General features: G+C 41.5%; 20 protein-coding genes and 1 long non-coding RNA gene across 27 annotated transcripts; 1 reads left to right on the forward strand and 20 right to left on the reverse strand.

Moving 5' to 3' along the window:
* Window positions 1–2,140: 2,140 nt before the first annotated feature.
* Window positions 2,141–58,212, forward strand: cblc (Cbl proto-oncogene C, E3 ubiquitin protein ligase). 5 transcript variants are annotated; one of them, XR_014569019.1, is made up of 14 exons: window positions 2,141–2,861; window positions 8,506–8,652; window positions 8,984–9,140; window positions 9,248–9,369; window positions 9,513–9,650; window positions 9,864–9,951; window positions 10,052–10,183; window positions 11,752–11,922; window positions 12,511–12,663; window positions 13,066–13,118; window positions 13,353–13,436; window positions 14,192–14,247; window positions 14,672–15,280; window positions 58,130–58,212. XR_014569019.1 is itself a non-coding variant. In XM_083760842.1 (13 exons), exons 1-13 carry the CDS (start codon window positions 2,509–2,511, stop codon window positions 14,812–14,814), a joined length of 1,797 nt encoding a protein of 598 aa, XP_083616968.1. In that variant the 5' UTR covers window positions 2,141–2,508; the 3' UTR covers window positions 14,815–15,832. The 5 variants fall into 5 exon arrangements, 3 of the variants coding, with proteins under 3 accessions (XP_083616968.1, XP_083616969.1, XP_083616970.1); XM_083760842.1 differs by lacking the exon at window positions 58,130–58,212 and having other exon boundaries at window positions 14,672–15,832; XR_014569020.1 differs by lacking the exons at window positions 13,066–13,118; window positions 58,130–58,212 and having other exon boundaries at window positions 14,672–14,751.
* On the reverse strand, window positions 11,512–14,224 carry LOC310855733. The gene is made up of 3 exons (XR_014569021.1): window positions 14,134–14,224; window positions 13,530–13,627; window positions 11,512–11,889 (listed from the first exon to the last, which is right to left on the reverse strand). It is a non-coding gene; the product is annotated as an uncharacterized lncRNA (long non-coding RNA).
* Window positions 18,753–24,004, reverse strand: LOC310856013 (uncharacterized protein; the record flags this gene model as incomplete). The annotated part of the gene is made up of 13 exons (XM_083761228.1): window positions 18,753–18,769; window positions 19,887–19,991; window positions 20,102–20,259; window positions 20,355–20,416; window positions 20,645–20,757; window positions 21,516–21,614; window positions 21,725–21,882; window positions 21,978–22,039; window positions 22,206–22,318; window positions 22,973–23,071; window positions 23,182–23,339; window positions 23,435–23,496; window positions 23,984–24,004. 13 exons carry the CDS (start codon window positions 24,002–24,004, stop codon window positions 18,753–18,755), a joined length of 1,227 nt encoding a protein of 408 aa, XP_083617354.1.
* On the reverse strand, window positions 23,722–52,706 carry LOC310855720 (meprin A subunit beta-like). Of its 3 annotated transcripts, none has more exons than XR_014569017.1 (16): window positions 52,632–52,706; window positions 31,350–31,444; window positions 30,671–30,686; window positions 30,446–30,484; window positions 30,330–30,361; window positions 29,813–29,882; window positions 29,060–29,177; window positions 28,709–28,893; window positions 28,308–28,526; window positions 27,174–27,326; window positions 25,695–25,913; window positions 25,138–25,599; window positions 24,862–25,035; window positions 24,584–24,711; window positions 24,073–24,311; window positions 23,722–23,832 (listed from the first exon to the last, which is right to left on the reverse strand). XR_014569017.1 is itself a non-coding variant. In XM_083760841.1 (13 exons), exons 1-13 carry the CDS (start codon window positions 31,422–31,424, stop codon window positions 24,605–24,607), a joined length of 1,869 nt encoding a protein of 622 aa, XP_083616967.1. In that variant the 5' UTR covers window positions 31,425–31,545; the 3' UTR covers window positions 24,541–24,604. The 3 variants fall into 3 exon arrangements, 1 of the variants encoding a protein (XP_083616967.1); XR_014569018.1 differs by lacking the exon at window positions 52,632–52,706 and adding an exon at window positions 31,609–31,702; XM_083760841.1 differs by lacking the exons at window positions 23,722–23,832; window positions 24,073–24,311; window positions 52,632–52,706 and having other exon boundaries at window positions 24,541–24,711; window positions 31,350–31,545.
* Window positions 39,425–42,597, reverse strand: LOC310856014 (meprin A subunit beta-like; the record flags this gene model as incomplete). The annotated part of the gene is made up of 4 exons (XM_083761229.1): window positions 42,384–42,597; window positions 39,949–40,401; window positions 39,672–39,845; window positions 39,425–39,531 (listed from the first exon to the last, which is right to left on the reverse strand). The coding sequence occupies exons 1-4, from the start codon at window positions 42,592–42,594 to the stop codon at window positions 39,425–39,427; spliced, it is 945 nt and encodes a 314-aa protein (XP_083617355.1). The 5' UTR covers window positions 42,595–42,597.
* Window positions 44,754–66,856, reverse strand: LOC310856015 (transmembrane protease serine 9-like; the record flags this gene model as incomplete). Its single annotated transcript, XM_083761230.1, has 13 exons — window positions 66,606–66,856; window positions 66,227–66,498; window positions 65,908–66,053; window positions 65,569–65,815; window positions 64,305–64,523; window positions 62,072–62,524; window positions 61,794–61,967; window positions 49,342–49,560; window positions 48,076–48,123; window positions 45,802–45,973; window positions 45,423–45,694; window positions 45,104–45,249; window positions 44,754–45,011 (listed from the first exon to the last, which is right to left on the reverse strand). Exons 1-13 carry the CDS (start codon window positions 66,851–66,853, stop codon window positions 44,754–44,756), a joined length of 2,874 nt encoding a protein of 957 aa, XP_083617356.1. The 5' UTR covers window positions 66,854–66,856.
* A 2,387-nt stretch (window positions 66,857–69,243) lies between these two features.
* LOC310856016 (meprin A subunit beta-like) lies at window positions 69,244–71,159 on the reverse strand (the record flags this gene model as incomplete). The annotated part of the gene is made up of 5 exons (XM_083761231.1): window positions 69,244–69,254; window positions 69,895–70,056; window positions 70,184–70,402; window positions 70,581–70,765; window positions 71,044–71,159. 5 exons carry the CDS (start codon window positions 71,157–71,159, stop codon window positions 69,244–69,246), a joined length of 693 nt encoding a protein of 230 aa, XP_083617357.1.
* A 16,082-nt stretch (window positions 71,160–87,241) lies between these two features.
* LOC310855724 (uncharacterized protein) lies at window positions 87,242–148,911 on the reverse strand. The gene is made up of 9 exons (XM_083760847.1): window positions 148,815–148,911; window positions 148,629–148,690; window positions 148,313–148,473; window positions 147,873–148,194; window positions 91,759–91,809; window positions 91,158–91,662; window positions 90,685–90,755; window positions 90,441–90,586; window positions 87,242–88,567 (listed from the first exon to the last, which is right to left on the reverse strand). Exons 1-9 carry the CDS (start codon window positions 148,890–148,892, stop codon window positions 88,461–88,463), a joined length of 1,503 nt encoding a protein of 500 aa, XP_083616973.1. The 5' UTR covers window positions 148,893–148,911; the 3' UTR covers window positions 87,242–88,460.
* LOC310856017 (uncharacterized protein) lies at window positions 92,599–104,866 on the reverse strand (the record flags this gene model as incomplete). Its single annotated transcript, XM_083761232.1, has 10 exons — window positions 92,599–92,682; window positions 93,254–93,366; window positions 99,189–99,287; window positions 99,398–99,555; window positions 99,651–99,712; window positions 99,877–99,989; window positions 104,087–104,215; window positions 104,449–104,453; window positions 104,549–104,610; window positions 104,768–104,866. The coding sequence occupies 10 exons, from the start codon at window positions 104,864–104,866 to the stop codon at window positions 92,599–92,601; spliced, it is 924 nt and encodes a 307-aa protein (XP_083617358.1).
* Window positions 115,848–118,389, reverse strand: LOC310856019 (meprin A subunit beta-like; the record flags this gene model as incomplete). The annotated part of the gene is made up of 3 exons (XM_083761233.1): window positions 118,176–118,389; window positions 116,003–116,436; window positions 115,848–115,880 (listed from the first exon to the last, which is right to left on the reverse strand). The coding sequence occupies exons 1-3, from the start codon at window positions 118,384–118,386 to the stop codon at window positions 115,848–115,850; spliced, it is 678 nt and encodes a 225-aa protein (XP_083617359.1). The 5' UTR covers window positions 118,387–118,389.
* On the reverse strand, window positions 120,294–124,442 carry LOC310856020 (serine protease 33-like; the record flags this gene model as incomplete). The annotated part of the gene is made up of 6 exons (XM_083761234.1): window positions 120,294–120,551; window positions 120,732–120,877; window positions 121,051–121,322; window positions 121,430–121,601; window positions 122,669–122,716; window positions 124,424–124,442. 6 exons carry the CDS (start codon window positions 124,440–124,442, stop codon window positions 120,294–120,296), a joined length of 915 nt encoding a protein of 304 aa, XP_083617360.1.
* LOC310856021 (meprin A subunit beta-like) lies at window positions 124,445–128,425 on the reverse strand (the record flags this gene model as incomplete). The annotated part of the gene is made up of 9 exons (XM_083761235.1): window positions 128,351–128,425; window positions 128,069–128,163; window positions 127,771–127,786; window positions 127,549–127,587; window positions 127,424–127,455; window positions 126,560–126,629; window positions 125,736–125,853; window positions 125,316–125,500; window positions 124,445–124,686 (listed from the first exon to the last, which is right to left on the reverse strand). Exons 2-9 carry the CDS (start codon window positions 128,141–128,143, stop codon window positions 124,445–124,447), a joined length of 777 nt encoding a protein of 258 aa, XP_083617361.1. The 5' UTR covers window positions 128,144–128,163; window positions 128,351–128,425.
* On the reverse strand, window positions 130,507–133,554 carry LOC310856022 (meprin A subunit beta-like; the record flags this gene model as incomplete). Its single annotated transcript, XM_083761236.1, has 4 exons — window positions 130,507–130,613; window positions 131,024–131,188; window positions 131,619–132,332; window positions 133,413–133,554. The coding sequence occupies 4 exons, from the start codon at window positions 133,552–133,554 to the stop codon at window positions 130,507–130,509; spliced, it is 1,128 nt and encodes a 375-aa protein (XP_083617362.1).
* On the reverse strand, window positions 133,812–134,344 carry LOC310856023 (meprin A subunit beta-like; the record flags this gene model as incomplete). The annotated part of the gene is made up of 3 exons (XM_083761237.1): window positions 133,812–134,001; window positions 134,124–134,241; window positions 134,323–134,344. The coding sequence occupies 3 exons, from the start codon at window positions 134,342–134,344 to the stop codon at window positions 133,812–133,814; spliced, it is 330 nt and encodes a 109-aa protein (XP_083617363.1).
* Window positions 148,912–149,164: 253 nt separating the features above from the next.
* Window positions 149,165–153,611, reverse strand: LOC310856730 (meprin A subunit beta-like; the record flags this gene model as incomplete). The annotated part of the gene is made up of 4 exons (XM_083762202.1): window positions 153,398–153,611; window positions 150,174–150,641; window positions 149,897–150,070; window positions 149,165–149,169 (listed from the first exon to the last, which is right to left on the reverse strand). The coding sequence occupies exons 1-4, from the start codon at window positions 153,606–153,608 to the stop codon at window positions 149,165–149,167; spliced, it is 858 nt and encodes a 285-aa protein (XP_083618328.1). The 5' UTR covers window positions 153,609–153,611.
* Window positions 153,612–155,391: 1,780 nt separating this feature from the next.
* LOC310856731 (serine protease 33-like) lies at window positions 155,392–156,690 on the reverse strand (the record flags this gene model as incomplete). The annotated part of the gene is made up of 4 exons (XM_083762203.1): window positions 156,440–156,690; window positions 156,061–156,332; window positions 155,742–155,887; window positions 155,392–155,649 (listed from the first exon to the last, which is right to left on the reverse strand). Exons 1-4 carry the CDS (start codon window positions 156,685–156,687, stop codon window positions 155,392–155,394), a joined length of 924 nt encoding a protein of 307 aa, XP_083618329.1. The 5' UTR covers window positions 156,688–156,690.
* A 1,523-nt stretch (window positions 156,691–158,213) lies between these two features.
* Window positions 158,214–166,796, reverse strand: LOC310856732 (transmembrane protease serine 9-like; the record flags this gene model as incomplete). The annotated part of the gene is made up of 13 exons (XM_083762204.1): window positions 158,214–158,471; window positions 158,564–158,709; window positions 158,883–159,154; window positions 159,262–159,514; window positions 161,115–161,361; window positions 161,454–161,599; window positions 161,773–162,044; window positions 162,152–162,323; window positions 164,115–164,162; window positions 165,605–165,766; window positions 165,888–166,106; window positions 166,210–166,394; window positions 166,681–166,796. The coding sequence occupies 13 exons, from the start codon at window positions 166,794–166,796 to the stop codon at window positions 158,214–158,216; spliced, it is 2,496 nt and encodes an 831-aa protein (XP_083618330.1).
* Window positions 166,797–172,523: 5,727 nt separating this feature from the next.
* Window positions 172,524–190,416, reverse strand: LOC310856733 (uncharacterized protein; the record flags this gene model as incomplete). The annotated part of the gene is made up of 17 exons (XM_083762205.1): window positions 190,203–190,416; window positions 187,411–187,872; window positions 185,926–186,170; window positions 185,740–185,801; window positions 185,424–185,584; window positions 185,202–185,305; window positions 184,528–184,598; window positions 184,285–184,430; window positions 182,383–182,470; window positions 180,613–180,723; window positions 178,667–179,018; window positions 178,481–178,542; window positions 178,160–178,320; window positions 177,701–178,041; window positions 177,234–177,301; window positions 176,991–177,136; window positions 172,524–172,630 (listed from the first exon to the last, which is right to left on the reverse strand). The coding sequence occupies exons 1-17, from the start codon at window positions 190,411–190,413 to the stop codon at window positions 172,524–172,526; spliced, it is 2,898 nt and encodes a 965-aa protein (XP_083618331.1). The 5' UTR covers window positions 190,414–190,416.
* A 1,219-nt stretch (window positions 190,417–191,635) lies between these two features.
* LOC310856734 (transmembrane protease serine 9-like) lies at window positions 191,636–198,876 on the reverse strand (the record flags this gene model as incomplete). The annotated part of the gene is made up of 12 exons (XM_083762206.1): window positions 198,626–198,876; window positions 198,250–198,521; window positions 197,931–198,076; window positions 197,592–197,838; window positions 195,757–195,928; window positions 195,378–195,649; window positions 195,059–195,204; window positions 194,720–194,966; window positions 192,684–192,855; window positions 192,305–192,576; window positions 191,986–192,131; window positions 191,636–191,893 (listed from the first exon to the last, which is right to left on the reverse strand). The coding sequence occupies exons 1-12, from the start codon at window positions 198,871–198,873 to the stop codon at window positions 191,636–191,638; spliced, it is 2,598 nt and encodes an 865-aa protein (XP_083618332.1). The 5' UTR covers window positions 198,874–198,876.
* Window positions 198,877–202,274: 3,398 nt separating this feature from the next.
* Window positions 202,275–205,272, reverse strand: LOC310856735 (meprin A subunit beta-like; the record flags this gene model as incomplete). Its single annotated transcript, XM_083762207.1, has 8 exons — window positions 205,198–205,272; window positions 204,901–204,995; window positions 204,555–204,570; window positions 204,339–204,377; window positions 204,214–204,245; window positions 203,687–203,756; window positions 202,858–202,975; window positions 202,275–202,287 (listed from the first exon to the last, which is right to left on the reverse strand). The coding sequence occupies exons 2-8, from the start codon at window positions 204,973–204,975 to the stop codon at window positions 202,275–202,277; spliced, it is 363 nt and encodes a 120-aa protein (XP_083618333.1). The 5' UTR covers window positions 204,976–204,995; window positions 205,198–205,272.
* Window positions 205,273–209,382: 4,110 nt separating this feature from the next.
* Window positions 209,383–210,153, reverse strand: LOC310856736 (meprin A subunit beta-like; the record flags this gene model as incomplete). Its single annotated transcript, XM_083762208.1, has 1 exon — window positions 209,383–210,153. The coding sequence occupies one exon, from the start codon at window positions 210,151–210,153 to the stop codon at window positions 209,383–209,385; it is 771 nt and encodes a 256-aa protein (XP_083618334.1).
* Between the last annotated feature and the right edge of the window lie 14,847 nt (window positions 210,154–225,000).

Consider the following 225,000-nt stretch of genomic DNA (forward strand, 5'->3'; position numbering starts at 1 on the left):
GTCAGTGACGGTGACGATGTTGAAATGCAATGTTTTCATCGGTCCATTTAAAGGGAAATCTCGCCCTCTTGTGCTGGGGAAGCAAAAGTGCAATGAAAAAAACGTTAAAAAAAACATAATTCTGTTAAAATACAATCTACATTTTGACCCTTCATTCCAAAACAGGATCTTGACAGTTAATTTATGCAACTCACACAGCACAGCTGATTCATTTCAAGGTATCTTTTAGTTTTTATGGAATATTGTTAGTGTTCTCCATCACCAAATGTTGACCTGGTGTCATATTGTCATCACCAGCACGTCCAGAGCCTGGTGTCATATGCTGTCATGGGTCCCAGCACGTCCAGAAAAGTCTAGTTATATCCCCCATTGTCTGTCAAAGATTGAACCTTGGGTTGTGTGTTGCGTCGGAATGTTGGAGTTTCAGAATGCCGGTGTGTAACCGTCACTACATTGTGATGCTCACTGTGCATTTGGTTGCATTACTTTGTTTTATATTGATAACATTTTCATATGATTAACCCAACTATACTGAACATATACCTGCATGTGAAGATTTGTATTCCCAGTCTAATAACTCTGAAATACTTGCCATGTGTCTACTCTATACCCTGTAAAGTAAAAAAAAAATCATGAATTAAAAATTAAATGTTTGTCTGGCTGCAACCAGGAACTCATCAAAGACAACAAGAAAAGGGGTTACTGGGAATACAAAGCTTCCTTTCACATAATTGTATGTTCACAGTACAGTGACTTGGGTTTATCATATGAAAATTGAATCAATATAAAACAAAGCAATACAACAACAACATGCACAGTGAGCAACACAATGTATACTGTGAGTCTGTGATGGATATGATGTGTCTAATTCAGCATTGTGAATAAAACATCAGTGGAAGAAAATGGAATGTTCTCATTCCACCACTCGATGGCAGCAGATAGCACAGCTAATCCAACAAGTAGTATTGTTTCAATACCAAACATTTACATTTAGGGCTATGTTACTGGCATTTAACTGACACACAACTGTTTCTGATCCTTAAAACACCAAAACTACAAATAACGATACAAAATAAGTAATTTCCTATGTCATGGTGGTAGGCTAACTCAAGTGGGTCACAAAGTGGGGTCCAGGAACCATCATGGTTCTTTGAGGTGGGTTCTAAATGGACCCTTACAGTAACTCTGTAACTCGAGAGTTTACATAATTCTGTATACTCTCAGAGTAATGGGGGTCCTTTAAATTAAAAGGTTTCAGAACCACTGATGACACTAAGGATAAGGATTTAGATCCGTAGCGAGATGGCAAGGTTGCAGCACCCGTTTCATTGTTGGTGCTGCTGTGAGTGTGAAGTGACATTACAGGCGCACATCCTGTCTTGCGGTGGTCTGCGCACCTTTGTATGCTCCCTTTCCTCTATCTACACACACATGCACACACAGAGGTATTGTGGGTGTCTTTTGTTTCCTCTGTTCTTAATTTGTAATAGCTGCAATTATTTGCCCACACCTATCATAGTCTCTCTCCCACCCCCCACCCCCCACTCTCTCTCTCTCTCTCTCTGGGCTATAAAAAGAAAACAAAACCTGTTTGTCTGGCTGCAACCAGGAAACTCATCAAAGAAAAGGCAGTGTAGTGTAGCTGAGACAAAGAAAGAGAGAGAAGAGAGAGAGATAGTGAGAGAAAGAGAATCAGCCACTACAGTCTTTCCATCTACTGTAAGTAGTCCTCTGAGACTTTGTAGTTCGTTTTGAATGTAAGTTTTGAATGAGTATCACGCTTCACTGAAGTCAAAGCATTGTTTTGTATCAGCAAAAAACGATGACAGAGTAAGTGAATAAATGTGATCATTAGCATGGAGAGAATAAGAATAGAATGGAGTGGAGTTTTTTAGAGAGAGAGAGAGAGAGAGAGAGGCGGTTGAGTGTGAGACCTCCCTTGACTTGGTTTCAGCTCACACTTTCCCTTATGCACAGCCTCTCGGGTTGTGCTGCTGATATACTGAAAGTTATACAGTTACCAGTTACCTAGTCACTTTGTGCCGTGTGGCACATATAAGGCCTTGGAAAGTTATACAGTATATAAGTCTCAGATATTTTGCTCCTGTGCTGCTGCTGCTGCTGCGGACATTTTTTGACACCTTTCCTGAGGATGCTTTGACCACGGATGTGCTTTCTCCTTGTTTAACATGATGCTACCGGTATGATGCTTGGTTCTGATGCTGTTAATGGATGCCAGCATGCTACCGTAAATATCTCACATAGACATTGACAAGGTGATGAGGTATCTCATCATATGCAGTCAATAACTTGCTACAATACAATTTCCAACAGCACACACACGCACGGACACACACACACACACACACACACACACACACACACACACACACACAGTGAAGGAGAAAGAGAGACACATGTATTGACACTTTTCGGACTGAAAACAACACAGCAGGACCAGACCAGTCACCAGACCTTCCATACAAGCCAACTGAAGAACTGTAAACAATGGCGACAACAAATAGCCCCAGCTCTGAGTTCCCCACCATCAGCGACCAGCGGATGGTGGAAAAGGCTCTCAAAAGACTGGAGAAGCTTTACCGGCGGTGCACCAACCCTCGGCTGAGCTTGAGGGTCAGCCCTCCATACCTGCCGGAGGTGGTGTTTGAGACTGCCACGTTGCTCTCTCAGGTCTGGGAACCGTACCAAGGGCCCAGGGGACCAGGGAGCAAAGTTCCACGTGGGGATGAGGCAGAGTACCTGAGGATCTTCATTGGACACCTGGTGGACAAGACTGACAGGGCTGTGCTGCTGTTTAAGGAAGGACGGGACCAGATGTTTGAAGAGACATCCAGTTGCAGGTAAGAAACTGTCCCTAGTATTCAGGGACTCACTAAGCATTGTAACTCAATGTGCTGTGAGCTTGTAGACATGCAGGCTTTAGATGTAGAGGTGAAAGGGGGGGGGGGGGGTATAGAGACCTCTGGGGGAACCTGATCAATATAACGCTAAGTGGCCAATCACTTTTCCAATCCTTGTGTCCTGTCAAGTCACAGTACAAGCCACTGAAAACATATAAAACGCCAAGATACTATGATATCCTTCATTTCATTTACCAGTATTTTTAATATGAGGTCAGTTCACCTGCAGAAATAAAACAAGCTAGGGCAGCGCTGAATTCAAACTCTGACAATGAAGCATGTAGTGTCAATCCAGTTTAGCCAAACAGAACACAGTCAAGACAAGACCGAAATGTATCCATTTTGCTATATTTTGCAGTGATTGCTTCACAGGAACAAACACATTTGAAAGTTAAATTAATCAGTCTTATAAAGTAATTACATTAGCATATTAATTTAATTCCCTTTGGAATGGGAGTTGAAGAATGAAATTAAATGTCTCTGTTTATTGATGAGACTTGTCTTAAGAAGGCTATGTGGATTCTCTTTTCTCCAAGCTCTATCAAGCATGACCACTTGAAATGAGCAACTTCTGCTTCTGCTTGGTTGTCAGTAACTACTTTGCATTTGTGAACCTGAGTTATGGAAAACAGACAAAGAGAAACATTCATTTGACATAATCTACAAAAGAAGTATATTAGGTATATTAAACCTACTGAACATTTGCAGAAACATGTGGAAACTCCTAAAGAACAATTCAATATAATTTATTATCTTTATATATTTTTACGACCGCAGGTCACATTTAATATGAAATCGTAATGTTTTGTCTGTCAGTGTATCACTCAAAATGCCCATACATGGGAAAGCCCCCATATATAGTGCCCAGGTCTCGTGACATCACGTGACATCAGAGATGTCATAGTAAATGCAACCTGCTGTCGCAATTAAGCCCATATATGAAGATCCCTGGTGTCATCAATATTGTCCAGCAACACTACATCTGACCTCAAACCCTTAGATCTCCATATATGGATATATTCCATATGTTGATCCTTCCCCATCCATCCTTCGTCTTCGATGTCTCCCTTTTGACTGATACCTGCCCATTTACTCTAGATGGGCCTGCCGCAAAGTTATTGATGCAGCCGTGTCTGGCAGCCGGCGAAAACTAGAGGTCTCAACAGGCACGGCCTGGGCCCTCATCAAACCCTGTACACTCAAGACACTGCCCCCGCTCACCGCTGCCATCCTTAGATCTCCATATATGGAGCTGACATTCCATATGTTGATCTGACCTCATCAAACCCTGTACACTCAAGACACGCTCCATATATGGCCAGTACAGAATTCATTCCATATGCTGATCTGACCCCCCATGCCAAAGTGCCAGTGCTCACCCAGCAGTCTGCTGTCACCCAGGCAAGGCCGCGGTTGCTTCTCGCCCTCAGGCGTCTTACTGGTATATCTTCAGATGCATCTGCAGCTAGCCAAAAGACATGTGTGTTTGTGGGAAAATGTTCAATGACAAGCTGCAATGTCCACCCAGGCACCACATACTCAAGGTATTAGAGGGGAAACTCTATAGAAAAATAAATGTAGTTTAAACATATGTGCAATCATGCCTCATGATAAATAGCGGGCCACAATTTTAACGATTACTTATTAAATAGAATGACACCTTTCTTGATGGTCTTTTTTAGGCTGCATCCGTGCATATACTGTATGTGTCCCGTGGAGGTACAATAGAGGAACATTATAATGTAGGAAACCTATAAAGATAAATCTGGATCTGAAGTATTATTAAACATAATAAATCTCTCATCCTCTCATAGCGCACAGGTCTTCTTCCATATACAGTATAATGTACAATATATGATATTATACTACAGCTTGCGTAGTGTTTCCTATAGTTTATTATTATTGTCCTAAACTTCTGGTAGCCATTTTGTTTCCAAACTTTACTATCCAGTCTGCGGTCCTCGTCCAGCAGAGGAATTCCATTTTGGAGGATGACCTTCCCTAATACAAACAAACTAGCTGCAAGGTCATAACCCATTCTGACCTGAGATCAGATTAAAAAAATGTCTATTACATCCTGACAGTTTCATTATTAAGAGGGTGCACGTCTCACATAATGTGTATATCCAACGCACAGCATGATGCAGTCAGAGGGGTTCTAACTGCAGGGGTAGTGAACATTTTGGATTAGTATCTATCTAACCATCTATATCTCAGGGGTTCTCAACGTGTTTGGCTGGGGACCCCCGGAAAGACCCCCAGGTTGAGAACCCCTGCTCTATCTAATGAAAAGTAGCATATAGGCAATGGGTGGTTTGAAGATGAGGTAACACACACTTTCTCCCTACCTCTTTCTCATTTGCACAAATAACATGCACAATGTTGCATTCGATTCTGACAGGTACTTCCTGTCAGAAGTTCAGAACAGTTGTTCACAAAATGTGTTCATTTCGCACAATTGTATTTCCTGCATAAATGATGCAGTAGAGCTGTCTGGCAAAGAGCAAATAATAATAATAATAATAATAAACTTTATTTGTATAGCACTTTTCATACATAAATGCAGCTCAAAGTGCTTCACAGGGCAGGACACAAAAATAAAATACAATAAAACACAAGTAGTTAAAATGATAGAACAATAGCAGAGAACAAAACCGAATATAAGAACATAAAATAAATAAAAACACATAAAAAAAACAAAAAACAATAGAACTCAACTAAAAGCAAGGGTGAAGAGGTGAGTCTTGAGTTGAGATTTAAAAATGTCTACAGAGGGTGCGTGTCTGAGCTCGAATGGAAGTTTATTCCAGACTGTTGGGCCATAGAAGCAAAAAGCTGCCTCACCGTACTTTTTTGTGAACATTCTTTTAGGCACTTCAAGTAGGCCAGCGTTGGAGGACCTGAGGGGGCGGCTAGGGACATATCTAGGTAGGCAGTCACGGAGGTACGGAGGTGCGAGACCATTGAGAGCTTTATAGACAAGTAACAGAATTTTAAAGTCAATCCTGAAAAGAACCGGAAGCCAGTGCAGTGATGCCAAAACAGGAGTAATATGTTCTCTCATCTTAGTTCTAGTTCTAGTTCAAAGAGCTCAGAAACTATAGTCTTCCTAGACCAGTGATTCTCAACAGTTTTTCTTAATTTCTAGGACCCCCAATTTAGTATGTATCAGGCCACACCAGTGTAATTAAAGAGGATTTTGTTTTAATATTGTGTAGTTGTACATGTAATAATGGTGAAGATGAACTATCTGTACTAAACTGTGGACCTTATGGACCCCTGGAAGTCCCTGGCCCTCATGAGAACCACTGCACTAGATATCTTGTTTTAGCTAATGATTGGTTGTAGCTTGAATTTGTTACTGCAGGAAATATTTAACATTTTCAATAATGAGTAAAAACTATTTTAACGGCACAAAAGAGACAACATAATGTCGTGAAATAACTTCTACTTAGGCAGTTGGGCCGAGGCAGAGGGCCCCAAAGGTCAGAGGGGTCCTCTAGAAAATTGGGCGAACTGAGACTCCAGAGCCTGACACTGAATTTCAAAAGCTGAGCCAAACCAAACCCACATAATGGATACATTGTATAAACAGGTAAAATAGGCATTTTGATTTAATATTAACTTTTTACATTCATTATTTTACAATAATGTTATATAATAATACAAATATTTTTAGTTTTGCCAATTATTACAGTATCCTCTCGGCCCACCACCTCACACAGTTCAAGCTTAGCCTATAATCATTGCGTAAATGGCAGCATCCATAAATAGCATCGACCAGCATTGACCATTGCATTGATACAGACATAATGGTGGGTGTGTATAGTGAGTCAGTGATTCTGATATTTGTGGAAAGGACAGGCTAAATGTGGCGACTTTATATTTGGAGTTTGGTTTCAGTCGCCTGGTCCTGTTAGGACTACTAATGACAGAGAAGAAGAAAAGGTCGAGCTTGGGCCTTTGAGATGTTAATGTGGAGTAACTGGGATACTAACCGTGTGTGTGTGTGTGTGTGTGTGTGTGTGTGTGTGTGTGTGTGTGTGTGTGAGAGAGAGTGTGCGTGCGTGCGTGCGTGCGTGCGTGTTGTCAGGCAGAAACTTCCAAATTTGAGCGTTTTGTGTTTTTTCATAAATTAATGCCCTTGAGAACGAAAAGTAACACATTTTGGAAATATGAGGTTTTCATCCGACAGGCGATCACGCACAACGCACGCACGCACACACGCACACACACACACACACACACACACACACACACACACACACACACACACACACACACACACACACACACACACACACACACACACACACACACACACACACACACACACACACACACACACACACACACACACACACACACACACACACTCCATTAAGTTGGAGGGAGGTGTGCATGTCATTTTCTAAAATGTGTACAATCATCCATATATAACATATATAGATATAATATATTACATGCATTATGGTGGTAATTTATGGGATAGAAAACGTGTAAATGCAGTATTATTATTATAGTTATATAATAATATAATAATATAATAATATAATTATATATAATTATATTAATATTATATATATTAATATTATATTAATTATATTAATTATATATAATTATAGTTATTATAGATGTTGGCATGATTATGTTATTATGTCATTTATTCTAGTTTAAATCAAGTACATTGCATTGACAGTGATTGATGTTGTTAGCAAAGATTGACTTCGCTTGACTTGCTGAGGTGTGGCTTGGTGGCCGATGGAACATTTTGTGGTATTGACAGTCAAACCAATACAAGGGAGCATCCTGTTTGTATAAGATAGCTTGACTTGTGCGAAAGTACTGTGTGTGCGTGTGCATGTATGTGTGTGTGCACGTGTGTATGTGCATGTGTGTGTGTGTGTGTGTGCGCACGCGTGTATGTTGCGCGTGTGTGTGTGTGATCACACATGTGAATATGTATCGGTGTGCATGTCTGTGAGTGTTTTTCTAAGAGAGCTTATGGAAAGTTTCACAAAACATTTATTTTTATTTTTTAAACAATGCCACATTCTACAACTGGAAGTTAATTTGTCATTGTCTCCGCTAGGTCAAAGGTGCTATCTTCAAAAGTGTTTGTACCACAGATCTTGTTCAAAGCTCACTCAAATTACTATAATATCTGTAGTCATGTGATAAACACGCAATAAAATAAATTATGAACGCATAGTGCAATCAAGCCTAAATTGGAATCACACATTATAATTGAGAGGCCTCCACAACACAGAGTCAAAACGTAATTAACTTAGACCCATAGGGTGTTGCTGTTCATTGCGGAAACATGATTTATTGTACACCAAAGGTACACGTGAAGTGACGTGATACTGTTTGTAAAAGGATTGACAGCAGAGTTTAATTAACAACTCAAGAGGGAGTATAAGGACTATAGTTCATATGCTACAGTATTATGTTCATAGCTCATATGTTTATCATATTTTTAATTGCAATAGTTTAACATTTTAGAGTGGAAGAGCTCATATCATGGACCTTTGCATCAGTTCAAAAACAACAGCTGAATGTCTGCTCTCCCTTTTATTCCCAGGAGGAACTTGACCAAGCTTTCTCTGCTCTTCAGTCACATGCTCTCCGAGCTGAAGGCCATGTTTCCTGGGGGACAATTCCATGGCTTTATGTATATGGCAATGAAGACGGAGGCTGAGCAGTTCTGGAGACATTCATTTGCTAACAAGTGAGAATGGGCACAGATACGTCAGATGGGTGGGCCACGTTCATTTTCAGAGCATGTTTATTTTATTAATCGATTGTGTTCTGCACGCAGTGTAATTTAAGTTCCTATTCATTGCCATTGTTTTTAAAGAAAATAACATGATGATCGTTCTTATTTATTTATTTATTAACTTTTTACATTCATTATTTTGTTATTAATAGTTGTACAAATCTTTAGTGTCTTGCCAAATATTTCGAGGTCGACTTGCAGTACCCTCCGACATGTTGAGAATCACTGCTATTAGAAACCACAACATGTAAAATAAATGTTATGTCTGCCCTCCCCCACCTAGGTGTATAGTGCAGTGGGCTAGTTTTAAACAGCAGCTGAGAAGAGTGCATGCGTTCGAGGAAGGGATGGAGTCTATGGCACTGAAGTCCACCATTGACCTCACCTGCAATGATCACGTCTCAGTGTTTGAGTTTGACATCTTCACCAGACTGTTTCAGGTAGCCTACTTTCAGATTTATATTAAACAGAGCATGACACAGACAGACAAATGAACACAATATTTGTTTCTAAATGTCTCCTGTTCTGTTCTGTCTTCTCCCTCAAGCCTTGGAGGACGATTTTAACAAACTGGAACCATTTAGCAGTGACTCATCCAGGCTACATGGCCTTCCTCACATATGACCAGGTCAAACTTCGTCTGGAACACTACCGACAAAGAGCCGGGAGGTGAGTTACAGTCTAACTCACCGTCCGTGTCTAACACTAGTACACTAGTCTTGCGTATAGCCAGACAAACTATTCCACAACCCTCTGATGAATGCTACATAGACTGCTAAACATTTACCCATTGGATTTCCTCCCCCTCCCAGTTACATTTTCCGTCTGAGCTGCACCAGGATGGGCCAGTGGGCCATAGGTCATGTGACAACTGAGGGAGCCATCATCCAGACCATCCCCCAGAATATACCTCTCCACCATGCACTCATCCAGGGCTTCAGGGAGGGCAGGTGAACACGCGGACACGCACGCGCACGCGCACACGCACACGCACACACACACACACACACACACACACACACACACACACACACACACACACACACACACACACACACACACACACACACACACACACAAGAACAGATTTCCAAAGTCATATTATGAAGTCATACGAGTTACAACACAGTATGCATTTGGGGTTTTCTGTTCTATGGCTGCAGCTATCTATACCCAGATGGCCGTGATGTGAACCCTGACCTGACAAGTCTGTGTGAGCCAGCCAAGAAAGGCAAAGTCAAAGTCACAGAGGTAAACACACTTACGCATGCCACACACATTCACATAATAAGACACCAAAAAGTATCTATTTTCTCCTCTCCCTCTTATTTCATCCGATTCCTTTCCCCAGGAACAGTATGAGCTCTATTGTGAGATAGGGAGCACATTTCAGCTGTGTAAGATCTGCGCAGAGAGGGACAAGGACACACGCATCCAGCCCTGTGGTCATCTCCTGTGCAAGTCATGTCTCCTAGGCTGGCAGGTATGTAGGTCAATCCACTGACATCGTTTTTACCTGTAACTGACCACACAGCCAGTATAACTGATATATCTGTCAGTTGGTCGGTCGGGTCCGTCTGTCTGTCAAACTACGTGAACTTGCTTAAAGTAAACATTAAACGTGCATAGACTTGGCTGCCACATGACAAAGTTCATTGCCACCAAGTTTCCCCAAAATCTATACCCATCCGTTCTTGATTATGACCTTGATTATGACATTTTCAATCCAATAGTTGGTTAAGTCTCTTCTGGGCAGACTGCTGATCATTAGCCTACTATTTGCTCGCATTGTTTTGCTAACGTGTGGAATAGAGTAAAAACATAAGCTCCACACAAGTCTACTCTGTTGGACAGATAGGAACGATTACAAATCCCTGCCATGCATTGCTTATATAAGCTATACGCTATCCCATTTGTACCAACAATATGATCTCAGACAGTGATTTATGATATGCCGACTACGTACAGTAAGCCCTGCTCATTAAACACACAGAAATGGGGGAAGAAAATGTAGCAAGTAGGGATGTTAATAGATAAGCGTTAATGGATTCATCGCTGTTAAGAAATTAATCAATTAAACGAAACCTCACAGTTAACAATTAATCGAAAATTCTGCGGTTCTATCAGGCAATTTTCTGCGCTGTCTGCACGCGGCCGAGGAACGCACATGTGGGCCCGGGTGAAAAAGGTCCCCCCCGCCTTGGTAGCCACAGAAACGTCTCTGCCTTTGCATGCGATGTGACAGACAAGACAGTGCACTTTTCATTTTATTCCTCATACAAAGATGCCATTGCCTGGTCCTGTTTCTCAAATGGTCAAGATAATATAATATGTCTTTTGTATTCTTTCTAAGCAAAGTGTAGATTTTTATGTTACATTGAGGGAAATTAAGATTCTCAGATTTAAAAAAATGCCACTTATCAACTAACCGGTTAATCGATCAATCGATTAATCGATTACTTAGCGATTATTAGTTAAAGACTTAATCGATAATTCCCATCCTCAGCAGCAAGTGTTCACATATGAGGATGCATGCACACACACCTATGCATGCACAGATTGCACACACTCTCTCCCTCTCTCTCTGTCGCTATCTCTTTTAGTATGCTTAGCAATAACCTTAACCTATACTAGTTTCCCCAAACCATACTCCACCTTGGCATTTACAATATACAGGAATAAGTAAGCCTTGCCAAGCCATGAGGCCCATAGGGCAGGAGCCTATCTCCTGTTTCTGTAGCGTGAGGTAGCTTGATGTACAAGTACACCCCCTGGACACAACGCTAGTATGTCACAGAGACATATCCCCAACAATCCAACCCTTGATGCGGAGTGCCAAGCAGGGAGGTACTGAGTCTTTGGTATGGCCCGGCCGGGGATCGAACCGTGACCTCCCATACCCAGAGTGGACACTCTAAGCACAAGGCCACTGAGTTGGTAATATAAAGTCAGGAATAGCGTGTGGTAACTCATTATTTAGGCTACTTCAGTGTTGCAAAATAGAATGGGGTGCATGAAGACTCACATTCGCTGTCCATTGTTGTTGTTCAGAAGTCTAGTGGCAACTCCTGCCCATACTGCCGCTGTGACATCAAAGGAACAGAGTCCATCCTGGTGGAACCCTACCTCAAAGCCGCCGATCAGCAGGACAGCGAGGAGGACGAGGACGACGACCACGAGGATGTGGAACTGGTGATGAAGACAGTGTCTGCCTTGAGAAAAGTGTGTTCTGCCCACAGTTTGCATGTGCTTGTGAAAAAATGTCAACGACGAATTGTGAGCTGGTGGCTTGTTGTACATTTTCAAATAACCAAAGTTTGAGACAGAGGAAAATTAGCTGCACACAGATGTGCAGATATCAGAGTTTAATGCAAGCTTTCGGTCTTGAAGGACGAAACAGTACAAGGGTTTGAGCAGTGTGATCACTTGATAGCCAATGCAAGGCACCTGTGTTCAACATTCCAGTTTGTAAACATCAAGGGAATTGTAGTCCCAAATGTAGTGTAGCCTACTACAGAGACTGTGCTCTGAATAACGTACGCATAGGGTTATAGTTGATAAATTGATTTTGATAATATATTAATTAATTTAGCTGGGGATCACCTGGAACCCTTTCCAGGACCCCAGGTTAATTGCCAATATTCAAGTTGCTACCCTCTCTTCTACGGTTTACCCTGTCTCTCTGCCCCATCTCTCTCTCTCTCTCTCTCTCTCTCTCTCTCTCTCTCTCTCTCTCTCTCTCTCTCTCTCTCTCTCTCTCTCTCTCTCTCTCTCTCTCTCTCTCTCTCTCTCTCTCTCCCCCCCCGATAGCTCTCCAATGAGGAGTACCAGGTTCCTAGTTCCCATCCTAAATCCTTTATCAGCCCTCCCCCATTACCCCCTAAATCCAGTGTGGGCCAATGGAGTCGGTCTCCCCACTTCCACATTCAGCCTTCTGCGCCCAGTCTCCCAGACAGACATTCTGTAAGTTCCCACATCCAGACATTTAATTTGCTTAATGCGAAGATAGTATCTTACTTGGTGACCACACTGTTTTTTCCGTTTGCTGGCAGTGGCACCTCACAAGGGCCGATGTGCTGTGCTCCTTTTGCTTATAATATTTCACTTTCAAACATGACATTTCCCTGAAATGATGCAAGAGTAGAGCTTGTTTTGCTTTTCAAGTGAAAAGCTATGGGATACAGAAACCTTCTTGAAATATTCTTCATATTAATTAAGTACAAATACAAATACAAATAAATCCGTTATTGTCAATGTTGTGAATGTAATGTACAATTGTAAATGTTGCACGATGTGGCCAAAGATGTGCATCAGGCAAAAACATGTATTGATGGTCCTACCTTTGTTCACACTCTGTTTTAACAGTATCCCAGTAGCAAACATAAAGGACATCATGCCCTGCAGGCCGACAGTAACAGGTAGGTTTCTTTTGAAAATGTAACCAGGTGTAGGACTACCTGCAATCTCTAGGTAATATACTTGTCGCTTGTAAGCATATGTTGACCCCTCCAATTGAAAACAGCTCAACTCTGCATCTGCGGGTTTGCTAATGGGGGAAAGCCACCCCAGTTTTACTCCTATTAGCATTGTCTGTTCAGAGTTTCACATATGACATATCTCTGCACTGTTGGTTGTTCTGTCCCGTCCAATAGAAGGCAGTGGGAGGCAGCAGCCAGTACAGATGAGGAGAGTGCTGGTGGGTTGCAACCGTCAGTGTCTTACCCACTTTCCCGCAGGTGAGTGCCAGTCGTCTGCATTGAAACTCTCTATAGTCTATTGCATGTTTTCCAGATAACTTAACTAATTGGGTTAATATAAACTGTCTTTACCATTCATGTTGAGCTTCTTTGCTTGGGTCAACCATAGGCGTGCAGTTTCCCCTCCTTGAGGAAAACAGTTCATATCCACATGGTGTGGCCCCGGGTCTCTGAAAGATAAAGAACACATAATTATGTCTGATTGACTGTCCTTGAAAGTCTGACAGGCAATCAGGTCTCTTGATTACAGTTATTAGCCTCTTGCTGAACCACTTGCTGCCGACAGCAAAACACATACACACTATCCCACTGCCACGGACTGTATGAGTGATATTAACCATTTTAAACCCTGTGTACGTCATTGCCCGGTGTCCCCCAAGTCTATACTGGACCTTTTCTTCTTTTTTTCATTCACATTTACTTGCCAAAAAATAGCCAATCTATAGCTCGGTATCACCCATGGTTTAGACACTATTGGATTGGTCCGACTGTCATTAGACCGACAACCTACGAGAGTCTAATCTTGGGCTAGTTAGTACCACCACTACAACCTCAGCTTAGTCCTGGGAAATGTTTGCACTGCTGTGCTGGCTTTCATCCATCTGATCACATCGCAAACTAGCACTAGTGGGTACCTGTGGACTGGACATGACAAACTATAGGTTTTATACAGCACCATATGAAATGTGCTGAATTATTGTTGGATTAATTTTGTGGTCATCTCTCTGTGACAGTTTGGAAATGCTGCCAGAGGCAAATCATCCCGGCTCCTCCCTGTCAGGTGCAGAAGGTAGGCTTTGTTTTGGGAAATTACTTAGCCCTCAAGCCATGACCTTTCAATGTGCATTTGTATTGTGTAGACCTGCAGCATCAAAACGTGAATGAAAGGTGTCCTTTTAAAACGTTAAATACAGTACGATTGGATTATATATTGCTTTATTTACACACTTTCTCTCTTCTTAAACCTGATTCATACTTGGTTGAATCAGGTTTAAGAATATACAAATAGCAGATCATATATAGATGCTCATCATAACACATTGCGTTGTTGCTTACTTAAAAATGCAATGGTGAACAATATAGTTAGTGCTCAGTGTGGATGGCAGTCCACACTAAGACATAACTAAGACAATAGTGAATGATATAGTTATGGCTATATCCCTTTGTTTAGACAGAATATAAATAAAGCATTATATGTTCCTGCTTTTGTGTAGGTGGAGCAGCAAGTCTAACTCCCCCCATCTCAGTTAAAAAGAAAAAGGGAATAAAGGACACAAAGGGAAGGGGGTCAGAAAAGACAGAATCCAGAAAAGACAAACGCATCCAACGAGGGATGGACAGAGCCATTTCATACTGACAATGAAAGGATCTTGTCTGTTGTCTGTAAAGCCTTTTCTTTTTTTACTTTGTCACATGATGTGCCACTTGCAGAAAATATGTGTTTGTTTGTTTTTTGGATTGAAAATATTTTTTTTCTCCAGTGAACATTATTGTACAACAAAGTATAAATTATAGACTTTAGGGGCAAGAACATATCATCACTGAAGACACTGGCAGTGAAGTTTCATCCACAATTCTGACTGTGAATGACATTCAAGTATTTACTGTAAACTGCACTGTAAAATGTAGGCCTATCTGTACCAAGGGATTGGTTGATAAAGGTCAGGTGGATTGTTTTTTGGTTAATAATACAGTAGTCACAGAATAGAGCTTATAATGAAGTCTGAGCTCTTTCCAAAGTGTTGATAGTCAATACAGCCTGTGCTTGATAATAAATCAGTCAAGTGAGTTGCTTGGCATTCTAAATATGCTTTAGTAATTAGGTACTTAATCACTGGGCAGCAATAGTATAATTGCTCTGAATATGAAACTGTGGAAATATGCTTATCATTATTTAATTGATAGGCCTACCTTAAAATATAGGCCACTCATAACATTTGTTATTGTGCATATTGCATACATTGAGGGTGCGTTATTCCACTGAAATGTTCAGAGGATGCAAACAAAGCTAGAACAAAGAAAAGACAATGACTGAGAAGTGACCAAATCACCACTTAAAGCAACTCTGTTACTAACAGATGCAATGAACATGGGACATGAGCAACAAGACAAAGATGATGGCAATCAGTAGATCTGATGGAGGGGAAACAATGTTCATTTCTGGGCGCCCTCTGGTGGTGAGTAGGAGTCACGACAGCAGTAATTTGTGGAAAGTCTGTGTAAACTTAAAGGCATAAGGCTGGATGAAGGGACGCCACGCAGAGAGCTGGAACTGGAAGCCAGTGAATCAGCTGTAGAGAGCATGATGTAGGGATGGAGTAAGCTGTGGTCAGACTCCTTGGAGAGGTTCAGATCCTCTGGATGTTGTCAAGTTCAAACCTACAGGACAGAGTGATCTGTTGTAATGTGTGCCGGCCCTTGAAGGGCAGCTGCCCTGATGATAAAAAAAAGGTCCAGCTCATTAACAATAGTGTGTAAAACAGCGAGATAAATATGTGAAGATGCTAAAATTGGTTTTAGGGCTCTAAAAAAAAAGGTCATTTCAGCATTCATTTAAGGGAGACATCAACTTAAATCTGACTTGCACAACAATCTTTTATTTGAAGGGTTAGAACAACAGAAATTCCAATATTTAGAAAGCAGATGGTCAAGATAAAGTATCAGTATAGCTAAAATATAAACAAAATAGTATAGCCTCATCGTTCAGAAAACACTGAACTGCAGGCCAATTTTAAAGTTCTATGTTTCGTCAATCGTCAGACATACCACACCAGTATAATGTTAAATAAATGTCTTACTTGATTTTATTTCATATAATTTAATTCTATCTTTCATAATGGTTATATGTCTACGCATTTGGGTTTAAGTGAACTTCCAAACTTTCTGCTACTTTCTTGTTGCTAGTTATGATATATGATATGATATGACCCCTGGTGGCGCACGTCAATAGAGTTTTAAGGTTAAAGAAAGAGTAAGCTGTTGATTTAACCAGGAAAAGCTTGTTTCAGTTGTGAGAGAATTATTTAAAAAAGTACAAAAGTTCTATCAATGTCGGCTCCATGGTCTAGTTCACATCCTAAAGGTGTGTCAATGACAAATAGGAACCTTATACCATTCAAGTTATTGAAGTTTAACAAAATATTTGTTTGTCAAATTGTTTGGCTGAATTCACAAAATACTGTAGAAATGGTAAAATCTCCATAAAAGCATGAATCATTCATGCTCTTAGTTCAGGCCAAGTCGAAAATGAGACATTTCTGACTTCAAAGTAGGAAAAGTCCACATGAACAGTCCTCCTTGTCAGTCCATTATGTACCAACCTCAACCACTTGAACACTGAGGTGGGAAGATCCAAGTGGATATGTTCCCAGTTTCCACTTTCCGTCCATGCATGGATGCATCATAAGGTTGAGTTGAAGATGGGAGAAGATCACAGATTCTAAAGCATCACAACAGCCAGGATGACGAGCAGAGTGGAGGACACCAGTCCAGAAGAGGAGTCGAAGATGCTGCAGGCAGGAGGAAAATAAATGGTTAAAATAAACTGCATATAGAGCACCAAAGTTTGCAATCATTGCCGCTAGAGGCCACTATCCTAGAACTGTGGTCCAAAAATAAAGAAACCAGCCGGGCGATGTCACTCATATGGACAGTATCAACTGTCGGTGGAAAAAGTACTAATTTATCCAAATAGTAAGAAAATATTTTTTTCTTTAAATACATTATCAAATGTAACTGAATATCATATAAAAATAATTGACTAAATCACCTAATTTGTTTATTTTTTGGAACACAGTTCTAGAATGCAATCTAAGATTTCTCTGGCAGTGGTTTTCAACCCTTTCCATATCAAGGTCCATTATTTATTCGACATTTGAGCCAAGGACCACCATTTGATGAGATTTAGCATCTCAGACAAAAAACGTAGAATATGTTGTTGTCATTGGATATAAGATTTGTTGGACCACTGATTAAAAACCACTGCTCTATGGGAATATATATATATATCTTGTCGCTTGTAGAAATTTCAACATGAGCACCTGTCGTCGTCTTCTGTCGTTGAAGATGGAGTGGCTGTTGGAGGTGGAGTAGTTGTTAGAGGTGGAGTAGGTGGAGTGATTGTTGGAGGTGGAGTGGTTGTTGGAGGTGGAATAGGTGGAGTGGTTGTTGGAGGTGGAGTAGTTGTTGGAGGTGGAGTAGGTGGAGGTGGAGTGGTTGTTGGAGGTGGAGTAGTTGTTGGAGGTGGAGTAGGTGGAGGTGGAGTGGTTGTTGGAGGTGGAATAGGTGGAGTGGTTGTTGGAGGTGGAGTAGTTGTTAGAGGTGGAGTAGGTGGAGGTGGAGTGGTTGTTGGAGGTGGAATAGGTGGAGAGGTTGTTGGAGGTGGAGTAGTTGTTAGAGGTGGAGTAGGTGGATTAACTGGTGGTGATGTTGCATTAACTGGTGGTGATGTTGCATTAACTGGTGGTGACGTTGCATTAACTGGTGGTGAAGTTATATTAAGTGGTCGTGACGTTGCATTAACTGGTGGTGATGTCACATTAACAGGTGGCGATGTCACATTAACTGGTGGTGATGTCACATTAACAGGTGGTGAAGTCACATTCACTGGTGGTGATGTCACATTAACTAGTGGTGATGTCACATTAACTGGTGGTGACGTTGCATTAACAGGTGGTGATGTTGCATTGGCTGGTGGTGAAATAGAGTTGATATGTGGTGAGGTTGTGTTTACTGGTATTAAAGTAGAATTACTAAACAATGAAATGACTAATGATGACATTGCATTACCTGGTGTTGAAGTTGCAGTAACTGGTGATGAAGTTGTGTTGAACGATGATGTAGTAGTAATTGAAGCAGTGGTTGGAGCAACTGTTGTAGAAGCTGTACCTTTAGAAATATTGTAAATTAATGGAACTGCTGGAGCAGCAGTTAAAGCAGTAATGTAGCTTCATGTATGTTATAAGTTTGAAATAAATGTTAATTTGAAAAGCTCATACTTGTTGCAACAACTGTTGATGCATTCACAGGAAGGGAGAAGCCTGAACTGCCATTTCTCACAGCCTCCACTAAAGTGTTTTCCACAGCATCGATTGTTGGTGCACTAGAGTTGGCGTTGTTAAACAGCAGGGTCGCATTTACCACAATTGAACCTTGGCTGTGAAAAGATGAGTATTGTTAGATTTCATTATTGTTATGGATTTTGTCATGAATATTGGTATTGGTCCAAAAAAGATTATGTCAAGAGCATACCTGAAGCCGTTGATCACAGTTCGATAGAAGTTAGGAAATTGTGTCCTATACACATCGTCCAGCTGTGAAAAGAACACAGAAATCGCGCACACGCGCGCACACACACACACACACACACACACACACACACACACACACACACACACACACACACACACACACACACACACACACACACACACACACGCACACGCATATTAGCATTATCCACCCGTTAAATATCTAAATAAAGGTATAATTAATTATCTGTAGAGTCCTTGAGGGATATTTGACAGTGTGGACTTACCGCTGTGGCAACTACGGTTGATAATTTTTTGAATGCTGCTGAATTTGGATTCTCAAGATCTGCTGTGAAGGTTTGCTCGAGTTTGAATTCCAAATCGATCGTTGCCACTGATGCTGGAGCACAAAGGATAGGACAAAATTAGTTGCTGTAAGTAGCTATTACTAAGGATTAAGTCAGATTCAATTTCAATAAAGTGGTATTGAGTCACAGTTGAACTGATTAACTTGATATTTTTATATATTAATAATGGCACAGGCACCGCACTTGTGCACGAGATGAGTTCATGAGGTGTATGGTTTCTGTTTGCAATATAGTGGTAAAGTTGTTTTGACTAATGGTTGAGTTTTTCTTACCTGGCAATGTAGTTGCAATGACTGGTGATGAAGTTACAGTAACATGTAGTGATGTTGTATAGACTGGTGTTGAAGTTGCATCAACTGGTGAAGTTGCATTAACTGGTGGTGAAGTTGCATTAACTGGTGGTGATGTCACATTAACTGGTGGTGATGTCACATTAACAGGTGGTGAAGTCACATTCACTGGTGGTGATGTCACATTAACTAGTGGTGATGTCACATTAACTGGTGGTGAAGTTGCATTAACAGGTGGTGACGTTGCATTAACTGGTGGTGACGTTGCATTAACTGGTGGTGACGTTGCATTAACAGGTGGTGACGTTGCATTAACTGGTGGTGACGTTGCATTAACTGGTGGTGATGTTGCATTAACTGGTGGTGATGTTGCATTAACTGGTGATGACGTTGCATTAACTGGTGGTGATGTTGCATTGGCTGGTGGTGAAATAGAGTTGATATGTGGTGAGGTTGTGTTTACTGGTATTAAAGTAGAATTACTAAACAAAATTGAAATGACTAATGATGACATTGCATTACCTGGTGTTGAAGTTGCAGTAACTGGTGATGAAGTTGTGTTGAACGATGATGTAGGCCTAGTAGTAATTGAAGCAGTGGTTGGAGCAACTGTTGTAGAAGCTGTACCTTTAGAAATATTGTAAATTAATGGAACTGCTGGAGCAGCAGTTAAAGCAGTAATGTAGCTTCATGTATGTTATAAGTTTGAAATAAATGTTAATTTGAAAAGCTCATACTTGTTGCAACAACTGTTGATGCATTCACAGGAAGGGAGAAGCCTGAACTGCCATTTCTCACAGCCTCCACTAAAGTGTTTTCCACAGCATCGATTGTTGGTGCACTAGAGTTGGCGTTGTTAAATTGCAGGGTCGCATTTACCACAATTGAACCTTGGCTGTGAAAAGATGAGTATTGTTAGATTTCATTATTGTTATGGATTTTGTCATGAATATTGGTATTGGTCCAAAAAAGATTATGTCAAGAGCATACCTGAAGCCGTTGATCACAGTTCGATAGAAGTTAGGAAATTGTGTCCTATACAAATCGTCCAGCTGTGAAAAGAACACAGAAATCGCGCACGCGCGCACACACACACACACACACACACACACACACACACACACACACACACACACACACACACACACACACACACACACACACACACACACACACGCACGCACACGCATATTAGCATTATCCACCCGTTAAATATCTAAATAAAGGTATAATTAATTCTCTGTAGAGTCCTTGAGGGATATTTGACAGTGTGGACTTACCGCTGTGGCAACTACGGTTGATAATTTTTTGAATGCTGCTGAATTTGGATTCTCAAGATCTGCTGTGAAGGTTTGCTCGAGTTTGAATTCCAAATCGATCGTTGCCACTGATGCTGGAGCACAAAGGATAGGACAAAATTAGTTGCTGTAAGTAGCTATTACTAAGGATTAAGTCAGATTCAATTTCAATAAAGTGGTATTGAGTCACAGTTGAACTGATTAACTTGATATTTTTATATATTAATCATGGCACAGGCACCGCACTTGTGCACGAGATGAGTTCATGAGGTGTATGGTTTCTGTTTGCAATATAGTGGTAAAGTTGTTTTGACTAATGGTTGAGTTTTTTTACCTGGCAATGTAGTTGCAATGACTGGTGATGAAGTTACAGTAACATGTAGTGATGTTGTATAGACTGGTGTTGAAGTTGCATCAACTGGTGAAGTTGCATTAACTGGTGGTGAAGTTGCATTAACTGGTGGTGATGTCACATTAACTGGTGGTGATGTCACATTAACAGGTGGTGAAGTCACATTCACTGGTGGTGATGTCACATTAACTAGTGGTGATGTCACATTAACTGGTGGTGAAGTTGCATTAACTGGTGGTGACGTTGCATTAACTGGTGGTGATGTTGCATTAACTGGTGGTGATGTTGCATTAACTGGTGGTGACGTTGCATTAACTGGTGGTGATGTTGCATTAACTGGTGATGACGTTGCATTAACTGGTGATGACGTTGCATTAACTGGTGGTGATGTTGCATTGGCTGGTGGTGAAGTAGAGTTGATATGTGGTGAGGTTGTGTTTACTGGTATTAAAGTAGAATTACTAAACAAAATTGAAATGACTAATGACGACATTGCATTACCTGGTGGTGAAGTTGCAGTAACTGGTGATGAAGTTGTGTTGAACGATGATGTAGTAGTAATTGAAGCAGTGGTTGGAGCAACTGTTGTAGAAGCTGTACCTTTAGAAATATTGTAAATTAATGGAACTGCTGGAGCAGCAGTTAAAGCAGTAATGTAGCTTCATGTATGTTATAAGTTTGAAATAAATGTTAATTTGAAAAGCTCATACTTGTTGCAACAACTGTTGATGCATTCACAGGAAGGGAGAAGCCTGAACTGCCATTTCTCACAGCCTCCACTAAAGTGTTTTCCACAGCATCGATTGTTGGTGCACTAGAGTTGGCGTTGTTAAATTGCAGGGTCGCATTCACCACAATTGAACCTTGGCTGTGAAAAGATGAGTATTGTTAGATTTCATTATTGTTATGGATTTTGTCATGAATATTGGTATTGGTCCAAAAAAGATTATGTCAAGAGCATACCTGAAGCCGTTGATCACAGTTCGATAGAAGTTAGGAAATTGTGTCCTATACACATCGTCCAGCTGTGAAAAGAACACAGAAATCGCGCACGCGCGCACACACACACACACACACACACACACACACACGCACACGCATATTAGCATTATCCACCCGTTAAATATCTAAATAAAGGTATAATTAATTCTCTGTAGAGTCCTTGAGGGATATTTGACAGTGTGGACTTACCGCTGTGGCAACTACGGTTGATAATTTTTTGAATGCTGCTGAATTTGGATTCTCAAGATCTGCTGTGAAGGTTTGCTCGAGTTTGAATTCCAAATCGATCGTTGCCACTGATGCTGGAGCACAAAGGATAGGACAAAATTAGTTGCTGTAAGTAGCTATTACTAAGGATTAAGTCAGATTCAATTTCAATAAAGTGGTATTGAGTCACAGTTGAACTGATTAACTTGATATTTTTATATATTAATCATGGCACAGGCACCGCACTTGTGCACGAGATGAGTTCATGAGGTGTATGGTTTCTGTTTGCGATATAGTGGTAAAGTTGTTTTGACTAATGGTTGAGTTTTTTTTACCTGGCAATGTAGTTGCAATGACTGGTGATGAAGTTACAGTAACATGTAGTGATGTTGTATAGACTGGTGTTGAAGTTACATTAACTGGTGAAGTTGCATTAACTGGTGGTGAAGTTGCATTAACTGGTGGTGATGTCACATTAACTGGTGGTGATGTCACATTAACTAGTGGTGATGTCACATTAACTGGTGGTGACGTTGCATTAACTGGTGGTGATGTTGCATTAACTGGTAGTGATGTTGCATTAACTGGTGGTGATGTTGCATTAACTGGTGGTGACGTTGCATTAACTGGTGGTGACGTTGCATTGGCTGGTGGTGAAGTAGAGTTGATATGTGGTGAGGTTGTGTTTACTGGTATTAAAGTAGAATTACTAAACAAAATTGAAATGACTAATGATGACATTGCATTACCTGGTGGTGAAATTGCAGTAACTGGTGATGAAGTTGTGTTGAACGATGATGTAGTAGTAATTGAAGCAGTGGTTGGAGCAACTGTTGTAGAAGCTGTACCTTTAGAAATATTGTAAATTAATGGAACTGCTGGAGCAGCAGTTAAAGCAGTAATGTAGCTTCATGTATGTTATAAGTTTGAAATAAATGTTAATTTGAAAAGCTCATACTTGTTGCAACAACTGTTGATGCATTCACAGGAAGGGAGAAGCCTGAACTGCCATTTCTCACAGCCTCCACTAAAGTGTTTTCCACAGCATCGATTGTTGGTGCACTAGAGTTGGCGTTGTTAAATTGCAGGGTCGCATTTACCACAATTGAACCTTGGCTGTGAAAAGATGAGTATTGTTAGATTTCATTATTGTTATGGATTTTGTCATGAATATTGGTATTGGTCCAAAAAAGATTATGTCAAGAGCATACCTGAAGCCGTTGATCACAGTTCGATAGAAGTTAGGAAATTGTGTGCTATACACATCGTCCAGCTGTGAAAAGAACACAGAAATCGCGCATGCGCGCGCACACACACACACACACACACACACACACACACACACACACACACACACACACACACACACACACACACACACACACACACACACACACACACACGCATATTAGCATTATCCACCGTTAAATATCTAAATAAAGGTATAATTAATTCTCTGTAGAGTCCTTGAGGGATATTTAACAGTGTGGACTTACCTCTGTGGCAACTACGGTTGATAAGTTTTTGAATGCTGCTGAATTTGGATTCTCAAGATCTGCTGTGAAGGTTTGCTCGAGTTTGAATTCCAAATCGATCGTTGCCACTGATGCTGGAGCACAAAGGATAGGACAAAATTAGTTGCTGTAAGTAGCTATTACTAAGGATTAAGTCAGATTCAATTTCAATAAAGTGGTATTGAGTCACAGTTTAACTGATTAACTTGATATTTTTATATATTAATCATGGCACAGGCACCGCACTTGTGCACGAGATGAGTTCATGAGGTGTATGGTTTCTGTTTGTGATATAGTGGTAAAGTTGTTTTGACTAATGGTTGAGTTTTTTTTACCTGGCAATGTAGTTGCAATGACTGGTGATGAAGTTACAGTAACATGTAGTGATGTTGTATAGACTGGTGTTGAAGTTGCATTAACTGGTGAAGTTGCATTAACTGGTGGTGATGTCACATTAACTGGTGGTGACGTCACATTAACCGGTGGTGATGTCACATTAACTGGTGGTGACGTTGCATTAACTGGTGGAGTGGTTGTTGGAGGTGGAGTAGGTGGAGTGGTTGTGGTCGTCACCCTAGGGAACAACAACAATTTACAATTTAGGCATTTAGCAGATGCTCTTAATCCAGAGCAATTTAAAGTAAGCAAGAACAACACATGGTAATACAAGAACATTTACAATCTCACATTGCAAAGGATGTGTTCAGTAATACAGCAATAGCATCATGTTTTCTCATATTTGGAATGGATTGCAGAAAATAAAATAGTGTGTGAAATTAATTGCAGTACTTGCAATGTAGCAATGTAGTGCTAAATTGTACTTGCAATACTGTAATTTATCCCCACATAATAATCAGATATATTGTCCTACTGTGCGGCACATGGATTGTTATGATTATCCGGAGGATGTGTAATCTTTGCTGGCGGAAGTTTTGGACATGGAAGATCACTGCCATTAACAAGAGGAGAAATATCTAGAAGAGAAGAAAAATAATTGTGTCCAGTGGTTCCAACTCAGATATCAATGTAAAGTACAGTATAGAATCCTAAGTAATTAAGTTTTATATCTGGTTTCATGGTCAACTTTGAAGGTGAAATGTTTGCCTAGTAGTCAGTGTGCCTACCTTGGAAGTCGATATGGAAAACCACATTTCCCCCCTTCAGGAAGTCTCTCTCTCTCATTGAACTCAGACTGGCAAAGTACGTTATGCCATACAACGGGTTGGCAAAATATGTCTCATTGTTCTCCCCTGTCACCAGTACACCATTTTGACGAGGGTTGCCCCAAATGTAAATACCTGTTTACAGATGACAGGTAGAAATGGTAAACAACCCACAAGAAAATACTGTTGAAGATGTCAAGCAACAGGTTTTCGGAACAAATCATCCCTCAAGCTCACCATCACTCTCAGTTTCATTGGCATCATTAACAAAGCTCCTCTGCTTGGTCATCTGCAACTGGATATTGGGGTTCTGATCCAGCAACTGAAAAGTCACCTGCTTCCATGCGCAGGGCCATTCCAGCTGGTCATCGTTCTCACCGGAAACCAAACGCACAAACAGTCCGATGTAAGTTCTGAGCAGTACTGCTACAACCTGGTATGCATAGCCTTCACTGGAATATTGCTTTGGACCATACAAGAAGGTATTGTAGGGACTGGTGGACAAAACCTGCTCAATGTCATTCATCTGCCAGGTCACATGAGGACACTCTGTCTCTGAGAGGTTGATGTCATCTATGGAGAAGCCTCCTGGAGGTTTACAGGTACCACCTGCTCCATTCTGTGCCTGAAACTCCACTTGGAAGGTCTTGCTGGCATTTAGAGGAACATGGTGGAGCTGCCAATGAGCTGTTGGTGAACCTGGAGGAAGGATTTCCATAATAATAAAGGTTGTGATTGCAATATAATATTTGAACAATTTAAGACTGAGGACGATTCCGTCCGTCCGTCCTTACCAGTGATCTGTCCCATGAGACGTAGTTTTCCTGTAGAGTCCCACTGGTCCTGGAACTCTCTGATCCAGATGTTGAGCTGGTCTGATGGGCTCCCGCTGTGGTAGTAGTAGAACTGGAGACACTGGACATGACACGTCCTGCTGGGACTCATCTTCATGGTCTGCATCCAGATGGAATCTCCTTCCATGCCAGAGGCTGTGCTAGCATGCATGAAGTAACCTGCATAATGGAACAGTGTTTCTCAAACTTTTACATTTCAAGGTCTTCCCTTAACAAATGGACAGCAATTGGTTTTGATAGCACATCAGTGAGCTGGATGCAATCCTACCTGTAGGGGAGAGAACAGATGGTGCAGGTGGACGTAACACTGTTTTTATGAAACAAACACTATGCAGATAGATGAGAGGATAATTTAAGCTTTTCGTACAGCTGCAATGTTGGTGAGTTTGATGTTGTTTAATACAATTAGATAGGACGTTTCTGTTTGGATGAATGGGCTGTCAATGGGAAGTTGCACCTAGTTAGCACCTTGCTGACAAGATGGCAGCGGTGTGCATAAGGTCAATTGAGCTAAGCAGATTTCGCAGCTTTTTTCATCTCACTGACTCACTCACTTCACAGAAGTTCACACACTAGCACCCAACTGTACTGAAGCTGATTCTAGTTTCTGTTCTATTCTAATACTCTGATATTAGACAGCCCATATGGGTAAAAAAAAGTGTCACTGCATCTTTTGAGAGCAGGAGCTTAATTTTGAATGACAAAGTGTTTACTGCTGTGTTTTGTGTTTGAGCTATATTCTGTGAAAAGAGATTCAAGTCTTAGTGCCTTTTCTGGGTTTATACTCTTTAGCAGATTTTGTATTGACCTCTACTTTCTTTGTACCCATTCTGCAAACTGTTAATACAATTTTCAATCAATCAATCAATCAATCAATCAATCAATCAATCAATCAATCAATCAATCAATCAATCAATCCTTATGTTGTCATAAAACATTGCAGGCCTTTTTCTCCAACCATGAGTTATATGAAAATGAAAATGTTGACATGGCTAATTGTATAAAATAAAGTAGAAAATACTGTATATTATTTGCTTTATTTATTATTATTCTCTATAAACAATGCACATTGGATTATAATTTGGCATGCAATTTAGCTGTGCAACAGTTAATTGACTGTTGCGTGACAATAAATAAAATGAGGCTCAAGTGGTCAATCAGACTAATGGATTTCATTGATTGTAAAAGATCTATTAGATTTGTTTTCACTTAAAATTTAAAAACAAAATATGGCAGAAGATTATTCAGTTGATCAAAAGGGTAATCGACTAAGAGAATAAGACAATCGAAATCAAACAGAGATACTACATGGGTTAGCATCAGCTGAATTGTAAAAACGTACCACTGACACTAGGTAGGTTAGTGTGGTCAGAGCCCAGACCCCCAGCAGCAGATGTCACCCACTCCCAGCCAACTTACCACTGACACTAGGTAGGTTAGTGTCGTCAGAGCTCGGACCCCCAGCAGCAGATGTCACCCACTCCCAGCGTCCATGGGAACTCAAACAGCGACTCATTCCACATTCGGTCACATGAGAAAAACCGCAGTACATTATAAATGCAATGGTTGAATCTGTAGGCATTAAGCATAGAATAGAAAACAATTAGGTTGGTCTGACCAAATAAAAACATCACAAAGACCTGTAGGAATTACTTTACAGTACAGTACAGTCTGTAGGAATTATTGTGCTGCATTTAGCAAAATATTGCACTTAAAGTTAACATCCAAAATGTTATTCGAGAATGTCTCAAAATAGCTCTAAAGCAGAAGTACAAGAGATCCAACACTAATTATGTTAAGATAACCGAGGAATGATGGGAAATGAGACTGTATATGTTCCCTAGGTCTAGATTAGAACACTGTTTCTCAACCAGTGGTCCACCATGCCACTAGTGGTCCATGATACAATAAAGATATATTTTATATACATTTTATGTAATCTTTCAAATAGCCGATCTACAAGCTCACAACGTGTTGATGTAGATCGGCTAGTTGAACAACTTTAAAGAGGGAGTGCCACAATTTTTGTATTTTTCCAGTTTTTCATGTGTCTATGAGGTGACAGTACTTCATTAGACACCCTGGAGTCGTTTTTATGTGCAATGGTGTATTAACTTTGTATTTAGGGTTTCTTCCTGGGTTTCTTCCCCATCAGCCCCTCCCTTAACCCCTCACCCTTTATCATACAACTACAGCTGTAGTTCAGGCGGATCACCACCCATCAGGAAAACCAGGCATTGTGGGCGTGCCCACATAAAAAACAACATTTTAACAAATACTGTACACTTTTTTGAAAACATTATACCAACTTATATAACAATAAGACCTGATGATCATATTTTAGCGTGGAAAAAAATCACAGCACTCTATCTTTAATATGTTTTTCAAAATAGTAAAAAAGAATAAAAAAAATACAAAGTTTAAGGATAAGGGGGTTTAGCAGTGCGATTGTGGCAGTATGGGTATGTCTCCCACGAAGGTATGTGCTGTATACCTTTGTAGTTGTACCTTAAATGTATTAAAGAAAACATGTTTAAATAATATGGTCCTTACTGCAGTGATAGAGTCGGTTCAGCTTCAGCACGTCGCTGGAGCTCATTTCCAAACGTTGACCAATCACATTCTGAAACTCTGGGTCTTTGGTGATAATAGTGGGCCCATTCCCATTGGAGAAAGAATACTGACTATAGTGCATCACTGAGTAGTAGTCATAAGAGACTCCCTGGGTGCTGCTCGTGTTTTCACTTAGTTTTGCAAAATTATGCAGTTTACCTAGATGAGACACAAATCCATCATCACACCATAAGATAATTACAGATACATTAAATGAATCAGTATTAATTTAACTCCAAAGAGTGTAGCTACGTACAGTCTTCGGATCGAAATTAACACTAGATTCTACTGTGTAGCAAAATGTGAAAGTAATGAAAAGGAACTTTAGATGTTAATAAAACCTTCTTTGATGTTAGTAATGTTAATGGTCACGTAGTCATCTCGGTCATGTCTGGACTGTTCATGATAAAAGCCCAGAGCATGGAGAAACTCGTGTTCAGTAATGGATGTTGTATCACATCCTGGCCCAAGACTGAGCGGCTGTCCATCTTCACCAAAGCCTGATTGCCCAATGTAGGACCAACATCTGAACAGGGGAAAAATGTTTAAATTACACCTGCATTCACATCGCCAGAAAGTAGCCAGAAAGTTAATTAAACGTATTATTATGGCCGTCTGTCAATGTTATATTGAATGATGACTGACTAACAGACAGACAGACAGACAGACAGACAGACAGACAGAAAACCTACCCAGGTGACGTGTGGACAGAAATGTAGTTATCTTCAGAGTCCCTGGGCTTGAAATCAATGCATGACTTCAGTCTGAATTGTTCAAAGGCTCTCAGGCAGACCCCCTTGGAATTCATGTCTTAAATGGTCCAGATGGTGTCATGGTTGTGCAGTAGAAGTGGACGGTCATATCATGCAAGGTTAAAATGAGTCAAATGTCAGGAATCTGTTTTACAGTGATTGCTTTGACTTACCGATAGTGGTGTGTTGTTTTGTCATCACTATAAGTCACATCCAGTCAAATCTGATTCAAATCAGATCGGATCTGTCACAGATCTGTGTGTTCAGACTGGCAGCCAAATCTAGCCTGAATCTAGCCTGAATCAGATCTGTGCCACATCAAGATTGAATTTGTTTAAATGAGTCTAAATGCAGACAGGTCACATACAATTCACATGGAATCTGATTTTTTCCAATGTGACTTGAGCCACATTCAGAGGTGGTTTCAAATCTGATTCAAATCTGATCTGTCTCAGTCTGAATGCAACAACCTGATCTAAATCTGAATGACTGCATCTCTTTACTTTTTAGATAAGATGTACAAAACATAGTGTTGTGCCACACTATTGTAATGATCAAATGGTTACCTGCATGCTATTGGTTATGAAACCATATAATCCTCTGTGATAAATAATTAATCTCTGACTGAGAGTGTAAATATTACAAAATAATAGTACTTTTCTATTCTGTATATGTAGTCAGCTTTGTATTTACCAAGGGACTGTCTCAGAACATAGGGTACTGGGATTGGCCATTGCCGACTGATGGTGTTTCTCTGATATGTCTGAAATCAAGAAAAACATGTATTTAGTGTTTTTGTGTTTTATTACATAACATTTAAATGGTATGTATTAGTTTGTCTGTAGACTGTATATTACTGTATACTACTGGCCTTAGTGGCCTATACCACATTTAATTTGGACAATTCGATGGACAACAAAGTTTCCTTTATCTTATGTAACTTTAAAGTACTGTAATCTCACACACGTAATGTCATGTATGCAAGTGTCAATTACCTCAAGTTAAAGCATTTACTTAGTCCTCAGGGCAGGGGTCTGAACTAGGCCCCCTCCCTTGACCTAAAAAAGCCAATCTACAACCTCAAAAGGCATCACGTTGCTATGCGTTGTTGTGAGGTTGTAGATATGGTATTTTCACCAAATGCTCACCACTGAATAGGGTACCAATTAAGTGTTAAAATTGTAGTGATTTTATGCAATATTAATCTCACCTCCCTGATGTCACCAAATGTTAAGTCTAAACCTGTAACGAGAACATAGAAAATGGATGACACCACCACACATAGTTCACTTCATTTGAATTCCATTTTGTTTAACATTTTGTTACCCTCGTTGATTTCAGTAATGTCTTTGCCATCGCCAATATCTAGAGCAACAGAGAGATGATACAACATTGTGAAACTGACAGAAACCACGGTATGTAACACTGAGCACCAGATAGATGCCGTAGGCTGACTGGAATAAAAATCCAAATAAAGTATGCCTATTGGGCCTATTTAAACCCATTTCAACAACTGAAATAACGTAATTTAGTTAATGAATATAAGCTTACCATGGATTGTTTCAGGCTGAGGGGAAAAAATAGATTTGATCAAATCAAAACTCAACGTTTGTCAGAGATTTATTGTGTCACATTGAGATTTATTAAAATATAGATTTATAAACAAAATACAGTTGAAAAATCATTCTGGATTGTTGCTGTCGGGAGGTTTTAGATTTTTTGGCATAAATCAGTGATATTGAACACCCTTTACGTCTGTGTGTTGTTTCGAAAATATTGAACCAATGGAAAGTAGTAAAAGGTGCTTTGGACAAAACCTCTTAACTCCATTGGACCCTCAAAATGTCTCCTAAAGCAACTAACTCCATCACCTCTCCCCCTCTCATGGAAGTAATTGACAATATATAAAACATCAACTTTGATGAGGCGGTATTGCTTTGTTTTAAAAATATAAGGTTTTCTTTATTTCCCGAAAAATGTATATTTTTCATTTCCTGAAAAATGAACATTTTGGAGCTTTCCTCCCGACAGCAGAGATATAAAAAGTCTGTCAGCTGTAGTGTCAGTCAATAAATCATCTGCTACAAAGCACAAAATAATAGACTGACAGGCTATAGGTATTCTTTCTGAACTTATTAAGGTTAGGCTTATACTTTACGAACTTAAACAATTTACATGCTTATTTTGTAAATTCCTTTCCCGACTAGTGTATAAGAAATGGTACTCTTACCCTGGAGAATGATGAATAACACAGCACAAGAAGTATAAAAGTATTCATCCTTTTCACAGTCCCTTGGTCAGGCATAGCTTTTAAAAATGGGAACGCTGTATGGAAAGGTGTATTATTATTATTACCATTATTATTATTATTATTATTATTATTATTATTATTATTATTATTATTATTATTATTATTATTATTATTACTAGTAGTAGTAAAAAGTTATTTTGTAGTTCATTTTTGGAATTATTAAATTGAATTAAATTACATTTAATTAAAGGTTATTATTAGCATGTTGCAAGCCTGTATAGATTCATTTGTCTGTTGTTCAGCAGAATATTTAGGTCTGTGTGGTACAGTTCTGTACATCGTGCTTATAAGCAGTCTATTTCTGGATAGCCCAAACAGGTTTCTTACAACAGAGGAGGACATACCAAATGAGAATTTGGTATGTGTCCCTTTGTCAATCAATGCATAGTTTCAAATGCATTATCCACTTGGTCTCAACTGTAATCAGATACTGTATCCATTTTTACTATAATACACCTTTTTTCAAAATCCCAATATCAAAACATATTTTACTTATTGAAGAGTAAAACTGTACCAACTAGGGTTGTTCCGATCCGATCGTATGATTTGAAATTGGGGCCGATCACGTCATTTAAAAAATGATCTGAATAGATTCAGGACAAAAAAAATCAGGACTACCCTAGTATCAATATTATATTCATATCATGATATGATGGATATTGTCTGTGATTTTGTCTGTTGTGATATATGGCATACCCTAAGTGTTTTTTGAGAAAATCAAACAATCATAATTGGATCGTGAACAAAAAATCCCGTCCTAGTACCAACATTCGGAAAATTACACAATCATGTATTTTCTGACAATAGGCCTACCAATGATCTCTCAGACTATCTGATGACCTGAGAACATCTGTCCAGAATTTCTCTAGGTTGGTACAGAAACTATTCCTATGTATTTGGGTCCCTAATCTCACATTTGGTGCAAAGAGGAGATTTTATGTCAGGGAAGAACTATAGTCTTTGTGTAATGAAATGTGTTATTTTACAACACAATAATTCCATGATGCTGTATAATATAACTTTTGGCCACAGTTCATCAGCCAGACAGCATTCCATCAGATATTTTGCTATTAAATTGTCCATTTAATTTAGCACTAGATGTTCATCAGTCGTGGGAAAATGTACAGAAAAACTGTTCGGAAGGATAAACGAGCTGAGAATTTGTATTGTATTCACTGTTGTTTAGGAATGTGTGAAGGCTGCATAACAACTGTTGACAGATGTACTGTAAGAGCCTGAACAATAGAAAAGTCATATATCATTCATTGCAACAATACAGTAGGTGTGATGGAGCTGTCATTTGTTGCAAAGGTTGCTGCCAGTCATGTACGGTTTGTTATTTTGTAGAGATGAATGGACGACTGAACGGAACACTGAAGATGAATTAATTTACAATCTGGTCCTTGGGATCATGTGTTCATGTATATGGTTTCTGTCATGTGGCTGTTATGACATGAATTAGATATACAAAAAATAAATACAAAATAAAAATCAGTGGTGGTGGACCACTTCAGCCCTGTCTGTCTGTCTGTCTGTCTGTCTGTCTGTCTGTCTGTCTGTCTGTCTGTCTGTCTGTCTGTGTCATCATTCAATATAACATGGAGAGATGGCCATAATAATACGTTTAATTAACTTTCTGGCGATGTGAATGCAGGTGGAATTTAAATGTTTTTTTGTTTTCCTGTTCAGCCCTACATGTTGGCCATTTGAAATGTGGTTAAAGGCTCGATCTACAAGTTCACAATGTGTCGCATTGTGAGCTTGTAGATCTGCTCTTTTCAAAACATAAAGAATCATATAGAAAGTATACTGTGCATAAAGACTACTTTCTACTTTGAGAAATATGCAGCTGACAGAGTTTTACCTACGGAGTTATCTGAAGAACCTGTTTAACTGTCTAGACTAGAACAGTGCATTCTCAACATTTTCAGGCTGTGAGCCCACAAAATAATCATATTGGATCTCAATTATTTTGACTCGGTTCCACAGATAAATATCGTGAAAATAGACGATCTACAAGCTCACAACGCAGAGTCGTTGTGAGCCTGTAGATCAGTTATTTTCTTGACAATTAGGCCATTGTTTGGCCAGTTTTGTAGTCAATGCAGTAATGTTTCTTTTATTATTATTAAAAGGGTCTAAAACTCCTTAAATTGTCACTTCACTGTCATCACACCCAGTGCACTTCTTCTCGATTTAGATGGTTCAAAATGCAGCTACTAAAGTTTAGGCTTCTTCAAGTATCTCCAAATCCGACACTTTTTAGAAAGTCAGAGAGAGGGGAAACTACGTTTTGAAAAAGTTCTTATTAGCCCTGATGTTAGGAAGTGTCATATTTCAGATATACTGTATATCATGTACTGACTAATATTGGTAAATCCTCCTATGACTCACTGAAGCAAGTATGGGAGGAGGATATTGGGGTGAAATTTGACGCAGAAGAGTGGATCTTCATCTGTAACAAGATATTTCCTAAATGTACCTCTATAAACATCCATTAATTATGTAAAGTTGCCCGAGGGCCAAGGCTCCAAAAACAGTCAGCGATGCTTTTTGATGGTTTTTATTACTCCAAACTCCAGCTCCAGTGCAGATATTCTCAACAGAAAAAATCAAACAACAAAAATAATACTGGCCAAAACACAAAATAAAGAACTCACAAATACTTAACGCTCAACGAAGGAAAAAGGAAAAATAACAAACTGCACTAGGCTATGCCCAGGACATGGGCCCTAGCAGCTCTCTCACGGGTGTGTAAGCATGATGCCTGCCCGAGCCTATGCCTAACTGACTAGCTCTGCCTGCAGTCTCCCCTTTATAGGAGAGGATCCTACCACCCACAGAGAAGCAATTAAATATACCCAGCTTATCTACAAGCTCCCAGTTATCAGCTGAACCTGAATCAGTAACCCCATACCTAGATGTTCTATTTTAGATTAACATCATATGGGGATACATTCATTTCCCCAGATAATAGACATACTTTGATAAATGACATTGTGGAACACCCCTACTCCTCACCAGTACTTGGCACCTTCCCCCCTCTTAAAGTGCCAGCACTGGAGAGGCCATACAACTACTGAGGTTACAATAAACACACAGGTTAATAAACTGAATGTTTTCCCTGTGTGTATCATTTCATTTGTACATCCTGTAAATGCATACATCAACAGTATTGACATTAATGATAGGACCTGTCTGCCCCACTACCCACAGTCTGTGTGGTGTGTGCGTGCGTGCAATGTCCTTAATCAGTGTGTGTGTGTGTATAGGGCACGGGCTGCCCCGTGACAAATTACATTTCAAATTCTTTCACAGAACGTATTACACACCTCTCCGTCTTCATAATATGTTTCCCAACTCCTCAGAACTTTGCTTCAAGTGTCATTAGGAAGTAGTACTATTATGCATGTCTTCTGGAAGTGTGATCTAATTCAGCAATACTGGAAGAAGGTCCATTTTCACAATCCTAGGCAAGCTTCTTAGTTTAACTCCCAGCCTATACTTATTGCATCATGACAGTGGTTTGGCCTTGGACCCTGACTCTACCCGTTTATTATTAGACATGTTGATGACATTTCTGTTAATACAACCCAAGGACACCCCCTGTTTTATTTTTATTTTCTTTCTTTTTTCACTTTTCTTCTTTACTTTTCTCTCTCTCTGTTTTTGTTTTTGTTATTATCCTAGTCAACGATATACATATACTGTATGTATAATGATGGTTGTGGATTCTGTTTGTTCTTTCCCTTTTGTTTTCTCCTCAGCTGTTTTATTTTTATTTTTAATGTTTTTAGTTATTGCTCTGGCGCTGATTTTAATGTTGTTTTGGCAAACTACGGGCTGACCCAATGTTGGGACAGAAGACATTTGATTTATGCACAACGTACTGTATGCTGTCAAAAATGTAAAAAATCAATACAAATTATAAAACAAAATGCAGAAGAAAAGAAAAGAAAAGACAGTACATCACGCTTGTTCTGGCTCTGGCATTGATTGTTGTCCAGAATTGTCTAGAATGGTTTGTTTTTAAAGCCCTACATGAAATAGCTTCTAGCATAGCCTACGCTAACTATTGTGTACTATAACTAAGACAATGGGGAAAATGACATGAAGGGAAGGGGGTCGGAAAAGACAGAAGTATTTCCTGTACTGCACTGTAAAATGTATATCTGTACTAAGGGGGGCGGTTCATAAAGGTCAGGTGGATTATTTGGTTAGTCATACAGTATAGTTGCAGAATAAAGTTTATAACCCTAGAACACTAAACATATTTTTGTTGCACAATCACTAATATATATTTTACCCAATGTAAAATATTCCATAAAAATATTTCTCATCTAAATATATTGAAGTACAGCATGGTAACTTGAGCTACTCTTCTTTATAGTTATTTCATCATGACCTTTCACAAAAAACATATCATGGAGGGGACAAAATCGGTGAAAAACGTGCATATAATTGTTTTTAATATTCCTGAAAAAGATAAATTGGGTCCACCCATTCCTAAGAATAAAAAAAGAAAAAAGTCCATTGTGGGTGTACGGGATTCTCTCTCTATCACACCATCACTAAATTGAAATTGAAATTCACCTGAACACCTGCCTGTAGAAAAATCCAGGGATGTGGGCAGGGAAACAAACCTACCTTCTATGATGTCACTGAGCATCATGAAGGTACTGAAAGACCCATCCACCTCAGACATCAGCAACATTATGAAAATTGCAAAAATATAATCGTCCAGGTGAAAATCAGCCTTGCTTATTCTAGGGATAATGAAGTCTGAGCTCTTTCCAGTGTTGTCTTGATAGTATAATATACAGCCTGCGCTTGATAATACAATCAGTCAAGTGAGTTGCTTTAGTGAAGATGCTTTAGTAATTAGTAATCACTGGGCAGCAATAGCATACTTGCTCTGAATATCAAACTGTGGAAATATGCTTATCATTATTTAATTGATACCTTAAAATATAAGCCACTCATAACGTTTGTTATTATGCATATTGCATAAATTGCAGCTGCGTTATTCCACAGAAAAGATAATGAGTGTTCATTTCCATCATCAGCAGTGATTTAGGCTACTACAGCTAGAACAAAGAAAAGACTGAGAACTTGTGAGAAGTGACCAAATCACCACTTAAAGCAACTCTGTTACTAACAGATGCAATGAACATGGAACATGAGCAACAAGACAAAGATGAACCCAATCGTTAGATCTGATGGAGGGGAAACAATGATCAGTTTCTGGATGCCCTCTGGTCATCGACAGTAGTAGTTTGTGTAAATATGCTGTGTATGGCTGGATGAAAGGGGACGCCCGACCCACAACCTTAAAATTGATGCAGGGACCTGGAAGGCAGTGAATCAGCTGTAGAGAGCATGATGTAGGGATGGAGTAAGCTGTGGTCAGACTCCTTGGAGAGGGTCAGATCCTCGAGTCTGAATGCAAACCTGGACAGTGTTCTTTTTAAAGTGTGCAAGGACAGCTGACTGCTTCTACTCTAATGGGATCACAGAACCAAGAACCATACTGAGGCGTCAGCATCCAGGCCCGGTTTGGCCGTCGGGAGGACTGGGACCATTCTTTTATTTTATTTTTTGCATGAGGTTAGGCCAGCAAAAAAAGAAATCTCTCCTAAGCTCAGGCCAGGCCAGCCACAGTCAATTTCAATTCAATTCAGGCAGTGTTGCTGCAGCACAACTACATTGTTTGTCTTATGTTAATGGAGGGAAGACGTTAATAATATAAATAACATCAGATGGTACATTTCTCATGTGAAATTGCTGTAAAGGCCCACAAAATGTCCCCCAAGGGCCCCCAAAATTTTGCGGTGTGGCCTGCCAGGGCGTATAACTCCCGGCCTGATTTGGAGTTCCACTCCGGGCCTGTCAGCATCCATCACAGAGTTTAAACCAACATGTGTGACCTGACCATGCTTGACTTAAATACAAAAAGTCAAAACCAGACTGGTCCAGTGCAGCATGATTTTTGCTAAAAAAAAAGTTCATTTCAGCATTAATTTAAGTGAGACATCAACTGACTTGGACAAAAAGCTTTTATTTGAAGGGTTGTTATTAATATAACAGAAATTCCACCATTTAGAAAGCCTCACGGCCCTCACCGCTCAGAAAACACTGAACTTCAGGCCCATTTAAAAGTTCTAAATGCTATTATACTACAGACACATCCCACCAAATGTCTTACTTGATTTTATTTTCTATAATTTAATCCTATCTTTCATACTCGTTATATGACATTTGATATGATTTGATATGATTTGATATGATTTGATATGATTTGATATGATTTGATATGATTTGATATGATTTGATATGATTTGATATATCTGATTGAGTAAAAAAAGTTATTCAAATAACACAAAAATTCACGATCTACAAGGGGGTTATAAAGAGGTGGGGGGTATCACTTGACTAACCACTTGAACACTGAGGCTGTAAGTTTCCAAGTGGGAAAGTTCCCAGTTTCCACCTTGCATAAACGCATCATAAGGTTGAGTTGAAGATGGTAGGAGATCACGGATTCAAAAGCATCACAACAGCCAGGATGACGAGCAGAGGGGAGGACACCATTCCAGAAGAGAAGCCGAAGATGCTGCAGGCAGGAGGAAAATGAATGGTTCAAATAAACTCGATACAAAGTTTGCCATCATTGACGCTAGATGCCACTATATCCTCCTGGGTCACAGAGTGATATCGGACGAAATTTCGGCAAATTAAGCTGACATTAACCTATGGCAGTAGCCGATATCTAACCTATGGCAGTAGCCGATATCTATATGTTATTGATAAGCGTACAATTTGTGCTGGCTATGTTGGTGTGTTGCTTATCTGTAACCAAGCTATAGAATAGATTCTGAACAGTTATTTCTTATAATGAAGATGTATTCGTTTACCTGGCACAAAAGGTGAAAAAATACCCACAAAAACAAAATAAATATTGGTAACAGTATCGGCTATCGGTTAAATTATTTTAAACGTTTGTATCCATCAAGAATGTCTATATTGGTGCATATGGCAATCGCCATATTAATTTGGTTCTTCTTGGAACACAGTTCTAGAACGTGAAGATTACTCTATGGGGGAAAATAAATAAATATATATTTATATATCACACACACACACACACACACACACACACACACACACACACACACACACACACACACACACACACACACACACACACACACACACACACACACACACACACACACACACACACACACACACACACACACACACACACACACACACACACACACACGCAACATTTCTTGTCGCTTGTAGATCAGCTATTTTCAGCAATGAGCAATTTCAAAATGAGCACCTGTCATCGCCTTCTGTCGTTGAAGATGGAGATGGAGTGGTTGTTGGAGGTGGAGTAGGTGGAGGTGGGGTGGTTGGAGGTGGAGTAGGTGGAGGTGGGGTGGTTGGAGGTGGAGTAGGTGGAGGTGGGGTGGTTGGAGGTGGGGTGGTTGGAGGTGGGGTTGTTGTCACCCTAGGGAACAACAACAATTTACAATTTAGGCATTTAGCAGACGCTCTTAATCCAGAGCGACTTTACAGTAACAACAACGACATCTACAATCAGTAGTCTTACATTGCAAAGGATGTGTTCAGTAATACAGTACCGTATTGCGCAGAATATAAGATGACTGAATATAAGACGACCCACATTTTTCCAAGACCCATTTGTGGAAAAAGAACACTGAATGTCAAATTGTCTAGTCCCCGATTATAATACGACCGCGTTTTTAGGATATTTCCATTGGAAAAACAACGTACTGTAGTCTTAGAACAATAGGGTAATAGCAGCATTTTTTCTCATAGTTGTCAACTTGGATGGATTGCAGAGAATAATTGTGTGTGAAACTGCGTGATAATTAATTGCAGTACTTGGCAATCTAGTGCTAAATTGTACTCGTCTTGCAATAGGCCACCATTTTATCCCCATAATAATCAGATATATTGTCCTACTGTGCGGCACATGGATTGTTAAGAGTATCCGGAGGATGTGAAATCTTTGCTGGCTGTAGTTTTGGACATGGAAGATCACTGCCATTAACAAGAGGAGAAATATCTAGAAGAGAAGAAAATTTATTCTTTCCAGTGGTTCCAAATCATACAAGTATCAATGTAAAGTATAGAATCATATTCATTTATCTGGTTATATGGTCAACTTTGAAGGTGAAATGTTTGCCTAGTAGTCAGTGTGCCTACCTTGGAAGTCGATATGGAAAACCACATTTCCCCCCTTCAGGAAGTCTCTCTCTCTCATTGAACTCAGACTGGCAAAGTACGTTATGCCATACAACGGGTTGGCAAAATATGTCTCATTGTTCTCCCCTGTCACCACTACACCATTTTGACGAGGGTTGCCCCAAGTATAAGTACCTGTTTACAGATGACAGGTAGAAATTGTAAACAACCCACAAGAAAATACTGTTGAAGATGTCAAGCAACAGGTTTTCAGAACAAATCAGTCCCTCAAGCTCACCATCACTGTCAGTTTCATTGACATCATTAACAAAGCTCCTCTGCTTTGTCATCTGCAACTGGATATTGGGGTTCTGATCCAGCAACTGAAAAGTCACCTGCTTCCATGCGCAGGGCCATTCCAGCTGGTCATCGTTCTCACCGGACACCAAACGCACAAACAGTCCGATGTAAGTTCTGACCAGTCTTGCTACAACTTGATATGCATAGCCTTCACTGGAATATTGCTTTGGACCATACAAGAAGGTAAAGTAGGGACTGGTGGACAAAACCTGCTCAATGTCATTCATCTGCCAGGTCACATGTGGACACTCCGTCTCGGAGAGGTTGATGTCATCTATGGAGAAGCCTCCTGAAGAGTTACCTGCTCCTTTTTGTGCCTGAAACTCCACTTGGAAGGTCTTGCTGAAATTTAGAGGAACATGGTGGAGCTGCCAATGAGATGTTGGTGAACCTGGAGGAAGGAGTTCCACAATCATAAAGGATGTAATTGCAACAGTATTTTAACCCATACAGCTGGTCGCATTTACTATGAAATCGTGCATTTCCCGTCAGTCAGTCAGTGTATCACTCAAAATCCCCATGCATGGGGAAAGCATGACATCATCAGGGATAGAGACCTGATGCCATAGTAAATGTGACCTGCTGTCGCAATTAAGCCCATATATGGAGATCCCTGATGTCATCAATATTGGCCAACAACTCTACTTCTGACCTCAAACCTCAAACCCTTAGATCTCCATATATGGATATATGTCAGAACCTGTTCTGACCCCAAAGTTATTAATGCGCCAGGCAGCCGGCGAAAACTAGAGTTATCAACAGGCCTGAAAATTAAGGCCCGGCCCTACCTGGGCCCTCATCAAACCCTGTACACTCAAGACACTGCCCCCGCTGCCACCCTTAGATCTCCATATATGGAGCTGACCTGTTCTGACATTCCATTGATCTGACCTCATCAAACCCTGTACACTCAAGACACGCTCCATATATGGCCAGTACAAAATTCATTCCATATGTTGATCTGAACCCCATGGCAAAGCTCCAGCGCTTGGCTTGCCCAGCAGTCTGCTGTCACCCAGGTGGATGCGTGCACACGACCTCGCCCCTCACTTCATGCGTCTTACTGGTAAAGTATTTTGAAATGAGCTACTGTCGGTGAAGCGAGCCAAAGTAGCTCAATGGGGTGATGAAACTGAACGAGCGAATCGTGCACAATGCGCCACATATCAAATAACTTCTTTGACTAGACAATTAAACACAATGGGCACAAGGAATTGACACTCTGCTAATAATAGGGAAATTACAATCACAGATTTGTGGAGTATTAAGACAGAATGAGACCTCTGAGCTGTGAATGTTCTGCAATATTGTGCGTCATCGAGGCAGCTCCAAATCAGGAGCCCATTCTTTTATCAAACGTATTCGCATTACGGGTGGTTTGAAGAGGCGCTTTCCGTTGTCCTAAACCTGTGTGCATAAGATAGCAGATATAGGGAAAGTGCATCAACACCCTGATAGGGTTTCGGATCTCGCGAACATCATACCCCTCACTCAGGTGACCCTCGATCAGACTGTGTGGGCCTGGTCTTTCCCTATTGAATAGGGAAAGACCAGAGCCACACAATCCGCCGCTCCGGAACTACTCTGCCGGGACTGGGAGGTAGATCAATCTGGCGCATGGAAGGACTAGGCTCTCACCAGGTCCACTCCTGCTCACACCAGGTCCAGGACCTGTGCGTTGTACCAGACTCCCAGCACCAGACACTTCATTCAGTAGTGGTACGTAGATTCTTGAGCCGCAATGATTCTGCAGGCTCCACCTGGGCAACGGTGGTGCTGCAGGCTACGCTTGCGGCTTGAATGGCCCTCCTAAAGGCCTCACCGAGGTTTATTTGGGCTTCCTCCTCACGTAAGATATAGGCTGGGGCGCCAGCCCGTACTGCTCCCGGGTAACCCGGTCAGCCGGGGGGCCGTCTACATTCCGGCTGTCACCCATCTTTCTGGTGGTCACCAGGCTATAACTGGTTGTCACGTAGTCTATTCCTATGAGTCACTATGAATAGAATACCTAAGAACTAAAATACATTGCATGGATGCACCTGAAAGAAGAGGCTGAATAGAAGGAAACTAAAATGACAACATCACGAAAACAGATGAGCATGTAGATATTTTGCTGATTGTGTGTGCGTGAGTGTTTGTTCCCCTTTCACAATAGGGCCATAGCCAGAGGCTATTTGGGAGTCCTGTTCTACAATACTCACTGTCTCCTTGTCTTAATTTAAATTGTATACGATGCAGTTACATGATTTATACTTTACTAATACTTTTGTTGTGGAAAATGTTGAAGCATATTTTGTCAAGTGTTGATTGACAGTCTGTCCGTGTGTCTGTCCATTCGTTTTTCTGTGTATCAATCTGTCCGTCCGTCCTTACCAGTGATCTGTCCCATGAGACGTAGTTTTCCTGTAGAGTCCCACTGGTCCTGGAACTCTCTGATCCAGATGTTGAGCTGGTCTGATGGGCTCCCGCTGTGGTAGTAGTAGAACTGGAGACACTGGACATGACACGTCCTGCTGGGACTCATCTTCATGGTCTGCATCCAGATGGAATCTCCTTCCATGCCAGAGGCTGTGCTAGCATGCATGAAGTAACCTGCATAATGGAACAGTGTTTCTCAAACTTTTACATTTCAAGGTCTCCCCTTAATGGTTTGGGACCCATTAGGGTCCCAAACCACACCAATGCAACTCCTTGCAACTGCCATTGGGGATAATGGTGGCAAGTAAATTAGTTGCATCATGTCGCAAGGGTTATATTAAGTGAAAAGAGATTTGAGTCTTTTTCTTTGCAGATTTTGTATTGACCTGTAGTGTAGGCCTACTTTCCTTGAACTGTACCCATTCTGCATTGTTTGTTAATACAATTATCAATCAATCAATCAATTGTCATAAAACATCGCAGGCCTTTTGTTCCATCCAAATAATTATTATAAATATGGCATTAATTTATTTTATTTAATTAATTATATCATCTACTTTATGAGTTTTCAACTGGTGGTCCGTGGACCACTGGTGGTCCGTGAAGGTATTGAATGTGGTCCCTGACCATGCATGTAGGTAAGTGAAGATTTGTATTTTAATTTATTGTATTGACCACAATTGAGAAACAATGCAGTAAATGACCTGATGACGTGATGATGACGCGTCAATATTGTCAGTTACTGGGAAGTCGGAACTTCCACAGAACTTCCACAGAAAAGGGAGTTAGAATCTCAAGGGAAACTGTACCAGATTGCCTGATTGAGTCACCATTATAAGGAAATGAGCCCATAACTAGATAAAATGCCCATCGACACAGGTCTCCACCAGGGCAGGTCAGGTTGTGGCCTCCCTGGTGGCACTATAATAGGCCAATGTGAAAAGGGTGCCATTTCTTCTTGCCTTGGATGGCAATTGGATGATTTGAGGCTTTTTTCCCCTCAAAACGGGCCAATCCTGCAAACGTTGAAAGTGTGTAAGCCAATCAGTGTAGAATCTGATAAATCCAACAGACTCGTCTTGATCACATGACTACAGAGATCATGTGGACCGATTTGCGTGAGATTTGGATGAAATCTGTGCGACTAACAGAAATCGGCCTCATGGTGGCGCTATAACCGGCAGATGTGGAGGGATGCAGGGACAATGTTTTTCCATGGCCTCTAGGGAGTGCATATCCTTGAAATGAAAAAGGTTTATGTTTACTGCTGTACTACATAAAGTGTCTGTACCAGTCATTGGGTTTAGTCATTATACGTCTAAGTGTTGTGCTTCAGCTATAAGTGGGTTTTTAGGGACTCACTTATAGCTGAATTTTCTTTTAATAATATGTTCAGTGATTTTTACATTTTTATGACAGACAAAACAAAAACAAACAGACAGCTCAGCTCAGACACGTTGCAGAACAAAGGACACATGAAAACCCACCTTTTCAGACTCCATCATGGCCCATAGCACTTACCCCACCCCCTTAGATAGCATTTCTGTAGACTTAGATAGCATTTGATACAGTCTGAAAACCCACCTTTTCAGACTCCATCATGGCCCATAGCACTTACCCCACCCCCTTAGATAGCATTTCTGTAGCCTTAGATAGCATTTGATACAGACTTATAGCATATTATGTAGACAGCACTATAATTGCATTGTATGTAGTCATAGCACGTCATAGTACATATGTATAGCATAGTAGTATAGATGTATAGTTTATATGTATAGCTTCATTATATAGATATTCCACTGTTACTTTCTCAGCTTACGCATATTTCTTGATAAATGTTTTTATGTGATGTATTCCCATGCTTTTTTTTGTTCTTGCTTAATGTAAGTCACTCTGGATTAAGAGCGTCTGCTAAATGCCTAAATTGTAAATTGTAAATTGACACAGATATACACACAAACACGTACCTACACCGGACCATAAAATACAAACATAAAAATAAACAATACTGTATATGGACACATGGTGCTTGACAGTCTAGTATTAATATCCACAGCAGAAGGTAGAAAGTAAATTAAAATAAAGTAAATAAACAAGGAATGATAAATTAAAAGAAAGTAAATAAACAAGGAATGATTATCCTATCCATCAAGGTTAGTGGTATCACTTCTGTTAAGGAACCCTATGGTCAAGGTGGCAGGCTGGCAGCTAATTGAGGGCCAATAAATGGCAAATATGGATCCCATATTTCATATATCTGTTGTGGAGCATAGCAGGCAGGTTAAAAATTCCAACGGCATGCACTGCATGATTATTTTGTGCCAGTCATTCTTTACCTATAGCTGTGGTTGTAGGAAGGCCAGCACAGGTGATGCTCAGGTCACTGTTAGTCCCAGAGGACGTGAAGGTGACAAATCCTGGCTGGTCGCTGCTGATGTGACCGTTGATCCAATCCTGGTACTGAGACACTCTGGCATAGACTCCAGGGAAATTAGGCAGGGCACAACCCTGACCCCAGCTCACTATTCCAGACTGAACCCAGCGAGAACCTTCTTTGCTCACCATTGGGCCTCCTGAATCTCCCTGTCGTGTAGGGAAACACATGCTGTATTAAAACAATGAGATCTTTTCCGGGAAGAAATGCTCACAATGAACACAACCATTCAAATGATCACCTGACACGAGTCCTTCCCTCCATCAGTGAAGCCAGCACAGATCATATTGTCAGTGATGGCGCCCACTCCATAGTCACAATTACACTGTCTGTTCCCCACCACTGGAACCTCCACCTCCTGGAGGTTTTGTGGGGAAGGAAGGGCAACTAGGGAGACACAAAGTTAATTTCATGAGCAAATTATCAAATCAAACGTATTTCTTTTCTTTCATCACAGTCACCGAGTTCATTTCTGTATGGAGGTTTCTTTGTTGTATTACTGTAATTCACCTGGTTTGAAATGCTACCATTAAAATGGACCTTTACTGTACTGTACTCACGTCCAGATCCAATTGTACCCCAGCCGGTGATCCAGCTGTCGATGCCACTGTAGAAGGTGCTCCCCGATGCTGCCAGGCATACTGGTCGGATATAGCTGGTAAAAGTCACCGGCGATAAAAGTTTCAGGAGAGCGATGTCATTATTACTAGTAATAGGGTTATAGTCAGGGTGGCGGATGATCTGGCTAACCGACCGAGAGACCTCGTTAGGATTGGATAGTTCTTGACTCTGCCGACCCAGATAAACAGTGAGACCAGATGGTACGGTGTTACTAGGAATAAAGAAAAAAGGCAATCCATAATTAGCACAATATTCACTTTCCTTTTGCAAGTATTAATGAAATGGTCTCAGAGACTCTTGCTGATAATAACACCCCACCTTGCGAAGCAGTGAGCAGCTGACATCACCCATTCATTGTTAATAAGAGATCCTCCACAGAAGTGACTTGGAAAAGTACTAGATGAATGTAGACTGGCCTGCCACGGCCAGCTCCCTGTAGGAGCGTCCTCACCTCCAACTATCCTGGTGTTCAGAGGAGGCTGGCCGCACACTGAGAGAGACACAACCGTCAATTGATCTGGGTTGCAAAGCCAATAGAGTAATGCATCATTTATGCTCTATATCATACGATGAAGTATTAATCCCGCACGACACACACACACACACACACACACACACACACACACACACACACACACACACACACACACACACACACACACACACACACACACACACACACACACACACACACACACACACACACACACACTTAATAACTTTGACAGGATTCTATACTAGATTCTCGGGTTCTTTTAAAACACATCTCTTTGCCCAAAAAACTACAATGCCTTAGTTGTTGTAGCTAACTGTAACTGTCATGGTTTGACCCTTCCCCTGTCTGCATGTCAGCCACTCTCCATTCCGACTCAGTCCTTGTCACACACCTGTTCCCACTCCCTCTCCAGCCCAACAGTGCCATGCCCCTTCCACACCTGTGAACACTTCGGCAATTACCCTGCTCCCTAGAGTATAGAGCGTCGCAGTCCCTCCCCCTTTCAGGGGGAGCCCACAGGCTTTTCTTAAAGTATTTATTTAAAGACGGTTACGCCGCGGACAAAGCCAACTCGGATCGTGACAAATCATGACAATGAACACAATGTTTTGGGCCGATCAAATAATTTATAAGAAGAAAAACAAAACAAATAGTGTTGTCTCCTGCCTTTATCTTCTTTCTAATGATTTGATCGGTCCAAAATATTGTGTCTCATGGTCGCAGGCAACGTATTTCCTGTAGGCGGAGACGACATATCTGCGGTTTCCCCGCACCTCCTTCTACTACAGTGAATGGAAAAGAGACTGATGTTAGTCTGCCTCAAACGTTACTCTTTTACCTGCTTTTTACTAACACTAAAAGCCTATTCATAGTCTGGATTTTCGGTGGTGAGCTGACCACCGCGACCACCGCGAAATAACGTTGAGCGGTGGTGAGTAAAAACAGAGAGAAGGGCCGCTCAACGTTATTTCAGCTCGGGTGGTCAGCTCACCACCGGAGCGGTGGTCACCTCACCACCGAAAATCCAGACTATGAATAGGCCTTTAACATTACAAAGATGCCCAGAACATCGGGATGAACCTGTGTAGTTTATGGCTGCTCCAACAGTAGTGGCAACATACAAATAAATAAATACGGAATGTCAAAATATCTACCGCGATGGCTGAGACCAGAGCCATAAAGTAATGGTTGAGACAAAGCAGTGAAAGGTCCTGAAAGATACATAACGTCAGTCTTACCCAATACCCAATCTTTCTGTTTTAGGTACACAAGGCTGCTGTACTTTATACCTCATACTTTAATGCTTAGTATGAGGTATAAAGCAGCAGCCTTGTGCGGGGAAACCGCAGATAATTATGTCGTCTCCGCCTACAGGAAATACGTTGCCTGCGACCATGAGACCCGTTTCTGAATCGGTCTATAAGACTGGACTCTTTCCACACTCCCACTGTCAGAACATACTTCCTTGTCCCCTGTGTTTTACCTGGGTTCCTGGTTCTCTGTTTTTTTTTGCAATTCTGAAAGGCTGCATTTTTGTACTTTACTGCTTCGAAAGGTTTGCATGTTTGAACTTTCGGTTTACTGTTTTGTGCTAAACTTTGCATTTTTGGCAATTTCTGCATGCTGCTACTACTCATTTGTTTTGTTTGTAGCTTGACGGCATTCTGCATTAATAAATCATTTTATTTGAACATTCCTGCTCTTGTCCTGCATTTGGGTCCTACCCTTTGACTCACCGTGACAGCTAACATGTGTAGGCTACATTTGTACCACTGAATTAATAGAAAAATAGCATAGGCTGTATATGGAGCAAATAGTTAAAAGGTGTCACTGAAGACAGTCTGCTGTTACTTAAATAAAACACATAAATAGGACTTAAGGTCCTAGCATGTGTTTCTCTGCATTTTTCATAGAAAGAAAAACAATCTGCAAGGACGTTTACACTGAGTTTTTCATAGGCTACAGTTATGTTTTTATAACCTTATTGAGTCTGTAATTCAACCACAATATGCATCAACGGGCTAGGTTAGAAGAAATGAGCAGCCTTAGCAGCGATATTATTGCTCTTTAGCCAGGTAAAAGAAAACTGTACTTACCATCTTGTGAGTTTTGTGAGTGAGCCCCTGAAAAGGAAAGGAAACAAGCTATTCAAAAAATGACCAATTTAAATAATTTACAGCACATTGTTTTGTCAGGTTTAGTTATAATACGTCTAAGTGTACAAATGGCTTCAGCTATAGGTGGGTTTTTCTGGCTTGACAGGAAATGTCTTCTTAAGGTACTTAAGGTCCTAGCATGTGTTTTTCTGCATTTTTCATAGAAAGAAAAACAATCTGCAAGGACCTTGCAGATATTATTGCTCTTTAGCCAGGTAAAAGATAACAGTACTTACCATCTTGTGAGTTTTGTGAGTGAGCCCCTGAAAAGGAAAGGAAACAAGCTATTCAAAAAATGACAAATTTAAATAATGTACAGCTATAATTGTTTTGTTCATTGGGACAGAGGGAACAGAGGTTTCTAAACGTTTGGGTTTCAGCTATAGGTGGGTTTTTCTGGCTTGACAGGAAATGTCTTCTTAAGATACTTAAGGTCCTAGCATGTGTTTTGTACATTTCAGTTCATTTGTACATTTAAGATTGTATCGTGAGATTCGTGTGTCCGTGGCCTAATGCATATCCTTGAAATGAAAGAAGGTTTGTTTACTGCTGGACTACATAAAGTGTCATCAGGTTTAGTTATAATACGTCTAAGTGTACGAATGGCTTCAGCTATAGGTGGGTTTTTCTGGCTTGACAGGAAATGTCTTCATGGTACATACGGACAAAGAAAACTTATATATTATATATATTATATAAAACTTATAATCTTTTCCCGGGAGTCCCCGGGAGGGTCACCGGAACATCCAGACCCCCAGGAACGCGCCCAGGGGGCCGGCCCGATGTTTGTGTGTGTGTGTTAGGTTGCGCACAGGTGGTGAAAAAAAACATGCTGTTTTCGAGCTCATACCCACCCTGGCAGGCAGGCATCCACCCACACACACAGCTCCGTAAGGGAGTGGTTGCACCACTCAAAAACATACCACTTTCAGGCCTGACACTAGGTAGGTTAGTGTGGTCAGAGCTCGGACCCCCAGCAGCAGATGTCACCCACTCCCAGCGTCCATCTGTACTCAAACAGCGACTCATTCCACATTCGGTCACATTAGAAAAACCGCAGTACATTATAAATGCAATGGTTGAATCTGTAGGCATTAGAGCATAGAATAGGACACAATTAGGTTGGTCTGTGAATGTTTAGAACACTGTAAATATACGTTTGTACCTGTATTCTTGTGTAACATGTTTAAATAATATGGTCCTTACTGCAGTGATAGAGTCGGTTCAGCTTCAGCACGTCGCTGGAGCTCATTTCCAAACGTTGACCAATGACATTCTGAAACTCTGGGTCTTTGGTGATAATAGTGGGCCCATTCCCATTGGAGAAAGAATACTGACTATAGTGCATCACTGAGTAGTAGTCATAAGAGACTCCCTGGGTGCTGCTCGTGTTTTCACTTAGTTTTGCAAAATTATGCAGTTTACCTAGATGAGACACAAATCCATCATCACACCATAAGATAATTACAGATACATTAAATTAATAAGTATTAATTTAACTCCAAAGAGTAATAAAAAGGAACTTTAGATGTTAATAAAACCTTCTTTGATGTTAGTAATGTTAATGGTCACGTAGTCATCTCGGTCATGTCTGGACTGTTCATGATAAAAGCCCAGAGCATGGAGAAACTCGTGTTCAGTAATGGATGTTGTATCACATCCTGGCCCAAGACTGAGCGGCTGTCCATCTTCACCAAAGCCTGATTGCCCAATGTAGGACCAACATCTGAACAGGGGAAAAATGTTTAAATTACACCTGCATTCACAACACTGTTGCCAGAAAGGTAATTTAACTTGTTATTATGGCCATCTGTTCACCATGTTATAAGGAAGGACGGACCAGACAGACAGACAGACAGACAGACAGACAGACAGACAGACAGACAGACAGACAGACAGACAGACAGACAGACAGACAGACAGACAGACAGACAGACATAAAACCTACCCAGGTGACGTGTGGACAGAAATGTAGTTATCTTCAGAGTCCCTGGGCTTGAAATCAATGCATGACTTCAGTCTGAATTGTTCAAAGGCTCTCAGGCAGACCCCCTTGGAATTCATGTCTTAAATGGTCCAGATGGTGTCATGGTTGTGCAGTAGAGGTGGACGGTCATATCATGCAAGGTTAAAATGAGTCAAATGTCAGGAATCTGTTTTACAGTGATTGCTTTGACTTACCGATAGTGGTGTGTTGTTTTGTCATCACTATAAGTCACATCCAGTCAAATCTGATTCAAATCTGATTCATTTATTTTGGCCCGACCGTTCACACTGCATTTGCAAGTGACCAGATCGGATCTGTCACAGATCTGTGTGTTCAGACTGGCAGCCAAATCTAGCCTGAATCCAGCCTGAATCAGATATGTGCCACATCAAGATTTAAATCTGATTTGTTTAAATTAGTCTAAATGCAGACAGGTCACATACAATTCACATGGAATCAGATTTTTTCAAATGTGACTTGAGCCACATTCAGAGGTGGTCCTGATTTCAGGAGATCTGTCTCAGTCTGAATGCAACAACCTGATCTAAATCTAAATCTGAATGACTGCATCTCTTTACTTTTTAGATAAGATGTACAAAACATAGTGTAGTGCCACACTATTGTAATGATCAAATGGTTACCTGCATGCTATTGGTTATGAAACCATATCCTCTGTGATAAATAATTAATCTCTGACTGAGAGTGTAAATATTACAAAATAATAGTACATTTCTATTCTGTATATGTAGTCAGCTTTGTATTTACCAAGGGACTGTCTCAGAACATAGGGTACTGGAATTGGCCATTGTCGACTGATGGTGTTTCTCTGATATGTCTGAAATCAAGAAAAACATGTATTTAGTGTTTTTGGGTTTTATTACATAACATTTAAATGGTATCTATTAGTTTGTCTGTAGACTGTATACTACTGTATAGTACTGGCCTTAGTGGCCTATACCACATTTAATTTGGACAATTCAATGGAAAACAAAGTTTCCTTTATCTTATGTAACTTTAAAGTACTGTAATCTCACACACGTAATGTCATGTATGCAAGTGTCAATTTCCTCAAGTTAAAGCCTTTACTTAGTCCTCAGGGCAGGGGTCTAAACTAGGCCCCCTCCCTTGACCTAAAAAAGCCAATCTACAACCTCAAAAGGCATCACGTTGCTATGCGTTGTTGTGAGGTTGTAGATATGGTATGGTATGGTATGTTTCACCAAATGCTCACCACTGAATAGGGTACCAATTAAGTGTTTAAATTGTAGTCATTTTATGCAATATTAATCTCACCTCCCTGATGTCACCAAATGTTAAGTCTAAACCTGTAACGAGAACATAGAAAATGGATGACACCACGTATACACATAGTTCACTTCATTTGAATTCCATTTTGTTTAACATTTTGTTACCCTCGTTGATTTCAGTAATGTCCTTGCCATCGCCAATATCTAGAGCAACAGAGAGATGATACAACATTGTGAAACTGACAGAAACAACGGTATGTAACACTGAGCACCAGATAGATGCCGTAGGCTGACAGGAATAAAAATCCAAATAAAGTATGCCTATTGGGCCCATTTAAACCCATTTCAACAACTGAAATAACGTTATTTAGTTAATGAATATAAGCTTACCATGGATTGTTTCAGGCTGAGGGGAAAAAATAGATTTGATCAAATCAAAACTCAACGTTTGTCAGAGATTTATTGTGTCACATTGAGATTTATTAAAATATAGATTTATAAACAAAATACAGTTGAAAAATCATTCTGGATTGTTGCTGTCGGGAGGTTTTAGATTTTTTGGCATAAATCAGTGATATTGAACACCGTTTACGTCTGTGTGTTGTTTCGAAAATATTGAACCAATGGAAAGTAGTAAAAGGTGCTTTGGACAAAACCTCTTAACTCCATTGGACCCTCAAAATGTCTGCTAAAGCAACTAACTCCATCACCTCTCCCCCTCTCATGGAAGTAATTGACAATATATAAAACATCAACTTTGATGAGGCGGTATTGCTTTGTTTTAAAAAATATAAGGTTTTCTTTATTTCCTGAAAAATTTATATTTTTCATTTCTTGAAAAATGAACATTTTGGAGCTTTCCTCCCGACAGCAGAGATATAAAAGGTATTCTTTCTGAACTTATTAAGGTTAGGCTTATACTTTACGAACTTAAACAATTTACATGCTTATTTTGTAAATTCCTTTCCTGACAAGTGTATAAGAAATGGTACTCTTACCCTGGAGAATGATGAATAACACAGCACAAGAAGTATAAAAGTATTCATCCTTTTCACAGTCCCTTGGTCAGGCATAGCTTTAAAAAATGGGAACGCTGTATGGAAAGGTGTATTATTATTATTACCAGTATTACCAGTATTATTATTATAATTATTATTATTACTACTAGTAGTAGTAGTAATAGTTATTTTAGTAATATTCTTTATCAAAAGTTATTTTGTAGTTCATTTTTGGAATTATTAAATTGAATTCAATTACATTACATTTAATTAAAGGTTAATATTAGCATGTTGCAAGCCTGTATAGATTCATTTGTCTGTTGCTCAGCAGAATATTTAGGTCTGTGTGGTGCAGTTCTGTACATCGTGCTTATAAGCAGTCTATTTCTGGATAGCCCAAACTGGTTTCAAACAACAGAGGAGGACATACCAAATGAGAATTTTCAAAAAATGTGTCCCTTTGTCAATCAATGCATAGTTTCAAATGCATTATCCACTTGGTCTCAACTGTAATCAGATACTGTATCCATTTTTACTATAATACACCTTTTTTCAAAATCCCAATATCAAAACATATTTTACTTATTGAAGAGTAAAACTGTACGAACTAGGGTTGTTCCGATCCGATCGTATGATTTGAAATTGGGGCCGATCACGTCATTTAAAAAATGATCTGAATAGATTCAGGACAAAATATATTCATATCATGATATGATGGATATTGTCTGTGATTTTGTCTGTTGTGATATGGCATACCCTAAGTATTTTTTGGAGAAAATCAAACAATAATTCCATGATGCTGTATAATATAACTTTTGGCCACAGTTCATCAGCCAGACAGCATTCCATCAGATATTTTGCTATTAAATTGTCCATTTAATTTAGCACTGGATGTTCATCAGTCGTGGGAAAATGTACAGAAAAACTGTTCGGAAGGATAAAAGAGCTGAGAATTTGTATTGTATTCACTGTTGTTTAGGAATGTGTGAAGGCTGCATAACAACTGTTGACAGATGTACTGTAACAACAGACAAGTCATATCATTGCAACAATACAGTAGGTGTGATGGAGCTGTCATTTGTTGCAAAGGTTGCTGCCAGTGTACGGTTTGTTCTTTTGTAGAGATGAATGGACGACTGAACGGAACACTGAAGATGAATTAATTTACAATCCCCACGCGCACACGCACACGCACACACACACACACACACACACACACACACACACACACTTCTTGTTTGTCCCTCATTTGATTTTGATTTCTAGTTTTTAACCTTTTAAATAGTTTTCTAATAAAATATGTCTGTACTTCTTTCTGTAAAGCGACTTTGGGTACAGAAAAGCGATATATAAATCTTATATATTATTATTATTATTATTAATCTGGTCCTTGGGATCATGTATATGGTTTATGTCATGTGGCTGTTACGACATTAGATATAAAAATAAATCAGTGGTGGTGGACCACTTCAGCCCTATAGACATGTTGGCCATTTGAAATGTGGTTAAAGGCTCGATCTACAAGTTCACAGTGTCGCATTGTGAGCTTGTAGATCTGCTCTTTTCAAAACATGAAGAATCATATAGAAAGTATACTGTGCATAAAGACTACTTTCTACTTTGAGAAATATGCAGCTGACAGAGTTTTACCTACGGAGTTATCTGAAGAACCTGTTTAACTGTCTAGATTAGAACAGTGCATTCTCAACATTTTCAGGCTGTGAGCCCACAAAATAATCATATTGGAACTGGGAACCCCCCCACTCATTTATTTTGACTCGGTTCCACAGATAAATATCGTGAAAATAGAAAATAGATCTACAAGCACACAACGCAGAGTCGTTGTGAGCCTGTAGATCTGTGATTTTCTTGACAATTGTTTGGCCAGTTTTGTAATCAATGCAGTAATGTTTGTTTTATTATTATTAAAAGGGTCTAAAACTCCTTCAATTGTCACTTCACTGTCATCACACCCAGTGCACTCCTTCTCGATTTAGATGGTTCAAAATGCAGCTACTAAAGGTTAGGCTTCTTCAAGTATCTCCAAATCCGACACTTTTTAGAAAGTCAGAGGAGAGAGGGGAAACTACGTTTTGAAAAAGTTCTTATTAGCCCCGATGTTAGGAAGGCTCATATTTCAGATATATATATTGGTAACTAATTTGACCCAGAAGAGTGGATCTTCATCTGTAACAAGATATTTCCTAAATGTACCTCTATAAACATCCATTAATTACATTTCAAATTCTTTCGCAGAACGTATTACACACCTCCGTCTTCATAATATGTTTCCCAACTCCTCAGAACTTTGCTTCAAGTGTCATTAGGAAGTAGTACTATTATGCATGTCTTCTGGAAATGTGATCTAATTCAGCAATACTGGAAGAAGGTCCATTTTCACAATCCTAGGCAAGCTTCTTAGTTTAACTCCCAGCCTATACTTATTGCATCATGACAGTGGTTTGGCCTTGGACCCTGACTCTACCCGTTTATTATTAGACATGTTGATGACATTTCTGTTAATACAACCCAAGGACTTTTATTTTTATTTTATTTATTTTTTCACTTTTCTTCTTTACTTTTCTCTCTCTCTGTTTTTGTTTTTGTTATTATCCTAGTCAACGATATATGTATAATGATGGTTGTGGATTCTGTTTGTTCTTTCCCTTTTGTTTTCTCCTCAGCTGTTTTATTTTTATTTTTAATGTTTTTAGTTATTGCTCTGGTGCTGATTTTAATGTTGTTTTGGCAAACTACGGGCTGACCCAATGTTGGGACAGAAGGCATTTGATTTATGCACAACGTACTGTATGCTGTCAAAAATGTAAAAAATCAATACAAATTATAAAACAAAATGCAGAAGAAAAGAAAATACAGTACATCACGCTTGTTCTGGCTCTGGCATTGATTGAATTGTCTAGAATGGTTTGTTTTTAAAGCCCTACATGAAATAGCTTCTAGCATAGCCTACGCTAACTATTGTGTACTATAACTAAGACAATGGGGAAAATGACATGAAGGGAAGGGGGTCGGAAAAGACAGAAGTATTTCCTGTACTGCACTGTAAAATGTATATCTGTACTAAGGGGTCGGTTGATAAAGGATTATTTGGTTAGTCATACAGTATAGTTGCAGAATAAAGTTTATAACCCTAGAACACTAAACATATTTTTGAGTGGTGCAAACCACTCCTACAACCAGCTTGCAATGTCCTCGTACCTGTTTGTTTGTGTGTGTGTCTGTGTGTTTGAGAGAGAGAGAGGGGGAGGGGGGGGGGGGGGGAATTGCACCACTCAGTTCACACGTGTGTGATTTTGTTGCACAATCACTAAACATAGGTATATTTTACCCAATGTAAAATATTCCATAAAAATATTTCTCATCTAAATATATTGAAGTACAGCATGGTAACTTGAGCTACTCTTCTTTATAGTTATTTCATCATGACCTTTCACAAAAAACATATCATGGAGGGGACAAAATCGGTGAAAAACGTGCATATAATTGTTTTTAATTGAAATTCACCCGAACACCTGCCTGTAGAAAAAAACCAGGGATGTGGGCAGGGAAACAAACCTACATTCTATGATGTCACTGAGCATCATGAAGGTACTGTCGTATCTAGACTCAATAATTCATTCTTCATTCTTCAAACAGCAGATCTGCAAGCTCACGATGTTGCGTATATTTTTCTTTCCAGTCATTGTGTGATATTTCATATTCATAATGTCTGGAAGGGGGGAGTGTGACTGTGTGTTTGGACGGGACGAAAGGACAATGGACACGTGAGGGCAGTGCGCGGACAAAACATTGCAACAAGGTTTTCTTCATAACATGATGCAGTTCTCAGTTTGACCACGAAAGGTAGGCTACCTACGTCACATGTTTAGAAGGGAAATTATATTTGAGAGAGATTTAAAATACAGTATGGACAGTTTCTGTGTCGGAAATGTGGGCTAGAGTAGTCAAAGTGAAAATAGCGGTCAAAATAGGTTAGTCTATTACTTCACTGTAGTAATACGTGTGGGACTGAAAGTAACTCTGATGAAAAAGTAGCATGATATTGGGTTATCGCTTCATTTTTGAGCAGTGACCGTTCTTAAAGTAGATTGATTTTTTCTCAAACGAATAATAGATATTAAACAAGTTAAGAGACAATGTTTTGCGACACTAGAAAGAGTTCATTTATAACAGATGGAAGAGATTCAACAATCTATCTGTATTCAAAACGTTTGTGTAATGTATAAGTTTATTCAACATATAATAGGCATGTGTTGATATGTGTTTTGTCGAAGTTTAAATTAGTTAGAAAGTTGATTAAAGAGCCTATAGGTCTTGGAAATGATTAAATAATGGTAAGCTTTATTAAAACAATTGTATGTGGCTGTGTCAGGCGGACGATAGCGGTCCTATCAATACGCGTCAGTATGTAATTCGTCTTGGTATTAATAGAGCTAATTATTGTCTTCTCGTATGAAATTTAGTGTGCGAAGAATAGTCAACGAAAAAGGCAGTTAGTTGCCAGCGATGTGCGAGATTTTGCTGTTAATATCGAGATAACTTGGACCTTTGGACGTGAGTGAGTAAACAGTAGTAGCATAGGTCGATTCGTCATTTACCCAGGCCCTTAAAGGTGGGTACTGGGATAATGTAATTGCAGCGTGCTGTCATCAAGATCAAACTTTTGAAGGAAAATAGTTTCAAAATATAAATGGATTATTGAGCGTGTCTGAAAAAGCTTGTGTGTTTAAAACTGAAACACAGGGTAAGACAAAGTTGTGGTGTGTTTAAATGTCAGTTAATTGTGCTCCATTTTTGCATTGTTTGATGTAAAGTGCAATTGTCAATTTTCATATATGCCTGGAATTATTTTTGGGAACTTTTAAAGTGTCACTTTCTGTTGTTCTTTTCTTATGTTTAGTATGTCATGTGATTGGGTCAAGGGGGGTGTAATATAATTATTGTTCCACATTTTGTATTCAGCAGACGGTAAGTCCGCTGAAAGGGGGGAATGTCGTATCTAGACTCAATAATTCATTCTTATTCTACTACATTCTGTGGTAAGTTGATTGTCTAGTCTGTCTGTCTGCAAGTTTGAAAGCAATCACTCAGTCAAGTACTCTGCATTGTTCATTACTCCTTTGAAGCTTCTCTCAGGTGTGAATCAAAACACACGTAGCAGCCATCTGCTATTCCTATGCACGTTGTTGATCTTTATGTTAAATCCCAACCCCTCCCAGAACTCAACTGTTTGATGTAAACTATATATATGTCTGTAAATACAATGTTGAGTTAGGCTTGTTGGGGGCAGTGTGACCGTACGGTCATGTGCCCTGGGCTCCGCGGCTCAACTCAAGGGCCGCGGAAAGCCCTCTGTCTTTGTCTGACTTAGCCTACTGCAAATAAATACATCGATGGATCTTCAGTTCACCTCTCTCTGCTTGTTTCCTTTCATCCGACCGTCTAAGAGTTTACCGTCTATACTCTTCGTTACTTTGTCTATTTTAGTCCAGTTTAGATGAGTGTACTTGTTGAATTTACACGACAGTACTGAAAGACCCATCCACCTCAGACATCAGCGACAGCAACATTATGAAAATTGCAAAAATATAATCGTCCAGGTGAAAATCAGCCGTGCTTATTCTAGGGATAATAAAGTCTGAGCTTTTTCCAGTGTTGTCTTGATAGTATAATATACAGCCTGCACTTGATAATACAATCAGTCAAGTGAGTTGCTTTAGTGAAGATGCTTTAGTAATTAGGCGCTTCATCACTGGGCAACAATAGCATACTTGCTCTGAATATCAAACTGTGGAAATATGCTTATCATTATTTAATTGATACCTTAAAATATAAGCCACTCATAACGTTTGTTATTATGCATATTGCATAAATTGCAGCTGCGTTATTCCACAGAAAAGATAATGAGTGTTGTGAGAATTAAATTCTCAAATAAATAACGGATAATTTCCATCATCAGCAGTGATTTAGGCTACTACAGCTAGAACAAAGAAAAGACTGAGAAGTGACCAAATCACCACTTGAAGCAACTCTGTTACTAACAGATGCAATGAACATGGAACATGAGCAACAAGACAAAGATGAACCCAATCGTTAGATCTGATGGAGGAGAAACAATGATCAGTTTCTGGATGCCCTCTGGTGTTGAGTAGGAGTCACGACAGTAGTAGTTTGTGTAAATATGCTGTGTATGGCTGGATGAAAGGGGACGCCCGGACCCACAACCTTAAAATTGATGCAGGGACCTGGAAGGCAGTGAATCAGCTGTAGAGAGCATGATGTATAGGGATGGAGTAAGCTGTGGTCAGACTCCTTGGAGAGGGTCAGATCCTCGAGTCTGAATGCAAACCTGGACAGTGTTCTTTTTAAAGTGTGCAAGGACAGCTGACTGCTTCTACTCTAATGGGATCACAGAACCAAGAACCTTACTGAGGCGTCAGCATCTAGGCCCGGTTTGGCCGTCGGGAGGACCGGGACCATTCTTTTATTTTTTGCATGAGGTTAGGCCAGCAAAAAAAGAAATCTCTCCTAAGCTCAGGCCAGGCCAGCCACAGTCAATTTCAATTCAATTCAGGCAGTGTTGCTGCAGCACAACTACATTGTTTGTCTTATGTTAATGGAGGGAAGACGTTAATAATAATAATAAATAACATCAGATGGTACATTTCTAATGTGAAATTGCTGTAAAGGCCCACAAAATGTCCCCCAAGGGCCCCCAACATTTTGCGGTGTGGCCTTCCAGGGCGTATAACTCCCGGCCTGATTTGGAGTTCCACTCCGGGCCTGTCAGCATCCATCACAGAGTTTAAACCAACATGTGTGACCTGACCATGCTTGACCTTAAATACAAAAAGTCAAAACCAGACTGGTCCAGTGCAGCATGATTTTTGCTAAAAAAAAAAGTTCATTTCAGCATTAATTTAAGTGAGACATCAACTGACTTGGACAAAAAGCTTTTATTTGAAGGGTTGTTATTAATATAACAGAAATTACACCATTTAGAAAGCCCCCCTCACCGCTCAGAAAACACTGAACTTCAGGCCCATTTTAAAGTTCTAAATGCTATTATACTACAGACACATCCCACCAAATGTCTTACTTGATTTTATTTTCTATAATTTAATCCTATCTTTCATACTCGTTATATGAGATTTGATATATGATTTGATATGATTTGATATGATTTGATATGATTTGATATGATTTGATATGATTTGATATATCTGATTGAGTAAAAAAAGTTAATCAAATTACACAAAAATTCACGATCTACAAGGGGGTTATAAAGAGGTGGGGGGTATCACTTGACTAACCACTTGAACACTGAGGCTGTAAGTTTCCAAGTGGGAAAGTTCCCAGTTTCCACCTCGCATCATAAGGTTGAGTTGAAGATGGTAGGAGATCACGGATTCAAAATTATCACAACAGCCAGGATGACGAGCAGAGGGGAGGACACCATTCCAGAAGAGAAGCAGAAGATGCTGCAGGCAGGAGGAAAATGAATGGTTCAAATAAACTCGATACAAAGTTTGCCATCATTGACGCTAGATGCCACTATATCCTCCTGGGTCACAGAGTGATATCGGCCGAAATTTCGGTCAATATTGGTATCGGCAAATTAAGCTGACATTAACCTATGGCAGTAGCCGATATCTATATGTTATTGATAAGCGTACAATTTGTGCTGGCTATGTTGGTGTGTTGCTTATCTGTAACCAAGCTATAGAATAGATTCTGAACAGTTATTTTTTATAATGAAGATGTATTCGTTTACCTGGCACAAAAGGTGAAAAAATACCCACAAAAACAAAATAAATATTGGTAACAGTATCGGCTATCGGTTAAATTATTTTAAACATTTGTATCCATCAAGAATTTCTATATTGGTGCATCCCTATGACAGAGTAATTTCTTCTATTGGTAACATAACCAACTAAATCGCCATATTAATTTGGTTCTTTTTGGAACACAGTTCTTATAGAACGTGAAGATTACTCTATGGGGGAAAATAAATAAATATATATTTATATCACACACACACACACACACACACACACACACACACACACACACACACACACACACACACACACACACACACACACACACACACACACACACACACACACACACACACACACACACACACACACACACACACACACACACACACACACACGCACGCAACATTTCTTGTCGCTTGTAGATCAGCTATTTTCAGCAATGAGCAATTTCAAAATGAGCACCTGTCATCGCCTTCTGTCGTTGAAGATGGAGATGGAGTGGTTGTTGGAGGTGGAGTAGGTGGAGGTGGGGTGGTTGGAGGTGGAGTAGGTGGAGGTGGAGGTGGGTTGGTTGGAGGTGGAGTAGGTGGAGGTGGGGTGGTTGGAGGTGGGGTTGTTGGAGGTGGAGTAGGTGGAGGTGGGGTGGTTGGAGGTGGAGTAGGTGGAGGTGGGGTGGTTGGAGGTGGGGTGGTTGGAGGTGGAGTAGGTGGAGGTGGGGTGGTTGGAGGTGGGGTGGTTGGAGGTGGGGTGGTTGGAGGTGGAGTAGGTGGAATGGTTGGAGGTGGGGTGGTTGGAGGTGGGGTGGTTGGAGGTGGAGTGGTTGGAGGTGGAGTAGGTGGAGGTGGGGTGGTTGGAGGTGGGGTGGTTGGAGGTGGGGTGGTTGGAGGTGGGGTTGTCGTCACCCTAGGGAACAACAACAATTTAGGCATTTAGCAGACGCTCTTAATCCAGAGCGACTTTACAGTAACAACAACGACATCTACAATCAGTAGTCTTACATTGCAAAGGATGTGTTCAGTAATACAGTACCGTATTGCGCAGAATATAAGATGACTGAATATAAGACGACCCACATTTTTCCAAGACCCATTTGTGGAAAAAGAACACTGAATGTCAAATTGTCTAGTCCCCGATTATAATACGACCGCATTTTTAGGATATTTCCATTGGAAGAACAACGTACTGTAGTCTTAGAACAATAGGGTAATAGCAGCATTTTTTCTCATAGTTGTCAACTTGGATGGATTGCAGAGAATAATTGTGTGTGAAACTGCGTGATAATTAATTGCAGTACTTAGCAATGTAGTGCTAAATTGTACTCGTCTTGCAATAGGCCACCATCATTTATCCCCATAATAATCAGATATATTGTCCTACTGTGCGGCACATGGATTGTTAAGAGTATCCGGAGGATGTGAAATCTTTGCTGGCTGTAGTTTTGGACATGGAAGATCACTGCCATTAACAAGAGGAGAAATATCTAGAAGAGAAGAAAAAATATTATTTACAGTGGTTCCAACTCATACAAGTATAAATGTAAAGTATAGAATCATAATTCATTTATCTGGTTATATGGTCAACTTTGAAGGTGAAATGTTTACCTAGTAGTCAGTGTGCCTACCTTGGAAGTCGATATGGAAAACCACATTTCCCCCCTTCAGGAAGTCTCTCTCTCTCATTGAACTCAGACTGGCAAAGTACGTTATGCCATACAACGGGTTGGCAAAATATGTCTCATTGTTCTCCCCTGTCACCACTACACCATTTTGACGAGGGTTGCCCCAAGTATAAGTACCTGTTTACAGATGACAGGTAGAAATGGTAAACAACCCACAAGAAAATACTGTTGAAGATGTCAAGCAACAGGTTTTCAGAACAAATACAGTCCCTCAAACTCACCATCACTGTCAGTTTCATTGGCATCATTAACAAAGCTCCTCTGCTTTGTCATCTGCAACTGGATATTGGGGTTCTGATCCAGCAACTGAAAAGTCACCTGCTTCAATGCGCAGGGCCATTCCAGCTGGTCATCGTTCTCACCGGACACCAAACGCACAAACAGTCCGATGTAAGTTCTGACCAGTCTTGCTACAACCTGATATGCATAGCCTTCACTGGAATATTGCTTTGGACCATACAAGAAGGTAAAGTAGGGACTGGTGGACAAAACCTGCTCAATGTCATTCATCTGCCAGGTCACATGTGGACACTCCGTCTCGGAGAGGTTGATGTCATCTATGGAGAAGCCTCCTGAAGAGTTACCTGCTCCTTTTTGTGCCTGAAACTCCACTTGGAAGGTCTTGCTGGAATTTAGAGAAACATGGTGGAGCTGCCAATGAGATGTTGGTGAACCTGGAGGAAGGAGTTCCACAATCATAAAGGATGTAATTGCAACAGTATTTTAACCCATACAGCTGGTCGCATTTACTATGAAATCGTGCATTTCCCGTCAGTCAGTCAGTGTATCACTCAAAATCCCCATACATGGGGAAAGCATGACATCATCAGGGATAGAGACCTGATGCCATAGTAAATGTGACCTGCTGTTGCAATCAAGCCCATATATGGAGATCCCTGATGTCATCAATATTGGCCAACAACTCTACTTCTGACCTCAAACCTCAAACCCTTAGATCTCCATATATATGGATATATGTCAGAAGTGTTCTGACCCCAAAGTTATTAATGCGCCAGGCAGCCGGCGAAAACTAGAGTTCTCAACAGACCTGAAAATTAAGGCCCGGCCCTACCTGGGCCCTCATCAAACCCTGTACACTCAAGACACTGCCCCCCGCTGCCACCCTTATATATATATATATATGGAGCTGACCTGTTCTGACATTCCATTGATCTGACCTCATCAGACCCTGTACACTCAAGACACGCTCCATATATGGCCAGTACAAAATTCATTCCATATGTTGATCTGAACCCCATGGCAAAGCTCCAGCGCTTGCCCAGCAGTCTGCTGTCACCCAGGTGGATGCGTGCACACGACCTCACCCCTCACTTCTCGCCCTCAGGCGTCTTACTGGTAAAGTATTTTGAAATGAGCTACTGTCGGTGAAGCGAGCCAAAGTAGCTCAATGGGGTGATGAAACTGAACGAGCGAATCGTGCACAAAGCACCACATATCAAATAACTTCTTTGACTAGACAATTAAACACAATGGGCACAAGGAATTGACACTCTGCTGATAATAGGGAAATTACAATCACAGATTTGTGGAGTATTAAGACAGAATGAGACCTCTGAGCTGTGAATGCAATATTGTGCGTCATCGAGGCAGCTCCAAATCAGGAGCCCATTCTTTTATCAATCCGCTCCGGAACTACTCTGCCGGGACTGGGAGGTAGACCAATCTGGCGCATGGAAGGTCTAGGCTCTCACCAGGTCCACTCCTGCTCACACCAGGTCCAGGACCTGTGCGTTGTACCACACTCCCAGCACCAGACACTTCATTCAGTAGTGGTAAATTCTTGAGCCGCAATGATTCTGCAGGCTCCACCTGGGCAACGGTGGTGCTGCAGGCTACGCTTGCGGCTTGAATGGCCCTCCTAAAGGCCTCACCGAGGTTTATTTGGGCTTCCTCCTCACGTAAGATATAGGCTGGGGCGCCAACCCGTACTGCTCCCGGGTAACCCGGTCAGCCGGGGGGCCGTCTACATTCCGGCTGTCACCCATCTTTACGGTGGTCACCAGACTATACCTGGTTGTCACGTAGTCTATTCCTATGAGTCACTATGAATAGAATACCTAAAAACAAAAATACATCGCATGGATGCACCTGAAAGAAGAGGATGAATAGAAGGAAACTAAAATGACATAACATCACGAAAACAGATGAGCATGTAGATTTTTTGCTGATTGTGTGTGCGTGAGTGTTTTTTCCCCTTTCACAATAGGGCCATAGCCAGAGGCTATTTGGGAGTCCTGTTCTACAATACTCAATGTAATCCTTGTCTTAATTTAAATTGTATACGATGCAGTTACATGATTTATACTTTACTAATACTTTTGTTGTGGAGAATGTTGAAGAATATTTTGTCAAGTGTTGATTGACAGTCTGTCCGTGTGTCTGTCCATTCGTTTTTCTGTGTATCAATCTGTCCGTCTGTCCGTCCGTCCTTACCAGTGATCTGTCCCATGAGACGTAGTTTTCCTGTAGAGTCCCACTGGTCCTGGAACTCTCTGATCCAGATGTTGAGCTGGTCTGATGGGCTCCCGCTGTGGTAGTAGTAGAACTGGAGACACTGGACATGACACGTCCTGCTGGGACTCATCTTCATGGTCTGCATCCAGATGGAATCTCCTTCCATGCCAGAGGCTGTGCTAGCATGCATGAAGTAACCTGCATAATGGAACAGTGTTTCTCAAAATTTTACATTTCAAGGTCTCCCCTTAATGGTTTGGGACCCATTAGGGTCCCAAACCACACCAATGCAACTCCTTGCAACTGCCATTGGGGATAATGGTTGCAAGTAAATTAGTTGCATCATGTCGCAAGGGTTATATTAAGTGAAAAGAGATTTGAGTCTTTTTCTTTGCAGATTTTGTATTGACCTGTAGGCCTACTTTCCTTGAACTATACCCATTCTGCATTGTTTGTTAATACAATTATCAATCAATCAATCAATCAATTGTCATAAAACATTGCAGGCCTTTTGCTCCATCCAAATAATTATTATAAATATGGCATTCATTTAGTTTATTTTATTAATTATATAATCTATTTTATGAGTTTTCAACTGGTGGTCCGTGGACCACTGGTGGTCGGTGAAGGTATTGAATGTGGTCCCTGACCATGCATGTAGGAAAGTGAAGATTTGTATTTTAATTTATTGTATTGACCACAATTGAGAAACAATGCAGTAAATGACCTGATGATGACGCGTCAATATTGTCAGTTACTGGGAAGACAGCTCAGCTCAGACACGTTGCAGAACAAAGGACACAGATATACACACATACACGTACCTACCATAAAATACAAACATAAAAATAAACAATATACTGTATATGGACACATGGTACTTGACAGTCTAGATGGGAAAAGCTACCCAGAGAAAATTTAATGAAAAACAATAATAGTATTAATATCCACTGGAGAAGGTAGAAAGTAAATTAAAATAAAGTAAATAAACAAGGAATGATAAATTAAAATAAAGTAAATAAACAAGGAATGATGATCCTATCCATCAAGGTTAGTGGTATCACTTCTGTCAAGGAACCCTATGGTCAAGGTGGCAGGCTGGCAGCTAATTGAGGGCCAATAAATGGAAAATATGGATCCCATATTTGTTGTATCTTATCTTATCTGTTGTGGAGCATAGCAGGCAGGTTAAAAATTCCAACGGCATGCACTGCATGATTATTTTGTGCCAGTCATTCTTTACCTATAGCTGTGGTTGTAGGAAGGCCAGCACAGGTGACGCTCAGGTCACTGTTAGTCCCAGAGGACGTGAAGGTGACAAATCCTGGCTGGTCGCTGCTGATGTGACCGTTGATCCAATCCTGGTACTGAGACACTCTGGCATAGACTCCAGGGAAATTAGGCAGGGCACAACCCTGACCCCAGCTCACTATTCCAGACTGAACCCAGCGAGAACCTTCTTTGCTCACCATTGGGCCTCCTGAATCTCCCTGTCGTGTAGGGAAACACATGCTGTATTAAAACAATGAGATCTTTTCCGGGAAGAAATGCTCACAATGAACACAACCATTCAAATGATCACCTGACACGAGTCCTTCCCTCCATCAGTGAAGCCAGCACAGATCATATTGTCAGTGATGGCGCCCACTCCATAGTCACAATTACACTGTCTGTTCCCCACCACTGGAACCTCCACCTCCTGGAGGTTTTGCGGGGAAGGAAGGGCAACTAGGGAGACACAAAGTTAGTTTCATGAGCAAATGATCATATCAAACGTATTTATTTTCTTTCATCACAGTCACCGAGTTCATTTCTGTATGGAGGTTTCTTTGTTGTATTACTGTAATTCACCTGGTTTGAAATGCTACCATTAAAATGGACCTTTACTGTACTGTACTCACGTCCAGATCCAATTCTACCCCAGCCGGTGATCCAGCTGTCGATGCCACTGTAGAAGGTGCTCCCCGATGCTGCCAGGCATACTGGTCGGATATAGCTGGTAAAAGTCACCGGCGATGAAAGTTTCAGGAGAGCGATGTCATTATTACTACTAATAAGGTTATAGTCAGGGTGGCGGATGATCTGGCTAACCGACCGAGAGACCTCGTTAGGATTGGATAGTTCTTGACTCTGCCGACCCAGATAAACAGTGAGACCAGATGGTACGGTGTTACTAGGAATAAAGTAAAAAGGCAATCCATAATTAGCACAATATTCACTTTCCTTTTGCAAGTATTAATGAAATGGTCTCAGAGACTCTTGCTGATAATAACACCCCACCTTGCGAAGCAGTGAGCAGCTGACATCACCCATTCATTGTTAATAAGAGATCCTCCACAGAAGTGACTTGGAAAAGTACTAGATGAATGTAGACTGGCCTGCCACGGCCAGCTCCCTGTAGGAGCGTCCTCACCTCCAACTATCCTGGTGTTCAGAGGAGGCTGGCCGCACACTGAGAGAGACACAACCGTCAATTGATCTGGGTTGCAAAGCCAATAGAGTAATGCATCATTTATGCTCTCTATCATACGATGAAGTATTACTACAAACTACAAACTACAATGCCTTAGTTGTAGCTAATTGTAACTGTCATGGTTTGACCCTTCCCCTGTCTGCATGTCAGCCACTCTCCATTCCGACTCAGTCCTTGTCACACACCTGTTCCCACTCCCTCTCCAGCCCAACAGTGCCATGCCCCTTCCACACCTGTGAACACTTCGGCAATTACCCTGCTCCCTAGAGTATAGAGCGTCGCAGTCCCTCCACCTTTCAGGGGGAGCCCACAGGGTTTTCTTAAAGTATTTATTTAAAGACGGTTACGCCGCGGACAAAGCCAACTCGGATCGTGACAAATCATGACAATGAACACAATGTTTTGGGCCGATCAAATAATTTATAAGAAGAAAAACAAAACAAAGTGTTGTCTCCTGCCTTTATCTTCTTTCTAATGATTTGATCGGCCCAAAATATTGTGTTCATTGTCATGATTTGTCACGATCCGAGTTGGCTTTGTCCGCGGCGTAACAGTCTTTAAATAAATACTTTAAGAAAAGCCTATGGGACAAATGCATTGCGATTCATTTCCTGGGCCACTCGTCGTTCTGAAAGGGGGAGGGACTGCGACGCTCTATAGACCCGGTATAGACCGATTCAGAAACGGGTCTCATGGTCGCAGGCAACGTATTTCCTGTAGGCGGAGACGACATATCTGCGGTTTCCCCGCACCTCCTTCTACTAGAGTGAATGGAAAAGTGACTGATGTTAGTCTGCCTCAAACGTTACTCTTTTACCTGCTTTTTACTAACACTAAAGGCCTATTCATAGTCTGGATTTTCGGTGGTGAGCTGACCACCGCGACCACCGCGAAATAACGTTGAGTGGTGGTGAGTAAAAACAGAGAGAAGGGCCGCTCAACGTTATTTCAGCTCCGGTGGTCTGCTCACCACCGGAGCGGTGGTCACCTCACCACCGAAAATCCAGACTATGAATAGGCCTTTAACATTACAAAGATGCCCAGAACATCGGGATGAACCTGTGTAGTTTATGGCTGCTCCAACTGTAGTGGCAAAGCAGTGGAAACCGCAGATATGTCGTCTCCGCCTACAGGAAATACGTTGCCTGCGACCATGAGACCCGTTTCTGAATCGGTCTATAAGACTGGACTCTTTCCACACTCCCACTGTCAGAACATACTTCCTTGTCCCCTGTGTTTTACCTGGGTTCCTGGTTCTCTGTTTTTTTTTTCGCAATTCTGAAAGGCTGCATTTTTGTACTTTACTGCTTCGAAAGGTTTGCATGTTTTAACTTTCGGTTTACTGTTTTGTGCTAACCTTTGCATTTTTGGCAATTTCTGCATGCTGCTACTACTCATTTGTTTTGTTTGTAGCTTGAAGGCATTCTGCATTAATAAATCATTTTATTTGAACATTCCTGCTCTTGTCCTGCATTTGGGTCCTACCCTTTGACTCACCGTGACAGCTAACATGTGTACATTTGTACCACTGAATTAATAGAAAAATAGCATAGGCTGCATATGGAGCGAATAGTTAAAAGGTGTCACTGAAGACAGTCTGCTGTTACTTAAATAAAACACATAAATAGGACTTAAGGTCCTAGCATGTGTTTTTCTGCATTTTTCATAGAAAGAAAAACAATCTGCAAGGACGTTTACACTGAGTTTTTCATAGGCTACAGTTATGTTATTATAACCTTATTGAGTCTGTAATTCAACCACAATATGCATCAACGGGCTGGGTTAGAAGAAATGAGCAGCCTTAGCAGCGATATTATTGCTCTTTAGCCAGGTAAAAGAAAACTGTACTTACCATCTTGTGAGTTTTGTGAGTGAGCCCCTGAAAAGGAAAGGAAACAAGCTATTCAAAAAATGACCAATTTAAATAATTTACAGCACATTGTTTTGTCAGGTTTAGTTATAACACGTCTAAGTGTACAGATGGCTTCAGCTATAGGTGGGTTTTTCTGGCTTGACAGGAAATGTCTTCTTAAGGTACCTAGGATGTGTTTTTCTGCATTTTTCATAGAAAGAAAAACAATCTGCAAGGACCTTGCAGATAATATTGCTCTTTAGCCAGGTAAAAGATAACTGTACTTACCATCTTGTGAGTTTTGTGAGTGAGCCCCTGAAAAGGAAAGGAAACAAGCTATTCAAAAAATGACAAATTTAAATAATGTACAGCTAATTGTTTTGTTCATTGGGACAGAGGGAACAGAGGTTTCTAAACGTTTGGGTTTCAGCTATAGGTGGGTTTTTCTGGCTCGACAGGAAATGTCTTCTTAAGGTACTTAAGGTCCTAGCATGTGTTTTGTACATTTCAGTTCATTTGTACATTTAAGATTGTATCGTGAGATTCGTGTGTCCGTGGCCTAATGCATATCCTTGAAATGAAAGAAGGTTTGTTTACTGCTGGACTACATAAAGTGTCATCAGGTTTAGTTATAATACGTGTACAAATGGCTTCAGCTATAGGTGGGTTTTTCTGGCTTGACAGGAAATGTCTTCTTGGTACATACGGACAAAGAAAACTTATATGTGATGTAACATGTTTTTTATTTTTATGTTTTTGCTTATTTCTGTTCTGTTTTTACCAAATACTTGGTGTAGCTTCTGTGTGAGAAGTGAACGTGATATTGTTTATTTATGTTGTTGGTGTATTATAATCCCATAAGGGATGGGTCTTAACGACAAGACACGAAAATAAAGATTAATTCATTAATTCATTCATACACCTCAGTGTAAACATTCAATCAATCTTTCGGATACTTAAAACTAATTGAAAATTATGGGTCAGGGTGGTGGTCCCTGGTTCACAATCAGTTGAAAACCCCTGATCTATTTGATTTTCTTCACTTAATTTTTTCACGGGGAGTCCCCGGGAGGGTCCCCGGAACATCCAGACCCCCAGGAACGATGTTTGTGTGTGTGTGTTAGGTTGCACACAGGTGGTGAAAAAAAACATGCTGTTTTCGAGCTCATACCCACCCTGTCAGGCAGGCATCCACCCACACACACAGCTCCGTAAGGGAGTGGTTGCACCACTCAAAAACATACCACTTTCAGGCCTGACACTAGGTAGGTTAGTGTGGTCAGAGCTCGGACCCCCAGCAGCAGATGTCACCCACTCCCAGCGTCCATCTGTACTCAAACAGCGACTCATTCCACATTCGGTCACATTAGAAAAACCGCAGTACATTATAAATGCAATGGTTGAATCTGTAGGCATTAGAGCATAGAATAGGACACAATTAGGTTGGTCTGTGAATGTTTAGAACACTGTAAATAATAATATACGTTTGTACCTGTATTCTTGTGTAACATGTTTAAATAATATGGTCCTTACTGCAGTGATAGAGTCGGTTCAGCTTCAGCACGTCGCTGGAGCTCATTTCCAAACGTTGACCAATCACATTCTGAAACTCTGGGTCTTTGGTGATAATAGTGGGCCCATTCCCATTGGAGAAAGCATACTGACTATAGTGCATCACTGAGTAGTAGTCATAAGAGACTCCCTGGGTGCTGCTTGTGTTTTCACTTAGTTTTGCAAAATTATGCAGTTTACCTAGATGAGACACAAATCCATCATCACACCATAAGATAATTACAGATACATTAAATTAATCAGTATTAATTTAACTCCAAAGAGTGTAGCTACAGTCTTCGGATCGAAATTAACACTAGATTCTACTGTGTAGCAAAATGTGAGAGTAATGAAAAGGAACTTTAGATGTTAATAAAACCTTCTTTGATGTTAGTAATGTTAATGGTCACGTAGTCATCTCGGTCATGTCTGGACTGTTCATGATAAAAGCCCAGAGCATGGAGAAACTCGTGTTCAGTAATGGATGTTGTATCACATCCTGGCCCAAGATTGAGCGGCTGTCCATCTTCACCAAAGCCTGATTGCCCAACGTAGGACCAACATCTGAACAGGGGAAAAATGTTTAAATTACACCTGCATTCACAACACTGTTGCCAGAAAGTTAATTTAACTTGTTATTATGGCCATAAGCTGGTACGAATGATGAACAGGGACCCCCATTAACAATATAGTGTGTGCCAACTGCCAACTAACAAAACATGTATGTTAAAAATTCTGTTCACCATGTTATTATGACTGACTGACTGACTGAGCAGGCAGGCAGGCAGGCAGGCAGGCAGGCAGGCAGGCAGACAGACAGACAGACAGACAGACAGACCTACCCAGGTGACGTCTGGACAGAAATGTAGTTATCTTCAGAGTCCCTGGGCTTGAAATCAATGCATGACTTCAATCTGAATTGTTCAAAGGCTCTCATGCAGATTCCCTTGGCATTCATGTCTTATTTGGTCCATTAGGTGGTGTCATGGTTGTGCAGTAGATGTGGACGGTCATATCAGGATTAAATGAGTCAATGTCAGGATTCTCTTTTACACTTATTGCTTTGTCTTGACTGATATTAGTGGTGTGTTGTGTTGTGTTGTTTTCTTGGGTCAGAGTGAGATCAATTCAAGTGTTTCAGGTGAATGACTGCATCTCTTTACTTTTTAGATAAGATGTACAAAACATAATTTGTATTCTGCCACACTATTATGATCAATAAATGACCTGCTATTGGTTATTATGAAACCATAAAACCTTCCGTGCCACATATAAACTCTGACTGAGAGTGTGAAAAATTACAAAATTATAGTTTACTGTATACAAGTTCAGCTTTGTATTTACCAAGGGTCTGTGTCAGAACATAGGGCACTGGGATTGGCCATTGTTGACTGATGGTGTTTCTCTGATATTTCTGAAAAAAAAAAAAAACAAGAGACACTTCAGTGTTTTATTACATTGTACTAGAATTTTGCGGGACTTCGGCCCGCTCATCCTAGCGCCACGCGTTGCAAATGGAAAGAAGGCAAATATGGCAACCCAGTTGCTTGGAAAGTGCAAACTTGCCAACCTGGCTGAGTGGCCCTATTGTTCGTTTTGCTTGTTTTTATTTCCGTCTAAAAGCAAGCATGGCAAGTGGCAATGTTTCTATATACCAAGTTGCTTGGATGTCGTAAATGTGGTAACCTAGCGGGAATAGTATACTGTAGTCCTCTGCACTGTCCTGTCCTGCGCTTCACTGTACTGTACACTCCACTGTACTGTACTGTACTCCACTGTACTGTACTCCACTGCACTGTACTCTGCCTTACCATACTGTACTGTACTGTACTGTAGCAAACTGTGCTGTCCCGTGCTGCTGTGCCCTGTGTATGTGTGTGCGCACACGTGCGTGTGTGTGTGTGTGTGTGTGTGTGTGTGTGTGTGTGCAGTGAAAAGGGGAGGTGCCGGGGAATGAGGAAGTTGTGATGAAATTTGCATCACAGCGAAATGTTGTGCAATAACGGTGTGTCTGACAAAAGTAATATTTGTACAGTAAATATGACAGTTGTGTGGATGCAATGTAGTGCAGCTGGATTCGGGTGGTGTGCAGATGTTTTTTTGCATGGAGAGATGTGTGCTAACAGAGTGGTTTGTTAGGAGAAGGAGAAGGAGCACGGATAAACGGCCATGTGCTTGTGTACCCCCTGTCCATTAGGATAGAAGGATGTATTAGTTTGTCTTTTGTAAGTTTCCTTTATCTTTATCTTATGTAACTGTATCTTATGTAACTAATCTCACACACGCAATGTCATGCATTGACACTTGCACACGCAAATGTCAATTTAGTCTAGGCCTGGGCGGCTAGTGTAGCGGTCCAGGCACCTAGGCTGCTAAGCCAGACTGTTGACTCATGTCAAAGAGGACGCTGTGATTTGCCAATGTGTTCCCAGATTGGTGTCAATTTAATTTATAGCCTTACATACTGTAGTCCCCAGGGGTCTAAACTAGGCCCCCTCCTTTTCCCTCTGTCTTTGACCAAAAAAAGCCAATCTACAACCTTAAAAGGCATCACATTGCTATACATTGTTGTGAGGTTGTAGATCTGCTATTTTAGTATTTAGTGATTTTATGAAATATTAATCTCACCTCCCTGATGTCACCAAATGTTAAGTCTAAACCTGTAACGAGAACATGGAAAATGGATGACACCACCACACACAGTTGAGTTCATTTGAATTCCATTTTGTTTAAGATTTTGTTACCCTCGTTGATTTCAGTAATGTCCTTGCCATCGCCTATATCTAGAGCAACAGAGAGATGATACAACATTGTGAAACTGACAGAAACAACGGTATGTAATACTGAGCACCAGATAGATGCCGTAGGCTGACTGGAATAAAAATCCAAATAAAGTATGCCTATTGGGCCTATTTAAACCCATTTCAACAACTGAAATAACGTTATTTAGTTAATGAATATAAGCTTACCATGGATTGTTTCAGGCTGAGAGGGGGTGAAAAGATTTGATAAAATCAACAAATCAACACTTGTCATGTTCAGATTTAGTGTCATATTGGGATTGATTAAAATATAGATTTATAAATAAAATAGTTTAAAAATCATTCTGGATTTATAAAAAGTCTGTCAGCTAGTCAGTCAATAAAGCAACTGTTACAAAGCACAAAATATAGTAGACTGACAGGCTGTATGTATTCTTTCTGAATTCATTAAGGTTAGGCTTATTCTTTATGATCTTAAATAATTGACATGCTTATTTTCATAATAGTAAGTAAGTGTATGTAAATTCCTTTCCGGAATAGTGTATAAAAATGTTTTACTCTTACCCTGGAGAATGATGAATAACACAGCACAAGAAGTATAAAAGTATTCATCCTATTCACAGTCCCTTGGTCAGGCATAGCTTTTAAAAACTGGAACATTGTATGGAATTATTAATGATTCATAATAATAATTATTATTAGCAGTAGTATAGTAGTAGTTATTCAAGTTATAATTTTAATCAAAAGTTATTTTTATTAAACTATGCTGCAAGATTATTCAGTTGATCTAAAGACTATTTTGTAGTTCATTTTTTTATTTATTAAATTGAATTCAATGACATTTAATTAAAGGTTAATATTACCATGTTGCAAGCCTTCATGTAGACTATGTTTGTCTGTTGCTCAGCAGAATATTTAGGTCTGTGTGGTACAGTTCTGTACGCCATGCTTATAAGCAGTCTATTTCTGGATAGCCCAAACAGGTTTCATACTTTACTGTACTGTACTGTACATACTGTACGGATGACATACTGTACCAAATGAGTATTGTCAAAATATTTCACTCATTCTTGAGATGAGTGGAAAAAAAAATGTCCCACACATAAGAGCCTTATTTGTGTTAAAAATAAATTAATTCATAAAAATAAAAGCACTTGCAAAGTTAAATGTAATACAGGTGTATTCTTATGACATTAATTTAATTATATATTTTTTTTCATATGCCATCTGAATTAGTTAAAAGCAGGCTCTGTACCCAAAAATGCCTGTATTTAGCCTGAGGTGTTCCATTTGTTCCAACATGTCAAACTGGTTTGACACATGAGGGGAAGGTTGCTCCATGCCATCTTGGAAGTAGCTAGATGTAGCCAAAACACCCCCGAGGGGATCGACAACAACTGGAGGTTTGATGACTTCTAACGCGACAAGCGACGGGACCGTGATGGGCCGTCAAAAACATAATCTTTGGTTAGAATTGGAAGCATTGATTTAGATCCAAGAGTTATTCACGTTATTATTTTTCATCCCTTCCATTAAAATGGAGGGGGACCAGTTTGGATGACATCCCAACCAGAAATGACATTGAATGTTTCCCAATCGACGCTCTCAGACTGCAGAGCGGTGCGGGTGTGCTCGGTTATGAAATTATTAATGTTCCGTGTTTTGATTAATCTCCGTTCAGGGCTCTGAGAGTAACTATTTGATAGGACGGAGACCTCCATTTTGGCCGCTCGTAGTGTTAAAAGCGTCTAAAACGGGGCACGGTGGCATAGTTGGTAGTGCTGTCGCCTCACAGCTAGAAGGTCCTTGGTCTGATTCCCGCTGTGGACGCTGGGGGCGTGTTCTCTCCTCCACGTCATCAGTGCCCATACCCGAGGTGGAGTTGGCGAAAGGGCCTTTCTGTGTGGAGTTTGCATGTTCTCACCGTGTCCCCTAGGGTATAGGTATACCCTCACAAAAACACCCAGTAATGCTGGTCTCTAAACTACCTCCCCCTTGCCAGCCGGGCCGCCTGATGGAGGGGAAAGAATCTTATCCCCCGTCAACCTTACACTAAAGATTCCAAATGTAAACACAGAACTGGGAAAAACAGCCTTTTGTTTTAGTGCCCCAATCACGTGGAATGATTTACATCTTAAATTAAAGATATATGCTCTCCCATTACATACGGCCAATTTAAATCTTTGATTGCAGACTTACCTCCAAGTGTCTGCAACTGTTTTTAAACATGTATCACACAATGAGGAAATGTTGCTGTTCTGTTTTGTTGTTTTTTAGTTTATTGCTTTGAAAATGTTGTATTATGTTGTACTGCATCTCACTAGGAATAGATAGAACTTGCACAGCTTTACTGACATATTAGCAGAATATATGAGGCACAATTGTGCTTAATTCTTCGTCGTACGATGAAGTATGAGTCACAGAGTCAGGCTTTATATGCTTCACTAAAAATAAATTCACAGGCGGTGATGACTCTGACACCAGCTTCATGGTTCAGATGCACAAACTGGTTCAATGGCGGCAGGTGCTGTACGTACGTGCAGGTATTTGAGCCTCAATTCTTACTAGAAAAAAACATAAAATAAACTAGATAAAGTGCCAATCGGCACAGGTCTCCACCAGGGCAATCAAAACAAATATTGTATTAAGTGTAAATGTATAGATTTAAAATGAGAATTGCCAAAGGTTGTTCAAGCACAGATTTTGACCAGTGGGGGGTCTAGTTAGCCCTGCTCCCTGGCGTGTGTGTGTGTGTGTGTGTGTGTGTGTGTGTGTGTGTGTGTGTGTGTGTGTGTGTGTGTGTGTGTGTGTGTGTGTGTGTGTGTGCGCGAGTGCATGACGCGACTTGGCTTGTTGTAGCGCCACCATCAGGCTGTTGAAAACTGTCAAGTGGCATTTCTTCCTCAGCCTAGTGGGAATATGCGTGCACAGTTCGCAATCGGACGCTGCGTTGAGGAGTTGTGGCGATTTGTACAAAGTGGGCTACTCCTGAAAACTGTAGGAGCCAATCGTGGCCAATCAGGATGGAATATGAGAAATCAAACAAACCTGTCTTGATCACATGACTATGGAGATCATGTGTACCGATTTGCGTGAAATTTGGATAAAATGTGAAGGAGTAATAATAGAAAATGTGTTTTACATATGTGGGCCTCCTGGTGGCGCTATAAAGAGCAGATGTGAAAAATTCCAGGCAAAGGTTTTTCCTTGGCCTCTAGGGAGTTGGCATACAAAGTTATCCACAGATCCGTGCAGTTAGAGGTAAAAACACTTTTGGGCCAGTTATAGCGCCACCTTGAGGCTGAGTTGAAATTGTTCATGTGGCATTTCGTCCTCGGCCTAGTGGGAATGTGGGTGCACAATTTCACGGAAATCACGCGATGTGTTCATGATTTGCAGCATTTTGTTTGAAACTGAGCACTCCTGTGAACTTTGGAAGCCAATCTTAACCAATCAGGATGGAGTCTGATAAATCTGAAAGACGTGTTTCGTTGAATGGCTCTAGAGAGACTGTGTACCAATTTGCGTGATGTTTGGACAAAATCTGTAGGTGTACTGTGCAAAAACTTGTTTTGCACAAAGCGGCCTCCTGGTGGCGCTATAACAGGCCGTTCTGGAAAGTTTGGGGCAGAGGTTCATCGTTGGCATCCAGGGAGTGTGTGTGCAAAATATGGCATCGACCGGGTTAACGGTGGCCGAGATTAGCTGTTCACGGACACACGGACGGACACACAAACGGACGGACGGACGGACGGAGTGCAAAACATACTCTCCCCACATGCCTTCGGCCTGGTGGAGACAATTAAAACCAGTGTTGGGCAAGTTAAGCTACATGTAGCTGACCCAACACAACGTTATGTCAAATGTGTGACAACCAGTTGCCATATTCTCAGTTAATTGTTGTGTATGTTATCCAGAAGCCGTTTGTGGACTTACTGTGCACCACATGGGCTCTTATTGGCATGGTTCTTTGTAATGAAGTTGGTTGGCTTAACCAACATTCCGATTCCCTTATCTAAAACTAACCACACACGGAAACCACATAGTCAGAATGGCAGTGCGTCTGAATGCCACTGTCACTGTTTTAGAAGAATGTCGATAGAAGATGAAGGATGGTACATGTATGCATATACAGTGTCAGTACATGCATACATACAACTGATAAAATATCTTTTATTTTATTTTTTAGTGGTGGAAAAAGTACTCACATTTTGTACTTCAGTAAAAGTATCGGTGGCATAGTCGGTAGTGCTGCCGCCTAACAGCTAGAAGGTCCTTGGTCCGATTCCCGCTGTGGACACTGGGGGGCGCTGGGCGCGTGTTCTCTCCTCCACGTCATCAGTGCCCATACCCGAGGTGGAGTTGGCGAAAGGGCCTTTCTGTGTGGAGTTTGCATGTTCTCACCGTGTCCCCTAGGCCCTAGGGTAGGTACCCTCACAAAAACACGCAGTAATCCTGGTCTCTAAACTACCTCCCCCTTGCCAGCCGGGGCGCCTGATGGAGGGGAAAGAATCATTATTACAGATTAGTTCAACACTACCACCTATGCTCCTATGTTTTATCTATGGTTTTAAATCTTATTGTTTGGGAGACAAAACAAGAGGCACAATGCATACCATGTTACAATCTAAACATCATACAACACATGTTCACATTAATATATATTTACCATTGGCCTCTCGCCCTCATGGTCTTCCCCTCGAATCTAACCTACTGCTAGTTTACACGCATGAATACAGCAGGCCTTGAATGAGGTCACACCTCCCCGGCCAAGTTGTCAGCCAATCGAAAGCCCAGACTGCTCCTTCTCTGCCTGAGTGAGGTGGTTCTAAGCCCATGCATGTCAGCCAGCTTCCACCACACTTCCTGTGGTGTAAGACTAGCTGCTATTTCAGACTAGCTTAAACTGGTCGACTCTTAGATATTACTATAAAGGTGTTTTGGTAACTGATGTATATTTTATACCATACAGGAGATAAATGTGCACGGCAGTCATGAGACGAGATGAAGTTCCATGATGTTTATTCCAACGAAGTACAGCTTACAGCATAGACAGACTCACGCCAGCCAGCAAAGTGGCTGACGTCTCCACTCTTCATAACCCAATATCTAAGTATGGACTTTAGAACACAAATTGATAGACATTACAGGAATTAAAATGGTACTTTGTTACATTGTTCACCCTGCCATTACATGTGTTACTGTTCACTCAGTGAGTCAGCCCCCCCACCTCTCGTGAGGTGTCTAAAAGACCCCTCATGCTCCAGGATGGTGGCTTGTTACCCAACCCCATTCATGGCCTTAATGGAATGTGAAAGACCCACCAGTATTAGAGACCTCTACTATTGACAGTTCTTCTCTCTCCCTTATGAGAGTACATGTCCAGATCACCTAATACATTTACCCCAATTTTGATCATAATCTTGTCCATTCATAATTGGACAATACAGTGTGCCTACCTTGGAAGTCGATATGGAAAACCACATTTCCCCCCTTCAGGAAGTCTCTCTCTCTCATTGAACTCAGACTGGCAAAGTACGTCATGCCATACAACGGGTTGGCAAAATATGTCTCATTGTTCTCCCCTGTCACCACTACACCATTTTGACGAGGGCTGCCCCAAATGTAAGTACCTGTTTACAGGTAGAAATGGTAAACAACCACCAAGAAAATACTGTTGAAGATGTCAAGCAACAGGTTTTCAGAACAAATCAGTCCGTCAAGCTCACCATCACTGTCAGTTTCATTGGCATCATTAACAAAGCTCCTCTGCTTTGTCATCTGCAACTGGATATTGGGGTTCTGATCCAGCAACTGAAAAGTCACCTGCTTCCATGCGCAGGGCCATTCCAGCTGGTCATCGTTCTCACCGGACACCAAACGCACAAACAGTCCGATGTAAGTTCTGAGGGAGTGATACTCTTAGTTCAGGCCAAGTCGAAAATTTGACATTTCTGACTTCAAAGTAGGAAAAGTCCACATGAACAGTCCTCCTTGTCAGTCCATTATGTACCAACCTCGAACCACTTGAACACTGAGGTGGGAAGATCCAAGTGGATATGTTCCCATCAAAATGAGGGGAGATCGAAATGATGTCCCTGCATCATGCCTATAGTCTCTTCGCAGAGTAGAGCAGTGGTTCCCAAAGTGGGGTCCGGGGACCCCCAGGGGTCCTTGAGTTCCAGGGGGTCCCCATGCTAAGTGATAGTTTGGAATCAAATGGACCCTTATGGGTCTGTAACTCTGTGTACAAATGGAAGCAAAAGTAATTAATTGGGGTCCCAGATATAGAAATGTCATTAAATGGGGGGGTCCGTAGACTGATGCACGATAAAACTGGGGGTCCTTGAAATAAATAAATAAAATAAATCACTGAGAGAGTCGTAAAAGTCTTCTCTTATGGGCGCTATAATTATTTATTTTTTAGCAATTTGGGGGTCCACTGGAGTAGAGTACACAGACAAGCTATGCTAAGCGTGCTGGACAAACATGTCAAACCATCGCCTGGTGTTGTCATATGAAATGGACAATGGTGGAAGAAGTACAGTGATGGACCAAAAGTACAAAAGTATTGTTATTAATAATGAATGTACTTAAAGTGCCAAAAGTTAAATTATTCATTATTCCCCATTTCAAAAGTTTTAAAAATAGCAGATCTACATGCTCGGAATGTACGTGTTGCAGTGCTCTGCTGTGAGATTGTAGATCGTCTATTTATACAAAAGATTTAGTGGAGTAGAAGTATAAAATATAAGCATAGTAAAAAAATCTACCTCAACATTACAGTATAAAGTAAAAGGTACAGTAGGCCTACTTAGTTACTTTAACACCACTGGAACTGGGTAAAAGTACAGTATATGGCTCTGACCTGTCAACAGATGTGGTGTCTGGTTCACGCTGTCTATGGCGATGAGCCCCTGCCCCGATCCTGCCCACACTGAAGAGCACCGACGTGTTGGGCAGAGATAGCAGGAGGGTGAACGCTGACCCTTCAACCACACTCGCCGAGGACAGAAAGACTGGTAGCATGGCCCAACTGTAGAATGCCATTAGGTCTGGGAATCGGGAAAGGGACAACTTGTTCACAATGGACAGACACTGAGTGTATAAGGACCCAAATGCAGGATGAGAGGCAGAGGCAGGGAAAGACAGGTTCAGTGTTTTATTGCGACCAAAACTTTGTCGGGTACGGGGCAGGCAAAATCAAAGGCCAGGCACAGGCAAAGTAAAAAACACTAGAGGCAGTCAGAACACTAGCAACACTCGGAATACAGGGGCACGTAAGGACAACTATACTGGGAAAACTAGGGTATCTAGAAGGAACCAAGGAATCTGGTTACAAATACTCACAGGCAACATATAAACAACGTACTCACAACTGCCACTAAAACACCACAGGGAGTAAGCTAGGACACAGGTGAAACTAACTGACATGCAACAATGGGATAGGCTTGGGACTAATTAGAGGACACAGGTGGAAACACTGGCAAAAATCACAGGACTGGTTAGACAACACAGGTAACAGTAGCAACAGAGGAAACCAAGAGACACTACATTAGATTACATAAGAAACAGAGTGGGAGCATATGAAAACACAGAAGGTTGACAGAACAGGTCACGGATCGTGACACAGGTTCTATGGACATCATAGTCCTTTCCGTAAATGTACTGAATATGAAGCGTGCATGCCATACTGTAACATACTTATGGTAAAAACAATGCATGTGTGGTAAGGTGGTATTGTTTAAGGTAGCCTACTACGCCACCTGGGGAATTGCGCCCCAGGAGATATTTACTAAATGCAATACTGGACACCTGGAGCACGTAATGACTCCCAAACACAGATTCAGTAACAGTATATATAGATAGGCAAGGCAGAAACGTGTGTAACCAAAGTACAAAGCTTTATTCACTTCATGGTAAAAGATCAGGATGTTTCTTGGACATAAACAAGTTATTAGTATTTAAGTACTTCAGAGGTACAGATTGGGACACTCAGGGACCGGTGTTGAGGGTTACCAGGGGGACAGGGGACCAGCTAACCCGCCCAGGGTAGTGGCACCCCAAACCGTAGAACACAGCAAAAACAACTCATGGCACACAATAAAAGGAAAGGGGATACCACTACCACTGGAACGGGCGTCGCCTGGTCCAGACCCGGAGGCCTCAGCACCGGAACTAGCAAAGAGAGAGTTAAAACACATTAAATGAGAATCCAGACAACACAGGGTTACACTGTTACACAAACAGGTCTCCATAAACAGGTTCCAATAGAACATTCCCAGTTCATACACAATTATAATGTTTCTTCCTTTGAGTAGTGGATCAGTGGTTGGTCAGTGTTGAGCGATTATTCAGACAAGGCAAAACAGCAGCGTGGCTTCCTTTCACCGAGCCCTGGAAACACAAGCCGCAGTGTTACCACCAGGCCATTTCAATACCATACTACCACTCATTTAGGGGCAGGATACTTTAAGTAAAGTAAGGAATGTGGCTCAGGGGTAGAGTGACTGGATGGGAACCGCAAGGTTCCCAGTTCGAACACTTCGAGCACCTTGGATAAAGGCGCTATATAAATGCACCATTTACCATTTATAAGTGGGTAAATTAAAAACAAAATCTGTATAAAACTACGGTAGATTTTACTTAAACACACTGAGGTAAATTTGCCTTTTAACTTTAAGCAGACAATGATCTGTCTTGAAGGTGTTATGGTATACCATAACATAACTATCATGTCTGGTTTAAAAAAAAAATCATGTTCATTAACATACTTTTCATGCCAGGTTGAGTGGTTATGATCATGATACCTGACTGTATATAAGGCTTATAGGAAGTCTTATAACACATTAGGCTATGGCTGATAGTGATTTATATGTTATGAACATAGAGAAAAGTACTGCCGTAGCAGACAACCCGCAGCACTCCAGGTTCAAACAAAATCCTTCTAGGTGCAAGGCTCGAAGATATGAGTTAAGATGAAGAAAATGCCAGCACTCATTGTATGTCCTTTTACATGATTTTATTTACCTCTGACTAAAACGTACGCGTTTCGGCCTGTATGGCCTTCCTCAGCGTTTGTAATATGTTATGAACATAGCCTATCTATTAATTATAGCTCATTCATTATATAGGCCTATATATATTTTTGTCTCCACCAGGCCGAAGGCCTAGGGGGAGAGTATGTTTTGCACTCCGTCCGTCCGTCCGTCCGTCCGTCCGTGTGTCCGTGTGTGTGTGTGTGTGTGTGTCCGTCCATCCGTGTGTCCGTGAGCAGCTAATCTCGGCCACCGTTAACCCGGTCGATGCCAAATTTTGCACACACACTCCCTGGATGCCAACGATGAACCTCTGCCCCAAACTTTCCAGAACGGCCTGTTATAGCGCCACCAAGAGGCCGCTTTGTGCAAAACAAGTTTTTGCACAGTACACCTACAGATTTTGTCCAAACATCACGCAAATTCGTACACAGTCTCTCTAGAGCCATTCAACGAAACTGGTCTTTCAGATTTCCAGTGTGTGTGTGTGTGTCCGTCGCCTGTTATAGCGCCTGTTATAGCGCCACCAGGAGGCTGCTCCAGGAGGCCGCTTTGTGCAAAACAAGTTTTTGCACAGTACACCTACAGATTTTGTCCAAACATCACGCAAATTGGTACACAGTCTCTCTAGAGCCATTCAACGAAACCAGTCTTTCAGATTTCCAGAACGGCCTGTTATAGCGCCACCAGGAGGCCGCTTTGTGCAAAACAAGTTTTTGCACAGTACACCTACAGATTTTGTCCAAACATCACGCAAATTGGTACACAGTCTCTCTAGAGCCATTCAACGAAACCGGTCTTTCAGATTTCCAGAACGGCCTGTTATAGCGCCACCAGGAGGCCGCTTTGTGCAAAACAAGTTTTTGCACAGTACACCTACAGATTTTGTCCAAACATCACGCAAATTGGTACACAGTCTCTCTAGAGCCATTCAACGAAACCGGTCTTTCAGATTTCTCAGACTCCATCCTGATTGGTTAAGATTGGCTTCCAAAGTTCACAGGAGTGCTCAGTTTCAAACAAAATGCTGCAAATCATGAACACATCGCGTGATTTCCGTGAAATTGTGCACCCACATTCCCACTAGGCAGAGGACGAAATGCCACATGAACAATTTCAACTCAGCCTCAAGGTGGCGCTATAACTGGCCGAAAAGTGTTTTTACCTCTAACTGCACGGATCTGTGGATAACTTTGTATGCCAACTCCCTAGAGGCCAAGGAAAAACCTTTGCCTGGAATTCTTCACATCTGCTCATCCTGGTGGAGACCTGTGCCCAGTAGGGCACTTTTTCTAGTTTTAAATATATTTATAGCTTTGTTAACTACATAATAGGCATTACTGTTACCATCCATGTATAATAATAACCTGTAGGCATCATAGGCTGTTATTATTTATATTGTATAGTAATGTATGAAATCTACTTACCGGTGAGGCAGTACAATGTTCTGCAAGTGCTGCAATGGCCCGGGGGAGAAAAACAGAAAAACGTGACATCAAACGGTTTCCTATGTCAGGGTGGAAGCATGGTGGGGGATGATGATATACTCTGTCCAGACTCCAGACACACAACAAAAAAAAGGAAAAGAAAAAAAAATGTTTTTTGAGTCTTCTAAGATAAGTCCCATGGTTCTCAGCTGGTCAATCAATTAATCAGGTCCACAGTGGTGAAGCTCTGGGAATATAAAACCACTTGATGGCTGTTTATCTTAAGTAAACAGTTGGACATTAATAGGCACGCTCGTCAGAACCACACAGATGATAGTTCACATCTGCTCTGAAACATATCCTGCTGTTGCATACAGAAACCAATAAGTGTAATGTGTTTTTCTCATGTACCAAATATGATACTGTATAATTATTACTGTATTATTGTGTATTATTAATTATACAGTATATAATCTTCTTCTCCCTCTTCTTCCTCTTCTTATTCTTCTTCTTATCTATTTTTTAACCCCACAAGTAGATGGCCTGTTTTTGAAGAATGGTGAATCTTAGATTGATAATGTATTTATGAATGTATTTAAAACAACTTCTGGTTCATTATGTTGTATACAATTGTCTGAGGAGTGAAATTTTCTATGTATATTTGTTGATTTTCAATCATGCATGTGTCACTGAAAGAGTGCTGGCACTCGGAAATAGTTTGTGTGATGGGTATAGGTGAGGTGTAATGGACAAAATGGTGAGCAGGCAAGGCCACCGGCCAGGCTGACCAAGACGAGGCAGAGGCAGAGGATTCTGTTTAGGTTTTAATTGGTTTGTGTGCTGTACAAAGGGACAAACAATAGTTGGCATCAATAAGCCTATCAGACAACAAATCATAAATGGCAGCTCAATCCATATTCAAGAGTATAAATAATATTCATAATTAAATCAAACATGCATAATTAGAGATCAGATATAATATATATATATAATATCTTAAAGCATCAAATATACATATATAATAATATATATATATATATATATATAATATCTCAAAGCTTCAAATATATATGAGAAACTATATCTCTATGTTAAATAATCAATCAGGAATAATGTAGGCCAAATAGATATAAAGAAAGCATCAATCAATCATATATGAAACATATAAACATACCTAGCCCTCCAAGCAGAACCCAATGCTACTGAAGTTTCTGACATTTGTTAGACCCAGTGCATTGGGTCCTGTTGCATCAGTATCCTGCCACCTGGTACGCGGACATTCATAAAACATAAACAACATGGATAACGCCTGTCTGCGCTCTTTGACGACATTTTCTCGTGTGAGGGCTTCTGAATCTGTGAAGTATAAGTACCCATACATGCCGCTGCGAATATCTCCTGTGGCGCGGAAGCCGTTAAGTATTTTTAATTTCTTTGTTTGACCGATTTGGTCGCTTTGATTCTTCTCTTCCTTCCTTGTTTATTGACACCTCATTGTACCGCCTATCTGGCTAGCTAGTGGCGCTATAGCTATGACAGAGCAGATCAGAGGCAGGGACGTAGCCGCACAAGCCAACCGCACACCGGGAGGCGGTACAATAAACGGTAAACAAACAAGAAGAAATAAAGCGACCAAATAGGCTTCCGCGCCACAGGAGATATTCGCAGCGGAATGTATAGGTACTTAAAGTTCCCGAATTCAGAATAACGCAAACAAAAAGAGGCCGTCAAACGGCGCAGATTCAATCTTAGAGAGCATGTTTATGTCCACGTTCGAGAATTCCCATACGGAAATATAGTCATGAACAGGGACCCTACATAAAACTCATCAAAATTTCAGAAAAGCTTTATGTAGGGTTCCGAGAGGGGCTAAAACATACCTACAACTATAATATGTCAAATATATATATACATGATGCCCAATTAGGCAGGCCAAACACCATACATTTCATGCAGTTTCCATAAACCAACGGAAATAACCCACATAACAAGCAGTTGACTCAAAGCACATGGGCAGTGCAGTGAGTCCATGATGAGGTGATGAACAAACATTTGAGGTTCCATAGTTTGACTCACGTTTGCTTTCATGGACGCACACAGTTGGGTGGAGAAAGAGAGAGATGGTGCTGGAGGTTGGTGGACAACAAGCCAGTTTGGTGAAGCATGCATGAATGAGTGAGTGCATTGAGTCCTATTTGTAGGCTTGTAGCCTCCCACACCTGTGTGCGGTGAGCAAGCTGCCAGCCACTCAGCCTTGATTGCAGGAGTGGCTGGGAGGCTCCATGGGCCTTTTCACAGTCACTTTACTCTTTATCATTGCCTTGTACCATATCTCTGACTTGTTGTGATCATGTGATTCTGTACACAGCTGTTACCCATTCCATGTGATCATGATTGACAAGAGGGTTGTATAAAGAATTCCTCTGTGTTACTGTTCATTTTTAATCTGAGGAAGAGCATTGTGCTCGAAACGTCAGTCATTCATTTGTGCAAATAAAGGCACTTATCACTAGCATGGGAGCCCACAGTGTGCGAGTGTCTTCATTCCTTATATACAATATAGGCCCAGTAGACCTCATACAATCATACAATCGTATGTCAAGTTGACATTGCAATGGAATACGACTGGTCTAACTAGTCTATATCTGTAGAGCACTGATCGAGTGACAGTGAGGGATGTGATGACAGGTTTATGACATAATTCTCTCTCCGGGCCATGACTGCACAGTGGGTGCCTTGATGATCTGGTATGGTATATAAGATCAGCATTAGATACACATGTATCGGATTCAAAATGCATGTGTAAAATTAAATTGAAAAATAATGTTATTTAATATAGCTATAGTATAGGCCTACTCAGATTTCTAATAGATCCCAATTTAACAAACTGATTTGAAACAGCTTCAAGAAAAATATTTAATTGTTTGCCGCAATTGCTGGGAAGTTTTCTGCTGATAAAATGTGCACTCTTCAATTGATAATCAATGAGACACATTTTATGAGGAGTTAGTTATCAACATTATCAAAAACAAAATATTAAAATATATGTATTAAAGCATACAGAATGTCAAAGTAATGTCATTCCTGGCCTTAACTTATAGTGACTTAAGGGCAGTCCATACTCTCTCCGACCACCAAACTTTTCGTCGGAAAGATCAGACTTTAATTTCTTCTCCGAAGTAGAGTTCGGAGAGTCACAACATCTGGGAGTGCAGCTTTCAGAACAAAAATTCGGAGGAATGCGTTTCAGAAGTTGCAAGTGACGTCATGTTGTAGTTGTACGGAAAACATCTGTGAGCGACCACTAGCTATTGTTAAGTATTATGATACTTGACCTGATAAGTCATTATAAAATTATTGTCTCCACCAGGCCGAAGGCATGGGGAGAGAGTATGTTTTGCACTCCGTCCTCTCCGGCACCGTTAACCCGGTCCATGCCAAATTTTGCACAAACACTCCCTGGATGCCAACGATGAACCTCAGCCCCAAACTTTCCAGAGCGGCCTGTTATAGCGCCACCAGTAGGCCGACTTTTGTAAAACACATTTTGTGATATTACTCAAGATTCTGTCCAAAAATTCTGCAAATCGTTACACACTATCTCTATAGTCATGTGTTCAAGACGGATCTGTCCGATATTACATATTCCATCCTAATTGGCTAACATTGGCTTTCAAAGTTTGCAGAATTGGCCTGTTTTGAACAAAAAGCCTCAAATCATGAACGCAGCGTGAAATTTACTTGAAATCTTTCACAGACTTTCCTACTAGGCTGAGCAATCCCACCCTTTTCACATTGGCCCCTTTCACTATGCTTTTTATTTGAAACAGTTTATTTCATGATTAGACAGTTTAAAATAAAACAATTCATGCCGACATAAAAAATATAGGTTTCTGGAATGACGCACAATAAGAAAGCACTGCATCATCACCTTGCCAAGTTTAAAATATTTCCGAACTCACTACATAGCAACAACAAAAATATGAATAATAATAAAGATTGGTTTGGCACAATAATAAATAAAGTTGCTACATTAACTGAGTTCTTATCTTAAATAAGACAATGGGATTTTTAAATGGGAACAATTATTCATGACCCAGCACCAGGTGTGTGGTTTTGACGTCAGACTTAGTTGTACTGCATGCAGTTGACGAACACAATAGCAATTTCCTTATACTTTCCTTAGAAAATGCATTTGCTGTTGTCCGTCAATTGGTATTTCTTAAATGTAGATTGTATAGGCTTGTTGTTTTCTTCACAAACAAGTCCATACTTACCTATAGCACTTGGCTATATGCTTTCTTTTTTTCAAATTGAAAACCAATTGCATTGTTAAATACAATATCCACTATGGACCACAACATATACAAGCTTTGGCTTTTTTGTGATTAATCCATTTTGGTGCTTTTAATTGGTGATAATGTGCTTTCTGTTGCTAAGAATGTATTACATTTTATTCTACCCAATGATGTACGTCCACAAACCTTGCTATAGTAACTCCTCAACCACACATTGCAAATATAGGCATAATGATTCATTGACACCCCTAATCAAAGTAAGCACACACACATCATTGGAGTAAAATATGATCTGCTCTGTCAGCTTACAGTATGTGCATTATATATTAAGTTGTATTAAACAAATATTTACTTTTCTCAAATATATAAACATTCAGTAGAAAATGTTGAGAAATTATTACAAGACACCCCAAATGGATGCCTTTGCATTTCTCCTTTCCCCTCATTTCTTCTGCTCTGCCCTTTTTGTATTATAATCGTCTGCAGTTAAAAGCTTTATTATAAATCCTTCGTACAGTTTCCATGAATTAAAATGGAATTGGCACACAAGCAATAAAATGGGGGGAAATACTGTACGTTAAGCTTTAACATGTCGATAACACATACACATCCTTTTACCACAAGCGCATGGTAAAATTCATAGCGCATAATTCTCTGTGGCTTCCTGGAGTTTTCTTCTGCTTGGTATAGGAGTGTAAAACGGGGTCAACTAATGTCACCTACGACGATGGCAGCTATAACCTAGCCAGTAGGTGAGCCACATAGAGTACAATAAGTGGCAGCACGGCCACGGAGAAGACCGTCGGCCGAGGCCTGCTGCTGCCTGATATCGTTGACGACTCTGAAATGTTGGAAAAGAAGGAGAAAAAAAAATAGTGAGAAATGGGAATTCACTGCCACATGTGAAGAGATTTCACAGGCCCGTAACCACTCAAAGCCTCTACACTTGCGCACAGGGTACCTGCACACGGGGGCGGCGGTGGCTCAGGGGCTAGAGTGGCTGGTTGGTAACCGCAAGGTTGCCAGTTCAAACCCGGGCTCGCCCAGAGTTAGTGTCAAAGTGTCCTTGAGCAAGACATTGAACCCCTAATTGCTCCTGATGTGCTGGTTGGTGCATTGCGTGGTTTCCGACGCCATCGGTGTATGAATATGTGTGTGAATGGGTGAATGTAATGCACAATCTATGTAAAGCGCCTTGGATAAAGGCGCTATATAAATGCACCATTTACCATTTACACTGGACGAGTTTTCGTTTATCCTTCGGTTTTCCGAAAAAAGTGTCCAGTGTGCAACCACCTTTAGACCCCTTTTCCACCGGTTGGAAACTGGTTCAGTTCAGAACCAGTTTTTAGTCCGTGAGCCAGACCTCCAAAATTGGAACGTTAATTATGAATTGATTGCAAAACCATACCTATATTACATTTTCAATATAAGTAAATTCATATATGGCAACCCTACCACAGTAGTAGCTTTTTCATGTTTAAAATGTTTGCATATTTTCCTACATAATGAATAATTTGCATATTAAAATGTACAATTTCAGAAAATGTTCAATACAATAAATCATTGTCTTCGTGAAAGTAATCAACTGGGGAAGTTTCATGGTGATAACTATTCATTTCATTTTTACCTATTCACCTATCACGTATATTGTATAGGCCTACTGTAGGTGAAAATTACAAAATGTGTGATAAATATGAAAAAGCTATACTCCTGTGGAAGGGTTATCATATATTAATTTACTTATATTGATCCTATAAACAATTTAATATATAGGTATGGTTTTGCACACTCAATTCATAATTAACGTTCCAATTTTGGAGGTCTGGCTCATGGACTTAAAACTGGTTCTGAACTAGTCTGAACCGGTTCCCAACCGGTGGAAAAGGGGCAATTGTCTTGAGACTTCCATTTTATGTATTTACATTTGATACTGTCTATTGGATTTCCCTATTTGTTATTATTATAATTCCTTACACATCTCAGCTAAACCTCAGCTTTTTGGATGGTGCAGCCACGAAATAAACTCAGTTTTTTAGATAGATAGATAGATAGATAGATAGATAGATAGATAGATAGATAGATAGATAGATAGATACATAGATACATACATACATACATACATACAGGTATATAGATAGATAGATATTGATTCTTTTAAATCATATTTGAGTGAATAATTAATGTAGTTTATATAAACAAGTTTCCAGAGTTTTTAATTATTATTAAAAGGAATGTGAACATCTGTCAATTGTTGTCCAGTTAAAGGATAGGATGGGTTATCCTATCCTTTAACTGGACAACAATTGACAGATGTTCACATTCCTTTTAATATCTAGCAATTAGCAACAGTAGTGGGCTCCATACAGTATATCGCTGCTATCAAGCAAAAACCTCATATCTCCAAATTTCAACTTTTGATGCTTTTACTATTAGTTTAATTAAGTAGTTTAATTAACTATTAGGCTAGTATACTTCATCAAACCAGAGTGTCGCACAAAGGTAGTGAAAATATCAGATCTTCAAGCTCACAATGCCTCGCAATGTGAGGCATGCCACAGCTTGTAGATCTAACCCTACTGTGGTTGTCACTAGATATCTTTAAAATAATTTTAAAAAGGAACGGTTTCCACCCGACAGCAACGATAAAAATCATATGACATTTCAGCTATTGAAATAAATTGTAATTATGTATTTAAAAAACACAAACATACCTGCACTAACGGAACCGGCGATGATGTTCAGGGAGCCGGTGGAGCCGCTGCTTATTGCAGTATTCATCGCTCTTTCTACTGCGCTTGTAGAAGGAACTGAGCCTTTTGGGAACACCAGACTCATTGTAGTAACGACTGATCCTGACCTGGAATGAGCGAGAGAGAGAATGTGACTTTTTTAAATTGCAAATTAATTGCTAAACTCAAAATGCAAAGTAAGCAATTGGTCAGAACTCCGTCTTACGTGAAACTGTCGACTATAGAGCGTTTGAAAGATGAAGTGCTGCTGCTGGTGGTGCTGTAAATCGAGTTTACCTGAAAGAGAAGAATGCAAATGGGTTTAGCTCAATTGCTGATGGAAATATCGTGTCCCAACTAGAAAATGATAAGCTGCAATGCAGTGAAGTTTCATAAAGTCCCCCCCTCCCCCCCATTGCTCTTAAATGTTTCGTGTCGAACTGATTTCATTTTGATTTAAACCGAAGCAGGTGCTGAAAAATGGCATTAATTCCATGATTTTGGACCACAATAGAAACAAGCCCTCATGGCTCTCTGTGTTATCCTTTTAAAATTATTATTATATTATTATATATCATTCAATCAGTTGATCGATCAATCAATCAATCTACATCTGACTTAAATGAGATTAATACAAATTAAAAACGACATTCCTGTATGCATTATTACATTATTGATAAAGCACGTCATTTCTATTACTTGTGAGACCACTGTGGCAGCCAAAGTCTTATATGCTGTGGTAGACGAGTCGGAGAGATCAGAGCTGAAGGTTTGGTCGAGACTAAACGTAAGAGTTACGGTGTCTTCATCGGCAGTAGGAGCATCTGTATTGACAGTGGCAGTGGTGGCAGCTGCAGTTGTGGCAGCTGCAGTGGTAGCAGCTGCAGTGGTAGCTGCAACAGTGGTGGCAGCTGCAGTGGTGGCAGCTGCAGTGCTGGCAGCTGCAGTGCTGGCAGCGGCTGTGGTAGCAGCTGTGGTAGCTTCAGCAGTGGTGGCTGCAGCAGTGGTGGCAGCTGCAGTGGTAGCTGCAGCAGTGGTGGTAGCAGTGGTGGAAACGGTTGCGCTGACGGTGCTCGAGATGATGTTCAGGGAGCCGGTGGAGCCGCTGCTTATTGCTGTAGTCATTGCTGTTTCTACTGCGCTTGTAGAAGGAACTGAGCTCGTCGGGAACACCAGACTCATTGTAGTAACGACTGATCCTGACCTGTAAGGTGTCAGAAAGAGAATGTGACTTTTAAATTGCAAACCAATTGCTAAACTGAAAATGCAAAGTAAGCAATTGGTCCGAATTCTGTCTTACGTGAAACTGTCGACTATAGAGCGTTTGAAAGATGAAGTGCTGCTGCTGGTGCTGTAAATCGAGTTTACCTGAAAGAGAAGAATGCAAATGTTTCGTGTTGAACTGAATTCATTTTTATTTAAACCGAAGCAGGTGCTTAAACATGGCATGAAACATGTAATTCCATGATTTACTTTATTAAGGACCACAATAGAAACAAGCCCTCACGGCTTTCTGTGTTATCCTTTTAGCATTATTGTACCTTTTGCAAACTGCTAATAAAGTATTCATTCAATCATTTGATCGATCGATTGATCAATCCACATCTGACTTAGATTAATACATTCCTGTATGCATTATTACATCATCATCAAAAGCACATCATTTCTCTTACTTGTGAGACCACTGTGGCAGCCAAAGTCTTATATGCTGTGGTAGACGAGTCGGAGAGATCAGAGCTGAAGGTTTGGTCGAGACTAAACGTAAGAGTTACGGTGTCTTCATCGGCAGTAGGAGCATCTGTATTGACAGTGGCGGTGGTGGCAGCTGCAGTTGTGACAGCTGCAGTTGTGGTAGCTGCAGCAGTGGTGGCAGTGACCGTGGTAGCAGCGGCCGTAACTGTGGTAGTAAAATCAGTGGTGGGAGCAACTGTAGTGGGAACCACTGTAGTGGGAGCAGATGTCATATTTGCAACCGTAGTGGGAGCAGATGTCATATTTGCAACTGTAGTGGGAGCAGATGTCATATTTGCAACCGTAGTGGGAGCAGATGTCATATTTGCAACTGTAGTGGGAGCAGATGTCATATTTGCAACCGTAGTGGGAGCAGATGTCATATTTGCAACTGTAGTGGGAGCAGATGTCATATTTGCAACCGTAGTGGGAGCAACTGTGGTCGGAGCGGTTGAAACGATGGTGGTGGGAGCAGCTGTTGTTGTTTCAGCACCTATAAAACACAGTGTAAATGAGAGCATGCATGGCCTTGGGTGGTAATGAATTGCAGCAATGGTTGCAGCTTTCTGTTCAATTTTAAAAGGAAAAAAAATAAATAGAAAAATAAACAAACACATACTTGTGGCAACAACTGTTGATGCATTCACAGGAAGGGAGAAGCCTGAACTGCCATTTGTCACAGCCTCCACTAAAGTGTTTTCCACAGCATCGATTGTTGGTGCACTAGAGTTGGCGTTGTTAAACAGCAGGGTCGCATTTACCACAATTGAACCTTGGCTGTGAAAAGATGAGTATTGTTAGATTTCATTATTGTTATGGATTTTGTCATGAATATTGGTATTGGTCCAAAAAAGATTATGTCAAGAGCATACCTGAAGCCGTTGATCACAGTTCGATTGAAGTTAGGAAATTGTGCTCTATACAGATTGTCCAGCTGTGAAAAGAACACACACACACACACACACACACAATGTAATTTGTATTATTCACCTATTAAAATCAAAATAAAAGTAGAATAAATTCTTGGTAGAGTCTTTGAGGGATATTTGACAGTGTGGACTTACCGCTGTGGCAACTATGGTTGATAAGTTTTGGAATGCTGCTGAATTTGGATTCTCAAGATCTGCTGTGAAGTTTTGCTCGAGTTTGAATTCCAAATCGATCGTTGCCACTGATGCTGGAGCACAAAGGATAGGACACAATTTGTTGCTGTAAGTAGCTTGTGAGTGGTTGATGCTCAGCGACACCTTTTCCATACTCGTGTATATTCCCTTGAGTAGAAAAACTTCACAGGACTCAGTTGTAAAAATATCACAAAAAAATATTTAATCCAAAAAATGTGTTCATTAATACAAGTAATCAAAAACAAGTTCTCAACTCAAAAATAGACTACGGTCAAAAAACCGTGTCGCTCTGATGTTGTATTGTGCACAAACTGACTACTCCTCTGCACAAACTCTGCCTCTGTCTGCCCTGCACACACTCCAGAGTCAATTAGCTGAATCTGCCCTGACCTGCACACACTCAGCTGTTAGCAACTGCAATTAACTCAGGCAACCAGAGCTCTCTTCTTAAAGCTAAATTAACATCATTGTATTTAACCTAAAGCACATCACCAAGAATTAAACAAATGAACTTATTTAAGCTTTTTAACATAGCTAATTTAACAATCATAATGCAATATGCATGAGCTGTTAAACCAAAATACAAAACACAAAAATAAAGCTGTAATTATTCAAATAATCACAATATTCAAACTTGGCTCCCACATACCGGCCCCTAATTGTACTCTTAACTGGAGACAATTACACAAAATATATAACACACATGGAGCCAAAGACATTAAATCACTCTGTGTCTTCTTTCGTCGTTGCTTGATTACCATACTCAGGCTGTGTGTGTAAGTGTGTATGAAAGGAGGGGGCATAGTCTGTATGTAGGACTTTGAAAGCACTGTCTCATTCAGCCTCTTGGAGAAGGCTAATCACGAAGTCGAGCGAACTGGTGTTGGTCTTGATACGGACCTGACGTACCAGTCCATACTTGTCTGGGATTGTCTGAACGATCTTTCCCATGACCCAAGAATTGCGTGGGGCAGAGTCGTCGACGATCAACACAATGTCTCCAGTGACGAAGTTGCGTGACAGACGGGTCCACTTGTGGCGCTCTTGCAGCTGTGGAAGATATTCTCTTGTCCAAGATTGCTGGCTGCTTTGCCTCCTCTGGCAGAGCTGCCCTGCTGAGTCTTCCTCCTACTCTGAGGATGCCCTTTTGGAGGACTGGATTGAGCCTGCAAAGGCTGCTACCTTTCATTACGCCTTCGCCTCTTCGAAGTGCAGAGATTTCTTTAGAGAATGTCTTTTGTTGACAGTAGCGAAGGATCTCCTGTTCTGCAATGTTCTCCATTGTGAGCTTACAGGGGTCTGCTCTCAAGAGACTTGCCTTGAAGCCTTTCATCTCCCGGTCCACTTCAGGAGGAGAAGAAGTAGCATTCAACTCTTTCCTTTTACGCCCGAGGCTCAGTAGAATGCTCTTGAACTTAAGCATCCAAGCGACTGCCTTCCTAAGGCGAATCCAAGAAGAGAAGTACTGCATGAATTCCAGAACGGCATCTGCTTGATCTGTAACTGCAGTAGCACTGACCACGGCGTTCCTTACCTCTGGGTCCTCCGTGGTTAGGTCCCCAGGGTTGTCCAAGCTCTCGGGCCATTCTCCCATAGGCTTGGTGAGAAATTCCGGCCCCTGTAACCAAGCGTGGGTCTGGATGAATTTCTCTGTCTTGAGTCCCCTTGAATACTCTGTGTGGAATTTTGGATTTTTCACAAACTTCCGCCGTAAGTTTAGGGCGCGCTGCTTGGCAATCTTACGGTTGTTGGGCATTCTCATGTCCTTGTTCCTCAGTGGCAGGGCGATGCTGTAATGTCCCTCCACAAGTGTAGCTGACTGTGTGGCCATGTCAATAAACTGGAGATCTTCTCTTGACAGCGCCAGCCTTTCCTCTTGCTCACACTCCGGGAAGTCATTCTTGAACTGCTGACTCCAGAGTTCATCCAGTCTGGCAACTGATATACGGTTGGCTGAAACCTGTCTCAGTCTACTTGTTGTTCTGTGTCCTGGGTATTCTCTGAGAGGTCCGTTGATGGTCCAGCCAAGCCGTGTTCTTACAGCATATGGGCCGTCATCCACACTGGCAATGACCTGCCAGGGTTCAATAGCCTTGGGCGCATTAGTCCCGATAAGCAGTCCTATCTCTGCATCGACCTTTGGGAGTAACACCTGCTGAAGGTGAGGCCACCTATTGACGTCCTCTTGTTGAGGAATATTGTCTTTAGTTGCAGGAATGGTCTTCTGAGAGTAGGTATCAGGGAGCTCCAGAAAATCATTACAGCCCAAACCGCTCACTTCTAAGCCTGAAACCATGTGGCTGTTAACAACTCTTTTGTCTCCCATGGTCTTCAGCAAGATGCGTGTCTTTCTGCCTGTCATGTTGAGCTCTTTCATTAGTTCCTCGGTACAGAAGCAGGCGGTACTGCCAGGATCAAGGAAAGCGTAAGTGGTTGTAACCTTTTGGCCTTTGTTGCTCTTGACCTGTACTGGAACTATAGCTAAGACACCTTCTGAATTCTCAGCACCTATAGCCCCACACGTAGTTACATCAGTACCCACATACCCACTTATAACTGACTGTCTTTCTTCCTCGGTTGTCTCGCCTTCAGTTCCTGGCTCCTTGTTTGCAACATTATTTTTGGCCTTAATGTGCAACACTGTTGGGTGTGTCTGTGTACAGACTTGGCAGCTCAGCTTCTCCGTACATGAATTACTCATGTGCCCTTGTTCTAGACAGCTGAAACACAGACCCTTTGTTCGTATAAAGTCAATCTTCTCCTTATGAAGCAACCTCTTAAGCTTCTTACATTGCTCCATAGTATGTTCTCCACCCTGACAGAAGAGACATGGTTTGGAAAAAGCAGAAACTTTGCCAACGACTTCACCCTTAGGCTTAGGACTCACTGCTTGGTTACTGGTGATAGTTGCGGCTGTGGTGAAGCCTGTCTTCCTTCCACTACTCTTGTGCAACCTCTCATCAAATTGACCTTTAGCTTGAGTCTTCGTGGCTACATCCTTTATGTCGCCAAAGATCGGGTGCAATAATTCCTTAGCTTGCTTGTTGACGAAGTTCACAAGGTCGTTGAACTTGACTCTCCGATCTTCTCTGTCCTGAATACCACAGACTAAGCCTCTCCACCTTTCCCTCAGTTTGTACGGGAGTTTGGCAATAATGGCACGCATGTTAGCTGCATTGTCTAACTCTTCCATGTACTCCACATCAGTCATGGCGTTACGACATCCTGTGAGATAGAGACCAAAGGATTGGAGAGCTTCTCCGTCATCAGACTTGATGTTAGGCCAGTCCATAGCCTTATTGATGTATGCCACTGAGATCTTGTAGGCATTTCCAAAATGTTCTTCCAGCAGTCTCCTGGCTTCTCTATAGCCACGCTGAGGTTCCATATGGAGACAGCTCCTTATCAGCTCCCTGGGCTGTCCGCCTGTGTACTGCTCCATGAAATAGAGCCGGTCTTTGCTACTCTCTGTCTTGTCCTCTACTCCATGTTCGAACGCTCTTATGAACAGCCGATACTCCAGAGGGTCTCCCTTGAACACAGGTATGGTCTGAGGAGGCAGAGAGGTTAATCTTTGTTGCTTAGCTAGCATTTCGACAACACCTTGTAAAGACTGTGGTGTTGCCTGTGGAGTAGATGCAGCATTGTAGACATTAGGCTGAGCGTCATTAATTGGTGCTGTGACTGAGGGATGCTTTGATGGCTGGTTAACTAGCAAGTGTATAGCCTTTTTAGACTCGGAATAGGAGTTCATTCCGTCGTGACCTGCAGCTCTGGATGCTCTTGATGCTCTGGATGAGGCACGAAATGCATCATACTCGTTTAAGATCTTCATTTTTGCATCAGAAGCTGCTAAAGCAGTTTGCATCTCCAGTGCCTGCCTTTCTCTTCTTATTTGAGCTTCCAGCTCCTCATTTTGTCTTTTCAGTTTGACTTCCTGTTCTTCTCTTTCTCTTTTCAGCTTAGCTTCCCGTTCTTCCAACTGCTGTTTCTCTTTTAGAGCAGATGCTTGGGCAAGCAACGCAGCTCTCTCCAATTCTGCCTTTAATCGAGCAGACGAAGCAGACGTTGACGCACGTGAGGATGAACGAGAACCAGAAGCTGTCTTGCTCTTGCCAGCTGTGATGGACACACTATCTGATGGCTGCACCTCATTGTTACATTTTTCTGCTTCTGCAATACGTAGATAGGCCTCATCCATCCAAGTGTTAGCACTGTCTACGAAACCATGAAAAGCTACAGCCTTGGGTTCAAACCATGTAGTGTCATCTGTTTTCATTTCTTCTTCAGAAATCTGTTGCAGTATCCCTTTAACACTGTTATGCGACTCACAAAACTCCCCAAACAGACTGTTGTATTCCACCATCTATACAGTTTGGATTTCTGTTAAGCATTTATCATCACCTTCATCCATTAGCTGCCGTATCTGGTTCATTTTACCAGTTAGTTTAGCTAGCTTAGCTTTCCGTGTTTTAATGACACGTTGACATTTCTCATCCAATGCTTTGGGTGTCATTTTAACAGCCCTTGCTTTCACAACTGTGACTGAATCTTCACATTCGTGCTCCTCCATTGTTTGAGCAAACTGGCTTACAGTGCAGTCTGGTAATTAGCGTCCAAAGTAGAAAGAGGCTAGTAAGCTGGCTCGTTAGGTGAAACAACACCTGGCAGAGAGTTGAACATAAAAACTTTACTCACGACCACTTTAACTTGGAAGATTTGGAACTCTTCTTTCCTTGCGGTTTCCAATCCTTAAAGAATGTCCGTTTTATCCAAGTAGAGCAGGTTGTTTGACTAATGTGAGTGGTTGATGCTCAGCGACACCTTTTCCATACTCGTGTATATTCCCTTGAGTAGAAAAACTTCACAGGACTCAGTTGTAAAAATATCACAAAAAAATATTTAATCCAAAAAAATTGTTCATTAATACAAGTAATCAAAAACAAGTTCTCAACAAAAAAATAGACTACGGTCAAAAAACCGTGTCGCTCTGATGTTGTATTGTGCACAAACTGACTGTACTCCTCTGCACAAACTCTGCCTCTGTCTGCCCTGCACACACTCCAGAGTCAATTAGCTGAATCTGCCCTGACCTGCACACACTCAGCTGTTAGCAACTGCAATTAACTCAGGCAACCAGAGCTCTCTTCTTAAAGCTAAATTAACATCATTGTATTTAACCTAAAGCACATCACCAAGAATTAAACAAATGAACTTATTTAAGCTTTTTAACATAGCTAATTTAACAATCATAATGCAATATGCATGAGCTGTTAAACCAAAATACAAAACACAAAAATAAAGCTGTAATTATTCAAATAATCACAATATTCAAACTTGGCTCCCACATAGCTATTACTAAGGATTAAGTCAGATGCATTTGCAATAAAGATCTATTGAGTCATGGTTGAACTGTTTAACTTGATATTATCTTAATCATAGCACATGCACCGCACGTGAACAAGATGAGTTCATGATGTGTATGGTTTCTGTTTGCGATATAGTGGTGAAGTTGTTTTGACTAATGGTTGAGTTGTTTTACCTGGTAATGTAGTTGCAATGACTGGTGATGAAGTTACAGTAACATGTGGTGATGTTGTATTGACTGGTGTTGAAGTTGCATTAACAGGTGGTGACGTTGCATTAACTGGTGGTGATGTTGCATTAACTGGTGGTGATGTTGCATTAACTGGTGGTGATGTTGCATTAACTGGTGGTGATGTTGCATTAACTGGTGGTGACGTTGCATTAACTGGTGGTGATGTTGCATTGGCTGGTGGTGAAGTAGAGTTGATATGTGGTGAGGTTGTGTTTACTGGTATTAAAGTAGAATTACTAAACAAAATTGAAATGACTAATGACGACATTGCATTACCTGGTGGTGAAGTTGCAGTAACTGGTGATGAAGTTGTGTTGAACGATGATGTAGTAGTAATTGAAGCAGTGGTTGGAGCAACTGTTGTAGAAGCTGTACCTTTAGAAATATTGTAAATTAATGGAAATGCTGGAGCAGCAGTTAAAGCAGTAATGTAGCTTCATGTATGTTATAAGTTTGAAATAAATGTTAATTTGAAAAGCTCATACTTGTTGCAGCAACTGTTGATGCATTCACAGGAAGGGAGAAGCCTGAACTGCCATTTCTCACAGCCTCCACTAAAGTGTTTTCCACAGCATCGATTGTTGGTGCACTAGAGTTGGCGTTGTTAAACAGCAGGGTCGCATTTACTACAATTGAACCTTGGCTGTGAAAAGATGAGTATTGTTAGATTTCATTATTGTTATGGATTTTGTCATGAATATTGGTATTGGTCCAAAAAGGATTATGTCAAGAGCATACCTGAAGCCGTTGATCACAGTTCGATAGAAGTTAGGAAATTGTGTGCTATACACATCGTCCAGCTGTGAAAAGAACACAGAAATCACGCGCGCGCGCACACACGCACACACACGCACACACACACACACACACGCATATTAGCATTATCCACCCGTTAAATATCTAAATAAAGGTATAATTAATTATCTGTAGAGTCCTTGAGGGATATTTAACAGTGTGGACTTACCGCTGTGGCAACTACGGTTGATAATTTTTTGAATGCTGCTGAATTTGGATTCTCAAGATCTGCTGTGAAGGTTTGCTCGAGTTTGAATTCCAAATCGATCGTTGCCACTGATGCTGGAGCACAAAGGATAGGACAAAATTAGTTGCTGTAAGTAGCTATTACTAAGGATTAAGTCAGATTCAATTTCAATAAAGTGGTATTGAGTCACAGTTGAACTGATTAACTTGATATTTTTATATATTAATCATGGCACAGGCACCGCACTTGTGCACGAGATGAGTTCATGAGGTGTATGGTTTCTGTTTGCAATATAGTGGTAAAGTTGTTTTGACTAATGTTTGAGTTTTTTTACCTGGCAATGTAGTTGCAATCACTGGTGATAAAGTTACAGTAACATGTAGTGATGTTGTATAGACTGGTGTTGAAGTTGCAATAACTGGTGAAGTTGCATTAACTGGTGGTGAAGTTGCATTAACTGGTGGTGATGTCACATTAACTGGTGGTGACGTCACATTAACCAGTGGTGATGTCACATTAACTGGTGGTGACGTTGCATTAACTGGTGGTGATGTTGCATTAACTGGTGGTGAAGTTGCATTAACTGGTGGTGATGTTGCATTAACTGGTGGAGTGGTTGTTGGAGGTGGAGTAGTTGTTGGAGGTGGAGGGGTTGGAGGTGGAATAGGTGGAGTGGTTCTTGGAGGTGGAATAGGTTGAGTGGTTGTTGGAGGTGGAGTGGTTGTTGGAGGTGGAGTAGGTGGAGTAGTTGTTGGAGGTGGAGTAGGTTGAGGTGGAGTGGTTGTTGGATTTGGGGTAGTTGTTGGAGGTTGAGTAGGTTGAGGTGGAGTATTGGTTGGAGGTGGGGTAGTTGTTGGAGGTGGAGTAGGTTGAGGTGGAGTAGTTGTTGGAGGTGGAGTAGTTGTTATAGGTGGAGTAGGTGGAGTGGTTGTTGGAGGTGGAGTGGTTGTTGGAGGTGGAATAGGTGGAGTGGTTGTTGGAGGTGGAGTGGTTGTTGGAGGTGGAGTAGTTGTTGGAGGTGGAGGGGTTGTTGGAGGTGGAGTAGGTGGAGTGGTTGTTGGAGGTGGAATAGGTGGAGTGGTTGTTGGAGGTGGAATAGGTGGAGTGGTTGTTGGAGGTGGAGTGGTTGTTGGAGGTGGAGTGGTTGTTGGAGGTGGAGGGGTTGTTGGAGGTGGAGGGGTTGTTGGAGGTCGAGTGGTTGTTGGAGGTGGAGTGGTTGTTGGAGGTGGAGTAGGTGGAGTGGTTGTTGGAGGTGGGGTAGTTGTTGGAGGTGGAGTAGGTTGAGGTGGAGTGGTTGTTGGAGGTGGGGTAGGTGGAGTGGTTGTTGGAGGTGGGGTAGTTGTTGGAGGTGGAGTAGGTTGAGGTGGAGTGGTTGTTGGAGGTGGGGTAGTTGTTGGGGGTGGAGTAGGTTGAGGTGGAGTGGTTGTTGGAGGTGGAGTAGGTGGAGTGGTTGTTGGAAGTGGAGTGGTTGTTGGAGGTGGAGTGGTTGTTGGAGGTGGAGTGGTTGTTGGAGGTGGAGTAGGTGGAGTGGTTGTTGGAAGTGGAGTGGTTGTTGGAGGTGGAGTGGTTGTTGGAGGTGGAGTGGTTGTTGGAGGTGGAGTAGGTGGAGTCGTTGTTGGAGGTGGAGTAGGTGTAGGTGGAGTGGTTGTTGGAGGTGGAGTAGTTGTTGGAGGTGGAGTAGGTGGAGTGGTTGTTGGAGGTGGAATAGGTGGAGTGGTTGTTGGAGGTGGAGTAGTTGTTAGAGGTGGAGTAGGTGGAGGTGGAGTGGTTGTTGGAGGAGGAATAGGTGGAGTGGTTGTTGGAGGTGGAGTAGTTGTTAGAGGTGGAGTAGGTGGATTAACTGGTGGTGATGTTGCATTAACTGGTGGTGATGTTGCATTAACTGGTGGTGACGTTGCATTAACTAGTGGTGAAGTTATATTAAGTGGTGGTGACGTTGCATTAACTGGTGGTGATGTCACATTAACAGGTGGCGATGTCACATTAACTGGTGGTGAAGTCACAGTGGTTGTTGGAGGTGGGGTAGTTGTTGGAAGTGGAGTAGGTTGAGGTGAAGTGGTTGTTGGAGGTGGAGTAGGTGGAGTGGTTGTTGGAAGTGGAGTGGTTGTTGGAGGTGGAGTGGTTGTTGGAGGTGGAGTGGTTGTTGGAGGTGGAGTAGTTGTTGGAGGTGGAGTAGTTGTTGGAGGTGGAGTACGTGGAGTGGTTGTTGGGGGTGGGGTAGTTGTTGGAGGTGGAGTAGGTTGAGGTGGAGTGGTTGTTGGAGGTGGGGTAGTTGTTGGAGGTGGAGTAGGTTGAGGTGGAGTGGTTGTTGGAGGTGGAGTAGGTGGAGTGGTTGTTGGAAGTGGAGTGGTTGTTGGAGGTGGAGTGGTTGTTGGAGGTGAAGTAGGTGGAGTGGTTGTTGGAAGTGGAGTGGTTGTTGGAGGTGGAGTGGTTGTTGGAGGTGGAGTGGCTGTTGGAGGTGGAGTAGGTGGAGTCATTGTTGGAGGTGGAGTAGGTGTAGGTGGAGTGGTTGTTGGAGGTGGAGTAGTTGTTGGAGGTGGAGTAGGTGGAGGTGGAGTGGTTGTTGGAGGTGGAATAGGTGGAGTGGTTGTTGGAGGTGGAGTAGTTGGAGGTGGAGTGGTTGTTGGAGGTGGAGTAGTTGTTGGAGGTGGAGTAGGTGGAGGTGGAGTGGTTGTTGGAGGTGGAATAGGTGGAGTGGTTGTTGGAGGTGGAGTAGTTGTTAGAGGTGGAGTAGGTGGAGGTGGAGTGGTTGTTGGAGTTGGAATAGGTGGAGTGGTTGTTGGAGATGGAGTAGTTGTTAGAGGTGGAGTAGGTGGATTAACTGGTGGTGATGTTGCATTAACTGGTGGTGATGTTGCATTAACTGGTGGTGACGTTGCATTAACTGGTGGTGACGTTGCATTAACTGGTGGTGAAGTTATATTAAGTGGTGGTGACGTTGCATTAACTGGTGGTGATGTCACATTAACAGGTGGCGATGTCACATTAACAGGTGGTGAAGTCACAGTGGTTGTTGGAGGTGGGGTAGTTGTTGGAAGTGGAGTAGGTTGAGGTGGAGTGGTTGTTGGAGGTGGTGTAGGTGGAGTGGTTGTTGGAAGTGGAGTGGTTGTTGGAGGTGGAGTGGTTGTTGGAGGTGGAGTGGTTGTTGGAGGTGGAGTAGTTGTTGGAGGTGGAGTACGTGGAGTGGTTGTTGGAGGTGGGGTAGTTGTTGGATGTGGAGTAGGTTGAGGTGGAGTGGTTGTTGGAGGTGGGGTAGTTGTTGGAGGTGGAGTAGGTTGAGGTGGAGTGGTTGTTGGAGGTGTTGTAGGTGGAGTGGTTGTTGGAAGTGGAGTGGTTGTTGGAGGTGGAGTGGTTGTTGGAGGTGGAGTGGTTGTTGGAGGTGGAGTAGGTGGAGTGGTTGTTGGAAGTGGAGTGGTTGTTGGAGGTGGAGTGGTTGTTGGAGGTGGAGTGGTTGTTGGAGGTGGAGTAGGTGGAGTCGTTGTTGGAGGTGGAGTAGGTGTAGGTGGAGTGGTTGTTGGAGGTGGAGTAGTTGTTGGAGGTGGAGTAGGTGGAGGTGGAGTGGTTGTTGGAGGTGGAATAGGTGGAGTGGTTGTTGGAGGTGGAGTAGTTGTTAGAGGTGGAGTAGGTGGAGGTGGAGTGGTTGTTGGAGGTGGAATAGGTGGAGTGGTTGTTGGAGGTGGAGTAGTTGTTAGAGGTGGAGTAGGTGGATTAACTGGTGGTGATGTTGCATTAACTGGTGGTGATGTTGCATTACCTGGTGGTGACGTTGCATTAACTGGTGGTGAAGTTATATTAAGTGGTGGTGACGTTGCATTAACTGGTGGTGATGTCACATTAACAGGTGGCGATGTCACATTAACTGGTGGTGATGTCACATTAACAGGTGGTGAAGTCACATTCACTGGTGGTGATGTCACATTAACTAGTGGTGATGTCACATTAACTGGTGGTGAAGTTGCATTAACAGGTGGTGACGTTGCATTAACTGGTGGTGATGTTGCATTAACTGGTGGTGATGTTGCATTAACTGGTGGTGATGTTGCATTAACTGGTGGTGACGTTGCATTAACTGGTGGTGATGTTGCATTGGCTGGTGGTGAAGTAGAGTTGATATGTGGTGAGGTTGTGTTTACTGGTATTAAAGTAGAATTACTAAACAAAATTGAAATGACTAATGACGACATTGCATTACCTGGTGGTGAAGTTGCAGTAACTGGTGATGAAGTTGTGTTGAACGATGATGTAGTAGTAATTGAAGCAGTGGTTGGAGCAACTGTTGTAGAAGCTGTACCTTTAGAAATATTGTAAATTAATGGAAATGCTGGAGCAGCAGTTAAAGCAGTAATGTAGCTTCATGTATGTTATAAGTTTGAAATAAATGTTAATTTGAAAAGCTCATACTTGTTGCAGCAACTGTTGATGCATTCACAGGAAGGGAGAAGCCTGAACTGCCATTTCTCACAGCCTCCACTAAAGTGTTTTCCACAGCATCGATTGTTGGTGCACTAGAGTTGGCGTTGTTAAATTGCAGGGTCGCATTTACCACAATTGAACCTTGGCTGTGAAAAGATGAGTATTGTTAGATTTCATTATTGTTATGGATTTTGTCATGAATATTGGTATTGGTCCAAAAAAGATTATGTCAAGAGCATACCTGAAGCCGTTGATCACAGTTCGATAGAAGTTAGGAAATTGTGTGCTATACACATCGTCCAGCTGTGAAAAGAACACAGAAATCACGTGCGCGCGCACACACACGCGCACACACACACACACACGCATATTAGCATTATCCACCCATTAAATATCTAAATAAAGGTATAATTAATTATCTGTTTATTACCTTAAGGGATATTTAACAGTGTGAACTTACCGCTGTGGCAACTACGGTTGATAAATCTTTGAATGCTGCTGAATTTGGATTCTCAAGATCTGCTGTGAAGGTTTGCTCGAGTTTGAATTCCAAATCCATCGTTGCCACTGATGCTGGAGCACAAAGGATAGAACAAAATTAGTTGCTGTAAGTAGCTATTACTAAGGATTAAGTCAGATTCAATTTCAATAAAGTGGTATTGAGTCACAGTTGAACTGATTAACTTGATATTTTTATATATTAATCATGGCACAGGCACCGCACTTGTGCACGAGATGAGTTCATGAGGTGTATGGTTTCTGTTTGCGATATAGTGGTAAAGTTGTTTTGACTAATGTTTGAGTTTTTTTACCTGGCAATGTAGTTGCAATCACTGGTGATAAAGTTACAGTAACATGTAGTGATGTTGTATAGACTGGTGTTGAAGTTGCAATAACTGGTGAAGTTGCATTAACTGGTGGTGAAGTTGCATTAACTGGTGGTGATGTCACATTAACTGGTGGTGACGTCACATTAACCAGTGGTGATGTCACATTAACTGGTGGTGACGTTGCATTAACTGGTGGTGATGTTGCATTAACTGGTGGTGAAGTTGCATTAACTGGTGGTGATGTTGCATTAACTGGTGGAGTGGTTGTTGGAGGTGGAGTAGTTGTTGGAGGTGGAGGGGTTGGAGGTGGAATAGGTGGAGTGGTTCTTGGAGGTGGAATAGGTTGAGTGGTTGTTGGAGGTGGAGTAGGTGGAGTAGTTGTTGGAGGTGGAGTAGGTTGAGGTGGAGTGGTTGTTGGATTTGGGGTAGTTGTTGGAGGTTGAATAGGTTGAGGTGGAGTATTGGTTGGAGGTGGGGTAGTTGTTGGAGGTGGAGTAGGTTGAGGTGGAGTAGTTGTTGGAGGTGGAGTAGTTGTTAGAGGTGGAGTAGGTGGAGTGGTTGTTGGAGGTGGAGTGGTTGTTGGAGGTGGACTAGGTGGAGTGGTTGTTGGAGGTGGAGTGGTTGTTGGAGGTGGAGTAGTTGTTGGAGGTGGAGGGGTTGTTGGAGGTGGAGTGGTTGTTGGAGGTGGAGTAGGTGGAGTGGTTGTTGGAGGTGGAATAGGTGGAGTGGTTGTTGGAGGTGGAATAGGTGGAGTGGTTGTTGGAGGTGGAATAGGTGGAGTGGTTGTTGGAGGTGGAATAGGTGGAGTGGTTGTTGGAGGTGGAGTGGTTGTTGGAGGTGGAGGGGTTGTTGGAGGTGGAGGGGTTGTTGGAGGTGGAGGGGTTGTTGGAGGTGGAGTGGTTGTTGGAGGTGGAGTAGGTGGAGTGGTTGTTGGAGGTGGGGTAGTTGTTGGAGGTGGAGTAGGTTGAGGTGGATTGGTTGTTGGAGGTGGGGTAGGTGGAGTGGTTGTTGGAGGTGGGGTAGTTGTTGGAGGTGGAGTAGGTTGAGGTGGAGTGGTTGTTGGAAGTGGAGGCGTTGTTGGAGGTGGAGTGGTTGTTGGAGGTGGAGTAGGTGGAGTGGTTGTTGGAGGTGGGGTAGTTGTTGGAGGTGGAGTAGGTTGAGGTGGAGTGGTTGTTGGAGGTGGAGGGGTTGTTGGAGGTGGAGGGGTTGTTGGAGGTGGAGTGGTTGTTGGAGGTGGAGTGGTTGTTGGAGGTGGAGTAGTTGTTGGAGGTGGAGTGGTTGTTGGAGTCGTTGTTGGAGGTGGAGTAGGTGTAGGTGGAGTGGTTGTTGGAGTTGGAGTAGTTGTTGGAGGTGGAGTGGTTGTTGGAGGTGGAATAGGTGGAGTGGTTGTTGGAGGTGGAGTAGTTGTTAGAGGTGGAGTAGGTGGAGGTGGAGTGGTTGTTGGAAGTGGAATAGGTGGAGTGGTTGTTGGAGGTGGAGTAGTTGTTAGATGTGGAGTAGGTGGAGGTGGAGTGTTTGTTGGAGGTGGAATAGGTGGAGTGGTTGTTGGAGGTGGAGTAGTTGTTAGAGGTGGAGTAGGTTGAGGTGGAGTGGTTGTTGGAGGTGGAATAGGTGGAGTGGTTGTTGGAGATGGAGTGGTTGTTGGAGGTGGAGTGGTTGTTGGAGGTGGAGTAGGTGGAGTCGTTGTTGGAGGTAGAGTAGGTGGAGGTGGAGTGGTTGTTGGAGGTGGAATAGGTGGAGTGGTTGTTGGAGGTGGAGTAGTTGTTGGAGGTGGAGTAGGTGGAGGTGGAGTGGTTGTTGGAGGTGGAATAGGTGGAGTGGTTGTTGGAGGTGGAGTAGTTGTTAGAGGTGGAGTAGGTGGACGTGTAGTGGTTGTTGGAGGTGGAGTGGTTGTTGAAGGTGGAGTAGTTGTTGGAGGTGGAGTAGGTGGAGTGGTTGTTGGAGGTGGAGTAGGTGGAGTTGTTGTTGGAGGTGGGGTAGTTGTTGGAGGTGGAGTAGGTTGAGGTGGAGTGGTTGTTGGAGGTGGAGTGGTTGTTGGAGGTGGAGTAGGTGGAGTCGTTGTTGGAGGTGGAGTAGGTGTAGGTGGAGTGGTTGTTGGAGTTGGAGTAGTTGTTGGAGGTGGAGTGGTTGTTGGAGGTGGAATAGGTGGAGTGGTTGTTGGAGGTGGAGTAGTTGTTAGAGGTGGAGTAGGTGGAGTAGTTGTTAGAGGTGGAGTAGGTGGAGGTGGAGTGGTTGTTGGAGGTGGAATAGGTGGAGTGGTTGTTGGAGGTGGAGTAGTTGTTAGATGTGGAGTAGGTGGAGGTGGAGTGTTTGTTGGAGGTGGAATAGGTGGAGTGGTTGTTGGAGGTGGAGTAGTTCTTAGAGGTGGAGTAGGTTGAGGTGGAGTGGTTGTTGGAGGTGGAATAGGTGGAGTGGTTGTTGGAGATGGAGTGGTTGTTGGAGGTGGAGTGATTGTTGGAGGTGGAGTAGGTGGAGTCGTTGTTGGAGGTGGAGTAGGTGGAGGTGGAGTGGTTGTTGGAGGTGGAATAGGTGGAGTGGTTGTTGGAGGTGGAGTAGTTGTTGGAGGTGGAGTAGGTGGAGGTGGAGTGGTTGTTGGAGGTGGAATAGGTGGAGTGGTTGTTGGAGGTGGAATAGGTGGAGTGGTTGTTGGAGGTGGAGTAGGTGGAGTAGTTGTTAGAGGTGGAGTGGTTGTTGGAGGTGGAGTGGTTGTTGGAGGTGGAGTGGTTGTTGGAGGTGGAGTGGTTGTTGGAGGTGGAATAGGTGGAGTGGTTGTTGGAGGTGGAGTAGTTGTTAGAGGTGGAGTAGGTGGAGGTGGAGCGGATGTTGGAAGTGGAATAGGTGGAGTGGTTGTTGGAGGTGGAGTAGTTGTTAGATGTGGAGTAGGTGGAGGTGGAGTGTTTGTTGGAGGTGGAATAGGTGGAGTGGTTGTTGGAGGTGGAGTAGTTGTTAGAGGTGGAGTAGGTTGAGGTGGAGTGGTTGTTGGAGGTGGAATAGGTGGAGTGGTTGTTGGAGATGGAGTGGTTGTTGGAGGTGGAGTGGTTGTTGGAGGTGGAGTAGGTGGAGTCGTTGTTGGAGGTAGAGTAGGTGGAGGTGGAGTGGTTGTTGGAGGTGGAATAGGTGGAGTGGTTGTTGGAGGTGGAGTAGTTGTTAGATGTGGAGTAGGTGGAGGTGGAGTGTTTGTTGGAGGTGGAATAGGTGGAGTGGTTGTTGGAGGTGGAGTAGTTGTTAGAGGTGGAGTAGGTTGAGGTGGAGTGGTTGTTGGAGGTGGAATAGGTGGAGTGGTTGTTGGAGATGGAGTGGTTGTTGGAGGTGGAGTGGTTGTTGGAGGTGGAGTAGGTGGAGTCGTTGTTGGAGGTAGAGTAGGTGGAGGTGGAGTGGTTGTTGGAGGTGGAATAGGTGGAGTGGTTGTTGGAGGTGGAGTAGTTGTTAGATGTGGAGTAGGTGGAGGTGGAGTGTTTGTTGGAGGTGGAATAGGTGGAGTGGTTGTTGGAGGTGGAGTAGTTGTTAGAGGTGGAGTAGGTTGAGGTGGAGTGGTTGTTGGAGGTGGAATAGGTGGAGTGGTTGTTGGAGATGGAGTGGTTGTTGGAGGTGGAGTGGTTGTTGGAGGTGGAGTAGGTGGAGTCGTTGTTGGAGGTAGAGTAGGTGGAGGTGGAGTGGTTGTTGGAGGTGGAATAGGTGGAGTGGTTGTTGGAGGTGGAGTAGTTGTTGGAGGTGGAGTAGGTGGAGGTGGAGTGGTTGTTGGAGGTGGAATAGGTGGAGTGGTTGTTGGAGGTGGAGTAGGTGGAGTTGTTGTTGGAGGTGGGGTAGTTGTTGGAGGTGGAGTAGGTTGAGGTGGAGTGGTTGTTGGAGGTGGAGTGGTTGTTGGAGGTGGAGTGGTTGTTGGAGGTGGAGTAGGTGGAGTCGTTGTTGGAGGTGGAGTAGGTGTAGGTGGAGTGGTTGTTGGAGTTGGAGTAGTTGTTGGAGGTGGAGTAGGTGGAGGTGGAGTAGTTGTTAGAGGTGGAGTAGGTGGAGGTGGAGTGGTTGTTGGAGGTGGAATAGGTTGAGTGGTTGTTGGAGGTGGAGTAGTTGTTAGATGTGGAGTAGGTGGAGGTGGAGTGTTTGTTGGAGGTGGAATAGGTGGAGTGGTTGTTGGAGGTGGAGTAGTTCTTAGAGGTGGAGTAGGTTGAGGTGGAGTGGTTGTTGGAGGTGGAATAGGTGGAGTGGTTGTTGGAGATGGAGTGGTTGTTGGAGGTGGAGTGGTTGTTGGAGGTGGAGTAGGTGGAGTCGTTGTTGGAGGTGGAGTAGGTCGAGGTGGAGTGGTTGTTGGAGGTGGAATAGGTGGAGTGGTTGTTGGAGGTGGAGTAGTTGTTGGAGGTGGAGTAGGTGGAGGTGGAGTGGTTGTTGGAGGTCGAATAGGTGGAGTGGTTGTTGGAGGTGGAATAGGTTGAGTGGTTGTTGGAAGTGGAATAGGTGGAGTGGTTGTTGGAGGTGGAGTAGTTGTTAGATGTGGAGTAGGTGGAGGTGGAGTGTTTGTTGGAGGTGGAATAGGTGGAGTGGTTGTTGGAGGTGGAGTAGTTGTTAGAGGTGGAGTAGGTTGAGGTGGAGTGGTTGTTGGAGGTGGAATAGGTGGAGTGGTTGTTGGAGATGGAGTGGTTGTTGGAGGTGGAGTGGTTGTTGGAGGTGGAGTAGGTGGAGTTGTTGTTGGAGGTAGAGTAGGTGGAGGTGGAGTGGTTGTTGGAGGTGGAATAGGTGGAGTGGTTGTTGGAGGTGGAGTAGTTGTTGGAGGTGGAGTAGGTGGAGGTGGAGTGGTTGTTGGAGGTGGAATAGGTGGAGTGGTTGTTGGAGGTGGAGTAGTTGTTAGAGGTGGAGTAGGTGGACGTGTAGTGGTTGTTGGAGGTGGAGTGGTTGTTGAAGGTGGAGTAGTTGTTGGAGGTGGAGTAGGTGGAGTGGTTGTTGGAGGTGGAGTAGGTGGAGTTGTTGTTGGAGGTGGGGTAGTTGTTGGAGGTGGAGTAGGTTGAGGTGGAGTGGTTGTTGGAGGTGGAGTGGTTGTTGGAGGTGGAGTAGGTGGAGTCGTTGTTGGAGGTGGAGTAGGTGTAGGTGGAGTGGTTGTTGGAGTTGGAGTAGTTGTTGGAGGTGGAGTGGTTGTTGGAGGTGGAATAGGTGGAGTGGTTGTTGGAGGTGGAGTAGTTGTTAGAGGTGGAGTAGGTGGAGTAGTTGTTAGAGGTGGAGTAGGTGGAGGTGGAGTGGTTGTTGGAGGTGGAATAGGTGGAGTGGTTGTTGGAGGTGGAGTAGTTGTTAGATGTGGAGTAGGTGGAGGTGGAGTGTTTGTTGGAGGTGGAATAGGTGGAGTGGTTGTTGGAGGTGGAGTAGTTCTTAGAGGTGGAGTAGGTTGAGGTGGAGTGGTTGTTGGAGGTGGAATAGGTGGAGTGGTTGTTGGAGATGGAGTGGTTGTTGGAGGTGGAGTGGTTGTTGGAGGTGGAGTAGGTGGAGTCGTTGTTGGAGGTGGAGTAGGTGGAGGTGGAGTGGTTGTTGGAGGTGGAATAGGTGGAGTGGTTGTTGGAGGTGGAGTAGTTGTTGGAGGTGGAGTAGGTGGAGGTGGAGTGGTTGTTGGAGGTGGAATAGGTGGAGTGGTTGTTGGAGGTGGAATAGGTGGAGTGGTTGTTGGAGGTGGAGTAGGTGGAGTAGTTGTTAGAGGTGGAGTGGTTGTTGGAGGTGGAGTGGTTGTTGGAGGTGGAGTGGTTGTTGGAGGTGGAGTGGTTGTTGGAGGTGGAATAGGTGGAGTGGTTGTTGGAGGTGGAGTAGTTGTTAGAGGTGGAGTAGGTGGAGGTGGAGCGGATGTTGGAAGTGGAATAGGTGGAGTGGTTGTTGGAGGTGGAGTAGTTGTTAGATGTGGAGTAGGTGGAGGTGGAGTGTTTGTTGGAGGTGGAATAGGTGGAGTGGTTGTTGGAGGTGGAGTAGTTGTTAGAGGTGGAGTAGGTTGAGGTGGAGTGGTTGTTGGAGGTGGAATAGGTGGAGTGGTTGTTGGAGATGGAGTGGTTGTTGGAGGTGGAGTGGTTGTTGGAGGTGGAGTAGGTGGAGTCGTTGTTGGAGGTAGAGTAGGTGGAGGTGGAGTGGTTGTTGGAGGTGGAATAGGTGGAGTGGTTGTTGGAGGTGGAGTAGTTGTTAGATGTGGAGTAGGTGGAGGTGGAGTGTTTGTTGGAGGTGGAATAGGTGGAGTGGTTGTTGGAGGTGGAGTAGTTGTTAGAGGTGGAGTAGGTTGAGGTGGAGTGGTTGTTGGAGGTGGAATAGGTGGAGTGGTTGTTGGAGATGGAGTGGTTGTTGGAGGTGGAGTGGTTGTTGGAGGTGGAGTAGGTGGAGTCGTTGTTGGAGGTAGAGTAGGTGGAGGTGGAGTGGTTGTTGGAGGTGGAATAGGTGGAGTGGTTGTTGGAGGTGGAGTAGTTGTTAGATGTGGAGTAGGTGGAGGTGGAGTGTTTGTTGGAGGTGGAATAGGTGGAGTGGTTGTTGGAGGTGGAGTAGTTGTTAGAGGTGGAGTAGGTTGAGGTGGAGTGGTTGTTGGAGGTGGAATAGGTGGAGTGGTTGTTGGAGATGGAGTGGTTGTTGGAGGTGGAGTGGTTGTTGGAGGTGGAGTAGGTGGAGTCGTTGTTGGAGGTAGAGTAGGTGGAGGTGGAGTGGTTGTTGGAGGTGGAATAGGTGGAGTGGTTGTTGGAGGTGGAGTAGTTGTTGGAGGTGGAGTAGGTGGAGGTGGAGTGGTTGTTGGAGGTGGAATAGGTGGAGTGGTTGTTGGAGGTGGAGTAGGTGGAGTTGTTGTTGGAGGTGGGGTAGTTGTTGGAGGTGGAGTAGGTTGAGGTGGAGTGGTTGTTGGAGGTGGAGTGGTTGTTGGAGGTGGAGTGGTTGTTGGAGGTGGAGTAGGTGGAGTCGTTGTTGGAGGTGGAGTAGGTGTAGGTGGAGTGGTTGTTGGAGTTGGAGTAGTTGTTGGAGGTGGAGTAGGTGGAGGTGGAGTAGTTGTTAGAGGTGGAGTAGGTGGAGGTGGAGTGGTTGTTGGAGGTGGAATAGGTTGAGTGGTTGTTGGAGGTGGAGTAGTTGTTAGATGTGGAGTAGGTGGAGGTGGAGTGTTTGTTGGAGGTGGAATAGGTGGAGTGGTTGTTGGAGGTGGAGTAGTTCTTAGAGGTGGAGTAGGTTGAGGTGGAGTGGTTGTTGGAGGTGGAGTAGGTGGAGTCGTTGTTGGAGGTGGAGTAGGTCGAGGTGGAGTGGTTGTTGGAGGTGGAATAGGTGGAGTGGTTGTTGGAGGTGGAGTAGTTGTTGGAGGTGGAGTAGGTGGAGGTGGAGTGGTTGTTGGAGGTCGAATAGGTGGAGTGGTTGTTGGAGGTGGAATAGGTGGAGTGGTTGTTGGAGGTGGAGTAGGTGGAGTAGTTGTTAGAGGTGGAGTGGTTGTTGGAGGTGGAGTGGTTGTTGGAGGTGGAGTGGTTGTTAGAGGTGGAGTAGGTGGACGTGGAGTGGTTGTTGGAGGTGGAGTGGTTGTTGGAGGTGTAGTGGTTGTTGGAGGTGGAGTAGGTGGAGTGGTTGTTGGAGGTGGAATAGGTGGAGTGGTTGTTGGAGGTGGAATAGGTGGAGTGGTTGTTGGAGGTGGAATAGGTGGAGTGGTTGTTGGAGGTGGAGTGGTTGTTGGAGGTGGAGTGGTTGTTGGAGGTGGAGGGGTTGTTGGAGGTGGAGTGGTTGTTGGAGGTGGAGTGGTTGTTGGAGGTGGAGTAGTTGTTGGAGTTGGAGTAGGTGGAGTGGTTGTTGGAGGTGGGGTAGTTGTTGGAGGTGGAGTATGTTGAGGTGGAGTGGTTGTTGGAGGTGGGGTAGTTGTTGGAGGTGGAGTAGGTTGAGGTGGAGTGGTTGTTGGAGGTGGAGGGGTTGTTGGAGGTGGAGTGGTTGTTGGAGGTGGAGTAGTTGTTGGAGGTGGAGTAGGTGGAGTGGTTGTTGGAGGTGGGGTAGTTGTTGGAGGTGGAGTGGTTGTTAGAGGTGGAGTAGGTGGACGTGGAGTGGTTGTTGGAGGTGTAGTGGTTGTTGGAGGTGGAGTAGGTGGAGTGGTTGTTGGAGGTGGAATAGGTGGAGTGGTTGTTGGAGGTGGAATAGGTGGAGTGGTTGTTGGAGGTGGAATAGGTGGAGTGGTTGTTGGAGGTGGAATAGGTGGAGTGGTTGTTGGAGGTCGAATAGGTGGAGTGGTTGTTGGAGGTGGAGTGGTTGTTGGAGGTGGAGTGGTTGTTGGAGGTGGGGTGGTTGTTGGAGGTGGAGTAGTTGTTGGAGGTGGAGTAGGTGGAGTGGTTGTTGGAGGTGGGGTAGTTGTTGGAGGTGGAGTAGGTTGAGGTGGAGTGGTTGTTGGAGGTGGAGGGGTTGTTGGAGGTGGAGTGGTTGTTGGAGGTGGAGTAGTTGTTGGAGGTGGAGTAGGTGGAGTGGTTATTGGAGGTGGGGTAGTTGTTGGAGGTGGAGTAGGTTGAGGTGGAGTGGTTGTTGGAGGTGGAGTGGTTGTTGGAGGTGGAGTGGTTGTTGGAGGTGGAGTGGTTGTTGGAGGTGGAGTGGTTGTTGGAGGTGGAGTGGTTGTTGGAGGTGGAGGGGTTGTTGGAGGTGGAGTGGTTGTTGGAGGTGGAGTGGTTGTTGGAGGTGGAGTAGTTGTTGGAGGTGGAGTAGGTGGAGTGGTTGTTGGAGGTGGGGTAGTTGTTGGAGGTGGAGTAGGTTGAGGTGGAGTGGTTGTTGGAGGTGGGGTAGTTGTTGGAGGTGGAGTAGGTGGAGTGTTTGTTGGAGGTGGAATAGGTGGAGTGGTTGTTGGAGGTGGAGTAGTTGTTAGAGGTGGAGTAGGTTGAGGTGGAGTGGTTGTTGGAGGTGGAATAGGTGGAGTGGTTGTTGGAGATGGAGTGGTTGTTGGAGGTGGAGTGGTTGTTGGAGGTGGAGTAGGTGGAGTCGTTGTTGGAAGTGGAGTAGGTGGAGGTGGAGTGGTTGTTGGAGGTGGAATAGGTGGAGTGGTTGTTGGAGGTGGAGTAGTTGTTGGAGGTGGAGTAGGTGGAGGTGGAGTGGTTGTTGGAGGTGGAATAGGTGGAGTGGTTGTTGGAGGTGGAATAGGTGGAGTGGTTGTTGGAGGTGGAGTAGTTGTTAGAGGTGGAGTGGTTGTTGGAGGTGGAGTGGTTGTTGGAGGTGGAGTGGTTGTTAGAGGTGGAGTAGGTGGACGTGGAGTGGTTGTTGGAGGTGGAGTGGTTGTTGGAGGTGTAGTGGTTGTTGGAGGTGGAGTAGGTGGAGTGGTTGTTGGAGGTGGAATAGGTGGAGTGGTTGTTGGAGGTGGAATAGGTGGAGTGGTTGTTGGATGTGGAATAGGTGGAGTGGTTGTTGGAGGTGGAATAGGTGGAGTGGTTGTTGGAGGTGGAGTGGTTGTTGGAGGTGGAGTGGTTGTTGGAGGTGGAGGGGTTGTTGGAGGTGGAGTGGTTGTTGGAGGTGGAGTGGTTGTTGGAGGTGGAGTGGTTGTTGGAGGTGGAGTAGGTGGAGTGGTTGTTGGAGGTGGGGTAGTTGTTGGAGGTGGAGTAGGTTGAGGTGGAGTGGTTGTTGGAGGTGGGGTAGTTGTTGGAGGTGGAGTAGGTTGAGGTGGAGTGGTTGTTGGAGGTGGAGGGGTTGTTGGAGGTGGAGTGGTTGTTGGAGGTGGAGTGGTTGTTGGAGGTGGAGTAGTTGTTGGAGGTGGAGTAGGTGGAGTGGTTGTTGGAGGTGGGGTAGTTGTTGGAGGTGGAGTAGGTTGAGGTGGAGTGGTTGTTGGAGGTGGAGTGGTTGTTGGAGGTGGAGTGGTTGTTGGAGGTGGAGTGGTTGTTGGAGGTGGAGTGGTTGTTGGAGGTGGAGGGGTTGTTGGAGGTGGAGTAGTTGTTGGAGGTGGAGTAGGTGGAGGTGGAGTGGTTGTTGGAGGTGGAATAGGTGGAGTGGTTGTTGGAGGTGGAGTAGTTGTTAGAGGTGGAGTAGGTGGAGGTGGAGTGGTTGTTGGAGGTGGAATAGGTGGAGTGGTTGTTGGAGGTGGAGTAGGCGGAGTAGGTGGAGTGGTTGTGGTCGTCACCCTAGGGAACAACAACAATTTAGGCATTTAGCAGATGCTCTTAATCCAGAGCGATTTATAGTAAGCAAGAAAAACACATGGTAATACAAGAACATTGACAATCTCACATTGCAAAGTATGTGTTCAGTAATACAGCAATAGCAGCATGTTTTCTCATAGTTGGAATGGATTGCAGAAAATAAAATACTGTGTGATAATTAATTGCAGTACTTGCAATGTAGCAAAGTAGTGCTAAATTGTACTTGCAATACTGTAATTTATCCCCACATAATAAGATATATTGTCCTACTGTGCGGCACATGGATTGTTATGATTATCCGGAGGATGTGTAATCTTTGCTGGCGGAAGTTTTGGACATGGAAGATCACTGCCATTAACAAGAGGAGAAATATCTAGAAGAGAAGAAAAATAATTGTGTCCAGTGGTTCCAACTCAGATATCAATGTAAAGTACAGTATAGAATCCTAAGTAATTAAGTTTTATATCTGGTTTCATGGTCAACTTTGAAGGTGAAATGTTTGCCTAGTAGTCAGTGTGCCTACCTTGGAAGTCGATATGGAAAACCACATTTCCCCCCTTCAGGAAGTCTCTCTCTCTCATTGAACTCAGACTGGCAAAGTACGTTATGCCATACCATGGGTTGGCAAAATAGTTCTCCCCTAGTTCTACACCATTTTGACGAGGGTTGCCCCAAATACCTGTTTACAGATGACAGGTAGAAATGGTAAACAAACACCAAGAAAATACTGTTGAAGATGTCAAGCAACAGGTTTTCAGAACAAATCAGTCCCTCAAACTCACCATCATTGGCATCAGTAACAAAGCTCCTCTGCTTTGTCATCTGCAACTGGATATTGGGGTTCTGATCCAGCAACTGAAAAGTCACCTGCTTCCATGCGCAGGGCCATTGCAGCTGGTCATCGTTCTCACCGGACACCAAACGCACATACAGTCCGATATATCCGTGAATTCTGATAAGTACTGCTACAACCTGGTATGCATAGCCTTCACTGGAATACTGCTTTGGACTATATAGTATATAGGTATAGTTGCCGGGACTGTTGGACAAAACCTGCTCAATGTCATTCATCTGCCAGGTCACATGTGGACACTCCGTCTCGGAGAGGTTGATGTCATCTATGGAGAAGCCTCCTGAAGAGTTACCTGCTCCTTTCTGTGCCTGAAACTCCACTTGGAAGGTCTTGCTGGAATTTAGAGGAACATGGTGGAGCTGCCAATGAGATGTTGGTGAACCTGGAGGAAGGAGTTCCACAATGTAATTGCAACAGTGGTTTAACCCATACAGCTGGTCGCATTTACTATGAAATCGTGCATTTCCCGTCAGTCAGTCAGTGTATCACTCAAAATCCCCATGCATGGGGAAAGCATGACATCATCAGGGATAGAGACCTGATGCCATAGTAAATGTGACCTGCTGTCGCAATCAAGCCCATATATGGAGATCCCTGATGTCATCAATATTGGCCAACAACTCTACTTCTGACCTCAAACCTCAAACCCTTAGATCTCCATATATATGGATATATGTCAGAAGTGTTCTGACCCCAAAGTTATTAATGCGCCAGGCAGCCGGCGAAAACTAGAGTTCTCAACAGACCTGAAAATTAAGGCCCGGCCCTACCTGGGCCCTCATCAAACCATGTACACTCAAGACACTGCCCCCCCCACCCTTATATATATATATGGAGCTGACCTGTTCTGACATTCCATTGATCTGACCTCATACACTCAAGACACGCTCCATATATGGCCAGTACAAAATTCATTCCATATGTTGATCTGAACCCCATGGCAAAGCTCCAGCCCTTGCCCAGCAGTCTGCTGTCACCCAGGTGGATGCGTGCACACGACCTCACCCCTCACTTCTCGCCCTCAGGCGTCTTACTGGTAAAGTATTTTGAAATGAGCTACTGTCGGTGAAGCGAGCCAACGTAGCTCAATGGGGTGATGAAACTGAACGAGCGAATCGTGCACAATGCGCCACATATCAAATAACTTCTTTGACTAGACAATTCAACACAATGGGCACAAGGAATTGACACTCTGCTGATAATAGGAAAATTACAATCACAGATTTGTGGAGTATTAAGACAGAATGAGACCTCTGAGCTTTGAATGCAATATTGTGCGTCATCGAGGCAGCTCCAAATCAGGAGCCCATTCTTTTATCAATCCGCTCCGGAACTACTCTGCCGGGACTGGGAGGTAGACCAATCTGGCGCATGGAAGGACTAGGCTCTCACCAGGTCCACTCCTGCTCACACCAGGTCCAGGACCTGTGCGTTGTACCAGACTCCCAGCACCAGACACTTCATTCAGTAGTGGTAAATTCTTGAGCCGCAATGATTCTGCAGGCTCCACCTGGGCAACGGTGGTGCTGCAGGCTACGCTTGCGGCTTGAATGGCCCTCCTAAAGGCCTCACCAAGGTTTATTTGGGCTTCCTCCTCACATAAGATATAGGCTGGGGCGCCAACCCGTACTGCTCCCGGGTAACCCGGTCAGCCGGGGGGCCGTCTACATTCCGGCTGTCACCCATCTTTACGGTGGTCGTGGTCACCAGACTATACCTGGTTGTCACGTAGTCTATTCCTATGAGTCACTATGAATAGAATACCTAAGAACTAAAATACATCGCATGGATGCACCTGAAAGAAGAGGATGAATAGAAGGAAACTAAAATGACATAACATCACGAAAACAGATGAGCATGTAGATTTTTTGCTGATTGTGTGTGCGTGAGTGTTTTTTCCCCTTTCACAATAGGGCCATAGCCAGAGGCTATTTGGGAGTTCTACAATACTCACTGTAATCCTTGTCTTAATTTAAATTGTATACGATGCAGTTACATGATTTATACTTTACTAATGCTTTTGTTGTGGAAAATGTTGAAGCATATTTTGTGTCTAGTGTTGATTGACATTCTGTCTGTCCATTCGTTTTTCTGTGTATCAATCTGTCCGTCCGTCCTTACCAGTGATCTGTCCCATGAGACGTAGTTTTCCTGTAGAGTCCGACTGGTCCTGGAACTCTCTGATCCAGATGTTGAGCTGGTCTGATGGGCTCCCGCTGTGGTAGTAGTAGAACTGGAGACACTGGACATGACACGTCCTGCTGGGACTCATCTTCATGGTCTGCATCCAGATGGAATCTCCTTCCATGCCAGAGGCTGTGCTAGCATGCATGAAGTAACCTGCATAATGGAACAGTGTTTCTCAAACTTTTACATTTCAAGGTTCATTAGGGTCCCAAACCACACCAATGCAACTCCTTGCAACTGCCCATTTGTATTGACCTGTAGTGTAGGCCTACTTTCCTTGAACTGTACCCATTCTGCATTGTTTGTTACAATTATCAATCAATCAATTGTCATAAAACATTGCAGGCCTTTTGCTCCACCCAAATAATTATTATAAATATGGCATTATTTTGTGAGTTTTCAACTGGTGGTCCGTGGACCACTGGTGGTCCGTGAAGGTATTGAATGTGGTCCCTGACCATGCATGTAGGAAAGTGAAGATTTGTATTTTAATTTATTGTATTGACCACAAGTTGAGAAACAATGCAGTAAATGACCTGATGACGTGATGATGACGCGTCAATATTGTCAGTTACTGGGAAGTCGGACGCCAAGAACTTCCACAGAAAAGGGAGTTAGAATCTCAAGGGAAACTGTACCGGATTGCCTGATTGAGTCACCATTATAAGGAAATGAGCCCATAACTAGATAAAGGTCTCCACCAGGGCAGGTCAGGTTGTGGCCTCCTGGTGGCGCTATAATATTCTTGCCTTGGATGGCAATTGGATGATTTTTTTTCCAAAACGGGCCAATCCTGCAAACGTTGAAAGCCAATGTTAGCCAATTAGGATGAAAAATGATATATCGGACAGATCCGTCTTGAACACATGACTATAGAGATAAGTGTGTAAGCCAATCAGTGTAGAATCTGAGAAATCCAGCAGACTCGTCTTGAGCACATGACTACAGAGATCATGTGGACCGATTTGCGAGATTTGGATTAAATCTGTGCGACTAACATAAGCAATGTGTTTTACAGAAATCGGCCTCATGGTGGCGCTATAACCGGCAGCTCAGACACGTTGCAGAACAAAGGACACAGATATACACACATACACGTACCTACATCGGACCATAAAATACAAACATAAAAATAAACAATACTGTATATGGACCAGGGGGGCAGTCAGCCAGATATTTCGTGAAGCCTCATTTGAAATCGGTAGTTCATATAATGGCCTGTTGTGGCGCTGGACTGGACCCAAAAAGCCCCATAGCTCCATAGAGGCCCATGTATTTTGGCCCAACTTCACCTAGACTGTATTACCTTAATAAACATGGTCATGAATACTTTCTTCTTCCAGTCACTAGTTTAAAGTCTCATTTCTAAAGTCATAATATTCTTTTTGGAAAATTATGGTCCCATTAATTAAAAAAATGACCATAAAGTCGCGTATGTTCTGAGGGGCGTGGCTACCGTTACAGTCTATGATCGGGATTCCCCTCCCACTCAAGAGTCTTCTCCTCCCACTCGAGTCAAAATAAAAACCAACGGAGAAGAAGGGGGGAAGACCCGCCTCGTTGTCTGGGCAGCCAATGACCAGCTGGTACAAAACGGAGCCAGCCAATGGCCAGCTGGTACCAAAAGATGGCGACTTACATCAGGAATTAGCATATTATTACAGGCTTCATTTTACGTTCATGTTAGACCCGGGGAACGCTTTGTCCATATTTTTTACAGTCTATGATATGGACACATGGTGCTTGACAGTCTAGATGGGAAAAGCTACCCAGAGAAAATTTAATAAAAAACAATAATAGTATTAATATCCACAGCAGAAGGTAGAAAGTAAATTAAAAGAAAGTAAATAAACAAGGAATGATGATCCTATCCATCAAGGTTAGTGGTATCACTTCTGTCAAGGAACCCTATGGTCAAGGTGGCAGGCTGGCAGCTAATTGAGGGCCAATAAATCGCAAATATGGATCCCATATTTTATATGGTCTGTTGTGGAGCATAGCAGGCAGGTTAAAAATTCCAACGGCATGCACTGCATGATTATTTTGTGCCAGTCATTCTTTACCTATAGCTGTGGTTGTAGGAAGGCCAGCACAGGTGACGCTCAGGTCACTGTTAGTCCCAGAGGACGTGAAGGTGACAAATCCTGGCTGGTCGCTGCTGATGTGACCGTTGATCCAATCCTGGTACTGAGACACTCTGGCATAGACTCCAGGGAAATTAGGCAGGGCACAACCCTGACCCCAGCTCACTATTCCAGACTGAACCCAGCGAGAACCTTCTTTGCTCACCATTGGGCCTCCTGAATCTCCCTGTCGTGTAGGGAAACACATGCTGTATTAAAACAATGAGATCTCCCACACAGAAAGGACTTATACGTTACATATATGTTAGACATATATGTCTAACATATATGTAACATATAAGTCCTTTCCGTGTGGGCTTTTCCGGGAAGAAATGCTCACAATGAACACAACCATTCAAATGATCACCTGACACGAGTCCTTCCCTCCATCAGTGAAGCCAGCACAGATCATATTGTCAGTGATGGCGCCCACTCCATAGTCACAATTACACTGTCTGTTCCCCACCACTGGAACCTCCACCTCCTGGAGGTTTTGCGGGGAAGGAAGGGCAACTAGGGAGACACAAAGTTAGTTTCATGAGCAAATGATCATATCAAACGTATTTCTTTTCTTTCATCACAGTCACCAAGTTCATTTCTGTATGGAGGTTTCTTTGTTGTATTACTGTAATTCACCTGGTTTGAAATGCTACCATTAAAATGGACCTTTACTGTACTGTACTCACGTCCAGATCCAATTGTACCCCAGCCGGTGATCCAGCTGTCGATGCCACTGTAGAAGGTGCTCCCCGATGCTGCCAGGCATACTGGTCGGATATAGCTGGTAAAAGTCACCGGCGATGAAAGTTTCAGGAGAGCGATGTCATTATTACTAGTAATAGAGTTATAGTCAGGGTGGCGGATGATCTGGCTAACCGACCGAGAGACCTCGTTAGGATTGGATAGTTCTTGACTCTGCCGACCCAGATAAACAGTGAGACCAGATGGTACGGTGTTACTAGGAATAAAGAAAAAAGGCAATCCATAATTAGCACAATATTCACTTTCCTTTTGCAAGTATTAATGAAATGGTCTCAGAGACTCTTGCTGATAATAACACCCCACCTTGCGAAGCAGTGAGCAGCTGACATCACCCATTCATTGTTAATAAGAGATCCTCCACAGAAGTGACTTGGAAAAGTACTAGATGAATGTAGACTGGCCTGCCACGGCCAGCTCCCTGTAGGAGCGTCCTCACCTCCAACTATCCTGGTGTTCAGAGGAGGCTGGCCGCACACTGAGAGAGACACAACCGTCAATTGATCTGGGTTGCAATTAGAGTAATGCATCATTTATGCTCTCTATCATACGATGAAGTATTAATCCCGCACGACACACACACACACACACACACACCTTCCACACCTGTGAACACTTCGGCAATTACCCTGCTCCCTAGAGTATAGAGCGTCGCAGTCCCTCCCCCTTTCAGAACGACGAGTGGCCCAGGAAATGTATCGCAATGCATTTTTCCCATAGGCTTTTCTTAAAGTATTCATTTAAAGACGGTTACGCCGCGGACAAAGCCAACTCGGATCGTGACAAATCATGACAATGAACACAATGTTTTGGGCCGATCAAATAATTTATAAGAAGAAAAACAAAACAAAGTGTTGTCTCCTGCCTTTATCTTCTTTCTAATGATTTGATCGGCCCAAAATATTGTGTCTCATGGTCGCAGGCAACGTATTTCCTGTAGGTGGAGACGACATATCTGCGGTTTCCCCGCACCTCCTTCTACTACAGTGGATGGAAAAGTGACTGATATTAGTCTGCCTCAAACGTTACTCTTTTACCTGCTTTTTACTAACACTAAAGGCCTATTCATAGTCTGGATTTTCGGTGGTGAGCTGACCACCGCGACCACCGCAAAATAACGTTGAGCGGTGGTGAGTAAAAACAGAGAGAAGGGCTGCTCAACGTTATTTCAGCTCCGGTGGTCAGCTCACCAGGCTGGCCAGGGGGAGGCAGTTTAGAGACCAGGATTACTGCATGTTTTTGTGAGGGTACCTACCCTAGGGGACACGGGGAGAACATGCAAACTCCACACAGAAAGGCCCTTTCGCCAACCCCGCCTTCGGGTATGGGCACTGATGACGCGGAGGAGGAAACTGTGAGGCGACAGCACTACCAACTGTGCCACCGTGCCCCAGGAGTTTTTCATAGGCTACAGTTATGTTCTTATAACCTTATTGAGTCTGTAATTCAACCACAATATGCATCAACGGGCTGGGTTAGAAGAAATGAGCAGCCTTAGCAGCGATATTATTGCTCTTTAGCCAGGTAAAAGAAAACTGTACTTACCATCTTGTGAGTTTTGTGAGTGAGCCCCTGAAAAGGAAAGGAAACAAGCTATTCAAAAAATGACCAATTTAAATAATTTACAGCACATTGTTTTGTTCATTGGGACAGAGGGAACAGAGGTTCTGTATACACTGTTTCTAAACGTTTGGGTTCATTTATACATTTACAGTTCTGTTCTTGAGAGATTAAGGTTGGGGTAGCAGAGATAATAGATCCTTGAAATGAAAAAAGGTTTGTTTACTGCTGTACTACATAAAGTGTCATCAGGTTTAGTTATAATACGTCTAAGTGTACAAATGGCTTCAGCTATAGGTGGGTTTTTCTGGCTTGACAGGAAATGTCTTCTTAAGGTACTTAAGGTCCTAGCATGTTTTTTTCTGCATTTTTCATAGAAAGAAAAAAATCTGCAAGGACCTTGCAGATATTATTGCTCTTTAGCCAGGTAAAAGATAACTGTACTTACCATCTTGTGAGTTTTGTGAGTGAGCCCCTGAAAAGGAAAGGAAACAAGCTATTCAAAAAATGACAAATTTAAATAATGTACAGCTAATTGTTTTGTTCATTGGGACAGAGGGAACAGAGGTTTCTAAACGTTTGGGTTTCAGCTATAGGTGGGTTTTTCTGGCTTGACAGGAAATGTCTTCTTAAGGTAGCCTACTTAAGGTCCTAGCATGTGTTTTGTACATTTCAGTTAATTTGTACATTTACAGTTCTGTTCTTGAGAGATTAAGGTTGGGGTAGCAGAGATAAATAAGATTGTATCGTGAGATTCGTGTGTCCGTGGCCTAATGCATATCCTTGAAATGAAAGAAGGTTTGTTTACTGCTGGACTACATAAAGTGTCATCAGGTTTAGTTATAATACGTCTAAGTGTACGAATGGCTTCAGCTATAGGTGGGTTTTTCTGGCTTGACAGGAAATGTCTTCTTGGTACATATGGACAAAGAAAACTTATATGTGATGTATCATGTATTTTATTTTTATTTTTATGTTTTTGCTTATTTCTGTTCTGTTTTTACCAAATACTTGGTGTAGCTTCTGTGTGAGAAGTGAACGTGATATAGTTTATTTATGTTGTTGGTGTCTTATAATCCCATAAGGGATGGGTCTTAACGACAAGACACGAAAATAAAGATGAATTCATTCATTCATTCATACACCTCGGTGTAAACATTCAATCAATCTTTCGGATACTTAAAACGAATTGAAAATTATGTTACAATTCTCAGTCAGGGTGGTGGTCCCTGGTTCATAATCAGTTGAAAACCCCCGATCTATTTGATTTTTTCACTTCATTTTTTCACGGGGAGTCCCCGGGAGGGTCACCGGAACATCCAGACCCCCAGGAACGCGTCCAGGGGGCCGGCCCGATGTTTGTGTGTGTGTGTGTTAGGTTGCGCACAGGTGGTGAAAAAAAACATGCTGTTTTCGAGCTCATACCCACCCTGGCAGGCAGGCATCCACCCACACACACAGCTCCGTAAGGGAGTGGTTGCACCACTCAAAAACATACCACTTTCAGGCCTGACACTAGGTAGGTTAGTGTGGTCAGAGCTCGGACCCCCAGCAGCAGATGTCACCCACTCCCAGCGTCCATCTGTACTCAAACAGCGACTCATTCCACATTCGGTCACATTAGAAAAACCGCAGTACATTATAAATGCAATGGTTGAATCTGTAGGCATTAGAGCATAGAATAGGACACAATTAGGTTGGTCTGTGAATGTTTAGAACACTGTAAATATACGTTTGTACCTGTATTCTTGTGTAACATGTTTAAATAATATGGTCCTTACTGCAGTGATAGAGTCGGTTCAGCTTCAGCACGTCGCTGGAGCTCATTTCCAAACGTTGACCAATCACATTCTGAAACTCTGGGTCTTTGGTGATAATAGTGGGCCCATTCCCATTGGAGAAATCATACTGACGATAGTGCATCACTGAGTAGTAGTCATAAGAGACTCCCTGGGTGCTGCTTCCCTGGGTGCTGCTTAGTTTTGCAAAATTATTCAGTAGACCTAGATGAGACACAAATCCATCATCACACCATAAAATAATTACAGATACATTAAATTAATCAGTATTAATTTAACTCCAAAGAGTGTAGCTACAGTCTTCGGATCGAAATTAACACTAGATTCTAATGTGTAGCAAAATGTGAGAGTAATAGAGCACCGAAGTCTGACGTCACTTTCAGTAGAGGGCGTCAGTCCCCAGGTTCATGTATTTGTTTAGTTGCATTGAAATCACCATAGGAGGAGTTTTAGATTGATTCATATAAGAACTGTGTTTGAAAAATAAACATGTCATCCCGGCCGCTTCACTCACATGGATATGAAGAATCAACTGACTGAGAGAAAACGCTAATGTTACTGCTGCTGAATTAGTTAGATTTTCGCTAGAAGCAGACTGTATCATATATGAGTGACTGACTGTTGCAAACGATACAGAGACACCTCCCTGACAATAACGCCGAGACAGCTTGTTTATTTTTGGACCACAACGCTTATAGTAGACGATATTAAGATCACCCCATGTTATTCTCCATAGAGAAACTACTTCCGTGAACCAGGGGAATCGTCGGGATGAGCGAGTTACGTCAGGACTTCGGTGCTCTATTAAAAGGAACTTTAGATGTTAATAAAACCTTCTTTGATGTTAGCAATGTTAATGGTCACGTAGTCATCTCGGTCTTGTCTGGAGTGTTCATGATAAAAGCCCAGAGCATGGAGAAACTCGTGTTCAGTAATGGCTATTGTACCACATCCTGGCCCAAGACTGAGCGGCTGTCCATCTTCACCAAAGCCTGATTGCCCAATGTAGGACCAACATCTGAACAGGAAAACAAAAAAACATTTAAATTCCACCTGCATTCACATCGCCATAAAGTAGCCAGAAAGAAAATTTAACTTATTATGGCCATCCATGTTATATTGAAGGAAGGACGCACAGACCAGACCAGACCAGACCAGACCAGACCAGACAGACAGACAGACAGACAGACAGACAGACAGACAGACAGACAGACAGACAGACAGACAGACAGACAGACAGACATAAAACCTACCCAGGTGACGCGTGGACAGAAATGTAGTTATCTTCAGAGTCCCTGGGCTTGAAATCAATGCATGACTTCAGTCTGAATTGTTCAAAGGCTCTCAGGCAGACCCCCTTGGAATTCATGTCTTAAATGGTCCAGATGGTGTCATGGTTGTGCAGTAGAAGTGGACGGTCATATCATGCAAGGTTAAAATGAGTCAAATGTCAGGAATCTGTTTTACGGTGATTGCTTTGACTTACCGATAGTGGTGTGTTGTTTTGTCATCACTAAGTCACATCCAGTCAAATCTGATTCAAATCTGATTTATTTTTCAAATCTGATCTTTTGGCCCGACTGTTCACACTGCATTTGCAAGTGACCAGATCGGATCTGTCACAGATCTGTGTGTTCAGACTGGCAGCCAAATCTAGCCTGAATCAGATCTGTGCCACATCAAGATTGAAATCTGATTTGTTTAAATGAGTCTAAATGCAGACAGGTCACATACAATTCACATGGAATCAGATTTTTTCCAATGTGACTTGAGCCACATTCAGAGGTGGTTTCAAATCTCATTCAAATCTGATTTTAGGAGATCTGTCTCAGTCTGAACGCAACAACCTAATCTAAATCTAAATCTGAATGACTGCATCTCTTTACTTTTTAGATAAGATGTACAAAACATAGTGTTGTGCCACACTATTGTAATGATCAAATGGTTGGACCTGCATGCTATTGGTTATGAAACCATATAATCCTCTGTGATAAATAATTAATCTCTGACTGAGAGTGTAAATATTACAAAATAATAGTACATATCTGTATAATTATGTAGTCAGCTTTGTATTTACCAAGGGTCTGTCTCAGAACATAGGGTACTGGGATTGGCCATTGCCGACTGATGGTGTTTCTCTGATATGTCTGAAATCAAGAAAAACATGTATTTAGTTTTTGTGTTTTATTACATAACATTTAAATGGTATGTATTAGTTTGTCTGTAGACTGTATACTACTGTTGTAGGCCTGGCCTTAGTGGCCTATAACACATTTAATTTGGACAACAACGTTTCCTTATTCTATCTTATGTAACTTTAAAGTACTGTAATCTCACACACGCAATGTCATGTATGTGTCAATTACCTCAAGTAATTGCCTTTACTTATAGTCCTCAGGGCAGGGGTCTGAACTAGGCCCCCTCCCTTGACCTAAAAAAGCCAATCTACAACTGATGAATATGAGATTCCATAATTCTGCAATATTACATGCCCTTGTGTTCTAGAGTTGAGTAGACCTATTTTTGGAATTAGCACCTAGGGTGTCGGCCTTCTCAGGGTGATATATCCTGGTGCCGAATTCCGGTGGCTAGCCTATCTGTATAACAAAGGAGTTTGTTGACATGAAGAAAACAGACGGGTTGATCAAAGACTTTGGTTTTACATATGCAATAAATGTCGACACCCCACGCCAATGTACAGTGCTTAAGTAGTGACCATTTGGTCAGTTGGGGCGCAAGCCTTGTGAGGAGACGTCAGCCACTTTGCTGGCTGGCGTGAGTCTGTCTAACTCTATGCTGTAAGCTGTACTCCGTTGAAATAAACAACTCGTGGAACATCGAATCTCGTCTGTCTGCCTTGCACATTCTCTCCTCTGTATGGTATAAAATATACTTCTGTAACTGTTTAAATTGTAGTGATTTTATGCAATATTAATCTCACCTCCCTGATGTCACCAAATGTTAAGTCTAAACCTGTAACGAGAACATAGAAAATGGATGACACCACGTAATCGTATACACATAGTTCACTTCATTTGAATTCCATTTTGTTTAACATTTTGTTACCCTCGTTGATTTCAGTAATGTCCTTGCCATCGCCAATATCTAGAGCAACAGAGAGATGATACAACATTGTGAAACCGACAGAAACAACGGTATGTAACACTGACCAGATAGATGCCGTAGGCTGACTGGAATAAAAATCCAAATAAAGTATGCCTATTGGGCCTATTTAAACCCATTTCAACAACTGAAATAACATAATTTAGTTAATGAATATAAGCTTACCATGGATTGTTTCAGGCTGAGAGGGGGGGGGGGGGGGGATTGGGATTTATTAAAATATAGATTTATAAACAAAATACAGTTTAAAAATCATTCTGGATTTATAAAAAGTCTGTGTCAGTCAATAAACTGTTACAAAGCACAAAATATAGTAGACAGGCTGTAGGTATTCTTTCTGAATTCATTAAGGTTAGGCTTATTCTTTATGATCTTAAATAATTGACATGCTTATTTTCATAATAGTAAGTAAGTGTATGTAAATTCCTTTCCGGACTAGTGTATAAAAATGTTTTACTCTTACCCTGGAGAATGATGAATAACACAGCACAAGAAGTATAAAAGTATTCATCCTATTCACAGTCCCTTGGTCAGGCATAGCTTTTAAAAACTGGAACACTGTATGGAATTATTATTAATTAATAATTATTATTATAATTATTAGCATTAGTATAGCAGTAGTAGTAGTTATTCAAGTAATAATTTTAATCAAAAGTTATTTTATTAAACTAAGCTGCAATATTATTCAGTTCTAAATCTAAATTTTGTAGTTAATTTTTTGATTTATTAAATTGAATTCAATGACATTTAATTAAAGGTTAATATTACCATGTTGCAAGCCTTCATGTAGACTATGTTTGTCTGTTGCTCAGCAGAATATTTAGGTCTGTGTGGTACAGTTCTGTACGCCGTGCTTATAAGCAGTCTATTTCTGGATAGCCCAAACAGGTTTCAATTAAACAACAATACGGATGACATACCAAATGAGCAATGTCAAAATATTTCACTCATTCTTGAGATGAGTAGAAAAGTGTCCCACACATAAGAGCCTTATTTATGTTAAAAATAAATTAATTCATAAAAATAAAAGCACTTGCAAAGTTAAATGCAATACAGGTGTATTCTTATGACATCAATTTCATTATATATTTTTTCATATGCCATCTGAATTAGTTAAAAGCGGGCTCTGTACCCAAAAATGCCTGTATTTAGCCTGTCCTCAGCAAGTAGTCACAATCACATCAATATGGTCAAAGGCATTATCCATTATCCACATTATCTCAACTGTAATCAATCAGATACTGTATGCATTTTATTATGATACACCTTTCTTCAAAATCCCAATATCAAAACATATATTACTTATTGAAGAGTAAAACCAACATTCAGAAAATTACACAATAATGTATTTTCTAACAATACTAATGATCTCTGAGAATCTGAGAACATCTGTCCAGAAGTTCTCTAGGTTGGTACAGAAACTTGTGGGATACATTTGTTGCAAAGGAGATATTATTATTTAATTTAAAACCGGATGTTCATCAAAGAGTCTCTTTTTAGAAGTCGTGGTAAAATGTACAGAAGGATGTTCGGAAAGTGTTCGGAAGGATAAAAGAGCTGAGAATTTGTGTTCTATATTCACTGTGGTTTAGTCATGTGTGCAAGGCTGCATAACATTAAAAAAACAGTCTGTGCTGTAGATGTTTGTCATCAATCATTTTAAAATGCTACAAGAATGTGAAAGCACATTTTAACAAAAAATGATGATGACAGATTTATGTGTTGCGGTGATGACTGTCTGACACCAGCTTCATGGTTCAGATGCTCAAACTGGTCCAATGGCGGCAGGTGCTTTATCAAGCACAATGGTGCTATGCAGACTTCTGTCGATGATGACTGGGGGAAAAATATCATTTGGAGATGCAATGAATACTTGGGAGATAAAATAAATACAATAAATACAATAATTATGTAATTGGTTTGTTAAAAACAAATACAATATCTGGAATATTTCTACAATTTTCTGATGAGCCTTTAAATATTTTCAACATACTGTACCATTTCTATTTTGGGAATGTCATTATAGGTGAACATTGTTGTGCAATATTCCCATCATTGTCTTGTGAATGTGATTGAGCCCGATCTTTTTCTTTTGTTTCCTTCTTAATTATATAGTCTGTGCTGTAGGTGTTTGTCATAATTTTAAAATGCTACAAGGATGTGAAAGCACATTTTAACGACATATCTGATTGAGGTGTTCCAACGTGTCAAACTGGTTTGACACATGAGGGGAAGGACGTAGGAATAATTTATCTTAATAGATGCTTGACGTGTTGGTTGTTTCATGACCAGATTGATGAGATCATGATCATGATCAGATTGAAATGCCAACATTTGCCTGATAAAGACCTAAAGTAAAGGGTCGAAATGTTGCAGATGTTTTGCCAATTAAATAAAGTACGTCTACTATGGAGCTCTACAAACAAGTGTATGGATGTTTCTTCTTTCTCTTTGATGTTTGCCTTGATACCGTGACGTCCAGCACCTGGCCTAAATACAGGCAAAAGATGTGCACACAATGTAGCTTAACGTGCTCAACACTGGTTTTAATTATTTATTTGATGGGGGTTTTTTTTCAGTAAGAATTGAGGCTTGAATACCTGCACGTATGTAGCCTACTGTAGCTGACCTAACACTGCAAAACAGTAAATCATAGCTAATACGCCTATTAATTAACTTCAATAGACCTATTGCTTACTCCACTGTACGTGCAGGTATTTGAGCCTCAATTCTTACTAGAAAGAAACATCAAATAAATAATTAAAACCAGTGTTGGGCAAGTTAAGCTACATGCTAGCTAGCTGACCCTCACCCAACACAACGTTATGTCAAATGTGTGACAACCAGTTGCCATATTCTCAGTTAATTGTTGTTCATGTTATCCAGAAGCAGTTTGTGGACTTACTGTGCACCACATGGGCTCTTATTGGCATGGTTCTTTGTAGTGAAGTTGGTTGGCTTAACCTTGGGACATGGGAGTGAGGGTTCATTCTGCAGATTTGAAATATCTGGAGATAAAACACATACAGTTAAATGAGACAGTTAAAAGACATGGTAAAGGCCCAGGCCGTAGCGTAACGGTCTGGGCACCGGACTGGTGATCCAGTCGCGGTGTGCCGCGGGTTCGACTCCCGGACCCGACACGGCCTTTACCGCATGTCATCCCCCCATCTCTCTCCCGTTTCCTGTCAGCCTACTTTCTATCCCTTAAAAAATCAATAAAGGCGTAAGCCGCAAAAAAAAAATATCTAAAAAAAAAAGACATGGTAAAGTTAAAGGTAAAATATGCATGGTAGCCGTGGTGATCTAGTGTAAGGAATCAACTCAATATTGAATATGAGTAACAAACTACTAAGCACTTATAATTGCTGAAAGCTAGCTGTGCTGTTGAAAATTAAAATATAACAATTTATTATACCTTGCATTGACAAGAGGAAAATAGCACTGCCACCCTTCAGATAATTTCTAGATCTCAGTAGGTCGAGGGTGAAGACTGAGTCATAGCCAAACCCGGGGTTTACATACAATCTCTCTCCATTGACTCTTCTGAGTTTTCCAACTTTACGAGGGTTGTCAGATTCCTCTGGAAAAAATGGAAAATACATACAAGAATATCAGCAGAGACTGTAACACAGTAGTTGACAAATAATATTGCAGCCATTATTTGCTTGAGACATAGGGCTCCATTTCCGTTCAATCTTTCTAAATACACAGTCTCTAAATCCCTAAAACACCTCCATTACCAACCCGCCAATGACCACAACTCTAGCCGTAAATACCGGTGTCGGCTAAATAGATAGCGGGTGACGCAGCTGGACCAAAATACCATTAAGGGACAGAGCAAGGTCCTATACTCGTAATTTTCGGGCAGTGGCTGCATTGCGGGCTGCGTCGCGGAAAACAGATCATCTGGTATCATATGGCCTTAATGATAACAGATCTCTTGAGTTACTGCATTTCAAACGATTTCCCTCCACAGCACCTAAACAGCTCATAACAGATGTTACACTCACTTTCTGACGGATCAGTGGTAATGGTGATCTGTTTAGACATCTGCTGCTGAATGTGAGGCTCCTGGTCCAGCAGTACAACAGTCACTTGCCTCCATGGGCATGGCCACTCAAGCCTGTCGTCATTATCACCTGACACCAGCTGCACGTAAACCCCAAAGAACAGTTCTTTGAGAATAACGGTCACTATGTAGGCATAGCCTTCGGGAGAATATGTCAGAGGGCTGTGCAGGTACGTATTGAAATCGCTGGTCTTCAACAATTTATCCAAGTCCTTGATCTGCCATACACGATGTGGGCACTCAGTCTCAGACAGGTTGATGTCATCGATGGAGATGCCTCCCGAGGAGATACCTGCTCCTATGCGCACCTCGAATTCCACCTGGAAGGTCTTGTTGGCATCAAGAGGAACATAGTGAATTTGCCAGTCAGACATCGGCGGATCTGAACTAGAAGGGTCTAAACTAATCCCGTCTTCCTCCTGCTCGTCCCTCTCAGAAGCAATCTGTCCCATGAGGCGGGGCATTCCCATGGAATCCCCTTCGTTCTGGAACTCTCTGATCCAGATGTTGAGCTGGTCGGATGGGCTCCCGCTGTGATAGTAGTAGAACTGGAGACACTGGACGTGGCAAGTCCTCCTGGGTCTGAATTTCTTGGTCTCCAGCCATGCAGAATCCCCTTTCTGGCCAGATGCACTGCTGAAGTGCATAAAGTATCCTGTGTGGACAAAGTTTCAGTTTAGACTATTTTCAACAAATGTCTGGTGTTCAAATTTCAAGAGGGGGAATGGGGGTTGGAATTAGTACTGTATTGAGGTTGATGCATGTTTTTTTTGTTGTTTGTGTTTCTCAAATGCACACATTTTGTAATGTTATCGTCCTAGTATATCAATGTCCTATATCTATAAATCTATAAATATCTGTGGATGTGCACCTGTCTGTCTCTCCTATCCAGAGGGGATGCTTTTAGTATGACAAAAGTGGTGTATTTTGATTGGGCCTTTTGACTCAAACTTTAGGTGTTGCAGCTGTCCATGCTCAAACATACAAATACAGACATACTTGCATACATACATACTGTACACTACATACACACATTTATGTGTAATGGAGCAGTTAGGCACCGCTCAACAATACACAGGGAAGACATATTTGAATATTATAACCACACCGGGGGGAATAATGTTAACACACACAGAAAACCGATAAAGTATACAAAACTATGGCACTCCATTCTTTAAATGAAATTAACAATGTGACTCCTTTCCGTGTGCTGCTACCTTGTCGTGGTTGAGAGGCTTGCGCGCCTCTGTGACTCAGAAAGCTTTACCGGAGGAGACAAATGTGACTGTGTTTGTGTAAGATGAAGGTCTTATTAGCAAAAACTGTCAGAAACTTGCCAAAAATGTTGCTCTTTGTAAAGAGCAACATTTTCTGACAGTGACCCAAGCTTCTTTGTTTTTCAAAGATAACCTTTTTAAGATGAAGGTCTTACCCTGGGTTTTGTTACCCCCACTGATGTCCATGAGGGTGTGATCAGCGGAAGGCCCTCCAGCAGCTGCCGTCATCCTCCTCCAGCCTAATGAGCTGTGTGTGCAGTGACTCATCCCACACACATTACCATGGTTAAAGTCACAATGCTGCAGGAACGATATGGATGTATCTGTGGCAATCAAGCAATATATCAATGAATAAAATAGAAAAATTATACATTTCAGTTACTTTTTCTACTCAAACGTTTGGACAAATAATAACAAAAAATTATAAAAAAAACAGCATGAAATCTGCCATTCCTTACTACAGTTATATAGTCGGTTCAACTTGAGGACATCATTGGAGCTCATCTCTATACGCTGACCAATCTTATTCTGGTATTGTGGAAGCTTTGTTACAATGGTGTATCCGTTGTTTTTGCTCCAGAATTTGGGCCCGTAGTGCATGACTGAAGTATAATCATACGGCGTCCCAAGTGTTGTTGTTGTTCTTTTAGACACCTTTTTGAAATTGTGCTCGTGACCTGTAGGTGAGATTGTTATACATATGAAACAAGTCCTGTAAATTGCTTGTATCGTTACAATGTTTTGTAACGTTTTTCTGACTGAATTCAGGTTTGGAGGCAATTATTATCGAGACAACATTACATGCAACAAAGTAAATAGTGTAATGATGTCAAATCTCATTCAAGTCGATGAAGGTGTCAAACCAAACCTTCTTCAATGTTGTCATAGACTATGGTGATATGCTCATCTCTGTCATATCTGGACTGTTCATGCCAGAAGCCCAGAGCATGGAGAAACTCATGTTCAACTATGGCAAGATATCCGCATCCTTCACCAATAGAGACCTCCTGGCCACCTTTAATTAGTTTGGAAATATAGGCGGCACACCTGTAATGGAGAGAAGAGTGGGTCAGGAATCTCATAATGGACCAACTGACAAACGAGGACGCTCTAGGTCCCCGAAAAGGTCAATAATGTTAATGTATGTGTAAGGGGGAAAAAAGTATCACCCATGATTCTTTTCCACGCTAAGGTAGTATTCTTGAGAAACCCTGGGCTTGAAGTCAACACACGATTTCAACCTGAAATGTTCAAAGGCCTGCAGAATGACCCCTTTTGTGTCCACCGCTGTGTGCTCATGGAAAATACAATATCGAATGGTCAACCAACTGATCTACCATGCATGAATCTTGTCAGTCAAATGTTCACTGTTGGTCATAGCTTTATCCATGCATGCCTTTACAGTTTCGAAACCATTAAAGGTAGGGAAGTGATTATTTATTTTATTTTTTATTTCCTTTTTAATTTAATGCTCTGATATTGCTGCAAAGCAGGGCCCAAAAGGTAGGTAGAGATCTTTAAAAATAAAATCTACAGTATATAACAATGAGTATAGAGCTATTTAACCTTTAAACAATCACTTACTGTGCCTTTAATACCGATAATAGTAGAAATAATAACAAAACAATAATAGGATCAAGAGGAATGTATTGCTAACTTACAAAGACTTTCTTCAAGCACATAAGGAACTGGGAGATCCCAAACAGCATTTATATCCAAAACTGCATTCCTTTTTTTCCTTCTTTTAGTCTAAATGTTGAGTAGAAATGAAAATTACAGTAGGAAAAGGAAAACCAACAACAGCTACCTGACAAAATTGATACATTTCAGATATTGTTTATAAAGAACAACAAATGTTAAGTCTTACTTGTACATTGTTGGCTTGCAGGATATCACCTTCAAACAAATCTAGGTCTAAATGAGTAAAAAATACATTTGCTGTTGTGAGTCATGAAGTTCAATTATGATGTTTTTCAAATGGAACATCTCAATTCTGTCCTGTACGTGTCATCAAGGACACAGAGATACACATTGATCAAAACAACTTTCTTTTTGATTCAGTGATATATCTATCTATATTTAGCCACAGCTGTACAATGCAACTTAACCACTTCTGTAGATCATTTGACTAAATGATTATGTTTGTCCATGTAGAGCCGCCGTACTTCGGTGGGCGTTGCAGGTAGGCTACCAGTGTTTTGAGTGACAGGTTCCTGCACGTCATGAGCCAGTTGTAATGTTACCCTCTGTATGTGGAGAAGGCAATAAACCAGCAGTCTGATAAACCCGTCTGATTCTTATCCTCTGCCCTACAACTGGACTAGTTTTACAACTTCCAAGCTGGCATCCCCGTTTTGTGCATAGGCAATTGTCAAAATTGATCTATAAACTCACAGCACGTCACATTGCAACTGTGAGCATGTAGGTCGACTATTTTCATCACACGACAAAGTATAATGGGGCTTAAGTAAACTCACCCTTGTTTATCTCATTTATTTCCAAATCGTCATCAGCAATATCTTAAGAAAATGAGACACGAGTTACTTATTTGGGAGCTACAGTAAGTATATAATTCATCTTCTGATGTTTCTCTGTAAGCACGTAGTAATGTTATTCCATGAAGGCCAAATACAACAATTTATTCTATATTAAAAAAGATCTCACCTCTAAACACCGGTTCAACAGATTTGTGATGGATAGAATGGATCTGAATGGAATAAATTGAATCATAATTACATGAACAGCATTTTGAAAATCAATCTCCAATAACATAGGCATACATGATGTGAATATATATTATTTGTGGTGGACTGCAAATGGAATGGAATCCATATAAGAATGTAACAGATTTTTCTACTCCACTGAAAAGTTGACTTTCTGATACCAACAAGGCTTTTACTTCTTACCTTCGAGAGGTGCATAATGGTTAACACAAGAACAATGTTAATGTACATTGTTGTAATTGTCCGTCTCCAGGTTTTCACAAAGTATATAGACTACTATATAGGCTGATGAAAACAGAATCCCTGTGTCACTATGGGATCAACAGAACTAAAGGCTTACGAATAGAATTATTTGAATCCTGAATCTTCAATGCTAAATAGTGATCCGTTTATTGCAGAGCATGTCCAATTGAGTCCACCTCAAAAGATCCTTGGAGCAAAACTGGAATATTTGACTTTGTAGCCTTCGTAGCCAGATCCGCAAAAACTCTTTTATTTACATATTATCCTCTAGCTATTTACATTATTTGTGACACAGCTCATAGCCACGAACAAACATTACTCATTTTCTGCAAGCAAGTCACTCAGTTCATATTGCAAATTATAAAAATAAAAACAAGCCCACATTAAAAAACATGTTTGTGGACAAACATGTGGACAAACACTGGGACATTGGTTATAGTGACAGCATCGTTTAAGTTTAAACTAATGATTCAAAAGGAAGAATAATCATATTCCTCGATTTATTTCAATGTATTTTGAAGTACACGTGTATATGCCACAGGGGGTTCGAGGAGGGAGGGGCCCAGTATCTGTTCAACAACAGGTTTGTTCAGTTTTCTGTCAATGTACTGCTCATTCCATTGCTTTGTGATAAGCCGTTTTGGGTAGGGTGTCGGACTAATGCCTGTCGGACTGTTACGGACTAAGTATGTCGGACCAAACACATGCTACTGTGTATTGGCTCATTATGACGTCTGGGTTTCCGAGGCTACTGTATATGTAACACCCAGAATCGAACCCTGGTCTCCCGCGTGGAAAGCGAACATCTTAAGTTCTTAACCACTGACTAAGCCAAAGGGACATCCCCATGACTCAGGGGAGATATTAGACTTTTTAGGCCATCAGTCTGAGGTTGTCAGGCATGAACTCTGTTCTCACATTCTTCAGATCACAATCTGCTTAATTCTGTTGTAGGTTTGCTTTTAAATCTATCCATCTCAACCATGACCCAAGGTTCCCAAAGGTTTAGAAAGCTTTGAACAATTTTGAGTAAAGTGTCTGTGTCCCTTTTGTGGCCATATATGGAGATCTCTGTATGTGTCTGTCAACATGTTTCCCTTTTGGTTGGTTAGAAGTCGGTGGGTCCCATATGCACAAGCATAACAATATATGGGTTCTGTGGCTCTGGACAACTAGCTGTATCTGTAGTGACGTGAGATGGAATCAGGTTTAGTTTAGTTATGCTTATTGGTTGTTGGTGACAAATACAACATGATGTCATCCGTGAGCAGTGCAAAGTGCAACATTATCAGCAGGGAGCAGTCATTGGGCTGTATTTTGCGTGTCTTAAGTACCAGGTCTTATTACCTAACTTGAGTAAACTAAAGACCTGGAGGCGTGATCAATGCCATTTGGCTATTCTGAGTGGCCAAAGAGCATTGATCACGCCTCCAGGTCTTTAGTTTACTCAAGTTAGGTAATAAGACCTGGTACTTAAGACACGCAAAATACAGCCCACGGAGTGTTGGCTTAGACTAGTCACACATGCGTGTGCGTGTGTGACTAGTCAGTATAGGGAGCATAGCCTAGTCACCTAGTCTTAGGTATTTAGCCTAAGGAGTCAGCTGAGGTGGTTCGGGCATCTGGTTAGGATGCCTCTCGGGCGCCTCCCTAGGGAGGTCCTCGACGCACGTCCCACTGGGAGGAGACCCCGGGGCAGACCAAGGCGCAGTTGGAGGAAATACATCGACTCACTGGCCTTGGAACGTCTCGGAATCCCCCAGGAGGAAGTCACTAATGTTGTTCTGGAGAGGGAAGTCTGGAGCTCTCTGGTGGAGCTGTTGACCCCGCGACCCGACTACGGATAAGCGGTTGAAGATGGATGGATGCTGCATATAGTGCATACTGCATACAGTTACAGTATAAGAAGAGTCAGGTCGAAAATGTGAACTCTCAGCCCGAGAAGGTTCAAGGCTTTATTGTTACGTCTTGTGCACAGTTACATAAGAGTACATTTATTTTGTTCTGGTTCCCTAGACATTGTAGTGACATAAATAACAATACAAATATGCTTAATAATAAATTATAATAATACCCCAATAAATGCAAGGAATCGTATCGTATCTGTAGTTCACATTCTTGAGAACCATTCTTGAGAATCATGTGCATCATCATCATCATCATACTTTCCCAGAATTGCGAATTTTCTAGTTTGGGCTTGTCTTCATAGACCTAGTTTTTGAGGGGCACTAGCCCCTCCTATATCCAGCTTTGTGTGTGTGTGTGTGTGTGTGTGTGTGTGTGTGTGTGTGTGTGTGTGTGCGTGCGTGTGTGTGTGTGGGTGCGCAAACTTTGTCCTACACAAACATGACAATGTTTGGACAATTTTACGTCATAGTGTCTGAGCAAATACACTGTCTATGTTATGTCAAGAGCACCCATCAATTCACATGGGTGTGATTTTTTTATTTCTCTCATGAAATCTGGCAACACTGGCTACAAAGCAACTTTGAGAGAAACTCACATCCGCTGATGCAGCTGTCCTAGATGGGGAAAGAGTGAAACCTCAGTCAGAGAAGAGTGAGGCCTCCATCACAGCCAAGTGCGTTTTCAGAAGTTTTTTCCAGACCTCTGACATATGGTTATTGTGACTATCTTCATCGTCACTGCTGTCACTGTCGAAAGCACCCAAATAAACCTCCAAACAACCAGTGACTAAAAAAATAAAAAATAAACGGAGACACAAAGAGAGCAAGTGATATAGAGAGGGGGGGAGAAGAGAGAACAAGATGCTATTAAAAACATACCGTATATGAAATATAGCAAATGTCCTTTACTAAACATCAATCGACAATCACTATACTCACTCACCTGATGGTTGTGGATTCTGTTTGTTCTTTCCCTTTTGTTTTCTCCTCAGCTGTTTTATTTTTATTTTTAATGTTTTTAGTTATTGCTCTGGCGCTGATTTGAATGTTGTCTATATTTGTTTTGGCATACTACGGGCTGACCCAATGTTGGGACAGAAGACACTTATTTATGCACAACGTACTGTATGCTGTCAAAATGTAAAAAATCAATACAAATTATAAAACAAAATGCAGCTACTATAGACTTTTAAGTGTGGAACAAAGAAAAGACAGTACATCACGCTTGTTCTGGCTCTGGCATTGATTGTTGTCCAGAATTGTTTAGAATGGTTTGTTTTTAAAGCCCTACATGAAATAGCTTCTAGCATAGCCTACGCTAACTATTGTCTACTATAACTAAGACAATGGGGAAAATGACATGAAGGGAAGGGGGTCGGAAAAGACAGAAGTATTTCCTGTACTGCACTGTAAAATGTATATCTGTACTAAGGGGTCGGTTGATAAAGGTCAGGTGGATTATTTGGTTAGTCATACAGTATAGTTGCAGAATAAAGTTTATAACCCTAGAACACTAAACATATTTTTGTTGCACAAAAAGGTATATTTTACCCAATGTAAAATATTCCATAAAAAATATTTCTCATCTAAATATATTGAAGTACAGCATGGTAACTTGAGCTACTCTTCTTTATAGTTATTTCATCATGACTTTTCACAAAAAACATATCATGGAGGGGACAAAATCGGTGAAAAACGTGTGTATTATTGTTTTAAATATTCCTGAAAAAGATAAATTGGGTCCACCCATTCCTAAGAAGGAAAAAAAAGAAAAAAGTCCATTGTGGGTGTATGGGTTTCTCTCTCTATCACACCATCACTAAATTGAAATTGAAATTCACCCGAACACCTGCCTGTATAAAAAACCAGGGATGTGGGCAGGGAAACAAACCTACCTTCTATGATGTCACTGAGCATCATGAAGGTACTGAAAGACCCATCCACCTCAGACATCAGCAACATTATGAAAATTGCAAAAATATAATCGTCCAGGTGAAAATCAGCCTTGCTTATTCTAGGGATAATGAAGTCTGAGCTCTTTCCAGTGTTGTCTTGATAGTATAATATACAGCCTGCGCTTGATAATACAATCAGTCAAGTGAGTTGCTTTAGTGAAGATGCTTTAGTAATTAGGCGCTTCATCACTGGGCAACAATAGCATACTTGCTCTGAATATGAAACTGTGGAAATATGCTTATCATTATTTAATTGATACCTTAAAATATAAGCCACTCATAACGTTTGTTATTATGCATATTGCATAAATTGCAGCTGCGTTATTCCACAGAAAAGATAATGAGTGTTGTGAGAATGAAATTCTCAAATAAATAACGGATCATTTCCATCATCAGCAGTGATTTAGGCTACTACAGCTAGAACAAAGAAAAGACTGAGAAGTGACCAAATCGCCACTTAAAGCAACTCTGTTACTAACAGAACATAGGGGAAACAATGATCAGTTTCTGGTTGCCCTCTGGTGTTGAGTAGGAGTCACGACAGTACAGTAGTAGTTTGTGTAAATATGCTGTGTATGGCGGGATGAAAGGGGACGCCCGGACCCACAACCTTAAAATTGATGCAGGGACCTGGAAGGCAGTGAATCAGCTGTATAGAGAGAATTATGTAGGGATGGAGTAAGCTGTGGTCAGACTCCTTGGAGAGGTCAGATCCTCGAGTCTGAATGCAAATCTACAGGACAGTGTTCTTTTTAAAGTGTGCAAGGACAGCTGACTGCTTCTACTCTAATGAGATCACAGAACCAAGAACCATACTGAGGCGTCAGCATCCAGGCCCGGTTTGGCCGTCGGGAGGACCGGGACTATTCTTTTTTTTTGCATGAGGTTAGGCCAGCAAAAAAATAAATCTCTCCTAAGCTCAGGCCAGGCCAGCCACAGTCAATTTCAATTCAATTCAGGCAGTGTTGCTGCAGCACAAATACATTGTGTGTCTTATGTTAATGGAGGGAAGTTCAGGGAAGTTAATAATATAAATAACATCAGATGGTACATCTCTCATGTGAAATTGCTGTAAAGGCCCAAAAAAAAAAGTATAGAATCATAATTAATTTATCTGGTTATATGGTCAACTTTGAAGGTGAAATGTTTGCCTAGTAGTCAGTGTGCCTACCTTGGAAGTCGATATGGAAAACCACATTTCCCCCCTTCAGGAAGTCTCTCTCTCTCATTGAACTCAGACTGGCAAAGTACTTTATGCCATACAACGGGTTGGCAAAATATGTCTCATTGTTCTCCCCTGTCACCACTACACCATTTTGACGAGGGTTGCCCCAAATGTAAATACCTGTTTACAGATGACAGGTAGAAATGGTAAACAAACACCAAAAAAATACTGTTGAAGATGTCAAGCAACAGGTTTTCAGAACAAATCAGTCCCTCAAACTCACCATCACTGTCAGTTTCATTGGCATCATTAACAAAGCTCCTCTGCTTTGTCATCTGCAACTGGATATTGGGGTTCTGATCCAGCAACTGAAAAGTCACCTGCTTCCATGCGCAGGGCCATTCCAGCTGGTCATCGTTCTCACCGGACACCAAACTCACAAACAGTCCGATATATCCGTAATTTCTGACCAGTCTTGCTACAACCTGGTATGCATAGCCTTCACTGGAATACTGCTTTGGACTATACAAGAAGGTATAGTTGCCGGGACTGTTGGACAAAACCTGCTCAATGTCATTCATCTGCCAGGTCACATGTGGACACTCCTCCAGTCCATTTAGACTCTAAATGCCAGCAAGACCTTCCAAGTGGAGTTTCAGGCACAGAAAGGAGCAGGTAACTCTTCAGGAGGCTTCTCCATAGATGACATCAACCTCTCCGAGACGGAGTGTCCACATGTGACCTGGCAGATGAATGACATTGAGCAGGTTTTGTCCACCAGTCCCTACTATACCTTCTTGTATAGTCACTATACAAGAAGGTATAGTAGGGACTGGTGGACAAAACCTGCTCAATATCATTCATCTGCCAGGTCACATGTGCAGTTGTGGACACTCCGTCTCGGAGAGGTTGATGTCGTCTATGGAGAAGCCTCCTGAAGAGTTACCTGCTCCTTTCTGTGCCTGAAACTCCACTTGGAAGGTCTTGCTGGCATTTAGAGGAACATGGTGTTATTAAGTTATTAAAATAGTACAAAAAGGAACGATCTACAAGCTCACAACACGTCTTGTTGCGACCTGTTGTAGGTCGTCTATTTTCAGATTTGGCGTTGAGGGGAAATGGGAGGACCCTTGGTGGTGCACGTCAATAGAGTTTTAAGGTTAAAGAAAGAGTAAGCTGTTGATTTAACCAGGAAAAGCTTGTTTCAGTTGTGAGAGAATTATTTAGAAAAGTTTATTATAAAGTACAAGAATTCTATAAAAGAATTACAGCTGAGAACATCAATCAATGTCGGCTCTGGTCTAGTTCACATTCTAGAGGTGTGTCAATGACAAATAGGAACCTTAAGACCATTCAAGTTGTTGAAGTTTAACAAAATATTTGTTTGGCAAATTGTTTGGCTGAATTCATATAATTCATAATACTGTAGAAACGGTCAAATCTACATAAAAGCATGAATCATTCATGCTCTTTATAACTGCTGCAATTATTCCAATTCATTTGTATTTAAGTTAATTATTGCTCTCATAATGTCTTATTCCTTACATGTCTAAGTCAGGACGGAAGTGCCATTGTTTGGCTAATGCGGAACCCCTTATAGGGCAGTCTGGTATCACTGAGACAGGTTGCACACGTCTGTTTGACAGCGTGATGCAGACAGAAGTTTCAAAGTTTATGCATTGCTGTGTTCAGCACAGCTATATCATTCCCTTATGCTTAGAGCAGCCAGTAAGGTATGTTAACCCGGTCCATGCCAAATTTTGCACGGACACTCCCTGGATGCCAACGATGAACCTCAGCCCCAAACTTTCCAGAGCGGCCTGTTATAGCGCCACCAGTAGGCCGACTTTTGTAAAACACATTTTGTGATATTACTCAAGATTCTGTCCAAAAATCCTGCAAATCGTTACAGACTATCTCTATAGTCATGTGTTCAAGACGGATCTGTCCGATATTACATATTACATCCTAATTGGCTAACATTGGCTTTCAAAGTTTGCAGAATTGGCCTGTTTTGAACAAAAAGCCTCAAATCATGAACGCAGCGTGAAATTTACTTGAAATCTTTCACAGACTTTCCTACTAGGCTGAGCAATCCCACCCTTTTCACATTGGCCCCTTTCACTATGCTTTTTATTTGAAACAGTTTATTTCATGATTAGACAGTTTAAAATAAAACAATTCATGCCGACATAAAAAATATAGGTTTCTGGAATGACGCACAATAAGAAAGCACTGCATCATCACCTTGCCAAGTTTAAAATATTTCCGAACTCACTACATAGCAACAACAAAAATATGAATAATAATAAAGATTGGTTTGGCACAATAATAAATAAAGTTGCTACATTAACTGAGTTCTTATCTTAAATAATGGGATTTTTAAATGGGAACAATTATTCATGACCCAGCACCAGGTGTGTGGTTTTGACGTCAGACTTAGTTGTACTGCATGCAGTTGACGAACACAATAGCAATTTCCTTATACTTTCCTTAGAAAATGCATTTGCTGTTGTCCGTCAATTGGTATTTCTTAAATGTAGATTGTATAGGCTTGTTGTTTTCTTCACAAACAAGTCCATACTTACCTATAGCACTTGGCTATATGCTTTCTTTTTTTCAAATTGAAAACCAATTGCATTGTTAAATACAATATCCACTATGGACCACAACATATACAAGCTTTGGCTTTTTTGTGATTAATCCATTTTGGTGCTTTTAATTGGTGATAATGTGCTTTCTGTTGCTAAGAATGTATTACATTTTATTCTACCCAATGATGTACGTCCACACACCTTGCTATAGTAACTCCTCAACCACACATTGCAAATATAGGCATAATGATTCATTGACACCCCTAATCAAAGTAAGCACACACACATCATTGGAGTAAAATATGATCTGCTCTGTCAGCTTACATTATATATTAAGTTGTATTAAACAAATATTTACTTTTCTCAAATATATAAACATTCAGTAGAAAATGTTGAGAAATTACTACAAGACACCCCAAATGGATGCCTTTGCATTTCTCCTTTCCCCTCATTTCTTCTGCTCTGCCCTTTTTGTATTATAATCGTCTGCAGTTAACCCTCTAATGGCCAAGTGGCCAACCTTAATAACATCTTATTGTGCCTTAGGCCAGCTTTGGCTGACTTTTTGAATGACAATAGAATAATGTGCGATATGACCACAATGTCACGAAATATCTCATTTTAAAGCTGCACATCTCTAGTTTACACCAACAAAATTATGTTCCTAGCATGTTCCTTCGTTTACTTATAAGCACTTTAGTACACCTTGGTTTGACTTATCACTGAAACCAAGGTCTACTAAAAAGCTTATAAGTAAACGATGGAACAAGCTATAATCATAATTATTTTTTCATTGTAAAGTAGTGACTTGGAGCTATAAAATGAGACATTTCGTGACATTGAGGTCATATCTCACATTTTTCGATTGCCATTCAAAAAGTCGCCAAATCTGGCCAATGCTGGCCAATGCCCCATTTCTTAATTCGTCATTTTAATGCAATAAGAGGGATCTAAATATCTAACATCAAGTTTTACTTTCGATTTCAAAGTAATACCCAGAAGTGCCACCAGATGGCGGGAACGTTCCATTATTCTGATTTTGACAAAAGTGTTAAATCTGGCTAAATCACTTCCTGTCAAACGTGGTAAACAAAGGAAGCTAATTTGACCCCTAGCTTATAGCTTGGCTGTCCGGATTGCTAAGCTAACATTAGCTTTGTCATAACTTAGTCAAATTAAGCTTAAAAACGGCCAGGAACATCCCAAAATATCACATCTTTGATCGTGCACACGGCGCGCGTGCACGATAGTGCACGATCGCGCGGGTTTCGGCCGGTTTTTGGTAGATTACATAAAAATAATTAAAAAAATGTCAAACAATTGCAATATTTTGTTATAAAAAGACGTACTGACAGGGCAGTACGTCTACTACGTCAGTAACGTCATTGGCTTGGAGGGATTTGTTGATTTACTACGTCAATTAACATGGCAGTCTATGGGCCTGACGTAGTCTTGGCCACAAGGGGGTTAAAAGCTTTATTATAAATCCTTCGTACAGTTTCCATGAATTAAAATGGAATTGGCACACAAGCAATAAAATGGGGGGAAATACTGTACGTTAAGCTTTAACATGTCAATAACACATACACATCCTTTTACCACAAGCGCATGGTAAAATTCATAGCGCATAATTCTCTTTGGCTTCCTGGAGTTTTCTTCTGCTTGGTATAGGAGTGTAAAACGGGGTCAACTAATGTCACCTAAGACGATGGCAGCTATAACCTAGTCAGTAGGTGAGCCACATAGAGTACAATAAATGGCAGCACGGCCACGGAGAAGACCGTCGGCCGAGGCCTGCTGCTGCCTGATATCGTTGACGACTCTGAAATGTTGGAAAAGGAGAAAAAAAAAAGGTGAGAAATGGGAATTCACTGCCACATGTGAAGAGATTTCACAGGCCCGTAACCACTCAAAGCCTCTACACTTGCGCACAGGGTACCTGCACACGGGGGCGGCGGTGGCTCAGGGGCTAGAGTGGTTGGTTGGTAACCGCAAGGTTGCCAGTTCAAACCCGGGCTCACCCAGAGTTAGTGTCAAAGTGTCCTTGAGCAAGACATTGAACCCCTAATTGCTCCTGATGTGCTGGTTGGTGCATTGCGTGGTTTCCGACGCCATCGGTGTATGAATATGTGTGTGAATGGGTGAATGTAATGCACAATATATGTAAAGCGCCTTGGATAAAGGCGCTATATAAATGCACCATTTACCATTTACACTGGACGAGTTTTGTTTATCCTTCGGTTTTCCGAAAAAAGTGTCCAGTGTGCAACCACCTTTAGACCCCTTTTCCACCGGTTGGAAACTGGTTCAGTTCAGAACCAGTTTTTTGTCCGTGAGCCAGACCTCCAAAATTGGAACGTTAATTATGAATTGATTGCAAAACCATACCTATATTACATTTTCAATATAAGTAAATTCATATATGGCAACCCTACCACAGTAGTAGCTTTTTCATGTTTAAAATGTTTGCATATTTTCCTACATAATGAATAATTTGCATATTAAAATGTACAATTTCAGAAAATGTTCAATACAATAAATCATTGTCTTCGTGAAAGTAATCAACTGGGGAAGTTTCATGGTGATAACTATTAATTTCATTTTTACCTATTCACCTATCACGTATATTGTATAGGCCTACTGTAGGTGAAAATTACAAAATGTGTGATAAATATGAAAAAGCTATACTCCTGTGGAAGGGTTATCATATATTAATCCTATAAACAATTTAATATATAGGTATGGTTTTGCACACTCAATTCATAATTAACGTTCCAATTTTGGAGGTCTGGCTCATGGACTTAAAACAGGTTCTGAACTAGTCTGAACCGGTTCCCAACCGGTGGAAAAGGGGCAATTGTCTTGAGACTTCCATTTTATGTATTTACATTTGATACTGTCTATTGGATTTCCCTATTTGTTATTATTATAATTCCTTACACATCTCAGCTAAACCTCAGCTTTTTGGATGGTGCAGGTGCACCACGAAATAAACTCAGTTTTATAGAGATAGATAGATAGATAGATAGATAGATAGATTCATACATACATACAGGTATATAGATAGATAGATATTGATCATTTTAAATCATATTTGAGTGAATAATTAATGCAGGTTATATAAACAAGTTTTTATATAAACAAGTTTTTAATTATTATTAAAAGGAATGTGAACATCTGTCAATTGTTGTCCAGTTAAAGGATAGGATAACCCATCCTATCCTTTAACTGGACAACAATTGACAGATGTTCACATTCCTTTTAATATCTAGCAATTAGCAACAGTAGTGGGCTCCATACAGTATATCGCTGCTATCAAGCAAAAACCTCATATCTCCAAATTTCTACTTTTGATGCTTTTACTATTAGTTTAATTAAGTAGTTTAATTAACTATTAGGCTAGTATACTTCATCAAACCAGAGTGTCGCACAAAGGTAGTGAAAATATCAGATCTTCAAGCTCACAATGCCTCGCAATGTGAGGCATGCCACAGCTTGTAGATCTAACCCTACTGTGGTTGTCACTAGATATCTTTAAAATAATTTAAAAAAGGAACGGTTTCCACCCGACAGCAACGATAAAAATCATATGACATTTCATAAATTGTAATTATGTATTTAAAAAAGACAAACATACCTGCACTAACGGAACCGGCGATGATGTTCAGGGAGCCGGTGGAGCCGCTGCTTATTGCAGTATCCATCGCTCTTTCTACTGCGCTTGTAGAAGGAACTGAGCCTTTTGGGAACACCAGACTCATTGTAGTAACGACTGATCCTGACCTGTAATGTGCGAGAAAGAGAATGTGACTTTTAGATTGCAAATCGTTTGCCAAACTCATAATGGAAAGTAAACAATTGATTAAAAAAAAAGTCTTACTTGAAACTGTTGACTATAGATCGTTTGAAAGATGAAGTGCTGTTGCTGGTGGTGCTGTAAATCGAGTTTACCTGAAAGAGAAGAATGCAAATAGGTTTAGCTCAATTGCTGATGGAAATATCGTGTCCCAACTAGAAAATGATAAGCTGAATTTTAATAAAGTTTATTATTTCTCTTAAATGTTTTGTGTTGAACTGATTTAAAATGTATTTAAACCGAAGCAAGTGTTGTAACCATGATTTACTTTATTAAGGACCACAATAGAAACAAGCCCTCAGGGCTTTTTGTGTTATCCTTTTAGCATTATTGTACCTTTTGCACACTGCTAATAAAGTATTCATTCAATCATTCAATCGATTGATCGATCCACATCTTGACGTAAATTAGATGAATACACATTAAAAGCTACATTACTGTATGCATTATTATTACATTATTGATAAAGTACAACATTTCTCTTACTTGTGAGACCACTGTGGCAGCCAAAGTCTTATATGCTGTGGTAGACGAGTCGGAGAGATCAGAGCTGAAGGTTTGGTCGAGACTAAAGATAAGAGTTACGGTGTCTTCATTGGCAGTAGGAGCATCTGTATTGACAGTGGCAGCTGCAGTGGTGGCAGCTGCAGTGGTAGCTGCAGCTGTGGTGGCAGCTGCAGTGGTGGCAGCAACTGTGGTGGCTGCAACAGTGGTGGCAGCTGCAGTGGTGGCAGGTGCAGTGGTAGCTGCAGCTGTAGTGGCAGGTGCAGCTGTGGTAGTATCCGTTGTTTCTGCAACTGTAAATAAAACAGTGTAAATCATTATCAAAACTTGAGTAGTAATGAAAGCAGCATTGGTTGCAGATCCCTGTCAAATATTTGAAATAAAATAAATAAAAAGAAAACAAAAACATACATGTTGCCACAACTGTTGATGCATTCACATTAAGGGAGAAGCTACTGTTGGACACAGCCTCTACTAAAGCATCTACCACAGAAGTGGTTGTTGGTGTACTGGAGTTGGCGTTGTCATCCTCGTTAAATATCAGGGTTGCATTTACCACAATTGATCCTTGGCTGTGAAGACAAAATATAATTATTGTTGTTGCCCACATGTCAGACCAAAACACAAAATACAAAATTGGTGATTTCAATAGAGCAATTTCCTGAAATTAAAATTTAAAATGTATAGGCAATTTTGTATTATTTGGTCGGTTAAATCAAGACAATACCTGAAGCTGTTGATCACAGTACGATTAAAGCCTGGGAATTTCTCACTGTAGAGAGCGTCCAGCTTTAAAAAATAACACAAAAACATAGCATGTGTATTAGAATTATTACCACAATAAACACTTTAATCATAGTAAAATGTACACTGTACTAATTTAGAATGTATACAGTGAGGAGTGAGGACTTACTGCTGAGGTTACTTCGCTTGCTACAGCTTGGAATTCTGCTGAGTTTGAGTTTTCAAGAGCTACTGTGAAATTGTCCATGAGTTTGAATTCCAGCCCGAATGTCGTAACTGTGGTAGTAGCAACAGTGGTGGGAGCAACTGTAGTGGGAGCAGGTGTAGATGTGGCAGCTGCAGAAGTGGTGGCAGCTGCAGTGGTAGCTGCAGCAGTGGTGGAGGCTGCAGTGGTAGCTGCAGCAGTGGTGGTAGCTGTGGTCGCAACGGTTGCGCTGACAGTGCCCGAGATGATGTTCAGGGAGCCGGTGGAGCCGCTGCTTATTGCTGTAGGTGGGGTGGTTGGAGGTGGGGTTGTTGTCACCCTAGGGAACAACAATTTACAATTTAGGCATTTAGCAAACGCTCTTAATCCAGAGCGACTTTACAGTAACAACAACGACATCTACAATCAGTAGTCTTACATTGCAAAGGATGTGTTCAGTAATACAGTACCGTATTGCGCAGAATATAAGATGACTGATTATAAGATGACCCAAATTTTTCCAAGACCCATTTGTGGAAAAAGAACACTGAATGTCAAATTGTCTAGTCCCCGATTATAATACGACCGCGTTTTTAGGATATTTCCATTGGAAAAACAACGTACTGTAGTCTTGGAACAATAGGGTTAGGTAATAGCAGCATTTTTTCTCATAGTTGTCAACTTGGATGGATTGCAGAGAATAATTGTGTGTGAAACTGCGTGATAATGAATTGCAGTACTTAGCAATGTAGTGCTAAATTGTACTCGTCTTGCAATAGGCCACCATCATTTATCCCCATAATAATCAGATATATTGTCCTACTGTGCGGCACATGGATTGTTAAGAGTTTCCGGAGGATGTGAAATCTTTGCTGGCTGTAGTTTTGGACATGGAAGATCACTGCCATTAACAAGAGGAGAAATATCTAGAAGAGAAGAAAAATTATTCTTTCCAGTGGTTCCAACTCATATAAGTATCAATGTAAAGTATAGAATCATAATTATTTTATCTGGTTATATGGTCAACTTTGAAGGTGAAATGTTTACCTAGTAGTCAGTGTGCCTACCTTGGAAGTCGATATGGAAAACCACATTTCCCCCCTTCAGGAAGTCTCTCTCTGTCATTGAACTCAGACTGGCAAAGTACGTTATGCCATACAACGGGTTGGCAAAATATGTCTCATTGTTCTCCCCTGTCACCACTACACCATTTTGACGAGGGTTGCCCCAAATGTAAATACCTGTTTACAGATGACAGGTAGAAATGGTAAACAAACACCAAGAAAATACTGTTGAAGATGTCAAGCAACAGGTTTTCAGAACAAATCAGTCCCTCAAACTCACCATCACTGTCAGTTTCATTGGCATCATTAACAAAGCTCCTCTGCTTTGACATCTGCAACTGGATATTGGGGTTCTGATCCAGCAACTGAAAAGTCACCTGCTTCCATGCGCAGGGCCATTCCAGCTGGTCATCGTTCTCACCGGACACCAAACGCACAAACAGTCCGATATATCCGTAAAATATGTCAATTAATGCTACAACCTGGTATGCATAGCCTTCACTGGAATACTGCTTTGGACCATAAAAGAAGGTATAGTCCCCAGGACTGTTGGACAAAACCTGCTCAATGTCAAACAAATTCATCTGCCAGGTCACATGTGGACACTCCGTCTCGGAGAGGTTGATGTCATCTATGGAGAAGCCTCCTGAAGAGTTACCTGCTCCTTTCTGTGCCTGAAACTCCACTTGGAAGGTCTTGCTGGCATTTAGAGGAACATGGTGGAGCTGCCAATGAGATGTTGGTGAACCTGGAGGAAGGAGTTCCACAATCATAAAGGATGTAATTGCAACAGTTGCACCGCTCACTTCACAGGGGTGTTATTATTATTACAGTATTAGTTTTTTCTTATGAAAGCAGAGAGTCTTCCGTTTCACACGGTATATAGTGTGTACATGTCGCTATAGGCCTTATTTTGTGAATATTTAGTTGTTCAGGTCCATGCCTTCTCTAAAGTTATCTCTGGTGGGCGCAAGCTGCATTCAATAACCAATTACTGACAAACTGTACATGGGATCAATGTGTACTGTTTTCCTCCTAAAAGTAGACATTCAGGGCTTTCATTCGGTGTATAGTATGTATAGGATATTAATTTATTTGTGTTCATTTTTATATCTGCCTGTCAATGTCTGTGACTTTAAACCTTCATAACTCTGGTTTCATGAGGATGATGATGATGCGCGCCTCGCCTAATCTATCTCACATGTCTGCTTTCATTGTCTCGATCGCAGTAACAGGGGGGGCAGCAAAAGTCTTTATCTGTAGGCTACAAACCCATTCCACCGATCGTTTCAGAACTATAGTGAGACGCATTACTGGATCGGCGATGGTAGTGATTTCACTGATTTGCAACTTGCAAGCTAGGAGGGAAACATGTCTGGGCAAACCCCTCTCTGGACAGACACCCTCTTTGAAGCAGGAGCGATGGAAAAGAACAACTCGAAGAGGAAGGGGAAATAGCTTCCACAGAACACAACGGTTTAGGATCGGATGAGGAAATGTGTATTCGTTATACATTACAACCGGGTCGATGAAGTCCCTGACGTGTTCATTCTCATTGCGGTCTTATCACTGCAATTATAATAAATAAAAAAGCGTTACAATCACACACAACCGAGCTATAGTGATTGCTGGCGAAGACGGCTATGGTGATCAGTGGTGGTGCTCCGCTCCCCAACGGAAGACCCGGCCAGCGGCCACTGATTTCATGGCGGTCCCTCGATAATGTGATTCGTTTGTTAGTTCATAATATGAAGAAGGAAACATGCATCTGTCCATGACTCCATGTGTGTTGCAGACGTTATACAATGCCGATGTCCGGGCGCATAGAAAGGTGAATGAAAGTAATCAATAAAAACATGCAGTAAACGTAAATCTCCCGTTCCCGCATCGGACCACTGGGAATCGAACCACGTGAATATCCCGCTCCCGCATTCAATCGGTTAAGACAGAATGAGACCTCTGAGCTGTGAATGTTCTGCAATATTGTGCGTCATCGAGGCAGCTCCAAATCAGGAGCCCATTCTTTTATCAAACGTATTCGCATTACGGGTGGTTTGAAGAGGCGCTTTCCGTTGTCCTAAACCTGTGTGCATAAGATAGCAGATATAGGGAAAGTGCAACACCCTGATAGGGTTTCGGATCTCGCGAACATCATACCCCTCACTCAGGTGACCCTCGATCAGACCCAATAGGGCAGACTTTCCCAAACTGTGGTTTGTGTGCAGATTGTGTGGGCCTGGTCTTTCCCTATTGAATAGGGAAAGACCAGGGCCACACAATCCGCCGCTCCGGAACTACTCTGCCGGGACTGGGAGGTAGACCAATCTGGTGCATGGAAGGACTAGGCTCTCACCAGGTCCACTCCTGCTCACACCAGGTCCAGGACCTGTGCGTTGTACCAGACTCCCAGCACCAGACACTTCATTCAGTAGTGGTAGATTCTTGAGCCGCAATGATTCTGCAGGCTCCACCTGGGCAACGGTGGTGCTGCAGGTTACGCTTGCGGCTTGAATGGCCCTCCTAAAGGCCTCACCAAGGTTTATTTGGGCTTCCTCCTCACGTAAGATATAGGCTGGGGCACCAACCCGTACTGCTCCCGGGTAACCCGGTCAGCCGGGGGGCCGTCTACATTCCGGCTGTCACCCATCTTTACGGTGGTCGTGGTCACCAGACTGTTATGATAAATGCTGTGTACTGATAACAGGTACTTGTACGTGAATATGCAATGTACTTATATATATGTATGGTGCACTGAACTGTAACATACTTTAAGAAGCTGCGTTAGGGCACGCTGAAGGCCACGTGCTGGCAGGCAGTGATCGTGATGTCTAGTCAGTGACGTCAGTAGGACATGAAGTATCCAAGCTATATATGATCCTGTAAGTGTAATAAACCTTGTGAATGAATTGATGTGACCCAGTCTCCGTGTCATGTTAATCTCGTTCTCCCGAGCAGGCCTGCCCGTATGTCCGTCTGTCCGAACCATGGAAATGTCAACCGGGTCGTCACACACCAGAACCAGACGAGGGTCCGAGTACTTAGATAAGTTAATCGTAACAATACCAGACTATACCTGGTTGTCATGTAGTCTATTCCTATGAGTCACTATGAATAGAATACCTAAAAACTAAAATACATCGCATGGATGCACCTGAAAGAAGAGGATGAATAGAAGGAAACTAAAATGACATAACATCACGAAAACAGATGAGCATGTAGATTTTTTGCTGATTGTGTGTGCGCGAGTGTTTTTTCCCCTTTCACAATAGGGCCATAGCCAGAGGCTATTTGGGAGTCCTGTTCTACAATACTCACTGGAATCCTTGTCTTAATTTAAATTGTATACGATGCAGTTAAATGATTTATACTTTACTAATACTTTTGTTGTGGAAAATGTTGAAGCATATTTTGTCAAGTGTTGATTGACAGTCTGTCCGTGACTCTGTGTGTCTGTCCATTCGTTTTTCTGTGTATCAATCTGTCCGTCCGTCCGTCCGACCTTACCAGTGATCTGTCCCATGAGACGTAGTTTTCCTGTAGAGTCCCACTGGTCCTGGAACTCTCTGATCCAGATGTTGAGCTGGTCTGATGGGCTCCCGCTGTGGTAGTAGTAGAACTGGAGACACTGGACATGACACGTCCTGCTGGGACTCATCTTCATGGTCTGCATCCAGATGGAATCTCCTTCCATGCCAGAGGCTGTGCTAGCATGCATGAAGTAACCTGCATAATGGAACAGTGTTTCTCAAACTTTTACATTTCAAGGTCTCCCCTTAATGGTTTGGGACCCATTAGGGTCCCAAACCACACCAATGCAACTCCTTGCAACTGCCATTGGGGATAATGGTTGCAAGTAAATTAGTTGCATCATGTCGCAAGGGTTATATTAAGTGAAAAGAGATTTGAGTCTTTTTCTTTGAAGATTTTGTATCGACCTGTAGGCCTACTTTCCTTGAACTGTACCCATTCTGCATTGTTTGTTAATACAATTATCAATCAATCACTCAATTGTCATAAAACATTGCAGGCCTTTTGCTCCATCCAAATAATAATTATAAATATGGCATTAATTTATTTTATTTAATTAATTATATTTTATGAGTTTTCAACTGGTGGTCCGTGGACCACTGGTGGTCCGTGAAGGTATTGAATGTGGTCCCTGACCATGCATGTAGGAAAGTGAAGATTTGTATTTTAATTCATTGTATTGACCACAAGTTGAGAAACAATGCAGTAAATGACCTGATGACGTGATGATGACGCGTCAATATTGTCAGTTACTGGGAAGTCGGACGTCAAGAACTTCCACAGAAAAGGGAGTTAGAATCTCAAGGGAAACTGTACCGGATTGCCTGATTGAGTCACCATTATAAGGAAATGAGCCCATAACTAGATAAAATGCCCATCGACACAGGTCTCCACCAGGGCAGGTCAGGTTGTGGCCTCCCTGGTGGCACTATAATAGGCCAATGTGAAAAGGGTGCCATTTCTTCTTGCCTTGGATGGCAATTGGATGATTTGAGGCTTTTTTTCCCTCAAAACGGGCCAATCCTGCAAACGTTGAAAGCCAATGTTAGCCAATTAGGATGGAAAATGATATATCGGACAGATCCGTCTTGAGCACATGACTATAGAGATAAGTGTGTAAGCCAATCAGTGTAGAATCTGAGAAATCCAACAGACTCGTCTTGATCACATGACTACAGAGATCATGTGGACCGATTTGCGTGAGATTTGGATGAAATCTGTGCGACTAACAGAAATCGGCCTCATGGTGGCGCTATAACCGGCAGATGTGGAGGGATGCAGGGAAAATGTTTTTCCATGGCCTCTAGGGAGTGCATATCCTTGAAATGAAAAAGGTTTGTTTACTGCTGTACTATATAAAGTGTCTGTACCAGTCATTGGGTTTAGTCATTATACGTCTAAGTGTTGTGCTTCAGCTATAAGTGGGTTTTTAGGGACTCACTTATAGCTGTATTTTCTTTTAATAATATGTTCAGTGAATTTACATTTTTATGACAGACAAAACAAAAACAAACAGACAGCTCAGCTCAGACACGTTGCAGAACAAAGGACACAGATACACACATACACGTACCTACCATAAAATACAAACATAAAAATAAACAATATACTGTATATGGACACATGGTGTTTGACAGTCTAGATGGGAACGGCTACCCAGAGAAATTTAATAAAAAACAATAATAGTATTAATATCCACAGCAGAAGGTAGAAAGTAAATTAAAATAAAGTAAATAAACAAGGAATGATAAATTAAAATAAAGTAAATAAACAAGGAATGATGATCCTATCCATCAAGGTTAGTGGTATCACTTCTGTCAAGGAACCCTATGGTCAAGGTGGCAGGCTGGCAGCTAATTGAGGGCCAATAAATGGAAAATATGGATCCCATATTTCATATATGTGTTGTGGAGCATAGCAGGCAGGTTAAAAATTCCAACGGCATGCACTGCATGATTATTTTGTGCCAGTCATTCTTTACCTATAGCTGTGGTTGTAGGAAGGCCAGCACAGGTGACGCTCAGGTCACTGTTAGTCCCAGAGGACGTGAAGGTGACAAATCCTGGCTGGTCGCTGCTGATGTGACCGTTGATCCAATCCTGGTACTGAGACACTCTGGCATAGACTCCAGGGAAATTAGGCAGGGCACAACCCCGACCCCAGCTCACTATTCCAGACTGAACCCAGCGAGAACCTTCTTTGCTCACCATTGGGCCTCCTGAATCTCCCTGTCGTGTAGGGAAACACATGCTGTATTAAAACAATGAGATCTTTTCCGGGAAGAAATGCTCACAATGAACACAACCATTCAAATGATCACCTGACACGAGTCCTTCCCTCCATCAGTGAAGCCAGCACAGATCATATTGTCAGTGATGGCGCCCACTCCATAGTCACAATTACACTGTCTGTTCCCCACCACTGGAACCTCCACCTCCTGGAGGTTTTGCGGGGAAGGAAGGGCAACTAGGGAGACACAAAGTTAATTTCATAAGCAAATTATCATATCAAACGTATTTCTTTTCTTTCATCACAGTCACCAAGTTCATTTCTGTATGGAGGTTTCTTTGTTGTATTACTGTAATTCACCTGGTTTGAAATGCTACCATTAAAATGGACCTTTACTGTACTGTACTCACGTCCAGATCCAATTGTACCCCAGCCGGTGATCCAGCTGTCGATGCCACTGTAGAAGGTGCTCCCCGATGCTGCCAGGCATACTGGTCGGATATAGCTGGTAAAAGTCACCGGTGATGAAAGTTTCAGGAGAGCGATGTCATTATTACTAGTAATAGGGTTATACTCAGGGTGGCGGATGATCTGGCTAACCGACCGAGAGACCTCGTTAGGATTGGATAGTTCTTGACTCTGCCGACCCAGATAAACAGTGAGACCAGATGGTACGGTGTTACTAGGAATAAAGAAAAAAGGCAATCCATAATTAGCACAATATTCACTTTCCTTTTGCAAGTATTAATGAAATGGTCTCAGAGACTCTTGCTGATAATAACACCCCACCTTGCGAAGCAGTGAGCAGCTGACATCACCCATTCATTGTTAATAAGAGATCCTCCACAGAAGTGACTTGGAAAAGTACTAGATGAATGTAGACTGGCCTGCCACGGCCAGCTCCCTGTAGGAGCGTCCTCACCTCCAACTATCCTGGTGTTCAGAGGAGGCTGGCCGCACACTGAGAGAGACACAACCGTCAATTGATCTGGGTTGCAAAGCCAATAGAGTAATGCATCATTTATGCTCTCTATCATACGATGAAGTATTAATCCCGCACGACACACACACACACACACACCTTCCACACCTGTGAACACTTCGGCAATTACCCTGCTCCCTAGAGTATAGAGCGTCGCAGTCCCTCCCCCTTTCAGAACGACGAGTGGCCCAGGAAATGAATCGCAATGCATTTTTCCCATAGGCTTTTCTTAAAGTATTTATTTAAAGACGGTTACGCCGCGGACAAAGCCAACTCGGATCGTGACAAATCATGACAATGAACACAATGTTTTGGGCCGATCAAATAATTTATAAGAAGAAAAACAAAACAAAGTGTTGTCTCCTGCCTTTATCTTCTTTCTAATGATTTGATCGGCCCAAAATATTGTGTCTCATGGTCGCAGGCAACGTATTTCCTGTAGGCGGAGACGACATATCTGCGGTTTCCCCGCACCTCCTTCTACTACAGTGAATGGAAATGTGACTGATGTTAGTCTGCCTCAAACGTTACTCTTTTACCTGCTTTTTACTAACACTAAAGGCCTATTCATAGTCTGGATTTTCGGTGGTGAGCTGACCACCGCGACCACCGCGAAATAACGTTGAGCGATGGTGAGTAAAAACAGAGAGAAGGGCCGCTCAACGTTATTTCAGCTCCGGTGGTCAGCTCACCACCGGAGCGGTGGTCACCTCACCACCGAAAACCCAGACTATGAATAGGCCTTTAACATTACAAAGATGCCCAGAACATCGGGATGAACCTGTGTAGTTTATGGCTGCTCCAACAGTAGTGGCAACATAAAAATAAATAAATACGGACCAGAGCCATAAAGTAATGGTTGAGACAAAGCAGTGAAAGGTCCTGAAAGATACATAACGTCAGTCTTACCCAATACCCAATCTTTCTGTTTTAGGTACACAAGGCTGCTGTACTTTATACCTCATACTTTAATGCTTAGTATGAGGTATAAAGCAGCAGCCTTGTGCGGGGAAACCGCAGATATGTCGTCTCCGCCTACAGGAAATACGTTGCCTGCGACCATGAGACCCGTTTCTGAATCGGTCTATAAGACTGGACTCTTTCCACACTCCCACTGTCAGAACATACTTCCTTGTCCCCTGTGTTGTACCTGGGTTCCTGGTTCTGTTTTTTTTTGCAATTCTGAAAGGCTGCATTTTTGTACTTTACTGCTTCGAAAGGTTTGCATGTTTGAACTTTCGGTTTACTGCTTTGTGCTAACCTTTGCATTTTTGGCAATTTCTGCATGCTGCTACTACTCATTTGTTTTGTTTGTAGCTTGAAGGCATTCTGCATTAATAAATCATTTTATTTGAACATTCCTGCTCTTGTCCTGCATTTGGGTCCTACCCTTTGACTCACCGTGACAGCTAACATGTGTACATTTGTACAAGGAACCCTATGGTCAAGGTGGCAGGCTGGCAGCTAATTGAGGGCCAATAAATGGCAAATATGGATCCCATATTTCATATATCTGTTGTGGAGCATAGCAGGCAGGTTAAAAATTCCAACAGCATGCACTGCATGATTATTTTGTGCCAGTCATTCTTTACCTATAGCTGTGGTTGTAGGAAGGCCAGCACAGGTGACGCTCTGGTCACTGTTAGTCCCAGAGGCCGTGAAGGTGACAAATCCTGGCTGGTCGCTGCTGATGTGACCGTTGATCCAATCCTGGTACTGAGACACTCTGGCATAGACTCCAGGGAAATTAGGCAGGGCACAACCCCGACCCCAGCTCACTATTCCAGACTGAACCCAGCGAGAACCTTCTTTGCTCACCATTGGGCCTCCTGAATCTCCCTGTCGTGTAGGGAAACACATGCTGTATTAAAACAATGAGATCTTTTCTGGGAAGAAATGCTCACAATGAACACAACCATTCAAATGATCACCTGACACGAGTCCTCCCCTCCATCAGTGAAGCCAGCACAGATCATATTGTCAGTGATGGCGCCCACTCCATAGTCACAATTACACTGTCTGTTCCCCACCACTGGAACCTCCACCTCCTGGAGGTTTTGCGGGGAAGGAAGGGCAACTAGGGAGACACAAAGTTAATTTCATGAGCAAATTATCATATCAAACGTATTTGTTTTCTTTCATCACAGTCACCAAGTTCATTTCTGTATGGAGGTTTCTTTGTTGTATTACTGTAATTCACCTGGTTTGAAATGCTACCATTAAAATGGACCTTTACTGTACTGTACTCACGTCCAGATCCAATTGTACCCCAGCCGGTGATCCAGCTGTCGATGCCACTGTAGAAGGTGCTCCCCGATGCTGCCAGGCATACTGGTCGGATATAGCTGGTAAAAGTCACCGGCGATGAAAGTTTCAGGAGAGCGATGTCATTATTACTAGTAATAGAGTTATAGTCAGGGTGGCGGATGATCTGGCTAACCGACCGAGAGACCTCGTTAGGATTGGATAGTTCTTGACTCTGCCGACCCAGATAAACAGTGAGACCAGATGGTACGGTGTTACTAGGAATAAAGAAAAAAGGCAATCCATAATTAGCACAATATTCACTTTCCTTTTGCAAGTATTAATGAAATGGTCTCAGAGACTCTTGCTGATAATAACACCCCACCTTGCGAAGCAGTGAGCAGCTGACATCACCCATTCATTGTTAATAAGAGATCCTCCACAGAAGTGACTTGGAAAAGTACTAGATGAATGTAGACTGGCCTGCCACGGCCAGCTCCCTGTAGGAGCGTCCTCACCTCCAACTATCCTGGTGTTCAGAGGAGGCTGGCCGCACACTGAGAGAGACACAACCGTCAATTGATCTGGGTTGCAAAGCCAATAGAGTAATGCATCATTTATGCTCTCTATCATACGATGAAGTATTAATCCCGCACGACACACACACACGCACACACACACACACACACACACACACACACACACACGCACACACACCTTCCACACCTGTGAACACTTCGGCAATTACCCTGCTCCCTAGAGTATAGAGCGACGCAGTCCCTCCCCCTTTCAGAACGACGAGTGGCCCAGGAAATGAATCGCAATGCATTTTTCCCATAGGCTTTTCTTAAAGTATTTATTTAAAGACGGTTATGCCGCGGACAAAGCCAACTCGGATCGTGACAAATCATGACAATGAACACAATGTTTTGGGCCGATCAAATAATTTATAAGAAGAAAAACAAAACAAAGTGTTGTCTCCTGCCTTTATCTTCTTTCTAATGATTTGATCGGCCCAAAATATTGTGTCTCATGGTCGCAGGCAACGTATTTCCTGTAGGCGGAGACGACATATCTGCGGTTTCCCCGCACCTCCTACTACAGTGAATGGAAAAGTGACTGATGTTAGTCTGCCTCAAACGTTACTCTTTTACCTGCTTTTTACTAACACTAAAGGCCTATTCATAGTCTGGATTTTCGGTGGTGAGCTGACCACCGCGACCACCGCGAAATAACGTTGAGCGGTGGTGAGAAAAACAGAGAGAAGGGCCGCTCAACGTTATTTCAGCTCCGGTGGTCAGCTCACCACCGGAGCGGTGGTCACCTCACTACCGAAAATCCAGACTATGAATAGGCCTTTAACATTACAAAGATGCCCAGAACATCGGAATGAACCTGTGTAGTTTATGGCTGCTCCAACAGTAGTGGCAACATAAAAATAAATAAATACGGAATGTCAAAATATCTACCGCGGTGGCTGAGACCAGAGCCATAAAGTAATGGTTGAGACAAAGCAGTGAAAGGTCCTGAAAGATACATAACGTCAGTCTTAACCAATACCCAATCTTTCTGTTTTAGGTACACAAGGCTGCTGTACTTTATACCTCATACTTTAATGCTTAGTATGAGGTATAAAGCAGCAGCCTTGTGCGGGGAAACCGCAGATATGTCGTCTCCGCCTACAGGAAATACGTTGCCTGCGACCATGAGACCCGTTTCTGAATCGGTCTATAAGACTGGACTCTCTCCACACTCCCACTGTCAGAACATACTTCCTTGTCCCCTGTGTTGTACCTGGGTTCCTGGTTCTCTGATTTTTTTTGCAATTCTGAAAGGCTGCATTTTTGTACTTTACTGCTTCGAAAGGTTTGCATGTTTGAACTTTCGGTTTACTGCTTTGTGCTAACCTTTGCATTTTTGGCAATTTCTGCATGCTGCTACTACTCATTTGTTTTGTTTGTAGCTTGACGGCATTCTGCATTAATAAATCATTTTATTTGAACATTCCTGCTCTTGTCCTGCATTTGGGTCCTACCCTTTGACTCACCGTGACAGCTAACATGTGTACATTTGTACAAGGAACCCTATGGTCAAGGTGGCAGGCTGGCAGCTAATTGAAGGCCAATAAATGGCAAATATGGATCCCATATTTCATATATCTGTTGTGGAGCATAGCAGGCAGGTTAAAAATTCCAACGGCATGCACTGCATGATTATTTTGTGCCAGTCATTCTTTACCTATAGCTGTGGTTGTAGGAAGGCCAGCACAGGTGACGCTCAGGTCACTGTTAGTCCCAGAGGACGTGAAGGTGACAAATCCTGGCTGGTCGCTGCTGATGTGACCGTTGATCCAATCCTGGTACTGAGACACTCTGGCATAGACTCCAGGGAAATTAGGCAGGGCACAACCCCAACCCCAGCTCACTATTCCAGACTGAACCCAGCGAGAACCTTCTTTGCTCACCATTGGGCCTCCTGAATCTCCCTGTCGTGTAGGGAAACACATGCTGTATTAAAACAATGAGATCTTTTCCGGGAAGAAATGCTCACAATGAACACAACCATTCAAATGATCACCTGACACGAGTCCTTCCCTCCATCAGTGAAGCCAGCACAGATCATATTGTCAGTGATGGCGCCCACTCCATAGTCACAATTACACTGTCTGTTCCCCACCACTGGAACCTCCACCTCCTGGAGGTTTTGCGGGGAAGGAAGGGAAACTAGGGAGACACAAAGTTAATTTCATGAGCAAATTATCATATCAAACGTATTTGTTTTCTTTCATCACAGTCACCAAGTTCATTTCTGTATGGTGGTTTCTTTGTTGTATTACTGTAATTCACCTGGTTTGAAATGCTACCATTAAAATGGACCTTTACTGTACTGTACTCACGTCCAGATCCAATTGTACCCCAGCCGGTGATCCAGCTGTCGATGCCACTGTAGAAGGTGCTCTCCGATGCTGCCAGGCATACTGGTCGGATATAGCTGGTAAAAGTCACCGGCGATGAAAGTTTCAGGAGAGCGATGTCATTATTACTAGTAATAGAGTTATAGTCAGGGTGGCGGATGATCTGGCTAACCGACCGAGACACCTCGTTAGGATTGGATAGTTCTTGACTCTGCCGACCCAGATAAACAGTGAGACCAGATGGTACGGTGTTACTAGGAATAAAGAAAAAAGGCAATCCATAATTAGCACAATATTCACTTTCCTTTTGCAAGTATTAATGAAATGGTCTCAGAGACTCTTGCTGATAATAACACCCCACCTTGCGAAGCAGTGAGCAGCTGACATCACCCATTCATTGTTAATAAGAGATCCTCCACAGAAGTGACTTGGAAAAGTACTAGATGAATGTAGACTGGCCTGCCACGGCCAGCTCCCTGTAGGAGCGTCCTCACCTCCAACTATCCTGGTGTTCAGAGGAGGCTGGCCGCACACTGAGAGAGACACAACCGTCAATTGATCTGGGTTGCAAAGCCAATAGAGTAATGCATCATTTATGCTCTCTATCATACGATGAAGTATTAATCCCGCACGACACACACACACACACACACACACCTTCCACACCTGTGAACACTTTGGCAATTACCCTGCTCCCTAGAGTATAGAGCGTCGCAGTCCCTCCCCCTTTCAGAACGACGAGTGGCCCAGGAAATGAATCGCAATGCATTTTTCCCATAGGCTTTTCTTAAAGTATTTATTTAAAGACGGTTACGCCGCGGACAAAGCCAACTCGGATCGTGACAAATCATGACAATGAACACAATGTTTTGGGCCGATCAAATAATTTATAAGAAGAAAAACAAAACAAAGTGTTGTCTCCTGCCTTTATCTTCTTTCTAATGATTTGATCGGCCCAAAATATTGTGTCTCATGGTCGCAGGCAACGTATTTCCTGTAGGCGGAGACGACATATCTGCGGTTTCCCCGCACCTCCTTCTACTACAGTGAATGGAAATGTGACTGATGTTAGTCTGCCTCAAACGTTACTCTTTTACCTGCTTTTTACTAACACTAAAGGCCTATTCATAGTCTGGATTTTCGGTGGTGAGCTGACCACCGCGACCACCGCGAAATAACGTTGAGCGATGGTGAGTAAAAACAGAGAGAAGGGCCGCTCAACGTTATTTCAGCTCCGGTGGTCAGCTCACCACCGGAGCGGTGGTCACCTCACCACCGAAAATCCAGACTATGAATAGGCCTTTAACATTACAAAGATGCCCAGAACATCGGGATGAACCTGTGTAGTTTATGGCTGCTCCAACAGTAGTGGCAACATAAAAATAAATAAATACGGACCAGAGCCATAAAGTAATGGTTGAGACAAAGCAGTGAAAGGTCCTGAAAGATACATAACGTCAGTCTTACCCAATACCCAATCTTTCTGTTTTAGGTACACAAGGCTGCTGTACTTTATACCTCATACTTTAATGCTTAGTATGAGGTATAAAGCAGCAGCCTTGTACGGGGAAACCGCAGATATGTCGTCTCCGCCTACAGGAAATACGTTGCCTGCGACCATGAGACCCGTTTCTGAATCGGTCTATAAGACTGGACTCTTTTCCACACTCCCACTGTCAGAACATACTTCCTTGTCCCCTGTGTTGTACCTGGGTTCCTGGTTCTCTGTTTTTTTTTTTGCAATTCTGAAAGGCTGCATTTTTGTACTTTACTGCTTCGAAAGGTTTGCATGTTTGAACTTTCGGTTTACTGCTTTGTGCTAACCTTTGCATTTTTGGCAATTTCTGCATGCTGCTACTACTCATTTGTTTTGTTTGTAGCTTGAAGGCATTCTGCATTAATAAATCATTTTATTTGAACATTCCTGCTCTTGTCCTGCATTTGGGTCCTACCCTTTGACTCACCGTGACAGCTAACATGTGTACATTTGTACCACTGAATTAATAGAAAAATAGCATAGGCTGCATATGGAGCAAATAGTTAAAAGGTGTCACTGAAGACAGTCTGCTGTTACTTAAATAAAACACATACATAGGACTTAAGGTCCTAGCATGTGTTTTTCTGCATTTTTCATAGAAAGAAAAACAATCTGCAAGGATGTTTACACTGAGTTTTTCATAGGCTACAGTTATGTTCTCATAACCTTATTGAGTCTGTAATTCAACCACAATATGCATCAACGGGCTGGGTTAGAAGAAATGAGCAGCCTTAGCAGCGATATTATTGCTCTTTAGCCAGGTAAAAGAAAACTGTAGGCTACTTACCATCTTGTGAGTTTTGTGAGTGAGCCCCTGAAAAGGAAAGGAAACAAGCTATTCAAAAAATGACCAATTTAAATAATTTACAGCACATTGTTTTGTTCATTGGGACAGAGGGAACAGAGGTTCTGTATACACTGTTTCTAAACGTTTGGGTTCATTTATACATTTACAGTTCTGTTCTTGAGAGATTAAGGTTGGGGTAGCAGAGATAATAGATCCTTGAAATGAAAAAAGGTTTGTTTACTGCTGTACTACATAAAGTGTCATCAGGTTTAGTTATAAGTTATAATACATCTAAGTGTACAAATGGCTTCAGCTATAGGTGGGTTTTTCTGGCTTGACAGGAAATGTCTTCTTAAGGTACTTAAGGTCCTAGCATGTGTTTTTCTGCATTTTTCATAGAATGAAAAAAATCTGCAAGGACCTTGCAGATATTATTGCTCTTTAGCCAGGTAAAAGATAACCGTACTTACCATCTTGTGAGTTTTGTGAGTGAGCCCCTGAAAAGGAAAGGAAACAAGCTATTCAAAAAATGACAAATTTAAATAATGTACAGCTAATTGTTTTGTTCATTGGGACAGAGGGAACAGAGGTTTCTAAACGTTTGGGTTTCAGCTATAGGTGGGTTTTTCTGGCTTGACAGGAAATGTCTTCTTAAGGTAGCCTACTTAAGGTCCTAGCATGTGTTTTGTACATTTCAGTTCATTTGTACATTTACAGTTCTGTTCTTGAGAGATTAAGGTTGGGGTAGCAGAGATAAATAAGATTGTATCGTGAGATAAGTGTGTCCGTGGCCTAATGCATATCCTTGAAATGAAAGGTTTGTTTACTGCTGGACTACATAAAGTGTCATCAGGTTTAGTTATAATACGTCTAAGTGTACGAATGGCTTCAGCTATAGGTGGGTTTTTCTGGCTTGACAGGAAATGTCTTCTTGGTACATATGGACAAAGAAAACTTATATGTGATGTATCATGTATTTTATTTTTATTTTTATGTTTTTGCTTATTTCTGTTCTGTTTTGACCAAATACTTGGTGTAGCTTCTGTGTGAGAAGTGAACGTGATATAGTTTATTTATGTTGTTGGTGTCTTATAATCCCATAAGGGATGGGTCTTAACGACAAGACACGAAAATAAAGATTTATTCATTCATTCATTCATACACCTCGGTGTAAACATTCAATCAATCTTTCGGATACTTAAAACTAATTGAAAATTATGTTACAATTCTCAGTCAGGGTGGTGGTCCCTGGTTCATAATCAGTTGAAAACCCCTGATCTATTTGATTTTTTCACTTCAGGTCACCGGAACATCCAGACCGCCAGGAACGCGCCCAGGGGGCCGGCCCGATGTTTGTGTGTGTGTGTTAGGTTGCACACAGTTGGTGAAAAAAAACATGCTGTTTTCGAGCTCATACCCACCCTGGCAGGCAGGCATCCAACCACACACACAGCTCCGTAAGGGAGTGGTTGCACCACTCAAAAACATACCACTTTCAGGCCTGACACTAGGTAGGTTAGTGTGGTCAGAGCTCGGACCCCCAGCAGCAGATGTCACCCACTCCCAGCGTCCATCTGTACTCAAACAGCGACTCATTCCACATTCGGTCACATTAGAAAAACCGCAGTACATTAGAAATGCAATGGTTGAATCTGTAGGCATTAGAGCATAGAATAGGACACATTTAGGTTGGTCTGTGAATGTTTAGAACACTGTAAATATACGTTTGTACCTGTATTCTTGTGTAACATGTTTAAATAATATGGTCCTTACTGCAGTGATAGAGTCGGTTCAGCTTCAGCACGTCGCTGGAGCTCATTTCCAAACGTTGACCAATCACATTCTGAAACTCTGGGTCTTTGGTGATAATAGTGGGCCCATTCCCATTGGAGAAAGCATACTGACTATAGTGCATCACTGAGTAGTAGTCATAAGAGACTCCCTGGGTGCTGCTCGTGTTTTCACTTAGTTTTGCAAATTCATGCAGTTTACCTAGATGAGACACAAATCCATCATCACACCATAAGATAATTACAGATACATTAAATTAATCAGTATTAATTTAATGAAAAGGAACTTTAGATGTTAATAAAACCTTCTTCGATGTTAGCAATGTTAATGGTCACGTAGTCATCTCGGTCATGTCTGGACTGTTCATGATAAAAGCCCAGAGCATGGAGAAACTGGTGTTCAGTAATGGATACATCATCACATCCTGGCCCAAGACTGAGCGGCTGTCCATCTTCACCAAAGCCTGATTGCCCAACGTAGGACCAACATCTGAACAGGGGAAAAATGTTTAAATTACACCTGCATTCACAACACTGTTGCCAGAAAGTTAATTTAACTTGTTATTATGGCCATAAGCTGGTACGAATGATGAACAGGGACCCCCATTAACAATATAGTGTGTGCCAACTAACAAAACATGTATGTTAAAAATTCTGTTCACCATGTTATTATGACTGACTGACTGACTGACTGACTGAGCAGGCAGGCAGGCAGGCAGGCAGGCAGACAGACAGACAGACAGACAGACAGACAGACAGACAGACATAAAACCTACCCAGGTGACGTGTGGACAGAAATGTAGTTATCTTCAGAGTCCCTGGGCTTGAAATCAATGCATGACTTCAATCTGAATTGTTCAAAGGCTCTCATGCAGATTCCCTTGGCATTCATGTCTTATTTGGTCCATTAGGTGGTGTCATGGTTGTGCAGTAGAGGTGGACGGTCATATCAGGATTAAATGAGTCAATGTCAGGAATCTCTTTTACACTTATTGCTTTGTCTTGACTGATATTAGTGGTGTGTTGTGTTGTGTTGTTTTCTTGGGTCAGAGTGAGATCAATTCAAGTGTTTCAGGTGAATGACTGCATCTCTTTACTTTTTAGATAAAACATAATTTGTATTCTGCCACACTATTATGATAAATAAATGACCTGCTATTGGTTATTATGAAACCATAAAACCTTCCGTGCCACATATAACTCTGACTGATTGTGTGAAAAATTACAAAATTATAGTTTAGGATTTTACTGTATACAAGTTCAGCTTTGTATTTACCAAGGGTCTGTGTCAGAACATAGGGCACTGGGATTGGCCATTGTTGACTGATGGTGTTTCTCTGATATTTCTGGAAAAAAAAGAAACAAGAGACACTTCAGTGTTTTATTACATTGTACTAGAATTTTGCGGGACTTAGGCCCGCTCATCCTAGCGCCACGCGTTGCAAATGGGAAGAAGGCAATAGTGGGAGGGCGATACTCGATACTGTTTTTTTGTTTGTTTTTGTTACTTGGAAAAGCAAATATGGCAACCCAGTTGCATGGAAAGTGCAAACTTGGCAACCTGGCTGAGTGGCCCTATTGTTTGTTTTGCTTGTTTTTATTTCCGTCTAAAAGCAAGCATGGCAAGTGGCAATGTTTCTATATACCAAGTTGCTTGGATGTCGTAAATGTGGTAACCTAGCGGGAATAGTATACTGTAGTCCTCTGCACTGTCCTGTCCTGCGCTGCGCTTCACTGTACTGTACACTCCACTGTACTGTATGGTACTCCACTGTACTGTACTCCACTGCACTGTACTGTGCCTTACCATACTGTACTGTACTGTAGCAAACTGTGCTGTCCCGTGCTGCTGTGCCCTGTGTATGTGTGTGCGCACGTGCGTGTATGTGTGTGTGTGTGTGTGTGTGTGTGTGTGGCCAATGTGTTCCCAGATTGGTGTCAATTTAATTTATAGCCTTACATACTGTAGTCCCCAGGGGTCTAAAATAGGCCCCCTCCTTTTCCCTCTGTCTTTGACCAAAAAAAGCCAATCTACAACCTTAAAAGGCATCACATTGCTATAGTTGTTGTGAGGTTGTATGGATCTGCTATTTTAGTATTTAGTGATTTTATGAAATATTAATCTCACCTCCCTGATGTCACCAAATGTTAAGTCTAAACCTGTAACGAGAACATGGAACATGGATGACACCACCACACACAGTTGAGTTCATTTGAATTCCATTTTGTTTAAGATTTTGTTACCCTCGTTGATTTCAGTAATGTCCTTGCCATCGCCTATATCTAGAGCAACAGAGAGATGATACAACATTGTGAAACTGACAGAAACAACGGTATATAACACTGAGCACCAGATAGATGCCATAGGCTGACAGGAATAAAAATCCAAATAAAGTATGCCTATTGGGCCTATTTAAACCCATTTCAACAACTGAAATAACGTTATTTAGTTAATGAATATAAGCTTACCATGGATTGTTTCAGGCTGAGAGGGGGTGAAAAGATTTGATAAAATCAACAAATCAACACTTGTCATGTTCAGATTTAGTGTCATATTGGGATTTATTAAAATATAGATTTATAAATAAAATACAGTTTAAAAATCATTCTGGATTTATAAAAAGTCTGTCAGCTAGTGTCAGTCAATAAAGCAACTGTTACAAAGCACAAAATATAGTAGACTGTAGAATTCATTAAGGTTAGGCTTATTCTTTATGATCTTAAATAATTGACATGCTTATTTTCATAATAGTAAGTAAGTGTATGTAAATTCCTTTCCGGAATAGTGTATAAAAATGTTTTACTCTTACCCTGGAGAATGATGAATAACACAGCACAAGAAGTATAAAAGTATTCATCCTATTCACAGTCCCTTGGTCAGGCATAGCTTTTAAAAACTGGAACATTGTATGGAATTATTAATGATTAATAATTATTATTATTATTAGCAGTAGTATAGTAGTAGTAGTTATTCAAGTTATAATTTTAATCAAAAGTTATTTTATTAAACTATGCTGCAAGATTATTCAGTTGATCTAAAGACTATTTTGTAGTTCATTTTTGGATTTATTAAATTGAATTCAATGAGATTTAATTAAAGGTTAATATTACCATGTTTCAAGCCTTCATGTAGATTGTAGATGTTTGTCTGTTGCTCAGCAGAATATTTAGGTCTTTGTGGTACAGTTCTGTACGCCGTGCTTATAAGCAGTCTATTTCTGGATAGCCCAAACAGGTTTCAAAGTTAAAACGAATTGTCAAAATATTTCACTCATTCTTGAGATGAGTGGAAAAGTGGAAAAAACATGTCCCACACATAAGAGCCTTATTTGTGTTAAAAATAAATAAATTCATAAAAATAAAAGAACTTGCAAAGTTAAATGTAATACAGGTGTATTCTTATGACATTAATTTCATTATATATATTTTTTCATATGCCATCTGAATTAGTTAAAAGCAGGCTCTGTACCCAAAAATGCCTGTATTTAGCCTGTCCTCAGCAAGTAGTCACAATCACATAAATATTGTCAAAATATTGTAAAACCAACATTCAGAAAATTACACAATAATGTATTTTCTAACAATACTAATGATCTCTGAGAATCTGAGAACATCTGTCCAGAAGTTCTTTAGGTTGGTACTATATTCGGCCGCAGAAAATATTCGGCAGAAAATGGCTAAATATGCATTTTCGGCCTATTCGGTTTCGGCCCAAATAGGCAGAAAATATATCACCGAATAGTGTATGCAATTAATGCATTCAAAGAGCTGAATAAATGTTTTATGGATCCATAAGTGATTATTATTTAAGTTAAGTTTTGCCATAACCATAATATAACATTTGTAGAATCAAACTCAGGTTAATGGGTTAAGTGAGTATACTAAAACAGCGATATTCAGTTACACTTCATACCAATGATACTGTGCGGGTGTAGGTATGTTAAAGGGATTGTGACATAAAAAAAAAGGTTTTGGAATTGTTCTTATTTTTTTTAGGTTTTCTAATCTCAATTGCACCCAAAAAACATGAACTTTTAACATTCAGTAGATTTTCTGTGATCTGGGGTTTTCTGGCTCAAACAGGTGCTCTGATTTGCCGGCAGTAAGTGACATCACTTATACTGCAAATCCCATATATGTCAATGGGATTTGCCAGCAGATGTCACTGTTTCACTGTGTTTCACCTGTTTTCATTGTAGCTCAAAAGTAGCTCCAAACCCCAAAGAAAACTTCAGACCACAGAAAATCCACTGAATGTTCAAAGTTCAGGTTTTTTGGGTGTAATTGACGTCATAAAACCTAAAAGAAAAAGAAAAATAAATGAAAATTAATGTCATAAAACCTTTAAGTGATAACCACTTTCAACATGGCATTATAGGCAAAAGCTTTCTAAATCTTTCAAATTTTCCAAACATCTACAAGCTTGTAGGTCAACAATCTTTGCTATTTGTTGTACAACAAAGTATTTATAGTGCTTAAGTGGCATTCTGGACTAGACCTGTCTGGCTGGAAACATTGTGGTTGCAAGGACTGCATTTCTGACCTTTCAGATACAGGACTGTGTCACAGTCATTACCCGGTGATTGAGAGATTATTTATTCTGTACTTACTCTGTATAAACATACTATTTTAACTAGTGATGCCCCGAATATTCAGCCGCAGAAAATGTTCGGTTTCGGCCCGAATAGGCAGAAAATATATCACCGAATAGTGTATGCAATTAATGCATTCAAAAGGGCTGAATAAATGTTTAATGGACCCATAATAGTGATTATTATTTAAGTTAAGTTTTGCCATAATCATTTATTTTAAATAAATCAGGTAGCTTTAAGGTACGGCCATGACAGCAATGGTAGGAAAAAAGATGTATAATATTAATCATATTCGGATATTCGGTATTCGGTTTTCGGCCAACTGTTTCCTATATTCGGTATTCGGTTTCGGCCAAGAATTTCAATTTCGGTGCAGTTGGTACAGAAACTTGTGGGATACATTTGTTGCAAAGGAGATATTATTATTTAACCCGGTCCATGCCAAATTTTGCTTGGATGCCAACGATGAACCTCAGCCCCAAACTTTCCAGAGTGGCCTGTTATAGCGCCACCAGTAGGCCGACTCTTGTAAAACACATTTTGTGATATTACTCAAGATTCTGTCCAAAAATCCTGCAAATCGTTACAGACTATCTCTATAGTCATGTGTTCAAGACGGATCTGTCCGATATTACATATTACATCCTAATTGGCTAACATTGGCTTTCAAAGTTTGCAGAATTGGCCTGTTTTGAACAAAAAGCCTCAAATCATGAACGCAGCGTGAAATTTACTTGAAATCTTTCACAGACTTTCCTACTAGGCTGAGCAATCCCACCATTTTCAGATTGGCCCCTTTCACTATGCTTTTTATTTGAAACAGTTTATTTCATGATTAGACAGTTTAAAATAAAACAATTCATGCCGACATAAAAAATATAGGTTTCTGGAATGACGCACAATAAGAAAGCACTGCATCATCACCTTGCCAAGTTTAAAATATTTCCGAACTCACTACATAGCAACAACAAAATTATGAATAATAATAAAGATTGGTTTGGCACAATAATGAATAAAGTTGCTACATTAACTGAGTTCTTATCTTAAATAATGGGATTTTTAAATGGGAACAATTATTCATGACCCAGCACCAGGGTGTGTGGTTTTGACGTCAGACTTAGTTGTACTGCATGCAGTTGACGAACACAATAGCAATTTCCTTATACTTTCCTTAGAAAATGCATTTGCTGTTGTCCGTCAATTGGTATTTCTTAAATGTAGATTGTATAGGCTTGTTGTTTTCTTCACAAACAAGTCCATACTTACCTATAGCACTTGGCTATATGCTTTCTTTTTTTCAAATTGAAAACCAATTGCATTGTTAAATACAATATCCACTATATGGACCACAACATATACAAGCTTTGGCTTTTTTGTGATTAATCCATTTTGGTGCTTTTAATTGGTGATAATGTGCTTTCTGTTGCTAAGAATGTATTACATTTTATTCTACCCAATGATGTACGTCCACACACCTTGCTATAGTATTAAACTCCTCAACCACACATTGCAAATATAGGCATAATGATTCATTGACACCCCTAATCAAAGTAAGCACACACACATCATTGGAGTAAAATATGATCTGCTCTGTCAGCTTACAGTATGTGCATTATATATTAAGTTGTATTAAACAAATATTTACTTTTCTCAAATAAATAAACATTCAGTAGAAAATGTTGAGAAATTATTACAAGACACCCCAAATGGATGCCTTTGCATTTCTCCTTTCCCCTCATTTCTTCTGCTCTGCCCTTTTTGTATTATAATCGTCTGCAGTTAAAAGCTTCATTATAAATCCTTCGTACAGTTTCCATGAATTAAAATGGAATTGGCACACAAGCAATAAAATGGGGGGAAGTACTGTACGTTAAGCTTTAACATGTCGATAACACATACACATCCTTTTACCATAAGCGCATGGTAAAATTCATAGCGCATAATTCTCTGTGGCTTCCTGGAGTTTTCTTCTGCTTGGTATAGGAGTGTAAAACGGGGTCAACTAATGTGACCTAAGACGATGGCAGCTATAACCTAGCCAGTAGGTGAGCCACATAGAGTACAATAAGTGGCAGCACGGCCACGGAGAAGACCGTCGGCCGAGGCCTGCTGCTGCCTGATATCGTTGACGACTCTGAAATGTTGGAAAAGAAGGAGAAAAAAGGTGAGAAATGGGAATTCACTGCCACATGTGAAGAGATTTCACAGGCCCGTAACCACTCAAAGCCTCTACACTTGCGCACAGGGTACCTGCACACGGGGGCGGCGGTGGCTCAGGGGCTAGAGTGGTTGGTTGGTAACCGCAAGGTTGCCGCGCGCGGCCAGTCACGGATAGTTGGCACAGCCGGACAGCCAATGAAACGAAGGCTTGCCTTTGTTGCCAGGCAGTTTTGCCGTCTTTTTCACCCAATCAGAACTTTCCACTTTTCTTTGTAGGGGATCTGGAGACTGCAGTTCGATTCCCCCTCATGGAAGATGTATCCATAGTTAAAGTTAGTTATTGATCAGTTAACTGCCTGGTAATGGCACACCTGGATGTAAAATAATAAAATATGTTGAGTTATAATTGTACCACTGTGTCTGTGACTTATTTCTCTGTCCTTGATGTTCTACTCTATACTGCTTATATTTAGTTATGATTATGAAGAATGGAACCAAATGGTTCCATTTGTACACTCTGAGTTAAATTAACATTGATTTGAAAATATTAATTGAGGGACCCAGAGATAGAAATGCCAGAAATGGGGGTCCGTAGACTAATGCATGACAAAATGGGGGTCCTTGAAATTAAATGGATTGAGAATCACTGCTAGAGACATAAAAAAATCTTCCCTTATGGGGGTCCCTCGCATATGTTTTCAAATAGGGGGGCCGCGGGCTAATTAGTGTCAATGTGGGGGTCCTTGACATGAAAAGGTTTGGGAACCACTGTTCTAGATTGTCATGTTCCGTTCATAACTGTGCCTGTATTTTCTGTATTTTTGCGCCCTCTGGTGGACGTTGGCTAAATGTGTTTCTCCATGCAGAATTACAGTACATTTCAAGCACAAACTCAATACAAAGACTGTTAACTGTGAGTGGACGACCCAATTAAGCATTACACTTGTTTACAACAGGGTCCACATTGTTCAATTCATCAAAACATTTAGGGACATACAAATAGACACTTCTATGTAGCTAAAGAACAGAACAGGAATCTCTGCAGTCATTGCAACTGCTGCTCAACAGTATTCCAAACCTAACTTTGTGTTCATGTCTTGAAAGAATTGTCTTTTTAGAAATAGTATATAGTCATCATCATTGCCATAAATCATAGCACATCACACCATCCCTTTTTCTTTCAATGTAAAATACTTTTAAGCATTTCTGTTGAACTGAATTACACAACTCTTAAAGATAAATAGTTTTAGAAAATAGATAAAATATTAAAAGAAACTGTGGGATACAATATATAGTGCAAATGTATCAGCTAGCAGCAGTTGAAATCCCATCCTAAAAATATATCAAATGAAGAATGTATTGCTCTGTTTATGTAACATAATTTATTCATACAGATGTATTTTGCTGTAAGCAGTGTAGGGGTATAAACAGTGTACACACAATGATTTTATTCCTTAAGGTGCTTCCATTCCATTCCATTCAGAGTCTATTCTCTCTCTCTCTATGAAAAAAGTTTGAATCATTTGTTTTATCAACACTGGTGTGTGTGTGTGTGTGTGTGTGTGTGTGTGTGTGTGTGTGTGTGTGTGTGTGTGTGTGTGTGTGTGTGTGTGTGTGTGTGTGTGTGCACGCGCGCGCGTGTGTTCATCAGGCACAGTAGAGGCGTACAGACAGTTGGACTGTGAGGTGATATGGTCCTCCTTGCCTCCAGAAGGAGACTTTGACCAGTGCGTCCATGAAGGCAGCGCCCAACGCCTGCACTGCTTCGCCAAGGTCATCAACTAAAACACCTGAAACAGGCAGGGAAAGCATATTGTTTTTAAATGGTGTTTTAAGGATCACGTTATACTTTAGCTATTGAAAAATAGCAGATTAACGCCGCACTACGAGCTTGTAGATCTGCTTGCAGCAAGCTATACACCTTGAAAAGTACAGTCATGACTCTTACTAAACACCAAAACTCAAGTGTACAATGTGGCTTGTTTACTGTTGAGTGAGAGACCCACAGTTTGGAAAACACTGCATTAGCTGTCTGGGTTTTATAAATATTGACAATTAAATTGCATTTCAATATCACACACATTATTACTGTTGTATGGTAGACAATATGAGGCAATTCATTGAACACAGTTTTGCACAATGTTAACATCCCAGATCGATTACAATATGAATCCACTGTGCTTGACTACACCATGATAGGAGTACAGTAACTTTGCATTGTGAATAAAACATTAACCACAGTGTGGTTGCAGTGTAATGCTAAAGATTTAATCACAGGGCTTGTCTGCTTCATGTATTAGAATTAAAAGTGCATTCTGGTATTGTGAATCGATGTACTTACATGAAAGCACCAACTGCAGTGTTTACTGACTGAACTATAATAACAATATAGCTTCCAATAGCACAGGGGTCCGGGGACCCCCAGAATTTGTGTTTTGTTTTTTAAATAGCATCAACATCAGCTAAAGGCTAAAGCCACTAGTATAGAGCACAGTGAGTTGTTATTTTGTCTGCTGGTTGCAGGGTTCAGCCCCATTTACAGTAACAGTCAGCACAGTACTAGCCCTGGAACATGACTGCCATGATAATTATCATGACAGTCATGCAGTAACTTTGCCCTGTTTTTTGCAGTCGCTGCATTTACAAGATTTCCGTATATATACACATTCAGATTTCAAATATAAAGTACTCACAAAGTGTCCCACGGGTGTTAGTTAGTAGCAGCGCGAGCGATTAGAATTGCTGCGTCCCGCGTTCTTTAATAAAAAGCATTTTTGTCCGAGCTCTCCGGCTACTTTTTTCAAACGGGGTTCGTTTGGGAAATCCACAGTTGCACACCGGGAGCGCACTCGCCTATTAGTCTGTATTGGCAGGGCGGTCAGCGTACCTATATCGAACACACCGAGTGCCACCCTCCTCCCGACCGATAGGGGCGCGTAGTTGAAAGCCAATGGCAAAATAACACCTCGGATAAAAATGCTTTTTATTAAACAACGCGGGATGCAGAAATTCTAATCGCTGGCGCTGCTACTAACTAACACCCGTGGGACACTTTGTGAGTAGGCTACTTTATATTTGAAATGCGAATGTTTATATATTTTAATTATTTGTAAATGTAGCGTCTGCAAAAACCAGGGTGAAGTTGCGTCATGACTCTCGTGTTTACAGGGCTAGCACAGTACACAATTAAATTAACAGATCCCTAAGCATTAAAACGTTTCCTTTGACAAGTCAGAAAGTGATCTGTCCGTGCCCCACATTGAGTCTGTTTACGATGACGCTAACACGCTAATTCAATTCGATTAGCATCCCTTCCTTTGTCAAAGACGTGCAAAATAAAAAAAATCTGTCAATGTATACACATGTTACACGTCTTTATCAGCTTTTCTATGGTCAAGACAATACATTTTACCCACCTGTCACTGCTGTCGGTTAACATAAAAAACGCAGAGAGAGAGAGACATAAATCCAGGTATTAATCTTGTCCAAAAATATATAAAACTTAAACGCCAAAATCGCGAGAGAGTCAGCTGTTCATCAAAGTATTCCACGGACCTCGATGTGATCGTTAGCTGCGATAAAGTAACAAAAAGCTGATGATGACTTGAGCAAATCATTCATAAGCATAACACAGGAACTAACTCAGAGAAACGAGAGGACAGTCATTCGGCAGTGACATTCAGAACAGCGCCACGGCCCATCCACACCCACTCTCTCTGTGGCCAGACATATATTACATCCGTAGCGAAATTTAGGACAGCGCCACGGCCCGTCCGCACCCACTCTGTGGCCAGACATAATATTACATCGGTAGCGAAGTTTAGGACAGCGCCACGGCCCGTCCGCACCCACTCTGTGGCCAGACATATATTACATCCGTAGCGAAGTTTAGGACAGCGCCACGGCCCGTCCGCACCCACGTTGCGGCCGGAAAGGGTACTGCGCCCGTAGTGAATTTCCACTACCATAGCCGAAACGCGGTGTTTGCCAATGTGAGGAAATGTGAGTACCTTGTCCCCCGCTTGTTTAATTTTTGGATGTGCTACCTTTTTGGAAATTTTAATTCCTATTTTTTGTAGTTTAATTAACTATTAGGCTAGTATACTTCATCAAACCAGAGTGTCGCACAAAGGTAGTGAAAATATCAGATCTTCAAGCTCACAATGCCTCGCAATGTGAGGCATGCCACAGCTTGTAGATCTAACCCTACTGTGGTTGTCACTAGATATCTTTAAAATAATTTAAAAAAGGAACGGTTTCCACCCGACAGCAACGATAAAAATCATATGACATTTCATAAATTGTAATTATGTATTTAAAAAAGACAAACATACCTGCACTAACGGAACCGGCGATGATGTTCAGGGAGCCGGTGGAGCCGCTGCTTATTGCAGTATCCATCGCTCTTTCTACTGCGCTTGTAGAAGGAACTGAGCCTTTTGGGAACACCAGACTCATTGTAGTAACGACTGATCCTGACCTGTAATGTGCGAGAAAGAGAATGTGACTTTTAGATTGCAAATCGTTTGCCAAACTCATAATGGAAAGTAAACAATTGATAAAAAAAAAAGTCTTACTTGAAACTGTTGACTATAGATCGTTTGAAAGATGAAGTGCTGCTGCTGGTGCTGTAAATCGAGTTTACCTGAAAGAGAAGAATGCAAATGAATTTAGCTCAATTGCTGATGGAAATATCGTGTCCCAACTAGAAAATGATGAGCTGAATTTTAATAAAGTTTATTATTTCTCTTAAATGTTTTGTGTTGAACTGATTTAAAATGTATTTAAACCGAAGCAAGTGTTGTAACCATGATTTACTTTATTAAGGACCACAATAGAAACAAGCCCTCAGGGCTTTTTGTGTTATCCTTTTAGCATTATTGTACCTTTTGCACACTGCTAATAAAGTATTCATTCAATCATTCAATCGATTGATCGATTGATCGATCCACATCTTGACGTAAATTAGATGAATACACATTAAAAGCTACATTACTGTATGCATTATTATTACATTATTGATAAAGTACAACATTTCTCTTACTTGTGAGACCACTGTGGCAGCCAAAGTCTTATATGCTGTGGTAGACGAGTCGGAGAGATCAGAGCTGAAGGTTTGGTCGAGACTAAACGTAAGAGTTACAGTGTTTTCATTGGCAGTAGGAGCATCTGTATTGACAGTGGCAGCTGCAGTGGTGGCAGCTGCAGTGGTAGCTGCAGCTGTGGTGGCAGCTGCAGTGGTGGCAGCTGCAGTGGTGGCAGCAACTGTGGTGGCTGCAACAGTGGTGGCAGCTGCAGTGGTGGCAGGTGCAGTGGTGGCAGCAGCAGTGGTAGCTGCAGCTGTAGTGGCAGGTGCAGCTGTGGTAGTATCCGTTGTTTCTGCAACTGTAAATAAAACAGTGTAAATCATTATCAAAACTTGAGTAGTAATGAAAGCAGCATTGGTTGCAGATCCCTGTCAAAGATTTGAAATAAAATAAATAAAAAGAAAACAAAAACATACATGTTGCCACAACTGTTGATGCATTCACATTAAGGGAGAAGCTACTGTTGGACACAGCCTCTACTAAAGCATCTACCACAGAAGTGGTTGTTGGTGTACTGGAGTTGGCGTTGTCATCCTCGTTAAATATCAGGGTTGCATTTACCACAATTGATCCTTGGCTGTGAAGACAAAATATAATTATTGTTGTTGCCCACATATATGTCAGACCAAAACACAAAATACAAAATTGGTGATTTCAATAGAGCAATTTCCTGAAATTAAAATTTAAAATGTATAGTCAAAATTTGTATTATTTGGTCGGTTAAATCAAGACAATACCTGAAGCTGTTGATCACAGTACGATTAAAGCCTGGGAATTTCTCACTGTAGAGAGCGTCCAGCTTTAAAAAATAACACAAAAACATAGCACGTGTATTAGAATTATTACCACAATAAACACTTTAATCATAGTAAAATGTACACTGTACTAATTTAGAATGTATACAGTGAGGAGTGAGGACTTACTGCTGAGGTTACTTCGCTTGCTAAGGCTTGGAATTCTGCTGAGTTTGAGTTTTCAAGAGCTACTGTGAAATTGTCCATGAGTTTGAATTCCAGCCTGAATGTCGTAACTGTGGTAGTAGCAACAGTGGTGGGAGCAACTGTAGTGGGAGCAGGTGTAGATGTGGCAGCTGCAGTGGTAGCTGCAGCAGTGGTGGAGGCTGCAGTGGTAGCTGCAGCAGTGGTGGTAGCTGTGGTCGCAACGGTTGCGCTGACAGTGCCCGAGATGGTGTTCAGGGAGCCGGTGGAGCCGCTGCTTATTGCTGTAGGTGGGGTGGTTGGAGGTGGGGTGGTTGGAGGTGGGGTTGTCGTCACCCTAGGGAACAACAACAATTTACAATTTAGGCATTTAGCAAACGCTCTTAATCCAGAGCGACTTTACAGTAACAACAACGACATCTACAATCAGTAGTCTTACATTGCAAAGGATGTGTTCAGTAATACAGTACCGTATTGCGCAGAATATAAGATGACTGATTATAAGATGACCCAAATGTTTCCAAGACCCATTTGTGGAAAAAGAACACTGAATGTCAAATTGTCTAGTCCCCGATTATAATACGACTGCGTTTTTAGGATATTTCCATTGGAAAAACAACGTACTGTAGTCTTGGAACAATAGGGTAATAGCAGCATTTTTTCTCATAGTTGTCAACTTGGATGGATTGCAGAGAATAATTGTGTGTGAAACTGCGTGATAATCAATTGCAGTACTTAGCAATGTAGTGCTAAATTGTACTCGTCTTGCAATAGGCCACCATCATTTATCCCCATAATAATCAGATATATTGTCCTACTGTGCGGCACATGGATTGTTAAGAGTATCCGGAGGATGTGAAATCTTTGCTGGCTGTAGTTTTGGACATGGAAGATCACTGCCAGTAACAAGAAGAGAAATATCTAGAAGAGAAGAAAAATTATTCTTTCCAGTGGTTCCAACTCATACAAGTATCAATGTAAAGTATAGAATCATAATTCATTTATCTGGTTATATGGTCAACTTTGAAGGTGAAATGTTTACCTAGTAGTCAGTGTGCCTACCTTGGAAGTAGATATGGAAAACCACATTTCCCCCCTTCAGGAAGTCTCTCTCTCTCATTGAACTCAGACTGGCAAAGTACATTATGCCATACAACGGGTTGGCAAAATATGTCTCATTGTTCTCCCCTGTCACCACTACACCATTTTGACGAGGGTTGCCCCAAATGTAAATACCTGTTTACAGATGACAGGTAGAAATGGTAAACAAACACCAAAAAAATACTGTTGAAGATGTCAAGCAACAGGTTTTCAGAACAAATCAGTCCCTCAAACTCACCATCACTGTCAGTTTCATTGGCATCATTAACAAAGCTCCTCTGCTTTGTCATCTGCAACTGGATATTGGGGTTCTGATCCAGCAACTAAAAAGTCACCTGCTTCCATGCGCAGGGCCATTCCAGCTGGTCATCGTTCTCACCGGACACCAAACGCACAAACAGTCCAATATATCCGTAATTTCTGACCAGTCTTGCTACAACCTGGTATGCATAGCCTTCACTGGAATACTGCTTTGGACTATACAAGAAGGTATAGTTGCCGGACTGTTGGACAAAACCTGCTCAATGTCATTCATCTGCCAGGTCACATGTGGACACTCCTCCAGTCCATTTAGACTCTAAATGCCAGCAAGACCTTCCAAGTGGAGTTTCAGGCACAGAAAGGAGCAGGTAACTCTTCAGGAGGCTTCTCCATAGATGACATCAACCTCTCCGAGACGGAGTGTCCACATGTGACCTGGCAGATGAATGACATTGAGCAGGTTTTGTCCACCAGTCCCTACTATACCTTCTTGTATAGTCACTATACAAGAAGGTATAGTAGGGACTGGTGGACAAAACCTGCTCAATATCATTCATCTGCCAGGTCACATGTGCAGTTGTGGACACTCCGTCTCGGAGAGGTTGATGTCGTCTATGGAGAAGCCTCCTGAAGAGTTACCTGCTCCTTTCTGTGCCTGAAACTCCACTTGGAAGGTCTTGCTGGCATTTAGAGGAACATGGTGTTATTAAGTTATTAAAATAGTACAAAAAGGAACGATCTACAAGCTCACAACACGTCTTGTTGCGACCTGTTGTAGGTCGTCTATTTTCAGATTTGGCGTTGAGGGGAAATGGGAGGACCGTTGGTGGTGCACGTCAATAGAGTTTTAAGGTTAAAGAAAGAGTAAGCTGTTGATTTAACCAGGAAAAGCTTGTTTCAGTTGTGAGAGAATTATTTAGAAAAGTTTATTATAAAGTACAAGAATTCTATAAAAGAATTACAGCTGAGAACATCAATCAATGTCGGCTCTGGTCTAGTTCACATTCTAAAGGTGTGTCAATGACAAATAGGAACCTTAAGACCATTCAAGTTGTTGAAGTTTAACAAAATATTTGTTTGGCAAATTGTTTGGCTGAATTCACAAAATACTGTAGAAACGGTCAAATCTACATAAAAGCATGAATCATTCATGCTCTTTATAACTGCTGCAATTATTCCAATTCATTTGTATTTAAGTTAATTATTGCTCTCATAATGTCTTATTCCTTACATGTCTAAGTCAGGACGGAAGTGCCATTGTTTGGCTAATGCGGAACCCCTTATAGGGCAGTCTGGTATCACTGAGACAGGTTGCACATGTCTGTTTGACAGCGTGATGCAGACAGAAGTTTCAAAGTTTATGCATCGCTGTGTTCAGCACAGCTATCTCATTCCCTTATGCTTAGAGCAGCCAGTAAGGTATGTTAACCCGGTCCATGCCAAATTTTGCACGGACACTCCCTGGATGCCAACGATGAACCTCAGCCACAAACTTTCCAGAGCGGCCTGTTATAGCGCCACCAGTAGGCCGACTTTTGTAAAACACATTTTGTGATATTACTCAAGATTCTGTCCAAAAATCCTGCAAATCGTTACAGACTATCTCTATAGTCATGTGTTCAAGATCTGTCCGATATTACATATTCCATCCTAATTGGCTAACATTGGCTTTCAAAGTTTGCAGAATTGGCCTGTTTTGAACAAAAAGCCTCAAATCATGAACGCAGCGTGAAATTTCCTTGAAATCTTTCACAGACTTTCCTACTAGGCTGAGCAATCCCACCCTTTTCACATTGGCCTGTTATAGCGCCATAACAGGCCTATAACCAATGCGCAAAAACGCATTTTGGGACAAAATGCCTCAAATCATCCAATTGCCATCCAAGGCGTAAAAAGAAATGGCACCACCATATAGTGCCACCAGGAGGCCACAACCTGACCTGCCCTGGTGGAGACCTGTGCCCCGAGGGGCACTTTATCTAGTTTATAATGTATTGTGAATATTGTTATAAAACATTGCTATGGGTGCGTATTTACAGTGTACGCGGATAACTTGCTGAATAACAAGTGACACATTATGCAGATACTATGCTTTTTATTTGAAACAGTTTATTTCATGATTAGACAGTTTAAAATAAAACAATTCATGCAGACATAGAAATGATAGGTTTCTGGAATGACGCACAATAAGAAAGAACACATACACATCCTTTTACCACAAGCGCATGGTAAAATTCATAGCGCATAATTCTCTGTGGCTTCCTGGAGTTTTCTTCTGCTTGGTATAGGAGTGTAAAACGGGGTCAACTAATGTCACCTAAGACGATGGCAGCTATAACCTAGTCAGTAGGTGAGCCACATAGAGTACAATAAGTGGCAGCACGGCCACGGAGAAGACCATCGGCCGAGGCCTGCTGCTGCCTGACTCTGAAATGTTGGAAAAGAAGGAGAAAAAAAAAGGTGAGAAATGGGAATTCACTGCCACATGTGAAGAGATTTCACAGGCCCGTAACCACTCAAAGCCTCTACACTTGCGCACAGGGTACCTGCACACGGGGGCGGCGGTGGCTCAGGGGCTAGAGTGGTTGGTTGGTAACCGCAAGGTTGCCAGTTCAAACCCGGGCTCGCCCAGAGTTAGTGTCAAAGTGTCCTTGAGCAAGACATTGAACCCCTAATTGCTCCTGATGTGCTGGTTGGTGCATTGCGTGGTTTCCGACGCCATCGGTGTATGAATATGTGTGTGAATGGGTGAATGTAATGCACAATCTATGTAAAGCGCCTTGGATAAAGGCGCTATATAAATGCACCATTTACCATTTACACTGGACGAGTTTTCGTTTATCCTTCGGTTTTCCGAAAAAAGTGTCCAGTGTGCAACCACCTTTAGACCCCTTTTCCACCGGTTGGAAACTGGTTCAGTTCAGAACCAGTTTTTAGTCCGTGAGCCAGACCTCCAAAATTGGAACGTTAATTATGAATTGATTGCAAAACCATACCTATATTACATTTTCAATATAAGTAAATTCATATATGGCAACCCTACCACAGTAGTAGCTTTTTCATATTTAAAATGTTTGCATATTTTCCTACATAATGAATAATTTGCATATTAAAATGTACAATTTCAGAAAATGTGCAATACAATAAATCATTGTCTTCGTGAAAGTAATCTACTGGGGAAGTTTCATGGTGATAACTATTAATTACATTTTTACCTATTCACCTATCACGTATTGTATAGGCCTACTGTAGGTGAAAATTACAAAATGCGTGATAAATATCAAAAAGCTATACTCCTGTGGAAGGGTTATATTAATTTACTCATATTGATCCTATAAACAATTTAATATATAGGTATGGTTTTGCACACTCAACGTTCCAATTTTGGAGGTCTGGCTCATGGACTTAAAACTGGTTCTGAACTAGTCTGAACCGGTTCCCAACCGGTGGAAAAGGGGCAATTGTCTTGAGACTTCCATTTTATGTATTTACATTTGATACTGTCTATTGGATTTCCCTATTTGTTATTATTATAATTCCTTACACATCTCAGCTAAACCTCAGCTTTTTGGATGGTGCAGGTGCACCACGAAATAAACTCAGTTTTTTAGATAGATATAGATAGATAGATTCATACATACATACATACATACATACAGGTATATAGATAGATAGATATTGATCCTTTTAAATCATATTTGAGTGAATAATTAATGTAGGTTATATAAACAAGTTTTTATATAAACGAGTTTTTAATTATTATTAAAAGGAATGTGAATATCTGTCAATTGTGGTCCAGTTAAAGGATAGGATAACCCATCCTATCCTTTAACTGGACAACAATTGACAGATGTTCACATTCCTTTTAATATCTAGCAATTAGCAACAGTAGTGGGGTCCATACAGTATATCGCTGCTATCAAGCAAAAACCTCATATCTCCAAATTTCAACTTTTGATGCTTTTACTATTAGTTTAATTAAGTAGTTTAATTAACTATTAGGCTAGTATACTTCATCAAACCAGAGTGTCGCACAAAGGTAGTGAAAATATCAGATCTTCAAGCTCACAATGCCTCGCAATGTGAGGCATGCCACAGCTTGTAGATCTAACCCTACTGTGGTTGTCACTAGATATCTTTAAAATAATTTAAAAAAGGAACGGTTTCCACCCGACAGCAACGATAAAAATCATATGACATTTCATAAATTGTAATTATGTATTTAAAAAAGACAAACATACCTGCACTAACAGAACCGGCGATGAAGTTCAGGGAGCCGGTGGAGCCGCTGCTTATTGCAGTATCCAACGCTCTTTCTACTGCGCTTGTAGAAGGAACTGAGCCTTTTGGGAACACCAGACTCATTGTAGTAACGACTGATCCTGACCTGTAATGTGCGAGAAAGAGAATGTGACTTTTAGATTGCAAATCGTTTGCCAAACTCATAATGGAAAGTAAACAATTGATTAAAAAAAAAGTCTTACTTGAAACTGTTGACTATAGATCGTTTGAAAGATGAAGTGCTGCTGCTGGTGGTGCTGTAAATCGAGTTTACCTGAAAGAGAAGAATGCAAATGGGTTTAGCTCAATTGCTGATGGAAATATCGTGTCCCAACTAGAAAATGATAAGCTGAATTTTAATAAAGTTTATTATTTCTCTTAAATGTTTTGTGTTGAACTGATTTAAAATGTATTTAAACCGAAGCAAGTGTTGTAACCATGATTTACTTTATTAAGGACCACAATAGAAACAAGCCCTCAGGGCTTTTTGTGTTATCCTTTTAGCATTATTGTACCTTTTGCACACTGCTAATAAAGTATTCATTCAATCATTAAATCGATTGATCGATCCACATCTTGACGTAAATTAGATTAATACACATTAAAAGCTACATTACTGTACCGTATGCATTATTATTACATTATTGATAAAGTACAACATTTCTCTTACTTGTGAGACCACTGTGGCAGCCAAAGTCTTATATGCTGTGGTAGACGAGTCGGAGAGATCAGAGCTGAAGGTTTGGTCGAGACTAAAGATAAGAGTTACGGTGTCTTCATCGGCAGTCATGGTGGCAGCTGCAGTGGTGGCAGCTGCAGTGGTGGCAGCTGCAGTGGTAGCTGCAGCTGTGGTGGCAGCTGCAGTGGTGGCAGCAACTGTGGTGGCTGCAACAGTGGTGGCAGCTGCAGTGGTGGCAGGTGCAGTGGTAGCTGCAGCTGTAGTGGCAGGTGCAGCTGTGGTAGTATCCGTTGTTTCTGCAACTGTAAATAAAACAGTGTAAATCATTATCAAAACTTGAGTAGTAATGAAAGCAGCATTGGTTGCAGATCCCTGTCAAAGATTTGAAATAAAATAAATAAAAAGAAAACAAAAACATACATGTTGCCACAACTGTTGATGCATTCACATTAAGGGAGAAGCTACTGTTGGACACAGCCTCTACTAAAGCATCTACCACAGAAGTGGTTGTTGGTGTACTGGAGTTGGCGTTGTCATCCTCGTTAAATATCAGGGTTGCATTTACCACAATTGATCCTTGGCTGTGAAGACAAAATATAATTATTGTTGTTGCCCACATGTCAGACCAAAACACAAAATACAAAATTGGTGATTTCAATAGAGCAATTTCCTGAAATTAAATTTTAAAATGTATAGTCAAATTTGTATTATTTGGTCGGTTAAATCAAGACAATACCTGAAGCTGTTGATCACAGTACGATTAAAGCCTGGGAATTTCTCACTGTAGAGAGCGTCCAGCTTTAAAAAATAACACAAAAACATAGCAAGTGTATTAGAATTATTACCACAATAAACACTTTAATCATAGTAAAATGTACACTGTACTAATTTAGAATGTATACAGTGAGGAGTGAGGACTTACTGCTGAGGTTACTTCGCTTGCTACGGCTTGGAATTCCGCTGAGTTTGAGTTTTCAAGAGCTACTGTGAAATTGTCCATGAGTTTGAATTCCAGCCCGAATGTCGTAACTGTGGTAGTAGCAACAGTGGTGGGAGCAACTGTAGTGGGAGCAGGTGTAGATGTGGCAGCTGCAGAAGTGGTGGCAGCTGCAGTGGTGGCAGGTGCAGTGGTGGCAGCAACAGTGGTAGCAGCTGCAGCAGTTGTAGCTGGTGGAGGTGGGGTGGTTGGAGGTGGGGTGGGAGGAGGTGGAGGTGGGTTGGTTGGAGGTGGAGGAGGTGGAGGTGGGGTGGTTGGAGGTGGAGTAGGTGGAGGTGGGGTGGTTGGAGGTGGAGTTGTTGGAGGTGGAGTAGGTGGAGGTGGAGGTGGAGTGGTTGGAGGTGGAGTTGTTGGAGGTGGAGTAGGTGGAGGTGGAGTGGTTGGAGGTGGGGTGGTTGGAGGTGGGGTTGTTGTCACCCTAGGGAACAACAACAATTTACAATTTAGGCATTTAGCAAACGCTCTTAATCCAGAGCGACTTTACAGTAACAACAACGACATCTACAATCAGTAGTCTTACATTGCAAAGGATGTGTTCAGTAATACAGTACCGTATTGCGCAGAATATAAAATGACTGATTATAAGATGACCCAAATGTTTCCAAGACCCATTTGTGGAAAAAGAACACTGAATGTCAAATTGTCTAGTCCCCGATTATAATACGACCGCGTTTTTAGGATATTTCCATTGGAAAAACAACGTACTGTAGTCTTGGAACAATAGGGTTAGGTAATAGCAGCATTTTTTCTCATAGTTGTCAACTTGGATGGATTGCAGAGAATAATTGTGTGTGAAACTGCGTGATAATCAATTGCAGTAATTAGCAATGTAGTGCTAAATTGTACAATAGGCCACCATCATTTATCCCCATAATAATCAGATATATTGTCCTACTGTGCGGCACATGGATTGTTAAGAGTATCCGGAGGATGTGAAATCTTTGCTGGCTGTAGTTTTGGACATGGAAGATCACTGCCAGTAACAAGAGGAGAAATATCTAGAAGAGAAGAAAAATTATTCTTTCCAGTGGTTCCAACTCATACAAGTATCAATGTAAAGTATAGAATCATAATTCATTTATCTGGTTATATGGTCAACTTTGAAGGTGAAATGTTTACCTAGTAGTCAGTGTGCCTACCTTGGAAGTCGATATGGAAAACCACATTTCCCCCCTTCAGGAAGTCTCTCTCTCTCATTGAACTCAGACTGTACATTATGCCATACAACGGGTTGGCAAAATATGCCTCATTGTTCTCCCCTGTCATCACTACACCATTTTGACGAGGGTTGCCCCAAATGTAATTACCTGTTTACAGATGACAGGTAGAAATGGTAAACAACCCACAAGAAAATACTGTTGAAGATGTCAAGCAACAGGTTTTCAGAACAAATCAGTCCCTCAAACTCACCATCACTGTCAGTTTCATTGGCATCAGTAACAAAGCTCCTCTGCTTTGTCATCTGCAACTGGATATTGGGGTTCTGATCCAGCAACTGAAAAGTCACCTGCTTCCATGCGCAGGGCCATTCCAGCTGGTCATCGTTCTCACCGGACACCAAACGCACAAACAGTCCGATATATCCGTAAAGTCTGTAAAGTAATACTACAACCTGGTATGCATAGCCTTCACTGGAATACTGCTTTGGACCATACAAGAAGGTATAGTTGCCGGGACTGTTGGACAAAACCTGCTCAATGTCATTCATCTGCCAGGTCACATGTGGACACTCCGTCTCGGAGAGGTTGATGTCATCTATGGAGAAGCCTCCTGAAGAGTTACCTGCTCCTTTCTGTGCCTGAAACTCCACTTGGAAGGTCTTGCTGGCATTTAGAGGAACATGGTGGAGCTGCCAATGAGATGTTGGTGAACCTGAAGGAAGGAGTTCCACAATCATAAAGGATGTAATTGCAACAGTTGCACCGCTCACTTCACAGGGGTGTGATTTTTATTATTATTACAGTATTCGTTTTTTCTTATGAAAGCAGAGAGTCTTCTGTTTCATACGGTATATAGTGTGTACATGTCGCTATAGGCCTTATTTTGTGAATATTTAGTTGTTCAGGTCCATGCCTTCTCTAAAGTTCTCTCTTCAATAACCAATTACTGACAAACTGTACATGGGATCAATGTGTACTGTTTTCCTCCTAAAAGTAGACATTCAGGGCTTTCATTCGGTGTATAGTATGTATAGGATATTAATTTATTTGTGTTCATTTTTATATCTGCCTGTCAATGTCTGTGACTTTAAACCTTCATAACTCTGGTTTCATGAGGATGATGATGATGATGCGCGCCTCGCCTAATCTATCTCACATGTCTGCTTTCATTGTCTCGATCGCAGTAACAGGGGGGGCAGCAAAAGTCTTTATCTGTAGGCTACAAACCCATTCCACCGATCGTTTCAGAACTATAGTGAGACGTGTTACTGGATCGGCGATGGTAGTGATTTCACTGATTTGCAACTTGCAAGCTAGGAGGGAAACATGTCTGGGCAAACCCCTCTCTGGACAGACACCCTCTTTGAAGCAGGAGCGATGGAAAAGAGCAACTCGAAGAGGAAGGGGAAATAGCTTCCACAGAACACAGCGGTTTAGGATCGGATGAGGAAATGTGTATTCGTTATACATTACAACCGGGTCGATGACGTCCCCGACGCGTTCATTCTCATTGCGGTCTTATCACTGCAATTATAATGAATGAAAAAGCGTTACAATCACACACGACCGAGCTATAGTGATTGCTGGCGAAGACGGCTATGGTGATCAGTGGTGGTGCTCCGCTCCCCAACGGAAGACCCGGCCAGCGGCCACTGATTTCATGGCGGTCCCTCGATAATGTGATTAGTTTGTTAGTTCATAATATGAAGAAGGAAACATGCATCTGTCCATGACTCCATGTGTGTTGCAGACGTTATACAATGCCGATGTTCGGGCGCATAGAAAGGTGAATGAAAGTAATCAATAAAAACATGCGGTAAACGTAAATCTCCTGTTCCCGCATCGGACCACTGGGAATCGAACCACGTGAATATCCCGCTCCCGCATTTAATCGGTTAAGACAGAATGAGACCTCTAAACTGTGAATGTTCTGCAATATTGTGCGTCATCGAGGCAGCTCCAAATCAGGAGCCCATTCTTTTATCAAACGTATTCGCATTACGGGTGGTTTGAAGAGGCGCTTTCCGTTGTCCTAAACCTGTGTGCATAAGATAGCAGATATAGGGAAAGTGCATCAACACCCTGATAGGGTTTCGGATCTCGCGAACATCATACCCCTCACTCAGGTGACCCTCGATCAGACTGTGTGGGCCTGGTCTTTCCCTATTGAATAGGGAAAGACCAGAGCCACACAATCCGCCGCTCCGGAACTACTCTGCCGGGACTGGGAGGTAGACCAATCTGGCGCATGGAAGGACTAGGCTCTCACCAGGACCACTCCTGCTCACACCAGGTCCAGGACCTGTGCGTTGTACCAGACTCCCAGCACCAGACACTTCATTCAGTAGTGGTAGATTCTTGAGCCGCAATGATTCTGCAGGCTCCACCTGGGCAACGGTGGTGCTGCAGGTTACGCTTGCGGTTTGAATGGCCCTCCTAAAGGCCTCACCAAGGTTTATTTGGGCTTCCTCCTCACGTAAGCTGGGGTGCCAACCCGTACTGCTCCCGGGTAACCCGGTCAGCCGGGGGGCCGTCTACATTCCGGCTGTCACCCATCTTTCCGGTGGTCACCAGACTATACCTGGTTGTCACGTAGTCTATTCCTATGAGTCACTATGAATAGAATACCTAAAAACTAAAATACATCGCATGGATGCACCTGAAAGAAGAGGATGAATAGAAGGAAACTAAAATGACATAACATCACGAAAACAGATGAGCATGTAGATTTTTTGCTGATTGTGTGTGCGTGAGTGTTTTTTCCCCTTTCACAATAGGGGGGGGGGGGGGGGGGGAGACACCCACCCAGAGGCTATGGCTATTTGGGCGTCCTGTTCTACAATACTCACTGTAAGCCTTGTCTTAATTTAAAATGTATACGATGCAGTTACATGATTTATACTTTACTAATGCTTTTGTTGTGGAAAATGTTGAAGCATATTTTGTCTAGTGTTGATTGACATTCTGTCTGTCCGTGTGTCTGTCCATTCGTTTTTCTGCGTATCAATCTGTCCGCCTGTCCGTCCGTCCGTCCGACCTTACCAGTGATCTGTCCCATGAGACGTAGTTTTCCTGTAGAGTCCCACTGGTCCTGGAACTCTCTGATCCAGATGTTGAGCTGGTCTGATGGGCTCCCGCTGTGGTAGTAGTAGAACTGGAGACACTGGACATGACACGTCCTGCTGGGACTCATCTTCATGGTCTGCATCCAGATGGAATCTCCTTCCATGCCAGAGGCTGTGCTAGCATGCATGAAGTAACCTGCATAATGGAACAGTGTTTCTCAAAATTTTACATTTCAAGGTCTCCCCTAACTTTGGCAATATAAAAGTGGAACTAAATGGACCCATTAGGGTCCCAAACCACACCAACTCCTTGCATCTGAGATTGTTGATAATGGTTGCAAGTAAATTAGTTCCATCAATCAATCAATCAATCAATAAATTGTCATAAAACATTGCATGGCCTTTTGCTCCATCCAAATAATTATTATAAATATGGCATTAATTAATTTTATTTTATTAATTATATCATCTATTTTATGAGTTTTCAACTGGTGGTCCGTGGACCACTGGTGGTCCGTGAAGGTATTGAATGTGGTCCCTGACCATGCATGTAGGAAAGTGAAGATTTGTATTTTAATTTATTGTATTGACCACAAGTTGAGAAACAATGCAGTAAATGACCTAATATTGTCAGTTACTGGGAAGTCGGACGTCAAGAACTTCCATGGAAAAGGGAGTTAGAATCTCAAGGGAAACTGTACCAGATTGCCTGATTGAGTCACCATTATAAGGAAATGAGCCCATAACTAAATAAAGTGCCCATCGACACAGGTCTCCACCAGGGCAGGTCAGGTTGTGGCCTCCCTGGTGGCGCTATAATAGGCCAATGTGAAAATGGTGCCATTTCTTCTTGCCTTGGATGGCAATTGGATGATTTGAGGCTTTTCTTTTTTTAAACGGGCCAATCCTGCAAACGTTGAAAGCCAATGTTAGCCAATTAGGATGGAAAATGATATATCGGACAGATCCGTCTTGAACACATGACTATAGAGATAGTGTGTAAGCCAATCAGTGTAGAATCTGAGAAATCCAACAGACTCGTCTTGATCATGTGGACCGATTTGCGTGAGATTTGGATGAAATCTGTGCGACTAACATAAGAACATTTAATAAAAAACAATAATAGTATTAATATCCACAGCAGAAGGTAGAAAGTAAATTAAAAGAAAGTAAATAAACAAGGAATGATAAATTAAAAGAAAGTAAATAAACAAGGAATGATGATCCTATCCATCAAGGTTAGTGGTATCACTTCTGTCAAGGAACCCTATGGTCAAGGTGGCAGGCTGGCAGCTAATTGAGGGCCAATAAATGGCAAATATGGATCCCATATTTTATATATCTGTTGTGGAGCATAGCAGGCAGGTTAGAAATTCCAACGGCATGCACTGCATGATTATTTTGTGCCAGTCATTCTTTACCTATAGCTGTGGTTGTAGGAAGGCCAGCACAGGTGACGCTCAGGTCACTGTTAGTCCCAGAGGACGTGAAGGTGACAAATCCTGGCTGGTCGCTGCTGATGTGACCGTTGATCCAATCCTGGTACTGAGACACTCTGGCATAGACTCCAGGGAAATTAGGCAGGGCACAACCCCGACCCCAGCTCACTATTCCAGACTGAACCCAGCGAGAACCTTCTTTGCTCACCATTGGGCCTCCTGAATCTCCCTGTCGTGTAGGGAAACACATGCTGTATTAAAACAATGAGATCTTTTCCGGGAAGAAATGCTCACAATGAACACAACCATTCAAATGATCACCTGACACGAGTCCTTCCCTCCATCAGTGAAGCCAGCACAGATCATATTGTCAGTGATGGCGCCCACTCCATAGTCACAATTACACTGTCTGTTCCCCACCACTGGAACCTCCACCTCCTGGAGGTTTTGCGGGGAAGGAAGGGCAACTAGGGAGACACAAAGTTAATTTCATGAGCAAATGATCATATCAAACGTATTTGTTTTCTTTCATCACAGTCACCAAGTTCATTTCTGTATGGAGGTTTCTTTGTTGTATTACTGTAATTCACCTGGTTTGAAATGCTACCATTAAAATGGACCTTTGCTGTACTGTACTCACGTCCAGATCCAATTGTACCCCAGCCGGTGATCCAGCTGTCGATGCCACTGTAGAAGGTGCTCCCCGATGCTGCCAGGCATACTGGTCGGATATAGCTGGTAAAAGTCACCGGCGATGAAAGTTTCAGGAGAGCGATGTCATTATTACTAGTACTAGGGTTATACTCAGGGTGGCGGATGATCTGGCTAACCGACCGAGAGACCTCGTTAGGATTGGATAGTTCTTGACTCTGCCGACCCAGATAAACAGTGAGACCAGATGGTACGGTGTTACTAGGAATAAAGAAAAAAGGCAATCCATAATTAGCACAATATTCACTTTCCTTTTGCAAGTATTAATGAAATGGTCTCAGAGACTCTTGCTGATAATAACACCCCACCTTGTGAAGCAGTGAGCAGCTGACATCACCCATTCATTGTTAATAAGAGATCCTCCACAGAAGTGACTTGGAAAAGTACTAAATGAATGTAGACTGGCCTGCCACGGCCAGCTCCCTGTAGGAGCGTCCTCACCTCCAACTATCCTGGTGTTCAGAGGAGGCTGGCCGCACACTGAGAGAGACACAACCGTCAATTGATCTGGGTTGCAAAGCCATTAGAGTAATGCATCATTTATGCTCTCTATCATACGATGAAGTATTAATCCCGCACGACACACACACACACACACACACACACACACACACCTTCCACACCTGTGAACACTTCGGCAATTACCCTCCCTAGAGTATAGAGCGTCGCAGTCCCTCCCCCTTTCAGAACGACGAGTGGCCCAGGAAATGAATCGCAATGCATTTTTCCCATAGGCTTTTCTTAAAGTATTTATTTAAAGACGGTTACGCCGCGGACAAAGCCAACTCAGATCGTGACAAATCATGACAATGAACACAATGTTTTGGGCCGATCAAATTATTTATAAGAAGAAAAACAAAACAAAGTGTTGTCTCCTGCCTTTATCTTCTTTCTAATGATTTGATCGGCCCAAAATATTGTGTCTCATGGTCGCAGGCAACGTATTTCCTGTAGGCGGAGACGACATATCTGCGGTTTCCCCGCACCTCCTTCTACTACAGTGAATGGAAAAGTGACTGATGTTAGTCTGCCTCAAACGTTACTCTTTTACCTGCTTTTTACTAACACTAAAGGCCTATTCATAGTCTGGATTTTCGGTGGTGAGCTGACCACCGCGACCACCGCAAAATAACGTTGAGCGGTGGTGAGTAAAAACAGAGAGAAGGGCCGCTCAACGTTATTTCAGCTCCGGTGGTCAGCTCACCACCGGAGCGGTGGTCACCTCACCACCGAAAATCCAGACTATTAATAGGCCTTTAACATTACAAAGATGCCCAGAACATCGGGATGAACCTGTGTAGTTTATGGCTGCTCCAACAGTAGTGGCAACATAAAAATAAATAAATACGGAATGTCAAAATATCTACCGCGGTGGCTGAGACCAGAGCCATAAAGTAATGGTTGAGACAAAGCAGTGAAAGGTCCTGAAAGATACATAACGTCAGTCTTACCCAATACCCAATCTTTCTGTTTTAGGTACACAAGGCTGCTGTACTTTATACCTCATACTTTAATGCTTAGTATGAGGTATAAAGCAGCAGCCTTGTGCGGGGAAACCGCAGATAATTATGTCGTCTCTGCCTACAGGAAATACGTTGCCTGCGACCATGAGACCCGTTTCTGAATCGGTCTATAAGACTGGACTCTTTCCACACTCCCACTGTCAGAACATACTTCCTTGTCCCCTGTGTTGTACCTGGGTTCCTGGTTCTCTGTTTTTTTTTGCAATTCTGAAAGGCTGCATTTTTGTACTTTACTGCTTCGAAAGGTTTGCATGTTTTAACTTTCGGTTTACTGCTTTGTGCTAACCTTTGCATTTTTGGCAATTTCTGCATGCTGCTACTACTCATTTGTTTTGTTTGTAGCTTGAAGGCATTCTGCATTAATAAATCATTTTATTTGAACATTCCTGCTCTTGTCCTGCATTTGTGTCCTACCCTTTGACTCACCGTGCAGCTAACATGTGTACATTTGTACAAGGAACCCTATGGTCAAGGTGGCAGGCTGGCAGCTAATTGAGGGCCAATAAATGGCAAATATGGATCCCATATTTCATATATCTGTTGTGGAGCATAGCAGGCAGGTTAAACGGCATGCACTGCATGATTATTTTGTGCCAGTCATTCTTTTTTTAAGATATATTTTTTTTGCGGCTTACGCCTTTTATTGATTTTTGAAGGGACAGACAGTAGGCTGACAGGAAACGGGAGAGAGATGGGGGGATGACATGCAGTAAAGGCCGTGTCGGGTCCGGGAGTCGAACCCGCGGCACACTGCGACTGGATTACCAGTCCGGTGCCCAGACCGTTACGCTACGGCCTGGGCCGTGCCAGTCATTCTTTACCTATAGCTGTGGTTGTAGGAAGGCCAGCACAGGTGACGCTCTGGTCACTGTTAGTCCCAGAGGACGTGAAGGTGACAAATCCTGGCTGGTCGCTGCTGATGTGACCGTTGATCCAATCCTGGTACTGAGACACTCTGGCATAGACTCCAGGGAAATTAGGCAGGGCACAACCCCGACCGAAGCTCACTATTCCAGACTGAACCCAGCGAGAACCTTCTTTGCTCACCATTGGGCCTCCTGAATCTCCCTGTCGTGTAGGGAAACACATGCTGTATTAAAACAATGAGATCTTTTCCGGGAAGAAATGCTCACAATGAACACAACCATTCAAATGATCACCTGACACGAGTCCTTCCCTCCATCAGTGAAGCCAGCACAGATCATATTGTCAGTGATGGCGCCCACTCCATAGTCACAATTACACTGTCTGTTCCCCACCACTGGAACCTCCACCTCCTGGAGGTTTTGCGGGGAAGGAAGGGCAACTAGGGAGACACAAAGTTAATTTCATGAGCAAATGATCATATCAAACGTATTTGTTTTCTTTCATCACAGTCACCAAGTTAATTTCTGTATGGAGGTTTCTTTGTTGTATTACTGTAATTCACCTGGTTTGAAATGCTACCATTAAAATGGACCTTTACTGTACTGTACTCACGTCCAGATCCAATTGTACCCCAGCCGGTGATCCAGCTGTCGATGCCACTGTAGAAGGTGCTCCCCGATGCTGCCAGGCATACTGGTCGGATATAGCTGGTAAAAGTCACCGGCGATGAAAGTTTCAGGAGAGCGATGTCATTATTACTAGTACTAGGGTTATACTCAGGGTGGCGGATGATCTGGCTAACCGACCGAGAGACCTCGTTAGGATTGGATAGTTCTTGACTCTGCCGACCCAGATAAACAGTGAGACCAGATGGTACGGTGTTACTAGGAATAAAGAAAAAAGGCAATCCATAATTAGCACAATATTCACTTTCCTTTTGCAAGTATTAATGAAATGGTCTCAGAGACTCTTGCTGATAATAACACCCCACCTTGTGAAGCAGTGAGCAGCTGACATCACCCATTCATTGTTAATAAGAGATCCTCCACAGAAGTGACTTGGAAAAGTACTAGATGAATGTAGACTGGCCTGCCACGGCCAGCTCCCTGTAGGAGCGTCCTCACCTCCAACTATCCTGGTGTTCAGAGGAGGCTGGCCGCACACTGAGAGAGACACAACCGTCAATTGATCTGGGTTGCAAAGCCATTAGAGTAATGCATCATTTATGCTCTCTATCATACGATGAAGTATTAATCCCGCACGACACACACACACACACACACACACACACACACACACCTTCCACACCTGTGAACACTTCGGCAATTACCCTCCCTAGAGTATAGAGCGTCGCAGTCCCTCCCCCTTTCAGAACGACGAGTGGCCCAGGAAATGAATCGCAATGCATTTTTCCCATAGGCTTTTCTTAAAGTATTTATTTAAAGACGGTTACGCCGCGGACAAAGCCAACTCAGATCGTGACAAATCATGACAATGAACACAATGTTTTGGGCCGATCAAATTATTTATAAGAAGAAAAACAAAACAAAGTGTTGTCTCCTGCCTTTATCTTCTTTCTAATGATTTGATCGGCCCAAAATATTGTGTCTCATGGTCGCAGGCAACGTATTTCCTGTAGGCGGAGACGACATATCTGCGGTTTCCCCGCACCTCCTTCTACTACAGTGAATGGAAAAGTGACTGATGTTAGTCTGCCTCAAACGTTACTCTTTTACCTGCTTTTTACTAACACTAAAGGCCTATTCATAGTCTGGATTTTCGGTGGTGAGCTGACCACCGCGACCACCGCAAAATAACGTTGAGCGGTGGTGAGTAAAAACAGAGAGAAGGGCCGCTCAACGTTATTTCAGCTCCGGTGGTCAGCTCACCACCGGAGCGGTGGTCACCTCACCACCGAAAATCCAGACTATTAATAGGCCTTTAACATTACAAAGATGCCCAGAACATCGGGATGAACCTGTGTAGTTTATGGCTGCTCCAACAGTAGTGGCAACATAAAAATAAATAAATACGGAATGTCAAAATATCTACCGCGGTGGCTGAGACCAGAGCCATAAAGTAATGGTTGAGACAAAGCAGTGAAAGGTCCTGAAAGATACATAACGTCAGTCTTACCCAATACCCAATCTTTCTGTTTTAGGTACACAAGGCTGCTGTACTTTATACCTCATACTTTAATGCTTAGTATGAGGTATAAAGCAGCAGCATTGTGCGGGGAAACCGCAGATAATTATGTCGTCTCTGCCTACAGGAAATACGTTGCCTGCGACCATGAGACCCGTTTCTGAATCGGTCTATAAGACTGGACTCTTTCCACACTCCCACTGTCAGAACATACTTCCTTGTCCCCTGTGTTGTACCTGGGTTCCTGGTTCTCTGTTTTTTTTTGCAATTCTGAAAGGCTGCATTTTTGTATACTTTACTGCTTCGAAAGGTTTGCATGTTTGAACTTTCGGTTTACTGCTTTGTGCTAACCTTTGCATTTTTGGCAATTTCTGCATGCTGCTACTACTCATTTGTTTTGTTTGTAGCTTGAAGGCATTCTGCATTAATAAATCATTTTATTTGAACATTCCTGCTCTTGTCCTGCATTTGGGTCCTACCCTTTGACTCACCGTGCAGCTAACATGTGTACATTTGTACAAGGAACCCTATGGTCAAGGTGGCAGGCTGGCAGCTAATTGAGGGCCAATAAATGGCAAATATGGATCCCATAATTCATATATCTGTTGTGGAGCATAGCAGGCAGGTTAAAAATTCCAACGGCATGCACTGCATGATTATTTTGTGCCAGTCATTCTTTACCTATAGCTGTGGTTGTAGGAAGGCCAGCACAGGTGACGCTCAGGTCACTGTTAGTCCCAGAGGACGTGAAGGTGACAAATCCTGGCTGGTCGCTGCTGATGTGACCGTTGATCCAATCCTGGTACTGAGACACTCTGGCATAGACTCCAGGGAAATTAGGCAGGGCACAACCCCGACCCCAGCTTACTATTCCAGACTGAACCCAGCGAGAACCTTCTTTGCTCACCATTGGGCCTCCTGAATCTCCCTGTCGTGTAGGGAAACACATGCTGTATTAAAACAATGAGATCTTTTCCGGGAAGAAATGCTCACAATGAACACAACCATTCAAATGATCACCTGACACGAGTCCTTCCCTCCATCAGTGAAGCCAGCACAGATCATATTGTCAGTGATGGCGCCCACTCCATAGTCACAATTACACTGTCTGTTCCCCACCACTGGAACCTCCACCTCCTGGAGGTTTTGCGGGGATGGAAGGGCAACTAGGGAGACACAAAGTTAATTTCATGAGCAAATGATCATATCAAACGTATTTGTTTTCTTTCATCACAGTCACCAAGTTCATTTCTGTATGGAGGTTTCTTTGTTGTATTACTGTAATTCACCTGGTTTGAAATGCTACCATTAAAATGGACCTTTACTGTACTGTACTCACGTCCAGATCCAATTCTACCCCAGCCGGTGATCCAGCTGTCGATGCCACTGTAGAAGGTGCTCCCCGATGCTGCCAGGCATACTGGTCGGATATAGCTGGTAAAAGCCACCGGCGATGAAAGTTTCAGGAGAGCGATGTCATTATTACTAGTACTAGGGTTATACTCAGGGTGGCGGATGATCTGGCTAACCGACCGAGAGACCTCGTTAGGATTGGATAGTTCTTGACTCTGCCGACCCAGATAAACAGTGAGACCAGATGGTACGGTGTTACTAGGAATAAAGAAAAAAGGCAATCCATAATTAGCACAATATTCACTTTCCTTTTGCAAGTATTAATGAAATGGTCTCAGAGACTCTTGCTGATAACACCCCACCTTGTGAAGCAGTGAGCAGCTGACATCACCCATTCATTGTTAATAAGAGATCCTCCACAGAAGTGACTTGGAAAAGTACTAGATGAATGTAGACTGGCCTGCCACGGCCAGCTCCCTGTAGGAGCGTCCTCACCTCCAACTATCCTGGTGTTCAGAGGAGGCTGGCCGCACACTGAGAGAGACACAACCGTCAATTGATCTGGGTTGCAAAGCCAATAGAGTAATGCATCATTTATGCTCTCTATCATACGATGAAGTATTAATCCCGCACGACACACACACACACACACACACACACCTTCCACACCTGTGAACACTTCGGCAATTACCCTGCTCCCTAGAGTATAGAGCGTCGCAGTCCCTCCCCCTTTCAGAACGACGAGTGGCCCAGGAAATGAATCGCAATGCATTTTTCCCATAGGCTTTTCTTAAAGTATTTATTTAAAGACGGTTACGCCGCGGACAAAGCCAACTCGGATCGTGACAAATCATGACAATGAACACAATGTTTTGGGCCGATCAAATAATTTATAAGAAGAAAAACAAAACAAAGTGTTGTCTCCTGCCTTTATCTTCTTTCTAATGATTTGATCGGCCCAAAATATTGTGTCTCATGGTCGCAGGCAACGTATTTCCTGTATGGCGGAGACGACATATCTGCGGTTTCCCCGCACCTCCTTCTACTGCAGTGAATGGAAAAGTGACTGATGTTAGTCTGCCTCAAACGTTACTCTTTTACCTGCTTTTTACTAACACTAAAGGCCTATTCATAGTCTGGATTTTCGGTGGTGAGCTGACCACCGCGACCACCGCGAAATATCGTTGAGCGGTGGTGAGTAAAAACAGAGAGAAGGGCCGCTCAACGTTATTTCAGCTCCGGTGGTCAGCTCACCACCGGAGCGGTGGTCACCTCACCACCGAAAATCCAGACTATGAATAGGCCTTTAACATTACAAAGATGCCCAGAACATCGGGGTGAACCTGTGTAGTTTATGGCTGCTCCAACAGTAGTGGCAACATAAAAATAAATAAATACGGACCAGAGCCATAAAGTAATGGTTGAGACAAAGCAGTGAAAGGTCCTGAAAGATACATAACGTCAGTCTTACCCAATACCCAATCTTTCTGTTTTAGGTACACAAGGCTGCTGTACTTTATACCTCATACTTTAATGCTTAGTATGAGGTATAAAGCAGCAGCCTTGTGCGGGGAAACCGCAGATATGTCGTCTCCGCCTACAGGAAATACGTTGCCTGCGACCATGAGACCCGTTTCTGAATCGGTCTATAAGACTGGACTCTTTCCACACTCCCACTGTCAGAACACACTTCCTTGTCCCCTGTGTTGTACCTGGGTTCCTGGTTCTCTGGGGTTTTTTTGCAATTCTGAAAGGCTGCATTTTTGTACTTTACTGCTTCGAAAGGTTTGCATGTTTGAACTTTCGGTTTACTGCTTTGTGCTAACCTTTGCATTTTTGGCAATTTCTGCATGCTGCTACTACTCATTTGTTTTGTTTGTAGCTTGATGGCATTCTGCATTAATAAATCATTTTATTTGAACATTCCTGCTCTTGTCCTGCATTTGGGTCCTACCCTTTGACTCACCGTGACAGCTAACATGTGTACATTTGTACCACTGAATTAATAGAAAAATAGCATAGGCTGAATATGGAGCGAATAGTTAAAAGGTGTCACTGAAGACAGTCTGCTGTTACTTAAATAAAACACATACATAGGACTTAAGGTCCTAGCATGTGTTTTTCTGCATTTTTCATAGAAAGAAAAACAATCTGCAAGGATGTTTACACTGAGTTTTTCATAGGCTACAGTTATGTTCTTATAACCTTATTGAGTCTGTAATTCAACCACAATATGCATCAACGGGCTGGGTTAGAAGAAATGAGCAGCCTTAGCAGCGATATTATTGCTCTTTAGCCAGGTAAAAGAAAACTGTACTTACCATCTTGTGAGTTTTGTGAGTGAGCCCCTGAAAAGGAAAGGAAACAAGCTATTCAAAAAATGACCAATTTAAATAATTTACAGCACATTGTTTTGTTCATTGGGACAGAGGGAAGAGAGGTTCTGTATACACTGTTTCTAAACGTTTGGGTTCATTTATACATTTACAGTTCTGTTCTTGAGAGATTAAGGTTGGGGTAGCAGAGATAATAGATCCTTGAAATGAAAAATGACAAATTTAAATAATGTACAGCTAATTGTTTTGTTCATTGGGACAGAGGTTTCTAAACGTTTGGGTTTCAGCTATAGGTGGGTTTTTCTGGCTTGACAGGAAATGTCTTCTTAAGGTAGCCTACTTAAGGTCCTAGCATGTGTTTTGTACATTTCAGTTAATTTGTACATTTACAGTTCTGTTCTTGAGAGATTAAGGTTGGGGTAGCAGAGATAAATAAGATTGTATCGTGAGATCCGTGTGTCCGTGGCCTAATGCATATCCTTGAAATGAAAGAAGGTTTGTTTACTGCTGGACTACATAAAGTGTCATCAGGTTTAGTTATAATACGTCTAAGTGTACGAATGGCTTCAACTATAGGTGGGTTTTTCTGGCTCGACAGGAAATGTCTTCTTGGTACATACGGACAAAGAAAACTTATATGTGATGTATCATGTATTTTATTTTTATTTTTATGTTTTTGCTTATTTCTGTTCTGTTTTGACCAAATACTTGGTGTAGCTTCTGTGTGAGAAGTGAACGTGATATAGTTTATTTATGTTGTTGGTGTTTTATAATCCCATAAGGGATGGGTCTTAACGACAAGACACGAAAATAAAGATTCATTCATTCATACACCTCGGTGTAAACATTCAATCAATCTTTCGGATACTTAAAACTAATTGAAAATTATGTTACAATTCTCAGTCAGGGTGGTGGTCCCTGGTTCATAATCAGTTGAAACCCCCGATCTATTAGATTTTTTCACTTCATTTTTTCACGGGGAGTCCCCGGAACATCCAGACCCCCAGGAACGCGCCCAGGGGGCCGGCCCGATGTTTGTGTGTGTGTGTGTGTGTGTTAGGTTGCGCACAGGTGGTGAAAAAAAACATGCTGTTTTCGAGCTCATACCCACCCTGGCAGGCAGGCATCCACCCACACACACAGCTCCGTAAGGGAGTGGTTGCACCACTCAAAAACATACCACTTTCAGGCCTGACACTAGGTAGGTTAGTGTGGTCAGAGCTCGGACCCCCAGCAGCAGATGTCACCCACTCCCAGCGTCCATCTGTAGTAGTACTCAAACAGCGACTCATTCCACATTCGGTCACATTAGAAAAACCGCAGTACATTATAAATGCAATGGTTGAATCTGTAGGCATTAGAGCATAGAATAGGACACAATTAGGTTGGTCTGTGAATGTTTAGAACACTGTAAATATACGTTTGTACCTGTATTCTTGTGTAACATGTTTAAATAATATGGTCCTTACTGCAGTGATAGAGTCGGTTCAGCTTCAGCACGTCGCTGGAGCTCATTTCCAAACGTTGACCAATCACATTCTGAAACTCTGGGTCTTTGGTGATAATAGTGGGCCCATTCCCATTGGAGAAAGCATACTGACTATAGTGCATCACTGAGTAGTAGTCATAAGAGACTCCCTGGGTGCTGCTCGTGTTTTCACTTGGTTTTTCAAAATTATGCAGTTGACCTAGATGAGACACAAATCCATCATCACACCACAAGATAATTACAGATACATTAAATTAATCAGTATTAATTTAACTCCAAAGAGTGTAGCTACAGTCTTCGGATCGAAATTAACACTAGATTCTTATGTGTAGCAAAATGTGAGAGTAATGAAAAGGAACTTTAGATGTTAATAAAACCTTCTTTGATGTTAGTAATGTTAATGGTCACGTAGTCATCTCGGTCTTCTCTGGAGTGTTCATGATAAAAGCCCAGAGCATGGAGAAACTCGTGTTCAGTAATGGCTATTGTATCACATCCTGGCCCAAGACTGAGCGGCTGTCCATCTTCACCATCTTCACCAAGATGGCCTTTTTGCCCAACGGAGGACCAACATCTGAACAGGAAAACAAAAAAACATTTAAATTCCACCTGCATTCACATCGCCATAAAGTAGCCAGAAATAAAATTGAACTTATTATGGCCATCTGTTCACCATGTTATATTGAAGGAAGGACGCACAGACCAGACCAGACCAGACCAGACCAGACCAGACAGACAGACAGACAGACAGACAGACATAAAAACCTACCCAGGTGACCCTTGGACAGAAATGTAGTTATCTTCAGAGTCCCTGGGCTTGAAATCAATGCATGACTTCAGTCTGAATTGTTCAAAGGCTCTCAGGCAGACCCCCTTGGAATTCATGTCTTAAATGGTCCAGATGGTGTCATGGTTGTGCAGTAGAGGTGGACGGTCATATCATGCAAGGTTAAAATGAGTCAAATGTCAGGAATCTGTTTTACGGTGATTGCTTTGACTTACCGATAGTGGTGTGTTGTTTTGTCATCACTAAGTCACATCCAGTCAAATCTGATTCAAATCTGAATTATTTTTCAAATCTGATCTTTTGGCCCGACTGTTCACACTGCATTTGCAAGTGACCAGATCGGATCTGTCACAGATCTGTGTGTTCAGACTGGCAGCCAAATCTAGCCTGAATCAGATCTGTGCCACATCAAGATTGAAATCTGATTTGTTTAAATGAGTCTAAATGCAGACAGGTCACATACAATTCACATGGAATCTGATTTTTTCCAATGTGACTTGAGCCACATTCAGAGGTGGTTTCAAATCTCATTCAAATCTAATTTTAGGAGATCTGTCTCAGTCTGAATGCAACAACCTGATCTAAATCTAAATCTGAATGACTGCATCTCTTTACTTTTTAGATAAGATGTACAAAAACAAAACATAGTGTAGTGCCACACTATTGTAATGGTCAAATGGTTACCTGCATGCTATTGGTTATGAAACCATATAATCCTCTGTGATAAATAATTAATCTCTGACTGAGAGTGTAAATATTACAAAATAATAGTACATTTCTATTCTGTATATGTAGTCAGCTTTGTATTTACCAAGGGACTGTCTCAGAACATAGGGTACTGGAATTGGCCATTGTCGACTGATGGTGTTTCTCTGATATGTCTGAAATCAAGAAAAACATGTATTTAGTGTTTTTGTGTTTTATTACATAACATTTAAATGGTATGTATTAGTTTGTCTGTAGACTGTATACTACTGTATACTACTGGCCTTAGTGGCCTATAGCCCTATACCACATTTTATTTGGACAATTCAATGGACAACAACGTTTCCTTATCCTATCTTATGTAACTTTAAAGTTCTGTAATCTCACACACGCAATGTCATGTATGTGTCAATTACCTCAAGTAATTGCCTTTACTTATAGTCCTCAGGGCAGGGGTCTGAACTAGGCCCCCTCCCTTGACCTAAAAAAGCCAATCTACAACCTCAAAAGGCATCACGTTGCTATGCGTTGTTGTGAGGTTGTAGATATGGTATTTTCACCAAATGCTCACCAATGAATAGGGTACCAATTAACTGTTTAAATTGTAGTGATTTTATGCAATATTAATCTCACCTCCCTGATGTCACCAAATGTTAAGTCTAAACCTGTAACGAGAACATAGAAAATGGATGACACCACATAATCGTATACACATAGTTCACTTAATTTGAATTCCATTTTGTTTAACATTTTGTTACCCTCGTTGATTTCAGTAATGTCTTTGCCATCGCCAATATCTAGAGCAACAGAGAGATGATACAACATTGTGAAACTGACAGAAACAACGGTATGTAACACTGAGCACCAGATAGATGCCGTAGGCTGACAGGAATAAAAATCCAAATAAAGTATGCCTATTGGGCCTATTTAAACCCACTGAAATAACGTAATTTAGTTAATGAATATAAGCTTACCATGGATTGTTTCAGGCTGAGAGGGGGGGGGGGGGATTTGATAAAATCAACAAATCAACATTTGTCATGTTCAGATTTAGTGTCATATTGGGATTTATTAAAATATAGATTTATAAACAAAATACAGTTTAAAAATCATTATGGATTTATAAAAAGTCTGTGTCAGTCAATAAACTGTTACAAAGCACAAAATATAGTAGACAGGCTGTAGGTATTCTTTCTGAATTCATTAAGGTTAGGCTTATTCTTTATGATCTTAAATAATTGACATGCTTATTTTCATAATAGTAAGTAAGTGTATGTAAATTCCTTTCCGGACTAGTGTATAAAAATGTTTTACTCTTACCCTGGAGAATGATGAATAACACAGCACAAGAAGTATAAAAGTATTCATCCTATTCACAGTCCCTTGGTCAGGCATAGCTTTTAAAAACTGGAACACTGTATGGAATTATTATTAATTATTAATAATTATTAATAATGATTATTATAATTATTAGCATTAGTATAGCAGTAGTAGTAGTAGTTATTCAATTAATAATTTTAATCAAAAGTTATTTTATTAAACTAAGCTGCAATATTATTCAGTTGATCTAAATTTTGTAGTAGTAGTTTTTTGATTTATTAAATTGAATTCAATGACATTTAATTAAAGGTTAATATTACCATGTTGCAAGCCTTCATGTAGACTATGTTTGTCTGTTGCTCAGCAGAATATTTAGGTCTGTGTGGTACAGTTCTGTAGGCCGTGCTTATAAGCAGTCTATTTCTGGATAGCCCAAACAGGTTTCAATTAAACAACAGTATGGATGACATACCAAATGAGCATTGTCAAAATATTTCACTCATTCTTGAGGTGAGTGGAAAAGTGGAAAGAATGTCCCACACATAAGAGCCTTATTTTTTCATATGCCATCTGAATTAGTTAAAAGCGGGCTCTGTACCCAAAAATGCCTGTATTTAGCCTGTCCTCAGCAAGTAGTCACAATCACATAAATATTGTCAAAGGTATTATCCATTATCCACATTATCTCAACTGTAATCAATCAGATACTGTATGCATTTTACTATGATACACCTTTCTTCAAAATCCCAATATCAAAACATATATTACTTATTGAAGAGTAAAACCAACATTCAGAAAATTACACAATAATGTATTTTCTAACAATACTAATGATCTCTGAGAATCTGAGAACATCTGTCCAGAAGTTCTCTAGGTTGGTACAGAAACTTGTGGGATACATTTGTTGCAAAGGAGATATTATTATTTAATTTAAAACCGGATGTTCATCAAAGAGTCTCTTTTTAGAAGTCGTGGTAAAATGTACAGAAATCAGCTGTAGACAGAAAACAAGTGTTCGGAAGGATAAAAGAGCTGAGAATTTGTGTTCTTATATTCACTGTGGTTTAGTCATGTGTGCAAGGCTGCATAACATTAAAAAAACAGTCTGTGCTGTAGATGTTTGTCATCAATCATTTTAAAATGCTACAAGAATGTGAAAGAACATTTTAACAAAAAATGATGATGACAGATTGAGGTGTTCTATTTATTCCAACATGTCAAACTGGTTTGACACATGAGGGGAAGGAAGTAGGAAAGATTTATCTTAATAGATGATTGTTGCTGTTCTGTTTTGTTGTATTATGTTGTACTGCATCTTACTAGGAATAGATAGAACTTGCACAGCTTTACTGACATATTAGCAGAATATATGAGGCACAATTGTGCTTAATTCTTCGTCGTACGATGAAGTATGAGTCACAGAGTCAGCTTTTATATGCTTCACTAAAAATAAATTCACAGGCGGTGATGACTGTCTGATACCAGCTTCATGGTTCAGATGCTCGAACTGGTCCAATGGCGGCAGGTGGTTTATCAAGCACAATGGTGCTATGCAGACTTCTGTCGATGATGACTGGGGGAAAAATATAATTTGGAGATGCAATGAATACTTGGGAGATAAAATAAATACAATAATTATGTAATTGGTTTGTTAAAAACAAATACAATATCTGGAATATTTCTACAATTTTCTGATGAGCCTTTAAATATTTTCAACATACTGTACCATCCCTATTTTGGGAATGTCATTATAGGTGAACATTGTCATGCAATATTCCCATCATTGTCTTGTGAATGTGATTGAGCCCGATCTTTTTCTTTTGTTTCCTTCTTAATTATATAGTCTGTGCTGTAGATGTTTGTCATAATTTTAAAATGCTACAAGGATGTGAAAGCACATTTTAACAAAATGTACATGATGACATATCTGATTGAGGTGTTCCAACGTGTCAAACTGGTTTGACACATGAGGGGAAGGACGTAGGAAGAATTTATCTTAATAGATGCTTGACGTGTTGGTTGTTTCATGACCAGATTGATGAGATCGTAATCATGATCAGATTGAAATGCCAACATTTGCCTGATGAAGACCTAAAGTAAAGGGTCGAAATGTTGCAGATGTTTTGCCAATTAAATAAAGTACGTCTACTATGGAGCTCTACAAACAAGTGTATGGATGTTTCTTCTTTCTCTTTGATGTTTGCCTTGATACCGTGACGTCCAGCACCTGGCCTAAATACAGGCACACAATGTAGCTTAACGTGCTCAACACTGGTTTTAATTATTTATTTGATGGGGTTTTTTTCAGTAAGAATTGAGGCTTGAATACCATGTAGCCTACTGTAGCTGACCTAACACTGCAAAACAGTGAATCATAGCTAATACGCCTATTAATTAACTTCAATAGACCTATTACTTACTCCACTGTACGTGCAGGTATTTGAGCCTCAATTCTTACTAGAAAGAAACATCAAATAAATAATTAAAACCAGTGGCAAGTTAAGCTACATGCTAGCTATCTGACCCTCACCCAACACAACATTATGTCAAATGTGTGACAACCAGTTGCCATATTCTCAGTTAATTGTTGTTCATGTTATCCAGAAGCAGTTTGTGGACTTAGGTCACATTCTCACCTAATACTTCGGTAGACTCGAATGCGTATGGGGGGGGGGGATTGGGATTCTTGCATATTTAATTGGCTGCGGTTTGCCTTCACACTGTCATTCGCAGCAATTGGAAACGCAACAGGGGGACCTTTATCAATGTGTTCCATTCATAAACTAGCCTACACAGTGAAATCTATTACACTCATAACGTGCATGTGTCGTGCCGTCTGGGACCCCCCCTCTCTCTCTTTCTCTCTCTCTCTACGCACGCAGCCGCCACACACTGTTCTTTTGGGCATGGAGGCACAGCGCTGCATGAGCGCACTGATATAACTCCCCAGTCCCCACACAGTGACAGCACTCCATGTTTACGGCACGCACAGACAGACAGAATATTCTGTAGGCTATAATAGGCTACACTGCAGTGTTTTTATGTGTTTTCTTAAGCAATTGATTAATGTACACGTCCACATTTCGATCAGGGCTTCAGTCTCCTCATTCGACCACGTCTATCCACAGTAACGGGACATCTTTGCGCTGCGTAAAATATGCCTTATCCGTCTCCAACTGTGTTCAGCTCCTCACCCGCCACATTGTTTGCTTCATTTCCTTTATTTACTGCAGATTGCATTCACACCTGCACCGAATCGTAGTCAAGTGCGATTGGAAGCGAAGCGAAACCCCCGTTTTTGGGCGGAGTAAAATGCGGTTCTTTGCTGCGTATTAGGATTCGAATGAACCTTCACACCTGCCAAACGAAGCGCACTTTCTGAAAATGTGCAGCAGGATTTGTTTTAATCGCAGCAAAGCTCTCTGGTGAGAATGTGACCTTACTGTGCACCACATGGGCTCTTATTGGCATGGTTCTTTGTAGTGAAGTTGGTTGGCTTAACCTTGGGACATGGGAGTGAGGGTTCATTCTGCAGATTTGAAATATCTGGAGATAAAACACATACAGTTAAATGAGACAGTTAAAAGACATGGTAAAGTTAAAGGTAAAATATGGGTACCCGTGGTGATCTAGTGTAAGGAATCAACTCAATATTGAATATGAGTAACAAACTACTAAGTAAAGCACTTATAATTGCTGAAAGCTAGCTGTGCTGTTGAAAATTAAAATATAACAATTTATTATACCTTGCATTGACAAGAGGAAAATAGCACTGCCACCCTTCAGATAATTTCTAGATCTCAGTAGGTCGAGGGTGAAGACTGAGTCATAGCCAAACCCGGTGTTTACATACAATCTCTCTCCATTGACTCTTCTGAGTTTTCCAACTTTACGAGGGTTGTCAGATTCCTCTGGAAGAAATGGAAAATACATACAAGAATATCAGCAGAGACTGTAACACAGTAGTTGACAAATAATATTGCAGCCATTATTTGCTTGAGACATAGGGCTCCATTTTCGTTCAATCTTTCTAAATACACAGTCTCTAAATCCCTAAAACACCTCCATTACCCGTTATATTATGCATAGGTTACAAAGAGATGCAATAGGAGAATAAGGAGAGATGAGGCAGCCTGATTAGTCCGTGCCTGGACATCTCCATTGAGGCACGCACCGCTCTATCAAACTAATTTGGCACGGCTTACGGGTGCTTTTAAACTCCATTATCGCCTTCCCAAATGTATGTGACCAAAATAGCAATTTTGGGGAAAGCGTGCCAACCCGCCAATGACCACAACTCTAGGCGTAAATACCGGTGTCGGCTAAATAGATAGCGGGTGACGCAGCTGGACCAAAATACCATTAAGGGACAGAGCAAGGTCCTATACTCGTAATTTTCGGGCAGTGGCTGCATTGCGGGCTGCGTCGCGGAAAACAGATCATCTGGTATCATATGGCCTTAATGATAACAGATCTCTTGAGTTACTGCATTTCAAACGATTTCCCTCCACAGCACCTAAACAGCTCATAACAGATGTTACACTCACTTTCTGACGGATCAGTGGTAATGGTGATCTGTTTAGACATCTGCTGCTGAATGTGAGGCTCCTGGTCCAGCAGTACAACAGTCACTTGCCTCCATGGGCATGGCCACTCAAGCCTGTCGTCATTATCACCTGACACCAGCTGCACGTAAACCCCAAAGAACAGTTCTTTGAGAATAACGGTCACTATGTAGGCATAGCCTTCGGGAGAATATGTCCGAGGGCTGTGCAGGTACGTATTGAAATCGCTGGTCGTCAACAATTTATCCAAGTCCTTGATCTGCCATACACGATGTGGGCACTCAGTCTCAGACAGGTTGATGTCATCGATGGAGATGCCTCCCGAGGAGATACCTGCTCCTATGCGCACCTCGAATTCCACCTGGAAGGTCTTGTTGGCATCAAGAGGAACATAGTGAATGTGCCAGTCAGACATCGGCGGATCTGAACTAGAAGGGTCTAAACTAATCCCGTCTTCCTCCTGCTCGTCCCTCTCAGAAGCGATCTGTCCCATGAGGCGGGGCATTCCCATGGAATCCCCTTCGTTCTGGAACTCTCTGATCCAGATGTTGAGCTGGTCGGATGGGCTCCCGCTGTGATAGTAGTAGAACTGGAGACACTGGACGTGGCAAGTCCTCCTGGGTCTGAATTTCTTGGTCTCCAGCCATGCAGAATCCCCTTTCTGGCCAGATGCACTGCTGAAGTGCATAAAGTATCCTGTATGGACAAAGTTTCAGTTTTGACTATTTTCAACAAATGTCTGGTGTTCAAATTTCAAGAGGGGGAATGGGGGTTGGAATTAGTACTGTATTGAGGTTGATGCATGTTTTTTTTGGTTTTTGTTGTTTGCGTTTCTCAAATGCACACATTTTGTAATGTTATCGTCCTAGTATATCAATGTCCTATATCTATAAATCTATAAATATCTGTGGATGTGCACCTGTCTGTCTCTCCTATCCAGAGGGGATGCTTTTAGTATGACAAAAGTGGTGTATTTTGATTGGGCCTTTTGACTCAAACTTTAGGTGTTGCAGCTGTCCATGCTCAAACATACAAATACAGACATACTTACATACATACATACTGTACACTACATACACACATTTATGCGTAATGGAGCAGTTAGGCACCGCTCAAAAATACACAGGGAAGACATATTTGAATATTATAACCACACCGGGGGGAATAATGTTAACTCCATAGTCACACAGAAAACCGATAAAGTACAAAACTATGGCACTCCATTCTTTAAATGAAATTAACAATGTGACTCCTTTCCGTGTGCTGCTACCTTGTCGTGGTTGAGAGGCTTGCGCGCCTCTGTGACTCAGAAAGCTTTACCGGAGGAGGCAAATGTGACTGTGTTTGTGTAAGATGAAGGTCTTATTAGCAAAAACTGTCAGAAACTTGCCAAAAATGTTGCTCATTAGAAAGAGCAACATTTTTGGCAAGTTTCTGACAGTGACCCTTCTTTGTTTTTCAAAGATAACCTTTTTAAGATGAAGGTCTTACCCTGGGTTTTGTTACCCCCACTGATGTCCATGAGGGTGTGATCAGCGGAAGGCCCTCCAGCAGCTGCCGTCATCCTCCTCCAGCCTAATGAGCTGTGTGTGCAGTGACTCATCCCACACACATTACCATGGTTAAAGTCACAATGCTGCAGGAACGATATGGATGTATCTGTGGCAATCAAGCAATATATCAATGAATAAAATAGAAAAATTATACATTTCAGTTACTTTTTCTACTCAAACGTTTGGACAAATAATAAAAAAAAATTATAAAAAAAACAGCATGAAATCTGCCATTCCTTACTACAGTTATATAGTCGGTTCAACTTTAGGACATCATTGGAGCTCATCTCTATACGCTGACCAATCTTATTCTGGTATTGTGGAAGCTTTGTTACAATGGTGTATCCGTTGTTTTTGCTCCAGAATTTGGGCCCGTAGTGCATGACTGAAGTATAATCATACGGCGTCCCAAGTGTTGTTGTTGTTCTTTTAGACACCTTTTTGAAATTGTGCTCGTGACCTGTAGGTGAGATTGTTATACATATGAAACAAGTCCTGTAAAATTGCTTGTATCGTTACAATGTTTTGTAACGTTTTTCTGACTGAATTCAGGTTTGGAGGCAATTATTATCGAGATAACATTACATGCAACAAAGTAAATAGTGTAATGATGTCAAATCTCATTCAAGTCGATGAAGGTGTCAAACCAAACCTTCTTCAATGTTGTCATAGACTATGGTGATATGCTCATCTCTGTCATATCTGGACTGTTCATGCCAGAAGCCCAGAGCATGGAGAAACTCATGTTCAACTATGGCAAGATATCCGCATCCTTCACCAATAGAGACCTCCTGGCCACCTTTAATTAGTTTGGAAATATAGGCGGCACACCTGTAATGGAGAGAAGAGTGGGTCAGGAATCTCATAATGGACCAACTGACAAACGAGGACGCTCTAGGTCCCCGAAAAGGTCAATAATGTTAATGTATGTGTAAGGGGGAAAAAAGTATCACCCATGATTCTTTTCCACGCTAAGGTAGTATTCTTGAGAAACCCTGGGCTTGAAGTCAACACACGATTTCAACCTGAAATGTTCAAAGGCCTGCAGAATGACCCCTTTTGTGTCCACCGCTGTGTGCTCATGGAAAATACAATATCGAATGGTCAACCAACTGATCTACCATGCATGAATCTTGTCAGTCAAATGTTCACTGTTGGTCATAGCTTTATCCATGCATGCCTTTACAGTTTCGAAACCATTAAAGGTAGGGAAGAGATTATTTATTTTATTTTTTCTTTCCTTTTTAAGTTAATGCTCTGATATTGCTGCAAAGCAGGGCCCAAAAGGTAGGTAGAGATCTTTAAAAATAAAATCTACAGTATATAACAATGAGTATAGAGCTATTTAACCTTTAAACAATCACTTACTGTGCCTTTAATACCAATAATAGTAGAAATAATAACAAAACAATAATAGGATCAAGAGGAATGTATTGCTAACTTACAAAGACTTTCTTCAAGCACATAAGGAACTGGGAGATCCCAAACAGCATTTCTATCCAAAACTGCATTCCTTTTTTTCCTTCTTTTAGTCTAAATGTTGAGTAGAAATGAAAATTACAGTAGGAAAAGGCTACCTGACAAAATTGATACATTTCAGATATTGTTTATAAAGAACAACAAATGTTAAGTCTTACTTGTACATTGTTGGCTTGCAGGATATCACCTTCAAACAAATCTAGGTCTAAATGAGTAAAAAATACATTTGCTGTTGTGAGTCATGAAGTTCAATTATGATGTTTTTCAAATGGAACATCTCAATTCTGTCCTGTACGTGTCATCAAGGACACAGAGATACACATTGATCAAAACAACTTTCTTTTTGATTCAGTGATATATCTATCTATATTTAGCCACAGCTGTACAATGCAACTTAACCACTTCTGTAGATCATTTGACTAAATGATTATGTTTGTCCATGTAGAGCCGCCTTACTTCGGTGGGCGTTGCAGGTAGGCTACCAGTGTTTTGAGTGACAGGTTCCTGCACGTCATGAGCCAGTTGTAATGTTACCCTCTGTATGTGGAGAAGGCAATAAACCAGCAGTCTGATAAACCAGTCTGATTCTTATCCTCTGCCCTACAACTGGACTAGTTTTACAACTTCCAAGCTGGCATCCCCGTTTTGTGCATAGGCAATTGTCAAAATTGATCTATAAACTCACAGCACGTCACATTGCAACTGTGAGCATGTAGGTCGACTATTTTCATCACACGACAAAGTATAATGGGGCTTAAGTAAACTCACCCTTGTTTATCTCATTTATTTCCAAATCGTCATCAGCAATATCTTAAGAAAATGAGACACGAGTTACTTATTTGGGAGCTACAGTAAGTATATAATTCATCTTCTGATGTTTCTCTGTAAGCACGTAGTAATGTTATTCCATGAAGGCCAAATACAACAATTTATTCTATATTAAAAAAGATCTCACCTCTAAACACCAGTTCAACAGATTTGTGATGGATAGAATGGATCTGAATGGAATAAATTGAATCATAATTACATGAACAGCATTTTGAAAATCAATCTCCAATAACATAGGCATACATGATGTGAATATATATTATTTGTGGTGGACTGCAAATGGAATGGAATCCATATAAGAATGTAACAGATTTTTCTACTCCACTGAAAAGTTGACTTTCTGATACCAACAAGGCTTTTACTTCTTATTCTTACCTTCGAGAGGTGCATAATGGTTAACACAAGAACAATGTTAATGTACATTGTTGTAATTGTCCGTCTCCAGGTTTTCACAAAGTATATAGACTACTATATAGGCTGATGAAAACAGAATCCCTGTGTCACTATGGGATCAACAGAACTAAAGGCTTACGAATAGAATTATTTGAATCCTGAATCTTCAATGCTAAATAGTGATCCGTTTATTGCAGAGCATGTCCAACTGAGTCCACCTCAAAAGATCCTTGGAGCAAAACTGGAATATTTGACTTTGTAGCCTTCGTAGCCAGATCCGCAAAAACTCTTTTATTTACATATTATCCTCTAGCTATTTACATTATTTGTGACACAGCTCATAGCCACGAACAAACATTACTCATTTTCTGCAAGCAAGTCACTCAGTTCATATTGCAAATTATAAAAATAAAAACAAGCCCACATTAAAAAACATGTTTGTGGACAAACATGTGGACAAACACTGGGACATTGGTTATAGTGACACAGCATCGTTTAAGTTTAAACTAATGATTCAAAAGGAAGAATAATCATATTCCTCGCTTTATTTCAATGTATTTTTAAGTACACGTGTATATGCCACAGGGGGTTCGAGGAGGGAGGGGCCCAGTATCTGTTCAACAACAGGTTTGTTCAGTTTTCTGTCAATGTACTGCTCATTCCATTGCTTTGTGATAAGCTGTTTTGGGTAGGGTGTCGGACTAATGCCTGTTGGACTGTTACGGACTAAGTACGTCGGACCAAACACATGCTACTGTGTATTGGCTCATTATAACGTCTGGGTTTCCGAGGCTACTGTATATGTAACACCCAGAATCGAACCCGGGTCTCCCGCGTGGAAAGCCAACAACATCTTAAGTTCTTAACCACTGTGACTAAGCCAAAGGGACTTCCCCATGACTCAGGGGAGATATTAGACTTTTTAGGCCATCAGGCTGAGGTTGTCAGGCATGAACTCTGTTGTATGTGTATTATGTGTTGTATTCCACACAGTAGCCTATGTGGAATGTACACGTGTTCTTAAGTGTAAGTGTTCTTCCACATTCTTCAGATCACAATCTGCTTTTAAATCTATCCATCTCAACCATGTCCCTTTGTTTTTTGTGTGCTTCACACGACTTGTGTTGGTTCCCAAAGGTTTAGAAAGCTTTGAACAATTTTGAGTAAAGTGTCTGTGTCCCTTTTGTGGCCATATATGGAGATCTCTGTATGTGTCTGTCAACATGTTTCCCTTTAATGCCCATTATCTGATGTCATCAGTATACCCATTTACCCTCTGCATTTACCCATATAGTGGAATGCCCATATATGGGCATATTGGTTAGAAGTCGGTGGGTCCCATATGCACAAGCATAACAATATTTTATGGGTTCTGTGGCTCTGGACAACTAGCTGTATCTGTAGTGACGTGAGATGGAATCAGGTTTAGTTTAGTTATGCTTATTGGTTGTTGGTGACAAATGCAACATGATGTCATCCGTGAGCAGTGCAAAGTGCAACATTATCAGCAGGGAGCAGTCACGGAGTGTTGGCTTAGACTGCACCGCTAGTCAGTATAGGTAGCATAGCCTAGTCACCTAGTGTTAGGTATTTAGCCTAAGGAGTCAGCTGAGGTGGTTCGGGCATCTGGTTAGGATGCCTCTCGGGTGCCTCCCTAGGGAGGTCCTCGACGCACGTTCCACTGGGAGGAGACCCCGGGGCAGACCAAGGCGCAGTTGGAGGAAACTGGCCTTGGAACGTCTCGGAATCCCCCAGGAGGAAGTCACTAATGTTGCTCTGGAGAGGCCGTCTGGAGCTCTCTGGTGGAGCTGTTGCCCCCGCGACCCGACTACGGATAAGCGGTTGACGATGGATGGATGCTGCATATAGTGCATACTGCATACAGTTACAGTATAAGAAGAGTCAGGTCGAAAATGTGAACTCTCAGTCCGAGAAGGTTCAAGGCTTTATTGTTACGTCTTGTGCACAGTTACATAAGAGTACATTTATTTTGTTCTGGTTCCCTAGACATTGTAGTGACATAAATAACAATACAAATATGTGTAATAATAAATTATAATAATACCCCAATAAATGCACGGAATCGTATCGTATCTGTAGTTCACATTCTTGAGAACCATTCTTGAGAATCATGTGGGTAAATACATCATCATCATCATCATACTTTCCCAGAATTGCGAATTTTCTAGTTTGGGCTTGTCTTCATAGACCTGGTTTTTGAGGGGCACTATAGCCCCTCCTATATCCAGCTGTGTGTGTGTGTGTGTGTGTGTGTGTGTGTGTGTGTGTGTGTGTGTGTGTGTGTGTGTGTGTGTGTGTGTGTGTGTGTGTGTGTGTGTGTGTGTGTGCGTGCGTGTGCGTGGGTGCGCAAACTTTGTCCTACACAAACATGACAATGTTTGGACAATTTTTTCGCCATAGTGTCTGAGCAAATACACTGTCTATGTTATGTCAAGAGCGCCCATCACTTCACACGGGTGTGATTTTTTTATTTCTCTCATGAAATCTGGCAACACTGGCTACAAAGCGACTTTGAGAGAAACTCACATCCGCTGATGCAGCTGTCCTAGATGGGGAAAGAGTGAAACCTCAGTCAGAGAAGAGTGAGGCCTCCATCACAGCCAAGTGCGTTTTCTGAAGTTTTTTCCAGACCTCTGACATATGGTGATTGTGACTATCTTCATCGTCACTGCTGTCGCTGTCGAGAGCACCCAAATAAACCTCCACACAACCAGTGACTAATTAAAAAAATAAAAAAGGAGACACAAAGAGCAAGCGATATAGAGAGGGGGGGAGAAGAGAGAACAAGATGCTATTAAAAACATACCGTATATGAAATATAGCAAATGTCCTTTACTAAACATCAATCGACAATCACTATACTCACTCACCTGTGGGTACTAGCTCATTTCTCCTGTTTGAAAACAGCTGGGTGACTCGGTTAGAAACTAGTTTGACCTCTTTCCAGGCGTTATCTAATGCTTTACATATGCACAAACACTTTAAGAATCATATACAATCCAACAACCACCTACAAACACACGCACGCACATTATCTACAAAAAAAACAAAACACAAATATTGTGTGATATTGCCTTTACAAATGATATATAAAGTTTATATATCAATTTGTGTTAAACGTTTGGCAGAGGGTTGATCCACGTTGATATTATTGGTGTCACAAAGTCTCCTTTTATCCCTTATTTCTGATATTTGGTTAAGCTTCATCAAGCTGTCTTTATCTGTAGGCATATACAAAGATTTTCATTATAACATGTCTGGGAAGAACCTGTTAAACAAGACAATACCAGCACTCACGGAACTGTCCTTAAAGGAACTTTATTGTTTCGATTTCCCAGAGTATAATTTTTCAGTTCCTTGTTCCTTGTTCCTTGTATATATATATTTTTTACCTTCCTTGTCTGGTTAAATGTGGTAATGTGTAAAAAGGCTGAGTCAGACTTGTTGTCTGCGCACACCTGACAAAATATATGAAATATATATATATATATAATATATGATATTAAAAAATATTATTTATTATATTTATATTTATTTTAAAGATACATTATATAGCTGTATTTAGTTAAGTTTATTTATTTTTTAACGTTTTTAATGTTCTAATATCATCTATGTACACAGCTCCCCATGTTGTTTTGGTTCATTGCAAAGACCGTTCGAATCCCACTTCCCACACTGATATTTTCATTTATTTTTTATTTTCATCATTCTAACTGTGTTTTATAAGTGCATGTTGTCACTGTTTCATACAAGTGAGATTACACAAACAATCGGATGGATATTTAATGAGAAGATAGAAGATAGCTCCGCCCCCTTCATTCTTTTTCCCCCTCAAACTATCAGAGCTCTGAACAAGGACTCGCTGTCTTTAACCTGTAATTACCAGCTCGCCAACAGATCACTTTGTTTTGGACGTTATCTGTACAAATCTCTTTGCCCATAGCCATTGTTTCTTGCTTATTTCTCTATGCACCTACAGCTACACCAACACACTGATACACTCCTATACTTTGTACTGTGCATATTGTTCAGTTAACTTTTAGTGATCTTCTTTTACTTATGGTCGCAGGGAGTACATTGTGGACTGTAGATGAGAAGCTATTTTCCTGCTCTGTGCACACATCAGGCTGAATTTATAGTGCATTTTTATTTCTTTTTTTTTTAGTGTGCATTTCAAGTGTGGAGCTATTTCTGCCTGGTTCATATTTTGAAAGGATTGGAGAAAATGAACAACCCCTGATCGCCATTTTGATTGCTAATAAGAAATGGAACATATTGTCTGTACGTTACAATTAAAAAATATTATTTATTATATTTATATTTATTTTAAAGATACATTATATAGCTGTATTTAGTTAAGTTTATTTATTTTTTAACGTTTTTAATGTTCTAATATCATCTATGTACACAGCTCCCCATGTTGTTTTGGTTTTGATTGATTGATTGAAATCTTTATTAACAGTTTGTAGAATTTACAGTACATTTTAAGCACGAACTCAATACAAAGACTGTCAACTGTGAGTGGACGACCCAATTAAGCATTACACTTGTTTACAACAGGGTCCACATTGTTCAATTCATCAAGACATTTAAAGACATACAAACATTTAGAGACATACAAATAGACATTTCTCTGTAGGTAAAGAACAGAACAGGAATTCATCATATGGGAAGCAAAAAAAGGGAAAAGATACAATATACAGTGAGGGAAAATGGGGGGGGGTGGGGGGATTCAGATTTTACAGAGGCCAGTTTCGAAATGCAGCCATCCGTAGGTGCCCTTTGAGAGCGGTTTTGAAGGAGTCAAGGGATTCACATGTCTTAATGACTGTTGGTAGGGCGTTCCACATTTTGGTGGCATAGGAGCGAAAAGAATTTAGTCCCTTGTTTGTGCCGAATCTGGGTTGTACATGGTTTGTTGCACTCCCTCTGGTGTTGTGGGTGTGGACTTCGTTTACATTAAGGAAGTATTTAGACAGGTACATGGGTATCTTGGTGGTGTATCGAATCTTGTGGACCAGACCCATTGCAAGATGCTGTACTGTACGGTTCATTGCAAAGACCGTTCGAATCCCACTTCCCACACTGATATTTTCATTTATTTTTTATTTTCATCATTCTAACTGTGTTTTATAAGTGCATGTTGTCACTGTTTCATACAAGTGAGATTACACAAACAATCGGATGGATATTTAATGAGAAGATAGAAGATAGCTCCGCCCCCTTCATGAAACAGCTGTGAAAGACGGCTCATGCACGCGCAAAGCCAGCCCAGGGAACCAGACAAACCAGGCACAAGTCAAACCGCAACACCGGTGTCACATGCTGAGAATAATAATAGCTAACCTACAAGCTCACAGCAGCAAGCTTGTAGATTGGCATTTTTTTCCATGGGACACCAGCGTGTAACAGAGTATAAATCAGAATAATTTGTCCTCACCTTGGCTGCCACTATATGCTCATCCCCATTCCACTGTTCAAAGGTTTTCTGTGTGAACGTCACAACTTCAGGCACTATGGCTGCAGCCTAAAGGAAACAAATGGGATATATTAATTGAATGGAAATAATATCTTAATTATTATTTCATTAAGGATACTAACACACTGGACTCGTAGTTTTGATAACATGGATATTAGCCAATGGAAAAACATACTAAGTACATAATAAATGGGAAAACTCCCCATTGATGAGTGCACTGTCTATTCACATCTTGTGTTGGAAACTTGGCATGTTAAGGTTTTATAAGAACATGATCTGTTTGAGAGATTTTTATTAAGTAAATAAAAAAGGTTTCAGGTTCATTCACTGGAATGAAGCCATTGTAAAGGAACCTCTACATGGTAACACAATGTTTGTTTTGTCTGTGTTTGTTTTGTCCTCGATGATAAGAGCGCGGGTGTGATTTTTTAAATATTTTTGGCACTAAATATTTTCAGATATATTATATATTAGTCCACCGCTAAGTATTAATGTTGGAGTCCTTGACTTGAAAAGTACAAGCCATTTGTACTTAGACATGCATGGCTTAATCTTTGAGACAAGCATATGCTACTGGCAGGATTAACCAAGTAGTAATAATGTAATACATTTGAGAAGACAGACAGATCATCCCAGGACCAAGGATTGGGTTATGGTGGTCCTTCAAATTAAAAACATTTGAGAACCACTGTAGTAAACAATTCAACAAGTGATGGAACGAAATGGAGAGGGAGTACTCACAGGAGATATGTGAGGCTCATTGGCTGCGTAGAGATAGCTGGAGAGAAGTGTTTGCAGCTGCAGAGAGTTCAGCTTGAAGCAGGTATTCAGGATGTCCTGCACATCTTCTACAGAGTACTTGTTCATGGTCAAGAGTGTCGTTGCCTGGAAACAGCCAGCCAGGTTTATTTTAAAATCGATCACAGCTATGACAAAATCTTGTAGATACAAAATTATGTTGAGACAGGACTTCAGATAAACACAAGCATTTACAAACTCATCAACACATCATTTTTGCATATTGTACTGTAAGTATGGGCCTACTACATAAATAACTAATGTGAAAAGCTTAAAGAGTGAATACGATAAAACAGTGAATTGCATTGGCTAAAACAGGGCCTTGCCAGCATCCCTGAGAATGAGCCCTTGGCACACAGAAGCAGCGTTGGAATTAGGATGAAAGCACATCTTAAAATGCACTTTATTAGACTTTATGCTTTATGATTCTATGTCATGTTTTGGGGTTTGTCCTTTCAATCCAATGCACCTGAATGATGTGTCCCAAGTAATTCATTACATTGTGTTATGCCAACATATTTATAATTCAGTATTTTTCTCTCTTGCAATAATCAGTAGTTACAATTGTACAAACCATATGATATTTAGCCACCTTTAAAAGTAATGAAATATTGCAAAACACTTAAAACATGGGTCTCCTGACATGAGCTGTGTACTGATGATCACCTAATACAAAAGACAGAAAATACAAAAAATATAATTAATATAATTTTGCATGAGAATTCTATACAACATAAAGTGTGTTTGATTTTACACAACATAACATTTAACCTGCGGTCTTGCTGTGACTATTGTATAAACCGTCCTGCTGTGACTACGGCTCTGGGAGGTTAACCTGCCTTCCTGCCGTGGCTATGGCTCCAGGGGAATAGAATATACTTACAGTACTATGGACTTACATATTCAAGCTTTTGAGAGGTATTTGACAGACCAACCGCTAGCAGGGATGAAAAGCTGAGTCAGGTTTCATTAATTACTATTCTTGAGAAGAATTCTTAAGAAAATCTGGGTTACACACATTTCCCAGTAAATGTTTAAATACTTGCTGGCTCTATTAAGGTCAGCAAACAATGGTGTGTTCTACAATGGTTACTGTCAGCCATCTTGCACCTTTTTGACACCTGTTAGTTTTGATGGGGAATGCTTACAGAGTTTTGATGGGGAATGCTTACAGTGTTAATCAACAGTTTTTTAGGATAGGAAACCTGTACACTGGCACGCTTTACTGGAACTACAACACAGCTCAAACAGCACCTATACCTTGAGAATGGAATTGTCCTGGTGAGTGTTGTTCGTATCATAGCCCTCTAGCAGACATCTGCGTGTTGTATTCCTGAGCCAGCAAATTCTGCCAAATTCAGGTCAGCAAAACCAAGCTGTAGGAGAGCAGTGAGTTGGCAAAGTTGAGGGATAGATTCATTTCAAGTTTGTTTTGAATATTATTGATTGACGTATTCTCTTAAAGGGTAAGACCACTTTTTTTGAGGTTTGGGTTGTGTAGTTACTTTGCCATGATGCAACTCCAAATGTGGACAAGAAATAAAAAATAACTGCTCCAGTGATTAGAAATTGATAATTCAAAATTTGCTCCTCATTGACTTACATTGTATCTAAAACAGCTCTCAAAGTCACTCTTTTAGTACGTAAACAAACACAAACAATGTTGATTCAGACAATATAGAGCATCACCAAAACTCATGCTGTTTTATTTTTTCATAAAAATGTTTTCTTCCTGTTGATTTTACTATTTGAAGATCTGGATCCAGATCCACGGATCCAGTCCGGGTTTTCTTCCCAATAAAATGGACAAATCAACAGGAAGAAAACATTTTTATGAAAAAATAAAACAGCATGAGTTTTGGTGATGCTCTATATTGTCTGAATCAACATTGTTTGTGTTTGTTTACGTACTAAAAGAGTGACTTTGAGAGCTGTTTTAGCTACAATGTAAGTCAATGAGGAGCAAATTTTGAATTATCAATTTCTAATCACTGGAGCAGTTATTTTTTATTTCTTGTCCACATTTGGAGTTGCATCATGGCAAAGTAACTACACAACCCAAACCTTAAAAAAAGTTGTCTTACCCTTTAAGGAGAGCTGTTTACATTTTGTCTCCAATCATTCCAACTTTAATGGAATCCTGATTTGTTTTTCTTTGGTCATCTTATAAAATATCACTGTGGCCTAACATTCATCCTGTACACATGAATATTAAAATGTATATATCCCTGAAATGTAGGCTACTTCTACCAATAGAAGTAAATCGACATAACATAACATGCCATGCCCACTTGCAGGCAGTGAGACCTGTTTATTATGGGCTCACTAGGCCATTAAAACATAAACACACCGCTTACTGTAAATCTAGGTTAACTTGCCCTTATTATTAAAAAAAAGAAGAAGAAAAAGCTAACTTTGGCTAACATGCAGCTATCTCTCCATGTTTGACCTCTCTTCTACCCAGTCCAAATATTAGTGAGACTGTTGGCTGAATTGAGTGCAATTCTAATTTTTTTCCCATAGCCATTGTTTCTTGCTTATTTCTCTATGCACCTACAGCTACACCAACACACTGATACACTCCTATACTTTGTACTGTGCATATTGTTCAGTTAACTTTTAGTGATTTTCTTTTACTTATGGTCGCAGGGAGTACATTGTGGACTGTAGATGAGAAGCTATTTTCCTGCTCTGTGCACACATCAGGCTGAATTTATAGTGCATTTTTATTTCTTTTTTTTTTAGTGTGCATTTCAAGTGTGGAGCTATTTCTGCCTGGTTCTTATTTTGAAAGGATTGGAGAAAATGAACAACCCCTGATCGCCATGGAACATACGTTACAATTAAAAAAAATATGTATTATATTTATTTTTTATTTTAAAGATACATTATATAGCTGTATTTAGTTAAGTTTATTGTCTCCACCAGGCCGAAGGCATGTGGGGAGAGTATGTTTTGCACTCCGTCCGTCCGTGTGTCCGTGTGTCCGTCCGTCCGTCCGTCCGTCCGTCCGTGAGCAGCTAATCTCGGCCACCGTTAACCCGATCGATGCCAAATTTTGCACACACACTCCCTGGATGCCAACGATGAACCTCTGCCCCAGACTTTCCACAACGGCCTGTTATAGCGCCACCAGGAGGCCGCTTTGTGCAAAACAAGTTTTTGCACAGTACACCTACAGATTTTGTCCAAACATCACGCAAATTGGTACACAGTCTCTCTAGAGCCATTCAACGAAACCGGTCTTTCAGATTTCTCACACTCCATCCTGATTGGTTAAGATTGGCTTCCAAAATTCACAGGAGTGCTCAGTTTCAAACAAAATGCTGCAAATCATAAGCACATCGCGTGATTTCCGTGAAATTGTGCACCCACATTCCCACTAGGCCGAGGACGAAATGCCACATGAACAATTTCAACTCAGACTCAAGGTGGCGCTATAACTGGCCGAAAAGTGTTTTTACCTCTAACTGCACGGATCTGTGGATAACTTTGTATGCCAACTCCCTAGAGGCCAAGGAAAAACCTTTGCCTGGAATTTTTCACATCTGCTCTTTATAGCGCCACCAGGAGGCCGACATATGTAAAACACATTTTCTATTATTACTCCTTCAGATTTTATCCAAATTTCACGCAAATCGGTATACACTATCTCCATAGTCATGTGATCAACACGGAGCGGCACCATTTCCCATCTTCCATCCTGATTGGCTAAGATTGGCTTCCAAAGCTCACACGATTCGTCCATTTCGAAAAAAGACCACAAATCACAAACACAGTGTGCAATTTCCGTTAAATTATACACGCACATTTTCACTAGGCCGAGGACGACATGCCACAATTTTTTCCTCAAAATCAGCCTCACGGTGGCGCTATAACAGGCCAATTCCTGTTTTTAGCTATTCCTGTTTTTAGCTATAACTGCATCGATCTGTATACAACTTATGTATGCACACATGGAAAAACATTGTACCTGCATCCCTCCAACACAAACCTCCGGCCCAAATCTTCCTCAACAGCCTGTTATAGCGCCACCATGAGGCCACAACCTGACCTGCCCTGGTGGAGACCTGTGCCGATTGGCACTTTGTCTAGTTTGTGGTCATTTGGTCCAGCAACACAGGCACAGATTTGATGTTTTTCTGCGTAAGCCTCAAATGGCGGAACAGCTGTCACGGTTTTTGGCGCAAAGTAACCACAGTATACCGCTAATCAACTTACAACTACACACTTTATACAGTATAGAGTATAGAGTATATATGTATACGTATATAGTATATGCCTATATACTATATATATACTATATATATTTCTTACGTCATCATTTAGAGCTAGTCATACGTATACTATATACATAATCAGTAAAAAATTAAATAGCTAATTGTGCCTGATCTGCTGGGACCAGAGTACGTGGTGTGTATGTGTATGACTAGAAAAACTAAAAAGGGATCCAGAATATATCTACAACGATAAAACAGTATTTCTTATATAGATAGAAACTTGAATCATACTTAATAATACTAGATGTTTATATGTATAAAGTAGGTAGCAAATAGTTACATCTAAACATTAATCATTTCAAACGTTCCTTCACAGAGATACTGAGATTTGACAGTTTATGGCCTACTAGTGTGCAACAAGCAAGTATGCACTCGACAGAGTGCAGTTCTAGTTTAATATATCTCTATCTACATGCGAAATTCCATCAATCTGGAAATGTGTCAGTATAATTCCCCTGCATAAAACTGGTGATCCACATGATCTCAATAATTATAGACCTATCTCTATTATCAACTGCACAATCAAGATATTTGAAAAGCTAATATTTAACCAACTCTCTAAATATGTCAACGACTCTAATATCCTATCTCCATTCCAATCCGGTTTCAGACCCAATTTCTCAACAACCACAACACTTCTAAAATTCACAAACGACATATTCTCATCATTCGAACATAATATGCGCACAGGTGCAATATTTATT

Source organism: Protomyctophum parallelum, assembly GCF_964188405.1.
Source record: "Protomyctophum parallelum genome assembly, chromosome: 3".
Taxonomy (NCBI): Eukaryota; Metazoa; Chordata; class Actinopteri; order Myctophiformes; family Myctophidae; genus Protomyctophum; species Protomyctophum parallelum.

Bases quoted from the DNA above. Each gene is read 5' to 3' on its own strand.
- LOC310855720 (XM_083760841.1), bottom strand. From the start codon at position 31,424: ATGCCTGACCAAGGGACTGTGAAAAGGATGAATACTTTTATACTTCTT. The intron at 29,883-30,329 runs GTGAGATTAATA...TCTTGATTTCAG, and splicing joins CATTTGGTGACATCAGGGAG to ACATATCAGAGAAACACCAT. The intron at 28,527-28,708 runs GTTTTATTAACA...TGTCTCATCTAG, and splicing joins CATTACTAACATCAAAGAAG to GTAAACTGCATAATTTTGCA.
- LOC310855724 (XM_083760847.1), bottom strand. From the start codon at position 148,892: ATGGACAATTTCACAGTAGCTCTTGAAAACTCAAACTCAGCAGAATTC. The intron at 91,810-147,872 runs GTTGTACTTTAT...CTCGATTTACAG, and splicing joins GTCTCACAAGTAAGAGAAAT to CACCAGCAGCAGCACTTCAT. The intron at 91,663-91,758 runs GTAAGACAGAAT...GACACCTTACAG, and splicing joins TCTATAGTCGACAGTTTCAC to GTCAGGATCAGTCGTTACTA.
- cblc (XM_083760842.1), top strand. From the start codon at position 2,509: ATGGCGACAACAAATAGCCCCAGCTCTGAGTTCCCCACCATCAGCGAC. The intron at 9,370-9,512 runs GTGAGTTACAGT...TCCCCCTCCCAG, and splicing joins TACCGACAAAGAGCCGGGAG to TTACATTTTCCGTCTGAGCT. The intron at 9,651-9,863 runs GTGAACACGCGG...CTATGGCTGCAG, and splicing joins CAGGGCTTCAGGGAGGGCAG to CTATCTATACCCAGATGGCC.